General features: G+C 35.4%; 2 protein-coding genes across 2 annotated transcripts; one reads left to right on the forward strand and one right to left on the reverse strand.

Annotated features, from left to right (window-relative positions):
• Window positions 1–5,423: 5,423 nt before the first annotated feature.
• LOC145665886 (uncharacterized) lies at window positions 5,424–210,039 on the forward strand. The gene is made up of 5 exons (XM_081732995.1): window positions 5,424–5,543; window positions 35,577–35,739; window positions 40,000–40,163; window positions 82,108–82,205; window positions 208,965–210,039. The coding sequence occupies exons 2-5, from the start codon at window positions 35,607–35,609 to the stop codon at window positions 209,173–209,175; spliced, it is 606 nt and encodes a 201-aa protein (XP_081589121.1). The 5' UTR covers window positions 5,424–5,543; window positions 35,577–35,606; the 3' UTR covers window positions 209,176–210,039.
• On the reverse strand, window positions 20,514–21,455 carry LOC145666283 (venom plasminogen activator-like). Its single transcript, XM_081733347.1, has one exon. It carries the CDS (start codon window positions 21,453–21,455, stop codon window positions 20,514–20,516), a length of 942 nt encoding a protein of 313 aa, XP_081589473.1.
• Window positions 210,040–268,683: the final 58,644 nt, after the last annotated feature.

A 268,683-nucleotide genomic window follows, 5' to 3' on the forward strand; every position in this document is an offset into this window, starting at 1 on the left:
TGCTAGGGTAATATTAAAGCGCGATAATTAAAAATTAATTTTCTTCTATTTGAAAGCTACTTAAAATATGGCTTGCATTTTGCAACAGCACAGAACAGCGGATAGATATTTTCACTTAGAGGAAAAAATAAATATACAGGAGCAATGGACCCGGACTAGGGAGCCTGAAACACCGAAATTCTATTGAGTTTGGCCAAGAAAACTTCGACACGAATGACCAAACTTTACCTCAAACTGGAATGCATGTGTCTCACTCTAGGGATACATTGCATAATGCGCCGCTAGGCAAGTAAACAATACGTTATTATTGAGAAGACTTATTGCGGAAACAGTTGAGACAAATTACACCGCGAGATCGTGCAGCTGATACTACGCGACTTCTTTGTAGTACTGTGAAGTGTAGCGTCTATATCCGTAAACAAGCAATGCCTTAGTTGAAGAAGATTCGACGCATCATTGATGGGGTCGACACACGGGATTGAGCACCTCCGTGAAGACAGGGCCACCTTCATGAACACTAATTATCACAAATATGCCAAAAGAAAAGTAGTGCTGACGATACCGCATAGAGACAAAGAACATTAGTGCACTTGCCAGAAAGCCACTAATTTAATTTATTCTCGTGTTCGTGGTTCGGCTCACTTCCTTCAGCCGGGCTCGGGGGTCAGTACCCTCGATGGGCATCTCAGTTACTACCCTCAGTGAAGCTGGCACTCCTTTGGCGTCGCGCTCTCAATAATTTTGTTTGAGCTTGGAGATCAAGTTGAGCTCGGGCTCATTAATTTCAGTCTGTCTCGGGATCACTCGAGATTGCTAACCTCAAATCCGCTTGCGCTTTGACTCATTTTCATCAACTAAGCTGGGGCTGACTACATTTAGTGGGGCTTACATTCATTCATTTGGGCTCACACTCGACAATTTCGTACGGGTTTGGAATCATTTCTTGAAATTAAGCTCAGTCTCATTACTTTCAGTAGGACTCGCGCTCTCCCAGATTCGGGCGCACTAACCTCAATTGGTTTCCCGATCGGGTTCACTTCCGATTGTTTAATTAATTTTCAAAAAAGAAAAGAAAAAAAGAAAAGAAAAGAAAGAAAGAAAGAAAGAAAGAAAGAAAAGAAAAAGTACATAAGCTATTGCAATTTCTAACTTCAATTTATGGGACACTATAAGTTCAGCCAATAAAGTTGGCGGAGTGGAGTTGGTGAAGCTGTACCGTATGGCTTCATGATTTTACATTATGGGTATATCCTCTATTTTATAACATTCTTGAGTATCTTACCAACTGTTTCACAATGCTGAATAGAAACAATAAATGCGCCCATATCGACATTCGAACTGAGAACCACATGCTTCGAAGGTACGTATGTTAGCGGTAAGATAAGATAATATTTTTTCCAGATATATGAATAACGCAACGAATAAATCATTATTACATTTAAAAAAAAAATCTAACAAACAGTTTTATACTACTTCTTCGCCTCCAAACCTGGAAAAGGGAATTAATACATCAAACAACTTCTGTTTCTTTTACTGTCTAAGATTCCGTTTAATAAAAATATTTGTGTTACATATGAATAAACTATAAATCTTCTGACTAAAATTACGGAACAGTTGTTGTTTCATGATAAGTTAGTTCGGTTATATTTGTATTATCACTCAGTAAAAATCCATGATAAATGATATGATGGTCAAATATGTATAAAAATCCAACTTTATCTCAATATGTATGGAACTTACCAGATCCAGCAACACTGATTTTCTTCCTTCTTAGCACGTACTCTTTCACTCACGAACACAAAATTTTTTCTACACAATGGTAGATACGACTGTTGGTCACTGTTGGCAGCAGACAGAATTGAAGGCGACAATATGAACATGTACTTACGCAAAATAGATTGAAGCAAATTTTGCTGCCATTAAAATGTCAGTGCATGTGAATAGCCCCTTAGACAAATTTAGCGAACGCGTCGTCTAGAGGTCTGTTCGGGTCGGAATTTTTAGCCCGGGTCCGACCCTACCCTTGAATTTTTAATGTGAAACCCAACTCGAGTCCGAAATATGTTCTAGCCTTTAAGTCCGTGTCCGTGTGATAATCAAATGAGTTCGAAATAAGTCCGAATCACAGAAACTTAATAATTAAGGAAACATTTTATTTTATTTACACCAATTAGAGATTTAATTTTGCAGTTGTGACTTAAAAGTTCTCCAGATAGAACGGTCCAATAAATATATGTGTATACTATTGTGCAGTATATTTACAAAGTTAGACCCGTAAAGGCCAGAGACATATGATTGTATAAAATTTAGGACCTAAGCTCGGTCCGAATCAGAAGTGATGTAATGCTTTGTAAGCCCGAGTCCGGACCGCACACCAGGCAGGGCCTAAGCCCGCTGGATCGGCTGGAGCCTGTGCAGATCTCAAGCTCTGTCTTAGGGGCTGTGGATATAGTGATGATTTCGATTTCAATACATAGAGGGTGAAAGTAGTAATACAACAATGCTGGTAATCGACGTTGAGCACGATCGGTTTATCTGCTCAGGGGAAGAAATCTCATAGCTCAAGGGAGAATCCATCCCGGTCCACCCCTTGAACTCATCAGTGATTGCAGCGGCAAGAATAATGGAAAATACACTACGAATTTTATTTTTATTTTATTCTGGCCGGAGTGCTTATGATTCACTATTCAATATGGACCAATATTGAAACCGGAAGTCATAAAGGTTTAAGACTACTTCCGGTTTTAATAGAGTGATAAAGGTAGAGGAAGGATGTGCTCCTGTGAGATGCTGAATCCATATTACGCCACTGTTGTTGTTCTATTACATAGTTTTTCTATAGGATTTCCAATTCTTATGCGTATCATCTTTTCTGGTACTTTTCATTTTTAAGGAATAAAGGTGCTCACTTTGGATTAACTTCACTCAAACTCACGCTCACATCTTCAACGATGTCAGGCTCACTCGACCTCACACTCACAACATCCTTCCGATCTTACCCTCACAACATCCTTCCGATCTCACTCTCACAACATCCTTCTGATCTTACCCTCACAACATCCTTCCGATCTCACCCTCACAACATCCTTCCGATCTCACCCTCACAACATCCTTCCGATCTTACCCTCACAACATCCTTCCGATCTCACCCTCACAACATCCTTCCGATCTCACCCTCACAACATCCTTCCGATCTTACCCTCACAACATCCTTCTGATCTCACCCTCACAACATCCTTCCGATCTCACCCCCACAACATCCGATCTTACCCTCACAACATCCTTTCAACATCACGCTCACTCGACCTCACACTCACAACATCCTTCCGATCTCACCCTCACAACATCCTTTCGACACCACGCTCACTCAAACTCACAATCACAAAATCATCTCGACGTCATGCTCCCTGGATCGAACGATCAGAACATCATTTCAACATCATGCTTTCTCGACTTCACACTGATAACATCATTTCGACATCATGCTTTCTTGACCTCACACTGATAACATCATTTCAACATCATGCTTTCTCGACTTCAAGCTGATAACATCATTTCAACATCATGCTTTCTCGACCTCACACTGATAACATCATTTCGACATCATGCTTTCTCGACCTCACACTGATAACATCATTTCAACATCATGCTTTCTCGACCTCACACTGATAACATCATTTCAACATCATGCTCACATCATGATTTAAAACTCACGCTCACTTCATAAGGGTCAGATCGAGTGAGTGTGAGCGGTTAGCGTACGCTCCTTTGGCGTGGGAGACCCGGGTTCGATTCCCAGTGGGAGCTCATGTGGTTCGAATCCCGCGTTAATCAGTAGGTCCACGTCTCATATAGTCTCGCTGCTGAAAGGGACGTAAAACTCAAAATCAACTCAACTCAACTCGAGTGAGTGTGAGTTCCGAACTTATGAGCGATGACCTCATGAGTTCGGGTACCTTTGTGAAGGACTTTATAATGGTATTTCTCTGATAGTCCGTTCTCGAGACACAAAAATCTCAGGAACTACTTGATGGGTGACCATGAATTTTGGCCAGGATGTACAAGGTCAAAAGTTAGGAATAGAGTTCGTTGATGGAGATGATATTCAAACCGGAAGTGGCAGAAATTAACTATTTCCGGTTTTTATATTGATCACTATAAAAGCGGTAATAGATAGCGAGAAGTGATTTCAAGCAGGCAATTGAAGCATTTCAAGAATACATTTCGTCTTCTGAACTTGCTCGTGGCTAAATGATTAGCCTACGTGTTTTTGGTATTTGAAACCCGGGTTCGATTCCCGGCGGGAGCGCATGTGGTTCGGATACCACGTTAAGTTGTAGGTCCACGTCTTAAATAGTCTCTCAGCTGGAAGCGACGCTAAACTTAAAATCAACTTAATTGAAATCTTGACGCTTTACTAAAACCAGAAGTGAAATGCGCTTTGGCTTTCAGATTTAACACTGATAGAGGTAAAACCGAATATGGCAGAAATCAACCACTTCCAGTTCTAATATTGATCGTTATAGAATAAAACGGTAAAAATAGATAACGGGAAGAGATTTTATGGAATCAATTAAGCGACCCAAGACTATACTATATCTCCACCTTAAGAGCTTCCTTGTGGGTAAACGGTTAGCGTATGCACTTTTGAGACCCGGGTTCGATTCCCGGCAGAGGCTTATGTGATTCTGATCTCACGTTGAGCTGAAGGTCCAAGTCTCATGTAACCTCGCTGCCGAAAAGGACGCTCCAAAACCAAATCAAATCCATCTCCACTCTAATATCTCTATTGACACCGGAAGTGGTAAAAATCTACTTTCACTTCCGGTTTCAGTATTAATTGAGAGAACAACCCGCTATTTAAACCAAACTCCTTTACATGGTGGGGCAGCGGTAGCTAAGTGGTAGAGCATTTACCTCTGGTGCGCGCGGGTCCTTGGTTCGATCCTAGTTCGCGCCAAGTGAGCTTGGAAGTGGACAAATACCGTGTGCGTCGGTTTTCTCGGGGGTTCTCCCGTATTCTCCCACTTTATTCATCCCATGATTGCATTCATTTCTCATCATCACCGTCTCTTTTAGTCCAACCGGCATAACCGTGGGACGTAAAACTGAAAGATTTCATTTCCTTCACACTGTGTAAACGTGACATTGCTACTTCTTATATTTAAAAAAAAAAGTTTTACTACGAGATATGAACACGGAACTCTGTATAAAGTAGTACTATTACAGCCATTCTTTAGTATTATGTACAGACTATTAGACCATCCATTAGAAGTCTACGCAGCATCCAGTGTAGAAAAAGACAAAGGAAACAAAAAAAAAAAAAAAAAGCATTACTTTTCATATGCTGATTAACGATGTTGTTCGTGAGACGTGAGTTCTTTGACCACACGAAAGCCCTTCCAAAACAACTACTGCTGTGGCAGGTATGTATGGAAGCGATGAGTGAAGGCTCCTCTCCTCATTGGTATTGTGGAGTAGAAATTGCAGTTGGCTGACTAGCATTGCAGTGCAACTTAATTCCAGGCCTCCTTGGGAAACAGGTATGTTATCATTATAGGATTATTAACTTAAACATTCCTCTTCAAATCGTGCAACATTTATTAGAATGCACAAACCGTGTACTTATATGCGTTTCTTTCATCTCGGTTGTTGGGAAGACGTGTCGTACGTCAATAACATTTACAAAGAGTTCATCTGCAACGTTTTAAAGGCATTAAACGTTTTCCCACTACGTTAATCTTTCTTTGTAAAATTTATTGTTCACTACACTTTATGCATTATTATTTTTACATTATTTTGACTGCAGGAAGGATTTATGCAAAAGAATTTATTAAAATCTATAATTGAAATGGGATGACGTCTTTTAGATTTACCTTCCACTATTATGCCCTGTGGGCTAAAAAATTATAGTAGCCCACGAGACGTGAAGCAAATTTTTAAATTCTAGACACGACAGGAAATTATGTTAAGATTTACATGTATATGTGTTCATATTAATTTGATTGTCTTTCCTTCTACCATTTAAGTCTAGCCATCTTCTAACCCTCCGTTAGTCGCAACGTTGTGACACGTAATGTTTGTCGGTAGGGATGCGCACGAGACGAGTCGAGACAGAATTTTCCTGACAAAATTCGAGTCGAGTCACAGCTCTTCCAATAGAGAATAATACATTTTTCGAGTCGAGACATCAGTTTTACAGCACATTTTCGAGACGAGACAGTCTCAAATCTTGTCTCGTACGCATTCCTATTTGTCGGAGCTCTCACGTGGCTAAACGTGGGAGACCCGGGTTCAATTAAGCTGTAGGTTCACGTTGCATATAGCCTCGCTGCTGAAAGGGACGCTAAACTGAAAGAACAATGAAACAAAACGTAATGTTTGTTGCAATGTGGGGGGGGGGGCACGGTGGCTCAGTGGTAGAGTGCTTATTTCTGGCGCGTGAAGTCTCTGGTTCGATCCCCGGCCAAGTAAGTTTGTGGTGGACAACATCGTGTTCCTCCCACTTTCTCATTCCACCAATTATTGTATCCTCACTCACTTGCCTCAATCAATCATCGTCTCCTTTAGCCTAATAGGACATAATCATGGGACATTAAAGAGAAATATTTCATTTAATTTTACTTGTCGCCAGTGGCGTATTTAGGGGGGGATTCCGGGCTTAAGCCGCCCCCTTCCGAAATCTTACTTACTATAGTAAAGTAAATGAAATCTCTTGCAGAATTTAGACATTTCCAGGCAAAGCCCCCCCCCCCCGCCCTGAAAGTTAGAAAAGCCCTCCGAAACAAAATCGTAAATACGCCACTGTTTGTCGCAATGTATCAAATTGATACACTTGGATTCCTTACCACTTTCACGTAATTATGATATCGTTTTCATATTTTAACGGTAAATTCAGTGGTTTGTTTTAAATAGTTCTAACGTTAAGACATAAATTTATTGTATGACTTTGTATCCTTCGGAGGAAAAAAAATCGAAATAATGAGAAATCAGCGAGAAATGAGAATCGCAATGTATGAAATTCATACACTCTGCATTTTTATGCAAAATTTTATTTTAAAAACTACTTCATAATTTGCATATAAATAATTATAAATTTACAATACAATTTTTTGTGAGGTATTTGTTCCTTTCTAGATTTTTGTAAGTGCTTCTTTTGTCTCAAAATTGAAATATATATATATATTTTTTTCCCAAAAACTGAGGGACATTGTACAATTAGAATAACAGATGTCTTAGGTGATCGCTAAATGCATTTATATTTATATTCAATTAGTGACAGAACTTCTTTATCGCTTTATTCCCTTTTTGTTACTACTGTGTTTCACAGAGTTAATTTTAGCTCGGTCGTAAAGAACTGAATTTCTAGTCAAAAAGTAGTGGGTTCGATTCCCGTTTCGCGGTGGCTCAGTGGTAGAGTTCACCTCTGGTGCGTGGGGTTCCTGGTTCGATACCAAGTGGGCTTTGTGGTGCACAAACACCGTGTGCGTGGGTTTTCTCAGGGTTATCTTGTTTCTTTCCCCTTAATTCATTCCACCCATTCCATTCATTTCTCATCATCACGGTCTCCTTTAGCCTAGCTGGCAAAACGTGGGACGTAAAGCTATAAGATTTCATTTATTTACCCTTAGTAGATTATTTGAACCTAAAACAGCCGACTTCGTCGTATCATGCACTACTTTAATTTGTAAACATACAAAATGTTACTGATATGAGTGCTAATGAATCATTCATTTTTTTTTTGAAAGAAAAAAAGAAACAAGCTACAATATATAAGAGCTTACGTACTCTAAAACTGAAAGATTTTATATAAGTTTTTGTGTCTCACAGAAAAAAAAAACGATGTAATCGCGTATTGCAGAATTATCATTCGATTCCACCACCTATACTATTAGTTCCAATATAAGGAAACAATAGTCCGTCTATCTATACGTTTCGTTCGGTAGTCAAACCTAAGACATCGTATCAGAAACCTAAATCCGAACTTGTTTAAATTTTCCGACACTTTGCCCCCACAAATCTTCCAGTATCAGTCTGTTTGAGTGTACTGATCTGGGCAGGTAAAGAAATTTATCAAAATCTTGATTTCACTCAAGATTATGATTAGGAATTAGATTTCTGGGCTTTCGGCATCTATGACTATGTTAGCCTGTCACGTACGAGGGATGACGCCCCTCGGCAATCACACTATCCGAGGAAAGGGGAAAAAAGGTATCTAGGTATGCGCACGAGTCGAGTTGAGTCGAGATTTAAGCCTGATTCGACTCGTTTCGAGAAAATGTTGTCTCGACTCGTGTTTCGACTCAAAAAAACATGTTTCTGCAGCGACTCGTGTTTCGACTTGACTCGAATTCGAGTCGAGAAAAAATATGCGAGTTAAAATATACGCACACATCAGTCAGAACATTATGACTACCTACCTAATTGTCAGTATATCCACCTTTGGCACGGATAACAACGGCGTCGCGGCTTGGCATGAACGCAGGATCTTTGGTAGGTCGCTGGAGAGAGTTGGTACCACATGTGCACACATAGGTTACCTAAACCGGTAAATTACGGGGAGGGGGTGATACGCTCTTACGTCACATTCAATCACATCCCAGAGGTGTTCGATTGGGTTCAGATCCGGCGAGTTGGGGGGCCAGCACATCACTTGGAACTCGCCCCTGTGTTCGTCGAACCACTCTATCACACTCCTGGCCTTGTGACATAGTGCATTATCTTGTCGAAAAACGCCACTACCGTTGGGAACATGATCGTCATGAAGGGGTGTACGTAGTCTGCAAGCAGTGTGCGATACACCTTGGCCGACATGGTGCCTTGCTCGAGCTCCGATAGACACATAGATGCTCACGTGAATGTTCTCCGAGCATAATTAAGCCGCCGCCAGCTTGTCTCCGTCCTGCAGTACTGTGTCAAGGAGCTGTTCCCTTGAAACACGACGGGTTCGCACCTTCCCATCGTCATGATGAAGAACGTATCGAGATTTATCAATGTAACGCCCTGCCACTGCGCCAAGTTCCAGTGGCGATGGTCACGTGTTCATTTCAGTCGTAGTTGCCGATGTCGTGGTGTTAACATTCGCACATGGATGGGTCGTCGGCTTCGGAAGCCCATCGTTAGGAGTGTTCGGTGCACTGTGTGCTCAGACACACTTGTACTTTGCCCAGCATTAAAGTTTGATGTTAGTTCCGCCACAATTCGCTGCCTGTCTTGTTTTACGAGTCTGCCCAGCCAACTACGTCCGACATCTGTAATGAGGTGTGGGCGCCCAACCCCTCGATGTCCGAACGTCGCCTTCCCTTGGTTTCGCCACTTGTTGAAGACTATCACCACAGCTCCTCGAACACCCGTCAAGTCCTGTAATTTCCGAAATTCTCGTGCCGAGTCTCCGGGCTCTTACAGCTTGCCCTCGGTCAAACTCAGGTAGATGGCGCGCCTGTCCAATTCTACATACGACAAGCATTCTCACTGATACTACGTGCAGTGTGACCACCCAGCAAAAATATTTCGTACTAACCTGTGCAGAGAAAAAAGTACTAGATCTGGGGGAAAAGTACTAAATTTTTTTCTGTTCCCGTTTCACCCTATTTATGACATTTTACGTTATTAATATCCTATTAGAAGGTTTCCGGCAGCTCCCCCTCTCTTGTGGGTGAGGGAGTGACCCCCACATTCTTGAAAGAACCCCGAACTTTAATTTTTTTTACAGCCAAAATTCGATACAAACCGTGCAAACCACTTACACCCTCCCAATTTTCACTTTACACCCCTAAACTAAAAATCTAGGCGGAATCCTTGTTTTGTTGTTGCAGGCGATATCTCGCCTTTCAAGATTGTAGAAAGTGCTACATGGTTCATTTTCTTCCCCCTCCACCTTAACACTTGCACCAAAAGCATTTGCCGCGATTCATAAAGAATCAGTAGGTCTATCATCCCGTTTCGCGACCCCTATGAATTATCAAGCAAGGAACAACTAACTATTACCAGATTTTCTTCTCGTTGGAGGAGGCAAGCGGACGGCAACTATATTCCACTTCCGCTCTTGTAAATGCTACTGTTGAAAAAAAAAACAAAGAAAAAAGTTAACAGGAACAATGAAATTTTTCATTGCCAAATTTTCATGAGATTCCTTTATCTCTCGGAAATGTATTTATGAAAAAAGAAGAGGAAAAAGGTACTAGATTTGTTGGTGAACGTACTAGACACTAAAATATTATAAAAGGTACTAGATCTAGTACGAAAGTACTAGCAGTGGTCACACTGACTACGTGTACCGTACGTGTGTCTGACTAGCAGGCATTTCTCGGCAGGTGACGTTACTATCACCTGGACGGGTTTATGTCGATAGTAGGTAGGTCTGGAAGCGAATAATCCAGAAGTTATGTAGCCCTATTGCATTCATGGGAACGAAAACCCAATAATTATAACTATGCTAAATTACTATACACTGCCAATTGCTCATTCAGAGAATTTATGAAGTTCACTTTATCGCAATAGTTTTATACAAACTAGATAATCAATTATTATTATTATTATTATTATTATTATTATTATTATTATTATTATTATTATTATTATTATTATTATTATTATTTGAAGTACAATCAAATATCACGACATTAATTATTAGTTTTAATTAACTGAATTGAGCTGAAAATTATAGAAAGATTTTCTAGACATTCGAGTCGAGTCGAGATTTTTACTAGCAGTCTCTATTCGACTTGTGTCTCGACTAGTCTCGAATTTTACAAAGCGTGTCTCGACTCGAATTCGGGTCGAGATTCGAGACATATCTCGAGTCGTGCGCATCCCTAAAGGAATCGGCCTGAGACCAGTTTGTTGTTCCTGGCATTTGCTTGGTGTAAGTGAGGAAAACCCAGGAAAATCTCATTCAAGATGACGGCCAAAAAAGCTTTTACACTTTTTGGATCGAGTGTCTCCACCGGGATTCGAACCCGAGACCGCTCGCACGAATGCCGAGAGCGTGAGCGACTGTGCTGCGCGGGACCACTTGATTTCGCTCAAACTTACACCACTTGCATCACACTCTGTTGTAAAACTACCACGTACACTTTTGAAATCTCATTCGTATTAGGAACAATATTCTACAATATTTAATCGGTAAAGAAGTTTTTCCATCTATCTAATGGGGGTCTTACTTCGATTGGCAATTCTTCCCACACCAGGAAGTTTTATCATTGTGTTCTGAGGAACTGTTCAGGGATTATCTTGACGAGGCACAATTTACCAACTTGTTATTTTGTATCTTCCAGTATAAATGAAGCTGTGTTTTGGGTTACTTTTTTTTTATCTGTCCCTGTTTATTCTGTTTCGGAGTTTCCCAGACGTCCCATCATCATCATCATCATCATCATCATCAGATGCATCGTTGTACGAATATCTCCAAAGTCTTCTAATTCAGCTGAATTGTTTGAATTTTCGTAATCTAACAAGAGTTCGTGAACTTGTCGAACATCAGAAAAAAACTGTTCAAATTAAAAGGACATTCTTGCTCGGTCATACTCACTGAAAAAGACGAACAGATAACTCATTGAAATGAAACGAACTCAAAACGAAACAAAGTCACCGCGATAATACATTGCAACTGCCAATAATGTAAATTACTTCTGGTGCATGGGGTTCCTGGTTCGAACCCTGACTAAGTAAGTTTGTGCTCGACAACATTGTGTCCGTTGGTTTTCTGAGGGTACTCCCGTTTCCTCGCACATTCACATTCTATCAATTCTTCCGTCATAATTCACTTGCCTTAATCAAACTGTCCCTCTTAGCTTAAAGGGCGTAATCGTAGGACGTTAAACTGAAAGATTTCATTTCATTTTGGATAGTGTAAATGATAATAATATCACTAGTGGCAACGTATCAATTTGATACAATCACATACAAAAGGAAATGCCACCGCTCTTCAAGGTCATATCTACCGCTGACGTGTTGGGAAAATTGAATAGGACGGGTACTGTGACATGTAGAGTAGTCTGGAAGCGCATGCAAAAGTGCTAGTTAAAAAAGAAAACATTTTTTTAAAAAAACGTTTAATTTTATCAACACACAGAAAACCTCATTTCAAAAACAGATATAGCCTTCCTTATGCATATTCACTGCACCCACCGTCTTATTGGGAATATAACATTATAGAAGACGTCCATATTCTCAATTAAGGATAACCCTTCATATTCTTGCCCTGAAATCTAGTTTTTGGGTTACTACTGTACTAGGTAAACGTTACCTCTTGCAACAATTGAGGGTCATTCATTACCTGGCTATGTCTAGTACAGAATGTTCGGATCAATGTTTTCAATCTTGGAACTCTAAGAAATTGACCTTGTGTGGTCAAATGACTACTAGGAATTACAAATTTTTTTTTTTTAGAAACTACGTTTTCGAAAAATGAAAAAAAATTCAAAAAAACGCAAAAATCGAAAACGAATTTTTTTTTCAGTAAACGGAAAAATATCTTTTTTTTAAAATCGGAAATTTTTTTCAAAAAACGAAAAATCGAAAAATGAAGATTCCGCAAATTGAAAACAGATTTTTTAAAAAAAAAAAAAAAAGTCCCTAATTGGCTACTACCGGTGTTTTTAGCCGAATGGTCCCAGGGTCCATTCTCGGTGGTGGAGTTTTCCTCACTTACATACAAACCCGAATAAAGATTCAGATTCCATTTTAAGCAGTGGGTCCGCACCCACACAGATTCAATATTCGAATAAAAGAAAGGTTAAACTTGGATTAAAAGCTGGAAGTAAGTAAATCACAAAATGGCGAAGTAATATCTGAAGCTTTATGATGTCAATTTTTCATGTTCATCTGTTACCATGAATATAAAATTATTATGAGTATTACTGCAGTGTGCATTCTGTACTTCAGCTTGAGTTATGATTCTACTTCATAAAATAACAATATGACGGTTATGCATTGTAATGTATTTGGTATTACTAGACTGTAAAAAAAATAAATAAAAATAACTTGAATATTGTTACAAGGAAAATTGTTCCTTTGTACTGGAAGACAATAGCGGAAGCCCTCAGGTTAAAATGGAACCAAAAAGACAAACACGCCCATAATTTAATGCAGTGTTGGTCAAAGAATTAACCTAAGTAAAGATTCATTGGAAAGCCATGTGTATGTCTTTCGCGGATCAGTTTGTTAGAAATTGCACTTTTGTAGTGGCCAAGAGGACTACAGTATATCAGGTAAGCTTTGTAAAATTCGTACGACGTACAGATTTCCAATGTTATTTGTTAACAGAACATTTTTTTTCTCCTTTTGTTGAAACTCAATGAGACAGAACGTGGTTATTTGTGTTTTATTCGAGTTAAGGGCTCCTTCCTGAACTGCCAAGTCGTTAACAAGAACTCTTTCTGCGCATGAGGTGTAAAGTTCGATTCCCGGTCAGAGTATATGTGGTCTGGATCTCATTATCAAAGCATACTTGCATAAATTATGATTAATATTGTTGCTGATTAAGGGAGTTAATCTGCAGTCAAGTAAGCTGTTACTCATTGAGCATCTTAACTGTTTTAATAAGTTTACTATATGTTTGTGTTTACAATCAAGTATGCCCATTCCCCCTCCCCCAAAAGTTAACACTGAACCCCCTAATTTTATCATTTTGTCCCCTGCTCCCCAAATTTAGTATCCTTCTTCCCAAATACATCATTCTCAAGTTCGATCAATGAAAGACTATCAACATAGGAAAAACCGTATGTGGCGTATGTGAAAACGTAGGTTACATGTGTAAATTCTGTAGTTTTTGGACTTAACATATAACCCTATGTAACATCCGGCAGTCCGTATAAGTGTTTCATCTATACGTACTTTCCGTATGAAAAAAAAAAAGAAATGTATATAGGCAGTCAGGATCACACATACAGAATGATGGACGTATATAAAACATATAGCTGACGTATGCAGAAGACTGTTAGATACCAGACATCCTGGAGCAGCAAGATGTGACATCTAAGCGAGGAAAAAGACAGTACGTACATTCATGTCCAAAATTATTGTCGCATGTCTATAAATATGTTGTTATAGGAACATAATTTGATAACGAATTCGCCCGGTGTTTCTTATAATGTTGGTATGTGTATAATCGGCAAAGACATGTATGTGGCAAATTTCATGTCAAAAGAGCAGTAAATAAGAACAATAAAACGAAAATAAACTCTTGTCCATTTAGCAACATTTTGTTTTACTCATTCTAATTTTCGTATTTATAAATCTTTCCTTATGAAATTTACAACAAATATACATTTCCCGGTTATAATCGGGAAAGTACCATGCAAAATAATTATTAAATTATATTCTTACAAGAAGACAGTTATAGATATGCGATAATCATTGTGGACATGAGTGTACGTAGCATATGAATTCCGTATAGATTTCCTGTAAAGTAAATATATAGATTCCGTATACTTGTGCAATATACCGCTGTCCGGATAATGGATTTATTTAACTGTTCCTCCGAGATAAAGAAAATGAAGGTATATGTTAAATAATACTTTGGAGCTCAAAGAGCACTCTTGTATAAATGCTGTCTGTTGAGTTTTTCCCCTTTTATTATACTGAGTAGCTGTTCAATTTAACACCTCATGATGTTATTTTCTGATACATTACAAACGGATTTAAAAAGGATCACGCCATATTAAAACACATTAAAAGGGATCACGCAATATTACAAAATTAAAAGGAGCACACCATATTAAAACACATTAAAAGGGATCACGCAATATTACAAAATTAAAAGTAGCACGCCATATTAAAACACATTAAAAGGGATCACGTCATATTAAAACATATTAAAAGGGATTACGCCATATTAAAAAATTAAAAGGGAGCAGGCCATATTAAAACACATTATAAGGGATCACGCAATATTACAAAATTAAAAGGAGCATGCCATATTAAAACACATTAAAAGGGATCACGTCATATTAAAACACATTAAAAGGGATCACGCCATATTAAAATACATTAAAAGGGATCACGCCATATTAAAAAAGTAGAAGAGAGTACGTCATATTAAAACACATTAAAAGGGATCACACCATATTAAAACACAATAAAATGGATTATACCATATTAAAACACATTAAAAGCATGCTCGCTATATAAAACACATTAAATGGGATCATGCCATATTAAAATACGTTAAAACAATCACGCTATATTAAAACACATTAAAAGGATCATGCCATTTTAAAACACATTAAAAGGTATCATGCCCTATTTAAACTCAATAAAAGGGATCACGCGTAATGAATAGCCAGGGTTAAAGTAACCGTTATCCATGAAAATGTTAAGGAATTGTTTAAATTAACGAAGTCGGCTGACATAATCACTTCAGCTATCTATTGCCAAGAACGGAATTCAGTAATTCGCTTTCGTTTAAGAGTTTTCGTGTCAAGTAACGGATGGACGTACTAACAGTCTAACTCTAACTAACTAACTCTATGGCCTATGGAACCCGGAGGTTCAGTGCCGCGTTCACAAAAGCTCTCCACTGACTTCTACCCTTAGCTAATTGCATCCAGTTTCTACTTTGTATTCCTATCTCTGCGAGATCCATCTTAATATTGTCCTCCCATCTGCGCCTAGGTCTTCCTAATGGTCGTTTTCCTATGGGTCTACCAGTCAAGACTTTGAAAGCGTTTCTACTTTCTTCCATTCTAGCTACATGACCTGCCCACCTAAGCCTCCTAGACTTGACGACCCTAACAATGTTGGGTAAACCGTATAAACTATGTAGTTCCTCGTTATGAAGCTTCCGCCATTCTCCATTCTCGTTCCTCTTGGGTCCGAATATTCTTCTCAGGATCCTGTTCTCAAATACTTTCAGTCTATGTTCTTCCCTCAGAGTAAGCGACCATGTTTCACAACCATACAGAACAACAGGCATGATTATCGTTTTATATATTTTAAGCTTCAAATTCCTCGACAGAATTCGCGACGACAAGAGATTTTGAACCGAATAGTAACACGAATTCCCTGCTTTTAGTCGACATTTAATTTCTTCGTGAATATGATTTTCGTCTGTTAATATTGATCCTAAATATTTGAAAGTATTTACTTTATCAAAAGCATTATTTAATATTTTAACGCCTCCACAATTTGCCGTATTACGGTCCCGACGCACTTCCATGTATTTAGTTTTCTCTGCATTTACTTCTAAACCCATGTCCCTGCAAGCGTTTAATAAGATCTCTGCATTTATTTCTACTGTTCTCCTATCATCCCCTATTAAATTTACATCATCAGCATATGCCATAACCTGGTGAATGCCGTTCAACTCTAGGCCCTGGTTGCTATCTTTGATTTTCCTTATGGCGTATTCCAGCACAAAGTTAAATAATAATGGCGACAACGCATCTCCTTGTTTCAGGCCATTTTCGACGTGGAAGCTCGTGGACAAAAATTTTCCTACCCGGACTTTACTTTGGGATTCACTTAAACATATCTTAATTAATCTAATTAGCTTTCTCGGTATTCCAAGTTCTGCAAGAACGTTGTATAGTGTTTCTCTCCTAACCGAGTCGTAAGCCTTTCTAAAATCAATAAATAGTTGATGTACCGGGGTATTGTATTCCCACTTCTTTTCGAGTATTTGGCGAATGGTAAATATTTGGTCGATAGTTGATCGATTTCGTCTAAATCCGCACTGATAATCTCCAATAATTTCATCTGCGTATGGGGTCAATCTTGCTAATAGAATATTTGAAAGGATTTTATAGGATGTTGACAGAAGAGAAATGCCTCGATAATTATTACAGTCAGTTTTGTCGCCTTTCTTGTGAATTGGAACAATGATTGATTCTTTCCACTCTTGTGGCAATTCTTCCTTGTTCCAGATAAGGAGAATGAGTTTGTGTATCTTGTTCCACAATTTTTCGCCTCCAGCTAAAATTAACTCAGCCGGAATTTCATCTACACCCGGAGATTTGTGTTTCTTCAATTTCTTTATAGCGGCTTCCACTTCTATTCGATTGGGTTCTGGAATATACGGTTCTGCGGTGTGTATCTCCTTTTCTCCACGCACATTAGTGTTTGGCTGCGTGTTCAGCAGATCGTCAAAGAAATCTTTCCATCTATTTAAGAGGCTATCCGTATCGGTGAGAACTGTTCCGTCAGATTTCTTTAATATATAAGCACGAGGTTGATAGCCTTTCTTAAATTCGCTGATCCCCTTATACATGTCCCGAATATTTTTATTTTTACTATTATCTTCAAGTTCCTTAATTTTAGCTTTCAAAAAATCCCGTTTCTTTGTTCTAAAAGTTTTGGAAGTTTCCCGCCTGATATCTGCGAAATTTTGTGTAGTTATTTCATTCGGATTTTGTAGCCACCGTAATTTTGCCTGTTTTCTCTTCTCTGCTAGTTTAATGCATTCTTGGTCGAACCATGGTTTGTTCCTACGTATTTCCGCGTGTCCCAATTTTTCTATTGCTGAACTTTTAATACTATCTCTAATTTCAATCCAAGTATCGTCAACACTAGTGCACTCCGAGTCTTCTAAAACCGCGAATCTATTCGAAACTTCAATCTGGTATTCCTCTCTTACCTGGCTCTCTTCTAATTTCTTTAAATTAAATCTCTCCGTTTTCGGACATTGAATATTACCTTTATTCAACGATAATCTCTCCCGTATTATCGCTACTACCAGGTAGTGATCAGTGTCACAATCAGCCCCTCTAAACGACCGGACGTCAATTATGCTAGATTGTCTTCTTCTATCTACTAAAACGTGATCAATTTGATTATGTGTTTTTCCGTCTGGTGATGTCCAAGTATATTTATGAACGTCGCGATGTGGGAATTTTGTACTCTTCACGATTAGGTTTTTGGATGTTGCAAAGTTCACGAGTCTAACACCGTTGTCATTACTTTCCTTATGCAAACTTTCGTTCCCTATAATCGGTTTGAAAATATCCTCTCGTCCTACCTTCGCATTGAAATCCCCTAATAGAATCTTCGTATGGTATCGCGGGAGTTGGTCAAATATCCGTTCCACTTCTTCGTAAAAACTATCTTTTATATCGTCATTCTTATCTTCAGTTGGAGCATGTACATTTAAAACAATAATATCACACCACCGTCCCTTAAGAGTAATATAAGAAAGTCTGTCAGTAACAAATTCAACCCGTTTAATTGCTGGTAATATTCGTTTGTGAACGAAAAACCCTGTTCCTAACTGGTGATTTTTATTTCCTTCCCCGTAAAAGAACGTAAAATTTCCGGAATTCTCAGATCCATTTCCTTCCCACTTAACTTCCTGAACTCCTACTAAGTCCATCCTGTATTTCTCTAACTCACTCGTTACAGATTTTAACGCGCCTGCCCTATAAAGACTTCTAATATTCCATGTTCCAAATCTCATGTCCATTTTCTTTTGCTGATGTCGTGCCAAGTTATCAGTCCTTGTCCGAGGCTTTTGTGAATGTTTCTGAACAAGTGCTTTTTTTTTTTTTTACAGGATGAGGGTGTTAGCCTTACCCAAACCCCCAAGCTGGAGGACCACTCCTAGTCGTCTGTCCGCGACTGCTTATTCAGTATATTCGCAGCTAACCTCTATATCTAGAGGCCTTCTCCTCGATCCGCAACCTGAGGACGCGCCATGCCGTGGTGACAGGAACCCACGTTACACGGGTACTAACAGTCTAATCAGATGAAATTTTAGTTTTGTTGATTGGAGTTCAGTGTCCTTTTTCAGCAACGAGGCTACGACCTGGACCACGATCAGAATAGAAATATGTTCAATTTTAGGATACTTCCATCGGAATAGAACCCAAAACTCCGTGCACTTAAGGCGCAATCGCTAGCCGGGAGCCTGTCTATTTCAGTTGTGCTCCCGGAAAATATGTGAAACATACTTCGGCCCCGCCTCCGCCACCTTCTGACGGAGGAAACCCTCCCTTTGCTTAGGGGAAAGAAGTGAATGACCTCAGCTGTGTTGTCAATTTGTCATTCAATCTTTTGGTCTTGACGAGTGAAGATCGTAGGCTACTTAAAATGGGTAGCAAGACAGAGCACAGCGAAGTTCGTGAAATAATTCATTGTGGCAACGCTTCCGCATCCAACAATGGGAATATTTCAGCCGCAGCAACTTGTCCCTCCTCTTTCGAGCGAAGTAAGGGAAGACACACATCGACAGTAGCGCCAGAATCCGATTTGAAATGTGTTTGTGGGGAGAAATGTCATGATTTGTGACCGATTGCCACAAAGGAAAGTGAGATTAAATTGATGCCCCTCGAGAATAAGCCTCAAATCTACCCGCCTCCCAATATTGAAGGCAACTTTGATCCCCTGATCCTCCACAGCATGCTTTTCCAACTTCGTAAATATTTTGAACATCGCTTTAAAAGAAAAAGATTATGGGAATGACCTTACTTGTCCATCCCCAGTGTTGAAGACAGATTTGCGCCGCTGGAGTGGAGAGCTACTCTAGGACACCCTCTCCACTTAAAAATTTGAAAATTTACCGGGCAGGAAAGAATAATTTACTCACCTCGTATAGAATATTGCCTTTATGTACAATGATATCAAATCTTCCTAATGACGAAGATAGTATTGTATTTAGCGACATTCTCGTTTACTTGCATACCCATCGTGGCTGACGTGCCAGCTCCCTACGGACACATCCCGTTACTACCGCTCGGGACTCGTGCTGCGCTCCTGCCTTGAATCAATTAGATAAGATTCGTGAGTTTAAGTAGCCACGAACACAGGTTTGTTTGGGATTTTTATACTGCAGATTTTATGGAATATTTCCGAATACAGTGTTTACACTCAAAACGGTGAAGTCCTATTAAAGTGAATGTCCACCGAGGAATTTTTGAGAAATATTTTCTAAGGTGGAGACAGTGAATTTCCTGCTAAATGACCAAATTTTAAGGAATGATACGGAGATACAGAATTTCTTAGAACTAGAAGGGATCTTCTAGATTTTTGCCTGAGAATGGAATAAAAAAGATTAAATGTCGAATCCCACTTCCTTGATCTCACTCGACAAAGGACCAGAAATTGTTAAACTATCAGATTGATAAAAGCACATTATTGCATATATTATTGAGATTACTCTGAATGCTAGAGGGAAAAAAATCATTCTCTCTGTTTCGGCATTATCTATTAGACAGATCTCCTACGTTGAAGAAGTAGCTAAAAATTATACAAATTATCATTCCAGATATGTTAATAAAAATACGAATTTCTACAGATAGTTTGGCTTTCCGACCTGGCAACACTGCTTCAGGTGTTCGATTAGGGAAATACGACACTGAGTATAGTAATGGGATTGGTGAAGAATTAGAATTAGCAGAACTGAATTTACAAGAATTGAGTAAAAATGGCTTCATTGCACAAATATTCACTCGCAATGTTAATATTATTCCGAAACCTGTATAAAACTTCATGAAGTCAGATCCTCAAGACAGGTGCATATTTAAATATAGAAATATGTAAATTAATATGTAAACAATGTTTCTTTCTTTATGAAGTGTATTTTATTGTATTAAGTAAACAAGTAGTAACCAAAATATGTGAACAAACATACAATATGGCGCATATTTGTTATAACTTTTATTCGGACACATCTTTGTGACTCTTGGTTTCTCTGGTCTGCGAGGCGCTTGCCTATAAAAATAGTCATTGTTCTGCATTACATTTAATTCTAACCCTGCAATTTTTTCAATCCAAGATGAATAGTTTGCAAAATTCACAAACATGCCAAGATTGCCATTTTCACAATCACCTGCTATATTACTTGCAATGCCTCTGATTTCATGTTTACAAATTAATGGGCACCCAAAGTCTGTCCAACATTTTTCCTCATTGTTAGCAGGCATTGCACAAACATGCCCTTCTGGAACAAACATATTTGGACTCATTTCCTGGCACTCTTTGTCACCTATGATGTTCACGGTAACGAATATAAACGTGTGGGTGGTGTCATCATATTCTGGGTCTTCCACACCCCATCCAATAATGTGACATGTTTCATTAATTTTACTAATATTTGACTGCTGCGAGGTCAGGGCTAATAATACGTCATGGTTTGCGTTTGGATACGAGAATGGTGAGTCCAGTCGTAACAAAGCTAAACTAGGTCCAGTTTCGTTTAGAGGGTCGTAGGAAGGATGAACGAAAATTGCTACAACTTGCCTGTTCTCAACTGCTTGCTCACTTCCTACAAAAGTAACATTTCCAAAAACTGACGGTTCTAGCAACTTAGGTTTCAACGGATCTGCTAAATTAAACACACATTTTCCAGCTGTAAGTATCCATTCATTTTTTATTACGATTCCACAGCAGAGAGTTTTTATATAGGATAGTTCAATTATTACAACGAATGGAAAATCAGATGCTAACTCCGTGTGGCCAGGTTGTACAAGCTTCCCAACAAGTAATAAAAATGTTCTTAAAAATGTTATTTGACTCATTAGCATTTCAAATGATATTAGCAATTTCACATTTAAAAGAATAAACTTTGATCATTGCTATGGTTACACGATTTTTTTTCTTCTATTTAATTAGCATTGTTGATAAAAATTGCTAGAAAAACTTGAATAGAAATTAGGGACATGAAAGATGGCGAGTGAATTTGTCTACCTGTGAATGTGTTGTGTCGTTCCTTCAGATTAATTTACAACAAATTTGTGGATCTTTACATGTTTTTTTTTAGATAGTATTATATAACAAATTATATGTGTTGAAACAACTTCTAAGATATTGAATTGCATCAAAAGTGAATTTTTCCAACTATAATGTTATTTTAATAACAAATGACAGAAGTAACTTATATATAAAACTTATAACTACTATTTTTACTAAAATTAATTAAATTATTTTATTCTACTACTAAAACAATTAACAAATACAAGGCAATTCGCCAATAAGGTCGTTCCAACAATTATCTATATGTTAAAATGCTAAGTTTATATATGTTTGTCTCCAAAGAAAAGTTTATATGTTTGTCTCCAATCATTTCCACAATGAGATCTCGAAAACCACAAGTACTAGAAACGTGATGTTTTCTTTTGTCGATTCCAAATCTTGTGTAGATTGTCTAGTTCTAATTGAATATTAAAAAAAAAAAAAAAAAACATGGCCGTTATTTCTTTATTACAGTTTTTAGGGGTACGCTGGAAATGAAATTTTTTAATAAAGCATCATATCCTACAAGTTGTACATTCATACACCACACAGTTGTGTACAGGGGTTGTATATCTCTTCGGCGTTTGCTTCATGGCCAAATTATAATCAAAAACGAAGGATAACAATTTCTCCAGTCTAAGATGAATCTTTATTGTTTGGGGTGTTTTGCTCAATGAACACCATATATCACTGACATTATAATTATTGTGTATGTAATATATTTGCTTATTACATACTGCATGCAAGAAGAAAGAAAACACTGATCATACATGAATTAGAAACTCCAACCGGAAGTAGGCTCAATCTTGAAAACGGTGCAAGATGTTGAAAAATAATTGAAAAAAAAAATCTCCCCTTTATGATGCTCATTGCCAATTTTTACCAATATGTTCTTCACTTCACTTGTATCTGTAAAGGGACATGTACAGATGTTGTGAGAAATGACAGAGAGATTCATGATCATATGTAAATGATGCGCTGTGTAGAGAGCGCATATTCAAATAGTCTATATATTAAAATGCTCGGTTTGTATGTTTGTGCTCAAGAAAAGTTTATATATTTGTGACCAATCCTTTCGACAATGAGATATCGAAAACCACAAGTGTAGAGGCATGCCGTTTTTGCTGGTCGATTCCAATTTTGTGTAGATTTTCCAGTTCTCATTCAAATTCTCAAAAAGCTTGTATTTATTTTTCCATTCCTCATTTTACGCATCGTTTTGAACCTTTAGTCTAATATTGCGACTAGGACGTTAAGATTGATACCCTTGTGAAAGGCGACCAGTAGAGGAGCTACGTATAGCGGGTTGATGGAAATTTCAGGCGCTTTGCTTTAATCTGAATGACAAAATCTATTTCAAACTGGCAACTTCGAAGGGCTTGTGGATCCACAATGAGACGTCCTCGGATATGGAATTATAAGAAAAAATATTTGTATTTGGTATCATCTATCATTTATCCAAGTTTACCATACCAATATTCTATATATTAAAATACTATGTTTATGAATTTATCTATAGCAATTCACTCCCTTTGAGAGTCTTCCTGTCCTTTACTTGTGGCAGTAAAGGGACTTACACAGATATAAGGAGAAGTGGGAAGGAGATTCACTCTCATGTTAGAACTGTGCGCGGTGTAAATAGCGCAATTCAGCTTGTTGAAATTTTAAAAAGTAAAGCTCCTTATCCTATGACTTATACATTCCAACTAGTGATGAGCAAATGCAAGACCAAGACCAAGACCGGGGTGGTCTTGATCTTGGTCTTGGTCTTGCACACCCAATCTTGGTTTTGGTCTTGCGCTAGAATACTTGGTCTTGATCTTGGTCTTGGTCTTGCATGCAAGAGTCTTGCAAATCTTGCTTTTAAGAAAACTTATGTTTTTCATAGGTAAATTTTACTCTGGATATAAGGGATAATAAATTCCACAATGCTCCAATAGTAACGGAAATATAATGTATATTTCTAAATGTAATATAGTTGACCTTCGTGTAAGTATGATGATAGTGTACAATATAGGTGATGACCTTTATTTGTTTAATAGGTGCCCACAATTCACTACTTATCAGATAAATAACAACGTTTCGTAATCTTTTTATTTTTTTTAACAGATCCAATACTCCAATGGTTCCCAAAGTGGGGAGGCTACCCCTGAGACGCATGAAAGAAAATCAAGACGCACAGATGATTGAAATACTGTACCATGAATTGCAAAATTATTTTTTACTCTTTATAGGCGTCAGGTGTTTCTTTTCAACCACGATTAGCCAATCCTTGTATTAAACAAACTTCCAATTAAATATTGAGGTTTTCTTATACTGATTCTAACATGTACTCTATGGGGCAGAAACATGGACATTACGCAAAGCGATGAAAAAATTGCACTTCAAAACGGGGGTACGGAGAAAAAAAAAAGGAGAGAATTAACTGTGTTGAACGGAAAACGAATGAGGTGTTAGAAACATTAGCAGTAGACGAAAAAAGAAGAATTTTAGATATTGAAAAGAGGAGGAAGAGGAACTGGTTGGGATATTGACTGAGAAGGACGTGGTAGAGGGTATGGTGGAAGGAAAGAGAGGGAGGGAGCGAAGGAGACTATTTGAAGGAAGGTATTAAAAATAAAATTGCTAGTCAAGACGAAGAGACTAACTGAGGATCACCGTACATCGAAGTTTCTCAGTTGCAGCAAGTAACCTGTCATTAATGGCAGAATAGCTATGATGATGATGATGATGATGTGTTTAGCCATATTGACCAAAAAAGAGAGAAAAAATAATAATTATTAAAATAATAATTATTATAATCAAAACTCTTAATATTTTAGCATAATTTGAGGGAAAACTGGAAACGACTCAACTGTCTTATGTCTTTTTTGTAAACTCAATTTATATAAATACTTTTGACCTATATTAGAAATACAAAATAACGGCATCAAACTCCAAGTTATTTGAACAAAATCAGTACTGTACAAAATCAGTCTCACTTGTGAATATGGATTACAAGCATCAATTTCCCACTTCGATGGGTTAAATTATTATTATTATTATTATTATTATTATTATTATTATTATTATTATTATTATTATTATTATTATTGTTATTATTAATAATAATATTAATAATAATAATAATAATAATAATAATAATAATAATAATAATAATAATAATAATAATAATAATAATAAATGTTTCGTTAGTCAGTCACTTTTAATAAAGCGCTCTCTGATATCGGTCATTTGATTTTTATATTTCTCCCTCCTCCTCCTCCCCAAGTTGCGGGATTGAATTTGGATTTAAGCGGCATCAGAAATGTCACTGTCCATCTTAGAGACCACGAAAACTATTGATTTGGGACTAATATCGGTCATTTTCAATAAATTTATATATCTCCTCCTCCCCCATGTTGCAAGGCACGGCATCAGAAGTGTCACTGTTCATCTTAATGACCTCGAAAACCATGGATTGGACATTGATAATGGCCATTTTCAATAATTATTATATATCTACTTCTTCTCCCTCCCCCAAGTTGCGGTGCTGAGTTTGCATTTAAACGGGATAGGAAGTATCACTGATTCGACACTAATATTTGTTCATTTTTGATCATTTTTATGCCTCTCCCCTTCCCAAGTTTCGGGGCTGAATTTGGTCGTAAGCGGTATCAGAAGTGTCAGTATTCAACTCAGCGACTTTAAAAACTATGAAATTGACACTAATATTAGTCATTATCGATCATTTGTATATATATCCCATCCCCTCCGCCAAGCTACGGAGCTGAATTTGAATTTAAACAGTATCGGAAGTGTCACTGTTTATCTCAGTGACTCCCAAAACTATCGAATCTACTCTAATATCGGTCATTTTCGATTATTTTTAAATATCTCTCCCCTCCCTCTCCCCTAAGCTGGACTGTCAAAGTCTATGACAGAAACCATCTCAGGTCCGAACTTCATCTATGTTGGAAATGTGATCAATATCGGTCGGGTGATCCAAGAATTATTAAGTTTTATTTACTTTTGTACATTTCCCCTCCCTCCTCCTAACTAACGTCTTGCAAGTGGTTTTGCCCAGGTGAAAGCAAAATTTATTCACATAGCACTGCTCCAGCGAACGCCCCATTTCTCACGTTCTCTGTCGTAACAAGTACTCAAAACCAACTTTTGCGCCACCCGTGATTCTCATTGCGCCACAGCTCGGACGCGATTGCTGGCCGTTGCGTTGCTTTGCGAGGAGCCCCACCACAAATCGGGGAGCGCGCTGCTTGTAACTGGAGCGAAGTGCAGCGGCTAGCCTTATTATTTTACGAACAAACCCCGTATATTTAATGTTTCATCACATTACACATGAACATTTGGTAATTCTATATAAAAAAGACCAAATTTTTGTGTTATGTGTTATTCTCACAATTTTAATTATTTACCTTGAACTTAGCAATGGTAGACTTCTTCATATTAGAAGCACATAAAACTACTGTATTTGCTGTTGTTTTTTATATGTAAATTTGTAAATGATGTGATCCACGTTCAATATTATTATGAAACCAAGTCCTTGCAACCAAACAAAAAACACAAAATGATCACTGGCAATAATCATCATCTGCATCATTAAGCTCATACATACAGGGTGTTTCAAAACAACACCGACAACGTTTGGGAGGCGATTCCTGACACCAAGATAAGACGAAAAGTATAGATCAACTTGGGTGCACAAATGCTTCCTTTCGGAGTTATAAGCCACCGAAAACATCAAAAATTAACTTTAAAGGACCATAGCTCCAAAACTATGAGACCTAGCGTAGTCGGGTCAACACTTTATTTAGGAACTAGTATGTGCCCTACCCAAATATCCATGTTTTAGAATTCTGTGGTACTTCCGCAACAACTTTTATAGAGGAACTTGGTGAGTACTTCAAATTACATGCCCGTAGCCAAACTTCCTCTATAAAAATGGATCCGTAAATACCTCAGAATTCTGAAACTTGGATATTTGGATAGAATACATATTAGTTCCTAAGTGAAGTTTTGACCCGAATACGGTAGGTCCCGTAGTTTTGGAGCTATTGACCTTTAAAGTTCGTTTTTTTCGGCATCCTACAACTCCGAAAGGAAGCATTTAAGTCCACCCAGGCTGGTCTATATTTTTTGTCTTATTTTGGTGTCAGGAATCACCTCCCAAACGTTGTTGGTGTTGTTTTGAAACACCCTGTATTTAGGTGTTTGATTGATTATCTAATTTCAGAGAATAGTTTCATATTTTTGTAACAAATGATCTTAGAATTGTACACAAATGAATTACTTTCACAATTCTGATTATTCATTTAACATATGCATAAAAGTGTTTTTATCCTTTCTCTACTGGTTGTTTGTTGTGACTAGGAATAGAGAAAAAAGACCTCTGCAACTTTTTACTAGACAAGAAAACAAGCAACATTCTTGACTCGTTGGAAATTTAAACACGTGTTTTATAGCAGCTGATTTTCTCTTTCGTATACACAGTATTAGCTCATTAATGAGACATCCTATGGTTCCCGACACATTCTGTAATCCGCCATCAATCCAGCCGCTCGCGTTGTTTTGAGTGGATTCAGTCGTTTGTTGTCCTTGACTACTAGGTTGCGCCACTGCACTGCCTGCGTTTTACAGTATTTCCTGTTTTCTAGCGAGCTACATACATAGGTATCACGTTCGTCTGTACAATATTACAACTGTGTACATATAGAGTACTTTACTGTAAAATGTTCTCGAAGACCAGCACGAGTTTTTCAAGCCCTAATAAAACTTAGGGCGCTTACCTCTGGTGCATGGGGCCCTAGTTCGATCCTTGGCTCAGCAAGTTCGTGGGTTTTCTCGGGGTATTCTTGTTACCTCCCCTTTCTCATTCCATCATCATTCGCATGCCTCGACCATCCACCTTCCTTAACCCGTTAAACTGAAAGATCTTATGTTGAAAAAAAATAAATGAAATCTTTATAAGTTTTACGTCCCACGTTTATGCCGGTTAGGCTAAAGGAGACGGCGATTATGAGAAATGAAACGGTGTTTGTCCACCGCAAAGTCTACACGGCGCGAGCTGGGATCGAACCAGGGATCCCAAACACCGGAGGTGAAAGCTCTCCCATTAATCATATCATGTTATGTCATGTCATGCCAATGAAAGTAATAAGTATATGACTCTTAGTAGAGATATTTAATCGTTTCGTAAAAGGCAAGACTAGAAACTTCGTAACGCGTTATTTAAAATTGTCTCTTCGACAAGTGTTGATAGAAGAAAAATAATGAAATATTTTGTACACTAGGATATTTATGTGTCTGCACACATTCAGAATAGGTAAAACATAAAATACGTGTTATAGTTGTTTCTATTTTCTGTCTAAAATTGATTTATCTTCGGTATTCCCATTGAAACTATACAGACGTTCGATAGTGCGGCAAAATCGCTAATCTGGTACGGCTATGGTTCACATACTGGATTACAGAGCACCTACTGTAGTATGAATCTTGAAGCAGTTAGTGTTCCTAAAAACACGAATGGACTACGTTTAGAACGCGAAAAGGATGGGCTTGTCCGAGAAAGGGGAAGGATGCCAGATGAACCTAAAAATACTGTATACATATTCTAATCTTTTCAATAACTTCCAAAATTGCCATGAAATTGTCATTAAACATAATTGGCAAAATATGTAAGAGACCTGCTTACACTCCAATATTAACATTGGCAATCGAATTGTCTGGACTCTTTTTTTCCAATGGTTGTTCTTGAGTGTAGTCACATCTGTAATAAATTTTATCCCTATAAGCTCAAGGAAGAAAGTTTTATACAGCTTCAGGCAACTGTATTCAGGAACTAGTACACTTACCAAGGGTTGCCCATGTTGTGCTTTCCAAGGGGGGAGGGGGCAAATATAAGCGAGGTTTCAAATATAGTTTCAAATTTTGCTATAACTAATGTAAAAATTCTATTATGCTTTCGATATGCCCAAGTACGATTTCCTCTTAGGGGGGCGAGTGCCCCACCTTGCCCCCCCTGATGGGCGCCCTTGACACTTATCGTGACTTTCCTGAAAAGCCGCGATAATTTGCTTATATAAAAAAACGAATATATGATATATTTAGAATTTGAATTTACATTCCTTTATTTAGCACATGTTAATGATAATAATTAGAATAACATTTTGAAAATGAAGCAACGAAAAAAAAAATCGTCAATAGATTTCGTGACCAAGTAATGCGTAAAAATCCGTAACTACCCAAAAATTATTTTTAAATTACAAGTACATTGTAGCTGTGCCTCTAAATCACAGCGTACGTAAAGACACACACACACACACACCTACACACATACAAAATTAGCAATCAGCTCCCCTTTCAAGATGTAATGGTCGTTCCTTTTTGGGACGTGTAAAACCGTTCTCTAATGTTTGTAACAGTGAACTGCGAACCTTTTAATAATCGCCATAATTATAGGGTTCAGTAAATGAAATTCTAAAATAACAGCGACATGCTATGCTTTGTAATATCTTTTTAGCCGAACATTTTATGAGAAATAATAATAACAATAATAAAGATAAACGTTTTAAAGTATGTTGTCCTCTTACAATGAATATAAACATAGCGATAAAAATAATAGCGATTAGGCTTAAAGAGCTCGCACGTCAAGTTCCCATTGCTGGTGTTATTAGATGAAAGCAGGCAAATCCCCACAAGTCATTACATAGTATGCGTCCTTATTGTGTCTTCATATTGCAGACAGACTTTGCCAAGTGAAGCTTCAGAGGTCAATATGATTACACAAATATTATTAAAATGTAGATACTTGGCTAAAGGAGACGGTGATGATGAGAGATGAGTGAAATGGTGGAATGAAGAACGTGAGAGGAAACAGGAGAACCCGGAGAAAACTCACGAGCACGGTGTTTGTTCACCGCAAAGTCCACACGGCGCGAGCTGGAATCGAACCAGGGACCCCAAACACTGGAAGTGAAAGCTCTACCACTCATCATATCATGTTATGTCATGTCATGCTAATGAAAGTAAGTATATAACTCTCACTATACAACAAATACTAGAGATATTTAATCGTTTCGAAAAAGGCAAGACTAGTCGACAAGTAATGATAGAAGAAAAATAATGAAACACTTTGTATAGTAGGATATTTATGTCTCTGCACAGATTCAGAATAGGTAAAACATAAAATACAGTTTTAGTTCTTTCTATTTTCTGTCTAAAATGATTTATATATGGGAGGAAACGGGATAACCCCGAGAAAACCCACGAGCACGGTGTTTGTCCACCACAAAGTCCACACGGCGCAAGCTGGGATCGAACCAGGGACCCCAAGCACCAGAGGTGAACGCTCTACCACTGAGCCACCGCGAAAAGTTTGTATATAAATTTAGGGGAGGTAGGGGCATAATGGACACCTTAAGGTTGAAATTGAATTAGCAACGTTACTATGAATGGAAAATCAATGATTTTGCAGTACAATATTCTTTTTCTTTCTCTTACAAATCTAAAGAGATGTAAGGTGTTAAAGTTTTGCCAAACAACTTGTATATGCAAATAAATTGAACTATTGTGAATGACCCTTTTACCCCAACCCCATGGGTAAAATGGTCCCATCCTTGGAACATATACATATTAACTAAAATTACGTTTCGATAAGGAAATGCTAGTTTTCTTATTCATTGAAAGTGGTAATGAAACAATTAGTTGTACAGCTATAAAACAATGTGCGGAAAGCTATAAAAACGAAAATAACACTAAAATAGAACTAAATGAAAAAGAAAATACAAAATGGAATAAAGGGGATGCAAAAAAGTTCGAGACTAGGTCTTTAATATGCCAACAAATGAAAAGATAAGGACACACGCTCGATCAGAGGAAGCACTGACTTCATACTATTCACAGGGTAAATATTACTCTGCTCAATTCGACAAGGGGTATTTTGGTCTCCTGTACAATTTAAAGGGGCCATTTTGTCTCAATCCCGATATAACTTTTAAAAACCAGGTATCTACTATCCATGATCTTCCACAACGAAATCATGTATGATTCTTTGATGGCCAAATGTTTCTCACTATCTATGTCCGTACCATGTTTTATTCAAGTAATTACTGTTTTTCTTGAACAGGTAGAATATTCACTACACTCCTTATATCGACGTACCATGAAAATGGTTTTCTCCGCTTATTTCACACGCTATTGAAGGTAGCGATGTCTCCCTTTCTAAAAACTTCACGCCAGACTAACTACGGCTCATGCAGCAGCACTAGATCTCTCTCACCAGAGGAACACCGCTATATACTGGGATGACCAACTTGCCCCGGGGGATCATTATGCCCCCACTTCCCCTACAAAATGAGACGAGAAAAGCTTTCTGAGTATCGAGATGAGACGAGACGAAAAAGAATTCCTCGAGAATCGGACGGGATGCGAATTCGACAAAAATTTACGAAATAAACTATATTTCTTATCTCGTCGCATCTCGTGGGCAACAATAGACACGATATTGTCCTCTAAACATTAGCATGTCCTGAAATCGAACCAGAGACCACAAATGGACAATTGATTGTTAAATTACGGTAAACCTCTTAAAATTCTTAGTGTTAAATAATAATAATTAAACCAGTACTTAATCTAATTGGCATGAAATACAAGGTGTCCCACATAAAACCGGTACGCCTCACGCACGAGATTCAAGTAACACTTTAACAACAACAATAAACTAACTAACAATGAATAGATAATAGTAACGTTAAACAGTCACCTGTTTATAAAATATGCTGGAAGTGGTGGCCATGGACATCCAGGCATCGCTGACCTCGTTTGATGACGTTAGCAGCAACACGCTGTAATTCTACAGGCGTGATGTTAATTTCTCTCGTAACGTTCCGTGTTAGATAGTCTATTGTGTGAAGATTGTCTTTATGTAAAATTCTACAATATCAATTCGCTGTTCTAATGCAAACTGCCCAATTTCTGTCTCAAGTGTTTCTTGTTGCCAGAAGCACTGATTCAACACATAACACATCGCAAGAATTCAGCAATACGAGCTTATCACAACAACTAACGCACCAGCACACTGCTGCACTCAACTTTCCGATAAAATGCAGTGTAGCCAACTTTCGAGACAGTATTGTCACCTCACAAGCAATTTAACTATAGAGATGATTAACCAATATTTGAGGCGTACCAGTTTTATGTGGGACACCCTGTATAACAATTATAAACTTAGTCAATATATTAATTGGACGTAAGAAATAAACCGTAAGAGTCAATACATACAGTGAAATAAGCTATTTCTAAGTAACGGAACTAGGTATGTTTTAATCATTGTCTATGCAGGGTTTGAAGAACTATGCAGGGTTTGAAGAACTATGCATTGAAGAACTATGCAGGGTTTTGATTCCGCACGTAGTGGGAAATCATGACCTCTTGTTAAAACTGCTTTTAATATAACAAGTTTAGTATACTACAAGAATAAAATTACTCCTTCAAACTAGAATCCACAGAGGATTCTAATCGACTGATTAAGTTGTTAGTTTGGTGGAAACGTAATAATAATAATAATAATAATAATAATAATAATAATAATAATAATAATAATAATAATAATAATAATAATAATAATAATAATAATAATAATAGAACTATAAAAGTTTTATAATTTTCTACATAGACTTAATGCTGATGTCCACTATCGAAGCAAACCAAGGGCCTCTTTTTTCTACTTTTAAATTGAGATAAAATCGCCATCCTAGTATTGACCAATTGAAAACCCCAACGCGCTATAGCAGAGCATATGCGCTATGTTTCACAAAAATCGAGAAATTTTTACCGAATTTATTATAGAACATACTTTTTATGGTGGAAATGTAAACTTCCATCATTCTTCTTTTTGTGGTGGAAATGTAAACTTCCACCATTGTGACTTAGACCCAGGAAATAGGAGTGATTCGGATGTCTCAAAGAAAATAGAAGTCATATTTACTTATTTTTTTAAAGTACAATTTTAAGAGTTTTAGTGGAAAATGCTTTTGGTAAACAGGGTGTCTCAAAAACCCGGTGGAAAACACCAATAATTTCCCAATCATTCACTTTCATTATTGACCCTTCTCTTTTAGTCTAAAGGGGGGACGTTAAAGTAAAAATTTCATATTTTAAAATTTTAAAATGTTTTTACCAGGCTATATGGATCAGCAAATTTCTAGAAGGATGAATTTGCCCGCTTTTGTCAATTTATTCTTGATTGATTTTAACCCACAGCAGCAACTTTATTTACTAAGTGTCACAGAAAGCGCACACCGAGTTTTATTAAAATTGGAGACAGAACTAAGGATTATGTTACTAGCAAAAAATGTGCCACGCTTGGATAAATTTCTTATTATGCTTTTCACACTAACTTGAGAATGTTGAATCTGATGGGACTATTTTAAACCATATTTGCCCTTGAGGCCACAGGAAAAATGACTCAAAATTATTACATGAATATTCATTTATTACCCGCATTTGAGATCATTTTTCTAGGAGCTTCATGGAAGAGTATGTTTAAAAATACGAGGGTTGATCAGAAAGTGAGGTTACGAATCCTGTAGTGAAACGTGTATATATTGTTTCATACAGCCAATACAACCAACAGATAGTACACACATTAGATTATTTTTCGACATAGTCTCCGTATCGGTTGAGACGCATCGTGGGATAAGTTTGAAGACTCCCTCCTGGTTAAAAAAAAAAAAAAAACTGTCCTTGCGTGTTTAGCCACGTTGTCACGAAATGTTTCACCTCCTCGTCTGAAGCGAAGTTACGGCGTCTTAGGTACTCTTTCAATTCGATGAAAGTCGCTTGGAGCGAGGTCTGGGCTGTAGGGAGGGTAGCCAATGATATTTCAGCGAAACTGCTTCAACAGCGCGAGGACTTCTGGGCCCCTTGTCGGTGACATTTTCTCTACCAGTCGCAAACTTTCATACCATTCTGCGACATGCTGACGAGACATTATAGTCTCTCCATAAACCTCTACCAGCTGCCAGTGAATTTCAGCCGTGGTTACATGTTTCGCAAATAGAAATTGAATAACTGAGCGAGACCAGTTTTCCAAACGAGTCGCCATTATTTTTGTATTGCCTACAACTTGCGCGATACGTGGCGGGTAGATGAAACTCTCCACAGTCCATGTATTACAATTACCGCACACTTCTCATTGCCCTAGAACAGACAAAACCCCAGAAATATCAGCCTTGTAAGCTTAGTTTCTGATCCAAAATTGTATTTTTTTAAAAAAGGAAAACCGTCCATGCATTGGATTTACCGTCCTCAAATTAGTATATGTGTAATTGGAAACACGTAAAAACACACTTTTTACCATTGGCATATAGTGGTACTTCAAAGATCCAAACTTCGAAGTCATTTTTTCTCAGGATCCCATGGAAGGATATGTTTTAAAGTACTTTCTTTGGATTCAGTATCCTCAAATTATAATTAGTATACAAGTAAGGGCATCTTTACTATTGGTATGATCGTTAGATCGCTATGAAAGTTATAGTGGAAAATATTTTTATCCCATAATTTATACCTATGACGTAGGAAAATTGCCTTTTACGAATAGCTTAGTATTTACCATTATTCACGCAACACACAAACATAATAACAAAATTTCTTCTACAGCCACCCATGAATATCCGATATTATAATCTGAAGTGCATGTGATATCTAGCCACAAAAATTCTGAAGGAAGTGGGTATTATCCTTAAAAAATTCCCAAAATGAAAAAAAAAATCTTATGGTATTAGTACGGACTGACGGAGTAGCCATTCTATGCAACCCTACTAGAATATCTCGTCCTGGTGATTCGCCATGTTAGAAACCGCAGCTTTATAGTCCTGTAATCGAACTGTTGGTAACTCAGCTTATATTTTGTAATGGACTTTTTATTCACTTAGAAACTCTCACCATAACTTTATAAATGTTAACCTGTACTAGTCATGACAAAGAAACTTATAATTGGTGCTACAATAGATTAGCGATTTTTAAACTTGAATCATTTAATTTAATTGGACTGTTCTCCGTGCAGATTTACTTTTGGCTCATTACTCGAAATAATTGTTGAAATATTATAATTCTTTCACTAATTTCCTTCTTATTGTATCCAAAAAGATTTGTGCTGGGCGACATGAAAATATCTCACTTGGTATAGATAAAATTCAAGGGAGCCAGCAGAAGTAATTGTTGAAAAATTACAATTCTTTTTCGACTTGCTTATAAATTCGGCTTCCGAACTACAGTCCAGAAACACAAACCAACCTGTGCTAGGTGGCCGCCAAAAAGTACGAATGCTATCTAACCGAGGCAGGGCAGAGTGAAACTGGTGGGCCCGCGCTGTAGATCCGGGGTGCGTCTGAAGGAAGCAGGCGCGTCAGTGATTATAGGTATACGCGTAAGCGAGGATATAGAAAAGAAGTGGGTTTTTGGCAAAGATACCAGTTTCAATAGCACTTGTCATGATTTCATACTAGTAATGCTCCTTTGTAAACATAAAATACAGCTTCTGTACACTGTGCAGAAATACATCACCGGTGGGAAAATAACATCTAGGCTCTACTAGAGTTATCTTTCATATGTACTCTCTTATTTTATCCATCATTAAGCACTTGTAATGATTTCACACTAGTAACCCTACACTTGTTAACCTAAAACTCAGATGTATTACTTTGTATAAAATTCTGTCGCCTGCAGAAATATCTTCCTTATAGATATGTTTTTGGATACAAAATATTCAATTTTACCTGTAAATTTTCCAAAATGTGGTGAGCCAAAACTACATCAGCACCCTGTTTTCTGTCTATTTACCTTTATTCTGGTTGTTATATGTACGATTTATCATTCATTATACTCTTTAACTAGCCATTTTATATTTCTTGCAGGACATCAGAGGATAATCATAGTTTCATAGAATGAAATCGTCAAATTATCTATTATATCTACTTTTTCTGAGCCTGCGTTATCTTCTGGCTTGCGGTTCAACTAGATCTCACAGGCAGAAACGTAGCTTCATCTACCTTAATACAGAAGCGTCCATTGACGTAGGTGAGTTAACTTTATTTTAAATCTTTGTACGTTTGCTTGAAATATAGTGTTTCTTTTCTGACATCAGATACAGTAATCGTTGGAGTACTATTTAAGTTTAGATTCGAATCAAATGAAGTATTATTAAGAATCAAAACCGGAAACAATTTTTGTTACATCGGCAGTCTTCTCGTTTGCTACATTACAACCAAATGTTTGAACATGTTTGCTTGTTTGAACATGTCCTAACTACTGTTAATGGGAACTGTCTTAAGAGTGGTCAGAAGAGTACCTAAACTTCTGATGTGCCCAAAGAGTATACGGCCGCAGAAATGACTTGTAAAAAGTGTTTGGGCACTTTATGTCATGTCTAGAATGCCTCCTAACAGTGGTTAATAGGAACTTCCCTCAGAGTATTCAAAATGTACCTGAACTTCTGATGTGTCCAATGAATATGCGGAGGGAAGTAGGCAGTGGTTGGGCCCCGGAATCCGTACACCTCCATCAAATCCCAACTTTTCTGTAAATTTAGTCTGCCATTTTACAAATTTTAATAAAATTTGCCCTCATGTCGATTTGGACCCTCCCGAAATTACTTCCTGTAACGTCCCTGAGTATGCAAACTCTAAATAGTGTTAAGGCATGTTACGTATTACCTTTTATACATTTATAAGTGGTTTGTTCTGTATACTTATTGTATACATCAGAAGTTTAGGTACTGGGTGATCTTTTTTGAGGAACGGCTGGATTTTATTCGATCATATTATCTGTAAAAAAAAATGTCCAATTTTAATGTGGTTTATTATAAATGACGCAGGAAGGATGAAAATTTTATGCACCATTCGTTGTGATAGTATCTGGTGCATGCAAGCAATGTGGCAACCGGAAAACATTCAAAATCCTTCAGCGCTGTAGGCATACGGTCTACGTGCATCTAAACGGGAGACAATATTTTCTCTAGTAAAGAAACTGGAAACGACTGGGTCACTTCTAGTGAAAAAGTAAGCATGTATGACGACGTGAAGGTGTTGTTGCTGATGTTGCAGCTGATCTTATGAGATCACTAAAAAGTATCTCCGGCATTTATCCCAGGAGACGGGATGCAGCTATTCTACGTGGCAGAAAGCTGCCAAAGTAGATAATCACGACCTTACGAAGTAACCTGCTGTTCAAGAACTGCGTTACCCAAGTCGGGATGAACAGGTTATCCACTGTCAATGGTTCCTTTAGTTCATTACACGTATCCCAGACATTTTGCAAATCACATGGCTTACAGATGAAGCATGGACCCTCAGAATATGCTATGTGGGTATCACAAAATCCACATTAGTTCAGTTACCTCTTCATACCCTGAAAATTGGAGTGTAGTGTGCTGTCTGCAACACGAATAGTAAAACCTATTTCTTCGAGGGGACAGTAAGTACAGTTCGTTATATCGACTGTAAGTACAACAACTGGTCGATAATGAACTAACAGAAGGTTGTTATGAGCACGACGCGACCACATATATCACACATCTCATGAAAGTATGGCCCTGATAAACAGTTATTCTGGTGATCGGATCATTTCTAAGAACTTGCAGCCTCCGAGGTCTCCTGATTTTACGTCCCCAGATTACTCCCTATGGGGGTTACCTGAAGGGTCATGTGTAGGCCTACCGTGATAACCCACAAACACTGGAACTCTTGCATGCTAGCGTGATAAGAGAAATTGCAAACCACACCCCAAGGTTTGCGGGCTACTTCAGCGAACATGAAAGGACTATTAAATGGAGGCGAGGCAATTCGACTGTGATTAAGAGAAGACGGAGGTCATCTCCAACATCTGCTTTCAAAATAACGTACCATGCTTCCTTCATAAAATGTTCATCCGTTCTGCGTTATTTGCCGCAAACCGCATTCAAGTTGGACAGTTTATATAAATGTTATGACCGAATGAAATCTATCCGTTCTTTTAAAAACAAAGTTGAGAAAATATGCCATTCTGGGAGTTTTCTGGTTAACACACTCCTTGCATACACTGAACACTACCACAACGAAGAGTGTATAAAATTTTCATCCTTCCTGTTTCATAAATAGACAGTTTTTACAGATGTTATGACCGAATGAAATGTACCCGTTCTAAAAAAAAAAAAAAAAAAAAAAAAAAAAAAAAAAAAATCCTCGTGTATATTTAAACACTCTTAGGACAGTTCCTATTAATCACTGTTAGAATGAATTAACGGATTCTAGACTTACTTTGTTCACTGATAGAGCACTTCAGAGCAGTTTTGGACACGTTGAACAATGACCAAAAGTCATCTTTAAAAGATGTTTCACTGTAGCCTAGTTAAACTGTATGACTCGGCACTGGTATAGCCTGTCTACGATGATTTGACAGGCTGAAATAACTGAGTCTAACGCGGTACCGTATTCATATCATATGTACAGCAGCTTATCTACAACAAATCATCTGTAGCTGCCATCTTCTGTGTTTTGCCTACAATGGAACAACTTATTGAACATTAGCAAGTCACCGGTTCTTCGTATTTCAATATGTAAAGAAGTAATACATATATTCAAGGATGAAAATAATATGAAAAGTTAAAGCAAAAATACACAAAGAAGAACTCATAATGTCAACTTGTTGGTGGTTAGTTGAACAGAAGTAGAATATCGGTATCTCTATTGTCATAGATATAATACACATCGTGGATCGAAATTTACAAATGTCGTTAAGAATTTCTGTCGCATATTTTGCAACTTTTTCTTTTTTGGATAATTTGGCGTTCCTATATTTAATAGTCCTTTCTAGGCGTAATTTGGGACGCTGAAAATTTTCTTAACTTTCGGGATGCCCCGCGTAATTCGGGACAGATGACAACCCTAGTAACAGCTCATTACACTGTTGCAATTTTAGTTCCAAATTCTGTCAACTACCAAGCCATTGCAATTGAGTTCTATTGTAGAAGCATTATTTTCCAAAACTTGCTCTTTGCTGAAACAACTGAAGAACACAGAACTTTTCTAACTTAAAAAAAAGAAAGAAAGAAGATGGCTGTCCGGCTGGCGTTATGTACAAGCAAGAACAGAAGACTTGATTTATCTGGTCTGAAAGTGTGTCAGAGATTGAAATTCATCTTAAACATTCAACACATTATGGTGACAGTACTCTATTGTATAAAAGTGTGTTCGAGTAGCTAGAAAAGTTTAAAAGTGGTCCAAGTGTGACAAACGAAGAAGGAACAGGACATGTGTCAGCCTCGACTCCTACAACAGTCAAGTTTTGAGCTGAGTATCCACAAGAGTTTGAACGTGCATGGGTCTCTCATTATAAGCCTGAATCCAGAGAGAAAGTATGGAGTGGGAATTCTCACGACTAACGAAAAACAAATTCAAGACGAAAACTTCTGCGAAAAAGGTGATGGTAAACATGTCTTTAGACTAAAATGAGCTTATATTGAATGACTATCTGGAAAAGGATGTGCAAAGTTACTGCAAGGTACAGTGATTTGCTTGTCAACAATCTGAAGCTATTTGTTCGTTCCTAATGGCGAGATCTATTGTCGAAGACAATATTTTTATTATATCATCACTGAACTGTCCTTCCTTGGTACACTGTCAGCCGAGAGGCTATATTCTTTCTGCAATAAAAGATAGAAAAATGGAATTAACATAAAACTATTATATTATTAGCACAACGTATATCTTTATAACATGCGAGGGTAAAAGACAATCTAAAGAGAGATATGGCTTAATTAGTGATAATTTTTTACCTATTTAAAAAATATAAGAACCAAGGGCCCCCATGTTGTAGTTTCCAAGGGGGGGGGGGGCAAGTATAAGCGACGATACAAATTTTGCTGTAACTAATGTAAAAATTCTATTGGGTTTTCAATATTCTAAAGTACAATTTCTTCTAGGGGGGCGAGCGCCCCACCTTGACCCCTTGATGGGAGCCATTGATAAGAACTGTTTTAAAGTAATAAAAAGCACAGATGAAAGACCAGGAAATAATCGTAATTACAACACATATCACCTCATATAGCGAACTACTAGGAGAAAGTGTTTTACTAACATAAAATTAGGGAATTTTGCTCCTCACAAAGGTAGGAAAGATGAGCCATTTCTGAATAATCTAAAAGTATAAAATCATTTTTGTTGTTGGTGGTGGTGGTGGTGCAAAGGAAGGAGAGAAACGGATCTGTGTGGAGCACTTTAAAAAATATATATTACTTTACAATACAATATGGTAGGACTGTACAATAAATGAAACTTATTTTTTATTATATTTACTTTCAAGGTCTGTACATTACTGTTCCATTTGGTGTGGCTCTACCACCTTTGAAAGTTCCTCTCAGACGACCTGCTCGCAGCATTGACGATGAGACTCCAATCAACAGCTACGATGATCCATCCTATGCAATAGAACTGAATCAGTTGGACGTTTACTTCAGATATTTGGAGGTAAGAATCGCTCATGCTTTGCGAGTGTGACCTACCCAGTCTTAGTTTTGTACCTACCTCTGATAAAGATCTGACGTCGCTGGTGCTTACATTTTGAGGACGAAAGTGTCACTCATGGTTTGCAAGTGTGACCTATCCATTCTAAGTTCTGTACCTACATCTGATAAGGATCTGGCTTCGTTGTGCTCACATTTTCAGGAGGTTAGTGCACGGCTATTGGTGGCGTTTTTATTGTTCATGCGTACATTTGGAATACGCTAACCATGTACAGGGTGTCCGAGAATTATCTATACAACTTTACGACGTTATATTGAAAAAAGTTAATGTGATATTTACATGCGGTTTTCTTTTGCATTCAATACAGAAAGTCTTAAAGTTTTTTACCTGTTCAGTACACCTCTATGTGGGCACCATGTGTCATACGAAGCACATCCAGACGAAAATCAATTTCAGCCTATGTGCGCTGCAGCAAATCATCAGTTACTATCTGAAAAGCAGCAAGGATACGCTGCTTTAGCTGTTCAAGGTTTGCTACCTTCGTAGCTAGACGATGTCCTTAAGGTACCCCCACAGGAAGAAGTCCAGTGGTGGCAGATCCGGCGACCGCGGAGGCCATGATATCGGACCGTCGGGACCAATCCACCTATCGGGAAACACCTCATCCAGGTATTCTCGAACTTCTAAAGACCAGTGTGGCGGAGCTCCATCGTGTTGAAACAGAATGTTTGGTTGCAAATCCTCCAACTGAGGAATCACATAATGCTGGAGCAAATCCAGATAGACCTGACCTGTGATTGAATTTTCAGCTAAAAAGAAGGGTCCAATAATGCGATTATGCATTAACCCACACCAGACATTTACCTTAGGGCTATCGCGCTCCATCTGACGTGTTACATGAGGGTTCTCGGATCCCCATATGCGAACATTGTGCCTGTTCAACTTCCCAGACACATGGAATGTTGCCTCGTCACTGAAACAAATCTTTTGCTGGAACTGGTTATGGTGCTCAATGTAACAAGCACAGTCAGTACGTCTGGGTTTGTCGGTTGGCAATAAGGCCTGAAGGAATTGCACCTTGTAGGAGTGCAGCTTCAGCCGTTTACAAAGAACATCATGAACCGTAGCCCTGGGCATATTCAATTCTCTCCCCCACTTTGCGAACAGATTTTGTTGGATGACGCACAAAGGCCTGTTTCACTCTTTCCACATCTTCCTGACTGGTACTTGTCTTCCAGCTCCTTTCTCGTGCAGAACACTTCCCGTTTCCATGAATTGTTTATACCAAGCTTTAATTGTAGCTCTGGTGGGAGGATGACGTGCATACTTGGTCCTTACATTCCGCTGCACCTGAGTCTCCGACTTCGTTTCTATGTACCAGGCAACAGTAGTAACCGTTGTACTAGCGGACGTTACGGCATTGGACACGCTAGGAGTCACTACAATATTCACATTAGCACTCTTTTCGATGGGGAGCGTGGCAGATGTAGTTGATGATTCAGTTTTCAATGTTTTTATTTCCTCTTGAAGTATAGTGAACTTAGCATCCATCTCCCTACGTAAAGATTCCACCTTCATTTCATTTTCCATTATGTCGCTCTTCCTGGCCTCATTTTCCTTTTCTAAATGATCCATTCTCCCTTCTGACTTTTCTTGAATCACTTTCTTTTCTAGCATCACATCCATATTATTCTCAAGAGTAGCCATTCTTTTGTCGTTCTCTTCTTTTAAATTCTCCATTTCCAATAACTTTACATCCGTTTGTTTCACGAAATGGTTGAACTCTTTTCTCATTTCTCTCCGAAATTCGGCTGATTCCCTTTTCATTTCTTTGGTGGAAGTTTGCACTTCATACTTCAATTCATACAATTGTTTCAATATTATTTCAAATTTTTCTTCAATCCCTGTTGTTTGTTTTGTATGTTCTGAGGAAGTTCCGGGTTCACTCATGTTTGCCTTCTTCTGTTCAGCTTCTCTTGTTTTCTCATTATCTAAACCTTGATGTACCTTTCCAGTGAACTGTTTCTCCTTTTCAGCTAACTCCTGACCTTCAAAATTCATAGTAAGGCTACATCAGTAATTTTCACTTTTTTCTTCACAGTTTGGACATGCCCAACGTGTGTTTTCATCACTTAATTCCTCGAATCGTTCTTCTGGTATATCTAAACATTTGAAATGATACCACTCACCACAGGTATCGCAAGCAATGATCTTCATTCCTGCGGTTCTGTCCTCGCAACACTTACACTGTTCATCATCACTGTTGTCACTCACAGAGTCCTTTCTTATATTACAAAGTTTACGAGACATTATTAAAATCAACAAATAACCCATTTGGGTTCCCACTAACATTAGGATCCGATGTCTACTAAGTTTCAAATCTTACATGTTTCTTCAAAGACACTAATTTCTTTTCACAAATTTAGACACATTAATTCCCCAGGTCTAAGACTCCAAACATTCTGCAGTCGAATCTCTCTCTCTCTCTCTCTCTCACTCACTTTCATTTGCTATACATATGACATAAATATGACTTACTACCTCCTATGATTCTTCTTGGAAGAATTTACCTCTGGCACCTTCTGGTAAATAACTGCCAAGATTCATGCTCCACAAGTTAATATGACGACCTTCTTACACTAAAGCAAGATAGAGATAACTTTATAGATCCTGATGCTGGATGTCGCCAAATTTGTCCTGCCCTTCCTTCTGATGTTAATGCGCAACGGAAATAAATTTATTGCAGTAATGCATCCAAATTCTCAATGTAGGGAGCGTGTAACCCAAGGAATAGAATATATTTAAAATTGAAACTACTAGATATAATAGAAAATCAAAATATCAAAAGTGTAATTAAGATTCATGGTATTATTGAATTAATACCGCTTGTAATGAAACTAGGTAACATAATTCATGCATATCCATATAGATATACAAACATAAATCAGTAATCAAATCCATGCCAGTTTTGATAAATCACATTATCTGTACATAAGGGTTTAATACGACTTTGTTTGTTTTACAGATGGCAAAATTTTATAATTGTATTATATATAGCTTTGTAGGTATTTACAGATAAACGTACCTAGATATATGATAGCAGTCGTCAAATTGCTTGCAGAAATATATATTTATTATTATTGCAGTTAGTTTTATTTGTATTATATTTACTGGGAATAATGATCTATATTGCTTTAGTGCACAAGATTGTTTATATATATTTTATCTCTCAGACATATTTATATCTCCTTTTATGACTTCAATATTATTAATTAGCATTCAACATTTTCTTGAACTTTGTATCATTATGTTTAATAACATTACTAAATTATACTTTATTTCTTTCATTCTTGTCGATTGTTTGTTTTTTTTATATATAATTAAACATACCTAAAAAATAGGGCATATATTCCGAAGTTGGGCGTCCGCTTTCGTTAAGTTTTTTTCACTGTTATCTCCTTTCCACACTTTCTGCAATTTGTTATTAGGTTCATTAATCCGTGCTCTTCACAAACTTTTAAAAGATTTTGCTCGTTACCAATGTATTCCTTCACAAATGTTAAAACTGCTAGTTCATTGCCCTTGTACATTCGCCATATTGGTAACATAAATGCTAGTTTCTTTCCCACAATGCAACTGTTCGGTTACCTTGCGCCAAGTAGTTCCCTCCGCTCGCCATATAGTCCCATGTTTATAACCGCTTATATATAACAAATAAACAGATTTTTCGAGACTCATATATTATCAAGCACACAAATGATCAAATTATCCATATCTTTCCTGCAAATTTTAAAAATTTTGCTGGAAACGGACGCCCAACTTTGGAACTTAACCCGACTTCAATATTATTAATTAGCATTCAACATTTTCTTGAACTTTGTATCATTATGTTTAATAACATTACTAAATTATACTTTATTTCTTTCATTCTTGTCGATTGTTTTTTTTTTAAATAATTAAACATACCTCAAAAAATAGCACCAAGCAATAAGCAGTCGAGAGTTCCAGCACGAAAGTCCCAATAAGGTGATATAGGTAACATACATATTACACTTCATATCATATTAAACTTCAGACATCGCTATCATGATCAATAACCTTTTAAGTGTGGAAACTTCTTATGCCTTCAGCGAGAATTATATCGTAGTACTTGTAAAACCGTGCACAGATAATGGGTTATAATTTACTTATTTAGATAAAGTCCCAACCAGAATTTATATCATATTAGAAGACATATGATTTTATGGTTATAGTTAAGGAGCCGTACTTCCCATTTAGGGAAGGACGAGAAACGCCATACTTTCAGGAATTATTCATTGACTTTCTAGGATGTTAAAAAGTAGGTAATAGAGTGAGTTCTTGCCCTTGTACTTAGGGTGCTTTTCCAGGAATATCTGTTTTTTATATCGTATGGGAATAATAATGCGCCCTTGTACTTAGTGTATGACTATGTGGGGGGATTTGAAAACACATATCGCATGTCCCGTGGACGTGGATACTTCTTACTGTTGCACTACGTAGAAAAATTATTCTATTTGGTGTACAAGTAGTAATAGAACACAGAAGAAACTGAGATCACGCTGTATTCTCATTCCACGTTGGAGTGTGAATACAACATGATCTGGGTTTATTCTGTGTTCTATTACCACTTATACATGATATAGAATCATTTCTGTAGGTAGTGCAACAGTGAGATGTATCCTCATGCACGGGAGATGAGAAGTAGCTGTTCTTAACTATTACCGATTTTTGAGCTGAGCAAAGCAAAGCTCTTATACTCGGGTTAGCCGTTTGGTTGTCCGCAAACTCCTCCTAGACCGTTTGGCCGATCTCAACCAAACTTAGCACGCTGATAGAGTATGTCGTGCTGAGTGACAACATAGGTCGAAATCAAAAATCCGATGTACCATCGAGGAATAATGACCGAAAAACGCTTCCTCCTAGACCGTTTGGCCGATCTCAACCAAACTTAGCACGCTGATAGAGTATGTCGTGCTGAGTGACAACATAGGTCGAAATCAAAAATCCGATGTACCATCGAGGAATAATGACCGAAAAACGCTTCCTCCTAGACCGTTTGGCCGATCTCAACCAAACTTAGCACGCTGATAGAGTATGTTGTGCTGAGTGAGAACATAGGTCGAAATCAAAAATCCGATGTACCATCGAGGAATAATGACCGAAAAACGCTTCCTCCTAGACCGTTTGGCCGATCTCAACTAAACTTAGCACGCTGATAGAGTATGTCGTGCTGAGTGACAACATAGGTCGAAATCAAAAATCCGATGTACCATCGAGGAATAATGACCGAAAAACGCTTGCATAGACTTAACATGGGGAAAAAGTTTTCACGCGATTTTTTTGTCAACAATTAAAAATGACATTTATTATTGCATAATGGCCAGGAATGATTACGTAGTTTAAGCTCGCTCAGCTCATTTCATTGCAATCGGGTACATCCATTGCATTCCTAGTATTACTGAGAACCCGGAGTGGGTTCAGCTATTAGCACCTCATTTCTTCAATTTCCATCTGGTTTAGATAATATTATAAATAAACTTTAGATATGGTTAGATGTAATTCTAAGTTTCACTTTCAATCGTAATATTTTTGAAACCTAATTTATTATTTGAAACCGTCAGAACTTAAACTTAATATTTTTTAACAAATTCTGTATCTTCTGTTTGTTTATTGTTCAACAAAAGAATAATTTATTAGGTCTTAGTTACTTTCTTCTTTTTGTGTATGTTAACATTTTATGGTGCAAAATTAGACCCTGTTCATCAATATATCAATTTGTTAATAATCTATACAAAATAATAGTAAATTATTGACAACTCACAACCAATTAACAACGAAACAAGTGTAACTGATAATTCATTAACTAACCACCAACTATAAACAAATAAATTCAGAAACTATTTTTTTTTAGCTTGTAATGTCTTCGCGAAACCCGGGGCATTACAGTTGGATCAGAATGGATCATGTTGGGTGGTGGGATGGAAGGGTTAGAGTGAGTCACAGTGGGTGGTGGGTGAGTGTTTCATGAGTCAAGTTTTCAGTGACCCACGCCATCTCTGAAACAAATTGCAGTGTTTTCCGAATTGCCCTCGTAATAGAAAATAATAAATACTATTTAATCAGCTATTAACGGTCAGTCTTGGACAGAGAAAGAAAGAAAAATCAAACAGATTTTTTTTTTTATAGAACTACGTGTATTTGACTTGTATTAATCAACCGTGTTCATTAGCCCAACTGGCATATCTGTGGAACGTTGAATTTTATTTTGCTAGAGAATTAATGCAGCAGATCTTTTACAAGTATTTCTGTAGATCTTGTTTGTGTATCCTTTTCAAACTGAGCAGTAACAAATAGTAAATCCTCTTACTGTTCTACTGGCTTAGTGATCGATGTTACACTCTCTTAAAAAAGTGTTTTGTATAGATAATAGTAATTCCTAACAACAATTATCTTGTATTACATTATTTTTAACTTCGTGATAATAATATACTGTAGGCTAGTTTAAAATTAAGATTTTTCATGAGCATTTACTGAAAGGGATGTTTGTTGATTTTTTAAAAATAATTTTTAATGAGTTAACTAGTTCAATCCCGTGTGCATAGTTTCCTATTTTATTTTATTGTTATTGTTTCAGAATATATACACGATTAAAGAACAAATACAAAAAAAATGAAATAAAATAAAATAAAAAATAAAAACAGTAATTTGCGTATGTAAAACATGTTCGTCGACAAAGACACGGTCATGGTTAGCATCACGACTTAGCAATAATTACACCAAAATAATTTTTTTTACAAAACGAACAACAAAAGTTGCAAAAGAAGGCGAAACTGTCGGAAGGTTAGCTTAGTTTACAAAAATGAACACTTACAAATGCTTCTTGCTATCTGTTTTACCTTTTCTTTTTCATTTTTTAAGAAAAAGGATCATGGCAAGTTATTTTAGCAGGCATTTTTTCCAGGGTTCAGAGGCTGTGATGTTGTTTGTGGATGTGTGTATTTTGTTGGTACACATACATATTACACACGTAAATAGCTACTGTACCAAATACTTGTTTCAAGTAGTAGCCCAACCAGCAAAGCAGGTGGTTTAAAACGAAGTTCGAATATGCAGTAGGAAAAAGGAAGGGGGAAAAAAGTTAAAAAAAAAAGAAAAACAAAAAGGTTTACAAAATGGAATTAACTATCTTGTTAAGGTGTTGTTAACCTTGGTGATACACCTCCCGTGCTCGCTGCACTAGATCCATAAAATAGTTTTCTTTTTAGCCTGATATATTTTGTTGCAAAATTAAAAAAGGGAAAAAAGTATATTTCTTCACTTTCCATTTTTATAACTGATACAAAAACAAAGAAAAACTTGTTAAAGGCATCAGAATGGTATTTCTGCATGATGCAGTTCAAATTCTTTTCTTCTGATCCGCTATACTTAAACTTTTCTGGTCTTGTAAAATCTACTATTTTAAGGCGGTGGTGGTCTCATATAATTGACGTTGCAATGGCGATTATGTGCGCCATCTACAGAAGGTGTTACACCGTCATTAACCACAGATTACAACCAACCGTACCTCTTCTTTTTCTAGTTGGTAATTAGGCCCGTAATTATGGCGGCCAAATTTGTAATTAACGTTAATGCAGTTATGAAAACACTGCTTGTGTTGAGTTTAAAAACAGACGGGAATATTTCTTTCTTTTTTCCCTAACAAACAAATCTTTCTTTTTTTTTTTTTCATATATGTATGTATGCATTCTACTCATGTAAGATTAGTAGTATCATAACCTTTATTGCACTACGACCACCTTAGTTGTTTAAAAAAACATGTTATTTATGAAACATCTTTAAATAATTGTTACTTTCTTACAAAGTCAATGCAACTTGTATAAAAGTTGTTATTAATAAATTAGAAATGATAGATGTTGTCTTAGTTAATAAAAAAAAGTGAGTCTTTTTATATTGTGAAACTATGGTAAACTTCCGAACAGGCCCGTAGCCAGGCCAAAAATTTATGGGGGGCCGGTCGAAGTTTGGGGGGGCTGATCCAACCACATTATAGTTCATCACCATATTATAGTTCACTTGTAAGCCTACCCTGAAAATTTTAGGAGGGGCCAGTAAAAATTTAGCGGGGAGGCTCCCTAGACCCCCTGGATACGGGGCTGCTTCGGAACAATAGGTGTTCAAGCAGGGATACCCGCAGGATTTTAACCAGGGGGAGAGAGAAAGCAAACGACCGATATACAAGCACAGTCGAGAATACACAAACTCATTTTGATGCACACTAGGCCTACACATAATGCATAATCTAAACCAACAGTTATTTACGCACACATCTTTATTAACTACAATACTGTAGTATTTAATTATGACGAAAATGATTATGTTTGTGATTTAGTAATTCTTGAACTACCCGACTGATGTCGATCAAATTTTCAACATAGATGAGGTTCGGACCTGGAATGCATTTTATCATTCCACTTTGACGGTGCAACTTAGGAGAGAGGAAGATATATACAGGGTCGGATCAAGGATTTTCTGAGGGGGTGCACCAATAACTATCAAAATACCCAGTCACATTGAAACTCTTTAAAGTGTCATGAGACAATATTCTTTACCCCTGACAACACTGATACATAGAACGGGGGAGGGGAATTTTAAAAAGGGTTGCAAGTGATATGCAAAAAAAAAAAAAAAAAGTGTTCTCTCTTCCTGGTTTCTGTTTTCTTCCCTACTTGAGGAATGTTATATTGTTTTGCTTTGTGAGTCCTTTTCCTTCAACCTTTAAAAAATCCACTTAAACTATTGATTTTGCAAAGCTCTACTTTCTCCTCAAAAATGGCAGAAAGTTTTGGGAAAGTATTGATATTTTCTGTATCTTCTCATTTTAGATAGTGCAGATTTACAACGAGGGGTGGGTGCACCCCCTAAATTCGGCTCTGAATACAGACATACACACACAAACATATATATATTTTCTTGTGATTGTTGAATTAATATTGAACCACACTCTTAAAACTGTCATATATACCTTGTGCTTCGACATATATATATATATATATATATATATATATATATATATATATATATATATATATATATATATATATAAATAGATAGATAGATATAGATATAGATATATACACAGAGGGTTGATTAATTCGTGTGTCAATTTCATTTGTTCACTGTGCAAAAGTGGTATGAGGTAAAACAGTGCAATTTGGTGTAACTTTAGACGAAGGACATAAGTTTTGTTTCGCAATAAAAGCATGCTATTTGTACTAAAAATTGAAGAGATATAGGGTCAAAGGTCAAATTTCGATTTTTTTTCTTTATGGGATTGCAATGGTAAATTCTGATAGAGCCTGAAAAATCGTAAATCGAAGTGATAACAAAGAAAAAGCTGTATGGTATGATTCTATGTCGCAAGCCGACCAAATATGCGTCAATCAAGTGTCAAGGTCAGAGGTCACCGTCATATCAAGGTCACAGGTCATCTTGAGAACCCATTTGACATCATGAGGTACGGTAAAAAATGACTGATTAATGGAAAATTTTACTATTATTTCTTATTTTAACCCAGTGAAGCGGGCAATTGACACTAGTGTATTTCTAAGAACTGAACACCCTTGTAAAACACATAAGGGGAGGGACAACTAGTCACCCTTGTCTTCTGCTGCAGGCGGCATGTGTCTAATACTTTAATCAGAAATGATAGATTTATTCAGATATGATCAAGGGAGGGATTAAACCATAGTTTGCAGCTTTATCCAGTGTAAAACAGGATTGAATCCCATTTTATCCAGTGTATACCTGAGCGTCAAGGGGAAGCTATAGCCCCTTTGGATCCGCCTCTCTCTCTCTCTCTCTCTCTCTCTCTATATATATATATATATATATATATATATATATATATATATATATATATATATATATATATATAGTTTCAGTTTTAAATAGGCAAATAAAGGTAACATGAATCCTACTATTAGAATATTCAATCAATATCAATGGAGGAATGTATGGTGAGGAATCTCTCTACACTTTTTGGTCTTTCAAAATTCAACATTGAAGACGGAAGTTACAAATTTGAACAACTTTTGGTTTCAATAGAGACATTAGAACTTATAGTATTTTTGGAACTGTAAATTAATTTTAAGAAAATATTTCAGAATACTTATCACTGTCTTTTATTCTATAGGAATTAATGTTGAAAGTAGACATTTTACATTTTTACGACTTTCAGTCTGCATAGAGGTTTAAGGACGAAGTTAACATTTGAATCGCTGATTTGAGAAACGTCATAAGTCATGCACACCAGTGGCGTAGGGAAGGGGGGGGGGCCGGAGGGGCCGGGCCCCCCCCAAAGAGGTTCGACAATGTACTTTGGTAGTTTGATGTTTGTAATTTTTTATATATTATTATGTTCATATATTTTTTTGTTTGCAATTTTTCTATATGTACATATAACAGCACTTGGGCCCCCCCCCCAAACACACATCCTGGCTACGCTACTGATGCACACTATATTTTACAAGAGACGGAAAACGTTACACACAAAGTTATATTTATTTAAAGTGACTGCTTTCTCTTCCGGACATAACGGCCATGTAGGCCGACTATCGTTGCTGTTGAAACAGCTGTTAAACCTAGAAATAAATGTACAAAAAATATTCAATATATTTGACTTAAGACATTTCTCAACCCAATACGAGGATCATGAAAATAGTTAAGTTAGGGTAGGGTAGAATAAGTTAACTTAGGTTCAAATTTTCGACACATTATCGCTATGAAAGGGAAAGCTATGGTATATTTCACGAGCACTGTACAAAAGACCACACGTACATGTACAAAATATTACACTAAAGCATCTCTATGGTATGCGTGCAATCTTGCATATTAGTTATTATCTCGAAAACCTACGTGTTCATCCTTCAACAAGAACAAGAAGATTAACAAGACATGGTCGCTTATAGTAATGTGGTCACCATGCCTTGAAGTTAAGAATACTGGCCGTTTCAACGGTATGGACAGTAAATTTCTTTCCTAGCTTACAGATCAAACGAACAATCTTTAGTGGTACTTAAAGCCGATCGTGACGTTGTAGGGTCTCTTTAATTATACCGAAATCCTTATCTCTAGACATAAAGAAATGTCCTCGAATGGGAAAATAATGATGAATTTCGTGAAAACTAGAGATAAACACATTCTAATGAGAGTATGATTGCGGTTTTGTCCACTACATGCGTCACTAAAAAAGTGAAGCTCGGTGACTGTCTGTGGTATCTCGTTCTGAATTTACTCGGTGAGGAAAGTGCATACTTCGTATGGCGATTTCTTACCTATGCCTTCGTGATAGAGATAAATCTTGGAGGAATTATCTCGTAAATTATGAATACAGAAAATATTCACCTCTAACTGCCACCAATAAACCATGTCCTGTACAGGATTTTTTGGTAGGTTTGATCACCTGCATAAAGTAAAACGCTACGCCCAGTACGTTCTCATGATTCCAATATCTGTCCTTGATTTCAGCCGTATTAAATTTGTTTCTAATGGATTGGTCTGGGCTAGCCGTTGAGTTCAGAAATGTCATAAGTAGACTTCGGATTTTTGCATATTTGCATGTTTTATTCCTGATGTGATATTGATATGCTCTTTAAACAGAAATTCGTTTCAGGTGTTTTGGAGTACAATAGCAGAGTTTTATAGTGCATATATGTGCATATTTTGGAGGTTAGTGCATGTTTATGTCGTTAATGCATATAAATGCATATTTAAAGAAACAACCACATTGAAAATTTTTAACGTCCAATAACTTTCCTCATAAATGGAATTTCAAGTTTCTAATATAGGCTCAAGACCTTGAAATGGTTCGTAGTTGTTGGTTTAGAATATCTTCCAACGTCATGTGAAAGGAGAATAAAAAGGGGTGAGTGATTCATCCTCCCAGTAATGATGCATAACTGTCACCTTTCTGGAAGAAGATATAAATAACGATGTCAAATCACCTACAATAAAATTTCCGCGTTACCCATCTCGTAAATTGTGTGGTCCTGTGACAGTATAAGAATACCAAAAGAAAAATATTTCCATTTAGTTGTAGTGCGACATCTTCAAATTTGAATTTTAACTACCTCAGAATTTTGTCCCATTTTTGTCCACCCAAGAAAATAAATTGTACCATTCAAATAAACGAGAGAGGACCATTTCAGAATTTCGACGACATTGATCACCTGTAGTGTGACACCCTCGAATTTTAAATAGCTCGGAATTTTGTCCAATTTTTGTCCATATTTGTCCACCCAAGAAAAAATTCTACCCCTCTAATAAACGAGGGATGGCCATTTCAAAATTTCGGCCACTTCAATCACCTGTAGTGCGAGATCTTTCAATTCAAATTTTAATTAGCTTAGAATTATGTCTAAGTTTTGAACATTTTTGTACCACGAAGAATAAATTCTGTACCATTAAAATAAACCAGGGACAGTCATTTAAAAATTTGGCCATTTGGATCATTTGTACTGACGCATTTTCAGATTTGAATTTCAATAATGTTGGTGGTACAAAAATAGGGAAATTCTAATCTAGTTAGAATCAAATTTAAAGAGTCACACTGCTGGTGATTGAAGTGGCCAAAATTTTGAAATGGCCCTCCTTTCTTAACTTGAATGGTACAAAATGTTTGATGGTACAAAAATGTACGGAAATTGGGCAAAATTCTGAGCTAATTAAAATTCGAATTTGAAGATGTCGCTCAACAGGTAATCGAAGTGCCCAACTTTTGAAATGACCCTCCTTCGTTTATTTTAATGGTACGAAACGTTTTTGCTTTTTGTGGTACATGAATGCGCAAAAATCGAGCAAAATTAAAAAAAAAATTAAGCTTGTTAAAATTTGAATTTGAAGATGTCGCATTACAGGCGATCGAAGTGGACAAATTCTGAAATGCCCCCTCCCCCTCGTTCATTAGAACGGAACAAGTTTTTCTTGGGTGGACAAAAATGGACGTAAATTGGTCAATTTCTGAGCTATTTAAAATTCGAATTTGAAAGTGTCACACTAGGTGATCGAAGTGGCAGAAATTTTGAAATGGCTATCTTTTGTTAACTTCAATAGTACATTTTTTTCTTATATGGACAAGAATGGACAAAAATTGGCAAAGATGTCGCACTACTACTAAATGGGCCAGAAAAATATTCTAGAAGTTATCTTTTGAAACAGTCGATTGAAGTCGAGAGACGTTAACATTCAAGGAGAAAATATATTTTGGAAAGTGTATGCTAAACAAATAATATTTTCAAAGTAAGTAAGTTCGTTTTCAGAAGAGAACATTTCTATTTTGTTCGACAGCAAAAGAGCTCAAACTTCAGCAACACTCTATTTTTTTCCTTTTTTCTTTCTTTCTTTTCTTTTCTTTTCTTTTCTTTTTTTTTTTTTTTTTTTTTTTTGCCTTCTTGTGTTTTCGCAGCAGTGTCAAGTCTGGTAAAGAGTTTATACAACTATGAAACAATCCAGATGTGTGTGTGTGTTTTTTATATATATTCGACAGAGTTCATTCAAAAGAAACCGTTGAAAAATGTATTTCGGGAAGAAATGAAGAACCCTTTTTTTAAATTAGCTCTAAATTGATTAAAATATTAGCTTTACACAATCTTAAACTTGTCACAGCAATTACTTTCTGAGATAAGGAGATAAGTTCCAAGTTTTTCTTTAAGGAGTTTATGAGAGTATTTAAGTATAAGCTTGTGTTGCTTTGATACGTACGTCGGTTACTCGAAAGGTAACTTTCCTATTAACAAGTAACACTTCCGAAGCGTAACACTCTGATTAGAGAAAATTTGGCAGGTAGATACTGCTCATAAAATAATCGAATACGTGCTTTTTACTTTCTGCGGAAAAACGGTTTTAAAGGGCAAGACCCCCCACCCGAAATTTTGAAATTTAATTCCAGAAAAACAAGAAATTAACCAAAGTGAATGAAATTGTGCACAGATGTTGCAGACGTAAAATGAGGGAATATGGGTTTCGTATTTTAACGGAGAAAACGGTTGGGTGGGACATGGACCCCTCCAAACCTTTGATCACGAATTATCAAAAGTGCTAGTAACAGTATGTCAGATATGTGTAAAGGACATGAAGAATTGCAAGGAAACTTTGTTTATTTATTTATTTATTTATTTATTTATTGTCAACACAACAGGCTATAGCCCAATTACAGTGTTGTAAATTACTCAATTACATGTTCGTAACTCTTGATAACATAACTTGAGTTCACAACTCTTGATAACTCATGATAATGGCATTCCGAAATTTCTTAGGCGGCATATCACATATATCAAATTCATTGTTATTTGTACACATTCTATTATACAAAGCTGTTGTCCTCCAGATTGGTGATTTCATCATTATATTAGTTCTTGATTTTCTGCAGTAATAAAGACCAGTGTTTCTACGTACTTTTAATGTGGGGACATGAAAATTCAATAAAGAAACTAAATCAGGACAATCCAAAATATTTTGCGTTACTTTTTGAATGAATAATAAGTCCATCATATGTCGCCTTTGTTCTAGTGTAGGAAGATTAAAGTTAGCAAGTATGGTTTTACAGCTGTCAAATGTAGGATAAATGTGAGTTTCTTTATATGTTAGAAATTTAAAAAATTTTGTTTGTATTCTTTCTAATTGCTTGCGATGTTTTATGTGAGTCGGATTCCAAATAGTAGAGGCATACTCTAACTTTGAGCGAACATATGCATTGTACAACTTCTGTAATGTTGAACAGTTCTTAAATTCTTTTCCCGTTCTAATTATGAATCCTAATAGCTTGAATGCTTCGCTTGTTATATTTACAATATGGTTGTCAAACGTTAACTTAGAATCAAACGTAACACCCAGATCTTTAACTGATTCATGCCTATTTACTATATATTTATTAATTTCATAATTAAAGTGACGAGGTAATTTGCTCCTAGTGAATGATAATACTTTGCACTTGCTTTCATTGACCCCAAGTTGATTCGAAGAGCACCAGTTACCAATATGATCTAAACCTTGCTGCAGCTTTATGTTGTCGTCCGCAGAATTGATTTTAGCATATATTTTTAGATCATCGGCATATAGTAATTTTTCATGGTCAGGAATACAGTCAGGTAAATCATTAATAAACAAGAGAAATAATAATGGTCCTAAATTTGAACCCTGAGGGACCCCTGAGGATGCAATATATTCTTTAGATTTGTATGCATTAAAAAGAACGGATTGTTTACGATTAGATAGGTATGATGAGAAGAATTTAATCAGGGACGGAGAAAAGTGGAAAAGCTTTAATTTTTCTAGTAATATGTTATGATTAACTTTATCAAAAGCTTTTTCAAAGTCAATATAAATCACATCTACTTGGCTGCCTACATCTAATGAATTCGCTATAAAATCTGTAATAATTGCAAGATTTGTTATTGTGGATCTTTGTGAAATAAAGCCATGTTGTTTAATTGAGATAACCGGTTTGACGTGATTAAGGATTCGTCGATACAAGATATGCTCAAATACTTTGGCAAAAGCAGGTAATATTGCTATGGGTCGAAAGTTGGTAATATCTTGACTATTGTTGGACTTCGGAATTGGACAAATTAAAGCTGTTTTCCATTTGTCTGGAAAAGTGCTTGTTCTTAGTGATAAATTGAATGCAATTAATAGGGGATATTTGTGTATGAACAATAGGCAAAAAAATAAACGAATACGTTTTTCTTTAATTTTCTGCAGAAAAACTGTTTTAGGGGGAAAAATCACCCACCCCAAATTTTGAAAGTCTCCGTCCGAAAGCCAAAAACAAGTGAAACCGAAGTCTATGAAATTGTACACATATATATTGTAGCCATAAAATGTGGGAATACGTGTTGTGTATTTTCCTGAAAAAAAAAAAAAAAAAAAAAAAAAAAACAACTGTTGAGTTGACTGAGGCGTTGAGTGGTGGAAGGAGTGGAACGAAGCGAATTAAATTGTATTGGATATGTAAAATGTGACCTTTCGCGTTTCGTAACTGCCTTCCTCCGATTTCAGGATGAGCACGAGACGAGTCGAGACGGGAGTTTCCTGACAAAATTCGAGTCCAGACGGCTCATCCAATAGTGAAATGTACATTTTTTGAGTCGAGACATCACTTTTACAATACATTTTCGAGAGAAGACAGACACAAATCTTGTCTCGTGCGCATCCCTAATCCGATTTCTTCAAATTTGGCAGATCAACTACAAGCACAAACAATAGCGTATTTTATAATATTTCAGGAGGCACCTTTAAGCCTTACAATGTTTTTTTCCGCATATACAAAACAGATGTCGATTCCAGTGTTCTGCTGGTGTGCCAAATTTGAAGCAAAAGGGATAGGGGCACTTGAGAAACACGAAAGGCCTTATTTTACATAGGGTCTGTATAATATCTACGTACAATCTCATTTGCTTCGGTCCATTCCTTCCTGCGCTATTACGATAATATTTACTTTTTTCGGATGGGGCCTAGGCCCCAACATTGTTTTTCTGCACAAATTAAAACACGTTTCATTTATTGTTTTGCAAATTGTCCCTATACGAAGTGTTGATGCAATTCTCCATATTCTTTAGGAACTTCTGACGTATGCTTACTTGCACCTTTGATATTTCGTAATCAACGGTTTAGAAGATCCATGCTTCACTCAGCCGCTTTTTTCCAAGAAACTACGAAAACCAATTATCTCATTTTAAGTCTACTATATCTGTGCACAACTTCATTCACTTTGGTTCACTTCTTCTGGCCTTTCGGACCTCAAATTTCAAAATTGTTGATGGGTCTTTTGCCTCCTAAAACCGTTTTTTCGAAGCAAATAAAAACCCGCATTTGTTTATTTTTTGCGTATTGTTCATAAACAAAATTTCGTTGCAATTCTTTATACATTTTACACACATCTGACATATCGTTACAAGCACTTTTGATATTTCGTGATCAAAGCTTCGTAGGAGTCCGTGCTCCACCCATCTTTTTATTTTCAGGAAAACACGAAATACGTATTTCCTCATTTTATGTCTACAATATGTGTGTACAATTTCGTTGACTTTCGTTCACTTGTTTCTTGCCTTTCGGACGTCAACCTTCAAACTTTGGGTGGGGGCTTTTGCCCCCCTAAAACCGTTTTCTGCAGATAATAAAAGAATCCGTATTCGTTTATTTTTTGCGTATTGTCCCATGTGTCGTTAAAATTCTTCATGTTCTTTAAGCACTTCTGACATACTGTTATTAGCACTTTTGATATTTCGTGATCAAAGTTTTGGAGGGATCCGTGCCTCACCCAACCGTTTTTTCCAGGAAAATACGAAACAAGTATTCCCACATTTTATGTCTACAATATGTGTGTACAATTTCGTTGACTTCGGTTCACTTGTTTTTGGTTTTTGGACGTCAACTTTCAAAATTTCGGGTGCGGGCTTTTCCCCCCTAAAACCGTTTTACTGCTGAAAATAAAAACCTGTATTCGTTTATTTTTTGCCTATTGTTCATACACGAAGTTTCATTGCAATTCTTCATGTCCTTTACACACATCTGACAAACTGTTACTAGCACTTTTGATATTTCGTGATGAAAATTTTGGAGGGGTTGGTGCACCACCTAACCGTTTCTTCCGGGAAAATACGAAACCCGTATTCCCTTATTTTATGTCTGCAATATGTGTGTACAATTTAGTTGACTTCGGTTCACTTCTTTTTTGCCTTTCGGGCGTCAACTTTCAAAATTTCGGGTGGGGGATTTTGCCCCCTAAATCAGTTTTTCCGCATAAAATAAAAACAAAATATGTATTAGTTTGTTTCATGTGTAGTATCTACCTGCCAAATTTTATCAAAATCGGAGTGTTACACTTCGGAAGTGTTACCTGTAAGTCTTCTGTTATATTTTCGATAACTTTACCTTCTTCAGATTCATGCTCCGTGTCTCGTTCAAATCAATTTATTTCATTTAAACTATCAATATTATACACTGTAAATTATTGCTGTTTGAAACGGACAATGTTACGCTAAAATAAAATATTCTAGAATTTACATATAATTGGACACAAAAAGTAATTTCAGGTCAATTTATTTTCTTTTGAAGAAGAACATAAGGTTTTTGAATACATGCTTTTAATACAGTAACAACTGCCTTCAACAGACCCGTTATTAAACGGAAATTTATTTTAAATGGAGATATTTCACAGTCCCATAAATTTAAAGCTAAAAAATGTGTTAAATTCTCTTGATTAGGCAGAACCTGTGTTGCGAACAATGAATGTTAAAATATACTTTCTAACGGAAATTTTGAAGTTCCGGAATGCAGCGTTTAGAAAAATTTTAGACATTCTGTGATATGTTAGGTGTAAGAACTACGTTGTCTGTAAATGTCTTCGTTTACTTGTTACCCTACACATTTAACCTTAGTCCACCGCCATGTAAGGCCCTAGATCCGTACGAGTTTTTGAACGAAGTGCAATTTACATAGTTATTTCCAAATAACAATAACTCGTTCTCTAGCTGGTCTAGAGACATGGAACAATTAGCGTAATATACACAATAGATAAAAAGGGAGCCAATAGTAGAGAGAGGAGCGCCGAAAAGGGCATAGCATTTACTTTTTGTCTTGGCCTTTGAAACCGTATGTAGGCTTTTTTTCTTACTGTAAGTTTTATGTGTATTAATTTGTAGCAGAAATAAACGCTGTAATTGAATACGGTAGGCCTATGTGCAACATTTTATCTTAATATGTCCATTGTATGTATGTGCGTTGTTTATTTCCTAAACATCTATCTTTGTTAACTCTAGAACATTTAACGGAAATTTTTGCGAGTCCTGTTCAATTTTGGTAGGCAGATTTTATTGTATGCTTTTAAGCCAGAAATGTTTATTTATTTCTCTGAGTATATTACTTTTATTCACAGATACTTGACGCATTTATATATATGAACTCGAAGAAACGAAATGTATTCAAGAAGCCTTGGACACTTGCTGAGCTCAAAGCATTAAAAGCGACCTTGCGTTTATCAATACTCATTTCAGTTCAATTTCAAAGATCATAACGAGATTAGAAGAGCGATAATTAGAATAGATGTTTGATTCAATAATGAAACAGAAGCCACCAAGACCAATCGGACAAGTATTTCTTCGAAACTCACATTCACTAGACGAAAAATCTAGACATAAAATTCTTGTTTAAGCAAATAAAGTGTTCCTGGGAACAACGTCACACGAATTCCAAATTATCGGCAAGTAAGATTGCTTTTTTAAAATACTATCCCTTAACGACCCGTGACACGGAAGGAACTTTTCGATGTACAGTTATGTTTTAACCGACAAATGCAGGTTTTTGAAAGAAAACACCGGAAACTACACAGTTGTGTATTGTAGCATGAATGCATCATAGTTGTACACCAAGTATATGTATTTCAAGTAATACAACTTTTTCTCTAAAAATAATAAAATTCCTCATTTAACTTTAGCTTTTGATTGGTGCATATTTACAATTTTTAGTGCATATCTGCATATTTTCAGTGCATATTTTCGTGATTTTTAGCGCATATTTGCATGCATATTTTGCCGTTTTTTAGTGCATATCGATCCGAAGTCTAGTCATAAGTCAATGACTTGTGACCAAGGGCGCCAATGTTGTGGTTTCCAAGGGAAGGCAAATATAAGAGAGGTTTCAAATATAGTTTCAAATTTTGCTATAACTAATGTAAAAATTCTATTGGGCATTCAATATTCCCAAGTACGATTTATTCTTAGGGGGAGAGCGCCCCACCTTGTCCCCTTCCTGATGAGCGCCCTTGCTTGTGACGTTTCTCACAAGCAATCCTTGTACGTAGATACTGCACAAACTACTAGCGCGACTTCTGTCACTTCACAACCCAACGGTGTAACTATTCTTGAAGAATGAAAGCTGCATGTAAACTCATTTTCGGCCAGTAGGTGACTTATGACGTTTCTCAAATCAACGATTCATTTGTCCTCGGAATCTTGAATCCTATCTTCCTAATGTCATTTGTAGTTAGCAAAAACATTTAAAATAGTTCAACCAAATTCAAATGAAAATTAGAACTATGTCGAAGGACAAGTTTAACAAAAGAAAAAGATCCGTAAAAAAACAACATGAAAACTGCACAGACCATTCTTTGATTAATTATTCAACTTGTCTTTGAACGAAGTTTCAATCTTCATCTCTTGATTAAATTATTGTGAATTTTCTCACTCCCTAAAATATACAACTTGAAAAATAGGGAACATGTGCTGCCACCTATCGATCATATCCAACTCTTTACACTTACCTTAAAACGGAATAAAAATTAAGTGAAATATTGGAGTTTTACGTCCTATGCTTATGCCGGCTAGGCTAAAAGAGACAGTGATGATGAAATAATGCATGAAATGAAGAAAATGGGAGAACACCGAAGAAAACCACACACAAAGTCCATCACAAAGTTCACTTTGCGTGTGCTGGGATCAAACCAAAGGCCCCAAGCATCAGAGGTGAACGCTCTACCACTGAGCCACCACGGCCACTTTCAAGGAAAATAGTTAGAGTTTTTTTTTCAACATTTATTCGCTCGATCTGTTGATTTATGAGAACATCCGGGGCGGTCTTGCATGGAGGTCCACCAAGTCTATACTCTTTCCCTTATATAAAACAACCTAGTTCTGTTATTTTTTCTGGAAATATACGTGGAAGCATTTTACAATTACTTACCATCTTTTCGGATTCAGAATAATACCCGTTCAATATTACATAGAAATAGGTCTTGTAGTGTTGGACCTCTGCCAACAAGAATTTCTGAATACTCACGTGGAGAACATATTCACTATTCTTTCAGAAACTAGGGTAGTTAGAGAAAGTTAAATAAAAAGTTGCGTTTTTCCTCTGTTTTTCTTATTCTTTTTAAACAATATAGCAAACTGAATTGTCATGTCACTGTCGTGTCGTTTTCAATAAACAATCCTTTGAGTTATGCAGAAAATTCGATTCAGCCTCTCTCGTGCTCATGAGAACAGTAAGTTTCAAATTGGTTCTCGACACGTTGGACGGTGTGGCCTATAGATATTATAAACATGTACAGAACAGGACGTACGAGAATTAGACTGGTGAATTAGATGCACAAATACCTTTTTAAAAAAATCTTTAGCATGTTTTGTAGTTGAGATGAGCAGAGATGGAGTGAGTCAGTGGGTCATGGATCAAGTGAATCAAAATTTGTGAATTAGTCAACAGCGTGTGACCCGCTGCAACCCACCGTGACCCACTCTGACCCACCGACCTATTTCTATTTACCTAAGATGAATATATCTAAGCAAAAAAAAAAAAAAAAAAAAAAACTTCAGGCAATTTTGGATATTGATATCTGTAATTGCAATAGTAGCAATAGGAGTTATGACTTAGCTTTTGACACACAGTCCAATCTCACAGTATTTTCTATGCTTTACCTTGATTTGAGACTCAAATTTCATCCTATTTTCCACTTAAAAGTATCTGTAATTCAACAGGGATAAATTATATACGGTATTATAATTAAATTGAAATTCATGGTAATATGGCCCATAACAAACACTTTACCATTTTATATCGTAAACGTCAGATCTACTGTTATTGTAACAGAGCGGTGCTTGAGTGTTTATAGAAGTTCAAACTTCGTTTAATGATTATTTCACATCCTTTTTTTATTACAAGTGTATCTCTTTATTTATTACTGAATAAAGAGATTTTATTAATCTCTTTATTCAATTGAGAGGAGGGCGTGGACCATAGGTCAGAGTTGACGACGATAGGTTTTGGTGGGTCGGAGTGGGTCACAGTGGGTGGTAGATCAAGTTTTCATTGACCCATACCATCTCTGGACATGAGAACATGCAAATCAGTTGAAAAATCTCACATTCGATTTCTTCGCAGCTACAATAGTTTCTTCACTCTCATTGCAAACGTTACTACACTAATTACAAGGACGACAGATTTTACCTCCCTGTTCTTTCTTATTTGCTAACGTAAGAATAATAAATTGATTAGATTCATCCTAATGAAAGATGCTTAAAGCGGAACTAATATATTTTGTCTTGTAGACAGGAATCAGTGATATAAATCTTAATGTAGAATGTTAGTGTAGTTTACAGACGCTGATTAACATCAGCCTCAAGGCAGAAAATTTGCGCCTGTCTTGGGCAAACATAGAGCAACTTCGTTATATGTTCATTTCTATGGTTTCATGTAATACTATACGTAAAGACTCAGTTAATTAGTATTTTCTACCTTTCTTCTTTTAGACCATAAATATATATTTAATTTGTGATTACAACAAATTTGTATGTTTGATTGTTATCTGGGACATATTTATAGTCTTCGCAGTGGATTATTGTGTCTATAACTTTACACTTATTTGATACCCAACTCTCTACAGTACAGATAGTAAGTACAAGGTGAGGGGGAAGTTATTGCACAGATTATTTATACTTCACTCTCAATCAGGCCTGTAGCCACCCTAAAAATGTAGGAGGGGGTGGATGAAGTTAGGGGGACCCGATCCAACTATATTATAATTCATCACCATATTATAGTTCATTTGCCAGCCTATCGTGAAAATTTTATTGGGGGCAAGCCAAAATTTAGGGGGCCCCCTAGACTCTCCTGGATACGGGCCAGCTCTCAATCATAGTTTGTGACCTGTGTTGCTATCGAGTTTTATGCATATGAGAAGGAAATTTTATGCATGTGATACTTTCTCCCCTTTCTGTTTACACTAGCACATTGATTGAGATAGAATTGATTCTATTCTCAATTTCTTTATTGTTATGGTACGATTTCATGTGTCACACTTCGGATATTACCTAAGGAGGAATTCTTGCGATATCTTAATATCCAGACTCCGAGAGTATCCAGAAATAACTCTAACCTGAAACTTCTTCATAAGATAGTTAATGGAAACTTAAGACCGGAAATCCTATTTCAAGAATTATCCTTAAGTGTCCCTTCCCGCAAAACCCGGAATACCCACCAGGCCCGTAGCCAGCCCAAAAATGTAGGGCGGCCCGGCTGAAGTTAGGAGGGCCCGATCCAACCATATTATAGTTCATTTGCAAGCCTACCGTGAAAATGTTAGGGGACCAGCAAAAATTTAGGGGAGATCCCCCTGGGTATGGGCCTGATACCCACCCATTCCATTTTCCTGCCCCAGGTTGGCAATTATACAGAGATCCCTTTATCACAATACTGAACTATTATAATCATTTAACAGTTGATGTGGACATTTTTTCGAGCTACTCCGTGTTTGACAAAGCAATTAAACGCGTGTTGGCCAAATAATATTACTTTTACAATCTTTGTTAACACTACTGTTGTTATTGTTGTGGGTACTTTGTTTTTTCTTTGTTAATATTTCCCTGTGTAAAATGGCAACGTCATGTTGTAACTGGGAATTTGTTCAATAAATAAATAAATAAATTAGTCATTGTTAGTAAGGTCAATATTTTAATGTGTGTGATTGTTGTGTATGACACATTTTCGCTATCGTTAGGTCTGTCAGATCCAACATACCAATGATGGTATTATTCAGAGAAACTGGGTGGTATTTTGTTTAATTTTATATAGTTTTATAACAGGGTTATCAGAATTAGAAAATTAGTAAACGGGACAATCAACAAATAGCATAATTTAAAAGTTCCACTTAAAAGTCATTGTTATGTAAGATTACTCATTTGAGCGAGGAAGAACTCTCGAGCTTTTGAAAATAGCAGTTTTTGTTTATTTACATTATAAAAAATGAGGTATTAAAACAACACAAAATGTCTACCACTTTAGCGTGTTACTTGTGTGTTAATTCAGCACCAAACTTTTTTCTTTTCTTTTTTTTCTTTTTTTGCTAGTCACGGACGACTAAGTCCCGCCCAAAGGGTACCGCCCTTTATGTCGGGGAAGTGAAGTGAAGTAATGATGGCCATTAGGAAAGTGTGGATGGATACTGTTAGATTAATAAACTTTATTTCAATCTTAAATAATCATAAATATATTCAGAGGACATTTACTGATCAACAGAGCAGTAAGTCATATAATACGGGAAGGGATGGACATTATGACCGTTAACCATAATCATAGCTTAACGTGGATGGGAATGAATGGAAATGAGGTACGCTAGACGTCACAACAATGGGTTTTGTTAGCAAAACAGATGTGGGTTATCTTCTGATCCGTGGTCAATTCCAGATCTAATGGAGACAGAGGAAGCCCAGTTAGACAAGAGGACTACTGTGAATAAGATGGAATGATGCAAGGTGATGCCGTGGCGGTGATGTAGTCTGTGATGAATAGATGGTCTGGACTATCAGGGGGTAAGTAGAAGTAGTAGAGGGTAAAGAGGAGTGAAAGAGGGGTATATCGGAGAAGGACATTTGAAAAATGTAAAGCAAAATGATGCGCTGTGTCTAGAAGCATGGGATGATGAGTTTGAAACCGAGAAGAAATGTAGCGGAGGCGTAAGGTTTAAAGGTGATAAAGAATGTGGGGAAATGGAGTGCGATCGTAGAGTTCATGTGTTAGGCTAGGATGGTTGATACGGAAAGCTAAGCGGAGAGTGTGCCGTTCGAGAATTTGAAGCCTGGTATAAAATGAGGGAGCAGCGGCTATCCAGGCGGTAAAACTGAAGGTGAAAACTGTGTGACAAAACTTTGTAGGTTGTTAAGAGCGTATGTGTTCATCACCCAGATAGTACCGGTGATACGTATGCCGTAAAAGTTTGAGGCGATTGTAGGCTTTAGTACAGATAAACTTTAGACGGACAGTCCATTTAAGATGTCTGTCAAAGACTATCCCTAAATAAGTGACGGTGTTTTGAGGCTGAAGAGGAACGTTGTCAACAAGATCGTACAAGTTGGCAGGGTTGCGGTAGACGCGAGAGCGTTTTTCCGGAGGAAGGAAGATGATGGACTGTGTTTTGGCAGTATTGAGTTTCAGTAGCCAGCTTCTGCACCATGAGAGAAATGTAATAATAGCAAGCTGCAGTGTACGATTTATCTCTTGAATAGTATTAGCTGTTGCAAGAAAGGCGGTGTCATAGGCAAATTAATATAAGCTGATACTCCCTGGCAGTGGCGTATTTATGATTTGGTTTCGGGGACGGCTTTGCTAACTTTCGGGGGAGCTTTGTCTAAAAATGTGAAAATTCTGCAAGATATTTCATATACTTTGCTATAGTAAGTAAGATTTCGGGGCGGCTTAAGCCCAGAAGCCCTCCCTTAAATACGCCACTGCTCCCTGGTATTGGTGGAAATCGGCCACATTACATATATAATAATGGAGATAACAAAGAACCTTGAGCAACACCGGAATGAAGAAAAACAGGATGTAAGACATAGTTGTTGATAGATATGTAACTAAGGCGGCAAGGGAGAAAGTGGAAGATTAAACGGATATAATATAGAGGAAGGCAGGAAGAAAAGAGTTTGTATATAAGATCAAGATGCCACATTTTATCAAAAGCTTTTTCCAGATCGAATAAAACGAGGCAGGAAGGTTTAGATGTGTTAAACTGTATTGTGATATTGGTCGTTAGGCCCACAAGTTGATCATTTATACTGTATGAAGGCCGAAATCCTGCTTGAAGAAGAGGAAGAAGATTCGTTCCAGAATTTTGCTGAATACAAGAGTGAGCTGAATAGGCCGGTACGAAGAGACAGCATCGGGTGGCTTTTTTGGTTTGGAAAACATAAGGGCGATCGATGATTTTCTATGAGTTGGTATGAAGACTGTGCGTAGAATAAACGTATAGATAGCGGCAAGTAAATTAAGATGAACATATGGATCCTCCTTAATATGACGATAGAAAATGTGGTCAGAACCTGGAGCGGACTTGCGATTGCTGGTGATTGTGCTGCGTATACCTTCCACCGTGATAGGTTCAGCATCAAGCACATCGCCTTTCTAACATAAAAGAAATAACTCGTTACTACTGAGAGAATTTGCATTGGTATTTATCGTTTAATACGAGCAAAGCTTTCCGAAATATATTTGGCTCTTATACCAAGTAAAAAATAATGTTCTATGTTTTCTGTAATCGATCACAATAATATTGTAAACTTGTGAATTATTTGACAACAGTTACACTGATAGCAGTGCTTCCATCTATTTTCTTTATCTGTAATTCTTGTCTCTTAGCACGTATGAACAGAGGATGGCACATCTGTTGTCTATGTAAGTGTTGTCAGTCGATTCACAGGTTATAACAATATTATTGTGACTGACTACAGAAAACATAGAATGTTATTAGTTACTTGCCACAAATGCAAGTATATTTGCAAAGCTTTACTCATATCAAACAATAAAAAACAATGCAAATACTCACAGCCAGTAACGAGGTATTTCTGATATGCTCTGAATGTGATATGCTTGGTGTTCACTTAACCAAGAAGCCTAGCCTCTCTTGTGTTTGTTACTGTGTCAACGAGGACCAAGTATTGCAACACTTACTTGCGAGCACAACACAATTACGACACTTAGAGGATTGACGAAAGCTTTAACTTTCGGAGGGCGCTTGCTTTTTGAACCTCATCTGTCATCTTTCTTTTCGCTTCCATCTTCATTTGGGCTTCGGTCCTAGGCTCCTTACTCATCATGACGGATCTCGGCAAGGCTTCCGGCTTATCACATCTCGGTCAAAAAACTCCAGCTTATTTAGGCCCAAACAGTCGGCAGAAGACTCAACCCCGGATTGTTACCGGAACGTAACGGTCAGGACTTAACACTCCTGTTTCTGCTAGTTACGCTGACAGCATAACTAAAGGGTAGCGTATTCGCTCTCGGTCTCTCTTGGATGGTGAACAATCTATCGATCCGAAGAAATAGCGCGTTACATCTATCATTGATCTAAGTGTGAGCAATAATATGGATTGGACACCCAATCCAGTCGATAACTCCAACACATATCACCAACCAGAGCTTGTGTATAACTTCCTGCTGACAGATTATGATCATAAGTATAACACTGCTCGAGCAGTTTTTCAGCAGTCGATTAAATATGTGCCTCGTCCTGAATACGCGAAATTGTCAAAACTCGCAGGGGCATTATACTCAAGTCTAACAGTTCAAACTATGTATCGCATGTGCGAAACAAAGGCACTTTTGAGATCTTTGGCCCAAAGGCTAAACTATCCGCACTAACTCTAAGTGCACGCAAAACTACTACTCCTCCTAGGCGATTGCCAATGCAATTTGTTGTTATATAAGGAGTGGAACCAGATCTCCTCGATGAGTAAATCTATGAAGAATTACATCAGGAAGGATTTCCTGTAAAGCGCTGTGTCCTGGTAAAGAACAATAACGGTGCTACATATCTTGTACCAGTACTCACCGATCAGCCACAGTTGATAGACCAACTTTTGTCCAATGGAGTTTACATTTATCGACTACGTTATAAAGTCGAACCCTCTCGCACATCTCCTCCTCTACCGTTACGATGCGAACGAAGTCAACTGTATAATTCCATCCCACATCCGAGTATACTAATGATATTAAATGTGGCTATTGTTCACTACAGCATGCTACGAAGGATTGCCCCAATCAAAAGGCGCTACCACAGTGTAGTACGTGTCCTGAGAAACATCCAACATATAGTTACACATGCAAAGCTAAGCCACAGGTTGAACCCTCGAAACCAGAACTTGTTGCACCCATAAGGTCTGATGACCGTCCCACTCCACATGCCAATTCTTTACTTCATCCTGTTACTGTTGAAGGTCTGCTCCACTTCCTTATGATTAGTTTACAGAACATCCACCCTTTTCTTCGCACTCACATTCTCAACTAAATCATTCATGCAGCTAAAATCCTGTTTAATCTTCAGCTACATGTGACCTATTCTGGACAAACAGTTCATTTCCAAATCCAATCTATTGAAGTTTACGTTTAATATGGCAGCGTTCATTTGCATTTTTTCGTTTTTTCTTTTGTTTTGGTAATTGCTTATACCTTCTTATTTATGAACATCCACTCCCTGTTGACACATCAAGTACTCTTCACGCAATTATTACAGGACGAACACATCTCAGCCTTCGCGCTCAATGAAACCTATCTGGCTCCTTGCCTACAATGTTACATACCAAAATATAACTTACTACGCCATGATACTCCTTCCGGACCACTCCAGTACGGCGCTACAGCTATCGGCATTACTACTCATCTTCCATACTGAACTGTTACCATGCCTCAAATTTTCAATCTGCCTGAATATAGTATCACTACTATCTACGTTCGTGGTCGCACAAATTTGCCACAATTTATGTTCGTCCAGGAAATATTCTCAACTATGATTTCTTTCGTTTCATTGACACACAATCTCGGCATTGCATTATCATGACAGATCTGGAATTCCATAGTGGAACACAGCGCGACAAACAGCAATTTCTTGATTTTATACAAACTTCCACTTCTGGAGAAAACTTTCACATTTTGCCACAACCTACGAAACCGGCTAGCAACACAACATCTGACGTAGTAATAACCTCGTCTTCTCTTTTTCCTCTTATCAACATTACTGTACTTGATTCAATAGGCAGCGATCATGTTCCTAGTAAACTGGAACTGTAATCTGCAGTGAAGTCGTCAAATTCCTTACCAGCTCGGAAAATCTTTCTCTATCATAAGGCTAATTGAGATCAATACCGATCCACAATCGATGACGCCATTAGCAAACTACACTCAGCGAATTCTTCACTTCTCTTTCTGGATGGCACACACCGCACCGCTTTCAATCTTCGATCAACCGTCACGCCGATCCGACCGCTTCTCATCTACAGCCATCTGAACACCATATTCTGGAACCTAATAATCCACTTATTCAGGCTATAGATTCAGATGACATCAGGGCTATTTTAGCAACCAAACGCAGTTCGGCACTTGGTTTAGACTCCATAACATTTGCTTTCATCAAACAGGCACTTCATTCTTTCATTCTGATTCTAAGTCTCATATATATATATATATATATACACTTTCATTCTGCGTACTGGTTTCTTTCCACTCGATTGGAAGTATTCTAGAGTTCTTTTATTTCCTTAGCCTAAGAAACCACCATCCAACGTACATTCGTATCGCCCGATCCATTTAACAAGCTATCTCTGCAAGTTGTTAGAACTTATAGTCGTTCGACAGTTCCACGCCAACCTCTAAATGCACAATTTTCTGCCGATCTATTAAGCTGGGTTCCGATCCTCAGTACGCTCGATCAGCTCTTAAGACTCACCAGTATTATAACCAATACAACAAGGGATTTCCTTCTTGTTCAGTTACGTTTGATTTGGAAAAGGCATTTGACAAGGTGTGGCATTCTGGATTGATATACGAACTACATAGCTATATGCTGCCCATATCTTACATACGATTAATCAATACTTTTTTTTAACAGAACGTCTTGCATATATTTCTATTAACAATGTTTTATCACACCTCATACTCTTACATTCTGGTGTACCTCAAGGCTCTTCTCTGTCTCCTTTGTTATAGTTACTTTAAGTTGCTGATCTCAGACTCACTCTTCACGTCCAAGTCTATCAGTTCGCTGATGACAGCATTTCTCACAACAGCTCGCACCATCCAACGTATTAATAGACTCATGCAACCAGCTATCGACACATTTGTCCGCTGGTGTCAAGTCCGGAGACTCAGTATTAACTCAGCGAAAACACAATCTGTCGTCTTTCTACCACCACGCAGATGATCCAGAGTGTTTTGCAATCCGAATTTATTAAATATTCACGTGGGCAACACGGCAGTTCCTCTTACATAATCTCTTACTTACCTTGAGGTAATATTTGACACAAAGCTTAAGATCGTTACTCAAGCCAAGAACAAATTAAATCTAGTGAAACGTTTAGTTGGCACCAGCTGGGGTTTACGACCGAATACTGTCCTCCACACTTACAAAGCTTTTAAGAGGAGTACTTTAACCTATGGCCATACAGCTTGGGCCGCAGCCTCCGACAAATTTTATAAACAATCGTCTATAATGGAGCGGCATGCTTTTTGATTGGCCTATCGAATTCACTTACCAAACCCAACCAGACTTCTCTACGATATCATAGATTTTCCACCGTTGCTCACCCATCTAGAAGAGCTTCGCATTCGTTACATTACGAAACGTTTTGATTTACGACACCCAGTGCTTCAGGATATACTACGCTATGACCAAGACAATGATACACAGCCACCATACGTTGACACCCCGCTCCAACACTATCTCACACTGTACCTGTACCATTTGGAAATAGATCCTGCCAATCGAGACCCAGAAGTATTTGCCATACATCATCCACGCTATCTGTCATCTTCCATATATCCATCATATGCACAGTAATCACCTACTGACATGTGCCTCCCCTGTCTATATCAGTTCCTGAATAGCCTCAGGAACAGAAGATGACTGCATCTGTCCACTAACAGAACTTTGTGTTGTGGCATCCAGTACAATTCATCCTCATTTCATTTCCCTATCATTTCAATATTTTTTGCTTTGAATTATTTTTCCTGTTACTGTTTATTATTGTTATTTTCAAGCACTTAGCCTTCATGCACTACCACATTCATTTTGTTTTTCTCGTTTCATATTTCTCTGCCTCCATGCACACGCACATATTATCTTTATGTTATTGTTACTTGCTAATTTATGTATGCTACTTGTTATAGCTTATGTCTATTGTGTCTATTGTATGTATACTTTGTGCTATTTCAACACTTCATTTTTTGCTGTGTAAGCATATCCGGTTTTAATTTTTATACTCTATTTTATTGGATCAAAAGATCCGATATATTTAAGTATTTCAGGCAAAAATTTTCTTCTAGGCCTTATATCTCGAGCACTACATATAGTGTACCCAAACCAAAACTAACAATTTACTCACTATGATGAGCTTATTTCGTAAAAAATACGAACACTCGATTTAGGGGCCGTTCAAAAATTTTGTGACCTCTGATTCAAAAAATGCAATATATTTCATTCTATCAAACATTTTCTTTTACGCCCCATATTTTGAGAACTACATATAGTGTAGTCAAACCAAAACTAGCAATTTACTCACTATGATGTGCTTATTTCGTAAAAAATACAAAAATTCAATTTAGGGACCGTTCATAAATTTTGTAGCCCTTGATTCAAAAAATTCAATATATTTAATTCAATCAAACATTTTCTTGTACGCTCCATATTTTGAGAACTACATATTGTGTAGTCAAACCAAAGCTAACAATTTACTCAGTATGATCTGCTTATTCCGTAAAAATACTAAAACTCGATTTAGGGGCTGTTTAAAAATTTTGTGGCTTATGATTCAAAAAATTCAATATATTTCATTTAATCAAACATATTCTTGTACGCCTCCTATTTTGAGAACTACATAAAACCAAAACTAACAATTTACTCAGTATGGTGTGCTTACTCTGTAAAAATATGAAAACTCGATTTAGGGACCGTTCAAAGATTTGTGGCCCCTGATCCAAAAAATCCAATATATTTCATTCTATCAAAAATTTTCTTGTACGCCTTATATCTGGAGAACTACATATAGTGTAGTCAAACCCAAACTACCGCTTAACTCAGTATGATGTGGTTATTCCGTTAAAAAAATGTATGAAAACTCGATTTAGGGACCGTTCAAAAATTTTGTAATCCCTGTTCCAAAAACTAATTATTGGTCAAGTTCGCAATCTTTTGATGCATTTTGTGGATCATTCCCAAAATTCTTGTTTTAACATTTGAAAGGAACCAGGATCGATTGTCTCTTCAAGTCAAATTTTTTGATGACTGAATTTCTTGTAGAAGGATTGGTCTTTGTAGTTGAAAAGTCAAAACACCTCTTACAAGTAGTAGTAGCATTGTTCCGGATATATATGTCGCTGTTAGGAGTATTGTGTCACTTTTACGGGTATGCGCATGCGTGTTACTGTTAGGAGTATTGTGTCACTGTTAGAAGTATTCTATTACCGTTATGAGTGTTGTGTCACTGTTACGGCATGTGTGTTACTGTTAGATAGAGGTATGTCGCTCTTAAGAGTATTGTGGCACCGTTACAGGTATGCATCTCAATGTTATGACTATTGTGTCACTATTACCGATATGCTTGTCACTGTAAGGAGTATTGTGTGTGTTTAGAGTGTTGTGTTACTGTTACGGGTATGCAAGTCTCAGTTAGGGGTATAGTGTAACTGTTAAGGGAATCTTATATCTTTTACCGCTGGTTTCTCAGTTCCCATAAGATAACATGTAAATTTACTTCTTGAATATCTAACGAAATATGGTACTCAATAACTTAAAATTCTCCATACGAATACAGAAAAGCAATAGAAATTGGATGATTGTTTCAATTTCAAGCTTAATGACGTAGATCAAGAGTAATGAACGTTGTTTTGGTAACATTGTAAAAGACTATCTTTTACAGATTGGATGGAAGCTTGTCTGCTCCAATTTGATCTTTGTAAACAGGTGTACTGTTGACAGTCAGAGATTTCCCTCCTCCCTGTCAAAACCTTTTCCAATGGGTGTGGTAGAACGTCTCATGCCATTTGTTTCGTTAGTTTCTGCAACTTTGGGAAGTGAATCCTCATATGAAAGATTATTATAGTATTTAAAGCAATAGGAGTAAACTTAACCGTGCAGTGATACAGTCTTATATTGGTTTCACTTGAGTGCTAATTCTACGAGTGAAAAAGTCAGATTTCTTTTTCTAAAAAAATGTGATTTAGAGAATAGAACAAAAAGACTTTTGAACTTGCCGCATCGATGGACCCTTCGCTTTCAAGAAACGATGCGAAAAATTTGTGCCTTGGGTGAGATGTTTATCAGTGTCACAAGACAAGTCCCAACATGTTGGAGGAAACATTCTGATTCTCTGATTTATGTGTGCTCTTTTAAATATATTGGTTTACCTTGAATAGTCGTGTGTCTTTCGTATTCTTTGCAATGGGAAGTTAAATGGCATGCGACTAACTTGGAGATGTGTTTTTTTTTGTATGTAAATAATATAAAAAAATAAAATAACTTACTATGTGCTACCTAATATATAGGAAAACTTATCGAAGGTCTGAAATTAAAGAGTTATTTTTAGCAGTGGTAATTGGGCGTTCGAGATTTTTCTTTTTTTAAAAAATTAGAAGAAAGAATGCCTTTGTGGTAGAATTCCAGTTAACTATGAAAACAAAGACAATTTATAATATTTCCAGTGTATTTTAGAGTAAAAGAAGCTTGATTAAACATTTTCCGGTCGATTTACGACAGCTTAATTGAAACCTGAACGAGTTTTGAAGTCTGAAGTTATTAGCGATTATATGAAGAAATCGAAGAAATATGTACAAACCCAAATCTTCACCTGTGTCTTTTATACAGTGGATCCATATTGAACTCCCGTCACATCCATACTTGAGATAATCCTAAACGGATGACGAAGAGAAGCGTGCTGCTACGAAACATAACACAGTCTTGTTTTTGATCACCGTCGTACAATCACGTACATCCACCGTTATTTTCCTTAGATAGACGCTAGTTCATATTTTCTTCAACGTAAGCGAGGTAAACTGTATGTATTGTCGGGAGAACGGCGTATCTGTAGCAACTATTTGAACGTTCTGTTCCCATAATAAATTGTGCCTGAAAATTTGACCCATGTTGTCTCCTGTCTGAGGAACCTTTCTTTCCTATCCTGCAACAAGGTATCTCTTTCCTCCACTGGCGTCTCTGGCATGTAAAATTTGGGGAGACATCGAAGAAAGTGATTTAAATGGTGCTACCTAGCCCAACCTATTTATTATCTTCGATTCCATTTGTTTCCTTTCTGCTTACCTTCACGAACCCCCTAAGGTATATCAAGAACTCTGATATAATTGTTTCTCAGCCTGAATAATATATTCCAAATAAATGTAATTATTATTATTTATAAGTTATGCTGTCGTTAGTAACTAAATTAAATTAGAATAAAATATTGAATATTTTGTACTTCCAAATATTGGGGGGTACGCGTCCCCTTCATCCCCCACGCCAGAGACGCCCTATAATTCTAATATTAGTTTTTTTTTTTTTTAAGTTTTGAGGGCTGTAGCTCAGTGGTAGAGCGCTTACCTCTGGTGCGTGGGGGTCTCTGGTTCAATCCCCAGCCAAGTGAGTTAGTGGTGGACAACATCGTGTCCGTGGGTTTTCTCGGAGTTTTCTTCTCCTTCCACATTATCATTCCACCAATTCTTTCAGCATCATTCACATGCTTTAATTCATCATCATCGTATCCGTTAGCCTCGGTGCATAACGGTGAGACGTTAAGTTAAAAGAAAAAAAATGTTGACCTTTTAATACCAATTAATGAATCGTGCAATAAGGAACATCATGACAATGTAAACAGAAATGAATAGTTTTATGTTGTAATTTCAATGCTTAGGAATCCCAGAGTAACTGAATATATTAGTAATAAAAGTCACAAGTTTTTAACTCAAATGAATTTTGTCTTGTCATCATTTGTTAACGTTACCAGATAATATCTCGGAATCTAATGTACAGACCGATCTTAAGAGGAAAACGAGTTCGTGCCATTTCAACTACAACGCATTAAAATAAATAAAATGGTAATTAATAAAATCCACTGGAGAACTCCGATATTTCTGTTATGTTAGTACATAAACTGTGCACGTACCAGAGGTGAACGCTCTATCAAGTAATAAGAAATGATCACATGAATTACTTGCTAGCCCACTGCTGCTTTTTTTAAAATGGGGTAGCTCAGTGTTAGAATGTTCACCTTTGGTGCGTGGGGTCCCTGGTTCGATTCCAGCTCGTGTCAAGTAGACTTTGTGGTGAAAAACTCCATGTGTGTGGGTTTTCTCCGGGTTCTCCCGTTTCCTCCCACTTTATTAATTCCACCATTTCATTCATTTCTCACCACCACCGTCTCCTTTAGTCTACGAGTATAACTGTGGGACGTAAAACTTAAAGATTTTTCAACTAGTATCAATGACATTGCCCTATACTTCGACATACATACTTCTTAAGCTTTAGAGTACAACATATTAGAAACACAATATTTTTGTTCACTTCCTTCTATATGAGGGCCAATAATTGCTGAACATCCCTCGTATTATAGATGCTGTCACTCGTCCTCACTTTCAAATAATATAATCCTTATATTACTCACCCTTAAACAGAGGTAAAAGTGGATCCGAAAAGGTAGGGGGACGCCTGACGTCACGCGTCCCTTGAGCCTATCTTTGTCTATTGTAACTTCGTTTTAGAAAGTAGGATGACGTCAAGATATTTTCTGGAAGCGAGAGGACGACGTCCCCCGCGTTCCCCCTCACTTTTACCCCTGTCCTTAAATAATATTGAAACGGTCGTCCTCATTTGTTCACACGCAACACCCTCACTTTCAAATAATACTAATGCCATCACTCGCCCTTATCATCATGTACGGAAATAGGGGTAAGTAATGTGAGGGCACCTCTCGTGAGATAGAAATGGGTCGATTCCCGAGAGCACAGATGTTTACGCCAGGAAATTGCATCGCTAGTTCAATTAAAAATTTAGAAATCTGGTCCGGAAAGCTAGAAACAACAGGAGTGTACTCAATATGCTGACCAGTGACTACACAACACTTAATTTAAAGCCGCCAGGACGACCTGCTATAGGCATAATAGGCTGTAATAACTAGACATCGGATTTTTATGCAACTGCATATTTTGTTTCCTTATATCACTCTCTGTTAAACTTGGTAGGGGTGTCTAACAATAATAATACAGCTCGAATTTGAAGTTTTATAGTGCGTATAAATGAATATTTCAAAGGTTAGAGCATTCATTAGTGCTTAAGAGCATATTCTGTAAGTATTTATTTCAGAAGTACAGTATGCTTATACCATGGATTAGATCCAGTTTTAGTTTGTACGTATTTTCAATGTATTTACATGTCTATTCAACAGAAAGCCTTTCTGTATGGATGTTGGAAGAATGTCTAGTTTGTGGAGAACTAATAATGTTAGCAACCGATTAGCAGAGCAAAGACGATTACATTGTCAAGTCATTAAGAGAAATCTGATAATGATAAGGATATTGTAATATCGTGTCGACATCAATCAGGCATGTAGCCAAGGGGGGGTCCGGTCCCCCTTCGAGACCAGAAATGAAAAAAATTAAGGAAGGATGAAACAAAATAAAATGAGAAAAAGGAAGATCAGCGTTTAAATTTTTTTAAAAAAATACAGGAAGCTTTTGGTTACTCTTTCTTATGAGTAGATTTGTATTATTTGAAATACATGGTGGCGAAGTGAGCGAGATATCCTGGAAGAGACAGGGAATTTGAATTTTTTTTGAAAAGTTACGGAATTCTCAGAATTTCTGCTGCTAGTCAGAAAGATTTCAAGCGTCCGAAAGCATAGTGCCGTTGTGTAACAGCGTGGACATTTTTTTATCACATTTTTTCGTCATTGCATCCTTGTAGTATTAAACATGTTATTTCAAAAACAATTTTCTACTGCTCCTTTATTAACCTGTCATTTAGAGCAGTCAGTAGTTGACGGAATAATACAAACAAAAAAATTATGTGGAAAGAAAGTTCTGTTAACGTTTGATTCAACACAGAAAGGAACGCAGAAATGTACAATGTTTTACGAGACATTATTGAGTATGTACTTTTCATAATAGTTGTCATAATGAAAGGAAAATTGTTATATTTGAATGAACAGAGGAACAACTTAAATATTGTAAAATCTTTTTCAATACGTTTTTTTATTCTTTCACTCGAGATTTTTTTCATAGTTTATTAAAATACTTACCAACATATCCTCATTTTATTGTCCTAACAAACCAATATATGTTGATAGTAAAGTAGTTTAGATTGATCAAGCTCCTGGGCCTTCAGAATTTCATGTTACGCCTCCCCCTTCCCCCCGTTACGAAATCCTGGCTAAAAGAACCAATATATGTTGCAGTAAAATAGTTTAGAATGGTCGAGCCCCTTGTGTGGTGACCACAGTATTTCATGTCACGGACCCCCCCCCCCCCCCTTCACGAAATCCTGGCTACGTGCCTGCATCAATTCAGAAACAAGAGACGCGGTGAATGCTGCTCAGAGAATGCTTATCTCTAAATTAATGAAGTTCAGCAGGAGCTCCAGTCAGTTCCTGATAAATTCGGGCGCTCTGTGGAAAAGAAATTGACTGTTGTTATTGCCAGAAGCTCCGACTTCAAAACAGTTGAAACTATAAGAAGATACCTTCAAGGTTATATTTCAGTTTTCCGGAAGATATAGATACTAAATAAACTTATTCTTCTCTATAAATATTGTTCAGTAACATCTATTGATGTTAATAGATCATTTTCTGGCTACAAATATCACAAACTGACATCAAAAAATAAAGAGAAGCATCTTGTGATATACTGTAAACCTAATTACAGGAAGCAGCAAATTCTTAAAAACGAGATTATTTTTCTTTTGTACAGTGGAAATGTGTAGAACTGTGAGGCTCGCATTGTTTCGTATAAAATAAATACACTCTAAAATGCAAATCTGAAGAAAAATTAGAGATCGTGTTCTCATATCACTGTGTTCAAAAATTAGGGGTATGTAAACTGTAACTTCATAAAAATAAATTCTGAAAAGATGTCCCTAGAAGGTAAAAAAAAAGTGCATATTTTAACACATTTAAAGCATAGTTGTATGCATATTTCATAAAATCCTAATCTAGCATGTCTAGTAATAACATAGAGTATTTAGCTTAGATAATATGATTTGTAGCCTAGGCTGCATGCGGCGGGAAGCAAAGAGGTATTTGCCTCCCTTCGATTCTGGAAGAGTATTCAGTTGAATCAGTTCTTGAAAACACATGTCAAAACATACTAATTTGCTCTCAGAAGCTGTACATTATAGTACTTTAGTTTATTTACTATAGTTAATAAGAATATGCTTAAGTAATTGCTATTTGATATGATGTGTTAAGTGCAAGTGTAGGCGTGAATCAAAATTTGTGTGTGTGTGTGTGTGTGTGTGTGTGTGTGTGTTGTGATGTATGTGTAACTTGCTAGTATGTTGGTTTTTTGCTCCCATCCGTGAAATCGCTTTCGCACCCCATCCTGGGCGAAATCCTGTAGACGCCTTTGTTTCTAGCGCCATTAAATTCATATTTTAATGAAAATTGTTGGCAAGAAAAAGAATAAAACATAATTACAATGAAAACTTAAAAAAAAAAAAATTGAACTACACCACAAATTTATATTGTTGAGGGTGATTAAAGCTATGGTGGTTTGATTTTTTTTTTTTTTAATATCTGATGGGATAATAAAAGAAAAACTGTAAGATGAAAACCCTGCAGAAGCAAAAGAAAGAATTTACAGAAGAACCAGTGGTCGAAACAATGCTGGATAAAGAATAGAACAAAACATAGAAGATGAAATTTGCTACGAATTCCTCGTTATTTTTCAGCATTTTTGGTTGAAACCACCGCCTGCTTACCTGCTTCAATTATAGGTCTGTGCAGATTGGCTGCGAAGAAAGCTTCGGGAAATCCATCCCGTGCTCTTTGAATTACAGAGTTATTAATTTTTCCCTTCAAAGAGTTCTTTTCTTTCATTTTTTATTCCTTCATTTTTCTCTGGAAGAAGTAAATTCTATTTTTTTTGTAAAAAGAAAATGGAATTATAAAGAGAACACAATAGAAACGGCGAATAATTTTTAACAGAAAGCAATTAGTGTTGATTTCAAGGAATTGGTATATAGGATTAAAAACAATGGAAATTGATACAAAGAGAATATCAATTGCGGATTTATTGGAAATCAAGATTCCAAGAAAGATATGTAACCTGATTAAGAAATAAGAGATAAACTTACAAGAAAAGAAAATTCTTTCGTTTTAGATCTAAGAAGTTGGCACAAGAAACTCTAGACGTTAGACTTCCATCTTAAATTAATAGAATATAAATAAACATTATTATACATTCTAATGAGAATAGACAATACATTTTTCTTATTGTTTTACTGATATGTTAAGGTTGATAGCCTTTTCGGGATCCCAATTGCTTAAATATACCTTATTCACACAATGTTTTAACAATACACATTTAAAAACACCCAGTACGAATTCACAAATTGGGCCCAAACTTGGACGTGTTAGGTGGGGGCACATTCCCTGCCCCAAGTTCTAAAATGCTAACCCAATTTAGAAGACACATGTGTAGCATGTAGGTCGTGAATATGATCTCCCTCTTAGAGCTCTAGTTTCCCCTCTCCCCGAAATCGAGAAGACTGGACAAAACACTGGCATAAAGTGATATCTAGTAATGATACTTACTGCTCCCCTTATTTGACGTCGATTCCCTCTTGCCTCTTGCACAATATAGCGGTCATCCGCTGCTGTAGTTGGCCGTCGTCGACCATAATCTCCTCCTCACTAAAAATTGCCACTTATGGTCCGGAATGTTCCCCATGCACGTAAAACACTGTTATACGCAATACCTTACTCCTGGACCATCCTCACCCCACTTTGTCCGTCTTCCAATTCCCCGATGATTTCCCTCCTTGGGAATTCACTCAAATGTTGTCTCCAGGCCTTTTTGTTGTAATACCTCAGTAATGCACTTCAAGATCTCTCTGATTGACACAGTATCTCATTCCTTTCATTCAATTGCTTAGTGTTGGGGAAGCAGATCCATTCGGCGCTACGGTCACATTGATATCACGCTATGCATTTTGCTGCCAATACACATATAGGAGATTTCTGCCGGGCTTTAATTCAGTTCCACGAACTACGCAATATTTCTGTTACTTTATTTATCTCGACCTGGAGTGTATTATCAAGAAAGTAAATGTTTATCGAATGTAAATTTAGCTAAAAAGAACATGGTTAGAGTTCCTATGGCCTATTGTTCTGTTCATGTATCTGCTCATAAACAGTACACATAGTGAATTCAAATAAAAGTTACTAATATATACTGATATTCACTATTACTTATTGTACTTGTAAGATTAATTTTTAACGATTTTAAGTTTTTTCGGTCGTTTTCGACCGATATTGTAGTGTCTTAAAGATTCGATTAAAAGAGAACTAACTGTAAAAATGCTATTTAGTTCCGTTTTTTTTTTATTATCATTATTTTCCAAGAGAGGAGGCATTCAAGAAAGCCTTGGAAAGGTCTATATGCTTCCGAGCGTCAGAACATAGGGGGGTATGACGTCATCAATTTACAAATTCCTTTTTTTTAATGAGGTCTAACTTCAACGTTTTTTGGTGAGCTTCTTTTTAATCCTAGAATCCTAACATTTTCCATAAACAATCAGTGGACCCATTAGTTTTTATGAGAATTTTTTTCGGATCTCTTCGTCAACAAAGAAGGGGGTTCAGATGGACAAAAGGGTAGAAAAGGGATATTTTTGACCAAAAATCCGACTTTCGCGATTCTTGCTCCACTCGGCTACATGATAGGGACATTTCAGTAGTACTTTCTGAAAGCCTACTCGATTCTGAAAAGAACGACGTATGTATCATCATCCTACGATAATTAGGGACGTGTCAGGAAATTTTTGAAGTTTGTATAGTATCCTTGGGAAATTTCGGAAATAATCGCAGAAGAGGAAAATATTTTTCCCGCCCTGAGTGTTGAAGCTAGGAGATTGGCATTTGGCACAAGTAATTAGTACCATAATTAATATTTTTTAAAGTGGTTTTCAGATCTCTATGTTAACCCACGGCCGCGCCAGAGGGCCCCAAAACGGGAAAGAGGGACTTTTCAGGAAAAATCCCTATTTTACTCAATTTTTCCCTCCTTAGGGACGTCCGAGGGACATGAGGGTAATACAATCTGAAAGCTTGCTCTATTCTGAAGAGAATGGTGTGTGAATCGTGATCCTACGATAATTAGGGACGTTGTCAAGAAATTTTTGAATTTATATAGGGTATTCTGGGACATTCTGGGAATATTCGCAGAAGAGGAAAATATTTTTCCCGTCCTTAGTGTTGAAGATAGGAGATTGGTATTTGGCACAACCAATTAGTACACTACGTAGTATTTTTGAAAGTGATTTCTGGATCTCTATGTTTACCCGGGGCTACGCCAGAGGGCTCCAAGCCGGAAAAAAGAGATTTTTTCCAGCAAAAATCCCTATTTTCATCAGTTTTTCCCTCTTTAAAGATGTCTGAGGGACATGCGGGTGATACCATCTGAAAGGCTACTCCATTCTGAACAAAACGACGTGTGAATCATAATTTTACAATCATTAGGGACGTGTCAGAATTTTTTTAATTTGTAGGGTGCATTTTAGGGAATTTTTGGGCGTTTTTTGATGCTCTCTCAATATGGGTAAAAAATTTTCCCGCTCTTACTATTCAAGACAGGAAATTCGAATTTGTCACAAGTAATTAGTACACTACGTAGTATTTTTCCAAATTTTTGGAGTTTTGTGCGCAGACCCGGTAGGAAGAAGTTTTTTTGGACAAAAAATCCCGATTTTCCCTCAAATAATTCCCTTCTGGTACATTATAGGGATATGTAAGTGGTACCGTTTGAAAGGCTGCTCCATTCTGAGAAAAACGAGGTATGAACCATGATCCTAGGGTGAATAGGGATGACACTGTCGCTGCTTATCTGAGACTCAAGAAAAACGCCGAAAAAGGCAAGAATTTAAAAGGGTTAAAGATACTTGAGGCGTGGAGTTGAATTTTGATCTTGTAAGGAATCTTACATAAACCTTTTAGTACAGATGATGTTTTGTTTGCTTCCAACACAAATATCTATGCAGATGACAAGGCCATTATAGCCATTAACTGTTTTCTTTCACCAGCCTCGAATTATGCCTTGTAATTTTATTAATTGTGAAAAAAATATGAATGTTATATGGGTAAGAAGCATTTTAATTTAAACTATGCAAGTTCACTTATGAATGCATGTCTTTCAATTCCAGATATTTGAAGATGTATGCCAACAGAAGTTCCTTTGTGAGTTGGCCGCAAACCAGAAGGAATACTTCCCTATTTCGGATATATTTCTTGGACAGCTTAAGTAAGTAATTAGATGTAGGATCAGTTGCTGTAAATTTATCGAGTTTGGACTTTCGCTTATTATAAAATTTTGTCATAAATGCTATATGGGAGCATTTTAATTACTTTTTTTAATTTTCATGTCGGTAGAAATGATGGATGTTTTTAAATTGGGTGCGGGACTATTTTTGTATGTTACGTTCCAAACAGCGAGTTTAATTTATAATTTACTGGAAAACTGTTAATATGCAATGATAAAGTAATAGTGCAGGGGCATAAAAAAATATTTCCTAGTCCGTAGGATTTTGAATGAAGAAATATTATGAGTAATCGCGATGTATTTGCTATGGAGCATATAATCATTTACTACCAGGTGTTTTGCCTGATTCCATTGCAGACGGGCTGTAGCACGTCATAATTTCAAGATGGCTGCCAGAATTGATACTAATATCTTTTTATCTGCAACTCGTTTATGGTTAATTCTACGCAAATTTAGAAATAACGTTTTTTTGTTCGGAATGATAAAAGGCAGAGAAAAGTTATTTTTTTTATATATATATCTGCTACCGTTTGAGAGATATAGTCATACTTTTAAGTTTTCTCAGTTGATTTTTTTTAATTCAAATTAAATTTCTGTTCTTTTCTATTTTCTGAGGAAGAAATGCCTGTTGAGTACAAAATTACAGAATCTACCAATATTCAAAGATTGCCAATAAGATCTTTCTTTTCTCATTCAAAAATTAAGGATGCCCTAACATCATATCTCGCAAATAAAGCCATATTGCATGCACAAAAGATTAAACAAAAACTAATAGTTAGTTACAGGAATGAAGCAAAGTCATCAGATGGAAATGATGTTAGAGAACTTCAAACACTCAAGAGGAAGATTATACCAAAATTATTCTCCATTCATTGTACATCTTATGTCATTCTACTGCCCTGCACATATATTCACCAGATACAGACGTTTTCGTTCTTTCACTGTGGTGGTCGCAACATTTACCGAAAGACCCTATGTTCATTACCGAATTTGGTGCTAATAAACGATTTATTGATATCAATATAGATTATTCCAGTGTAGGACCGACAAAAGTTCAGGCATTTTTTAGCTCTTCATGCATTTTCGGGAAGTGATATTACCGAATTCTTCAAGAATAAATTCAAACTAGCTTTCTGGAATGCTTTCCAAACAACAGTTCTTCAGGCTTTGGCATTACTTGGATCTCTAAAAGAATTTAAACTAGAACATGAGAAACTAGCCGAATAATTCATTTGCCAAGTTTACTAGCCAGGAAAAACAATATCAGACATAGGTGAATTGTGCTGGTGGATGTTTTCAAGAAAAGATATACAAAGTGAAAATTTACCTCCAACAAGATCCTCCTGACACCCCGTATTTTAAGAGTACATTATCAAGTTGTGGAGTGGCGCAATACTGATAAGCAACACTCAAACCTCTCAGAACCATCACAGTTTGAATGCGAGAAATCTGGAAAGAAGTATTATCCTAGTTATGAGTTCGATGTCATATGCAGCGGAATGGTTATTGAAACAAGTGCGTTGTTGTTGTGGGAAAGGACATTATGTTGTAAATTACATGTGTAAAACACAGACTTTACTGCGTAAGTGTGATGGCGATGAAGAGATCTGCACTAACAGTAATTTTGCAGACAATGATGAAGAGCCTTTGGACTCGGAGGATGATCTGTGAAGTTTTCTCTACATAATATTTTTACATATTAATTATAATTTTTTTAAAAAAAATGTTAAAAATAATAAAATTGAAACACCTAGAAATTTGCAATCTTCTTAGAATATTACATGTGAAGACAACCAACGATAAGTAATAAATAACCCAGCAAAGTAATTTTAAGTGTTGCCATTGGTAAATTTGAATTGGTACTAGAATATTCATTCTCCAAAATATAGGTTAATGCAGCGAGAACAATGATCCGAACGGTTTTTACGTGGGAAGGTAGAAGGGATGTGACATGTCAAAATAATCGAAAACAACGTGTTGAATCCACAGATGTGGTCGCTGAAGGATAATGACACTCCTGATGCTGTTACGTGCAAGCTTAACTGATAAACCTTTAGATCATACATTTTGAAATCTTATAGAATTCGTGCATTTGCCGTGCAAAGACCGACTGGTTTATGTATCGCGTTGCAGAGGAGGGAAGTTGCAAATTTAATAAAAATCGCTGTAACTGTTTTATTGTAGCAACTACTGTAAGTGGAGTTTTTCCTCCGATCTGTCTCAAGTTTTGAGGATCACAACTAGATACTCATAAAAAATAATTCTAAAAATTTGGCGTAAATCGATTGAAATAGGGGCGAGAAGTAGCCCGGACAACAGATTGATAGCTGTTGAAAAAATGTAAGAAAAATTGAAACGCACTGTATATTTCACTCGATCAGTTTCAAAATTCGTAGGGCAAAACAACCTTAAATTTGTAGAGCCTTTGAAGGCTATCCACCAAATTGGTGTAATTCCGTTAAATAAGGGCTGAGAAAAAACTCAAAAAAGAGGCGAAAAAACCTTCAAAAATCCCCGTCAGAAATTATCCTTTCAGATCGGCAACCTCGCTCTCCTTAGTTATGAAACGAGTTGCATAACATGAGTGGTACTCAAACCAATAACATATTTCCTTTTGTACAAATTACGGAATTTTCCTCCGCCTGTAGTCTTGGAGGAAAGTTTGATATATATGTTGAGAAAACTGAGAAAACTGAAAACTATGACTATATCTCGTAAACGGTAACAGATATTTTTAAAAAAATAATGAACTTTTCTCTACCTTTTTTCATTCCGAACAAAAAACGTTATTTACAACATTTTCATAGAATTAACCATAAACAAGTTACTGACGAAAAAAAAGATATTAGTATCTATGCTGGCGACCATCTTTAAATTATGACGTAATATAGCCTGTCTGCAAAGGGATCAGGCAAAACATCTGGTAGCAGATGATTATATGCTTCATTACAAATATATCGCCATTAGTCATTACAAATATACAGTTCTTCATTCAAAATCCCACGAGTTTATATATGCCCCTGAATTTTAAGGAGACGTGATACGAATACAAAAGATTTTGCGAAAGAAAACCTATCGTCGTGTGTGCAGCGTAATAACCTACCACTTGCAAGGGATGCTTCCTAACTGTAAATAAGACTAAGAAAATTTGAGGCGTGGATTTAATCCAAATTCTTGAAAATATGACTTCTTTTCAAATTATAGCTCCTAATAAACAGATCTAACAAAATCAAAACAAGATAAAAGTTTAAGGATCATAAGTCTAAACAACTTTTTTTTTTTTTTTTTAATAAATTAAAACATATGAAGGGTAAGGGGAAAAAGAAGGAATGTCACAAACTGCATTTTCGAGAAAACGGCGTTTTAATATTGAAAACTGCGTACAAAATGAATAGGGTTAGTCAAATCTTTTGCCCTTTTTAGATGGACATTTTTACATCTACGTATGCATGGCGTATGTAGTCAAATAATACCAAGAGTCATCAACAGATAGGACAAAGCACACACATGGATATTCCTTATTTTTTCCCTTACTCTTCAATCTTAAATGATAATAAGAAATGAAATAAATATGAAAAACTTTGATAATACAATACATACAATAGCTACTGCACACGTTATCTATGTCTTAAGTAAGCAGTGTCACCAACTAGGTATAAATTAAGATTTCTTTCTGGTTGGCTGAAAGTTTACGTTTCTTTCAGTGCCGAGATAGTTTGAGACGTGGCCCTACAGCTTAACGTGCCAAATCAACACCGACCGAGAATTGAACTCGGGTCTCCTGAGCCAAAAGGGCATACGCTAATGTTTACTATTTGGCACAACGTGGAGTTATTACGAATATATAGGAAACTATATTCATTATCTACGTGCTACACATACATATTCAAAAAGTGAGAATAATTTTCGAACTATAGGAAGAATAGTTCTTCTTTATAATATGTATATACAAAACACTGTACTACGATTTGTTAACAGTGGCTCCCTTACCAATAAAATTAAATGTATCTATTCTCATGGTTTCGTATTTTGTTTCGTGTTTAAGTATTAAATTTACAACAAAAAGCAGTCTTGGGAAGAAACGTAACGCAAGTAATGCGTTACTTTTTAAGTAACGTTTCCTAGTAACGCGTTACATTTTTTTCAAAGTAACTGTAACAGTAACGCGTTACAAATTTTTAAGTAACGTACCTAGTTTGCGTTACTTTTTTCGCGTTACATTTCGGATGAGTAACTAAAATATATGTATATTTTTTGTTTTCGAAAACAAATATTTCTTTCCTGTAAGTAAATTTCTCAGAATGAAACAATAGAGCATGAACTACGTATGTCAGTGACCGACAGTCACTGACACACAGAGAAACAGATAAGTTCGTAGTGCCACTTGTGTTTTTGGAAGATGAGGACAGCCTCAGGGAAATCACGTGTACTGATTGCAAGTACCTGGAAGATTTTGTCGTAGATTTTGGCAGTTCCAAACCAATACATTCAGTGAGTGAACAAGGAGTGCAATGATACCGGTAGTCTATTTTACTTTGATTGGTGTTTATATATATATATATATATATATATATATATATATATATATATATATATATATAAAGATGGAGAACGAAAATATTTTACCGTTCGAACATCTGAAAGAATACTTTTTTCTTAAGAGCTGAGGATGATGGTGAACAGAATTTAAAAGTAAAGTGTCTGAAGTGCCCGGCGGGAAATATTAATCAAATCTAGGGTGCTATAATTTACGATATACAGTTAATATCAATAAACTGTTCTGATGAGCAGGCCTACTTTATTACTAGAAAATAGTTTGCTGATGGTATGTAATATTGGAGTTCTTTCAGATCAATGTGCTTATCCTAGAGTCCCGTTGATTATAGAGTTTGAAACTAGCTTTAAAAAGCATGTATCTATTTTAGAGTTACTTGCAAGTTTTGATTCACCCCAGTTCATGTGTTCTCATTTTGTTAGTTGTAGTGTAATGTTTCTCTATGTTCTGTATTTTTTAATTTTACATAACAACATTGTATAATTAGTTTAGCAGAATAATAATAACCAACCATTTTTTCTAACGCATATGGATGAGCACGAGTCAAGATAAAACTCGACTCGACTCGAATTCAAGTCGAGTTTCGAGTCAAGTCAAAGGTAATATTCTCGAGTCGAGTTCCGAACCGATTCAGTTTTTCGCGTCGAGTTTCGAGTCCAGTCGAGTTTGATAAATGGTTCGTTCGTTTTAACTCGTCTTGAAATCATGGCCTGATTAGACTGGAAAGCGAAAGCCATAAGAAATGTAAGCTAAGCAGTAATATGGAATACTTTTAGTGTTGCTCACGAGAGGGGACACTGCTCGTATCTCGTCTCGTCTCGATAGCGAGACCACAAGAGATTTTTTATAACAAGCTCAGCTCCGCTAGGCTCAACTGAGAAGATGGCTCGAGCCGGCTCGCTTGGGGTGAACCATCGACTCGAGCTGGCTTGGTTGGGATGAGCCATCTGCTTGATTCAGCTCCACTGAGCCGAGTCGGTTGGGTGAGCTGTTGACTCGGCTCACTTCTCGGTTCGGGTCCATATTGAATGAGCTGTGAGCCGAGCTGCTCGAGTCGTTGACAATTTGAGATATTTGGCCAGTGCTCCTTAACTTTTAATAGTGTTTGGCCGGAATACTCAACCTAGACCCTCAACCCAAATTCAGAATCTCGTGAACAATGTACTTGACTCCTAAACTTCACGACTACCGAGGGTGGCAATCAACTAATTTTTTAGTATTCAATTACAAACCTCCTATCATAACTGTATATGTTTATATACAGTGTTGTTATAATTAATAATAATAATAATAATAATAATAATAATAATAATAATAATAATAATAATAATAATAATAATAATAATAATAATAATAATAACAATAATAATAGTGGTAATAATAGTAGTGCGGAAAATGAAGTAATATTTTTTTCACATATTTTAATGTTTCGGACCTAAAAGTAACGCGTTACTTTCGAAGTAAAGTATCAGTTACTTTTTAGGGGCAAGTAACGCGTTACTAACGCGTTACATTTTAAGAGAAAGTAAAATAACTTGTAACGTGTTATATTTTTACAAGTAACTTACCCAACACTGACGAAAAGTAAATACAATAATTCGTTTTATTCAATTCGGTTTCCATTTTTCAATATACTTGACATTTGACATAGTGTTATACTATTTCTTATTTTACGTATACTATCATCAGTGGCGGCCCGTGAGAGAGTTGTATCTGTAAAAGTTTTCTCTTTCTCTACAAACTAAAGGAAGAAAGCTTAATACAGCTTCAGAAAGTTAAAGCAAGAATTAGTACGTTAGATAAATTTCCTTCCCTTAACATATAGCTATAAAATTTAAAATTTGCCTAATGTGATTTCCTTCAAAGAACCGCCACTGACAATCAAATAAACCAAATCGTGGTGAAGCTGTTTGTTGTGTTATGTTTGGTGGTATTTGATGAGGCCACGCAATCTAAAGTGCTAAATTAATTTATTTTTTGTTCAAATACTTTTTCTTCAATTTCCCAATTTTAAGGAATAGGCCAATGTACCCCTATCAAATTTGAGATATATACGATGGTATCATTATCCTATTAAAGAGAACGAATCTCTGTACTCATACATATGATCATAAGTTACAAAAACCGACCACTTGGTAAAATGTATTACTTTGGTTTATAATTTTTACACTCTTTTACCTTTGCAAGGGTACAAATACGAACAATCCATAAAGAGATATGTAAGTTCGTCCTAGGGAACATTTATTAATTTTAGTTTTTGGCAATTCCCAAATTTAAAGGATGGTAATATGTACCTCTCTCGAAAATTACGAGAAATACATCAAACTAACACTGTATCATGAAATTGAATGAGTCTCTGCATTCATCCAAATTATCATACTGTATCTTGTAATAGACTCATTAAAGAGGATGGATTACTTCAATATCCTACCACATGGTAAAATGAATTGCTTATATATATATAAGGTGTTTCAAAACAGCACCGACAACGTTTGAAAGATGATTTCTGACACTAACATAAGACAAAACGTGTAGACCAACCTGGGTGCAGAAAGACGTCATTTCGGAGTTACATGCTTGCCGAAAACATGAAGAAAAATGAACTTTAAAGGTCCATAGCTCCTTTGAAGATATGGGACCTACCGTAGTCGGCAAAACACTTCACAAAGGAACTACTACTGTATGTGTGTTATCCAAAAATACATGTTACAGAATGCTATGATACTCACGAAACAATTTTTATAGAGGGAGTTTGGCTATGGGCATATATTTGAAGTACTCACCAACTACCTCTATAAAAATTGTTAAGGAAGTACGCCAGGATTCTGAAACATGGATATTTGGATAGGACACATAATAGTTCCTAAGTGAAGTCTTGTCCCGAGCACGGTAAGCTAGTAGTTTTAAACGGACGGAGATTGCATTTATAGGTTTATCGTAAATTATTAGGCTATAATTAAAAAGTGCACAAGGAATTACTTCACAGTCTCGGCTTTTGTTTGCTAATAGCAGAAAACTTATATTTTTCCTAATATTAGCACAGTTAATAGATTGTTTTCATCCCAGTTATCCTCAGACAACTGTTCTTAAGTATTCTAATTTATCAAGAAATATCAATCTCTATTTTCAGTTAACAAAAGTAAACTTATACGTATCACATTTACATTAACTCCTTCGTGGCTAAGAGGTTAGTGTATCTACATTTGACGTGGGAGAACCGGGTTAGTTTCCCGGTGGGAGCTCATGTGGTTCGGATTCCACGTTAATCAGTAGGTCTACGTCTCATATAGACACATTGCTGAACGGGACGTTATACTCAAAATCTACTAAAATTATTTACATTAGCCACCGAGGTCTAGTTTGTTTGTAATCAGATACCTCAACCGGAACGGAAATGTCATTTTCTGCACCAATGTATTTTAATTTTTTCTCTTTTTACGCCCTCCAATTTTTTGCGCCCTAGGCACGTTCCTAGCGTGCCTAAACGGAAAAGCGGCGTTGGTCATCTTTTAAGTGCTGCAAGCCTTAGCAGTCTGGAGATTAACTACTGGAAACCCGAATAAAATTAAGTTGTAAAATGACTTGATATTAGACCGAAGTAAGTGTGTTGTGTGTGTGTTCCAATTACAAAGTTAAACGGCTTTTTTACAACTGATGTCAATCAATTTTCCATTTCCTTACGGGTATTAAAAAAAAAAATACATTCATCTTTACTAAAGTAGATGTGAATAACACTGCTAATAATAGAACTGTATCCTAGTCATTTTTCCCAGAAGAACAAGTAGAATAACATTTAAATTTATGATGAAAGTTGAAGATATAGTTATTTTTCTTACAAAATCTGTTAGAATTATTAAAGCGATTATTACAAAAGCAGAACAAAATCCAAGAGGACAAAACCAAAAAATTTCCTGACAAAGCGAACAAAATTCAAGGGACAGAATCATAGGCGCAGCCTAATAAAAGGGTGATTATTTTTTTCTTCAACCGTCATGCATCTAAAATGTTATGTGTAATTCTTCACTTTATTGAAATAACATTTCATTTTAAATACTGAAAACCCAATAAAACATGTAAGGCTGTTATAGTAAGTATATATTTCCCATTTTGATCTTTGTTTTAGAAAAAATCTTGATTGGTATTTCACAATTCAAATGAATAGATATTTATATAACACTGAAAATAAAAGACTGCTATATGCTACCTCATAAGGATGAAACTTTTAAAAAGATCAAATAACATCACGATTTCTTTTCGTAATTAAAATGAGTGGTCTTACAGTAATATACTAAATGTGTTAATATGTATTAAATGTATAAAAAATAAGACTAAAGAGCGAGTGTGTGTGATAGTAATTAAAGCCAATCTACTCTTTTATAAGCCTAAGCCAATCTACTCTTTTATAAGCCTATAACATTTTTCTGTTTTTATTGGGTTTTCAGTTATTTATATAAAAAAGAAAAAGCTATTTCATTAAATTGAAAAATTACAGATAACATGTCAGAATATATGGCAATTGAAGGAAAAAAATAATCATATAGGACGTGTACTGGTACATCCAATATATACTCTATGATTCGGTAATTTGGCTTTTGTTCATCTCGTCAGCATTTTCCTTGGATTAATACAACTTGGATTTTGTCTGCACCCTCATTATTACAGCCTTAGATACATCAGTTCTTATCTGCATAAAAACACGCTAGGAGTTAAGCGTTTCAGTGCTACATTTCCCTAAAAGATCTCTCCCCGCATAAAATTCCCTGTCTCCAAAGAGTAGGCAGAATGGGAATTCCCATTCTGCCTAAAGATAAAATCATTGAAGATATTTACTACAAACTATTGGATGGTCTTTAGGCAGAACGGGAATGAATCACGGGGACGCCATCGTATACTCTCGCTCCAGGCGCTGATTTTCCACGGCATGGCATGGCTTGAATCAAAGTGAAATTATAAAAATCCATGTCGGTTCAAGTTCTAATTGTGTTTAAAAATTCATTTCAAATGATTCACCTTTTTTTTCGTGGTGATGAGACTAACAATCTCATGTCATTTTTTATATATTGTGAAAAAAAAAATAGTAATTCTCTCTCGCTAAAGCTAAAAGCAGAATTTCCGGAAACGCTTTGACATATGCCACTTCTTTCAAATAAGAAGTTTATATACCAAATCTAATACCTCTTAACATTTCTCTAATTTTAATGATAAGCTTAATCATCTTATTATAAAGTGGTGAATGGCATCAAAACGACCAGTCAGAGCCATTAAAAATCTCACGACTGTGTGATTTTGATTGTGTCAAATGTGGTGCCACTGGTCGCATATATCAAAGTTTAGTTCGAGAACAAGTCCATATGACATGTTTTCAAACTAAATGAAATTTTCAATCTACAATATTTTCTATAACCAGTGAGGGAAGATGCATTGTTTTGAGCCTAAATGTGTGTTCACACCACTTGAGTTGGAAAGTGCAATAATTTTAATTTGGTAAAAATGTGGAGATAACTGGTTTTCGAACTCATCAATTCAATAAACGGAAAGTCTGAACACTGTTTTTTACGTCTATAACCTTAGCGAAAAAATTCCGATTTAACTATTTTAAAGTTCGTATATTTACATTCATTCTCTTGTCTCGTGAATATCTGAACCGAACTAAATATATTATTCATATCACATTTGTAACATAAAATAGTATTATTAATAAAACATATACTATTATGTTATACTGTTATAACATATTGGAGGTTGTTAGTGAGACGCGTACTTGTGTTACATGCAACATTCGCCCGCTGAAACCTGACTTTCGCACCGGAAGTTTAACAACAGCGCACTGCGAACTCATTGGTAGGCGCCATCCGCCAGTTCAGCTGACGCAAACTATGGTGGTACATTGTAAGAGACAAACTGAGTTTCGAGTTTATATCTCTAATCATTTTCGTCTTAGTAAAGTTATAAATATCTGAAAGTCTTCGACTTCCCGTCACGATGCATAATAACGTAGTACATTTGGAAATCATTTTCTCTGAGGAAGTTCAAGGCAAGCTTCAGATTAACACCGAACAAAAGTCACGCGATACAAATTACTTTCTTTAGCAGTCCACACAAAAACAAGCCATTATGCTCGGACATAAGAACTAATACCACAGTGCATTTATATGAAAAATGTTTGTCAATTACAGTACAAGTAATCACCGAAACAATTTTCAGCCAATCACTACACTAACCTCGGTTAATACGCATCATCTTGTCCAAGGCAACGAGAATGAACCAGATCCTGTTGCCCTTAGCACTCATTCAGCGTGATTTCTATCTAAAATGAACTGAAATATTATGCATACTTAATATTGACAAGTTTCGTGTTTTTTCAGCTTGACTTATTACTCGGAAGTTGTCCTATGTGCAAGTGAACCATAAATTAAAACTACGTGGAGTAACACACTGTTTGACCAATCGACTTCGAGAAAAAAATCATTATTTTTATTCCAGAAAAGATACAACTAATTTAAAGTTATTTAAAGGTAATTTGAAGTTTTAGGTCGTGAGATTTAGATTTGTGTCTTGAAGATTGGTTGTGCAGCAGAAAGAACAAGCGAAAGCACTGTTACATAATTTCGTTAGCCCAGGGCCGTGGCGTGTGGGGAGGGCGAGCGGAGCGACGGCCCCAGGCGCCGAAGTAAGGGGGCGAAAATTTCGGGAGAAAAAAGGAAAAAGATAGGAAAAATTGCTTGGAATATATGTGTGGGGACGCCGTCGTATATTCTCGCCCCGGGCGCTGATTTTCCACAGCACGGCCCTGCGTTAGCCAACAAATCGATTAAGAGGACCGCAGTAGTTCAGTGATAAAGCACTAACCTCTGGCCAATGCAGTACCTGCTTTGATCCCTGCTCCTACAAAATGAGCTTTGTTATAGGCAATCAACATGTGCGTGGGTTTTCCCGTTTCCTTCTACTTTGATTATTCCACCATTATCATCAAGTTATTAATGATCGTCTCCTGTAGTCTCGGTGCATAATCGTGGGGCATTAAACTTTTTTAAAAATTCGGTTAAAATTAAGGTTGTAATGGAGAGTGTGCAGGAGTATATGGCGTATAAACACTTAATTTTTTATAGTTCAGTTTAAAGCAGTGCTGTAATGGAGGATATAAGGGTGAGTATACGTTATATTTTTTGAAAACACAGAGCATATAACTATCTAAAATTCTATCATCACTGGTTAAAAGATGTTTTGCTAAGCGTTGATTTCGAGATATCAGATTGTTTCGTTGCTAAAGTGTAACTAATTGCCACTTACAAAACTTATTTTAGGAAATAAAATCCAATCTTATTGTCTACTAAGCACTCTTAAGCCTTACCTTATCAATCGTGAAGGCCTTAGTAGTGCCTGATTTTGGCAAACGTTGATAATAACTTTAGATAGAAAAGCATACTTTGTAAATGAAAGAGGTAATGTCAACAATGTGTCGTAACTGGATTATTATTAAGAATTGAGTTGAGTTGAGTTGATTTTAGTTTAGCATCCCTTTCAGCAGCGAGGCTATATGAGACGTGGACCTACTAATAAACGTGGAATCCGAACCACATGCGCTCCCGCCGGGAATCGAACCCGGTCTCCCACGCCAAAGACGCGTACGCTAACCGCTTAGCCACGGAATAGCTCTTATCAAGAATTGAGAAGCGTACAAGTTGTTCTGCAGCCATGCAGAGCCAGGAATGAAATACGGATCTCGTCCATAAAATGTTCCTTTCCCAAACGCTACTCACTCAATTCCAATTTTAGGTCTTCGTTGTAGCACAAAACATTTTCAACCAGATTAAACGCGATACTAGAGTCAAGTGTCCAAGGACTATAGCGTTTACTGCAATCAGCAAAATCGCTTCATTACAATGTTTTAAGAATGGAGAGCACATTAATATAATACAAATCCAACAAACACAGATGAATTTACATGAGAAGTACGAAATAAACAATGAGTTCCAGGATGTAGCTACATATTATCAACAATCAAACGATTCCGATTCACAAAGAGTTGCAAAAGGAATGTTTCTAAAACGAAACGCAATTCTAGAAAAGGAAATGTAACCTCCAAAAGAGAGAAGAAAATGCTACACCAACTTGATTGTTTATAGGATTGTTCAAATATTTTGTCACCCTCTGCAATGATGTTAAAAATGTATGTGAATATGTACGTCGTAATCTTGTACATGCAGCAGTGGTGTTTTTAGAAGGAATCCTCTCTTTGTATTTTAGATGCCTGACAGGAGCACCACAGTTTGGAAGAGAGGTTGATTGTATCTAGTCATATGACCATGTGTATTGTGGCTAAGCATGGAGGATGTGCGATGTGACTTCACTGCCTGATTCGGCAGACCAGTCCGTCCGAAGAGTACATTGCATTGAGAACATGAACTGTTTCTAACAGGATTAATAAACATCTGTGCAAAGGTAGAGACATCTGTGATACTATAATCGAAGAAATCACGGCGAAAACCGTCTTCCGAGGTAAGAATTCTGAAAACTTGTTAAAGAATCTTTATTTGAAATCATTTAAGCCAACATTTGTCAACAAGCTTAGCAATAATGACATGGATAAAAGACGTGTGGCATGTGGACAGTTGCTTGATGTATTTCAGACAATCCCGTAACATGGAAAACAGTTTACCGAATGAATGCAAAATTTACCGAAGTGTTTTCCATTGTCCAAGCTTTGCTTTTAGTAGACATAAATTTGATTTAAACTACTCGATGAGCAAAATAAAACGTTTATTGGAAAAATCATTAACGTTTAACAGTTTCACTTTGGCTTCATCAGACACTATGCTAACTATCCACTTTGGCTTCATCAGATAGTGCCTGATGAAGCCATACTGGAAAGCAAGCGAAACTGTTTCACGTTAATAAGCTTTACAAGAAACATATTGTTTTTCTCAGCGAGTAGTTAAAAAAATCCACTCTATCACGAAGAACTGGAGCACAACCGCTCATTTGATGATCTGGGCTGCTATATTGAGTAAGCACTTGACCCTATTTCCTCGACAGCCATGCTAAGCAGCACTCCTATCTTACCATGTTCTGTAACTCCAAATGTTGAATGCCAATTTGAATGATTGTTGCCTTCAAGAAGATGCTCCATCACCTCTCTATATCATCACTGTCAGAAAATATCTGAATTTAGTTGTTGGTGATAGATGAATAGGGCAAAGACCACAACCAATTGCAAGTCCTCGCGATTAGCCTTTTATAAGTTCAGACCTCACGTTCTGCGACAACTTTCTGTAAAGTGGTATCCAGAAATGTGTTTTACAAAAACGATGCCAGACAATCCAACAAATGAAAAACGCTGTTAAGAGAGCCTTTGCAATAATCACTAAGACAAAGCTTTGTAAAATATCACATAGGACATGGCGCTGCATCATTTTGTTCAAAGGAAGAGACAGTGTTCATACAACCCTACTAAATATGTGACAATTACAGTGACAGTAGTAAGTTAAGAGGCCTCATCCCAGCGAAATTAAAATACCTCTAATTTTACAGTAATTGTGTGATATCTTCAAATAAATCAAAGATAATTGAAATGTCGAACAAGTGCGCCCTAGACAATATTATTTTGCTTGAGGTACCGTTATCACAACTCACCTAGTGGCTTTCCGTTTTCAGCCGTTTAGAAACGCGAAAATAAATGCCGATTTTCAAAATGGCTTGAAATTGAAAGCAGATAAGTGAGTCGTGATAACGGTATCTCATGTAAAATAATATTGTCTAGGGCGCTCTTGTTCCACATTTCGATTATCATTTATCTATTTGAAGATATCACATAAATACTGTAAAATTAGCGGTATTTTAATTTCGACGGGATGAGGCCTCTTAACTTCGATAAATGGGTCTTATTTTATTCTATTCTGTTTACGTTTTTTCGTAGTGGGTGACAAAGTATTTTTACTACCCTGTAGTATCTGACAAAAACAAACAGCAACCATATCTGTGTTCTGATGTATCCCATTATTGCTACTTAGCAGAGACCCGCATATTTTTGAATTTTCAAACACTTTACAAGGAAGAATCTCAAATATTTACTTGCTCAGTGCTACAGCCAATAATAGTGTATTTCGGCTGACATTTTACAGTCTCTATGGGATTGGCCAGGAAATTAAAGAGCAAACAATACTCATACTTCAGAGAACGAGGTTTTGGGTTCAATTCTTTGTCGGAGAGCACCTTATGAATGCTATAAGAGTTTAGATTCTACTTTAAACTGTAGATCGCTTGCTATATAGCTTACATGCTGATACAGGACACAAATACAAGTCAACTCTCCAATCATACTATAGAGAAAATTGAACCAGGAAAGGAGCAAGCTGTATCAAGGAGCAGAACTACTGTATTTTCAGAGATAAAAATAAAACGAATGAGATTTCCTACAAAGTGCTCATTCAACATGTATATCAGAAGTTGGCATCATTAATCTACAGAGTACATAGTTTATTTCAAATTTTCTAAATATTTTGGGTAAATTACAGAATTTTGACAAAATTGTTTAGGAAACTAGAAGCATTTTTTCTTTAAAGTATTGATTTGTTTTCTCGGTTTGCATTCTTCCGCAATACCGGGATTAAGTGTATGGCTAAACGAGGATACATTTCCGATGCCTTACCCCCGTAGCGAACGGTGGCTACTCGGGAATTTTACTTTCGCCAGAGTTATAAATCATACTGCGAGCCAATCAGGATTTCCATGGCTTTTTTCTATGTAACTCTATTATGTTACATAGATTTTTCTGTGATTAGGTAATTACAAACTAATTACAAACGTTTAGTTCCAGTTGTTTTACAATATTGTGAGAACGCAGCCATGGGGGTTACAAAGTCCAGACCCAAAAACTACTTCCTAACTCAACATACATTTCTACACATTCTCAATAAAACTCTACTTGTTTAACAGGGAAATGATTGATGTAGCATGAAAATTTAATCTTATACTTCATCTGGACTCTTTCTCTTATAAAAACAATCTAGTTCTATCTCTTTTTCTGAAAATATAAGTGGAAGTATTTTACAACTACCTATCGTCTTTCCGGGTGCGCAGTAATATCCATTCAATATTACATAGACGTAGTTGCAGGTAGTATTGGACCCCTAACAACAAAAAATTCTGAGTGCGCATGTAACTTCTACTTCTACTATGGTCTGGATCATCCTATTACAAATGTATTAAGTGATTAGCTGATTAGCATGAATTCGAAAACAAAGAGAAATCTTATGCAAAGAATGTGTTTAAAAATACACCTTACTTTGTTGCCACGTAACATAGGCGAGAAGTGTCTGAATTTTATAAAAAAAAAGAAAAAAAGAAGTTTTCAGATCTTGCCTGAGAAAGAGATACTTTTGTATTATAAAACTAAATTGTTTGGCTTTTTAAAAAATCCATTCCGAGCTCCTTCGTGGGTAAGTGGTTAGCGTACGCGTCTTTGGCGTGCAAGACCCGGGTTCGATTCCCGGCGGGAGCTCATGTGGTTCTGATTTCACGTTAATCAGTAGGTCCACGTCTCATATAGCCTCGCTGCTGAAAGGGACGCTAAACTAAAATCAACTCAACTCAAAAAAAAATCCATTCTGTTAGCTGTGAATGAGGATACATGGATCTAAAGCTTAACGTGAGGTGCGAACCACATGAGCTCCCGCCAGGAAACAAACCCACACAATAGATGCGTACCCTAACTATATAGCCCTCAGAAAGCACTTACCTGTCAATGAGTTACTGTACAGTTGCTGTCAGTTACAGATATATTCACAGAGTAATTAATAGAAAAAGAAAAAAACAATGTTCATATGGAATGAACTACAAGACACCCTACCTACTATAGTAACTAAGTTATTTCATTTTATAATTTATGCAATTCTTATGTCAATAGAGCTTCTAATCAAAGAGAGCAGGAAACTGTATAAACTGCAGAGAGAAATTGTGAAAACGTAGTAGAAAATGATACAAAAAATAAATGTTATTCGAATGAATGATGCCTGACTTCCAGGAACAAAAAGAACATTTCTTTCATGATTTAAAAGATCTATGAACGAAAAGTCCATGTTTCAACGTATAATAATATTAAAAATTCACATTATATAAGGCACCTTTCAAAGTAGGAATAGTTAGAGCGTTCACCTCTGGTGTGTGGGGTTCCTGATTCAATCCCCACTCACGTCAAGTGAGCTTTGTGGTTGACAAACACCGTATGTCTGGATTTTCTCGGAGTTCTCTAGTTTCCTCTCCCCTCCTTCATCCCACCATCTCATCATCATCGTCTCCTTTAGCCTATATGGCATAAACGTGAGACGTAAAACTGAAAGATTTCATTTTATTTGTTCAAAGTATATAGCTTGTTACTTTGCTTTTAAGTGACTGGGGTTCTGGACTTAGCTGCAGAAGCAAAGGTAATTTCTTGTCTCTTGGCAACTAACACAGACAGTAACGTAGAGGATAACTGGAAGAAGTGTGGCCGTAATTGAGCTAGTATTTGCTCCGTGGGAGGACAGTAAAGTTCAGTGTACACACTCACGTAAATGATAAGTCTAAATTGATCTATATCCTCATCTTAGTATCTATATGCTGTAAAGAAGTAAGTGATATTAGATTTGATTTCGACGTCTGTGAAGACTATATTAGATTAAGCAGCTCTGCTTCTTCTCAGGCACTAAAAAAATGCGCCGTATTGTTCTGCAGTTTAGTTAAGAATCCAGAACGGGGTTACTTTGCATCACGCGGATATGCAGAAAAGTGGTTATCACTTATCAGTACTAGTTTCTGAAACTACTGAGATTAGTAAGAATAATAAAAAAAAAAAGAATGGGTACCGAGATAAGCTAAAAGCAGGACCTGGTAAGAATGTGGCACATGATGAGATGATTTACAAAAGCTGGAAATAGGAGAGACCGACGTAGATTGACTATAGTAGTAGAAAAATGATTTTACTGAAAACTAACACAATAGACTATTCACTCGTAACTTGTAATGTCAAAACATTAGTAAGTTATCATACCACAATATATCAAGTAACTGAAATCCTACCATTAAACAGGTGGTCAGAAAAAAATACTAAAGTTAAAATGGCAAAAATAATAATAATAATAATAATAATAATAATAATAATTTTTGGACCCTAGTGATTCAGATAAAGAATCAACACAGGTAACATATACAGTGTGTTTCAAAACAACACCGACAACTTTTGGGAGGAGATACCTGACACTAAGATAAGACCAAAAGTATAGACCAACTTGGATGCAGAAATGCTTCCTTTCTGAGTTATAAACTGTCGAAAACATGAAAAAATGAACTTTAAAAGTCCAGCTCTGATACTATGGGATCTACCGTAGGCGGTTCAAGACTTCACTTGGAATCTTGTATGTGCCCTATCCATATATCCAAGGTTAAGAACCCTGCGGTACTTCCAACAACAATTTTTATAGGAGTAGTTGGTGAGTACTTCAAATTATATGCCCGTAGCCAAACTCATTCTATAAAAATTGTTGCTTGAGTACCTTAGGATTCTGAAACATGTATGTTTGGATAGCTTAAATATTTCCCAAGTGAAGTCTTGACCCGACTACGGTAGGTCTCATAGTTTTGGAGCTATGGACCTTTAAAGTTCTTTTTTTTTATGTTTTCGGCAGCCTATTACTCCGGAATGATGTATTTCTACAGCCAGGTTGGTCTACACTTTTTGTCTTATCTTAGTATCAGGAATCACCTTCCAAACGTACTTGGTGTTGTTCTGAAACACACTGTATGTATTAAGCGATTGAGAAAGATTGTTAGATCACAGTGTATCCCGAAGACGAACAGTATAAAATACATAAACATCATCCATAAATAAAAGTGTACATTCAAATATCAAGTGAAAAGTGAGTAAGTGAGTCAATTTCCTACCCTTTTCTTTGGTAACTAAACCAAAAACAAGTCAAACCATAAATTATTCTACTGAATGTGAGATTTACCGTTTGATAAATAAAATTATGAGCCATAATTAATCATAAAACCTATCATTTTACGTAAATAATATCTTACCCTTAAATACCAATATCCTCTTCCAGTTGTTCCAAAAATTTTGGAGTAATCACACACACACTCAAAAACATACATACATACACACACACACACATACAAAAATACATATATATATATATATATATATATATATATATATATATATATATATATATATATATATATATATATATATATATATATATATGCACACAAAGAGAATAATACCTTGCATCGGAGTGCGTCGATCTTTCCTAAAATATTTCGGAGATTTCCAGTTTTTCATTATCAAAAATTATTTGCAATTTAAATGAATGTCATGATATTCCTGTTACATAATTCATAAAAGATAAGTGTGTATTCATACATACATCTTTTTTTTACTTAGACCTCCCACTGTTTTATAAATACACGTCAGTTCGTACTAATAAAACCTGTCTTCTAATTGATCGATAGCAATTTTACATTCAGCTTTTTGTCTCTTGAAGCAAAATTATCCAGTACGTTTTAAAAGGAAAAATATGTATTTGCCAGTTGTTTGGAAGTTGCTTTTCCTTCCTTTTTTAATTTATTCTCTCCCCCCCCCCTCTCTCTCTCTCTTTTCTTAAGAGGTATCTTTATCAAATTAATTGTCAGTATCCTCCTTCTCAGATTCTATAGAGAAAGAATTTGAAAAATTAAATTCATTTAAAAAAAATATATATGTACCTTCTTCATTCTATGTTTTTAAAGAAAAAATCATACATGTAACTTTTTTTACAAAAAATGTTTGTTTACATTTTGTTTTTCAATTTTTTAATTTAATCAAAAAATCAAAAATTGAAAACAGATACTTTTTTATAGTTACAACCTTTAAATTAAAATATTCACGTCATAACTAAGATTTATAATGCTGTAACACGAAAATATTTTAAATTCATGGTGTAAATGTTTCACAGGTTTTATGTGTACTGAAAAAAAAAATAACCCCCAGCGTAACAATCCTTTGCGGGACTTGAGCCTGCTTCAAGGCACTATCTGTTAGCAAGTGGTTGAAATACGTCCAACCTAGCGATAACCTAGGACGTTACGCCCCTCTGTCTAACAAGCGTATCGGCAGTGGCATCACATTTTTTATGGACGACTCCCCAGTTTGCCTCACGACACACTGGTTGGATATCGAGAAATTGAGATACCTCCATCGGGAATCGAACTCACGACCCAGCAGACTACGAAGCCCCTTAACCAACCCATTCACTTCTAACTTGATTATGTATGACGTAGAACCATACTTTTATTGTCAGAACAAGGACATAGAGAACTAGTGCAGCAAACAAGGGGAGGAAACAAGTTACGTGGAAATAATTAAAATAGGTGTTAGCAGTCAGTCGCGCATCTAGAAGGTAAAAACTGGGAGGACAACCAGAACGCAAACTATGATATTTATATCATGAATTTACCATAAACTATCAACACATATATATCAACCATAAACTATCAACTTCAACTATTTTGTCACTTAAAAAACTTGGGGCTAGACCCCTAGTACCGGCCTAGATTCGCCCCTGTTGGCAGTGTACAGATAATCATGGGCCTGCGAGTAGTATATCAGCAAAAGTAGTGACCATCCTTTGTTTGCTTCACTACTCTTTAATCAGCGGCTAAGTTTGCTACCTTCTCTTTACTCTCTCTGTGTGGTTTACGGAGAAAACGAACAGCACACAGTGACATCACACAGCTTATAGTTGAAAATGGTTGTACAGCGGGGGACACTTCTGGATGGTACAGCCATATGGAGATTTACGGCAAGAGTGCTCCACCAGTTGAGTCCAAAGTATTTGCCGGGAAGTATTGCAACCGAATTAACTTAAAAAGAAGGCGGGTGGCATAATCGCCAGGCACTGAAAATTCCCGTACACTTGGGTGAAATTCCCACTACCGTCTACAGCATCATTTTTCCAAAATGAGATGAATCTTAGACGTTTAGTTCTTATGCCAAACATACTACTTGATATTTGTCCTATTCGTGAAGATAAAGTGCAACAACAAATGAAAGCCCAATCCTGTTGCTGTTGGAATGAACTCTCTTTAAGTCGTTTGATCTGAAATTACTTTGCAGAACCTAAATAAATATTCTGTCACTTCAGGAGGGGGGGGGGTCGGAAGAGCAAATGCTCCCCTCCTACAGTATAAAAACAAATCAAATGCTTAGCGAGAATGAGCCCATTGGTATAGCGCTTTTATGATTTGAAATATTGCTCCCAAGCCATCTTTATTCATAACTGATAACATAGGAGAACGGGAGATGCAAATATGATGAAGGAGAAATACACTCACATGTGCAAATTCAGAATTGGAGACAAAATGTTCGGATAGCACCCATATTTTGTCGAAAATTTTGATTTTGTAAGTAGACATGTAAAAGCTCACCCGAACTTGAGAGCATCCCATTACCAGTTGTTGAATTCAAGTGGAGAACTCAGTTGAGAGCATCAGATGATTAGGGAGGGAGAGAAACATCTTAAGATATGGGGAACGAACAATGGAAAAAAATACCAACTGGCCTCAACCGGACTCGAACCCTAAACCCTATGATTACCATGCCAATGCCACGCCTTTGCTCACTCATCCACGGAGCCACACAGAGTAAGAGACGGTCATACGTCAGGAAAAGCGTTCGTTACGACCAGTGATTTATTTGTAGGAGGAAGCTAGGGAAATTCTCCGTCTCTAGTGTTTCTTTCCTTGGCACTAACTTAATTACTGTTGTCCCAGCCTGAGAAGAATATTTTCCACCTCTCTAGAAAATTTCCTAACGATTTGCATACATTTTAAGCAACGCAAAACATTTATTCATCGCAGTTCTGCATAATTATACTTACACAAAGGAATTATTTCCAATTCTATGAATTCCCGTACCAAGTAAACAGAAGTACTGAGTATGAAATTCTATATCTCGCGAATAGTTTTGCAGAAAATACCTAAACTAAATTTTCTATTGGGAACAGGGAGAAGCACACATGCGGGGCTTAGGAAGCAGATTGCGCCCATAAGATTTGTTTTGGTCAGTAAGGGACATAAATTTACATTCAAATGGCAAAATCACACGTTTAATTATGCTATAATTTTACTTTTGGTTTTACTTAAACTTTTTCCCGGGGTGAACCCCCGGACACATCCCAAATGAACATTTAGCCAGCGGTCCTCCTGAATTCAAATCCTGGCTACGCCCCTGCTACCAAGTGATATATTCTCTGTCACATAAGAAAATTCATGTTTTCCGTGGGATACTATCTTTTTCCCATTACTATTAGAATGAAATCGCTACACATTCCTTGCTACCGTATCGCGATTTAATTAAATGTTTTAAAAGTTTTTAATGCTCAATCCCTAACCAAATTGATAACTGCATGATCTATCTGTTTGCAGTTCACTTAAAACACTATAGAAATATCGTAAAACTTAATTAAAGGAAAAACAGTTCTTTCACAGCGTGAAGCTTACGATTATTGCCATATACTTATAGCGTAGATAATTCGTGTAGCTTCTTACGTAGCTCATTGGATCCGAGCAGAATTCCCATTCTCGCGACCCGGGTTCGAATCTTCGCCTAGTTACTTTTAATTTTTATTTTATTATTGATTAGGTAGGACTCCAGTAGAAAGAAACATATGGTTACAGTTCAAGGTGTGATTCGATATTCTGCAAGTATTTATTTATTTTTTTCTTGTCAAGCGAAAAAATGAAGTAGAATTTTAGTTGCGTAAAACTTTTAGATTTGATTGTTAATAAGAACTATGAATAAGATTACAGCTCAAAATAAATTGAATTCTCTTCAATTGTAGTCCATAATTAGCGATGGTCAAGGAAATGGATTTAAGCTGTTTTGTGTGTGATCAGCACATTGACTTCGATCATCCCTATTTCTGGAACTAAATATCACTAATTTTGTTTATTTTTTCGTTTATATATAAAATTCTCATCCTTAAGTCCTTAACAAAACAGAGATTATTGTTCAAACTGTCACTATGGGATTACATTTCATTATATAAAGAAATGAAATTAACTATATATATATATATATATATATATATATATATATATATATATATATATATATATATATATATATATATATATATATATATATATATATATATATATATATATATATATACTTAAAAATATCGAAAATAATATGACAAATATTATGAACAATTTTATAATAGAACTAAGCAATGTTTTATAATACACTAAATTGAATGAAATACAGGGTATTTGAAATTAGCGATAATATTGCCAGTAGATTCTGAAATACAAGTTTCTTGAACACATAGGGACACTTTCACCTTGAAATATACATCTTGAATTTGATTCTCGATAGAATCTGAAATATGTTAAGAACTTTAAACCTTGAATAACGCAACACAAGTTTGAATCCCGTGTTGTAATTGTGTATTTACAAACTCACTCTTTTTATATATATCAACCAATCTAAAGCCGGATCTTTGTTCAAAAAGTATTTTATCCTTTGCGTATATTTCAGGGAGAACATTTAACGTCAACTTTTTATTAGCAAATGTAGCAACTGATCAAATTGAATAATGCTAAAAATAGCCTACTTCGCTTGCTAGAACTTATGTTTGGTAGAAGTTTATACATCAAATCTTTTTTTTTTTTTTTTTTTTTGGTGTCTTAAGTTTCTGAATACTTCGGAAGATTTTAACAGAATCCTTGTAATTATACATTTATGTTTGCTCTGTTTGATATGAAAAAAAATACTTCTTATGAAGAAAATGGTCTGCAGAGCTCTTTGTAGAATGTCTGTTATTAGTTGTAGTAGTTGCTTTTACTTTAGCGTCCCATTCAGCAGCGAGGCTATATGAGACATGGACTTATAGCTAAACGTGGTATCCGAAACCATAGGCTTCTACTGAGAATCGAGCTCCGTTTTTAGAAAAAAAATCTAACCACAGTCAGTTCCTACCCGTTGGGGTTAGAACATACCCTATTATTATACTGGTATTTGGAAGCAGTGATAATTGGTTACGGATTTCGCAATCACACTCGTGTCCCGGCATGACCGGAACAGACCTGAAGACGACGAAACGTCGTCATACGCACGATGAATTTGTATGATACTGTTAAATATTAAAGTTAATACATCATTTTTATATCAATAAATAACTTAAATAAAAAAGACAGTAACAATGCTATTAACGTATATCTACATAGTATATAAATTAAAAATACGTTGTCTATCATAGCGAAAAATGGCTGAAGCGTTTTAAATGAATTTTATTGACATAGTTAACCTCTAGCTTGGACTAGGTTGTTGAGATCTTGCTCGGGAGAGTACTCCCGGTAGTAGTAACTAAATACACGATTCTGATTGGTTGGCGTTATCCGTGTCTTGCTACGTAGCCTGTATCTATGTATATAACAGAAATCATATGCTTGTTGCTATCTGTCCTCGTGGTCGTGTGCGCTAGCATTGTAGGCTAGTAACAAGAATTGCTTTTGGCGTGAGTTCAAATCCGGCCGAAGGAAATTTTTCTATTTTTTTAAATCGTTCATAACACTTTTTTTCAATAAAATATGATGAAAAAAGTACTCAAAAAGGAGATTTGCTTACTTTTGGGGAGATAAGTAGTAGTGGTAGTAGTAGTACAGAAGCGAAGATATATATATAACTTTCCATGAAATCATGAAAATAAAAAAAAAATGACTTCCAACTCTATTCAGAAGGTAGGTATATTGGCACGTGTCGAACCGAGTTGTTTGCTACGCGATGTTATGCCTTCAGGCAAACTTCTGGCTATCGACTAGGTAAGTCTTAAGGGCCACCATGCAGAAAGAAAGAAAGAAAAAGGTATGCTTATTTCATGGGGAGAACAAAATATAATAGTCTATCTGCTCCTTGACATTAAGTGTTTGAAACCAATGCTGTTATGAATATCCATTTTTCTAATTTCCTTAGGAGACTAAAGAGAAACGTTAATTCTCCTATATATGAAAGAAAAATATAGTATCTCATATATCACACAGATAACGAAATAAAATAGCATATTTTCTATGCCTTGGCATTAAGTGCTTTAAAATTGTTCAGAATATTTTTCCTTATTCCCATAATAAAAAGAAAAAATGAGAATTGTTAATTCCCATAGAAGAAGAAAGAAAAATATATTTATATTTATTAAACAAAAAGAATAATATAAAATATATTTAAAATATATTAAAATAAAATATGACTAAACTAAGTAAAACGTTTACTCTGAATAGTCTCTGCAAGTAATTTGTTGAAAATTGTCAGAAATAATGCATAAACTATATTAGTTGTCAATTAAAAGTGTAGCAAGTGATAGTTCTAAACTCAAGTAGATTATTCACTCTGCTTCATTTAAATAACAGACATTTTACAAAAATAATGATCTTTTGGCTGTATCGTAAATATTTTAGTAAATAAATAAATAAAATACATATTTAAAATTTAATCATCGCAACTGGATAGCTGATTCTGTGGTTGAAGATAATGAATATTACTACAAACTGTTACAAAGGTGGGGGCCGCAGTGGCCCAGTGGAAGCCGGTGGGTGTAGCTAAGCAGCCTGTAGTGTTGTCAACGGCTCGAGCGGCTCGGCTCACGACTCAGTCACCTCAACATACCGAGCCGGTTCGAAATCCATAAAAGTGATTAGATGCTAATACAATATGAAGTATATGTTCTATAAGCCTTTCCCACAATTCTTCCCACAATTCTACTGCTTGGGGCTGAAATCAGTCAATACTGAACTAACTAACTAACTCTATGGCCTATGAAACCCGGAGGTTCAGTGCCGCGTTCACAAAAGCTCTCCACTGACTTCTATCCTTAGCTAATTGCATCCAGTTTCTACTTTGTATTCCTATCTCTGCGAGATCCATCTTAATATTATCCTCCCATCTGCGCCTAGGTCTTCCTAATGGTCGTTTTCCTATGGGTCTACCAGTCAAGACTTTGAAAGCGTTTCTACTTTCTTCCATTCTAGCTACATGACCTGCCCACCTAAGCCTCCTAGACTTGACAACCCTAACAATGTTGGGTAAACCGTATAAACTATGTAGTTCCTCGTTATGAAGCTTCCGCCATTCCCCATTCTCGTTCCTCTTGGGTCCGAATATTCTTCTCAGGATCCTGTTCTCAAATACTTTCAGTCTATGTTCTTCCCTCAGAGTAAGCGACCATGTTTCGCAACCATACAGAACAACAGGCATGATTATCGTTTTATATATTTTAAGCTTCAAATTCCTCGACAGAATTCGCGACGACAAGAGATTTTGAACCGAATAGTACACGAATTCCCTGCTTTTAGTCGACATTTAATTTCTTCGTGAATATGATTTTCGTCTGTTAATATTGATCCTAAATATTTGAAAGTATCCAATTTATCAAAAGCATTATTTAATATTTTAACGCCTCCACAATTTGCCGTATTACGGTCCCGACGCACTTCCATGTATTTAGTTTTCTCTGCATTTACTTCTAAACCCATGTCCCTGCAAGCGTTTAATAATATCTCTGCATTTATTTCTACTGTTCTCCTATCATCCCCTATTAAATCTACATCATCAGCATATGCCATAACCTGGTGAATGCCGTTCAACTCTAGGCCCTGGTTGCTATCTTTGATTTTCCTTATGGCGTATTCCAGCACAAAGTTAAATAATAATGGCGACAACGCATCTCCTTGTTTCAATCCATTTTCGACGTGGAAGCTCGTGGACAAAAATTTTCCTACCCGGACTTTACTTTGGGATTCACTTAAACATAGCTTAATTAATCTAATTAGCTTTCTCGGTATTCCAAGTTCTGTAAGAACGTTGTATAATGTTTCTCTCCTAACCGAGTCGTAAGCCTTTCTAAAATCAATAAATAGTTGATGTACCGGGGTATTGTATTCCCACTTCTTTTCGAGTATTTGGCGAATGGTAAATATTTGGTCGATAGTTGATCGATTTCGTCTAAATCCGCACTGATAATCTCCAATAATTTCATCTGCGTATGGGGTCAATCTTGCTAACAGAATATTTGAAAGGATTTTATAGGATGTTGACAGAAGAGAAATACTGAGGTCGTCCCTGGCTGAAAACTGTTCCGCGAAGACATCTTTAAACAAATCCCATTTTTATGGAACATAGTGAAATTGATCAAAGATAAGCGCTACAATTCGACTCAACTTACATTTGTGTGTATGTGCGGCCGTTTGCCTGTTCCACAACTATCTTTTATTGTTTTGGATTCATTTTAATGAAAATTGGCTTATGGTTTTAACTAATAATCCTATTGTTTGGGATTTAACTCTATCAAGAATAAGGGGTGAAAGCTAAAATACTCACCCTTTGCACATACACATATAAAACAATTTTGTGTTATAGGCAAAACAAATTGAAGATCATTTGATTAGACAAAACATAGGCTATTTCTACTTTAGGCCATCCGCATCATTCGAATTGGTTGCGGGTGAAATTGGCAATGGATAAGCGCGTGAAAGGGACCAAGTTCCTCTGAACTTCGAAACTTGGTTATTTAAATATTATAATAAAATATGTTTAAAAATAACTTCCACCATATTGAGTCAATTTGATTCAATATGGCGTATATTTTCTTTGGGGCTTCTCGATCATCCCTATTAAACGAAGTCAATTGGGGTCAAGAGAAAAATGAAATTAATTTGTTACTGGGAAACAGTAATGAAACTAGATAAGAATTTCATTACCTGGATCCGGTATGACCTAACAAACCTGGAGACGATGGAAATGAAAGTGCCTACGACAGAGTTAAAGAAGCCCTAACCGTTTCTGTTGATCTAGTGGGTAGCGTGTGCGCCTGTGGTTCGTTTAGTCTGGGATTCGATTTTCGTTAGGAGATCATTAAAACTTTACTTCAAGAAACATTAGTTTCGTTGATGATCCGTCTCCTTTAGCCTAAAGGACTTTATCGTGGAACGTTAAACTAATTTTTCATTAATGTTCATTTAAGTTTTAAGTGGAATTATAACAACATGATTCTGCTTTCTCTTCTTACTAAATTTATATTTGCCTTTCTTGTTTGATGAGTGCGTCTGTGTGTGTCAAAACATTGCATTGAAAGATAACTGCAAGGTCTGTAAGAGTATAAGCGCTTGAGAATAACAGAAAAGATGTTATTTGATGTTAAGCGATTGTCAAAATTCAATCAAGCGAGCCAGTAAAATTTGTCTTGTAGAATGTACAGGGTGGGGAACGGGGGTTATTGCTACACGATCCTATTGAAATGGTCAAAGCAAGGAAGTAATTTAACTGTTTACAATGAATTTTGAACATATGTAGTTAACACGTGAATTGACTGGGATACCTTTTATCATTCGCTGTTTTTCTGGGAGAGGAAAGGGGCTTAAATATTTCCCAAATAACACTTTCGTACACTTATTCTTCTCGTGTGGAGAATGGAAATTGTAATTAGTTGGTTGATAATTTTTAAACTGATGTGAACAGTTGAAAATCCAGACGAATGCAACTATGTGTCTAATTATTTTTACATATTTCTTTTTAAACCCTGGGTTTACAGTTATACTCAGTCAATAATTTTAAATTAATTGTTGATTCTATTGCTTTGAAAATCCAGACAAATGCAACTATGTGTCTAATTATTTTTACATATTTCTTTTTAAACCCTGGGTTTACAGTTATACACAGTCAATAATTTTAAATTAATTGTTGATTCTATTTCATGAGTTTTAGAATATATTTAACTACTAGAGATGCGCACGAGACAAGATTTGAGGCTATCTCGTCTCGAAAATGTGCTGTAAAAGTGATGTCTCGACTCGAAAAACGTATATTTTTCTATTGGAAGAGCTGTGTCTCGACTCGAATTTTCTCAGGAAAATTCTGTCTCGACTCGACTCGTGCGCATCCCTATTAACTACTTTGCCAAGCTTATATTAGGGACCCATAGGCCCAATTTTTAGAAGCTAAAAATCTGAAATTTAATTATATGTCACGATGCTTCAGCGAGAAATGAACTTTTATATCGAGCATTGTGATTCTCATTGTGGCTTTTTTAATTGCAACGCATCACGGATCACACCAATCACTTTCTCATAATCCTATGAGCTCTAAGACTGATGGATTGAATGGTTAGAATTTTAACTTAACTTGCAGCACCAAGACTATATGAGACATGGGCCTACAGCCTAACGTGTTATCCCAAACCAGATAAACTCACACTGGAAATCGAACCCAGGTCTTCCGCACCGATCACTAAGATAGAGTGTACTTCCATTTTTTCATTTATCGTTGCATAATCATAAAATGTTACATTTCCTCTGAATCTGACACGAACTTTTCCAGGTATAATACAAGGTTCCAGGACACATACGGCCTTTAATGATAATAACACTAGTTTATTAACCATATTTTGGTTAAATACAGGACATGGTTTATTTTTCCAACATGCTTAAAGATCTAATAGACTGACGCGGATAGCTCATATTTTTTTCTTTCCTCTCTTTGTTTTCACAAACAGACCAATATTTCATTGACATAATGTGTCAGAACTTAGTAGAAGAAGCAAAATGCTTCACTTCACAGGTAAACCAAAGACAAGACACGCATTTCAAACGACCTTCAGGCGATATTGCTTTGCCTTTCTTTGCCTCTAGCGTTTAGTGATGACTCATTGAATAAGTAGTTGCTTACTACTGAAGGAAATTTCATTGGGTGAACAGCAGGGTGGATTGATTTAAATCAATGTGATTTAAATCACGAATTTAACCAAGATTTAAATCACTTGATGTTTTGAATAAAAGTCGTTGGTTTAAATCAAAATCCGAAATAAATTAATTTAAAGTGAAAATAAGTAAAATCCCGTTTCTGTTCTGTTATTTCGATTATGGAAGATAATAAGAAAATACAATGAGACTCAAATTATGTAAGCACAATATGAAAACGAGTATCATGCAGAGGATGATTAGAGAAAATCCCGTTTTGAACGGGTAACGGGTGAATCCTGCTTTCTTCTCTTAGTACCATAAGGTTTTCAAATCGTTAAAACTGTTCCAACGGAGAAATCATCATGAACATTTAAGACGAAAGTTCTTTTGTGCCCACGTCCATTTGTTTGTTTTCAGGTAATAGGGTCGTATTTAGGAAAGCTCGATCCCCTCTGCGAAAAAAAAAAATAATAGATTTTAAAACTTCAGGCGAAATTTATGTACTAAATACATAGAAGTTATTCGGGATCGTAATACGGCAAATTTTGGATGCGTTAAAAAAATAATAATTCTTTTGATAAAGTGAATACTTTCAAATATCTAAGATCAATATTAACAGACGAAAACGATATTCACGAAGAAATTTAATGTCGACTAAAAGCAGGGAATTCGTGTTATTATTTAGTTCAAAATCTCTTGTCGTCGCAAATTCTGTCGAGAAATTTGAAGCTTAAAATATATAAAACGATAATCATGCCTGTTGCTCTATATGGTTGCGAAACATCGTCGCTATCTATGAGGGAAGAGCATAGATTGAAAGTATTTGAGAACAAGATCCTCAGACGAATATTCGGACCTAAAAGGAACGGGAATGGGGAATGGTGGAAACTTCATAACGAGGAACTACATAATTTGTACGGTTTACCAAACATTGTTAGGGTCATCAAGTCTAGGAGACTCAGGTGGGCAGGTCATGTAGCCAGGATGGAATAAAAGTAGGAACGCTTTCAAAGTCTTAACTGGAAGACCAATCGGAAAACGACCATTAGGAAGACCTACGCGCAGATGGGAGGACAACTTTAAATGGATTTCGCAGATATCGGAATACAAATTAGAAACTGGATCCAGTTGCCTAAGGATAGAAGTCAGGGAAAGCTGTTGTGAACGTGGAATTGATCCTATGGGTTCCATACGCCATAGAGTTAGTTAATTTTAGGCGAAATTTATGGACTTTATATGTATTTCGTGCGGCTAGCTAGTTTCGATTTTTATTTTTTAAAAAAATATGGTCCTGCCAAACATCAGTAACTTTCGCAAAAAGAAAAGTGTCATATTGATAAACGTTGCTGTAAGTTTTTTCCTTAATGTTTGAGACACATTGTTTGGGATTGAAATAGGTAAACGATTGGGGATTAATTCAAAATTAAATCCCAATACTTCCACCTAAATGACATAATTAACATTTAATACTAATTTCTAATGTCTTTTCTGTAGTTCGCGACTTGTATTATACGAGGAGAAAGTTTCGATTCAAATAAAACAATCGATTTAAATTTAAAACATCAACAAAAATGATATTTAAAAAAAAACATGGTTTTTTCACCCTGGTCAACAGTCTCACACCCAAAAACAAATAAAAAGATCCACACTCTTCATATTATTTTGTCAAAAATAGAAAAAGAGTTTAGTTAGAGTTATATTTATATTTGCGGGTAGTAACTTGCTTCTTTACAAAAATAAAATTAATAATACTCACAATGAACATGCATCAATAAATAAATCAACACATAATATTACTCTGATCCTTAACACACGCCTTCACATTCATACATCCTGTGGAGTATTTCGTTTGTGATTCTAGTGTCAGCAAAAGTGCCTAGAACTAAAGACACTTTGGAGTTAACTGCCGCTCAAAAAGGCGAAATTATTGGCCGTGCTGCTAATGGTGAGAAATTGTCTCTCATTGCTAAAGATTTTGGGTGTGATCCTAGAACCGTGAGGAAGTGGCTGGATCGTCATGGGGAGCAGGGAAACAGAGAATGGACTAAGTCAAGACTCAGAACTGGAAGACCGCGGGCAATATCAAAGACCCAAGATGAAGCTCTCGTTGAAGAAGTACAGAACCATCCTTTGCGTCATCGGTCTGTGTTGAGAGACAAAGCTGTTGAACTAGGATGTTCACACAAGACAGTAAGGCAACGGTTTACTGCGGCTGGACTCCATCACGCACAACCAGCTATGAGAACTATTTTGACAGATTACCACAAGGAAAGGCGTTCAGAATGGGCTAAGAAGAACGTGAGTCTTCCACAAGCCTAATGGTATCTCGTCATCTGGTCTGACGAGAAGGTGTTCCTCTCTGATCTGCAAGGGAGAATGATATTATACAGGCCACGCGGGACACGATACTTCCACAACATGTCATTCGCACCGAACATTCGAGACGAGTTTCAGCTCATTTTTGGGGCTATATGACAGCTGAAGGTCCGGGCGAGATCGTTCCTGTTCCTGGACGAATGACTAGTGCGACTTATATCCAAGTACTGGAGGATACGCTGCTTCCTTCTCTACACGAAAAATTTCCAGAACAAGAGGAATTCGTGTTTATGGAAGACAACAGCGGTGTTCATACCTCGAGGCAAACTCAAGCATGGTTGGAAGATCATCCAGAGCTAATATGTATAGAATGGCCTCCTCGATCACCAAACCTTAACCCCATAGAACATCTTTGGGCGTTAATGGTTCAAGAATGGGAAGAACGTCGACAAGACCGTAACAAAGGAATTCTTGAGGCACATGAATAGAACTCTGGAATAATATCCAACAACATCCAACTATATTCTCGAATCTTGTAGCTAGTATACCTAATAGTTTGGGTGACGTTATAGAAGCAGAAGGTGACTACATAAAATACTAGAATTCTTTCATTTCCAAATATTTGCCTTTTATTGATCTTTTCTTCTTTTGTTGAATGGTAAAGAACTTATACATTTCATTTTTGTTCTCAATTAACCTAAAAGACATTTGAAGCTGGATTAAATGTCTTACGTTTTCTTCATCAAATTTAACTTTGATTTTATTTTCATCCCAATTAATGTTCAAGAGACCTTTGGAGCTAAAGTTAAATATTTTATTTCGTTTTTAGAAAAATTATTTTTAATTTTATTTTTTCCTAATTAATGCCGAAAAGACATTTGGGGCTAGAATTACATATTTTATTTCTTCTTTACAAAATAACGTTTTATCACCACTACTTGTGCTGTGTGTTAAAGAAGCGAGCGATTTCTTTTCAACTTTTACATTTACATTATCTTTCTCTTCATCAGTTTCAGTCCCTACCAACAATAGTAGTTCTTACACTTTCAAAAAAAAAAAAAAAAAAAAATGTTGCTTCATGAAATCAGGTTTAACAAAAGCACAGAAGTTATCCTAAAATGTAATCTTGAAATTGGCTTAATTTCCCCAACTCTCATGCATAACAGCATAAACAATAGACCTAACTACAGCCTGAAAGAAAAAATACCTACTATTTCATGAAAATTGGGAACTTTGGAGAAAAAATGTTAACAGTTTCACGAAATGAAATTAATTCACCTTTTTTTCCTCCAACTTCAACTCAAAACAATAACTTTATACCTCTAATTTCAAACAAAACACATTATGTTTCACAAAACTCTAATTTGCACGAAATATTTCTTCTTACATGACAAGAGGAATGAAATTTACTCCTTTATTATTGGCCAATTATAATTCCAAACAGCGGAGTTAATTGAAAACCTACAAAATATTTGGAATTTTCTAAAGGAACATGATTGGGAGGGGGCGATTGGTCATTCTTGACTGATTTTACCCCTGAAAGTGTGGCTTGTTCATAAACTCCAAATTACACTCGCACCATATTCTTTAAAAATTAAATACTTTTTACAGAAGTTATACTGGATCTTTTTAAAACGGCAGGGTAAAGTAATTCAACCTCTAATTCTTGATAGCCGGCTTACTTCCGTCTCCTCCCACATTATCATTCCACCAAGTCTACCATCATAATTCACATCCCTCAATCATCGCCCCCCTTTGTCTACAGGGCATAATCTTTGGACGTAAAACTGAAAAAGTTAATTTCATTTTTCTCTTGACCCCAATTGACTTCGTTTAATAGGGATGATCGAGAAGCCCCAAAGAAAATATACGCCATATTGAATCAAATTGACTCAATATGGTGGAAGTTATTTTTAAACATATTTTATTATAATATTTAAATAACCAAGTTTCGAAGTTCAGAGGAACTTGGTCCCTTTCACGCGCTTATCCACTGCCAATTTCACCCGCAACCAATTCGAATGATGCGGATGGCCTAAAGTAAAAATAGCCTATGTTTTGTCTAGTCAAATGATCTTCAATTTGTTTTGCCTATAACACAAAATTGTTTTATATGTGTATGTGCAAAGGGTGAGTATTTTAGCTTTCACCCCTTATTCTTGATAGAGTTAAATCCCAAACAATAGGATTATTAGTTGAAACCATAAGCCAATTTTCATTAAAATGAATCCAAAACAATAAAAGATAGTTGTGGAATAGGCAAACGGCCGCACATACACACAATTGTAAGTTGAGTCGAATTGTAGCGCTTGTCTTTGATCAATTTCACTATGTTCCATAAAAATGGGATTTGTTAAAGATGTCTTCGCGGAACAGTTTTCAGTCAGGGACGAATAATTAACTTCCTCAGTATTGACTGATTTCAGCCCCAAGCAGTAGAATTGTGGGAAAGGCTTATAGAACATATACTTCATATTGTATTAGCATCTAATCACTTTTATGGATTTCGAACCGGCTCGGTATGTTGAGGTGACTGAGTCGTGAGCCGAGCCGCTCGAGCCGTTGACAACACTACAGGCTGCTTAGCTACACCCACCGGCTTCCACTGGGCCACTGCGGCCCCCACCTTTGTAACAGTTTGTAGTAATATTCATTATCTTCACCCACAGAATCAGCTATCCAGTTGCGATGATTAAATTTTAAATATGTATTTTATTTATTTATTTACTAAAATATTTACGATACAGCCAAAAGATCATTATTTTTGTAAAATGTCTATTATTTAAATGAAGCAGAGTGAATATTCTACTTGAGTTTAGAACTATCACTTGCTACACTTTTAATTGACAACTAATATGATAGACAACGTATTTTTAATTTATATACTATGTAGATATACGTTAATAGTATTGTTACTGTCATTTTTATTTATTTATTGATATAAAAATGATGTATTAACTTTAATATTTAACAGTATCATACACATTCATCGTGCGTATGACGACGTGTCGTCGTCTTCAGGTCTGTTCCGGTCATGCCGGGACACGAGTGTGATTGCGAAATCCGTAACCAATTATCACTGCTTCCAAATACCAGTATAATAATAGGGTATGTTCTAACCCCAACGGGTAGGAACTGACTGTGGTTAGATTTTTTTTCTAAAAACGGAGCTCGATTCTAAGTAGAAGCCTATGGTTTCGAATCCCACGTTAAGCTATAAGTCCATGTCTCATATAGCCTCGCTGCTGAATGGGACGCTAAAGTAAAAGCAACTACTACAACTAATAACAGACATTCTACAAAGAGCTCTGCAGACCATTTTCTTCATAAGAAATATTTTTTTTCATATCAAACAAAGCAAACATAAATGTATAATTACAAGGATTCTGTTAAAATCTTCCGAAGTATTCAGAAACCTAAGAAACCAAAAAAAAAACAAAAAAAAAAACAAAAAAAAAACAAAAAAAAAGATTTGATGTATGAACTTCTACCAAACATAAGTTCTAGCAAGCGAAGTAGGCTACTTTTAGCATTATTCAATTTGATCAGTTGCTACATTTGCTAATAAAAAGTTGACGTTAAATGTTCTCCCTGAAATATACGCAAAGGATAAAATACTTTTTGAACAAAGATCCGGCTTTAGATTGGTTGATTTATATAAAAAGAGTGAGTTTGTAACGACACAATTACAACACGGGATTCAAACTTGTGTTGTGTTATTCAAGGTTTAAAGTTCTTAACATATTTCAGATTCTATCGAGAATCAAATTCAAGGTGTATATTTCAAGGTGAAGTGTCCCTATCTGTTCAAGAAACTTGTATTTCAGAATCTACTGGCAATATCATTGCTAACTTCAAATACCCTGTATTTCATTCAATTTAGTGTATTATAAAACATTGCTTAGTTCTATTATAAAATTGTTCATAATATTTGTCATATTATTTTCGATATTTTAAGTATATATATATATATATATATATATATATATATATATATATATATATATATATATATATATATATATATATATATATATATATATATATATATAGTTAATTTCATTTCTTTATATAATGAAATGTAATCCCATAGTGACAGTTTGAACAATAATCTCTGTTTTGTTAAGGACTTAAAGATGAGAATTTTATATATAAACGAAAAAATAAACAAAATTAGTGATATTTAGTTCCAGAAATAGGGATGATCGAAGTCAATGTGCTGATCACACACAAAACAGCTTAAATCCATTTCCTTGACCATAGCTAATTATGGACTACAATTGAAGAGAATTCAATTTATTTTGAGCTGTAATCTTATTCATAGTTCTTATTAACAATCAAATCTAAAAGTTTTACGCAACTAAAATTCTACTTCATTTTTTCGCTTGACAAGAAAAAAATAAATAAATACTTGCAGAATATCGAATCACACCTTGAACTGTAACCATATGTTTCTTTCTACTGGAGTCCTACCTAATCAATAATAAAATAAAAATTAAAAGTAACAAGGCGAAGATTCGAACCCGGGTCGCGAGAATGGGAATTCTGCTCGGATCCAATGAGCTACGGAAGAAGCTACACGAATTATCTACGCTATAAGTATATGGCAATAATCGTAAGCTTCACGCTGTGAAAGAACTGTTTTTCCTTTAATTAAGTTTTACGATATTTCTATAGTGTTTTAAGTGAACTGCAAACAGATAGATCATGCAGTTATCAATTTGGTTAGGGATTGAGCATTAAAAACTTTTAAAACATTTAATTAAATCGCGATACGGTAGCAAGGAATGTGTAACGATTTCATTCTAATAGTAATGGGAAAAAGATAGTATCCCACGGAAAACATGAATTTTCTTATGTGACAGAGAATATATCACTTGGTAGCAGGGGCGTAGCCAGGATTTGAATTCAGGAGGACCGCTGGCTAAATGTTCATTTGGGATGTGTCCGGGGGTTCACCCCGGGAAAAAGTTTAAGTAAAACCAAAAGTAAAATTATAGCATAATTAAACGTGTGATTTTGCCATTTGAATGTAAATTTATGTCCCTTACTGACCAAAACAAATCTTATGGGCGCAATCTGCTTCCTAAGCCCCGCGTGTGTGCTTCTCCCTGTTCCCAATAGAAAATTTAGTTTAGGTATTTTCTGCAAAACTATTCGCGAGATATAGAATTTCATACTCAGTACTTCTGTTTACTTGGTACGGGAATTCATAGAATTGGAAATAATTCCTTTGTGTAAGTATAATTATGCAGAACAGCGATGAATAAATGTTTTGTGTTGCTTAAAATGTATGCAAATCGTTAGGAAATTTTCTAGAGAGGCGGAAAATATTCTTCTCAGGCTGGGACAACAGTAATTAAGTTAGTGCCAAGGAAAGAAAAACTAGAGACGGAGAATTTCCCTAGCTTCCCCCTACAAATAAATCACTGGTCGTAACGAACGGTTTTCCTGACGTATGACCGTCTCTTACTCTGTGTGGCTCCGTGGATAAGTGAGCAAAGGCGTGGCATGGTAATCATGGGGTTTAGGGTTCGAGTCCGGTTGAGGTCTGTTGGTATTTTTTTCCATTGTTCGTTCCCCATATCTTAAGATGTTTCTCTCCCTCCCTAATCATCTGATGCTCTCAACTGAGTTCTCCACTTGAATTCAACAACTGGTAATGGGATGCTCTCAAGTTCGGGTGAGCTTTTACATGTCTACTTACAAAATCAAAATTTTCGACAAAATATGGATGCTATCCGAACATTTTGTCTCCAATTCTGAATTTGCACATGTGAGTGTATTTCTCCTTCATCATATTTGCATCTCCCGTTCTCCTATGTTATCAGTTATGAATAAAGATGGCTTGGGAGCAATATTTCAAATCATAAAAGCGCTATACCAATGGGCTCATTCTCGCTAAGCATTTGATTTGTTTTTATACTGTAGGAGGGGAGCATTCGCTCTTCCGACCCCCCCCCCCTCCTGAAGTGACAGAATATTTATTTAGGTTCTGCAAAGTAATTTCAGATCAAACGACTTAAAGAGAGTTCATTCCAACAGCAACAGGATTGGGCTTTCATTTGTTGTTGCACTTTATCTTCACGAATAGGACAAATATCAAGTAGTATGTTTGGCATAAGAACTAAACGTCTAAGATTCATCTCATTTTGGAAAAATGATGCTGTAGACGGTAGTGGGAATTTCACCCAAGTGTACGGGAATTTTCAGTGCCTGGCGATTATGCCACCCGCCTTCTTTTTAAGTTAATTCGGTTGCAATACTTCCCGGCAAATACTTTGGACTCAACTGGTGGAGCACTCTTGCCGTAAATCTCCATATGGCTGTACCATCCAGAAGTGTCCCCCGCTGTACAAGGCAATAATAAAGATAGCATTTTAGGACACAGTACTATAAAAATAAGCTTTATACTGATTTACTGTGATCATAAAAACACAAAGTGCTGTACTGTGATAGTGGTCTAATACGTAGAAAATTCTATACAACAAACCTAGTATTATGAACTTAGCTTTAGAGACTGAATTAGCGTATAGCATCCACAAAGAATTAGCATTTATACCTTTAAAAAATAAACAAGTTGGAGTCAAGTCAAACAGTTTTAGTCCCATTTTCTTTAACGTAGAGAGAACATACTGAAGAATATAATCCTTTTTGAACTAACTGGTTAATGTGCATGTGGTCATGGGTTCCTTTCTTGTTAGGGATGTTTGTCTCAGATACGAACTTGCTCTGTGCTTTGGATTTCATTTCAATCAGTATGTTCCTTCTCGCATAGCCTTGGTGCTGTAAAAGAATATTAAACTTCAATAAATTCAAATAAAGTGGTGAAAATTATATTTCTGTTGCTCATTTACTGACAAGAGGATACGTGGGGTGGGTGTACCCATTTTTGCTAGTGACGATACAAGTACTACAGCGCAAACAAAGGATTAAGCTAGATTGTAAAAAGTTCACGTGTTTGTTGCTAACATCAAATTTTTAGGATTTTCAATTATTATTATTATTATTATTATTATTATTATTATTATTATTATTATTATTATTATTATTAGTAGTAGTAGTAGTAGTAGTAGTAGTAGTAGTAGTAGTAGTAGTAGTAATAGTAGTATAAAATTTTGTTTTCTCTCGTTTCACCCACAGATTCTTCCTAATAATTACTGTAAAATAGATGGTTTTAAAAGGATAAATAAATATTCTACAGTAGCATATTGTTACATTTTGTTTAAATGAAGTTGATACAGCTGTATGTTAATACATTCTTGTTAATCTAACATACACAAATTATTACGCGTCTGATATATTTGTGCAGATGTGCGAACTAATTTTGTTATTTACAAATGACATCGGACGTATTGCAGTGTTGTCAGAGGCACTACTTTTATGGGAAAATTCTTGCATGCGCGTAAACGTATGCTCGAAAACCAAAAAAGGATAAGTTGGACCTAACCAAACTAATATGAGATTGTCGTGTCCTACTTTAAGTCGTGGGAGACCCGGGTTCGATACCCGGTGGGAGTTCATGTGGTTTGGACTCCACGTTAATCAGTAGGCCCCGTCTCATATAGCCACGCTGCTGCAAGGGACGTTAAACTCAGTTAACTCAACTACTTTAAGTCGTTTTGACGTGTAAAATTATTGCACATGAAATTAAAGACTAAACAATCCTGATTTTTGCTAACAGAATTGTTCTGCGTGGGAAAAAAGAAACTTTATGCATTAAATATATTCTAAAATGTGCTAATATTAAAATGTTTACCGTGTAGGCTTTTATTCTCAATAGAACTGCAATACCTTATATCGACGTAATTTTTCCAATATCTGACCGACTTACAATTTGTGTAGCAAATTTTCTCTTGAAATCACAACAGTCACTTCAACATTCGTGCACGATAACAAAACAAACAGAGAAAAGGACTACGTCTATTGACTTTTACTTAACGTTGACCACAGGACAAAACTTGACAAGAAATAAAGTTTTCTGGTCGCTTGTCGTAAATTTTTGTGGAAGTGTCGTCTCGTTACGATTTTTGAGGAATTCCTTCTCGTCTTACCTCGTCTCGTCTCGTCTGGCCTCGTCTGATTTTGTAAAATTATGTATCAAATTTATGCCATTGTTTCTTCTTAATTTCATCTAGAAGTTGCCAGCCATATTTATTATTGATTGTGTTATGGCTTACTTATCTTTAAACGCTAATAAATGTTCTTCATTATGTTCGTACAACCACGTTATCAATTTATAGTTTGTAATACACCTACTCTCGCAGTAAATGTTACTTTAAAGGATTAATAGAATTCATACATGGAGTTCGGTGTACTGATGGAGCAACTCCCACAATGAAGAATGTAAACTCTCTTTTCTTGGCTATCAGATGTACATAAAAAAGATCAGTAATACTCGAGCTGTGCATGAAACTCTATGAAATGTCAACTAGATTATGCAACATTTAAGAAAACATGTGAGTAATTGTATGATATTTTAATCGACATCAATTCTGAAATCTTTCAACAGTCTCTTTCATCAAATTATATATTATAACATATTCATTACATATTATCATCTTTACATTTGTACACTGTAAAAAAATTTCATAGGTAAATTTACAAAAAACGCTGGCAATCTGTTTGCCGCTCTTCTATGTAAATCAATTTATTTATTTATTTATTTTATTTATTTAAATCCGCTGACTCCAACAGGAGAATCCCAATTACAGGAGTCTTACATAAAATATTGCATCTATGTTATCAATTTAAAACAAACACTAGAATAAAAAAATACAAAAAATAGAAAGAAACACAAAAATAAAAAAATACAAACACGTACAAGAATGCCAACATACATAAGTATTTATGTTTCGAGACCTATTACCATTACCTAATACTATTATGTGCTGCAATTTACAGACAGGGGTTTACATATACTCCAAATTTACATAAGTTTCCACCAAATTACAATAATTTTTTACTTTACAACTAAAATCCAAATCACATATTTTTACTAATTTGTTGTATGCTTCACACATTGCAAATAATGGTGAATTTTTATATCCCACTGTTTTGGGTATTTTATTTACCAAAAGATTCCTATTTCTTAATTTACATGGGGTAGCGTTAAAGCATATTCTTTCCAAAAACGTACTATCATCAATTAATCCATTGATAATTTTATATAGGAACATTTGCTGGGCTACAATCCTTCTGTTTGTTAATTTGACATAGTGAAATTCCTTTAATAACCACATATACGAAATTTTTCTCTGATAGGATGAAACAGAATATTTTTTGAAATATAAGTATCTTAAAAATTTCTTTTGTATTGCTTCAATTTCATTTTTTTGTGATTTACAACTTGGTGACCATACTATTGATGCATACTCCAATTTGCTTCGAACCATTGAATTATATAATATTTCAATAACTGATAAATCATGGATATTTTTTGTACTTCTTATAATAAAACCTAACATTCGATAAGCATCATTCGTTATATTATCAATATGACTTTTAAATGACAAGCTATTATTAAAATATACACCTAAGTCTTTAACCTCATATTTCCTTTCCAACTCAACACCATTTAAGTAATATTTACAATCAATATAGCTCCGCTTTTTAGTTATTATCATAAATTGACATTTTTGTAAATTTAGATACAACATATTTTCAACACTCCAATTGTAGACTTCCGCAATATCGGATTGTAACATATATTCATCATTCTTATTTTTTATTTCTTTATACAATTTTAAATCATCCGCGTACATTATACAGTTCGAATGTTTAATTTTAGACGGTAAATCATTTACATATATTAGAAAAAATAAAGGTCCTAAGTTAGAGCCTTGCGGTATGCCAGAACTCATTTGATAAAAAGAAGACTGATGACCGTTGTATGAAACATATTGTTTTCTATATTCAAGATACGATGCCACTAATTTTAAAAACAACAAACTCAAACCAAAATTTGACAATTTATTCAATAAAATATTATGATTAATTTTGTCAAATGCCTTTGAGAAGTCAAAGTATATAGTATCCACTCTATTTTGTTTATGCAATGCATCCTGTACATCTTCAACAAAATTAATCAGATTTGTAACAGTTGATCTACCTGTAAAAAATCCATGTTGGTTCTGATAAATAAAAGACTTAACGTGATTAAAAATACGTATATAGAGTATATATTCTAATACCTTGGCTGGAGCACAAATTATTGATATCGGTCGGTAATTTTCAATTTTATTTTTTTCTCCACTCTTAAAGATTGGACTAATACGAGATACCTTCCAGGTATTTGGAAACATCTGTTTTTTAATCACCAAGTTATATATATAACATAAAGGACGCATTAAAACCTCCGAGCAACCCTTAATAATATAAGGTGGTATTCCATCTATTCCACATGTTCTCTTAGGTTTTAAATTACGGATAGCGTTTTGATATTCTGTCACATTTACAGGATCTAACTTTAGTGTACTATATAATTGAGAATAATTGTTTCTGTCATTCACTCTATAAGTTGATGGAACCCCCAGATATACAGCTTTAAAATGAGTTGCAAAAACATACACATATAATTTTACACTTATAAAGTAAAATTACTAATGTGAAATGTAAAATTACATTTTTCTCAATATAAATATCATACTTTCTTATAAATTTACTGTAAATTTGTAAAAAAAATTGTAATTTAATCTAAGGACATGCATATCAACTTACAAAATGAGGAGTAAATGATTTTACATTGATGTTTGGAAATTTAATTACAAAAACTTTTTTAGTGTACACAATTTCTCATATTTTATCATCAAATTCCGTAGAGACTATTTTCATTTTTTTTTTTTTTTTTGAAAATTTTTATTTGGTTTTAGTTTTCGATCCAAGTTTTAGTTTTAGTTGTTTGATCCGAGGTTTTAATCGTTTGCAGATTCATATTTCTAAAAATATATTACCAGTTAAAATCACAAACTATCGTCTACACTATATTTGATTAACAGATCGTCATTTTTTTGAATAGTTTGTTTACTAATTTCTATTCGAAAAAGTTGATGATTTAATTTAGTTTAGTTTACAGACCGGTATCCCTCTCAACATCTTCCAAAATGTTGTGCAATGCGGCGGGTCAACTATACCATAGTGACGCATGACAAGTTTTTGTACTATAAAACACGTAACACTAACACAATGCTCGAAATCTAATATGTGGGAGAACTAATGGTGCCCACGTGACTCGTGAAATGTCTCGTCTCGAATTTAAACATATACTTCTCGTCTCGCAAACGAGATGAGAATCGAGGCAACATGAATATTTTCACGTCTCGTAGTCAACACTTTTACTGCTCTTGCATTCTGACAATCCTGTGAAATAATTTCTTTAAATAACAGCACATAAACTCGACAACAATGCTTCTACAAAACAGAAGCAGTAGCTCATTGTACACGATGTATCAAAACGATTACAACTTTCAAAACGCATATTAATTTATTCATTTATCTTACAGACATTATTTTGATGTCATTTTGTAGCAAAATACATCAACTTTTGACTCACGTAGTACGCTAGATAAGAAACAAGCCACCGCAACCGGAGGCGGCAGTTGCAGCAAAGATGGCTGCCTTTATTGGTCCCGAGCATGCTAGCTGTGTGTTTTGGTTTGAGGAATCCAAGTCTGTGACAACTGTGCACCTTATTTTCGTACAAAGTATGGAAAGATTGTTTTAGTAGACCAATTATTTATCAGTGGCATTATAGAAGTGTATTATAGAAACTGGAATAACTGAAAACTTGAACATCTACTGGATGTTCAAGTAACAAATTTTCAGGTCGTCCCCGTACGTGTGAAGACGTTGTAGAGCATGTGAGACAGATGGGATCTGTACTGCATTATCAATAGAAGCCACATTGAACCTCTTTAGGTATAAGATAAGAAATTTGATTTATTTTGCTACAAAATGACACCAAAACCATGTCTCTAAGCTATGTTAAATCAATCAATATGAGTTCTCAAATTTATAAAATCCTTTTTGGTACACTCTGTATAAAATTATAACCAAATAGGCATGAAAGCACTGTTTCTGATATTTACAATAGACTTTCACTATCATTTTGTGCTTCTGCTTTATAATATAATAATACTTGTAGTAGATCTTCTAAGCTTCATAAAACAAACTCGGTGCACTTCAATATATTAGATACAGAAAAAAAAAGGCATTTCCATTGCCGGTAAGTTGAAGATATCGATAATACTTAAGTAATAGAATCAGTTTTGTAAACAGGAAAAGTCTTCATACCTTGGTAACTATTATTAAACCTTGTAGTACAATAGGAAGAAAATTATAAAATGTGTTTACATGATATGTGTATGAATTGACATAACTTCCTTCGGGCAGAAAATTTAGTTACACTGTACGTACATGATCATACATGTTTTTTTAAAACAACGAAACCTGCAATTTGATGGAGATCAGAATCGGAAGAATTGAGATTGAAGCCCAAACACTTTGATTATAAGGCGGAAGAAAATGTTAAAACGCCTACAGGGATTATTGTTGGAAATAGATTTGCTTATTATTATTTTTTTTTCATATTCGCACATGCTGATCATTCCAGCGACAGATTTTGAAAGCGTGCGAAAATTTTAACGTGATGCTTTTTCTTCTTTCTTTTTTTCTTTCTTTAAAGATTAATTTTATGATTCTCACTTTAATTGCCTTTTAGTACTCGAAGTGATACTTCTGTATATCCCTATGGTTATTACGCATAAGTTTAATAAATGTGGTTCCGGTTTCGATTACTAGTGGGGGCCATAAATTACAGGGTTTGGTCCTAATAGTAAGGAAATTGTGACGCTACTTGAATTATGATGTAACGAAATATGATGTAGAGAATAAAAAATAATTACATTGAGACCAGCGACGCAACTAGGCTAGTTGTCACTTGGAGCAAGAAATCGCCTAAGCCCCCCCCCCCGACCAACCAAACCAAAATGCTCCCTGACTACACTTGATATTGGCATTACACTAATTCTCCTATTCCATTTCTTCTTCAAATGGTAAAGCTTGATTTCAAACTTGCAGTGCATAATTTAATTTTTAGTATAAGATAAACCTTCAAACTAATTAGTATTTGATTGCCAAATAATCTGAGGGTAGCATGCTTGATGTATTCTTATAATATTATCATAATAACTGCAAATCATAATGTTTCCGGAATTATATCTTTTGGATGTGCATATGTGTAGAATGAATTAACAGTCTGTTGCTTTAAAATAGAATATTTAACTATGACAAACAGTCAAGCTGCTGTCTCGAGTATTATATATACTCGGGTATTTTGTAAATCTCTTAAAGTACATCTCTAATCTCTTAAAGTTTGTACTCTCGATGTAAGTTAAATGAAAACGCAAAAAAAACTGGAACTAAATTTAACTTTGCGGGCTTCTTTTGGATGCCGAGGTTTTTACAATATCCTCGAAAGCTAACTTATGCTTTATGGATAAGCTTCTAAGGTTGGTAAGTCGCTGTTGTCTTGTTAAGTTTCTGAGGTAACTTTTATGATCTTTATTTTGATAAACTCCTTTCCTTGCCGTATAGTGAAAATAAATATTTACCCAATTTTGGGCCTCCTCAATCCAGCTCCCGATGCACAAGCCCCGTTTGCGTCCTCCCTTAGATACGTATCTCAATTAGTGACGCGTACACACTTACAACGTAAATTCTGTTAATATTTAAAACCATCTTAAAAACACCTAACACATCCACAATTCTCGACAAACGCTTTGACTCTCATAATCTGTACTAATGTATAAAATATGTGTAAATAATGTGTGTCTGTCTGTCATCAAATATTCATTACGAAGGAGCTATCTAAAGCCATCAAATTTTGTACAGAAATAGGTCTTCACCACATATAATCGCGTACGAAACTGTTTTTTTTTTCGATTTTCGACTTGAGGGGGAATTGAGAGTTACTCTTTCTATGGGCTCAAGAAATATAGAGCACCATAAAAGTTCCTCAATTTAGACAACCTACACTACTCTACTGTTGTACAAGTTGCATACAATTCGGTCGTGCAAAGTGTACCTAAAATAATAATTTTACAGCACCTAATTTACATTACTTTCACAATATACAGAGTCCGCCAGAAAGATCCTGTATCATCCTGTATCACTCTTTGTTATCCCGTATCAGGATACTGGCATTGACAATTGTTCTGAAATTTAAGTATGTTGTAGTATGGATTTCGCTCAACAGGTGTCGGTACTGTCACCACGGTTAGTGAGATAAGAAAATGTCAGGAGCACTCTTGACATTCGACCAGCGTAAGTACGTTTTGAATTGTTTTATCAGGTTTGGGAATGCCATCGAAATGCAGCGTCAGTGGAGAGGGAAGTTTGGTAGTGAACCACCAACCTGATAAAAAAAAAACTCCAAAACGTAATTACGCTGGTCGAACGTCAAGCGTCCTCCTGCCATTTTCTTATCTCACCCTCTTTTATGGTTCTTAACAGTAAAGTTCTTGCATTTTACATTTTTGTGTACTTCAAACATTGAGTGTTGGATCGCATCTGGTAGTTTTGTAAAAATAAGATAATTTAATTTGTCATAAAATAAATTCTACTGTTTCTAGTTAAGTCTGTAAGCTGTACCAAGCAAATATTAGGAAGAGGAAGTAGTTTGATATATTCGGCAATACCACCAGATTAACAATATTGACATCTAAACATAAAGTTTTTTTTAAAATTTTTTTTTCAAATGGCACTACGTTAGTTTATTTCATGTCATATCTACATGTAAAACGAAGCTACAGTATCACAAACGTCCAAATGTAGATGGACTCTACAAAGTAATACAGAAATCGAGATAAATGGGGTGGTGCATATGTAAAGTAACTTCGTGTCGGTGACTATGATACGAAGCATTTCAAAAGAATAGGAACAAAGTTGCAAAGGAATTTCATATTTGGCTTATTTTCTATAAAATTCTTTATTTGGAAAAAGTGCTTAGATAAGGGAATGTCTAAGGAGTTAGATGTTTTCAAATAGACAAAACAATCATAATGCCATTTACAGCAATTTGATATCTCCACTGTTCCAGACTTCCAGAGATATTATCATCGTCTTGTTCACCTCAACAATAGGTTTGTGGGCAACATAGAAATTTTAAAACTTTTCTCTCCATTGGGAGAGCTGTTTTATACTTTGATAAGGTCTGTTCTTAACTGTATCTAGATATTCTATCCTTGATCTTCCTCTCCTGGTTTTTCTTTCGGAGATATAAAGATTGGTAAAGTTCACAACACTGGTTAAAACGACGTATTTGTGAGGAATGTTTAAAATTCTTATTGTTTTGCTTTGCTTCTATGTTTACAGTATTTGGTATTTGAAATTACAGTTCTTATAATTATAGAATTGTTAAGCAACAAAACCTATTCCGTTGAAAATTTGATCGAGATCGATTGAGTGCTTCAACAGTTAAGTCACAAACTAGTTACTTTCATTTTTGCATATATATATATATATATATATATATATATATATATATATAGAGAGAGAGAGAGAGAGAGAGAGAGAGAGAGAGAGATGAAGTAAGATTTCTAGTCTAGTGAGTCCTACGGTTAAGCACCAAGGTTAAGGGTTTTGATGATATTGAATGAAGAAAGTGATAGAAAAGGAGAAAATCCACGAATTCACTACTTGTATCCACGAAGTCCAAATAGAATACTTCGACTTGGAAGCTAATTTACGGCCTACATATGTGATCCAAATTTGATTCAGATTGGTAGTCAGAAGAATAAATTTTGTGAATGCCAAAGACTGCCAAAAGAGTCAAATAACTTACTAATGACTTGAAAATAGAATCGATAACTTTAAACAGTTTTAAGTGTTCCGCAAAAGTTAGAGACAAGGATTGGCTAAGAATGCAAAGAAAAATTTGGATCCATTGCAAAAGTAGTGAGTGACCTTTGACCATCCACCAGGTGACCATGTCTCAAAGAGACTTAATAAAATACAAGCGTATACCAACGTCAGACACCGTGCGACGACTATTCTGAATTACTTCTCCAATAAAATAGTCTATAACTTACCTTGAAACTTGTATTATTAATTCTTACTTTTTATTAAGCAAGATTATGTACAGGTTCAGATTTTTAAAAAATCGATTGCTTTCACTTACAGCTAAATAAGACTACATAAAACGCATTTTTAATACAGGGATAAGGCGTTCAAGAAGTTAATCACCTTTTCAAACTGAATGCCATATAAAATATAGCCCAGTTTGACTAGGCTTTACGACTTTAAGTCTGATAAAAGTGCTTGATAAAATCTGCAATGAATAATTTAGTTGCTTGTGATTATTCGTAACTCTTCTGTAAGTACGATTCATGACCTAGTTCCTGTGTGGCTGGTGCATTCTAAGCGTCAGATATAGAAACAGAACGTGATAAAAATCAGTGGTCTTTGTATCTAAACATGAACCTATCATGTATATTAGATCTGTGCGGTGATCATTTATTTGTACTTGCCATATTGAAATCGTTCCCAACCGGCTTCCTTTGAAATAAAGCAGAAAATTTATCCTCACTGCATTCGTAAATAACACTCCAAACAAGCTATAAAAGGCACGAACGTGGTATCGACGGGGTGGTTGTTGCCATCGTTAAACTTATGTTAAAAATCGATACATTTTGGGTATGTATCAATGATATCATAGAAAACATTAAAGTAGTCCTTTCAAAACATAATATGGAAGTATAAAGACAAAACAACTGTTGACGAAGTTTGTACATATTTTTGTGTACAAGGGATCACAAAAGCTCCAACATCGCTTCTTATCCAGCAGGTCAACTGGTAAACCACCCTCAACTAGGGGACTTGTTGACATATTCCTTTGGTCGCGCCTACTTTACCTTAAGATAGTTTATTTAACATGTATTGTGTGCTTGTTCCAAGATGTAAAAGGAGAGTTCTTTGAGCACTTAAATTAGGAGCAAAATCATGTCTGAGTTTTCAAATAATTCTAGTAATATAGATTGAATTGAATTGAAAATGCCTTTATTCATGCCATAGGCTGCTCTACCACCTAACCTAACAAAGGTACAATCCGCGGCAAAAAAACCTGCAACATGAGCATATAAGTTTAGTGTGAAATGACGAAGTCTTTTGCTCCAAAATAAGTGTGCACAGGAGGAGGCCGAGGTTTATCCTGGCGTGATTCGTTCCACTTAAACGTTATGTTCATTCCCTGTGCTGTTAGGCGTAGTTTCACAATAAACTTACATCCTCATGTTGCAGGTTTTTTTGCCGCGGATTGTACAATTAGAAATAATACAGAAAGGTTACATAGGAATATGTAAAGATATCTTACACATACACATATAAAGACAATAAGCATATAGCGTTTAGTTGTCTTATGATTAAAACCAATATAAAGTGAGAATATACTAATTATTAAGATATAGTAACATTTGTCCTCTATACTACAATATGCGTACAAAATTGGTTTACTTGCTGCGTATTATGGATAGATAATTTAATCATTCATACATTTATTAGAAAAGTGATACAACTCAAAATCATCAATTTTAAGGAAAGCGAGACAGCAATTTTAAGAAAAGTTAGATACCTAGAGAAGGTCGTTGCAGAGTAAAGGACTTCGAATTAGTAAAACCAAGACAGAATATTTATATTACCGATTCAGCAAAAATACAATCGAAAATACAAGAATACTTCTGTACGGCTGGATGAAGAAGAGGGCAATGAGGAAGAAATTCAAATACTTGGGAAATTCAAATTCAAATACTACAGGAAAATGAACAAAAGGAAAAAAAGATGTAAATAGAATTAGCAGCAGTTGGACAATGTGGGGAGAAGCAGCAGAAATATTGTGTGACCATATGGTACCAATACACCTTAAAGGAAAAGTATATAAAAGAGTACCAATATGCATTCAACTGTCCCATATCCTGAGAACCAACGTTAACCTTCAATAAAACAAAGCAAATTGGTTTAAAATATACTGGAGATAAGTAGTGACAATAATATCAACTAATTAACTATGATCCATGGAACCCAGAGGTTCAATGCCACGTTCATAAAAGCTCTGCATTAATTTGTGTCCTTAGCCAACTAGATCCAGTTTCTATTTTGTATTCTTATTTCTGCTAAATCCATTTTAATATTGTCCTCTCATCTGCGCTTAGGTCTTCCTAATGGTTGTTTTCCGACTGGACTTCTAGTAAAAACTTTCTTCCTTTCTTCCATTCTGGCTACATAACCTGCCCACCTGAGCCTCCTAGACTTGATTACTCTAACAATGTTTGGTAAACGGTATAAATTATTCAGTTTCTAGTTATGGAGTTTCCCCATTCCCGTTCTACTTGGGTCTGAATATTGATCTCAGAATTTCATTCTCAAATAGGCCTATTTTCTGTCTGGGTTCTTCCCTTAAAGTAATCGACCATGTTTCGCAACTATACAATATAACAGGTATGATTATCATTTTATATACTTTAAGCTCCAAATTTCTCGACAGACAACAATTCGCAACGACAAAAAAATTTTGAACTGAATAATAACACGAATTTTCTGTTTTCAGTCGACGTTTAATTTCTTCGTGGATATGATTTTGATGTATTGATCCGAGATATTTGAAAGTAGCCTATATCAATATTGTTTTGCAATGACAAGAGGTCTTTTAGCTGTAAATGTGTTTTATTTTCTTAATTGCATAAGACTTACGTATCTTTATTATACTTCGAAGTGACAACTATAAACAATTGATGATATAAATGATCTAGAACCGATTGAGAACTGAAGGCAGGTAAGAATATCTCAGCAAGCCAACTTCAATTCCTGCCCAAGGCAAGGGTGGTGTCAATATTAGCCTCCAGTCTCTGTATGTACGAAAAGCTCAAGAGCAGAAGGAAAATTCATGATCTGTGACCTTGGAACAGGAGCTTCTGTGGCATGACCTCCCAAGTCCACGAAGAAATCGTTTAGGAGAAACGACCTGTTTTCTAACGATGCGCCAGTAAGTCAGCAGAATCTCCGGGAGTGGAAGAGGGAGAAGGGAGAAGTATGAAAACCAGATGAAGATAGTACTCATTAAGTGAAGCAGGTGTGTAGCTTACTACTCTAGCTTTCCTTATTGCTACTCTGGAAAAAAGGATCTAACCCAGGGATGGAAGCACTAAGCTAATTATGGCATAAATTTCGAGCAGACATTGAGCCAAGATTTGGAAAGTATAGACGTCTTTGATGGTTTTTTTTTAACTCTTTAATTTGCTTGCACTGTAACTTGCAGTGTCTTTATGAGAATATTGGTTGGATGTAATTTAGCGTCTCTTTTTAGTACCGAGGCTATGTGAGACATGAACCTACAGTTTAACGCTCTTTCTCGCGAGCAAGTTTATAGTGAATGTTAGCGTCAGGCCAATATCAGTAGTGCGACTCTCATGTTCAACGTAGCAGTAATCATTGCCACGCTTATTTAAGGCGTTCAGAGCACAAGAGAATCAAGTAGTAAAAAAAAGTTGTAAAAAGTTGTAAAGAAAAAAGAAAGAAAGAAAAAAGTGGTACGGTATCAAAAAAGTGAATTGTTTGAGCTCTGAGAGGAGATTCAGGTAGAGATCTCGAAGACGAAATGTGTTCAAAATCATCAGAAAATGGACTTGATTCCTTTGTATACTGAACGCGCGAATGTTTCAGGCAGAAGTTACTAGAATCTACCCCTCAACTTCATTGAATTCATATCCATTGGTGAATCTTGCAGCTTAGAAAAGTAACAGGTGCGTGTACCACAAGTGGCATACATGGCCCATAAATACAGGTTCAGCATGGCAACCGGTAGTATACGCGGAGCGGGAGTGTCAAGAAGTAATCCGAACCACCGCAATGTGTTGAATGCTCTCCCACCAGGAATCTAACCGGGGACTACGCGCAGAGAGGGCGTGCACGTTAGCCACCAGACCACGAGGGAGGAGTCCTTAAGAGAATAGGTGCTCACTCACAATAGCAAATTGGTTGTGTGATTGGGTGTGTGTGTCATTGTTGTGTGTGATTCTATGTTCAAATCGTGAGGCATTTGCAGAACTATTCATCAAGTGTTTCATGTTCAGTTTTGCACTTTACGGACCACCGTGAGGCATTTGCAGAACTACTCACTAAGAATTTCATGTTGAGTCTTGCTCTTTACGGACTATCGTGTGGCATTTATAGAACTACTCACTAAGTGTTTCAAGTTGAGTCTTACACTTTACGGACTATCGTGAGGCATTTGCAGAGCTACTCACTAAGTGTTTCATGTTGAGTCTTGGTCTTTACGGACTATCGTGAGGCATTTATAGAACTACTCATTAAGTGTTTCATGTTGAGTCTTGCTTTTTACGGACTATCGTGAGGCATTTATAGAACTACTCACTAAGTGTTTTATGTTGATTTTTGCTCTTTACGGACTATCGTGAGGCATTTATAGAACTACTCACTAAGTGTTTCATGTTGAGTCTTATACTTTACGGAGTATCGTGAGGCATTTGCAGAACTACTCGCTAAGTGTTTCATGTTGAGTCCTTCTCTTTACGGACTATCGTAAGGCATTTGCAGTGCAGAACTATTCACTAAGTATTTCGTGTTGAGTCTTGCACTTGGAGCACCGAAACTAACATTATCATGAGGCATTTTTAGAACTAGTCATTGAGTGTTTCGTGTTGAGTCTTGTATTTTACAGACTATCGTGAGGCATTTACAGAACTATTCACCGAGTATTTCGTGTTGAGTCTTGAACTTCACGGACTATCGTGAGACATTTGCAGAATTATTCACCAACTATTTTATGTTGAGTCTTGTACTTTACGGGCTGTCGTGAGGCATTGCGCAATAGGTCTACTGTTCACCAAGTGTTCCGTGTTGAGCCTTGCACTTTACAAACTATCGTGAGGTATTTCCAGAATTTATATGATTTTCTACTTTGATACTTTGAACTTGAAAACAATTCCAACCCTGCTGTAACCTTCGATATTCTTCGAAACTGACCATCTATATAAGGATGTATATCATCTTCAGTTTTTCTCTTTTTTCTTTTTTTAAGTATAGAAGGAGTGGCAAAGAAGAACAGAAAATCCATATTTTCCTTTTTATATACACTACCATGGTTGTTTCAAATTTCGTTTTTATTTTACATTTTTTCCCTGTTCAATTTAACTTTTTATTTATTTTTATTAACATTTTTTTAATCTTTCGAAAAACCTTCAGAAGCAATTGTTTTTATGTGCTAGATACGGTTTATTACCCTTACTTGTCTGTAGTTGTTGCAGTTTCTTAGTAATGGAGCTGCAGCACTGGTCAAATTAAAACTACTCTTGGCGGATTAGAAAAAAAAAAAACTAAGCAGTAATACGTAGATAAGACTTCTCATTACCTATGCCAATACTTGAGTTACTGCATAATTTTCTTCTGTGTCGTGCGCGGGACCATGTTACTACAAGTTTCCAGTTTGGAAGCACACACAGCATATGAGGTAAGCTTGCACACAGTGTAAAAAGATCGGTTGAAGTAAAGAGAGCAAGAAGTATGCAAAGGATTAACTCACATCTGCTCATACCTGGCTCTTCATTTCTTCTTTTTTTAAAGTAGAAAAAGTCTGTATTTTTCGTTATCGGGTATAAATTTGAATGCCATTAGGGTACTCTTCTCCCATCCTACCTGTATCTTGATTAACAGTGTTGTCGTCAAATGATGAAGAAGGGGAATTTTTTTATTTCATTCGTAACTAAACTCCCTCAACGAAGCTTTAAGTCCTCCCCGCTGCTCTATTGGTTAGCGCGCGCGTTTTTGGTGTACAGGGTTCCAGATTAGATTCGCAATGGGAGAGCAGTGGTGGATCTTGCCCAGGGCCGGGGGAGCTAGGCCCACCTCTGTTTTTTGAGTGACAAAAGTAATTTAAGCTATTATTTATATATTTTTGAAAATTTATAATAAACCTATGATATACCTATTATTAATCTGGGTTCTGGCTGCTGCCCCCAGATATACCTTCTAGACTCGCCACTGTGGGAGAGCTTTGAAATTTAAAAACATTACAATGGCTTGGAGTTCCACTTCTAAGTGTGTAAATCCAGGTCTCGTATAGCCTTGGTACAAAAAGGGACATTAAACTCCAACCAACCAAAGGAGCCCCGGACAGCTTAACATAACTAGTAGTCCATTGCCGACTCCGACTCCTATCTATCGGTAGGTCATTGCTAATCATTTGCAACCATTCATGTTGGTCATATTTTCAGCTGGGAATGGCATTTTTCAGCAAGAGAACGCTCCTTGTCACAAGGTTAATGTTACGCTACAGCAGTCAGAGAAGGATAATGATGGATTTCAATTGGTGCAATGGCCCCGAAACACACCCATTCTTAACCCAATTGAATGCCTTTGGGATGTCAATGAACGTCAGATTCGAGCTTCGGAATTTACTACAGAGTTGTGTGTGCAGATGTAGTGCTCCATGCCTCCAGCCAGCTCTCATTGCTTCCATGCCAAACTGCATTGCTGCTATCCTGCAGGCCAAAGATGGACATACCAGATATATTAAGTGCTTAGTCATAATGATATGGCTGATCAGTGTATTTCATTTCCTAAATAAGGCAAAAAAAAAAAAAAAAATCTTGCAACAAAACCAAATTCAGAAAAGGAATTTTACTTATGTTTTTAATTTTCTTTGGGCAAAGATTTTCTAACTTCGAACTTCTAGCGGATTCCTTCTATTTCATAAATAGATACCTTAGTAGCAATTCTTTAATACAATTTGATCCATCATTCAATTGGATGAGAGGTAGTTGCTTAATCTGGTTGCTTTTCTATCGGTTGTTACAAATATACAAGTATATATTACGCGAGTCGAACCCGGCTTAAATCTCATCTTGTCTCATGGGCAACCTATTGCATGATGTGAAAACCTAAAAAATACATTGGACACGTAAAAAATACATTGGTAAAAAAAGTTAATAAAAACAAGCATTACTTATGTATTTTTTGTAACGCAAACTATCCAGGAAGCCATTTTGTACCCACCTGTTAAGATTAAATAGGATAGAAGGGGGGAATTGGGAGGTAGTTTTTTTCAACGTTTCTTTCCCCCACAGGTAATAGGTGTTTTTCTAGTTTTTAAGAACTGATGTTGCAGGTTCTTCTGCACCTCTATGATAGTGGTAAGGTTTCCGTATCTTTACTTTTGATACTGCAACATTTTTATTGTTGTTGGTCTGATTTCCACCCAATTATCCCCAAAATGATTAAAACCATTGCCGGTGCACATAAACCAGCGAGGATGATTGGGTGTAAATGAAGAAAATTCAAGCTTTCATTTGATACTAATAGTTTTATGTGGAATAGGATAAAAATTATACCTTAGTTTACGCAAAATAAGCAGTAATTTATTTCTTAATCACAAAGATATTTGAAAGCCTTTTCAAGCCTTCCAGTTATTGTTTATAGCATAATATATTATCCTGTGAACTTAATCCAAAATGTATTACATACGAAAAAAATATAAGCGGTCAATATTTTGGCCGATTTTTTTTAAATAGATAAAACAAGAGAACAGGCTCTGATATTCAAACAAACATAGAAGGTAATAAGACTAACACTAAATAACTATAAATTATTACAATAGAACACGTGTTGAAACTGTGGAATGATAAACAGGTTCTATTTACAGCATCAGCACTATTGGCATACGCAACGAATAATGGAGGTCTAAGTTGAACAAAATAGATTAATAAGCACAATGCACTATGAAATAAAAGTATACACCACAAAAGACAAAGATTGCACAGCATTTAAATGAATTCTAACCAAAAAATGTTCACTTTAGGCATTCCACCCATTTACACCCACATCATGCGCCCAATTACCCCCTGGGGGTAATTGGGAGGAAGAAATTTTAACAAAATTCTAACTGCCTCACAGTGAGGATTCAAGATTGTTGCTCTTCACGGCACCATCATTATGATGTGTTTAAGCAGCAGTTAAAAATCAGAATCAAAACATTAACAGATGCGTGACAAACCAAAACACACACAAACCTGTAACTCGGCTTCAAATATGTCATTTCTCAATGAAATCATTTTTTTTTTTTTGTCATTATTACACCCCTCTCAAAATTAATTTAAGTTTTCTTTCTCTGATCAACATCCCACCCACCCAATATTTGGATGTAATTAAATTCCATAAAAATAAAGTGAAATGCAAAATATACATTTTTAAAAAGTTTTCCGCCCAATTACCCCTTCACCCAATTCTCCCTTTCTACCCTATATCTCGCAAAAGAAACAAAATAGAAACTCTCAAAAAAAAAATCTACAGGGACTGAAGTGAACAGTACACGAAATAAAACTAACAGCTATTTATTATCTGCCATCTAGGAGCGACACTTCTAAATGTCAGTCATATCTCCTATCAACGATGGAAGGGGGTACTTTGTGCCCACCAACTTCAAATAGCAAATTTATGAGTCACACTAAGGTTCAATTTGTACACTATATGTATATAGTGTAGGTATATATATTTACAGTTTTAAAGAAACGATTAGCAGAGTAATTACAAAAAGAGAAAAACATACTTTGCTAGACAAAAAGAACCCCCTCTCCCCTTGATAATGCGAGAGTTAAAGACAGTGGCTTATTTATGGAGGAATTTCGAAATTTTATTTACTATTTTAAAGTAAATGAAATATCTTGCAGAATTTTCACATTTCCAGGAATAAAGTTAGCAAAGGCACCCCCGAAATAAAATCGTAAATACGCCATTGGTTAAAGATAATAAAATTGCGATAGGATTATACTACTTTCCTTAAAGCAAGGGGAAAATTAAATCCTCACGGAGGGAAATTTTAACTTACAAAAAGGAAATTTCCTTTTCAAGTATTGGCAACACTGTAAGGTCCATACTCAGTTAGCAGCTGAGCTCTGTCAAATGCATGGCGTTTTATCGCTTATTTCAAATTCGGCCGGCGATTAAATTGCATAGGTGTTGACACGAGCTGAATTTTTAAATAAGGGAAAAAATACATCACAAACAAAACAAATAACAATGATGGAGTAAAAACAAAAAGAAAAAGTCAGGTTGGGTTTTCTTTGGAACCAAAAAGTCAAAAATTGCAAAACATGACAAGAAGGCAACAAGAGAAAGAGAGAAGGGGGAGGGCAAAGAACATAAATAAAGGCGTGTGGTTGGTTGATTTTGCGTCTAGTGCACGCGGCACCATTACTGATGGCGTACGTAGGTGGCATTCACAATGATTATTCCAGTCCGTAAAGAAATATTAGTTGAACACGCCGTGCATTGGACACTCAGTCAAACCGTACAAGCATTGACTAACAAGTGGTCAGCGGCAGGTGCACGCGAGTCCAGTCTGTGGAACAAAATAAAAACTTGTTTCTGCAGATGGATGATCGCTCTCGAGTGTGTACACTAAGTGACAACCCTATCTGGTAATTAAAAAAAGAAATCCACTGTATTCGAGTACATTTCACTTTTCTTTTGCGTAATTATTTTGTTTAAGTAAAAAAGGTAAAGAATAAAAAACATTATGAAGAGGCTGTAGGAATGGATTTCTTAATATTAGTCGCGAATTAAGAATCGCGATTACTTAAAATTATTATTATTACTAATAATAGTCAGGTACGCGTGATCGGTAAGGCGCCCTACTTTTCAACAGGGCGATCCGAGTTCGATCCAGAACAGAGGCACACCAACGCGGGGGCTCCACTGGATGTGGTTTTTTCACGCCCTACCCTAGACATATATTTTAAGTTGATCACAAGGAAGCGTGTGAGGATAGATTTACATCGAAGTTGAACCACCCGAGTGTGACGTAACGTTACGTGGTATTATTATGGGGGTTAAGGCTTAACAAAACGAGCCGTGCGGGGCTTCTAGCCCCCTTCGCTCGCTGACGCTTGCTCACCTATGTTTCGTAAGTAAATAACTTTTATGTATTATATATTATGTACAAGGGCAAATAAATATTGTTTTTACCTTATTTTAATTATAAAAGTGCTATTAAAACTTAAAAGAATATAAAAAAGAACTTTCCTTGGGTCGGGTTTGAACCCATGTCAAAACGATTCTAATTAATAGCCCGTGCGCTAGCATGCCCGCCTACAAGGACCGACAGCAGCTGGCGTTTGATTTTGGCTATATGTATGCTACGAGGTGAGCAACGGATAGCTTCAACCAATCAGAACCGTGTATTTAGTTCCTATGGCCAGGGTCGAGCCCAGTAGATCTGGACTCCCCTCCAAACTTCGTAACTCGAAATGAATTTAATTTTCGCTTTCTTAATAAAAGTAAGATCAATGTTTAAGAGAACTTGTCGATGTAGCATAAAGATTTCATCTTACAATTCATTTGTACTCTTTTCTTCCGCATAAAAACAATCCAGTTCTACATTTTTTTGAGAATATACTGCAGGTGACTATATTGACTATACTTAACAATTACTTTATAATCTTTTCGTATATAGAATAACTCCAGTTCAATACTACGTAGATATAATGTCTTGGAGTATTGAACTCCGCTCAACAAAAATTTTTGGGTGCACATCTGGTTTAGTCCTGCCTCCTGGTCTAGTGGTTAGCGCATGAACCTTTGCTTCCTTTAGATTAGGATCTAGATTTCTGGGCTGTCGGAATCTGTGGCCATTTAGCACGTCACGTTTTGTGGAATCACGTCCCTCGGCGAGCACACACAATCCGGGGAAATCGAAGGAAGAAAGGATTGGTGAAGGAAGGAAGCGGCCTGGGACTTATAGTTAGGTACCATCCCGGCATTTGCCTGGTGTGAATGAGGAAAATCCAGGAAAGCCTTATTCAGGGTGGTTGGCCTGAAAAAGCGCTTTACACTTTTTCGACCAAGTGCCCCAATCGGGAAACCTTTCCGGTGGGAGAGCATTAAAAACTTTGAATGCATTACGGTGGTTCAGTACTATATGCTGAATAGGGATTCTAAAAGAGAATAAAGTAATAAAGAGAGTTAGATCCTGTGGTAGATTTAGCGGGTAGGCACGAGCCTACCCAAAAATTTTAAAATATATATAAACGTTAAAAGATACAATAAAGAGTAAATATATTTTCAAGTATTTGTATTAATGATAGATAATTATTTAACAAATACTATCAACCACTACTGTAAAAGTAATTTCCTATTGTCATTAATCAATCAAATGTGTATATACATAAATAAGCGACGGAGCGGGACTACCCAAAATTAAAATCTTAAAGCCGCCCCTGATTCGATCCACGGTGGTAGAAAACTTTTCTCGTTTTAAATTCGTTCGAATACGGTCCTGAAATTTATCCAACCTTTTTGAAATGGGTACCTGGGGGAACCTGGGAGCAAAAATTAACCGGATCGTTGTATGGCTGCATAATGTCCTTAAGTACCGAAATAAAGGAAGGGACCCCACCCCAGCTCTTGGACATTATTGGTAGTAGTAGTAGTTTTTTTTTTTTTTTTTTTAGTTTAACGTCCTGCATTTGTGCACTGAAGCTATGGAAGACGGTGATGATAAGGATGAAATAACGAAAATAGGAGAAAAAAATACGAGAAAACCCACGCACACGGAGTTCACCCATCACAAAGCAGAAGCGTAAATAAGAGCCCCGCAGACCCAGTATTGCCGGGAACCCCAAGTCATCATGGGGCCCCAAATCGTGAAGTAGAACGTAGAGAAGGGGCCCCACTCCTCGTAGCCTGCAGGGTGGTCCCCAAGCCTTTAAATACGCCGCTGCGGCATAAATACTGCGACAAAGTATACTTGGCGAGAAGCAGTAACACTAGTTATTTGGATCTTATTTAAAAACCATCTTTTTCTAGCACCGAGGCGATATTAGGCAGAACCTATTTATGAAAATGGGACCTGAACCATTATTCATTTGTTTATTTGTTGAAGCTCAGCGTCTCTTCTCAGTACCGAGGCAGTATGAGATTGGAATCCGAAACATCAAAATACGATGAATGTTTTTCCACCGGGGATCAAAAGCGGGACTATGTACACCAAAACGCGTGCGCGCTAGCCACTAGACCAGCGAGGATAGCTGTGCCCAACACAAGCCCATTGGTTACTTGGTCACGAATTGGTGACAGTAGAAGTGAAGTTGTTGTCTTAATATTAATACTAGTGTTATTAGTATTAGAAGTTGAAGTTAAGTACGGTATCCGTAATAAACAAAATATTATGCTCCCAATTAACCATATAACTCAGCACATGTTTCCGGCCTTGATTCTAGGTGAAGAGAAGCGGGACTCTTCGCGTTCTCCCAAATTTGCTTGGGTTCCTCATATTCAGGATATATGACAATGAAACACACATCCTTGAACAGTTCATTCCCCAAAAGTTATATGGAAATCGGTGCAGATCGGTGTCGAACCCAGAACCACGTGCACGCACTGGCCACTAGGCTAACTAGTGAGTATTAGCGTAAATTAGCCTCGAGGCTGCATCAGGAAGTTTGTTTAAGTAAAGAAATGTCATCTTAGCTCTGGCATTACAACAAAACTTACTAACAGAGAGTGGCAGGAAAACAAACAAGGTATCTGATCATGTTCTCAATTGTCGTGCTGTGTGAAACGACTGTAACTTCAGAAAACCTACGATACATTTTCCTCGCGCTGTAACACAGACATTCAATGCGTATTTTGCAAAGAATGAGATTTCTGCTCGCGTAAATAATCCAAAGACCAATACAAGACATTCATAAATAATATTAACTTAAAGGAAAATGACAAATAGTGACATCACACAGCCTCTAGTGTCCAATAAATAGCTCGATTGGTTTCTCAACAGGCTATGTTAAGTTCATTGCAAGTTATCCACGTACACGCAAGAGATCTTGCTTCGCCATTAAAATTTTCATTTCCAGCAGAGGCACTGTCTGAATATATAACCTGTTGTTAATCACATCAAGACCTTGAAACATGAATTCAAGATAATTTCTTTATAAGTTATGATATTGATCTATCCATTATTATTATTATTTTAATATAAAGAGAATTCATTCCAGTTTATTGCAATGATGCACCAAGTACTATAGGGGTTCTGTAGTAGTAAAACTCATTGTTCTGAAGTGTTATTTATATCTTCAACATGTCCTAGTTATGTGATCACGCAATCACTTCTGTAGAATAATTTATATCTCCTCTTTTCTTTTTGTTAAATTTTAGAAAGGAACATAATTTCTAACTGTGGAAATATCAGAATAACTTACATAAATATAATATTTATTTAAAAAATAGTGACCACTTACAAAAACTAGATAACCACTATAAATACTTCATCGTAGCATACTACCCATTTATAGGAAAATATTTACTAATTGCAGAAACGTATAACCATTAACAAAAACATTATATTTATTTATTGTATATTGAATACAGATAACCAATTAAAGCATTATATTGTTTACTAGCTCTCTACACAGCGCACCATTCACATATGAGCATGAATCTCCTTGTCGTTCCTCACATCTGTACATGTTCGTTTACAAACACAAATGGAGGACGTCTTCATAAAAGTCGGCAAGGAGTATCATAAAGGGGAGATTTTTGCAATTATTTTTTTCAATATCCCGTACCGTTTGCAAGATTTGAGCCTACTTCCGGTTGGAGTTTCTAATTCATGTATGTTTTCTTTCCTTCTTGCATGCAGCATGTAATAAGCAAATATATTACATACACAATTAATTATAATGTCAGTGATATCCTATATGGTGTTCATTGGATAACACACTCCAAACAATAAAGATTCATTTTAGACTGGAGAAGTGGTTATACTTCGTTTTTCATTATTATTTCGCCATGAAACAAACGCCTGAGAGGTATACAACCCTTATATATAAATATGTGGTGTTGGAATGTATAACTCATAGGATATGATGCTTTACTTTTTTAAAATTTTAATACTTCCAGTGCACCCCTAAAATGTAATAAAGAAATAACGAACACTTTTTTAAAAAAAAATCAATTGAAACTGCAAATTTCCAATCGATCAATGAAAACGGCATCTTTCTAGAACTTGTAATTTCCGTGATATCATTGTCAAAAGGATTTTCCTTATTTATTTATTTATTGTATATTGAATACAACTAACCTTTCATCACTTAATGGCCAGTTGCATCGACGATAGTCAAATGAAGGTTCCATTGAGCCAAACTCAAGTTAATCGCTCAATTACTATCTTCGTTTTTTAGGTCTTCTGTTGCGCTATTGAAAACAGGTGTTCGGAAACAAACAAGACTTCAATCTGTTAAATGTTCTCTGATTGGTTCGTTTAGTCCCTCCTGATCAGGGTTTTTCACAAAATAATCTACTATCGAGCTGTGACAGAATACTTGGTATATAGTTATGAGTCAGTTTTAAAAAAAAAAAAAAAAAAAACACACACACACACACATCAAATTCGATGTTTCTATGCATATATTCCAGATGTGAGCTAATAGAATACTCCAATTACCTTCCTTCTCCTAAGTGTAAACCGTTTCTCCTCGATTTCCTCATTTGCGTGACTGTTTATCATATCTTCATTATTTGATGCAGAATTTAATTATGCGACTAATTGTTCTATCGACTTCATATCTGTTTTGTATTTGATTGACAGTGCCATCTTTACTGTCAATAGGAACTATTTTGTTCTCTGTTTGTTTTCCTTTCTTTGATTACATTTGCAGAACATTCTTCTCTTTCGTTCTTTCCTATTTTTAATGAATTCAATTGGTATTATTAATATTTTAGGCTTCCTTTCAAATCCTTATCTCTCAAATACGAATATCAAACTCATTCCTCATTATTGTAAATATTTTGGTATCTTGTTCTCTTCGTTTTCCTCTTTAATACTTACACTGCATGGACAATTGAAGCACTTGGAGGATAAAGGTGGTATGTAACAAATCGAATATGATGGGAAAATTGACTTTCACAACTTTGCCCGTTAACATACCACCTTCATCGTTTCTAAATATCTTCACTAGGACGAGGACTCACCAAACAAGGTGTTAGGTAGCAGGAGTAGCATATAACACGTGCATGAACACACAGAATGCAACATTTCGAAAAATGTAACATAACACCTTTATCCTCCAAGCGTTTCAATTCTTACATACATACAATTTAACAGTATGTCTCTTCTAACTGCCTAAAGCTTCACTTCGGGATTATATGGGTTTTAAATTATTGATTTCTACTGTCATAGTTATTCTTCTTTAATTTCGCTTTCCTATGCATTTGTTCATATTTTCCTATTTTTTGAAGGTTCTTCAAGTCACCTTATTTATGATGATGCATTTTCTTAGCTCTGAAGTTCCGTATTTCCTGCACAACTTCCTATATAATATTATATTTCTTGTTCTTCAGTGCATCTTTGTTTCCCCAACTTCTTTCCTCCGTTTCCTGAACATTTTTACTTCAGTTCTGCTTTCTTCACAATACCTTACTGTTTGCTGAGTTGGTGCGCACGAAGTATGAAATGTTCCTAAAATATGTTCATTATTTCCTGTTCGCGATTTTTCACACGTCAATTATTTTCCTTACAATTTTCCTTTCTTTAAATAAAAAAAAATACTTTTCTTTTCATATGTCTCATCTTCTCAGTAACCAATTTCTTGTTTTCAACTCTTCTTCTGTTTACATTTGTCGGTTTGATGTTCATACAACTATATTATTGGAAGATATCGAGCGCAAGAAGAACTTTCAAGTTCTTTAAGATATTAGAATTCTTTTCTTGTTTGTTAAAGTTCAGCGTTCCTATGTAACACCGAGGCTATATGAGAAGTGGACTTACAGTTTAAGGTGGAATCCGAACCACCGTATTGCGTTCTAAATTTTTAATGCATGCACTAACCACTAGACCAGCAAAGAGGGCTAAGGATTTCTCCTATATTAAGATTCATATTCTATTTGATACCTTTGCATACTAAATGGTTTATCTTTGAATTGAAGCGGATAGATGTACTATTGCTTTGATGTTAGGATTTACTTTGATAATTTTAGAGTTTTGAGATTTTTAAGGTAAATTTTAGACTTTCAGTCAAAAAACAATAGTAGAATCATGGTTTCCTATTTACCCTAGGATCACTATTTACTATTTACCCTAGAATCATGGTTTCCTCTCTCATTCTCTTCAGAATAAAGCAGTATTCCAAACGATGCCATTCACATGTCCGTATCATAAACCTGAAAAGGTAAATTCAAGGGATTTTTTTTTTAATCCTTTCTCAAAAGTTTAGAACCCTCTGAATCGACCCTGTGTTAACGTACAGATCTCAAAATCACTGAAGGGAAAAGAAGCTATAACACGTGTACTCTGTCTGGTGGTCAGCTCCGTGACATTTATATGTGAAATGAAATGAAATCTGTAAGTTTAACGTCCCACGCTTATGCTGGTTAGGCTAAAGAAGACGGTGATAATGAGAAATGATTGAAACGGTGGAATGGAGAAAGTGGGAGGAAACGGGAGAACCCCGAGGAAACACACGAGCACGATGTTTGTCCACCACAAAGTCCACACGGCGCGAGCTGGGATCGAACCAGGGACCCCAAGCACCGGAGGTGAAGACTCTACCACTGAGCCACCGCGCACCCGACATTTATATGTATTCTTGAGTGAGAGAACAAAATAAACATTTTATGTTGTTCTCTTGAAAGCCAAACAGATGATGTCATGACCGCTAGCAACTTGATGAGCTCTTTCTCAAAACACATGTGACCTTTTTCGCAATGCATTTATAACTGAACAATAAAAAAAAGCTAGCAGTAATAGATTTTATATGAGCCTTTTGAAACAATACATACGTATATTATATACCATAAATCCCAAAAGGGTTGATAAACTACATATCCCATCTCATATAGTCTTGGTGCTGAAAAGAAACGTTACACTCCAATTAACCAATCAAAGTATATTGGCTACCAGTAGGAATCGAATCCAAGTCTTCTACGCGGAGAATTGTAACTAACCAGAAACGAAATACTAAATAGGAGCGTCTCAAAGATTGAATATCAGATCACATGCTGTTCTCATCATTTGTTTAGTCTTTGTTTAGGTTAGTGTTGTCCTCGAGACGAGAAAGAAGGTTTTACGTATCTTCTTATAATTTTTGTAGTAGTCTCGTCTCGTCCTTATTATCACAGAATTATTTCTTGTCTCGACTCAATTCTCGAAATGCTTTAATCGTCTCATTTCAAAGTTCTTGTTTCGTTTTGTAAATATTCATACAAAATCTATAACTCGATTTTTGTTCACTTCGGCGGGCACAGTGACTCAGTGATAGAACGCTTAGCTCTGGTGCGTTAGTGATGTCAACCGCCTAGGCTCGGTTCGATTCAACTGAGCCAACAGCTCGAGCCGGCTAGATTGGAATGAGCCATTAGCTCACTAGCTATCTTCTCAAGTGAGTCATTGGCTCGAGCCGGCTCGGTTGGGGTAAGCCATCGGCTAGGCTCGGTTCGGCCCAACTGAGCCGAGGGCTCGAGTCGGCTCGGTTGGATGAGCTGTTGGCTCGACTCACTTCTCGGTTCGGTTCGGTGGTGACTGAGTCGTTGACAACACTATGGTGTGTGTAGCCCCTGGTTTGATCCCCGGTCAAGTAAGCTTGTGGAGAACATAATCGTGCCCTTTGTGTTTTCTCGGAGTACTTCCGTTTCCTCACAGATTCTCATTTTACCAATTTTTCCATCATCATTCATTTGCTTTAATCATCCATCTCCCTGAGCGTAACAGGCATAATCGTGAGGCGTTAAACTAAAAGATTTCATTTCATTTCTTTTTCTACATTTCATGTAGAAGCTATCACATTTTTCCTGCGTCACGAGAGGCTCACGAAAGGCGTGATGTAACAACACTTGAACCATATTTATTATTAGAATATGTTGTCTAATTAGTTACGTATCTCTAAAACGCTGATAAATGCTCTTTATTATGTTCGTACAATAACTTTATCTATGAACAGTTTTTATACTATGAATTATATAACACAAAAACAGTGGTTTGAGATCCACGATTTGAATGAACTAATTTTGCCCATAAGAAACTTCCATGTGGAATTTCTTGGCTCGTTTTTGTCTGGTCTGGTCTCGAATTAAAAAAAAAAGAAAGTTTCGTGTCGACTCTCTTCTCGTTTTCGATCCAGAATCAACACGAGACGGAAAATTTATCTTCTTGTAGACAACACTAGTTGAAGTTTGGCTGTTTCTTTTTAGCACCGAGCCTATATGAGACTCGGGCCTACAATTGAAAGTGCTATCCGAACCACTGTAATGCTCTCTCACCGGGAATCGAACCCAGACCTTATACACCAAGGGCTCACGCGCTAGCCACTAGAACAGCTAGGAGAACTCATAATTTGCCAGACCCTATCATGTTAACAAATATGAAATTAATATACAGAACATGTAAAAAAGATATTCTCCTTCTGTACAACATTCAAATTATGAGGACATCCTTTTAAAAATAATAACTTTCAGTTTTCCTCGAAACACATTTTATCCTTGAAGAGCTTATAATAAATAGGTGTGTCGAATGTCGCAATAGCGCAATTGACGTCCATACTTAACATACGATCCAGCTCGTCCAAGGGACCAGAGATGCTAAAGCAAGCACGGGGACTATGACCCGGCAGGTGTTCACAGTCAAGTGCAGTGGAGTAGGGCATCGGAGTCGGCGGCAAAACCTTGTTTGCATCGCCAATGATCTTTTAAATAGTCTTTTGATGCTGGTTTTGCCAACAGCATGTGATGGACAAAAATTCCCCAACAGAAATTAGTAGAAAAAATTACGTAAGAAGACGATGAAGAAGACTAAAGGGGAAAAAAAAAGTGTCGGCTGCAGAAGAAATTCTTATTCTGATCTCGAGGAACTAGGGTTCGATGCACGAACTGGGTCAACTACCCTATTTCCAATAAGACTAGGAACAGAAACAGCTGCCTCTCGACTGCTCGTAATATAAAACTTCCAGGAATGTGTTAGTCGGTGAGTAATAAAAGAAATATTAGACATTTAATACTATTAGTTATATTACTATACGTGCTTTCTTGTAAGCTGAAGCCATATCATTAGTATGCTTATCTTTGTTGCGCGTGGTCTTGGGTTCGATTTCTCATGGAAGCACATAGGTTTTCAGTTCTAATCCAGATTTGTGAAGTAATTGGGCACCTATCCTAATAATGAACAATAAACTTCTCGGTTTGTGCGTCATGCTAATCAGGGTTGCCCATATAAAAGTAGCCTGGCGTGATAATATCGGATACCGGTTGAAAGAGTAGAAAAATAGCCCATATAAAAGTAGCCTGGCGTGGTAATACCGAATACCGGCCGAAAGTGTATGAAAATGGTCTATATAAAAGTAACCTTGTGTGGTAATACTGGATACTGGTCGAAAGAGTAGGAAAATTGCCCATGCAAAAGTAGCCTGGCGTGGTAATACCAGATACTGGCTGACAGAGTTGGAAAATATAAGCATTGCCTTACCTACATGTGTTAAAAGGGATACTGAAAATGGCTTCCGTTAACGTCGAGACACTTCTGTGCACGTCGCTGCATAGTGGCTGACACTTCGCATAACTCTTCACAGATTGTGTATGCAATGTTTTGCTGCAGTTCAGCCAGGATATGGGAGTTATTTACATTACACCTTCTAGTTTAAGAATCCCCAGAGATAAAAATTACAAGACAAATCTGAGCAACGAGGTGGCCATAACCCCTTGGTTACTGTGCACTCTTCTGTAAACAGTTCATACACCTATGCCAGAGGTTAATAATTAAGTTAATTTTTAGTTTAACGTCCCGGTCAGCAGCGAGGCTATATGAGACGTGGACCTATTGATTAACGTGGAATCCGAACCACATGAATGCAAGAGGTTAGTTGGAAGGGTGACATATGGATCTATCTTATTGATAGTAGTAGTATAGTTTTTTTTCTTATGTCAGTTTGTAGTAAAACTGTTGCAAGAAGCAGGATAAACTGTGTGTCGGAGGCACACACTAATATGAAACTAAGTGACTTTGTACTTGATTAATTTAAAACTTTGTTTTCAAATCTTCATCTTACAGTATACGAAGTACGAGGTGTGATCAAAAAATACGGTGAATAATTTTATTAGAAACAAAGTAATAAGCTCACATGTAATTTGATTTAATCTCCTTCAAAGTACTGTCCTTCGCTAGCAATCCACTTATCCCAACGTTGAATCCATGACTGGAAGCATTTCTGGTAGATTTATTTTGGAAGGGCGTTCAGCTGCTCTATCGTGGTCCTCTTAATGTCAGGAAAATTGTCAAAACGTTTCCCTTTAAGTACGGTTTTAATTTTTAAGAAGAGCCAGAAGCCACATGGTGGAATATCTGGAGAGCACAGTGAATGTAGACAGACAGAAATATTTTTTCGGCCAAAAATTCGCGGATCGAAAGCAAGGTGTGGCACACACCGTTTACTTGATGAAGAAGGAAGTCATTTGCCCATTTAATCGGGGGTTAAAATGCTTTTCACGGACCCATACGAGATGATTAGCTCTTCTGAAAGCTCTTTAACAGTCACTTGCCTGTTTGAACAAATCATTTGTACCACTTTTTGCTCGTTTTCATCTGTTTCTGATGTGAAAGGACGTCTCGATCGTTGCTCGTCTTCAACCGACTCGTTGAGCTTTTGAGTCACTCATACCACTTGTAAACAGTCTTCAATCCACCGCTCCATCGCTTTACACTGATTTTGACATTTCGTGAGCTTGACAGTTGTAATGGATGCGGCACTCATAAATGGCGCTGTGCTACTACAGTCACAGTACTTTTTGAACACACCTTGTATTTAATTTAATTTGAGAGAAAACACAATAATTAAGCCAAGGCTTGGTAAATATTTAGCTTGTTAAGGATTTCGGTTCACCAAAAATCAAACTAAACTGTTTTATGTGGTATATACTTGATACTGATACTTATTTTGGGCCCTCTATTCCTTAGCATATCAATATTATTATGGGTGCACTGAAGACAGACAATCCAGATGTACACACATATGGCTACCTGAAGACTGATGTCTAGTTTTCAAATATTTGATAGAATATTGAAAATGATCTCAAGTGTCAAAATGACCTATAAATCTGAAATAATAGTCTGAGAAACTGTTATAACTAGATTTTTTTGTGGAATTATGGTTTTAAAATTATTGAAATATGTTATGTTTCGAAATATTAAATATATTTTTCAGCTACGTTAGTGGTCGCAATTAGTATTTGCTATTGCTTTGTTTTTACACTAACGTTACCTGTATGGCCCCCAATTGACAACAGAACGCTATTATTCAGGGATCAAAATAAAGCGAAAATACTATATACTGATATATAATGCGGATCTCCTTCAGCTGCTATGGGGAATCAAAATTTCAGTATGTGGCAACATCGCAGATTAACTTGAAACCATTTTGGATTGCTCCTTGAATCCATCAAACAGTTAAACCGATTGTTACGGTAATAAGCAACGATGTTATAAAATAGAAGATCTGCCCATACATATCTTCATCATATGAACTCAATGAAGCCAGAAAACAATCGAGCATCGTCTGAGCCGGCACGTCTGATTGGTTAGTCTGGTTCCCGCCATGATTGTTGGCTCGAAACATTGCGATCTTTGTGGCGTGGAGTGGGCAGAGTAGGTGTGGCGAAGCTGTGACGTATGGCTTCACGATTTTGTTGTATGGGCAGATCCTCTATTTTATAACATCCTTGGTAATAAGTGATGCTAGCGTCAACGTGTATCGTCTTCAACTACCATCTGGAAAGAATTGATGGTACTATTTGATTGATTGGTAGATCTTCTCTCTGGTTCTTTATCTGAGACGTTGCCATATAGTGCAATTCGCGTCTCCAGACGAAGACCCGAAAGGTACTCAGTTAAAATATATTTTTTCCTTTATTTTGACTTGTAGGATAATGTTTTGTACTTTATGGGTGCCATTTTTAGAACACTCTTCATATATATTGTTGTATAACTTGTTGAACTAACAGCATATTGTACTTATAGTACAATATACAGTCTATATTAAAAACAAATAGTTTTCATTGATATTTTTTCTCCGTTTATTGACTTTTGTATTTTATCATTATTATTTATGACTTCTGTTTGAAAACAATCACTTTCTATAATACTTGTAATCAATTATCTCTTAGATACCCTTAATTATATCAATTAAATTTTACAATAAACTTCCCAAACTCAAGATAATTCTCACTGCATACTAGTGAAAATTGCCATTTTAAATTTAAGTTGATTAAATTTTCAAGTTCATTTGAATTTTTACTGTTATTTTTTCTGACATTAATTTCTAATTAATTATTTTTTCTTTACCTTAATTTTTCATATTAATCCGTTAATTTTTAAAAAAATGTTTTTTCCAACTATGATTAAATATACAAAATAAACAGTACACTGTGCTGGTGTAAAACGTGAATCTTGAATGGACAAACAACCCAAAGATTAGGACTTTATAAATAGCAATGAAGAGATGCACAGCCCGAAAAGTACGACTTAATAAATAACAATGAATAGATATACAACCCAAAGATTAGGCCTTAATAAATAGCAATGAAGATATGCACAACTTAAAGATTAGGACTTAATAAATAACAATGAATAGATATGCAACCCAAAGATTAGGACTTAATAAACAGCAATGAAGATATGCACAACCCAAAGATTAGAACTTAATAAAGAACAATGAATAGATGTGCAACCCAAAGATTAGGACTCAATAAACAGCAATGAAGATATGCACAACTCAAAGATTAGGACTTAATAAAGAACAATGAATAGATGTACAACCCAAAGATTAGGACTTAATAAATAGCAATGAAGATATGCACAATCCAAAGATTAGAACTTAATAAATAACAATGAATAGATATGCAACCCAAAGATTAGGATTTAATAAACAGCAATGAAGATATGCACAACCCAAAGATTAGGACTTAATAAATAACAATGAATAGATATGCAACCCAAAGATTGGGCCTTAATGAATAGCATTGAAGATATGCACAACCCAAAGATTAGAACTTAATAAAGAACAATGAATAGATATGCAACCCAAAGATTAGGATTTAATAAACAGCAATGAAGATATGCACAACCCAAAGATTAGAACTTAATAAAGAACAATGAATAGATGTGCAACCCAAAGATTAGGACTCAATAAACAGCAATGAAGATATGCACAACTCAAAGATTAGGACTTAATAAAGAACAATGAATAGATGTACAACCCAAAGATTAGGACTTAATAAACAGCAATGAAAATATGCACAACCCAAAGATTAGAACTTAATAAAGAACAATGAATAGATATGCAACCCAAAGATTAGGATTTAATAAACAGCAATGAAGATATGCACAACCCAAAGATTAGGACTTAATAAATAACAATGAATAGATATGCAACCCAAAGATTAGGACTCAATAAACAGCAATGAAGATATGCACAACCCAAAGATTAGGACTTAATAAATAACAATGAATAGATATGCAACCCAAAGATTAGGACTTAATAAACAGCAATGAAGATATGCACAACCCAAAGATTAGAACTTAATAAAGAACAATGAATAGATGTGCAACCCAAAGATTAGGACTCAATAAACAGCAATGAAGATATGCACAACTCAAAGATTAGGACTTAATAAAGAACAATGAATAGATGTACAACCCAAAGATTAGGACTTAATAAATAGCAATGAAGATATGCACAATCCAAAGATTAGAACTTAATAAATAACAATGAATAGATATGCAACCCAAAGATTAGGATTTAATAAACAGCAATGAAGATATGCACAACCCAAAGATTAGGACTTAATAAATAACAATGAATAGATATGCAACCCAAAGATTGGGCCTTAATGAATAGCATTGAAGATATGCACAACCCAAAGATTAGAACTTAATAAAGAACAATGAATAGATGTACAACCCAAAGATTAGGACTTAATAAACAGCAATGAAGATATGCACAACCCAAAGATTAGGACTTAATAAATAACAATGAATAGATATGCAACCCAAAGATTAGGACTTAATAAACAGCAATGAAAATATGCACAACCCAAAGATTAGAACTTAATAAAGAACAATGAATAGATATGCAACCCAAAGATTAGGATTTAATAAACAGCAATGAAGATATGCACAACCCAAAGATTAGGACTTAATAAAGAACAATGAATAGATGTACAACTCAAAGATTAGGACTCAATAAACAGCAATGAAGATATGCACAACCCAAAGATTAGGACTTAATAAATAACAATGAATAGATATGCAACCCAAAGATTAGGACTTAATAAACAGCAATGAAGATATGCACAACCCAAAGATTAGAACTTAATAAAGAACAATGAATAGATGTACAACCCAAAGATTAGGACTTAATAAACAGCAATGAAAATATGCACAATCCAAAGATTAGAACTTAATAAAGAACAATGAATAGATGTACAACCCAAAGATTAGGACTTAATAAACAGCAATGAAAATATGCACAACCCAAAGATTAGAACTTAATAAAGAACAATGAATAGATATGCAACCCAAAGATTAGGATTTAAAAAACAGCAATGAAGATATGCACTACCCAAAGATTAGAACTTAATAAAGAACAATGAATAGATGTACAACCCAAAGATTAGGAGTTAATAAACAGCAATGAAGATATGCACAACCCAAAGATTAGGACTTAATAAATAACAATGAATAGATATGCAACCCAAAGATTAGGACTTAATAAACAGCAATGAAGATATGCACAACCCAAAGATTAGGACTTAATAAAGAACATAGATAGCTACACTGTTTTAATTGTTATCCATTATATATACACATACAAGAAAACAATATAGACATGAAGTATTCATGCCAGAAACGTGATCTATTACTAATACAAATTAGTGACAATTGCCTGGAAGAAACTTGTGATAATGTGGAAAACGGTGTAAACTTTGTAAAGACGAGGACAATTTTTTCAGTGAAGAGGTTGCTACACTGTTTTAATTCTTGCCTTTCAAATAGACATGTAGCGTTAACCATAACAAGGACTGAAGAAATATCGTAATTTTGAGCAATTTTTCACATCTTCTTTCATTTCAATGATGGATTATCGCGATCTGTAGCGACATCTGAACGAAATCTCAGAAGTCATATTTCAACGAAATTTCGGAGGACTTTCCCCAAGCAGGTGAGTAGAAGATTTTTAATATGTAGCTAAATACACCTTGTTACACATCCTGGTTCAAAAATTATTTGTGTTGCAATTATTTACTGGTCAATCCGTATACTGCGTCTACTTAGCATCTAGCAGGAACCTGAGAAAAAAGTAATATTATCGAAAATCGCACACCCAGTGCCACATAAATTCGACTAGCTCCGTTACTTTGTAAGATAAACGAACATAAGTACCCTTGTTGGAAAGCTAAGATCATGAGCTTTTACGTTTATTTCAAGAAATTTCTGCATATCTCTGTTAGTTTCTGAGTTATCTGCCAATAAAACATTATTGCCAATTGAAAAAAAAAACTATATTTTTAATAATCGCCGCCATTTTTTCAACATGGCGGTGGTACATAGAGGCATGCAAACTTGCATCTCTTAAGGTATGCTATTATCTTGAAAATGGCGCAGAAACGAAGTTTTCAGCTTAAATCTGTGAGTAGATATTGTTATTTAAATGTGAGTCGATGTCTCGGTGTGGCCGCCATATTGAATCCAAGATGGCGGACTTTCCCCAAGCATTACGAAAGCGGATTTTGAATATATTATTAGCAACACTATTTGGAAGTGATAGACGAAAAAACCATTTGTGTTGCAATTATTTCCGGGTTAGGCCATTTTTTGTCATTTGTTTCTTCTACTAAATAACATAATAAAATCTACTTCTGTCGCTCTAAAAGACAAATTGCTCACGTCTATCATTTTGTACACCGTACACTAATAACTGCCACCTGGTGGGCTATGACGAAACTAAGAACAACACAATTAAACGTGACACACACACACACACGCACACACACACAAACACAAACACACACACACACAAATTCCACCAAGCATGTTATAGAAGGATCTGCCTATACAACAATATCGTGAAGCCATACGTCACAGTTTCGCCACCCCTACTCCGCCCGTTCCGTTCAATAAGATAAAGCTCTGAGCCAACATTCATGGCGGAAACGAGAGTAGGCAATCAGGTCGTTTTTCAGTACCGATGCTCGGTTGTTTTTGGCTTCATTGAGTTAATAGGATGAAGATACATATGGATATATCCTTTATTTCATAATATCCTGCATTCAACATAGAAATTAAAATATAAATACAGGGTGAGCCAAAAGTCCTTGGACACCTGCATAAGTTTAAAGATGGCGGCCATGAATGACATACACTCCAAAAGTTGCGGCCCCTCATCAAACCTCTGTTCCCATCATAACTTTTTACTTTTCCCGTCGATTTTCAAACTTATGCAGGTGTCCAAGGACTTTTGACTCACCCCGTATGCCCAATATAAAATATCTCTCTGTTATTAATATCTTACAAGGGAAACACTATTCTTCGGATACTCTGTATAGATACATGTGTGTATGTATGCTACATCCAGACTATTGGTCACCGTTTTACGAGAGACATTTTCCAATCAATTTCTTACTTTTTGCTAACAACATAAATGAACACACGACATTCTATACAGGTAATCACTTTATTTATATTTAAAGAAAATAAAACATAGTATAGGGAATTAAGGAGAGGGTGATAAAAAGATTTTTCCACGCGTCAGGGACACGTGTCGGGAAGTTCAATAGCCTATTTGTAAAAATAGGCTTCACTAAAAATGTCCACATATCCACAGTTGATACAATCTCGTATTCTATGCAAAATGCCCAGTACTCAAGAAGCCCTGTCTAATTACTTACATCTGCTATACAATCCGGTTCTTCAACTCTTAGCCACCATGCTTTCGTTACGTTCGTCAAATGCTTCAGATAGTTTTATATTTCTAAAAACAAAAATATCTAATCCTCCATTACATGATCTCAATAATTTAACCTTTTTTTCCTTTTTTAATAAAAAAGAAATAGAAAAACGAAGTAGTTTTCAATATTGCCTAGTCGAATATATAAAAAATCAGATTTTAATTGCAATATTATTGGTTCGTCTATCTAAAGTTGTTCATAAAACGCTGGAGCTTAATTTTTCTGTGTGACTGCAGAAAGAAATAGTTTCTAAAGTTGAGATTTGATGATTAAGACAAGGGTACGTGATGCAATTACCTGGAAAGGTGCATAAATGAAGTACACACACACGGAGATCTTTTTTTTATTTATTTTTTTTAAAGAAAGTTCTTTATGTATATGTTGAAGGGCTGTAGCCAGGATATAAAATTGCATTTAAGTTCTTATTATCAGTTTTAATATTATCTGTGCTTCGTCAAGATTAGTTATTGGCGTTCGATGTATTTTGTAGTGGTGTATCGTGTGTTCGTGTATTTCTTTTTATTCTTAACTTCAATTGAGATTTTGTACAGTGCGGCAATTAAAAAACAGAACTGGTGCTGAAAAAATAAACACGTGTTCAAGGAAAATTACTTACCATGGATCAACCAAGGCAGGGTCCTTCTGCATCCATACATCATTGAGCTCTGCCTACCAGTGCATGAAAGGGTTACTGGAATTTCGTTTTTACAGTAGTTGTCTTGATTATTTGGACATCTTCAGAAAGTAAAAACCAAGGATGTTATAAATAGAGGATCTGCCCATATGTATTGTCGCCCTATTAAATCGATGAAGCCAAAAAAACAACCGTATATCGGCACGACTGATTGGCTACTCTCGTTTCCACCATCGTCTGATTGGCTACTTTCGTTTCCGCCGTGATTGTTGGCTCAAAACGTTGCGATCCTATTGGGCGGAGTGGGCAGAGCAGGGGTAGCGAAACTCTGACGTATGGCTTCAAGATTTTGTTGTAAGGGCAAATCCTCTATTTTATAAAACCCTTGGTAAAAACCTCTCAATCAGTCTTCAGTTTAGAAAATACGAACTAAAAGAATGACCACATGAAATCTAAATAATTACTGGTGAATAGGTAACGTGTGATAACTCACAGATTCCATTTCAGGCCAAAAAGTTCTTCAGAATCAAAGCTATTGTGACTTGGACCATTGTCATGCAGCAGATACTTGATGCATCACACTGATATTCATGTCCAACGCGTGTTTTTTTATTTTTGTATCAAATGTTTCATCACCTCATTATAAAACGCTACAAGATTGTCCTGTAGGGAAAATTTCCTTGTGCACAATGTTTAAAAAAAAAAAAAAACTAGAACAAAGATTTAATTTTTGACTTGAATTGGGATTTAATTAAACTAAAAAAATTCATTTCGACGACAGTTAATATTACTGTAACATGACGTACACAGAGTATCAAGAGTTACTTCTGCTCTGAGGAACACTGAGAAAAAACTCGTATGTAGCGTACTTAAAAAGGTAGGTTACATGCGTAATTCCTGTAATTTTTGGACTTAACGTACAGCAGACGTATAACTGAAAACGCATGTTTTATAATACTTTCCGTATAAACGTTCCATCTCTACGTACTTTCCGTGTGAAACAATATAGGCGGTCAGGATCTCACATACAAATGGACGTATATAACATATAGCGTAATGTTGTAGTTTGTTATCAGGGGTGTAAGCACGGCGGGTGAATACGAGCCCCTCTCAAATCAGTTTCGTCTGTTATGTGCTTATTAAATTTGTTTAATATTTACAGTAAATGAAAATGGTATTAATATTTTTTTTCCAAATTAAATTCTGTCAACACGTTGAAATAATTAAAACAAAACAAATTAATCATCTACAATCCAATTTGTTATATGTATTTGCCTAACTGTACGTGCACAGTTGGGAATTTATCACTATTCTCTTGGATAGCAATGCCATATATATATATATATATATATATATATATATATATATATATATATATATATATATATATATATATATATATATATATATATATATATATATATATATATACAGTGGCGGATCCAGGATATGATCAAGGGAGGGGCTAAACTACAATTTGCCGTTTTATCCAGTGTAAAGCAGAATTGAAGCCCATTTTATCCAGTGTAAACCTGAGCGTCAAGGGGGGGGGGGCTATAGCCCCGTAGCCCCCCCCTTAGATCCGCCCTTATATATATATATATCTGTGTGTGTGTGTGTGTGTGTGTGTGTGTGTGTGTGTGTGTGTGTGTGTGTGTGTGTGTGTGTGCGAAAGTAACTATGTTTCTGATATAATAACTTGAACCACGAGACCGATGTCGATCAAATGTTCAACATAGATGAAATTCGGGCCTAGGATGGTTTTTATCATTCGCTTTGACAGTAGACCTTACAACGTAGGAGAGGGGGGGAAGAGGAGATATATATATAAGAATGGTCAAAAATGACTGATATTAATGTCGAATCCAAAGTTTTCGGGGCCACTAAAATGAACAGTTACACTTCCGGTGCGATTTAAATCCAAATTCACCCCTCAACATGGGTGAGGGAGAAGAGGAGATATAAAAATCATCGAAAAGGACCGGCAAGATAATAACAAAAATCTATTAGTGAGCACTTTCGTAATAGTAAAAGTGACTTATTAACGGAATATATTACTAACTTTTCTTATTTTAACCCAGTTAAGCGGGTAATTGACACTAGTGCCCGTATAAGCGCACTTAAAAAGCCCATCCCTCCAGAAACAGTCAGGGATTTCTTTTAGAACAACTTGCTGTATACATTGCTGGTTTGTCACATTGCGCTGTACCAAGTTTAAGTTCTCGGCTATTGTCAGCAGCTACAGCTGTTAAATTATAGCCATTCTTCATATTAAAACAAACAAATAAACATAAGGAGTACATATTAGTAAGCGTTCAATGATCCCATGATTCTCTGTCGAACTAAGGAAATCCTGATTTATTGATTCAGTCTATTTAGCAATGTTAGAATTCAATTGATTTCCTTTTTTTCTCCTACTTGCATAGCAAATGTACTTTGCATTCATTCGCTCGAGAGCAGTGTTGCCACATTAGGCTACAAGTAGTGGATGGGGCGACATTTTAAGTCCCCTAGCTACAAAAATCTCAAATTACGCAAGACGCTACTTTTTAGACTACTTTTAATTATTTACATGTCATAACTCTTAAGGATGTGCTATTTTTTTTATTTTCTTATATCATCATCATCATAGGTATTCTGCCATTACTGGCAGGTTACTTGCTGCAACTGAAAAGCTTCCATGCTCCATGGTTTTCCGCTAACTTCTTTGTCTTTATGCCATATAAGAAATCACAAATTATTAGTTTTATATAATACAATAAAAGTTGTGTTTGTTGAGTATTCTATTCACAATCAGCAATATCTTCACTAAAACTTACATGTTCAATACTAGCTTAATTCTCGTTTTAGTACTTCTTTAATTTCCAGATCTGACAACATTAGACTTTTTGAGTTTGATCTGTTACAGTATCACTGACTGTGCTGTTGTCTCGGTTAATGCTTACCTCCGTGGCTAAGCTGTTAGTGTACGCGCCTTTGGCATAGGAGCCCCGGATTCGATTCCCGGCGGGAGCTCATGTGGTTCAGATTCCACGTTAATCAATAGGTCCTCGTCTCATATAGCCTCGCTGCTGAACGGAACGTTAAACCTAAAATCAACTCAAAAGCAACTCGGTTAATGTTTAGGCCCAATAGTTGTACTGAGCTGTGTAAACGTGAAAATCGAAAATTTTAATTATTACTGTATTGTTCATTTGAACATAATGAGTAAGTGGGGTGCAATAAAACCTTGCAAAAGTCATGGCTTCCAAATACAGAATTTAGCAAATAAATTAAAGAATTGAGGAATATCAGTTTTTTAAAAAATATATATTGCAAACGTTTTAAAGTGTATTTCAGAGCCCACAAAACTGACTTAAGCAAACATTTCTGACGGTGTTAGTATAAAATAGACGATATTTTTCTTTTTAAACATAAAGAAAAAATCGAAAATTTAATAATTACTGTATTGTAAACAAAAAGAAAAAATATCGTCTGTTTTATACTAACACCGTCTGCCCAGTTCATTACAACACTACAGTTCTACTGATCTTGACATAGTATGGAGTTTGCTCTAACACACTTCCGATAAGTCCGAAACTTCGGTTTCCGCCTGACTGTTGACAATAGAGATGCAAAAAGGCCGGCTTTTTTGAATCGATGTTTTTTTTTTTACATAAAAAGCCGGCTTTTTAGGAAAAAAAACGAGAATTTTGGAAATTTTGGCTTTTTTCATTTTCATGATTTTTCTATCTAAATGGCTTTCTTATAATATATTCTATAGTTAGATAAGAATTCCATGGCCTGAATGCCATATTTCGCTCTAAAATTCACTATTAAGATGGATGGAGCACGTGTTTTACGAATTAAAGCTAACAAGAAGAATGTAGTATTTGAGGGTAATTTTAGAGGCTATTTAACTTTATTTTAACTTTTGAGTTATCGACATTTTTTTCTTCTTGGGATCATTTCAGTTTGTCATCCGTGTTTCATTTCTAAGAGCTTAGTACTCTAGCTTCTAGCGCAAAAGTTAAACTTACGTTTCTTACTAATATATCCGTCAAAGCGTACTTCCACATTTCTGTTATACTGTAGCTGTGCAACGATTTAGCAATAATTTTCCGGATACAACCTTGAGTACTAATTTATACAAATAATCAGTAGCGGATTTAGAAAAATAATTTGGGAGGGGTTTCTCTGAGTGTTTCGTTTTCTAAAATGTCCTAATTTTATTTGGGAGGAGCTTGAAGTTTATGAGTACAAGCGTAACTAATATTTCGTTTCGTTTATATATTATCAACAATCTTCCGGATACAACCTTGAAGATCATTTTATACTGAGAATCAGTGGCGAGTTTAGAAAAGTATTTTGGGAGTTTTTTTTTCTTACTAATGTTTAGTTTTTCTAAACATTCGTAATTTTTATTTGACGGGAGCTTAAAGTTTATGAGTAAAGGCATGACTAATAGATATTTCGTTTGTTTTAGACATTCCGTAGTTTTGGAGAACAGGCTTCAATCCGAAAGACCGCCCCCCTAACCTTCGCAAAACCGTCACTGCTGGTAATTAGTAATAACGATTTAAAAACAATAAAGAATGAAGTCGGCCAACTCACAGTACACGCACTATTTCTACTTCACAGATGGAATGAAGAAAAGCTTTGTCAGAATGGTCGAATGCTGAGTTGAATCCCGGACTTCCCGATAGAAGCGCGAAAGCTCCACTCAGTCATGTTTGTTGTGCAGTTGTATTTATTTTAACAAATATATTCCATAGTTTTTTTTTTTTTTTTTTTTTTGTGGTGGTGGGGTGGGGAGAGTTCCATAATGATATGAAGGGTATGAGCCAAGAACATGGTAACTAACAAATTTTCAATTGCTGTGTTATGCAGCACCAGATAGACAGCAACGCATTCCGCTTAGTTTAATTATTCATGTATAGTCTTATGTGAAAAATCGGCTTTCCGACTTTCAAAATGGATTGTGCAGCAGAAAATCTCTAATTTCTTAAAATAATAAAATTGTGGGTTACCATGTTCTTGCCTCACACCCTTCATATGTTGAATCCCTCTTGTTAAAAATTCAGAAACCTTGAGGACTGAGTAAACCGTGATGGTGGTTATATAAAACTCTAATTTCACGAATATATAAAACCAAAAGCTCTAGATGTGCAGTCTTTAAGTCTATCATATAAATCTAAGTATTTTTGTTATGTTTTATTTTAATTTTATTTTGTTCCAAAAAGAGGGTATGGAATATTTTGAAAAATACTACATAGAATTTTGCTAGTTATTTGTGTATTTTTTAAAGAAGTATTTACTTTTAGGGTTGGCTGGTTTACACCAGCTGTTTTTTTTTTCTTTTTTTAAATAAACAACTGGTTTAAACCAAAAAATAAATAAAAAGAACGAAATATGCGAATCGTGTGAACTTCATGCTGACGTTTCCCAACATCAAACCATCTGCATTAGTTTTATTTCCTTTTCACCTTTTAATCAAGGTGTCCCATGTTCAATTCTCGGTCGAACCACAACCCTTCTTTCATACGTAAACAAAGTAGCGGTTCGGATGTAAGCGAAAGTCTTCTCCTTGATAATCTCGGTATTACGTAATGATGTTAAGCCTGAACATACGAAACGAAACCAAATTGTATATTTCTGAATGTCTGTTGTTTTATAAAGAAGCCAAGGTTGCTTAAATATATTGATAGAAATTGGCAAAATTTATCGATTGCGTACGTAGCTTCCAACATTAGCTTGGATTGGACTTTCAATGATATGTACGTACTAAATTTGTAATTTAATACCTCAGTTTTAGTGTACTGATTATGAATTTGACCTTTAAATTTTACGTACAAAGCAATAACAGGATTTTTCCCTTATTGTTTTACATTTAGAGTAATGACGGGATTTTCCTGATGGCTAGGACGGGAGTTTCCCAATTTAAGAAATTTACTGACCGGACTTCTTTAAGCTTATGTGACCTCTTCCAGCATAACCCCGTTGTTGCATAATAACACCAAGGCGAAACAAACTTATTTCTGTCAATATGTAATATAAATACATAAAGCAAAATATCTAAATCCAAAAAACCTGGTTTAAACCAAAAAAGCCTAGTTTAAACTCCCCCCAAAAAACGGGTTTTTGGCATTTTCAAAAACAACCATGGTTCTTGCCAACCCTGCTTACTTTTGTATGTAAGAGGTTAAAAAATCTTATTATATACATTGGTTAATCCTTTGGAATTCATAATGTAAATATGTTGAGAAGTAAAACTGTGTGAAATATCTTTTCGAAATTCATGGTTTATTTTCGAGGTTTTATATTATTATCGGCATCAACCACTAATTAAAAGACTTTCTGTGTTATAGAGAAGCAAAACAAAATCTGGTTTATCAATTTAAAGCAGAATTTTGAAAAAAGCCCAAAATTTCCCAAGCAAAAAGGCGAAGCAGAAAAAAACCGAGTTTTTTTTCAAAAAAGCCAGTTTTTTTCAGAGCCCTTGCATCTCTAGTTGGCAACTCGAACATATGACATATTTCCATCTCATATACTGTATCTGATTAAAAAAGAAAACTTGTTTTTATTACGTTTGGGCTACAAATATTTGAAATCCGCTACTTTTGAAGCAAACCAATTTTTAATCTTGAGATCTGGCAACACTGCTCAAGAGCATGAAGAATTACTATTTACTTTCATTTTAAAGAAAATAATAATAATAATAGTAATAGTAATAGTAAAAATGAACTTGGTTGTGCTAGGGTTTACTAACTAATTGATATTTTGTACAGAAATCATGTCGTCCATTAATGTCACCGAATTCGATATGCGTTTTGATGTGTCGTGTTAGCAGCTGCGTGTAATACATATTCAATTGATTAGACCTGAATGAAAATGCTTCTCGTGTACTAAAATCTCGAAACACACACACAAATATATACACGTAAACAAGTAAATAAATTAAATACATATAAAAAAAGATCAATAATAATAATATTAACATATCATGCTTTCGTTAGCAGTTAGACGAAACGTTCATAGCGTTAAGACGTTATGAAATACAGTAATGCCCCGATTATCCGCGAAAAGTTTTTGTAATCTTGCTGCAGTCGCCCTCAATTATATTTCATAAGTAGTCGCTGCGGACTGACACTCCAGATGAAAATAAGTATTGTATGATCTGAAACAAAATAAATTGTATTGTAAAAAAAATAAATATTTCCAACAATAGTACACGTTTCGGAGTGCAACTCTACTCTGATAAGCAGACGCCGATTGTTGTAAGGTATTAAAAATGGGAATTGGGAAGAGTGATTTGTGTGGAAGTAAATTACATTCATTAGACCTATTCACTCAAAGTGAGAGTCCACGGGCGACCACTGGAGAGTTAATTAATTACTAGAGACCGGATGTTTAGGCATTAAAAACCTGGAAAATAGGCAGGCAAATAGGCACTTAAAGTTTTAAAAATAGGCAGTAAAATAGACATTAAAATGTAACTTGAAATAATGAATACTCAATACAATTAAAAAATAGATTCCAATCATAGAAAATGTTGAAAGAACATAGTAATGTACCTGTTCGTTAATATATCTTTTACTATACTATATAAAAACGAAAAAAAAAAACATCTTTGAACGGATATGCCGACTAGGCTAAAGGAGACGGTGATTGATAAGAAATGAATGAAATGGTGGAATAAAGAAAGTAGGAGGAAACGGGAGAACCCTGAGAATGTCTATGCACATGATGTTTGTCCACCACAAAGTTCACTTGGCGTATATAAAAATGAAGCTTGACATGTATTCCATATATATTATATAAATTATATATTTTCCCAATGTAGTCTTACTTTGAAGAAAATGCATAGAATAGGCAATATTAGGCACTAAAGCAGTTATTTAGGCAGTAAGGGGTGAAATAGGCAAAAAAAAGGCAAAATAAAACTGGCTTAAATTGAAACTATAATCCCTCATATAAACTTTAAAACATTATTTTTCATCATATCTTTAATATTAAAGAATAGGCATTTTGCCTAACATCCGGTCTCTATTAATTACGAACATCACAAAATAAATAAATAAATAAATAAATAAATAAATAAATAAATAAATAAATTAAATTCAACCAACAATCGGGAAAATACATACAATAGGCCCTATAGTGCGAAGGTCGAAAATTACTGGTAGGTTTCTTGTGCATCGTAATCCTATAGGCCTTCTCGGAATTTGTGGATGAATGGCAGTTTTTACTCTTTCGTTTTGGTCATGGCTTTAACATTCTCTGATCACTGACTTTAACGACACGAGCAATACAAGCAATAAAGCATAGTTTTCATTCTAAAATACTGTATTTTTGTGCGTGTTTGCGCCTCATTTTTAGTCTTTTTTCGGGTTATCCGCGATTTTCGTTATCCGCGGTGTCCTTGCCACCCATTTCCACGGATAATCGTGGCTTCATAGTATATTATCACTTTGGTAATAAATTTCCTTGCATAACTGGCAACTAACAGATTACCGATTATATTTTTCGAAGTGAATAGTGCACGCCCCTTTGGTGCGTGGAATTGAATTTTCGGTTAGAGAACATAGACTTCTATTGAATGCATTACAGTATTTCGGACTCCACCCCAAATTGTAGGCCTATGCCTCATACAGCCTCAATACTGAAAAAGGGCGCTAAACTATCAAATAAATCTATTTTGAGGCTGGCAATAAAATTATCGACCTTCCCCAGTTCTCACATCTAGTAAGAACAATATTTGATACTTCAGTTTATGACACCATAAATTTGATACTTTTGTCGTGCAGTGATTGGTTAGTTTGAATTAGAGTTTAACCGTAACTGAATGCGACGTTGACTTAACAGCTTAACTTGGAATTCGAATAAATAGACTCAAATGAGTCTGTGGCGCCAAAGACGTATAAGTTAACCATATAACCATGAGATTTCTAATTGAGGTTCAAACGGAAGATTAATATACCTGTTTTAAAATTATTCAAATGATCTCTATGGTCTCATTTTTCAAAGTGTGTTCTTAATGATCATAGTTTCAGCTATACAGTAATCCAACGGTTTTCTGAAGAAGATCATCGTTGTTTTGGTGAATTTTTGTTCCCCCTTTAGTTACGTTAGGAGAAGAAAAATGGAGACTGGAAGAGTTTGAAATCTGGTGCTATAAAAAAATGCTGAAAATTAGACGGGGTTATCAAAAGCATAGGATGGCAATGATAGAAGAGTAAGAAAAAAAAGAGTATACTGAATATTATTTCGAAGAGATTATTGAAATGAGAGAAAGAAAAAAAAAGAGTATACTGAATATTATTTCGAAGAGATTATTGGACATATAGGTGGCGTATGCAAAAGGGGGTTTCTGGTTTTTAGCTTCCCGCATAAACAAATATTATGAAAAAATAAGCATTTATCTTATTAAGAATATGTATACAATTCCTGAAATAATGTGAAATTGAGAGCTTGAACCCTCTCCCTAGATCAAATTCTGCTTACGCTACAGGGACACACTATGAGATAAGGAGGAATCACGCTATTAGCTATGGGGAGAATGACACACTGAGAAAAATCCTTTCTTTGGGCAGCGATATATTGCACAAATATACAGAATCCTCTTGCTTATTACAGAAATCAGTACGGAGCATACGTTATCCGTATGCTACACAGACACTGCCCTTAGATGTTACATCATGCCGTTGCAGGATGTCTGATATCTAAGAGTTATCCGTATATCACATGAATATATTTATGTTACCTTCGTCAGATATATGTTATATACGTGCATTTGTATGTGAGAGCCTGACCGCCTACATTGTTTCATACGGAAAGTACGTATAGATGAAACACTTATACAAAAAGTATTATAAAACATGCGTTTTCAGTTATACGTCTGCTGTATGTTAAGTCCAAAAACTATAGGAATTACGCATGTAACCTACATTTTTAAGTACGCCGCCTACAATTTTTTTCCTCAGTGCAGAAGGGAAAGTACCCAGAAGAAGGCCGCAATCGAAATATGCGGGTCAAATAATACAAGATATAGAGAAGAAAACCCACGAGAAAAAGTAAGGGATTGAAAAGAAAAACAATTACAAGGAAATGAAACGCTTGGCTCAGAATAGAAAAGAGAAACTAAATGAAATGGAAGGCCTGGCTTAAGATAGAAAAGAAAAAGAAGTAGAAGGAAATGAAAAGCCTGGCTCAGGATAGAAAAGAGAAACTAGAAAAGAGAAATGAAACATCTGGCTCGGGATAGAAAAGAAGAAACCACAAGGGAATGAAATGTTTGGGTTAGGATAGAAAAGAAAACATACAACGTAATGAAAAGCTTGACTGAGGATAGAAAAGAAAACCTACAAGGAAATGAAAACCCTGGCTTATAATACAAAAGAATAAAACTACAAGGAATGAAAGGTCTGGCTTAGAATAAAGAAGAAAAAAACTACAAGAAAATGAAAAGCTGGCTTAGGTCTGAAAAAAACAACATGGAAATGAAAAGCTGGCTTAGGACTGAAAAGAAAAACTACAAGGAAATGAAAGGCTTTACTTAGGATATAAAAGAAAACACTATAAGAGAATGAAAGATCTGTCTCTTATAGAAAAGAAAAATAAAGAAAATTGAAGTGCTGGCTCAGGATATAAATGAAAAAACTACAAGGAAATGAAAGGCTTGGCTCAAGATAGAAAAGAAAACCTACAACGAAATGAAAGGCATGCCTGAGGATAGAAAAGAAAAACTAAATGAAATGAAAGGCCTGGCTCAGGATAAAAAAAGAAAAATCTACAAGAAAATGGAAAACCTACTCTAAACGGTCTGGCTTAGGATTGAAAAAAAAACTACTACAAGGAAATGAAAAGCCTGGCTCAGAATAGAAAAGAGAAACTAAATGAAATGGAAGGCCTGGCTTAAGATAGAAAAGAAAAAGAAGTAGAAAGAAATGAAAACCCTGGCTCAGGATAGAAAAGAGAAACTAGAAAAGAGAAATGAAACATCTGGCTCGGGATAGAAAAGAAGAAACCACAAGGGATTGAAATGTTTGGGTTAGGATAGAAAAGAAAACATACAAAGTAATGGAAAGCTTGACTGAGGATAGAAAAGAAAAACTAGAAGGAAATGTAAGGCCTGGTTTAAAGTAGGAAATAATCGGAAGCTGTGATAAACAAAGCGTAAAAGTTCTGATTCAAGAAGAAATATTTTCGAAAAAATTGCTTCTAGATTCTTTGAAAGGAGAGGTACATCTTTAGAGAGCTTAATTGCTTTCTACATATTCAAAAATACATTTTGTGTTACAAGGAAAATTTACTAAAAACTACTAAATCCATTTTCTGCATATGTATTACAGCAGCTTATACTTGAAAGAGAAACAAAATTGTACTTACATACATTTACGTTGTATTATGTTTCATGTCCATATCATATTCAAAGACTATATTTGGTACCTCAAAAGATATTAAGTCTTACTATATAGAATGCAATGAGCATTTAAAAAAAGAAGAAGAAGAAAATAGAGCAAATGTTGCAGGTTACAAAAGTATGTAAAAATATTGTAATTCAGTAAAGAATTCTAAAAATCTGACATTTGGATGTTGGCGGTGCAGTGTGGTAAGAGTGGTAAAAGAAAACCGAATCACTTCTCCCCCCCCCCTCCTCCTATTCTTTTCCAGTTCTTTACCTCTTCGAAGAAATTAACCAGACTACAAGGACACCTTCCTTTCCCAAACTTGATTTTACATTAGCTCTGAGTATGTGTGTGTATGTGTAAAACTCCTACGTTGAAGACGAGTCGCGTGTTTTAAAAATATTATGGGAACTTGGTCAACAACTTGGTAAACATCTGCTCGCGCGTTCACGCTCATACATGTTTTTTTCTTTCTCTTCTCTTTCTCTCACTCACTGTCTCTCATATATGATGCTACCTGATGACCAGAAAGAAACCATCGAAAATGGAAAGAATTAATTATCTCTTTCTATGGTGCCTGCATTTTATTCTTTTTCCCTTCTTATACTACATGTAATTACTTTGTGGATATCAATAAATGCTCAAGCAAGAATATGTCCAATTGATATCCATGAATGTCCCTTAAACGTACTTAATACTACAGGTTGTCTCAAAAGTCCCCTGACATAGGGTAACTTTGTTATTATCAGAACTACAACAAAATGTAAGAGGGGAAACCGTCTCCAAATATAATGTTTTCAATCTAAAGTGAAGGAATTTTTTAAATCGGATGATTCGTTTGAGGTGTATAGTCTTTATGCGCCCAATGTTAAATGAAAATGCAACGTTGCCATTTACCTTGGGATGGGGAAGGGAAGGACGGGATGGGAGGTGGACAATTTTTTTAAGAGTATGGTGAATGAGGGCATGTTTGAAATGGGAGCTGGCCATCTACACGTTAGCATAACAGACAGTAACTTCATTCATTTACGTTGTGAATCCAGGTAAATGGCAACGTTTCATTTTCATTTAACATTGGCGCATAAAGACTGTACACCCCAAACGAATCGTTCGATTTAAAATATTCCTTCACTTTAGATTGAAAACATTATATTTGGAGACTTTTTCCCCTCTTACATTTTGTTGTAGATCTGATAATAAGAGTTACCCCATGTCAGGGGACTTTTGAGACACCCTGTATCTAAAGAGGAACCATTAGGAGATGGTCTCTGAACAAGGGCGCCCATCAAGGGGGCAAGGTGGGGCGCTCGCCCTTCTTTAGAGGAAATTGTGCTTCGGAAGATCGAAAACCCAATACATATTTTAGAATAGTTACGGCAAAATTTGAACTACACTTGAAATGTCGCTTATACTTGCCTCTGAAGTATCTTATCACGTGTGAAGGGAAAATGCAGCCTCTACTTTGGAGCTAGTGTTACCGACCACAGTTTCTACGTTTTACATTACTTTAAAAAAAATGTGATCATAGGTGCACCAAAAAAGCTTTGAAACGTGAGTAATGGCACTATCAGAGACCTTCTCTTACTGGTTCCACTACAGTCATATAGAAACTAGGAATGACCAAATCTGGATTTTTAAATATCCGGATAGCAAAATCGGAGAAATTTGGCTTACGGATAAAATTCGGATTTAAAATAAAATCCAAATTTCTGAAAAGGAAATGCTATTTTATAACGAATTCGCATGTAAAATTATAAAGTTACTCTTCAATATGACTGGGCAAAAGATAACGCAGAACACTATTTGTATGAACACAGATCAACGAAGAGATTTCGGAAAAGCACATATGGCCAACAACATCGCCACGTTTCCATATATTACATGTTTGCTTTTATAAAGTCATTTTGAAAATTTTAAATATTTACTTATCGTATCAAAGATTCTTACGTGTATGATTGTGTATCGGTTATTCAATTTAAAATCTCCTAACTTCAAGGCAAATCTTCTAAGTTTCTATGATAGGAAAACCATGGAAAGAAATGCAGAGATCTTATTAAACGCTTCAAGGGGAGTTTAGAAGTAAATACAGAGAAAACTAAATACATGGAAGTGCGTCACAATCGTAATACTGCAAATTATGAATGCGTTAAAATATCAAATAATGCTTTCAATAAAGTGAATATTTTTAAATACCTAGGATCAACATTAGCAGACAAAAACCATATTCACGACCAAATTAAATGTCGACTGAAATCAGCGAGTTCGTGTTATTATTTAGTTCCAAATATTTTGTCATCACGAATTCTGTTGAGAAATTTGAAGCTTAAAATATATAAAACGATAATCATGCGTGTACTATATCCTCCGCGCAACGTTGACATTTCATTTTCTTCCAGTTTACCTGTCCATAGCGTGGACTTAAGGTGAAACTAATATAATTTGGCCCAGTGTTCTTAGTCGCCACCGCAGCAATCGCTACGGAAAATTAAAAATATGTTGTCCGGGAACGTAGTCGCGAAGATAAATGCCGACAGTGAACATATTTGGATTACTTCATACAGATAAACTTATCATATGTTATTTATTAGCTAATTAATTCAAAAGTAAACAGAAACATACAATTACTATTAAAATAATATATGACTGTGAATTTTATGAAATTTTATATTGCTTTCGATTATTCATGAACATACTAAAACATGAAATACACAAGATTAATATCATATCTAACGAAGTAAGTATTGCAGTAAGTAGCAGGTAATTGACAACAGTAAATTATATATATATAAATATGGCTAAATAGGACAGATTGTGGGCTTATTGCACGCAGTAGCATTTTTCTTCATTTAATGTGCTTAGATTTAGCTATAGTATGTTAACGCATATTTGCACAGTAGCGTAGGATATTAAGTATATAGTAATGCTAGATGCTTCACGTAGTTTATGTACAATTAGTAGTAAATATAGTATCTTCTGTCGAATATTATATATTTGTAACCACATTTGTTATGTCTCATCTTCGTTTCAGGTATCCCATCCTCAACATACTATGCTGTTTAACCACGACTTGTAAGTATTCTTTTTATTTATTTACCATTTATATCCTTTCTTTTATTTATATTCTATTATTTTACTTTTATCAACTCATTTATTATTATCAATTGTATTTTATATATCTTCGCCGTACTTAATTACATATATGTATATATTCCTTTATTTATTTATTTATTTATTTATATCTCGCCGTATCCTTTTATTAATTGAATTTCTTAATGTCGTGTTACAGGTTAACGCAGTTAACTCAGGTGATACGCTGAAGTAAGAATGATGTAACTACAGAAGACAGAAGTAAGAAGTCGACAGAAATGTACATAAGAAGCAGATATATTGATTATTATCGCTCTAATGCGTATTTAGATTGCAATTGCTACGTGCATATTATAGTAATCAAACAACAGAAATTAGCTAAATTTGTATGCCACAATCTTTGTCAGTGCCATCATTTTTTAACTGCAGATTATATTAAACAGTAAGGATCAAATAAATGTGAATAAGTAACAGGATTGAACGAGGTATTCAGTCACAGCAAATTTAGTTGATCTGTTGATCGAGATAAGTATATAATTTACCTCATTTTACGAGTGGATAGCAGATAAGAGGAGGGAATGAAGATTCCACTCCCCGAACCGGTGACTTCTTCAATGATACATAATTTTTGTTATCATCATCTCACTAAATATATGAATAACAATGAGTAACATTGAATATACCTTGAAGTTGATTTTACTTTCAACAGCTGTCTAATGTTTAGCCCTCTGGATATACATATACAAATTCAAACAATAGTAGACTGTCTGACTCCAAAATACATGTAAATTCCTCAGAATTTTGGTTAAATTCTTACCTTCACTTTTTACGTTTTTCGTTTTATATTTTTAAATTCAAATTCAAGATGGTTTATATTTTCGATGCTATATTATTTTTCTTCTTTTTCTTGTGTCGCAATTTATTTCCATAGCGCCATTCGCTTTTCAGTTCATGAAATCTTAATAAATAATGAAAAATATTGAAATAATCACATATAAACATTGAATAAATTGAATAAAAATGACGAATTAACATTTAGTAAGATACATTATATTAGAAAATTTTAGTTGTAGTGTCGACAATGACGGATCCACTACATGCGTGTTCTTCTGTATCACTGCGAAACATGGCCGTTTATTCTGAGGGAAGAACGTAGACTGAAAGTATTTGAGAACAAGATCCTGAGACGAATATTCGGACCCAAGAGGAACGGGAATGGGGAATGGCGGAAACTTCATAACGAGGGACTAAATAATTTATACCGTTTACCCAACATTGTTAGGGTCATCAAGTCTAGGAGGCTTAGGTAGGCAGGTCATGTAGCTAGAATGGAAGAAAGTAGAAACGCTTTCAAAGTCTTGACTGGAAGACCAATCGGAAAACGACCATTAGGAAGACCTAGGCGCAGATGGGAGGACAATATTAAGATGGATCTTGTAGACATAGGAACAAAGTAGTAGCTGGGTCCAGCTGACTAAGGATAGAAGTCAGTGAGAAGCTTTTGTGAACGTGGCATTGAACCTTCGTGTTCCATAGGCCATAGTGTTAGTTAGTTAAAGGATGTTTCAGTTTACAGTACAGGATTTCAGAGAATTTTCTGAAATTTTTACTGGAGGCTCAGCCAAATATTTATGAGTTGATTAATTGTTATTGCTTTTTTCTCATATGCAGAGACTAATAGGAAATGCATACAGATTTTGTGTTTCGTATGCTCTTCTATATCTTCTGCCTGCTGCAAAAAGTTCACTACCGCACTGTTTGCCTTTATGACTCTTTCCGTGTCACAAATAGTGTTACTAATCTGTTTTTAGACTGAACAGTTCGGTTTTACTATTTATTATCCGGTGCCCGGTTCATTAGTAAGGCCGGACACCATTCGTTTGGTCCTTTTATTTACAAGAATTACGCGTATATTTTCAGCTATTTACGCGTATATGTTGTTACTTAATTAATTGTGTAATTAAGTCGAGACTTTATAGAAATATGTTACAGTGACCAGAAATCCAAATTTAATGAACATTGAACATAATCATATTTACTATTCCCCAACTAAAGCTTGTATAAATAAATATTAACAGTAGGTTGAAAGACGTAAGGAGTAATAATAGAATTCTGAGCCTTTAGTATATTTGCATGTCTCCATGTCATGTGTTGAATTTTTTGAGTATTTAAGAGTCAATCAGATTCTTGACTGTCCAGAGTTTGATTTTGAAAAATAATTAGTATTGACAAGAAGTATAATCACAAGACAAGAAATCTCATCTCGTTTTTATGACGAGAAGTACGTACATTTTCAAATTCGAGACGAAACTAGTTCACTCAAGTTTTAGTTCTCAAACACGATTTACTGTAACATGACTGACAGTGTAAAAACTGTAAATTGGTAAAATGGTTGTACGAAAATGAAGAAGATATCAATGTTTAAAGGTATGCAAGTCATTACGCAATACACTCCAATAACAAATATAGTTTACATGTTGTTATATCACACCTTTCGTGGACTTTTCGTGACACGAAAAGATCCTAGTAACTTCTAAAAGAAATTAAGATTTTAAAAAAAATGAGGATATACATTTTGAACCTAAATTCACTAAACAAAACCAGAAGAGAACAGCTTTCGGACAATCGAGAAAGAATTCTTCGAGAATGCAGATGAGAAGAAAGAGAATTCTTCCTCAGACGAGACGAGAGTTCTACAAAATATACGAAACGAGCATTGCGCTTATTAATAATTTTGAGCTACATATTAAATTGATTGACCTCTGAAATGTTACTATGAAAGTAAGCATGCGAAGCTGCAGATAAATATGCAAGTGTTAAGTATGTAATTCAATTAAATAATTATAAAATACCAGTAAGCAGAGACTAATCAATTGTAGGACAAGTTTAAGATGGGTAACACTCACGGGGTTTCAGTAAATTTACTCTCCTCTAGATTTAAACTTCATGCATAGGGGGATCTATCTTGAAGTTTCCTAGTGGATATATAGCTAACAAATGCTTATTCGGCATGGGATAACAGTAGGTCTACATTCTGATGCTGATATGAAATACCTACTTGCTTTAAGGCTGATTTCGAGTTTAACACCCCTTTCAGCACCGAGCAGCAATGTATAGCTAAAATTTGTGGACGTATTTACTCGTCCGTTTTCAGAAACAGTGTATATGCATCCCTATACCCTACACTACATCCTTGATTTAAAATGAGTATACGCATACTATAAAAATATTAGGTGGATATACAAAGTGGTGTCATTCCAATTTTTTAACAACTGGTTATATATATACAAAGTAGACAAAACCAAATTTTTTACTGGATACCACAAGTGACAATAGCAACCTGCACAGCATCCTCATACAAGGTGGTGTGACGAAATTAGGTAGCACTGCAAATTATGGAAGATAGGTGGTTGACAAAAAGTACTGGGAAGATCTTAATCCACCAATGGATCAACAATTATTGATAACGGTATGTAGCATTTCAAATATAAATAACCCCCACAACTACACTCGTGTGGGGGCGGCGGTGGCTTAGTGGTAGAGCGTTCACCTTTGGTGCTTGGGGTCTCGGGTTCAAACCCTGCTTCCGCCAAGTGAACTTTGTGGTGGACAAACACCGTGTGCGTGGGTTTTCTCGGGGTTCCCCCGTTTCCTCCCACTTTCTTCATTCCACCATTTCATTCATCTCTCACCATCACCGTCTCCTTTAGCCTAACCGGCATAACCGTGGGACGTAAAACTAAAATTTTTTTTTTTTTTTTTTTTTTTTTTTTTTTTTTACACTCATGTGATCCCACTTCTCATTTTTGATGTCTGGATGTAACAAACTGTTCTGCGAACTCGAAATAGGCCTATTTCGGACCGGTTCTAGAGAACCGGCTGAAGTAATACCATTGGGTATACGTCGTATGTTATTCATTACTTTCCTGACACAAGAGTATGTGAGACGTAGATACATAGTTTATCGTGAGTACGAAACCCATGGATTTCCACCGGGAATAGAGCACGGATCTTGCGTCGAAGGCCCGTGTGCTAACCGTACAGGGTGGAAGGTGATTTCACGGAAACATTTTGTGAAGTGATTTTAGTATGCAATGAAATTTAAAAGTTCTAATAAAAATGGGCCGAAAGTGTCCTTTCAGAGTTATAAACTGCCTAAAATTCAAAAAATCACGTTTCAAAATGTTCAGACCTGAAAATATGAAATCTATCCTAAGCGATTCAAGGAATTACACAGGGACTAGAGTGCATTCTACTTAAATATCCATGTTTCAGAATGTTACGATACCGGCGAAACGAACGCACCATTTGTATTTAAAGGAGTATCCCCATATCCCAACATATTTTATACAACTCTTGAATTTTAATGAATCATGAAAACATTATTGCATCTTTAATAAATAAAATAAGTACATGAGAAAAGAAGCTAGTTTAACTTTTCACAAAAACAGTTTTTTTTATCTATTTCAAGTTATAATGTTAATAAATATGTATGTTAATGGATGTGTGACCAAATTATTTTTTAAATGATCGATCGAGAAATCAATAGGAAAATATAAGTTGAGCATTGTTCGGTTGTAGATCCCCGTTTAGCTGTACGTTCACACGTATCATCTTGCCTTGTTACTGAAAGACGCGCTAACTACCAATCCAACACATCATCTCGGAAACGCTGTCCATAGTTTGAGGGAAATTTCAATAATCTAGGGAAAACCCATACGTAAATTTAGCAAAAAGGAAAAAAAAAGGTTTATTTTTTTGATAAAACGTGAAAGTCCAGTGAAGTTCTCGCGATGACTAATTGACAAATATAAATGGTTAAACTTTTCTTTGATCTTCAGAAATAAAATACTAACATAATAACAATAGTGTGTGTGTTCACAGTAGCATAATTGGCACCCATTGTTGGATTGGTGTATTTGTATTAATTTTGTAAAAAAAAAAAAAAAAAAAAAAAAGTGAAGAAAAATAAAAGAACAGAAGTAAATGACCAAAACAAATGTGATTGGCATTTTCTTCAATGTAGCCAAATTAATTTTATTAATAGACCTACATAACTTATGTCATAAATAAAACGGAAAATTTTGCATAAATCGAGGGGAATTTTCTTAAGTAAACCTACGAACATTGCTCGGAAACAGTGATGCCAACCTGTGGGGAAAATCCCATATGGTGGGAATTTTTTACCTTATTTTCTCGGAGAGGGATAATAAGCAGTACATATGGGATTTTTCGAGAAAATTGAAATTTACGGATTATTCATTTAGATATTGTAAAAAGTGACTAAAACAGAGAAATTTAATTTCTAATATTATAGCATACTTTTAATTAGTATAATGTGGGAAATTCACAAGTAAAATGGGATTTTTTGCGTCTCGACATGGAATTTCATATTGTTTCAAGTTGGCATCATCGGAAAGTGTATCCCTTTCTCTTGAAAGAGCTTTCTTTCATCTTAGATGACGATTGATTCTCTCAGCTCTAATTTGCTTGTCCATATAATACAGTGTGTTTGAAAAAGAACCTCCTAGTTTTAATGTGTCCTATAGCACGGCCAACAAGAGATGGTCTCTGACGTTTCTTACCAAATGCGGTGGGACATTGCAGCCTCTACTTTGATACCAGTGTCACCAACCACGATCACTCTGTCTTATACCATTAATTAAATTGCCACTACAGTTGCACCGAAAAAAGCTTTACACGCGAGTAGTGGCAATGTCACTGCGAGCTGTCAGAGACGTTCTCTTACTGGACGCACTATAGTGGTGTTTGATTCATCAGCTCTCCAAGTTTGGCTCCCCTGCAGTTGGCAGGTCTGCTTGACCTTGAGACGGCACCAGTGCTGTTTTTTTTTTTTTCCCTCTGTTTCCTCAGTTCAGTCCAGGCAGGCGTGGAGTGCAGAGCAACTCAGCAACAATGTGTACTCCGCAACAGTAAGCGCAGTGTATTGTTTATCTTGTGAAAACTGAGTCAGATATAACAGTGCAACGTAATTTTAGACGTCAGTATGGTGGGGGAACCACCTACAGCAAGAATCGTCGCGGCTGTTGGGATAGTTACACCTGAAATGTTGAATACGTGGCGAGAAGTGGAATATCGTCTTCACGTGTACAGGGCCACAAATGGATCCCACGTTGAAGTCTACCAACATTAAACAAAACTTGAAGGAATTCTCTTTCATGATATGTACTCATTGATGTAAGTTTTCATTCATTTCGCAATTAAATTTATACTTAAAACTAGGGAGTTCTTTTTCAAACACCCTGTACTTGTATCCAAGTATAACTATTTGTTGTTGGATTTTCTCCTCTATATTGAATTCATCAGTTTACATATATACATACATATATACATATATCTATATCTATATCTATATCTATATATATATCTATATATCTATATCTGTATCTATCTATCTATCTATCTATATCTATATCTATATCTATATCTATCTATCTATCTATCTATCTATCTATCTATCTATCTATATATATATATATATATATATATATATATATATATATATATATATATATATATATATATATATATATATATATATATATATATATATATATATATATCAGAATTGTGAATAGAAATCTAATCAATTATTGCATTTGAATATAACTTTCAACGTTCAACTATTGTTTTCTTTAAGTTATTGAGTAACAGAACCGACGTTAAATCTTGAACAACTCTTGTTCTTGCACGTACCAAGTATATGTTCATACCAAACAATCAGATGTGTTTGTTTCCTTAAGTAAACAACCTGTTGAGCACATTGAAGACATGTGGTGCACCAACATCCAACATTACAGATGCCACAGAAATTTATAGTTTAAAACGAAAAGGAAAGAAAATAAATGTCCTTACAGCAAGGAGCAAACAAAAACATACTCTTATTCACCATTGGTAAGTTGTACAGAGCAAGAACATTTTTGCCAATTAAAGGTAAAGTGTGTATGAAAACTCGACGTGAAGAAATGTCAAGCAAAATTTGTCGGCATTATTTTATATCAACCAACAGCAAATAAATATATTTCCATTGTTGTTTTTTTTTCCTCTTACATTTTCTAAATGAAAGCAACAAATAAACACCAACAAACAAGAGTAAACTCATTACATTACTCTATCCAGCATTTGATTTAAGAAAAACAAAATCCGCTGCTTTTAGTTTCGCAATCCAAAAGTATTTGTGGCATAAACTTTTCATGCTGTGATCATGTTCATTTAGTAACTCGTTAATTTCAGTAAGTTCTGGGTGGTCTCAACTTAATTTTGTCATTAATTGCTTCCAACTTATGTACACATATACACATACCTTAAACTAGCACATTCTATGGTTAAGATATATCTATATATACACACAAAATTTACGGCCAATTGAATATTCCGCCTTTGGACGAATAATGAAAAGTATCTTATTTTGAGAAACAATCTTACAGTAACTGTTTTCATACTTTAGTAACAAAAATTCACAACAATTAAATATTTGGGAATAATTGAACTAGTTTTCTGTAAACCGAAGATATATTATGTTAATTAACCAAGATTGCTTGTTACATTTGGTTAACCTACCTCAATCAATCCTGACGTCAGATTAACCAAGATTGCATGATACATTTGGTTTGCTTAGCTCAATCAATCAATAAGCCTTACATCAGATTAACCACGATTACTTGATATGTTTGGTTAACTTCACTCAATAAACCAATATGCCTGATATCAGATAAGTCTGACATCAGATCAATTATGAAATTTTTGAGTTTTACGTCCCACGATTATGCCGGCTAGGCAAAAGGAGACGGTGATAATGAGAAATGAATGAAATGGTGGAATGAAGAAAGTGAGAGGAAACGGGAGAACCCCGAGGAAACCCACGAGCACGGTGTTTGTTCACCACAAAGTTCACTTGGCTAGAGCAGGGTTTGAACCAGGGACCTCATGTAGCAGAGGTAAACGCTCTGCCACTGAGCCATCACGGCCCGTTCCGATCAATTAATATTACTTGATACATTTGGTTATGTTAGATCAATCAATTAATAAGCCTGACGTCAGATTAACCAAGTACTTGATACATTTGGTAGACTTAACTCAACCAACCAATAAGCCTGACATCAGATTAATCAAGATTACTTAATACATTTAGTTGACTTAGCTCAATCAATCAATAAGCCTAACATAAGATTAACCACGATTACTTGGTACATTTGGTTAACTTCGCTCAATCAACCAATAAGCCTGATATCAAATTAATCAAGATTACTTGATACATTTTGTTGACAATCAATCAGTAAGTTTGACATCAGATTAATCAAGATTACTTGATACATTTTGTTGATTTAGCTGAATCAATCAATAAACATAACCACAGATTAACAAAGATTATTTGATAAATTTAGTTGACTAAACTAAGTCAATAAACCTGACATCAAATTAATCAAGATTACTTGATACATTAGATGGACTTACCTCAATCAATCAATAAGCTTGACATCAGATTAACCAAGATTACTTGATATATTTGATTTTCTTAACTCAATCAATCAGTAAGCCTGACATCAGATTAACCAAGATTATTTGATACATTTTGTTGACTTAGCTCAATCAATCAATAAGCCTGACATCAGATTAAAAAAGATTACTTGATACATGTGGTTGACTTAATCAAACAAGAACTCTGACATCAAATTAATCAAGATTACTTGATACATTTGGTGAACTTAGCTCAATCAATCAATAAACCTGATATTGTGTTAATTTAAATCACATCAACCAATTAAGATAAGCGCATAGCTTAGTTTAACTTGCGTCAAATTAACCAATAAAGATTACTTGATATGTTGGGTTAATTTAGTCAGATCAGTCAATAATTATTATCTGATAACATTAAGTTAACTTAAGTCAGACCAATTAAGAAAGATTACTTTATTGTAATATGACTAAAGCATTTTGGTGAAGGGCGATTAGTATTTCATTGGTTTTGGCTTAATATTTTGTAAACCTTGTTATATTAAATGCAAATAAAATTCAATCCCCAGTCTGGTGCTGTAGGTCATTCACACATGCAAAGAAATCAAGGAAGTCTCATAATAATTTAAAACTATGTCTAGTTAAAACATTCTTCTAAATAGGAAATATAAAAATATGTTATGCAGCAATGTATCAAGGAAATAATAAGACTTCCTACTTCACGTTATGAAGTAACTCAAAAAAATGTAATGGTAAGCGGAAGAAATGTCGCTACCAAAACGAGGAAGAAAAGGTAGGTGGACGAAAAAGAATTGAAAACTAAAGAGAGTTCTGAAGTGACCGTCTGACTGGAAGGATCGACATCTCAAAATTTTCACTCGTCAAAGTCTGGGTGAGTACAATGCTGGTTATTAATTGATATTACACCTTATTATTCGACCTTGTCTCAAAATTCGTTTAATTCTTATCCTATCTTCAAAATTCATTATGACAGCTATTATAAATTTTAACGTAAGGCCTCAGCACCAGATTTGGGTAATTTTCTGATCTGATATCTCTACTTTTTTTTCTACAATCTAATTCATCCATCTTAACTAATATTTGCTCTACCTAAAATTTAATGGTTAAGTTTATTATAAGAAAACTCTTCAAATTGCCCCCATGCTATTATGGTTATTAATACATTGAGTTGTGTGTGGATAAAATTGTATATGTCAACGTCCGGATTCTCGGTCCAATATGTTGGCATATGTTATTATTATCAAGTTAACTTAGCTAACAAAGAATAATTAATATAAGAGATTGACTTGAATCAGATCAATTAACAAATATTCCCTGATGCATTACCTTAATTTAAGTCAGATTAAGCAATAAAAGTATCTAAGACATTAGGTTAAGGGTGAAATGTGATGAATTATTAGAGATTACATGAAACATTGTCTTAAATTAAGTCAAATCAACTAAAGAAGATTACCTTATATTAGCTTAAGTTATATGAACCAAAAATATTAAGTTAGCTTAGATCTGATAAAGCAATAATCCTTAAATGTTACCTGATACGTTAACTAATACAATATCAATTGACACCTGATATGTTTAGTTCATTTAGATTAGATCAAGCAACAAAGATTCCTAATGAAATAAAACAAAGTATTAGAATTTCGCTTACTATTGCAGATTACAGTCCTCGTTTCAATAACTTACACAGTAAGTTTAAATTACTTGATTCCTGAAGGTGGAATTTGCAATCCTTGTTATGTCCATGATTTCAAAAACAAGAATAATCTTCCTAGTGCTTGCGACACAGGAGCTATAATAACAGTGTTTACAAGTGTGCAATTAGCTTAGTTTGAACTCTGTAAAACCTTACATTAGACATGGGGCTCGTGCGCTGCCATACTTCACGAAATCCCAAACAAGCAAAGCTCATTGACTTCTTTGTCAGGGTTTCATGTTCGTCGCCGACTGTGCCTAGTGGCGTGGTCTAGAAGAACATAAGAGTATAATTGTAAAAAAATGATACCTTTAGCTTTTCCAAAAGTTAAAATAATATACATTTGATTTTGTTTTACGCGTGCTGTTGGACTGCCCCATATTTTGTTGACTTCAGCACTCACAGTAGCTAAAAGGTCTTTGGCTTTTTGTTGACTTGTGCCGCCGGGAAGGTCGAATCTGTTCAGGACCATCGTCACCAACCTAACATCATCTGCTTTAACGGACGACTACTTGAGTAGTGAGTTTTACAACTAACAGTAAGATTGGATTTGAAGTACTACATTATTCTCACAGAGATTCTTGTACCAATAGTAAATATATTGCTTTTGGTTTTCTGTTTACGTTATGTAAATACTCTAAAGGGTACAATTCTTTCAATTTTCTTTGGAAAGGGACTTAAAGATTTTATTTTTTGTTTAACAACCCACGATTATGTTCCAAATTTAAGGGAGACCATAATAATAATAATAATAATAATAATAATAATAATAATAATAATAATAATAATAATAATAATAATAATAATAATAATAATAATAATCCTATATCAGTGGTTCTCAACCTAATTCCAATCACAAACCCCATATTATCACATCCTTTTGGCAGTGACTCTCTCATAATTTCTGAAAATGAAATGAAATCTTTAAGTTTTACGTCCCACGGTTATGCCGGTTAGGCTAAAGGAGACGGTGATAATGAGAGATGAGTGAAATGGTGGAATGAAGAATGTGGGAGGAAACGGGAGAACCCCGAGAAAACCCACGAGCGTGGTGTTTGTCCACCACAAAGTCCACTTGGTGGGCTCATAATTTCTGGTTTGTAATGTTTGTGTGGTATTTTTTAACATACCTATTACGGAAATCTCACTATATACATTTATTTCCATAATAGTAGAATCCATTTCTTGTGTATAGTGGATACAGTAACTTCCCTGAAAACGAATGGATTAAAACCAAATTTCGTCAGTTCATTCATATTACAAATATCGAATCCGATCCGTCATACTGTTTTAAAATAGAGGCAGTTTGAAAATTCTAAAACTTCATTACTCCCTTAATTATGGGTCATATGATAAAAAAGTGCATTTGCATTCTTATGGTATTTCAGTATGCAATTCTCACTAGTTTCATATGGTACCTCTTTTAAATAATTGATTTTTAACCAACTCTGCACCTTTTGAAAATGTTTAGTATATCTTTTTTTTTTGTTTTGTTCTTGACAGTATGTATATAAATATGTAAAAATTGTCTATCGTAACAAAATTCAAAATAATAATTATTTAAAAACATGTCCGGTATTAGATTTTAATTATATTTTTCTCTTTCGCTTATCTTCGCGACCCTCAAGTTGAGAAACCCTGTTCTACACTATTTCTTCTTCTTGCAGACCTCGTGTTCGTGTGGGTTGGGGCGTCAAGCTCCCAAATTCGACTCCTGGCTTTAGTATGGTTGTTAGTGTATTCTATAACCTTTCTAGCTGTGCTAAAGTTCACTCAAGACGGACCGAAGTCCTTGGTTACTTAACGGGCCCAAAAATACATTTTTGTCTTCTTCTCATTATTATATTTTTACTAATCATACTGCTCATATTAATAATACTAATCATACTACTACTACTACTACTACTACTACTACAAATAATAATAATAATAATAATAATAATAATAATAATAATAATAATAATAATAATAATAATAATAATAATAATAATAATAGAAAGTGTTTTTTTGCGTTGTGGTTTCAGCGTGTCCTTTTCTCCACTGGGTAAACGTATTCGTTTGGAATTTACGATCGTGTATCGTGTTCCATTTGACATCGATTCGCATCAATGACGTACTAAACATCCCAATCACCACCGACTGTTATCATCTTGAGTTTGCAATATTTGTCTTCGGGAGAAAACAGTTTCCAGTGTATCGCATTCTGGCGTGTATGACCAGAGTACATAACTTTCAGGGGCTATGGTGGAACGATAATTCTTCTTCCGGTTCGACGAGGTTGCGAATCGTAAGAGTAAGCATATTTCCATCTTTCAATATGTCCTTCCACTTATGCAAGTTTCTTTGCGATACTCGTCGAGGAGTTGGATAGCTTTCCTTGTAAAAGAGCTATGTTTCCCTTTTGTGTCCTATACAAGATGGCAATATAATAGTAGCCTGATAGATTGTGTTTACATGTAAAGCAGAATTAGAAGTTTTCAAATCCATGCAAAATCACACCTACAAATGTAACGGAGAAACAGTGAATTCTGTTACACACTTCAAGAATTCAATTTTAATGTGTTGCGCAACGATTTTTCAGATAATATTGCCAAACTTAGCGGTCCTTTTAAAAACACTGCAAACAAAAGTATTCGAGCTCTCTCGTGGATCTGTGGGTACCATACTCGACAGGAGCTTGTGACTCGGATCTCACGTTAATGGGGCGTTTACACTTAGTCGATTTGCGTTCGATTCAGTTGAATTGACGTCACTTTCAACTTAATCGACCTTGTAAACGGGACTTCAATTTAATCGCTTGTTGATTGAAGGCGTTAATCGACTGGCAACTGAATTGAAAGACGTTCTATTTTCTTCTGCTATAACACCGCAAATTGTACAATCCGCGACAAAAAACCTGCAACATGAGGATGTAAGTTTATTGTGAAACTACGCCTAACAGCACAGGGAATGAACCTAACGTCTAAGTGGAACGAATCACGCCAAAATAAACCTCGGCCTCCTCTCGTGCACACTTATTTTGGAGCAAAAGATTTCGTCATTTCACAATAAACTTATATGCTCATGTTGCAGGGTTTTTTTTGCCGCGGATTGTACCAATACTGCTTGCTTGGACATCTTTAAAATTGCCAGTCGATTTCGAATCGACCAGAGGAGAGCGAGTCGACAAGCAGCATTCAATTTCGGTTGAAACAATTGAACACATCCATCGATCTGATTCGGCCTATAGCGCGTCCAGTAAGAGAACGTCTCTGACAGCTCGCAGTGACATTGCCACTACTCGCGTGTCAAGGCTTTATTCGGTGCAACTGTAGTGGGAATTTAATTAATGGTATAAGACAGAGTGATCGTGGTTGGTAACACTGGTATCAAAGTAGGGGCTGCAATGTCCCACCGCATGTGGTAAGAAACGTCAGAGACCATCTCTTGTTGGCCGTGCTATAGTCGCTTCGATTTAGTCGCAAATGCAGCTAGTCGATTTAGCCGTGCGACTAAATCGACCAAGTGTAAACGCCCCATAAGCTATAGATCCACGTCTCATATAGCCTTGCTGCTGAAAGGAACACCAAACTCAAATCAAATGGAATTAACAAAAGTGTTCGACATAAAATATTGCTTGAGCAAAAATGAATTTCGGAGTGAATTTAATGCACATTGGGATAAAACTGAGGCAGAATGTAGCAGAAGTGACCCTCTACGGAAGAAGCAATGGGTTATGGATGACACAAAATCATCATCATGTACTTTGTTTTGCGATGTTATGGAAGATCTCTCAGAACAGTTAAGCAACAAATATGCATACATGGGTAAATCGGAGTTGCTCTATCTATATCTTTTGAATCTTTGATATGATAAATCACCTATATCTTTTGAATAACGAAAAGAATACACAGTACTCAACCTAGAACATTCAATTTTTTTTTTTCCAGCTGCGGACCGAACTTTCTGTAATGTAGGGTGACGAGATTCTGACAAGCGAAAAGTAGGACACAAATATAATAGTATACGACAGTTTACTGCGTCGGCAGTACGCATGTAGTTATTTTATTTAACGTTAACCTTAAGTTAGTCATTCGTTTTCGTTAGAAACAAAAGTACTGAACAAAAGTATTGAATGAATTCAACACAACTCCAATTGTTTCGATGAATAACAAAGGAGTGTGGGATTATTTTAAGAAAGGAAAATTTAGACCGGCACGAGAGAACTTCTACTTATTTTGCTAACATCACTGTCGTGATTTAAAGTAGAAATCTTTTCTATGTTACAAATATCTCAACAAGCCTTTCTCAGTATAAATTATGTATTGCAAAACAATGGTTTATTGATTGTTCCCCTTGCCTCTTTTGAGGAGTGTTATAAAACATGGCGGTTCATCACGCAGGCCGTGATTGATTGAAGAGTGCCTGATTCAAGATGTTGTGAATAAAGAATGAAACATTAAAATATTGCAAATAAATTACTGTAACTCAGGACATTTCGCAGGGCATTTTTAAAAAGAAGGACATTTCTCGATTTTCTAAGCGTCTTCGCAACACGCAGGACGGCTCTTTGAAAAACAGTATTATACTGCAAAAATCAGCACGTCTGGCAACCCTACAGGTGACTGTAATGAACTTCTCAGATATTACTGCCAGAATATGGTGGATTCAGAAATCTGCTTGTGTTCAGAATTAACCAATGTCTGACCTCTAGTAGTCTCTACGAATCATTACGAGAAGAACTCAAACTTACTAAGTTAATATTAACTATTCCTATGTAACCATTGTTTCAGTAGAGAGGTCGTCCTCATCAAAAAAATATAAACTTATCTCTGCAGCCAGGCACGTAGCCAAGGGGGGGGCAGATCCCCCTTCGAAACGTAAAATGGAAAAAATATGAAGGAAAATGAAACAGAAAGAAACGAAAAGAAGAAAAATGTGTGTTAAAAATAAAATGCTACAGCAAACGTTTAGTTACTCTTTCTTACGAGGAGCTTTGTGTGGAGGAAACGATGTGGGGTTCCTGCCGTTAAAAATCGATATTATTGAAACATAGCATTGTGAATCCCATCTAGCTCCTTGCTAATCCTATGGACTACAAATGACAATCGATAAATCGATTTAATCAGATTGAATCTCAGGCAAAACTTAAGAAATGCCAGCAATCACCAATAATATGAGCTTGGCAATATAGATTCCAGTTATACTTGTTAAAGAAATTTTCAATTTCATGACAACACTAATCTATTTTATAGGGTGTCTTTACTGTCGAAAGAGATCTCGTTGCTATCCTTGAGGACATTAAACGAATAAGAAACAGAAGAAAGAATACAAGAAGAACCGAGTTAGAATGACCTCGGAAGACTATATCGTTTTCAATACTTTTTTTTTATATTTTACTCGATATTTCTTCATAGTTTGTTATTAAAATATTTATTAACATATCCTCATTTTATTGTTCTAACAAACTAATTGGGTATGTTTTCAGTAAAATAGTTTAGATTGATCGAGCCCTTGGTATGTAACCACAGTATTTCTTGTCACGCCCCCCCCCCCCCTTCTCATTACGAAATTCTGGCTAAACGAACCAATATATGTTGCCAATATATGTTGTACTTCAGAATAATCGAGCCCCTGGTGTCATTCCACAGCATTTCATTACGGACCCACTCTATTACGAAATCCTGGCTACGTGCCTGTCTGCAGCATATAATCACAGAACAAATTGTCTGGACTGTGTTTGATGTCTATTGAAAGAAGATTGCAGAAGATTACAAAAGAAAATAAGTCATTGTACGACTCTGTCATTGAGGTTTTCAACAAAAAGGACAGAATTGACCTCAAATACAAATGAAGGTATGTTCTCGTCAAATTTTGACTGATTCTTACAATCTGAACCAACACCAGAATTTATTATTATTATTATTATTATTATTATTATTATTATTATTATTATTATTATTATTAATGCTGTAACTCGATTTAAACCGGTTTCAGCTTAGTAATCTAACGGCCGTTTTTAGCAAGGCAGATTATTTGAAGAATTCTTCTCTAAAGAACTTTCTGACCGTATAACAGGTGTCTAGTATTACTAATTTTTGTACTAATTTTTCTAGTATTACTAATTTTTCTTAGTTGCATTTATCTGCTCAAATTGCGTCACAGTACTTTTAGGGAGAATGGCTGTAGTTGAAATAACAGTACAATGAGTACAATACAGTACAGTACAGAGTACAGTAAGATTGGTCTTAGTTTAACTTTCTGACATTTCCATAGCTTTTTGATTTCGTCTGTCAGGTCTTTATATATGATTATTTTTGTACTGAATGTTGTGTGTACGTTATGAGTCAATGGTAACTGGTGCATCTATTAGGGTTACTTCTTGGTCAATTTTATTGATAACAGTGATGTCGGGTATGTTTGTAGATACCGTGATATCCGTTTTTATTTCTCGATTCCAGTAGAGTTTGTAGGCATATTTGTCGTTTTCAAATACTGGACTTGGCTGGTATTTGTAGTAGAGCTTATTATTATTATTATTATTATTATTATTATTATTATTATTATTATTATTATTAGTAGTAGTAGTAGTAGTAGTAGTAGTAGTAGTAGTAGTAGTAGTAGTAGTAGTAGTAGTAGTAGTAACGATAATAATAATAATTTGCTTCCTGAAATACTAATTTTGTCTAAACCGCTTACGCATGCAAATTGATCTCTCGCCCTGAATTGTACACTACCGTCCAAGGACACCGCACTCTAGTCTTGGCATGGTGACCACAAAGCATATTGACCAGGAATTCCCCCGTGAATATTAGAACTTTGTATCTCAGTAAACTCTATTGGATTCTGAAAGTATTCATAATGAAAGAACTGTTGAACGGCAGAAGTGAAAACCAATTCGAGTGGTAAGCAAGAAAACTCAAAGATGCAATTAAGTCCACCATAAACTTACATAACGCCTGGAATGGAACCAGAATCCATGAACCAAAGAGATTTTTCCTCTTTCTGTTAAAAGGTGAATAACATAGACACGTGCAAAGAATCCTTTGAACACTAGATGTATTGTTGTGTTTACAAAACGCTGTCGTACAACACGTGTAAAACATTTGGAAATTTCATTTTTGCGTGTCCAGTAATTTTGGAATATGCAAAAAGAGATTTTTTAAATAATAATAATAATACTCGTAGCTTTAGTCATTAAAAAATATGTCCATGTAAAACATACTGAAAACAATTATCCGGTTAGCACTTGCATACTTGAAGAAAACCGAAGGTAAATTTGCAAAACCTATGTTAGTATTAGCAAATTTGTTCTGTAATTATATAATTAAAGGAATATTGTCCGCTTTCAAAATCACAGAAAACGCATAAAATTGTCATGTAAAGTGCCGTAAGAAGGAAGCATAATATGACTAGACAAACTGTGTACATATTCATTTTTTATTTTTTTTTTTACTGGAACTCAAATTACCTAATTACCACTACGTACATGACAATTACAACACATAAATGTGTGATTATAATAATTACAATTATGCATACAAGTCACGGAGATTATTATAACTTTTTACTGTTGTTGTTATTTCGATTGAGAAAGGTTGAAAAACTTTGTTTACTGTACAAAGACTCGATTTCGTTCTCTAATTTATCAAGATTGTTCAATGAATACATGAATATTGGACTAAAAAAGAAGTTGATGAAGTGCTATATACGGAGCATTCGACTATATGGTTCAGAAAGTTGGACATTACGGAAGTTAGAGAAGAAATATTTAGAGAGCTTCGAAATATGAATGTTGTAACAAGATGGAAAAGATAAAATGGACAGAGAGAGAGAGTAACGAAGGAAGATGTTTTAAAACAGATAGGAGAGAAGAGAACGCTTTTAGCAGTATCATTTGTAGGAAGGCCAATTGGATTTGGACACAGTCTTGCGAAGAAATTGTCTTCTTCATACCGCTATAGAAGGAAAGATAGAAGGAAAGCGAGAAATAGCTGAAAGAACGTAACTGATTGATGATTTGAAGAATAGAAAAAAATTGTTGGGAGTTAAAAAGATGTAGCTGACGATCGAGAAACGTGGAAAGAACATTACCAGACTCAAACGTTAAAATATAATAGTCCCAGAATAGTTAATAATCATTGGATCCTGCACAGAATATAATATCGTCGCTGCGCCTCGAAAAACCGCTGTGTGTTAAACCACTACTTTTTAGGAGAAATAAAAAAAACATTCCACTCTTAAAATTTTGCCAAATATACACGGAAACACTTAAAAATATACTAAAATTGGTTCTGCGTATATTATGCACTGAACATTGTTGTAGCTTGCTTCAACAATATTATATTACTATTTTTGTGTTTACGTAGCACATGTTGGTTTATCTTTTGCACCTTTGTAAGCACATAGAGGATCAATACGTTTGTGATTACAACTTGAAGTCTCTCTATTACTTTTCCGTTGTTGTGGCGAAACAATTGAATATTCACAAATCACATTATGAGTGACGCTGCCTGACAGCTTTCAGGTTTATTTGCATGGCATAACTGATTTTCGACAGAAGTGTCACATAGCGGTTCTTCGAGGCGCAGCGACGATATGCTACTGAATATTATTATTATTATTATTATTATTATTATTATTATTATTATTATTATTATTATTATTATTATTATTATTATTATTATTATTATTATTATTATTATTATTATTAAGGAATTACACTTTAGAAAATTCTCATCTTGTTCGTTGTGTTTAAACCGTGTATGAAGAGATCAGTGGCCCACTTACTATGATGCGTGAAGTGTCACTTCATGTTAAAACTTATCTAGAGCTTACACCAGTCTTTTTCAAGTGGACACTCAGTTATGTCACAGTTATAGTTGCTGCTATTCTCAGTAAATCACATGGAAGGAACAAGGAAAGACAAGAAATCTGTTTTTTTCATAAAGTTAGTGGTGGTAAGTGAACAATAATATCAATGGAGAAGTCGATGGGGTTGCAGATACAATACTCTCGTGGATCCGTAGCTACTCGTACAGCTACCCACAGAAGTACCTGGACACCTGACTGTTATAATTCCATTACTTGGGATCCAGGTACGTACTTATGTGAGTGACTGTACACTGCCAATACTTACTTTATTGGATTCATGATTACTCGTACACTGTCAACGCTTACTTTATTGGATTCATGAGTACTCGTACACTGCCAATACTTTATTGGATTCATGATTACTCGTACACTGCCAACGCTTACTTTATTGGATTCATGACTACTCGTATACTGCCAACACTAAGTTTATTTGATTCATGACTACTCGTACACTGCCAATACTTACTTTATTGGATTCATGATTACTCGTACACTGTCAACGCTTACTTTATTGGATTCATGACTACTCGTATACTGCCATGACTACTCGTACACTGCCAACGCTTACTTTATTGGATTCATGACTACTCGTACACTGCCAACGCTTACTTTATTGGATTCATGACTATTAGTACACTGCCAACACTTACTTTATTGGATTCACCCTATATTCTCTCCAGCCCTTTACTCTTTCTATTTCTCACTGTCGTTTGTCTGATCGTAAAAGCGTGCTTCTATGTAATATTGCACACGAGACTAGAAGTGTGTTGCAATATCGTATCATATTGATAAACAAAACCACACGCTTCGGCACAAGCACTTACAAGCATCCGATGGATGACGTCACCGAGGAAATACGGAGATATACGAAGAGGACTCCTTCAACCCCTCCATAGGCTCCGTCTCCGAAGACTGGCTATAAAAAGGGACACCTCGAGGCAGAAGGTATTAGTTGTTAACTGGTCACATCCTATCTATTTGTCCAAGCTGCATTGAGCGGGAGAGACTCCTCTAACCTTACTTCTGAGCTGCATCGGGCAAGAGGTTCTTTTAAACCCAGCTGCAACTGTCCAAGCTGTATTGAGCGGGAGAGACTCCTCTAACCTTACCTCTGAGGTGTATCGGGCAAGAAGTATTCTCACTTATTTCCGTGTTCCAATGGGCAGGAGATACTATCCTACCTCTGAGCTGCATCGGGCAAGAGGTTCTTTTAAACCCAGCTGCAACTGTCCAAGCTGTATTGAGCGGGAGAGACTCCTCTAACCTTACCTCTGAGGTGTATCGGGCAAGAAGTATTCTCACTTATTTCCGTGTTCCAATGGGCAGGAGATACTATCCTACCTCTGAGCTGCATCGGGCAAGAGGTTCTTTTAAACCCAGCTGCAACTGTCCAAGCTGTATTGAGCGGGAGAGACTCCTCTAACCTTACCTCTGAGGTGTATCGGGCAAGAAGTATTCTCACTTATTTCCGTGTTCCAATGGGCAGGAGATACTATCCTACCTCTGAGCTGCATCGGGCAAGAGGTTCTTTTAAACCCAGCTGCAACTGTCCAAGCTGTATTCAGCGGGAGAGACTCCTCTAACCTTACCTCTGAGGTGTATCGGGCAAGAAGTATTCTCACTTATTTCCGTGTTCCAATGGGCAGGAGATACTATCCTACCTCTGAGCTGCATCGGGCAAGAGGTTCTTTTAAACCCAGCTGCAACTGTCCAAGCTGTATTGAGCGGGAGAGACTCCTCTAACCTTACCTCTGAGGTGTATCGGGCAAGAAGTATTCTCACTTATTTCCGTGTTCCAATGGGCAGGAGATACTATCCTACCTCTGAGCTGCATCGGGCAAGAGGTTCTTTTAAACCCAGCTGCAACTGTCCAAGCTGTATTGAGCGGGAGAGACTCCTCTAACCTTACCTCTGAGGTGTATCGGGCAAGAAGTATTCTCACTTATTTCCGTGTTCCAATGGGCAGGAGATACTATCCTACCTCTGAGCTGCATCGGGCAAGAGGTTCTTTTAAACCCAGCTGCAACTGTCCAAGCTGTATTGAGCGGGAGAGACTCCTCTAACCTTACCTCTGAGGTGTATCGGGCAAGAAGTATTCTCACTTATTTCCGTGTTCCAATGGGCAGGAGATACTATCCTACCTCTGAGCTGCATCGGGCAAGAGGTTCTTTTAAACCCAGCTGCAACTGTCCAAGCTGTATTGAGCGGGAGAGACTCCTCTAACCTTACCTCTGAGGTGTATCGGGCAAGAAGTATTCTCACTTATTTCCGTGTTCCAATGGGCAGGAGATACTATCCTACCTCTGAGCTGCATCGGGCAAGAGGTTCTTTTAAACCCAGCTGCAACTGTCCAAGCTGTATTGAGCGGGAGAGACTCCTCTAACCTTACCTCTGAGGTGTATCGGGCAAGAAGTATTCTCACTTATTTCCGTGTTCCAATGGGCAGGAGATACTATCCTACCTCTGAGCTGCATCGGGCAAGAGGTTCTTTTAAACCCAGCTGCAACTGTCCAAGCTGTATTGAGCGGGAGAGACTCCTCTAACCTTACCTCTGAGGTGTATCGGGCAAGAAGTATTCTCACTTATTTCCGTGTTCCAATGGGCAGGAGATACTATCCTACCTCTGAGCTGCATCGGGCAAGAGGTTCTTTTAAACCCAGCTGCAACTGTCCAAGCTGTATTGAGCGGGAGAGACTCCTCTAACCTTACCTCTGAGGTGTATCGGGCAAGAAGTATTCTCACTTATTTCCGTGTTCCAATGGGCAGGAGATACTATCCTACCTCTGAGCTGCATCGGGCAAGAGGTTCTTTTAAACCCAGCTGCAACTGTCCAAGCTGTATTGAGCGGGAGAGACTCCTCTAACCTTACCTCTGAGGTGTATCGGGCAAGAAGTATTCTCACTTATTTCCGTGTTCCAATGGGCAGGAGATACTATCCTACCTCTGAGCTGCATCGGGCAAGAGGTTCTTTTAAACCCAGCTGCAACTGTCCAAGCTGTATTGAGCGGGAGAGACTCCTCTAACCTTACCTCTGAGGTGTATCGGGCAAGAAGTATTCTCACTTATTTCCGTGTTCCAATGGGCAGGAGATACTATCCTACCTCTGAGCTGCATCGGGCAAGAGGTTCTTTTAAACCCAGCTGCAACTGTCCAAGCTGTATTGAGCGGGAGAGACTCCTCTAACCTTACCTCTGAGGTGTATCGGGCAAGAAGTATTCTCACTTATTTCCGTGTTCCAATGGGCAGGAGATACTATCCTACCTCTGAGCTGCATCGGGCAAGAGGTTCTTTTAAACCCAGCTGCAACTGTCCAAGCTGTATTGAGCGGGAGAGACTCCTCTAACCTTACCTCTGAGGTGTATCGGGCAAGAAGTATTCTCACTTATTTCCGTGTTCCAATGGGCAGGAGATACTATCCTACCTCTGAACTGTTTCGGGCAAGAGGTTTCTTTAGTAACAGGTACAATGCAACAAATCTTGAAGCCTATGAACTGCTGTGGGCAGGAGGTCCAACTTATAGATGAAAGAACTATTAGAGAAATTACGTATTTGTAATCTTCTATATAAACTATATAATTTTTAAAAAGTGAACAAAAACCCGTGTACCGTTACTCTATTGAATAGTACAATATTTTTCAAAAATTCGAGACGAGACGGGGTGTACGCGGTGGATCAGTGGTAGAGCGTTCACTTGTGATGTGTGGGATTTCCGGTTCGATCCCAGCTTGCGTCAAATCGCCTTTGTAGTGAACCGTATGTGGGGGTTTCCTCGGAATTCTTCCGTTTCTTCCCACACTCTTCATTCCCCCATTTTATTCATTGTCGTAATCACCGTCTCCTATAGCCTACTCGGTATAAACGTGAGACGTAAAACTAAAAGAAAGACGAGACGAGACATTTTATAAGTCTCATGCACTAGTTCACTCAAGTCATAGACCTTAATCTGTTTTAGTGTTACGTAATATTCATATTATAAAAACTATAAATTGATAAAGGGATCGCACGAACACAATGATTAGTTTAAATGTTGTTATATCACACATTTCAGGGACTTCTCGTTACGCGGAAGGATTCTGATAACTTGTAGACGAAATTAGGGGGAAAATCAGTTCATAAATTTACAAAACAAGGCGAGAAAGAATTATTCTAGAATCGAGACGAGAAAATTTATGGTATGACGGAAGAATGCCTTATTTCTCGTCTCGTCTCGTCTCCTTTCATGGGTATCACTACTCCAACGTCATACACGGGTAAATTGATTTGAACATCATTCAAAAATCATGAGTGTTTTAACCATGTTGCGAAAAGAAAAAGTTTGGAAACCAATGAAGTAACATTTATTTCCTGTTTATTGAAATTCAGTGTCCAGTTTCAACAGCAGGGCTATATGAGTAGTGGACCTACCGTTTAAGGTGAAATCCTAATCACTGTAATGTGTTCAAATTTCAATGTTCTTCCCCAGCGGAAATCGAACCTGGGTCCCCAAACATTAAAATCATACATGCTAGTTACTAGACCAGTTGGGAAGAGTCCTGAAATAATGTGTTTTAATGGTGACTAATCCACTACAAATATATACAGTCTTCGATGATGTTTGTAGTAAGTAGCAAATTTATATTTTTAGAATGTCTGTCATTATAAGACTTACAAACTATGATGAACATAAGAATCGGGAGTCTTATAGAATAGCTCTGTTTACCCGCCCATCTTTCGACAAATGTCAGAGTAAAAATATATATATATATATATATATATATATATATATATATATATATATATATATATATATATCACGATACGACTTTTGCAATCGATTTAGTATCCCACGGGTAAGCTTTGTCTCCTCCATTAATCTTCTATTCAAACCGGAAGTGGTTCCTTCAGGCTCATTTGAGGTTTGAATGTTTATCGCCACAAAACGAAAACGGTAGTAGATAGCAAGAAGCTATTTTTTTTAAAATGATTTAGCGTCTCAAAGTAACGTATCATCATAATGTCGAACACTAGAAAAATCGGAAATAGTTGAAAGTTGCTACTACTTTCGGTTTCAATACTGATTTTAGTATAGATAAAATCTTAAGAGATATCAAAATGCGTTTTTTTTTCAATTGACACAGCGTTCCAGGAATAGATTTCGTCTCCCCCGTTAATTCTATATTCCAACCGGAAGTGGTTTAAATAAACCATTTCTGGTTTCGACATTTATCGCCGTAGAACAACAAGGTTATTATATAGCGACAAGTGGTTCTCTGCAATGATTCGGGTTGTCAAAGGAACACACCATCAAAACTTCTAACACTCTACCAAAGCCGTAAGTGGTTGAAATTTACTACTACTTCCGGTTTCAATACTGATTTCCACGGAACAAAAGCGGTAAAAATATAGCGAGATATAGTTTTTTTAAAAATTGATTCACCTTTTCAAGACCAAGTTCTATCTCCTTCATTAACCATCTATTCAAACCGGAAGTGGTTCAAATTAACGATTTCCGGTTTCAGTGTTTATCGTCATAGAACAAAAACAGGGAGGCATAGCGAGTATTGGCTTCCTGATATGTACTCAGCGTCCGATGAACAAGTGCTATCTTTGACTTGAAGTTTGAATATTAAATTCCCATACTTTGGAAGTCCCCTGTAGTTTCACACTGTGAAACAAAACTCACTTGTTCAGAGATAAGATTAGTACTGGGAACACCTGATCGCGTTTTGGACTTTGACCCCGACCTTTGTGACGTCATAGGTCAAAGGTCAATGACCTTGGCCCGGAGTCAATGACCTAGGGGAACATAGGACCACTCCCTCTAGATTTTGGCACGAGTACCTTGGCCCACCACCTAAATTTTGGCAAAGGTACATAGGACCACCCCCCTTAAATTTTGGAAATTGCCAAATCTAAAAATTTGGTATGGTAGCCTAGGACCCTAGTGTGTACCTCGATTAGTATTGGGGGTCTACGTCGTTCCCTTTCATGGGTAAAAAATTACCAAAAAATCAAATTTCGGGGGGTTTTGACCTAATTTATCCCCTTTGATGAGGTGTTATTACCCTATATAGTTATATGGGCGTATTCAGGAGTCCATTCCCTTTCATAAGACATGGGTATATTGGTGCACCCCTTGAAAAATTTGGGAGAGGTGCCTTGGCCCACCCCCTAAATTTTGGAAATTTTCAAATTTAATCTTTGGTATCAAAGTATAGGACCCTAATATGTATCATGATAAATTTGGATGGTCCACCTCGTTCCCTTTTAGGGGTACAAAATTGCCAAAATATAAACGTAAGCAATACATTGTACCACGTGTTGAGTTTTTGGTCCATTTTATCCCCTTTGATGAAGTCCTATTACTTTATATGGTTATATGGTCATGTATAGGGGTCCATTCCCTATCATAAGACATGGGTACATTGGTGCACCCCTTTAAATTTTGGGATGATACATTGGCCCACCCCTTAAATTTTGGAAATTTTCCAATTTAAGCATTCAGTATTATAGTACAGGTCCTCAATATGTATCATGATGAATTTGATGATCCACCTCGTTCCATTTTCATGGGTAAAAGATTGTCGAAAATTTGTACGACCACGTGTTTGGTTTTGACCTAAGTTATCCCCTTTGATGAGATCCTATTATCTTATATAAGGGTCAATTATTTTACATAAGACATAGGTATGTTAGTGCACCCTTCTTAAAATTTGGTAGGGGCCCACCTCTTAAATTTTGGAAATTGTTTAATATAAGCATTTGGTATTAAAGTATAGAACATTAATATGTATCACTATAAATTTGGGTGATCCATCACGTTCCCTTTCATGGGTAAAGAACTACCAAAAAATCAAATTTCGGAGGTTATTGACTCCATTTGATGAGGTTTTATTACTTTGTATGATTATATGAGCATGCATAGGGGTCTATTCTATTTCTTAAGATATAGATGCATTGGTGCATCCGTTGAAAAAATTTAATGAAATTGATAATACAAATATCAAAGAAAATACATAACATTAAGACATATATAGACATAATTTGAGTAATTGTGATCATAATCATAGATAGGGACTCAAGATAAAATAACATAAAGTAAGACACAATAAACCGATTCTCATATCCGTAAAATATTTGCATTTTTTCTCAACGCGAATTCAATCCATTTTACATCAACACAACCTAACCCAAATCACGATTAATCATAACTTCGGTTAAGATACACTGTATTCCACAATCCAGGGTGTTTTCTTGACGATTATGCATGTTTACAATACTCGGATTCCTACATGAGTAATTACAGTCATCTGTATATCTCCTATCAAAGTAATTTCTGCTGTCTATACTTCGATTTTGCACAAATAAGCGACGGTTGTTATTCCTGCTGAAATTGTGATTGTTATTTCTCTAATTCATGTTCATGTTCCAGCGGTTCGGCTGCGCCTGGTTACCGGTAGCATTGTTTATTCTGCTATTAAAGGTATTCTCCGGTTGTACACTTAAGTTACGTACAGGGGTATATTGTACATGACCCCGATCAGAATTACTTTGACCTTTGTCCTGTCCTCTATTATTATTTTACATTACGAAAGCATAATTAGATGACTGAAGTTGACACACTGTGCTGATATTAACATTTGCTGTAACCTAAAAGGCAACAGTATGCGTATTGAAGCGATTATTCTGGTTTCAGGATGATTAGGGTTAAGAGATTTTAACTCGTTGTAGGTTGATACTACAAATTCAGTGATGATTTTATGCACTTTAGGATTGAATGGTCTTGTTCTTAGCAATGCGTCTCTATTTGCTACTAAAAAATCATTTTCATAATTGGACATTAATACATTTTTAAAATCGGAATAAGTGTGAAGACTACTCCTAATGGTCTTAAACCAAGTTAGACATGGTGGCAATAAAATATGTGGCAGTAATTTTTGGTATTCAGTTTCGTGTACGCCCATTAGTTCACACTCATCCTCGAATTTTTCGAGAAACGCCCTCGCTGTTATATCCTCCAGAATACCACTAAATTTAGTAAGTGATTTCACATCACTGAACCTTAATGATTTACCTGAGCTTGTCCTCAAATACCTATGATTACGCATATGATCGAATGATCGCCTCTTTCTTCTTTCTTCTGCGGTATTGTCCTCACTACAGCTCGAGGATTGGTGATGTTCAAGGATTGGTTTTGGAGTAGATTCCCAACCGACGGATGTGGGCTGTACAGCATTCATGTGCCCACCATCTTGCACTGCACCATCAAAAATGCACCGGTCTTTAAGGAAATTCACTTCCTCTTGTAACTGTTGGATTTGATTGGTATGTACATTTACTGTAGTTCCTAGCATGTTTGCAGAGTCCTGCACTTCGTTGCATTTTTGAATTATCTTATCCATATTCTCATCGTACCGTCCTAATTTTGCTGCAATTTGTTGATTGACTTGGTTTAATTGCTCCTGCACCTGATCCCATTTACCGTCATTACGTTCTTGCAAAAGCTCGAGCTTTTCCTCAAAACGCTGAGCTTGGTCCTGTAATTGTTGGGTCTGGTCCTTAATTTGCTGAGATATCCCTTTCAGAATATCTAACACACTTTCCGGAACATTCCTTTCGGTCTGAGGTATTTGTGTATTTATTGTTTCATTAGCCATAATATTCACTTTCTTTCTAAATATTATTTTCCCACTTCATAAGAGGGTGAAATCTCTATGAGGCTCTATGGTGCTCGCTTTACTTTACTTCAAACGATACCTTAATTCCTTTACTGTCCCGGGTTCCGGCACCATTTTCTACAACGGTATAGATATATAATAGCTGTAGAGCCTTGGGTGGTAACTCAAACTAAATTAAACATGAACCACACTAAAATAAATACACACACTTCCTTTAGTGATTTGCTTCCATTTTTTATTTATATTCTTATCTTGTTGTCCTGCCAACGGCGTATTAACAATCTCATTATTTTAAACATTGAAAAATCTATATTTTATAAACATTCACACTACATTTCTTTTTTTTCTTCTGCAAATATAAATCAGTACCATACAAGGTACCATTGTACCGTCGTAGATTCACCCAATTAATGAGATACCATCCAATTTTAAGAACAATTACCAATTATTGATATGACAATAAGAAATGTACCCCTCCCAAAATTTAAGATTGGTACACAAATACACCTGTGTCTTATGGAAATAGTAATAAATCCTGTACTCATTCAATAATAAAACCGTATCAAGAAAGATAAAATAGGTCAATAACCTTTAAAATTTGAATTTTTGTCCATAACAGGGACACCAACTTGTTATTTGATAATTCCCAAATTTAAAAGGGAACATAAAAATATAAAGGTAATAAAGCTCTGTACACATTCATCATTATCAAACGGCTCATTTACATTTTTGACAATTTTTTACCCATGAAAGGAACCGAAATTTATAAGAACCTATATTAATATACCAAATTGGGTAATTTCTTAACTTTAAGGATGAGTCAATGTACCACTGCCAAATTTTAAAATGAAAGTCGATGTTCTCATGCCTTATAAAAGAAAAAAAAAAACCTGAACACATTCATATGTTCATATAAGCTAATAAAACCGCATCAAAGAGGGTCAATAACCTCCGAAATTTGAATTTTTAACAATATTTTATCCATAAAAGGGAACAAAAATGGACCATCCAAATTTATACTAATACATATTAGGATCCTACAATACTATATTAAATGCTTACATTTGGTAATTTCCAAAATTTAAGGTAGGGGGGGCAATGTACTCCTTCAAACTTTTTCAACGGATGCACCAATGCATCTATATCTTAAGAAATAGAATAGACCCCTATGCATGCTCATATAATCATACAAAGTAATAAAACCTCATCAAATGGAGTCAATAACCTGCGAAATGTGATTTTTTGGTAGTTCTTTACCCATGAAAGGGAACGTGATGGATCACCCAAATTTATAGTGATACATATTAATGTTCTATACTTTAATACCAAATGCTTATATTAAACAATTTCTAAAATTTAAGAGGTGGGCCCCTACCAAATTTTAAGAAGGGTGCACTAACATACCTATGTCTTATGTAAAATAATTGACCCTTATATAAGATAATAGGATCTCATCAAAGGAGATAACTTAGGTCAAAACCAAACACGTGGTCGTACTAATTTTCGACAATCTTTTACCCATGAAAATGGAACGAGGTGGACCATCCAAATTCTTCATGATACATATTGAGGACCTGTGCTATAATACTGAATGCTTAAATTGGAAATTTTCCAAAATTTAAGGGGTGGGCCAATGTATCCTCCCAAAATTAAAAGGAGTGCACCAATGTACCCATGTCTTATGATAGGGAATGGACCCCTATACATGACCATATAACCATATAAGGTAATAGGACCTCATCAAAGAGAGATAAATCGGGCCAAAAACTAAACTCGTGGTACAACGTATTGCTTACGTTTATATTTTGGCATTTTTGTACCCCTAAAAGGGAACGAGGTGGACCATCCAAATTTATCATGATACATATTAGGGTCCTATACTATGATACCAAATGCTTAAATAGGAAAATTTCCAAAATTTAGGGGGTGGGCCAATGTACCCCTCCCAAAAATTTAAAGGGGTGCATCAATATACCTATGTCTTATGATAGGTAATGAACCCCTGTATACTAGAGACCTGCATGGGCCGAATTTTTCGGCCCGAGTCCAATCCAGCCCGAATGTACCTAGGCCCGTCCCAGCCCGGGCCCGAAAAGTTTTGGAGATTTTCGGTCCGAGCCCGGCCCGGCCCGATAAGTTTTTAAAATTCTTTGACCAAGCCCGGCCCGGGCCCGATAAAGTTTAAAAGTTTCATTTTGTAACATTTTTCACGGGCACACTTCTTCAACGTTTGCCTTTATTCTAATTATCGTTTAACGAAAGTCAATAATTATTAAAGAATTGCAATTAATCGGCCCCAGCCCGACCCGAACTGAAGAGAAATCAGTGTCGGCCCGCCCAAGCCCGGCCCGGTCCAAAGAAATAACAGAGTCGGCCCGCGGGCCGGGCCGGGCTTCGGGCCTCGGGCCTAGCCCGGCCCGTGCAGGTCTCTACTGTATACGCCCATATAACTATATAGGGTAATAACACCTCATCAAAGGGGATAAATTAGGTCAAAAAAACCCGAAATTTGATATTTGGTAATTTTTACCCATGAAAGGGAATGACGTAGACCCCCAGTACTAATAGAGGTACATACTATGGTCCTAGGCTACCATACCAAATTTTTAGATTTGGCAATTTGCAAAATTTAAGGGGGGTGATCCTATGTACCTTTGCCAAAATTTAGGGGGTGGGCCAAGGTACCCCTCCCAAAGTCTAGAGGGAGTGGTCCTATGTACCCCTAGGTCATTGACTCCTGGCCAAGGTCCTTGACCTTTGACCTATGACGTCACAAAGGTCGGGGTCAAAGTCCAAAACGCGATCAGGTGTCCCCAGTACTACTATAAGGTGACAAGCTTGTAAATGATGAATTTCAAATTGATTGTATGTAAGAATACAATATACATAAAATACAGTATAAATTCTGTGTAAGGACCAGAAAAAAAATAGTAGATCGTAAAGCCAAAACATGTAGACCGCACAATTCATCTTAATGCGGAAATTTAAAAAAAAAAATTGAAAGAATAAAAAGGGAAAATAAAAGAACAAGCTAGTGCAGAGAATTCATAATTTTGTTTCTTAATGTAAATAAAGCCATGTTAATTTATTTTACCTTTCTTTTTTTTACCAACTTCCTCATGATTGCGTGTTTGTTTACCAAATGATTCTACAACAAAGTGAAAATAATAAATAATTATAAAAGTAAACAAAGAAATAACTTCTTGAGAACAAAACAAAACAGAAAATGAGGAATGAAATGCTGAAAAAATGTAATTTAAAAAAAAAAGTTCTGTATAAATAATTATTAATTTAGAAAACAAATGATGATCGCGTTTTTCTTCATTCTTTTTCAGTGACGTGATAAACCCAAAGCAAACGATGTTTTACAACAGTCTAAATTTAGATAGTGTTTTAAATTGGGCTGTAAATGGAATAACTGGTCTTATGTTAGAAAAATAAAGAATCAACAATATGTTAAGAGGATATATTCATTTATTTTCGTTCTGAAGAGAAAAGAAAAACCAAAATATAATAAAGGTGTATTGCCTTCTTTTTGAATGTGTAGAGCCAAAAGGTACCTCGTCGTGAGTGGTTTGCGATCAGTTAATGGTCATTTTTCTTTTGCTTTTCTCATCCATGTCAGGTAATTATGAAGAGAGAGTGCTTTGTTCATTTGTTAAACGATGATTATGAGCAGTTACCATATAGACTAGAGGAAAATATTTCGGTTTACTAATCGCTATAATAGATTTACATCAACACGATCAACATCACATTGTAAAACACATTTTCAATGTTCCAAATACTCTTATAAAGAAAAATAATCTCTTCCAACACACGTATATTCATTAACATTATTAACAGAAGTGTTCTGCCAACACTGCCAAGTTATGTGCCCCTTGCATGTTCTACGGTCAATAGATAACTCTTTTGGTCGACGTAGGACCGGCTCTACCATATTATGACAACACGTGCACTTGCACGGGGGCGGAAAGTTTCGAGAGGCAATAAGAAATTAAAATAAATATATCTTGGAAACAGGCTTCATGATGAGGGTAGTCAAATTTACTAAGCTAATCTATTTGAATACTATATTCATAAATTATGTTTAGGTCGCAGTAGTTTAAGGTCACATGGATAGTACTAAAGTAAATGGTCAAACAAATCCCAGCATGAATTGCTTGATTATTGTCAAGTGTAAGAACTCAATTCTCGAAAAGTAGCGAACACCTGTTCCATTTAGTTAGTTATCACGATTTTGATATGAAAACTAGTCTTTTCTTTGTCACAAGCAAGTTCCTTATCACTGAAGGTAGAAGCATTTTTTTAAACTGAAGTAGAAGGAAAATCAAGAAATAAAGATAAAAGAGTTAGTTGCACCGAAATTGCAAACTGATATGTTGAGATTGATATGCTCAATATTGAATTTTATAAAAAGGATTCCCATCTTTCCTCTGCAGGTGTGTTTGTTTGCTTAATCTTTCACTTATATAATAGGTTATTATTTAAAGAAAGAAACAGACACAATGAGATTGTACTTGTAGTGTTTAGGCCTTTCTGAGTGCGAGTGCTTTTCCCTCCCCTTCGTTGTTCATGATGGGGTAGCATACTTAAAATCGTGTCTTTTAAGATTTGTTCTTTCTGGAAAAAGGGGGGCAGCAAATAATACATTGTACGGGGCGGCAAATTGCCTAGGGCCGGCCCTGTATCAGCGTTGCAGTTATCGGTTTTCATATTTTTCATCAATTATTTTATTTTTCTTTTTTTTTTTTTTACCTTCCACTATATCTTTTATCACGACCTAAGGAAAATTTTCTCAAACTATGTCCAAACCATTTTCTTTATTTCTTTTTAATTACTTACAATATTGTTCTTTCCTCGCTTTCTTTCCACCGACTTCTATCGTGCTTCTCAGAACACAGTTTCTTCTCAAACAATGTGTAAACCACTTTCTTTTCTTGTTTTTCAATTACCTACTATTTTATTATTTTGCCCTATCCTCACTTTATTACCGCTATGATTTCTATCATGTCTTTCAGAATATAATTTCCTCTGTCTCAGGAATAATATCCAAACTTGTTTCTTTTCCTTTTTAATTGCATACAATATTGTTCTTTTGTCCCGTCCTTGCTTTCATTTCAATATACTTTCTATCTTGTCTTTCAGAATAAATTTACAAGGTTCAGTCAAATGAAAAAGTTAAATTGCAAATATCCGGATAACTTGTTGAGGGAGATATTAGTAATGTTTGCTGTTTATATTCACACATGTGTAGGCCATTATAAATGTTACATTTGTTGCACACGGGCGAAGTGTGGCATGTTAGCAGAGGTTGGTTACTTAAGACGTGACGGCGTGTGATGCACCAATGGAAGTCCAGTGACTAACGTTACCAAGGAGGAACAGTGGGGTGTGATACGCTTTCTTCGTGCGGAAGGTTTCCACCCAGTGGACATACACAGGAGAATGCAGGGTGTGTATAGTGTGAAGTGTGTTTCAGACAAAACAGTGCGAAAGTGGTGTCGGCCTTTCCGTTGCGGCAGGGAGACATTGACTGATGATGCGCGACCCGGGTGGGGGATGAATCGTATTCCTGATGAGATAATTGCTGCTGCTCACAATCACATTCAAGCTGATAGATGGGTCTCCTTGGATGCCATTAGTGCTCAAGTACAGGTGTTCTTTGGCAGTGTGCATGACATTGTGCGCAATAGTCTTGGTTACCGGAAGGTTTGTGCTCAATGGATCCCGAAGTGTTTGTCCGAGGAACAGCGACACAACAGAATGAGAATATCACTGAACCATTTGAAGCGATATCAGAACGATTTCCTTGGAAAGATCACTACCGGAGATGCTAACTTTTTCAACCAGAATCCAAACGTGAGGAAACATGCAAGATCACCTAAACCAAAGAAAATCCGTTCCAGAACATCAGCTGCTAAGGTTGTGGTGAATATATTCTCCGACGAGCAGGGGCCTCTGCTAGTGGAGTTCCTCTTCAAAGAAGAAACAATAAACGCCAACAAATACTGCGATATTCTCCGTCGACTGCGGTTTGCAATCAAGAATAAATGCCGGAGTAACCTCACAAAGGACATCATTTTATTGCACGACAAAGCTCGGCCTCATGTTGCCAAACACAATATCTTTTGGCATCGTGGAAGTGGGAAGTGCTAGACCAGCCCGCGTATAGTCCTGACTCAAGTCACGTTTCGGAGTTACTCAAAGGGCATCACTATTTGATTGGATGAGTAAGTGCAGCAAGATGTGACAGAGTGGTTCCATACTAAATCCAAGGAGTTCTTTCAGGGCATTCATAATCTCGTGTCAAGGTGGGACAAGTACCTCAACAGCAATGGTCATTATGTATAACTCTACCAGTAATAAAGTCTGTATATGAAATTTGACCTTTTCATTTGACTACATCTTATATTTTCAAACAATTCCAGTTTCTTTCTCTATTTTTAATTACTTGCATTATTATTTTTTCCCTAGTTCAGCTTGGCTTTTGTTCAACAAAGTTAATTTTCTGCTCTGCAATTTCGGAAACTTCTAGATGAATTTCGCAGCTTTTGATGTAGTCTCCGTGTTTCTGTTTCGTGCGTCTGATAAATATTTGTCCTAATTATTTATTCAAAGATTCATTCCTTTTTTCTAAAATCTTTGTCATTCCCATCTTTATTTTTTTTTTCAAAATTTCTTCCCTAACAATAGACTCTAATATACCCAAGTACCAAATTTCATTCTCCAAATTCTATTTTTGTTTCAACTTCCATTGTGTCGTACTTCAAACTTTTACTTTCATTACTTTTTCTTCACAGCTTTCGTCAAGTTTGCTATTGGGGCATTTTTCAAGTTTTCAAGTGAGACTCGTGTGTGTTAGGACACCGCATATGCCTCTTAGGAGTTCTAAACAATGATACTTTGATCTATAGAGCGGTCCTTACAGTGAAGATCCCGGTCTACAGGAAAGGTGTGGATGTACCTACGGTAGCAGTAGACAATGGCAAAATTAATAGAGTATCGGCAAAAAGTGCATTCCTAAACGTTGAAAGGCAACGATAACCATCACCAAGGAATACTCAGAATGGAAACAGCGATTTTAAAAACCGATTACCCCAAATAAGTAGACCAATAAACTCAGAATCTCCTAATACAAAAGCAGTCAGTTCCACGGACTTTGGGAGAAGCAAAAAGTGGCTTAGTTACTGATAGGTAATACAAATTGGAAGATGGAACGTTAGAAGTCTAAACATAGCAGGTAATCTAAAACTTTTAAAGAGGGAGATCCAACGATTGAACTTGGATATAGAGGTAATCAGCGAAATAAAATGGAAAGAACAATATGATTTCTCGTCAGATGAATAAAAATTATTAACTCGGATACGAAAAAGAGCGTCACTGGAGTTGAATTTGTAATGAATAAGAAGATAAGGCGACGAGTAAAGTTACAACATAGTAAACAACAGAGTCATAGCAGTAAAATTAGCCGCAAATCAACGAATATAAATATTATCCAATGTACACTCATGTCCAAAATTATTGTCGCATGTCTATAAATATGTTGTTGTAGGAATATAATTTGGTAACGAATTTGGCCGGTATTTCTTATAATGTTAGTATGTGTATAATCGGCAAAGACAAGTATGTGGCAAATTTCATGTCAAAAGAGCAGTAAATAAAAACAATGAAACGAAAATTAAACTTTCTTGTTCATTTAGCAACATTTTGTTTTACTCATATTAAGTTTCGTATTTATAATTCTTTTCCTATGAAATTTATCACAAATATACATTTCCCGATTATACACATAATATCAGTATTAAAAGTAACCTGCAAAATCATTATCAAATTATATTCTTACAAGAGGACAGTTACAGATATCCGACAATCATTTTGGACATGAGTGTACATGTCAACAACAACGAACGATGATGAAGATGTAGAGGAAGTTTATGAAGCTATTGAAAATGTCAAGGAAGACGTAAAAAGAGAAAAGAAATCTTTTTGTGCCAGAAGATTGGACATTGATTGCGACCGTAAGGGGAGGCGCAGAAGGAAAACAGTAACCGAGCGTATACCTACCGAAAATTCTTGCAGTACGTAGCTGATGGAAATTATGAATAAGAAACAATAAATACTAACAAACACATATATAAATAAATCAATCTACCGCCACACAACAGGTTTCTACTTTTGCCACTTTGGAATCCACTGAAGGAGTAATATTTCTGCGCATAAAATACAATCTCCGAAGTAAGTTCCGTCCCCCCTCCAAAGAAAAAAACTTTCTGCGTTTTTTACAAGTGTTACAGCAGAACGTATGTTACTGCAAATACCAATACTCGTCTTTTTCTATTTTGCGTGTGTTCAAGATGAATGTTGAAAAAATCAGTTCCAAAATTTCCTTTCTACAATACAGAAGGTAAGATTTTACAATTGTAGCAATGTTACCAAGTACAGTTTTTTTATATAAGCTATTCGGTTTTCTTACAAACATTTAGTTTATTTAAGCAGGAACGCTGCTCGTTCAAGTCAAGATTTGAACGTCAGACGACCGCAGTTACTCCTCTCAGCTGCCTGCGTTTTCCTTCTGTACTACACACAGAGCAGTATATCACGCTCGCTGTTTTGTTGTGAACGTAGTGTGATGGAATGCATATACGCAAGGGGTAAAGCAAGCAAATAGTAGAACCGAAACGACAATATATTAATATTCTAAATATTATTAAATATCTTAAGGAGCAACAAGTAGCGGACGATATTTGGTGGTTCACTTGCTCTTGCGAACTACACAAGGCGACGCCACTGCATATCACATAATCTATATTACTATATAAAAAGAATAGGAGTAGGTGACTCATCATCGCCCTGGTCATACTACTATAGATAAAAATGTGAAATCTGGAGGAAATCCTTTTGTCACCAAAGTAAAGAATAAGGAAGGAGTTTTGGAAACTCCCATTCTAAGTAGGGGGAAGGAACTTCAAAATTGCCCCCAAGAATAGTGTATTCCACTAATCCCTGGTCTTAGAGAGATTAAACTTGGCATATGAACTCTTCATCAAAAATAAGGGAATACCTGCTTCAGTGTTTTCGAAAATTCTGCGAAGAGGGAAAGGAGGAATATTTTAACAATATTGAAATTTCCCCTTGTTTATTCACAAGGTACCAAATGTGCGAATTCGCTGGAGATGTGAAATTCGGTTAATCAACTCTTAATTAAAAATAAAAGAAACAGAATTTGGGTGTATTTGGGTGTAATAGTAATTGTTTCTTGTATTTCTTTGCAGGATTGATCGAGCTGCTATTGAACAGATAGAAGAAAACAGATATTTTAGATACCTGAAAGCCTTCCATTATGGTGTCGTCTCAGCAAACAGCTCCACTTGTGATTCCAAATACCACTCCTGTATCTACAGCGCCAGCGATAGAATCAACCTGGAAGCACTTAAGCTTTGGAAACTGTTGTCCACATTCATCACCTTCCGTTTTACCAACTGATTAGCTTTATTCTTTTTTGTTTTCTTTTTCTTTTTTCTTTTCTTTTTTCTTTTCTTTTTCTTTTTTTTAACAAAAATTGTTTAACTCTACTGTATGTATGTGTACGTATGTGTGTGCTACTTTACTTTAGCTACAGACTTCAATTGTGCTCAGAACTTGGCTCTCTTACAGGAATTAGTTTATCTACAAAGAATTATAGATTATTGAAGGGTGTTCAGTCTCTATGAATACATTTTCTTTTTAGTAGTATTCGTCTGTGAACATGGGTGTCCGCAGCGGGGGTAAGAAAAGGCAAATGCTGCCTCCCACTGGGTTTATGTTCTTCGAAATTCATGTCAAAATATTAGATTTGGTTAGTCATTCACTACAGAATTTAATGTAATACTTTAGTTAATAAAGTTGTGTAATGTACTTCAATAATAATTGTTTCACCTTAAGTATTATGTGTATCTTCAATAATTATGTGCATCAAGCAGTGTTGCAAAATCTGAAAATTCAAAACTAGCGAGTTTGTGTTAAGAAAGCAGCAGGTTTTAAACTATTTGTAACCCAAACGTAAAAATGAATAATTTGCAACTATATAATGTGTGTGTGCAACTATATGTGTATGCGAAGGTGTGTGTGTGTGTGTTTTTTTTGTGTGTGTGTATGTGTGTGTGTGTTTGTGCCTGTGTGTGTGAGATGTCTGGGTTGGCAACTACAGTTTCGGTGTTGGCGGTGCTATGTTAAGGCAAACTTCATACTACGTCAATAGCAGTAGATTTGCAATGTGCACGGAACTGTTCAGACAATGATAGTATGAAATAGGCGTCATTTCTGGTTTCCAAGGAGACACGTTTGCTTAAGTCAGTTTTGAGTATGTTTTATTCACTGTTATACCTCACTTCTTTAATTCATTTAATAAATTATTTATCTGGGAGCCATGAATTTTAGAAGCTCTTATTCTACGTTCTCCACTTACTCATTATTTTACTATAAGTAATACAGCAACAATTAAATTCGCATTTTCACGTTTACACAGCTCCATTCAAGTATTAGGCGTAGGCATGAACTGCATTAGCAACAACACAGTCAGTGATACTGCAGCAGCGCAAATTGAACAAAAGTGTGGTGTTGTCAGGTTTGGAGATTGAAAAGTATTTAAAGTAACTGCCGGTGAACTAATATCGAACATATTAGTTTTAGTAAAACTATTGTTCGGTGTGAATAGAACACTTAACGAGCAAAACTTTTATTGTATTATAATAAATAAAACTAACAATTTGTGACGTCATATATGAAAGTAAGAAAGTAGCGTACTCTTAAGAGTTGTAGCCTGTAGATAATTAAAAGCAGCCCGAAAAGTCGCCCAATTTGAAATTTTTGTAGCAAAGGCACTTAAGAAATAGCCCAGTCTGCTACTTGTAGCCCAATCTAGCAACACTAGCATCAAAATGTGTATATTCGCGACTTGATTTGTATGTCAGTCAGGCCCGTATCCAGAGGGGTCTAGGGGGCCGCCCCCCCTAAATTTTTGCGCCCCCCCTTAAAATTTTCACGGTAGGCTTGCAAAGGAACTATAATATGGTGATGAACTATAATATTTTTGGATCGGGCCCCTCTAACTTCAGCCGGGCCCACCCTACATTTTTGGGCTGGCTAACGGCCTGATGTCAACGTTTTGTCATTCCGTCCTCCCCGTCCTTGGAAAAATCTTGTGGGCATTTCTGTCTGCGAAAAACATTGATTACATTGTTTGATTAATGGTGATCTTAGCATGTTCTAACAATGGCCTTAGTATTAATTAACAATTATTTTACTTTCTTATTATAACAGTTCCATCACTATCTATTCTATCATTGTTACGACAGTGGTGCCCACCCCCCTCATGTCCATGACGCCCCCCACCTCAATTGTCTATCCGTAGATGTTCTTCCATGAAAAAAAAATCTTTTCGATTAATTTTTACACCCCCTCAAACATATTTATATAGATGTTTAATCCCCCCAAATATATCAATGACGCAGTTTGCGTCATAGCTCCCTATTCTGGGCACCCCTAATTACGATATGTAATTTCAAATATTTAACTTACTCTATGTAAATTAAAGATAGCTTGTAATAAGTATATAGAAAATCTTGTAGAATTACCTGTCCATTTGCCAGAATAAAAACGGTAAAGAGATACCAAATTACCGTTTTCTGATATGAATTCAACGTCCCAAGAATATGTTCTATTTTCATCCTTATCCCTCTTTTCGAACAGGGGCCTAATATCTATAGAAATCATACAAACTCTAATAAGAAACTATTGTCAATTTAATGATTTTTGTTTATTGTTTGACCATTTAAAGTGGTCGCTGGACAGAAGTGAATTCAATGTATCCACTATCATTTGTTTCAGCTCAGTTAAAATTTAAGTAACCAGCAAAATCATACTCCGAAATGTTATGGGCAAATATAGAGCTTTTAGAATACGACAAAACATCGTAACAACGCTAGTGCGGCACACGAATTACTGATAAACGTTTGCGTGACCAGATTTTGTTGCTAGCGAACTAACGCTTCTACCGAAGTAACATACTGTAATTGTAATTAATAGCTCTTTTTTGTTGTTGTTGTTGTTGTTGTTGTTGCGTGACCTGTTGCTAATGCCTGCCGTTGTTATGAGGTTTTCTATTGTTTTGCAGGCTAAATATAATAATGTTGAAACTAAATTCCAATAACAGTAATGATAGTCACCAACTTTATTAATAAACGTGAAAGTCGGAACATTTTAAAGTCAATTCAGAGCTAGGTCGGAACGTGGGACATTTTCCCTGAAACCGAGACTGTCCCGAAAATTTCGACACTGCAGGTGAACCTACATATATCCTCTGGCTTGCGCATAAGAGCAAATTAAAAAAAAAAAAAATGAGAATCGATACCTTATTTGGCACTCACTATTTTTTACGTGACACACGCCCCCCTCCTCTAGTTCTCAAAAGTTTTTAATTATTATTATTTTATTACCATACATAACATTACTCTTGAGAAATTTCTTTGTTTTGAGTTCTGGAATTAACCAATTTCAACTGAATTTGGTATTCAACCTAAATACTCTGGAGTCTAGACCAGTGATCCGCAACTTTTTACTTCTGTACTCCTCGCAGCAGACCATAAATTATGGCTTTATATGATTCAATACGGAACATCAAAATGCAATTCCGCTCATGTAATGTTGATATCTTCACTGCTAATACAAACATGTAATATAATAATAATAATAATAATAATAATAATAATAATAATAATAATAATAATAATAATTATTATTATTATTATTATTATTATTATTATTATTATTATTATTATTATTATTATTATTAAACAGAAATAGACTTCTGAATTTATTAATAATTTATGAACTTTAATACACCGTAGATGGAGTGTAAAAATATAAGAAAATACACTTTTCTGTTAGACCCACCATTAAAATACAAACTTGTATTCATACCTTAAACAGTAATGGAATAAAATGAAATAAAATTTATTTTTTAAAAAATATACATAAAAATGAAAGAGACTATGTTTGTGACTTCTTCTTGAACCACCCAACTGATCTTGATCAAATTTTCAACATAGATGAGGTTCGGACCTGGGATGCCTTTTATAATTTCTCTTTCACGGTGCAACTTTGGAAAGAGAGAAGGGAGATGCTTAAAAATGATCTAAAATGGCCGATATTAATGTAGAATCCATAGTTTTCGCGGTCTCTGATGAAGGATGACACTTCCGATCCCGTTTAAATGCAAACTCAGAACCGCAGCTTGAGGGAGGTGGAGGGAAGATATATAAAAATGATCGAAAATGACCGATGTCACAGAGGGCTTTAGTAATAGTAAAAACTGATTGACTAACGGAACATATACTATTACTAATTTCTTTTACTTTAACCGAGCGAAGCGGGTAATTGACACTAGTATAATATAATTATGAAAAATTCGCGTTATATACCTTTCACCTTGTGCTGGCATTCCGGTGTACCGCGACACACCGGTTGCGAATCACTGATCTAGACCATGAATTCACTTCAGATTAATTTTAGTCAAAACCTGTGAAACCGTTCTCTATAAATAAAATTTAGTTCTTGAGCGATCGACTAAAATTATATTAGAGAGAATCTCTTGTTTTAAGTGGGGACCGAAACCATCTTGAATGTGCTATCAGAGGATATTTTAAATAAATAAATAAATAAATAAATGCTATTTGAGTGTGTGTATCAGAGTCAAGTGCTAATACGTAGATATGAGCTCAAGAGCTTAATCCAAAAAAAGGGAACCAAAAAGAAGTTAAAGTATACGAATATAGATATTGAAGTCGGTACCAGAGTTGCCAACCTCAGCTAATAAAATTATCGATTTTCGTCTTTAAAATTATCGTGTTTTACTAAATATTATCGTATATTCGTCATGCACGTGGTAATTGGAGAAACAAGAATAATAATACTAAAAAAAATGAAATGAAATCTTTTAGTTTTACGTCCCACGGTTATGCCGGTTAGGCTAAAGGAGACGGTGATGATAATTAATGAATGAAATGGTGGAATGAAGAAAGTGGGAGGAAACGGGAGAACGCCGAGAAAACCCACCCACACGGTGTTTGTCCACCACAAAGTTCACTTGGCGGGGGCTGGAATCGATAATAATACTAATAATATACAATAAACATATCTAGTAATCTTCAGTTTCCAGTTCCAAATCGGCGTCACTCTCTTTATCATTTTGCTATCCTTTCAACACTACTTTGAACAACATTTCCACCCCCTCGTAAACGTAATTGAATTTAAAGAATGGATGTAGAGTTGCTATTTACCAATTCTCAAATCGTTATACATTTATTTCAGTAGGAATAACTGTTAAAAGTCTATGCGCGTATGTTTTAAACTTATTAAACTAGCTGAACCTACGCTCTCTACACAGCGCATCATTCACATGTGAGCATGAATCTCCCTGTCATTCCTCACAACATCTTTGTACATGTCCCTTTACAGACACAAGTGAAGTGAAGAACATATTGGTAAAAAATTGGCAAGGGACATCATAAAGGGGAGATTTTGCGATTATTTTCTCAATACCTCGCACCATTTGCAAGATTGGAACCTGCGTCCGGTTTGAGTTTCTAATTCATGTATGGCCAGTATTTTCTTTCTTCTTGCATGCAGTATGTAATAAGCAAATACATTACATATACAATTAATTATAATGTCAGTTATATATGGTGTTCATTGGGCAAAATACTCAAAAAAATAAAAATTTATCTTAGACTTGAGAAATGGTTATCCTTCCTTTTTCATTATTATTTGGCCATGAAACAAACGCCTGAGACATATACAACCCCAATATACAACATTGTGGTGTTGGAATGTATAACGCATAGGATATGATGCTTTAGTTTCTTTTTAATTTCAACGCTTCCACTGTACCCTAAAAAAAGTAATAAAAAAATAATGGACATGTTTTTTTTTTAAATATTCAATTAGAACTGGACAATCTACGCAAAATTTCCAAACGATCAGTGAAAACGTCATCTTTCTAGAGCCTGTAGTTTCCGCGATCTCATTGTCGAAAGGATTGACCACAAACATATAAACATAGTTTAAAAGAACTCAGGAGATGGAAGCACAATTCACATGCATTGATTTTAGAGAAGGCTTATTAAAATACAAAGGCTTTGAACACTAATTTTATATCATAAACTTTGTGAAAAAGATATAGTTAACTAATTTAGACTATTTAAAGTACAAATACTCAAAATGTTTGTCTCTGTTAAACGTGAAATCACACATAACCGTAAACGAAAGATTTGAAAGCCAAAGTTATAGGTTGGAGCTCAGGCGCTTTTAATTGCTGTTTTAGCATTTTAATATATAGATGCACATCTACAATTTCTTTGCACATTCAAAAACTGCAAAAATGTAAGCATTCTAAAATTATCGTACTATATATTCTTTTATTATTGCAAAGGCATTATTGTACATAGTATTAAGGCTTAACTAATCGTATATGACAATCTGTTATTGTATGGTTGCTAAGTCTGGTCGATACCAATGAGAGCCGCCAATAGAAATAAAGAAAATACTAAACAATTGGTGGGACTTAATTGTGAGTGATCAATGACATTTTATGTTTCATTGAAACATTTCACAAATTAAATTACCTTTTATTGAAAATAAACTTGAAATTGTTTCTTTTTTCTTTTCTTTTCTCTCTCTTTTTTTCTTTAAATTTTATTACTACAGAAAGCATTTGATTTAGTTTAGAACTTAGTAACGTAAAATGGAAAGGCTGTTACTTAAGTTAAAAAGTGTTTACTTAAAACAGTCATCATGAAGTAACCCTGCCAATTTCCTTCTTCTCCCCCTCCAAGGAAAAAATCAAGCACGAATCCATTTTTTTTTTTCAGTAAAAATATATACTATCGTTTCTTCAGTTTTTAGGTGTGAAAAATATTTTATTGCGTGTTTGCAAAGATGTATCTACTAATCAAACATGCAGTTTTATTTTTATTTTTATAAAATTTATTTCGCTTATGTCAGGTAGTTTAGTACGTTGAAAAGCTGTGAATTTCATGCAAAACATATTATTATCTCTCAGAATATTGAACTTTGAAAGAAGAAAACGTGCTCAATTATGGTGAAAGATCTACTTTTTACCCTTAAGAATTACCAACAAATAATTATTTTTTGTTTAGGAAAAGGACTTTTTAGAAGAAATACTTACCAGTAAATTAAAAAAGAAGCTGTTACTGGCACACAGGGTTTAACACCTCAACTTATATGCGTGTAGCATTTTTCACGCTATTAATCACGATAGAAAACTATTAAATATCTATATAATTAAGGGGGGGGGGAACCTTTTGAGAAGTTTAAAAATAAAATATATATTTATTTATTGTAACACTTTCATTGCCAAAGTTTTGTGGTAACACATTTTCTATCTTCAATTCGTTATATTCAGTACATTTTTTTTTCTTTAAAAAAGATCATAAAAACACGGTTATAAATGTAAACATGACTACTTCGGAGAAGTTTTTTGTTCTTGCCTTGGTTTGATTTTGTTCATCAGTAAAAGAATTAAGTTTATATGATTGTTAAATGAAGAATGTGGTTTTGACCTCTCTTTAAATATATATATATATATATATATATATATATATATATATATATATATATATATATATATATATATATATATATATATATATATATATATATATATATATATATCTGTTTGTTAATGCATGGTAGAATTCCTTGCCCTTACATTATTTAAAAATGATTTTGTGATGCGTTCATGAGGACATAAGATCGAAGAAATGTTCAACCCGTGTAGTATCAAGTATTTTATGATATCAAACAATTGTTCAGCTTAAATTTTTTATCTGAAGACTTTACTTCCATTGCTTAATGGATATCAAGACCATTAGCACCAAAGGGAATTTTCCATGCAGAGTTACTATAAATGATTGCCGGGGCTTTAGTTTTGTAAAGATGTTTGTCCTTTAGGGTAGAGTTAAAAGATGATACATGGGAGACGGACTTTCTCATCACCTTTTATTATTAAAAGTTTTCTCTTGTATACAATAGTATTACAAATGAGTATAAGTCCCGCTAATTATTTGAAGGTTTGTTGACAAACATGAAAATGCGTCTTAGGACTTGTTGGATGGGTTCCTCTCAGTGACCGAGCGTTTTAGAAAATCGGCGGTTAGTTGCTTCTCAATGACAAGGCATGTTAGCGAGGGTCTTCAGGAATTCATAGTGACCAGGGATCTTAGAGAGTATAGGACAGACCTCTCAATGACCAAGCGTCGTACAGAGGGGATAAGATCAAAGGGCGCCGATTTCTCTGTAAATTTGAGGGGCGGGGCATTCAGATGCAGAAGGCATTGTATATATGAAGATTTTAAGACAAACTGCACTCAAATCATGCCAAATATTGTATATTCATAAATACGATAGGAGACCCACATGAGCTTTGGGGGGCCCGGGTCCCCCCAGGATCGGCGCCATTGGTTAAGGCGCTCTCAATGAGCAGGCGTCGTAGAGAGTTGGTGACTTGATCAACCGGGCAAGGTCGATGTTTTCTGTGGTGTCCTGTCTCCTTTTATGCACAAATGTTGCTGACTGCTTGAATCTTCGTCACTTGCCGATAGTTGGCAATGGTGGACGATGTCTTCTTGATTGTCGTCCAAAGAATGTTTACATCTAGCACATGATGTAGAAACACAGGGAATCTTACAGTATTGTATTTTACAGTACGACATGAATCAGAACGATTGTAATAGCTTAGGTTGATATTAAGGTTTCTATAGGTTCACGTATCCCGAAGGTTCCATGCTGCATTCACAAGAGCTTTCCATTAACTTATGTCCTTAGCCAACTGGATTCAACTTGTATTTTTGCGAGATAAATCTTAATATTGTTCTCCCGTCTACGCTTAGGTTTCTCTAATGATCTTTTTCCAACTAGGTTTCCAGTTAAAATTTTTGTAAATTTTGAATTCTGCTTTCCTCCATTCTGGCTACAAGGTCTGCCCACCTGTACCTCCGAGACCTCTCAAGTGGATACAGAAACTCATTCTAGGTGTTGCCTGGTAATTCAGGATTTGGGCGCTAGGAGATGGAATTTTTAAAATGGTAAGAAATGAAATGAAATGAAATCTTTAAGTTTTACGTCCCACGCCTAGGCCGGTTAGGCTAAAGAAGACGGTGATGATGAGAGATGAGTGAAATGCTGGAATGAAGAAAGTGGGAGGAAATGGGAGAACCCCTAGAAAACCCACGAGCACGGTGTTTGTCCATCACAAAGTCCACACGGCGCGAGCTGGGATCGAACCACGGACCCCAAGCACAGGAGGTGAACACTCTACCACTGAGCCCCCGCGCCCCCTAAAATGGTCAGAAACAGCAGGGAGAAGGCATTTTGTGTACTGAAATTTCATGAAAGCTAATCAGTAACCATTGTACGAAGGCATTTCGCCACTTACTTCAGAAAGGCTAAACCACCCGAGAGTTCTATTAGTAAGTGCTATGCCCAATAATAGGATTCCGGCTGTCTGTGTAAAGAGAAAAGCAGTGGTTGTTCCCCATGAAGATCAAATTAACCAGATAAGAGAACTTCTGGTAAGAACTGGACATACCACCTCCATATGCAAATATCAGACAGACCACTGGACATAACATAACGATAAAAGTTAACTTTTTAAAATCTTTTATCTATCAATTTAATTGGGTTGTACCTAGGTATATCGGTGCCTGCAATACTGAAACTCCAACAATAATTTGGGGCTGCGGTAGCTCAGTGGTAGAGCGTTCACTCTGGTGAATGGAGTCCTTGGTACGATCCTAGTTGGCGCCAAATAAGCTTTATGGTGGGCAAACACCGTGTGCTTGAGTTTTCTCGGGCTCTCCAGTTTCCTCCCACTTTCTTCATTCCACCGTTTCATTCATTTTTCATCACCATCTCCTTTAGCCTAACAGTCTTAACGATGGGACGTAAATCTTAAAGATTTGATTTTTCCAACAGTAATTTATGATAACCCTGTATGTAAGAAGGATGTTGAAAAATGTTGTCGAAACAAATTATGTTTCGCTAAATTTCAGTTAAATTACTTTTATCAATACTAATGACTTGTTAACTAAAGAAATGACAGCAAGAAATAAATGAAATAATAATAATAATAAGATATCTACGCAAGTGAATTTTCCACTGAGAATTGTAATATAACAAAATTACCAAAAGAGTTCATCAACAAGAAGAATGTAAACATTAAATTTAGTTTGAATGATTTTGCCATTTGATTACGATGTTCGTTAAAATAATGCTGTGCTAATGTATTTTTTAAGTGCCTCATTTCCTTTCCAAAATGGAAGGTTGCGCCTTCTATAATCAATCCTCTTCTCTATTGATACCAAAAGATTATAGCTTATTTGGTTTGAGTTTGTATTCTTTTTTCCCTTAGCAAAATAGAGTGACCACAGGAGGTACATAATAACAGCAGCAATAATGTATTAATTTTTTTAGAAGCTAAATTTGAAAAAAAAAAAAAAAAACTCGTAAACTTTAGAATTTCTGTGGATGACTTAATTAGACCTTTCACAATATAAGAGTTTGCATTTGGCTACGAATGACATCTGACATTTTTTTTAAATGGTTAAAATGATACCAACAAAGTCGTTAAACTTGTCCCTGTAAATTACGTTATAAAACATGTTACAACAAGAGGCGCTTTTCAATGATGAACCGAACGCAAATTTCCTTTACTAACAGCTAGAGCCTCATGTTACAATGCAAAACATTTTTACCTGCGCTTGTTTTGATTTCTTATTTTATCTCTATGTGAGTTTTATTAACACTAAAACCTTCTTTCATTATCATTTAATGTTCTATGGACGCACACAGATAAATCAAATTGCCAACTGGTCTGTAATACTGTAGTGACATCTCTTGGCTAATATTAGAACAACTTTATTAATAAAATTGCAGTATTTTTTTTAGATTACTATAACATTGAGTTGTCATAATGGAATACAACTTGAACTATCTAACATGCATTAATATTTAGTTAACTTCAGAAATAACAAATCTTAAAGCCACGATTAAGCACAATTTTAGCGTACAGTGTAGAGTAAGCCGAAAACTCAGGAGGATAAATTTACAAAGCAGAGTACCTCGGTGTAACACGCCGATTGTGATAAGATTGCACAGACTAAAGAACATCGAAAAAGAAGCGACACGTATTTTTTATATCGAACAACAAACACACTGAAAGGGTCAAATAGGGGTATAAAAATGGGGTCAAAATGAGATTATGTGGAATATGGCGACAACGAGAAGATATATCGGAAAAGGTTAAATGTACGAAATACTAACAATAGTAGACGCAAGGCAATGAGGTAGAACACACCCATGCGAGGAAGGATGCAAACGCCGTTTGTATAGACAGCCAGTGAGACAGTACTATGCAGTGGGTTGCATACATCACGTAATGCGAACAAAAATGCATAACACAGTAGAATGGTGGTACACTTACGTAAGATAAACAGCAAGATTAATATCAGTACCACACATGGGTATCAACATTATATCACTACGAAAATATGCGTACAACAAAACAGTAATAGTAACAATTTTGCTTTTGTGCTACTACTGCCTACACACTTTTTCGTTTCCAACATCCATCTCATCATTGTTCCCATTACGATATATGCAACCCACCGCGCACTACTGTCTCGCTGGCTGCCTATACGAACGGCGTTTGCATCCTTCCTCGCATGGATGTGTTCTACCTCATTGCCTTGCGTCTACTATTGTTAGTATTTCGTACATTTAACCTTTTCCGATATCTCTTCTCGTTGCCGCCATATTCCACATAATCTCATTTTGATCCCGTTTTTATGCCCCTATTTGACCCTTTCAAGGCGCTTGTTGGCCGATATTTAAAAAATACGTCCCTTCTTTTTCGATGTTCTCTATGTCTGTGCAATCTTATCACAATCGGTGTGTTACAATGATGTACCCTGCCTTGTTGGTTTTATATACGAAAATTCTTAAATAGAAGGTTCCTTCGAATCAAGATTATTAACTTCTTTCTAGAATGAATGGAATATTACGCCTTCTTTCTAATCAGTTGTGAAAGTTTCAGAAGATTTTCTTAAATGATCATTTAATGGACATTCCGTAGCTAATCAATTTCCACTAAACCTTTCTGCGTAGAAGAGATTATTATATGTTATAAGAAGAATAATGAATCTCAATGTTTCTGGAATATTGGCATTAAACATGTATTCATACTTCAATTCACTTTATTTATTGAGCTACCCTCATATATATAGCACTTAAGGCTAACAGGGATCGGCCCCAAGGTTAACGTGCAGAACTGGATCATCCATTGTTATCCTTCATATACTACAACAAATTTGACATGGAAGCGAACAAGAACAATTAATTTTCAAACATGGTTGGTTAAATGTGCATCTAGTGTTCAGAGAAATTAAAAAATAAATAAATAAATAAAAGAGCTATGATTTTACAAGTACGTTCTTTCAATATCGACAGCAGAATACACATCAAAGTCTTTTATATTTCTTTAAATGTTCTGTGGCTTAGTTGGAATACTCGTTTCTTATGAATCAAAACTTCACTGAGATAATACGTATTACAAAAGAAAGAAACAGGGGAAGTTAATAAGATATTTTATGGTGAACAGGAAATCAACTCATGTCGGTTGCTTAAGATATGCTTAATTATTGCTCCATCATCATCAATTGCAATAGGGTCGGTAAAATCCAGTCATTTATAGAAAGAAAAGTTTTTCAACTGACTTTTAGTTTAATTGTATTTTTAATGACTAAACAAGTCTTATTATTTCTATTATATTTTGCGCCTTAATTAAAGAAAATAACTTTAAAACTGCTTATACAGTAAATATTTTTAAAAATCAATTTTCTTATTAAAACACAATTCAAATTAAATTTAGAAATATTCAAGATTACCAATGAATTGAGAAGATCTAAATTTAGGTCTGCTTCTTTCGTTAGCTGGGTGAATTATAATTACTTTTTTGTGTTAAATACAGTAATTAAGCTACTTTTTAAAGTAATTTAGGTTAACTAAACTTAATTTCTTTCCATATTTAAACGAATTATACAAACTTGTTTTCCTACTGGTAGATAAATTAAGCCAAAATTTTCGGTTAGTTAGGCTAATTACAGGGGAATTTCGAATCAGCCATTCTGCTCTCATTTTTCCCAAGATACTTTGCGGAGGTGACGTCACACGGAGGTACGTATCGCCAAGGATGTTATAAAATAGAGGATCTGCCTATACCACAAAATCGTGAAGCCATACGTATCCTATGATTAATGATTTTCCTATCTGTGAAAGGTTATTCGGCTAATTTCTTCTCACTTCTATCTTCACATCCATAAGTGCAGCATGTAACTATTGTATAATAAAGATCTGAGGCAATAACAAATAAAAATAAACGACAGACACACTACATGTCTACATATGAAGACCACAATGTTTTGAGGCAACATATATGGTGGTCATTCAGTTACCTAACAATATGAAGATACATAGGGTCAGAAGTTCTCTATTTTATAACATCCTTGGGTATCGCGAGCAGTCGTTCGTTCAGAAAAAAATGTACCAGGCGGTCACACTTAGTATTCCGCGGGGTGCACTTCTGGTACTATTCTATTTATTATTATATACCTATTACTTTCGTCTCTTCCGGGGGGGGGACTCTCAGAGCTCCGGGCGGCGGTGCCCTTCCAAAAACATGTCTGGAAGAAACATTGATCGCGAGGTATCGTTAAATGAGCAAGTGAGTACTGCATACGCAATTACGCTAGTTGGTATACTGTTTCAAAATGGGTAAAAGTTCCTCCACAAGACGTCACGGACAGGAAGCCAATCAGAACGCTAAACGCATAGTGAGGCTACCTGCTATATTATATACCTTTGGTTAAATAAGCATAATTTGTTTTGTTGTAAACCCTGTGTCCTCTCGTAGGTACCGTCAAATGGGGTGAATAGAAACACATTTTTGACTATATGAGTATATAAGTCTGGTGATGTTAAAGATTTCGCGTATCAGATTATTCCAACAAAAAGGTCTTAATATGCTAATGAAGTTCAGTAAACGTCACATTAATTTATCAACTCCACTTTTCTTCACCTTGATTTTTCTTAATGTTTCTATTCACCCCTATCCATGGGGTGAATAGAAAAAATGACTTTATTTTCATTGTTGTTTCTTTTATACTATTGGAAAGGTAAAAAGAAACAGCGTATTTGTTGAAACGAACTATTTATTTGATACCTGCAAGATATAAGTTCAATGAGACCAGTATTACCTAAGTTACAAACGTATAAAACAATACAATGCACAATATAGGTACAAACGACCATACAGTTTTGATGATATTTGAATAAGATTTAAACCACTGAAATCACTAGGGAAACTTACCATGAGTTGAGTTGATTTTGAGGTTAACGTCCCGTTCAGCAGCGAGGCTATATGAGACGTGGAACTACTGATTAACGTGGAATCAGAACCACATGAGCTTCCACCGGGAATCGAACCCGGGTCTCCCACACCAAAGGCGCGTACGCTAACCGCTTAGCCACGAAGGAGCCCGAAACTTATCATATACTTAAAGCGTGTTGACGAACTCCTAATAAAACCCAACAGTTTCATAACAATATCCTCATGTAGTAAGAACGATTCTTCAGAAGTTTCCGAAAATTTCATTGTTTATGTCTCTCTTATATAAAACACTCCCACATATCCATCATGTTCACATTTTCGCACTTAAGTAGTGAATAGTCTCATCGACTTTTAGCTTCTCATAAATCTTTACTACAGCAAAATCACCAGCTTTAGAAAACCATCATCTAGTTCTTGATCGTCTGGAATGTTGTCTTCTGGAGTGTTGTCTTTCTCCTCTTCCAACAATACAAGGGTAGGTTGAGTTTCGTTGTGATTTGATGAAAATGCATCATTTTCAGAAAACAAACCAAAACTCTTACCAGAAACATCTATTCGTACTCTCTTCTTCCCTTGTTTAATTTTTTCATCTTCTCTCATGGTCTTCAGAAGATCCATAAGGGAATGGTTTACAGTCTGAGATGCCTTTTGCTGTTCTGTTTCTTCTCGTTTATTGTCTCTTTTTGGCAGCATCCTCAGTATTTGGTCTCGACAAAGGGGAAAAATTCCACACTTTTCAAATCCAGCCCTGATATTTTCCTCCTTCAGTTTGTCACACATTTTTTTTTTCAGAACACTTTGAAATTTGTTCTTATTGTTAGAGATTGTTGATTCATTCCTGTCCTTATTTCCGCTCCTCAAGAAGTGTTTCTATTCACCCCACTAATTAAAAATCATAGCAATAACCCAGTAAAGTTAAATTTTGATTAAAAATAATTTGCAAAAGGAAAACTTTTACTATGAACGTCAGTAAATGAAACAACAAACTACAAAATAGGCATATATTCAAATGCAACAAATATGAAAATGTCATACTTACAAAGAAAGTTTGAGGGGCGCTAAAATACCGTGTAAGATTTCAGTAACACATTAATGCTACTGCCGTCTACCTCAGTGTTTCCAACCCAGTAAAACATTTTGTCTCTGCCCTGAACACTTTAGCCGTTTTAGACTATGTTAAGAAATTTCAGTTTACTTGATTAATTTATCGTCCAGATAAATCCAAAACTAATCTGAGAGTTTTGTTTCTATTCACCCCCATGTTTCTATTCACCCCATTTGAGAGTAATAATAAGTTTTGTAAGTCGCAGTTCAAGCAGTCAAGTCGACTATATCACTAAGTACGTGATGTTTATAAGTCAATATTGGATTTACAAATGGCCCGTCCAAGATGGATGAATGGTTGGTTATAAGTAAATTTGTTTCTCACTGTATTTCACTGTATTTTATTGTATTTAAGAAGGAGAAGCGGCGCCAAACATAATTAAATTGTAATAAATATTGTTAAGATTGCGTTAAACTAAAATTGTCTAAAGTAAAAATTGTTTAATGTTAATAAAGTAATTTAAGAATTAGAGCAAAGCTCTCTTATACTTATCTAGTTGGACACCATCTTCTTCCCAATTTGTTTTGTTACTAGGATGAATTAAATCGCATTTGCGTGTTAACCTATCTGAATTATTTACATTAATTATTAAATCTTATTATTTACATTAATTAACTTAAATGTATTTATTAACTAAAATCAATTAAGCTTAATTTGTTTCCACATTTAAGTTCATTATGCTTCTCGGTTTCGATACGTAGGTATGTTCAAGCTTCACTTATGGTTACCTAGGTAAATTAAACTCAATTTCCTTTGTTAGTTACATGAATTAATTCAGATTCGCTTAGTAACTTAGGTGAATTAAGTCCCATTGTGTTTTATTATTCGGTAAAGCGTGAATGAAATGTCCAAATCAGATGCGTCATATCCAAACGCCACAAAAATAAAAATCGTCTGCAATCGCACGCTCTTGCCATAGCTTAGCCCTGGATTCAATTTCGTAGAGAAGGAAATCTGTAGTCTGCAATGCGAAGAACTCCTTAGAAACACATGCCTATTAACCACCCAATCATCAAGTAAGGCGTCTCCTCTCAAGAAGTAATCGAGATGTTTTAAGAGGTGGCAGTCAATGGAAGAAACTTCGGGGGAATACAGTGGGTGAAGAAGGGTTGTGTTCCATTGGAATTCATGGAGAGCCTTGCCGTGCAACATGAGGACGTCATGCCTATTTACCATTGTTGGATGGTTAGTGTCGTAGAACACAGGAGACCATGTCTATTGACATAATTGGATTGTTAGTGTCGTGCAGCATGAGGAGACAATGTCTATTAACCATTGCTTTATTGTTAGTGTCTGTAACATGAGAATACCATGTCTATTTACCATTGTTGGATGGTTAGGTCGTGCAACACTGGAGACCATGTCTATTGACATTGTTGGATTGTTAGTCTCGTGCAACATGAGGAGATCATGCCTATGGTCCATTGTTGGATGGCTAGTGACGTGCAACATGAGAAGACCATGACTATTGGCCATTGTTGGATTTTCAGTGTGGTGTAACATAAGGACAACAAACAAAGAAGAACCATTTTACTCAAATTTGGATGGAGTATTTAGCTTTGTATGAACCAGAAAAAAAGTGAAGAGGGACCATTTTAACTAGTTCAATATTTCTGTACAATTTTGTACTACCCAAATAAACGAAATTTTATTTTTGTACTAATCAGAAGAAAATCAAAGAAGGGTCATTTTAAATAGCCAAGCAGAAAAAAACTAAAGAATTAACACTTTGTACTAATCAAGTAAACGAAGGTATAAATTTGTACTGACCAGAAACGGAGAAGACATTTAAAAAATAATAAATTTATTGGGGTGTCCTATTTCCTTTTGTACCAACGAGAACCATTTTTAACTGGCTTAGAATTTTATACCTTTTTGAAAAATTTGTATCAAATCGAAAAAAGCAAGGAAATACCATTTTAAATAGCTTAGCATGTTATAGCTTTTTGTGTTTTTGGTCTACTCAATTTCTTGACCATGTTGTACTATTTAAACAAACAAAGGAATAAATTTGTGTGACCTATTCACTTTCATAGCAAGCAGAAAAAGCCCCTTTTAGTTTTATACCAACCACGAAGGTCCATTATAACAAGCTCGGTATGTTTGTACCATTTTGTATTACTCTATTTCATTTTTGTAACAATCAGAAGAAAACAGCTCAGAATTTTATACCTTTGTGGTGTTACATTTTGTATACTTTTGTGTCATCCAGAGAACAATTTAAATTGACTCTCCCTGACAATTTAGTTGCCAGAGTCCAATGTTAGTTATCTATTAAATTCTTAATATTACAGTACTACAAATTGATCCAGTTAACAGTTCAAGTTCTTCTATTCTTACACAATCAAATGCATATGCTACAGTGGGCTCAGTGTTCATTTACAGAATTAAATAATTGTTTATCTTTCTCTAAAAACATTTCTACTATTTTGTTGATATAATAATCACACTCTGTAATGTATTCATATACCAGATTAATTTTTTTCTCCAAAGTATAAGTGTTCTTAATATTACAACCTTTAAAATGCTTCTTTATATAAAGTTTATAGATTTTCTCTCTCATTTCACGTTTAATTAAGATCATCCACACCTTTTGCAATAATTCGTAATCACACTGCAGCAAACAGTTGTGATCTTTTTCATTCTCATTATGTTTAGAACATGCTTCACATAATAATACTGAATTTGGTGTATACTCATTAAATAATTGTATAACACATGTATGACTAATACTTTCACTAGTACACTCGCACTCATTAGCTTCCAGTTCAAAACAGGTAATATTTGAAACACTGTCATCATCCCTTTCCGGGAGTATTTCATCATTATATCTATTATAGCGTCTAAAATAATACACTTCTTCTATTTCTTGTGTTGGATATATGATTCTCACTTTATCACGTAATTCATCTGGCAAATCGGGGTCAGACGGGTGAATTAATAGTATAGGTTTTTCGTTTTCAAGCTGAATTTCTTTTTCTCTAGGTGAAACATAAACATTCTCCATGCTCTTCAGCAAAAACAAATCAAGTGTGATACATCTATTTATATACCTACAATAAAAGCATTCTATGCATTCTCCGTGTTTAATAATATGTTTCAAGCAATATAAAACATCATGATGTATGTTCTATTATTTTCCAAATATACTCTATAAACCTATATTCCATTATAATAAAATACATAAATGCAAAAATATATATTTATCTTTTTGAACTTGGACGAGGAAAGAAAGTTTTAAAAAATAATTGAATCGTTGAGCAATAGGCAGTACCTTACCAATACACCTGTTAGGTAACGCATTCGTAACGTTGCTTAAATATCTGCAGCACTCTTTATCGATGGTATGGAACATGGAACTTTGAAAACTTTTCTTACTTTGATATAATCTCTTCTTCTGCTGTGATTCAAAATGGCCAAGTATGCTGTTATGATTTGTCGTCATTCATCAGTTTTCTTTAGAACGCTAATTGCTATGTAGTCTGTTCTACACAATTATGACGCAACTCTGGTTTGCTAAATCTCACGTTCAAATATTTTGAGCCTTTCTTACTGACGGGACAGTCAATTTAAATTGTTCTCTGGATGACACAAAAGTATACAAAATGTAACACCACAAAGGTATAAAATTCTGAGCTGTTTTCTTCTGATTGTTACAAAAATGAAATAGAGTAATACAAAATGGTATAAACATACCGAGCTTGTTATAATGGACCTTCGTGGTTGGTATAAAACTAAAAGGGGCTTTTTCTGCTTGCTATGAAAGTGAATAGGTCACACAAATTTATTCCTTTGTTTGTTTAAATAGTACAACATGGTCAAGAAATTGAGTAGACCAAAAACACAAAAAGCTATAACATGCTGAGCTATTTAAAATGGTATTTCCTTGCTTTTTTCGATTTGATACAAATTTTTCAAAAAGGTATAAAATTCTAAGCCAGTTAAAAATGGTTCTCGTTGGTACAAAAGGAAATAGGACACCCCAATAAAATTATTATTTTTTTAAATGTCTTCTCCGTTTCTGGTCAGTACAAATTTATACCTTCGTTTACTTGATTAGTACAAAGTGTTAATTCTTTCCTTTTATTCTGCTTGGCTATTTAAAATGACCCTTCTTTGATTTTCTTATGATTGGTACAAAAATAAAATTTCGTTTATTTGGGTAGTACAAAATTGTACAGAAATATTGAACTAGTTAAAATGGTCCCTCTTCACTTTTTTTCTGGTTCATACAAAGCTAAATACTCCATCCAAATTTGAGTAAAATGGTTCTTCTCTGTTTGGTATAAAAAGTAGAGCACTCAAATTTGTTCTTTCGTTCATTGGGCTAGTATAAAGGTACCTTCTTCGATTTTTCTGGTTAGTACAAAAAACAGACCACTCAAATTTATCTCATCGTTTGTTTAAATAGTACAAAAAGGTACGGAAATTTTCAGTTAGTTAAAATGGGTCTTCTTCGCTTTTTCTGATTAGTACAATTTTGTTCTTTCGTGAAAATACTCAGCTACAAAATTAAATAGCTCACTCATATTTATGCCTTCGTTTACTAGACTAGTTTAAAATGATATAAAATGATCCTTTTTTTGGCTTATTCCTTTGTTTGTTGAAATAATACAAAATGGTATAAAATACTCAACTTCGGTTTTTCAAATTAAATAGCTCACTCAAATGCATTACTTCGTTTAATTGATTTTAGAGTTGACACAAATTATAATTCCTTTGTTTATTTGAATACTTCAAAATGGTGCAATTTCTAATTTTTTCTCGGTGGTATAAAACTAAATACTCCATTGTTTATTTGAGTAGTACAAAATTGAATAGGTCACTTAAATTTATTCTTTCGTATATTCAGCTAGTTCATTTTTTTCTCGTTGGTATAAAAAGTAGAACATTGAAATTATGAACTTGTTAAAATGATCCTTCGTTTTTTTCTGATTGATACAAAAATAGAACATTTCAGTAGTTCAAAAGTTACATAATAGTCAATTTTCGTTTGTTTAAACAGTACATAATGAGCTAGTTAAAGTAGCTCTTCTTCTCTTTTCCAGTTGGTACAAAAGAAAATAATCCACCTAAATTTTATTCATTCTTTACTTCTTTTTTTCTGGTATTCCTTCGTTTATTGGAGTAGTACAAAATGGTATAAAAGTATGAGTTAGTTAAAATATTTTTTTCGTTTTTTTTTGTTTACTTGAGTAGTACAAAAATGATATAAAATTTTGAGCTAGATAAAATGGCATTTCTCGTTGGTACAAAATTGAATAGGTCATTCAAATTTATCCTTTCGTTTGTTTAAATAGTTAATATGGCATATCTTTGCTTTCTTTCTCGAAGTAAACCAATCATATTTATTCATTCTTCATTTTTCTCTGCTTGGTTCTGCTTAGTACAAACTGAATAGGTCACCCAAATTTATTCATCCTTCCATTTCTTTTTTGTCGCTGGTGCTCCATTTTTTTGTTGGTACATAAGAGAATAGTCCATCCAAATTGTATTCGTTCTTCACTTCTTTTCCTTATTTTGCTAGGTACAAAACTAAATATTCTACCCAAATTTATTCCTTCATTTATTTGATTAATGGCCCTTCACTTTTTCCAGTTGGTACATAAGGAAATAATCCAATCAAATTTTTCTGGTTCGAACAAAACTAAACACTCCATCCAAATTTGAGTATTACAAAATGAAATGAAATTCTGAGTTAGTTAGAAAATAGTCCTTCTTGCTACAAAATTGGAAATCTCACTCAAGAGACCTTCGTTTGTTTAAATAGTACACTTCTGAGCCGGTTAAATTTATCCGATTGTTTGTTTATTTAAATAGTACAAAATGATTTAAAATACGCAGTTATTTCTCATTGGTGCAAAATTGAATAGGTCAGTCAAATTCACCCCTTCGTTTGTTTAAATATTAGAACATGGTCTAGAGAAAATGGCATTTCTCATTGGTACAATATTCCTTCGTTTATTTAATTAGTCAAGAAGAGTTAAAACAGACCTTAGCACAAAAAGGCACATAAATTCTGAGGTAGTTGAAATGGCATTTCTCGTTGATAGAAAATTGAGCTCAACTAGCTAAAATGGCATATCTTTGCTTTCTTTTTCGTTAGTCCATCCAAATTATTTTTTTCGTTTATTTTGAATAACCCAAAAATGTACAGAAATTCTGAGCTAGTTAAAAATGGCGTTGTTTTGATTTTTTTCTCGTTAGTACAATAGCAAATAAGTCACTAAAATTTATTCATTCTTCACTTTTTCTGCTTGGAACAAAAAAAAATTCATAGGTCACAGAAATCTCTTGCTGGCTACGTTTACGAGTTATTAAGGCTTAAATATTTGACCTTTGACCTCGAAAGTCAGTACGTTTTTTAACATGTAATAGTTGATGACGTATTACTAGATTTGGAAACAGCACCTCAATACGTTACTCTGTTTAAGAGTTATTTGCGTTTAAATATTTTGACCTTTGACCTCGATGATCATTATTTTGGAACTTGCACTGGTTGATGACCAATTACTAAATGTGGAAACACCACTTCGATATTTGGCTCCGTTTCCGAGTTATTAGGTTTTAAGTATTTTGACCTTTGACCTCGATGATCATTATTTTGGAACTTGTAGTACCTGATGACCTATTGCTAAATGTGGAAACACCACTTCGATATTTGGCTCGGTTTTCGAGTTATTAGGTTTTAAGTACGTAGACCTTTGACCTCGATGGTCATTATTTTTGGAACTTGTAGTAGTTGGTGGTCGATTACTAAATGTGGAAAGAGCATCTCAATATGTGGCTCCGTTTCTGAGTTATTAGGTTTTAAGTATTTTGACCTTTGACCTCGATGGTCACTATTTTGGAACTTGCACTAGTTGATGACCTATTACTAGATTTGGAAACAGCGCCTCAATACGTTGCTTCGTTTTCGATTTATTGGGTTTTAAGTATTTTGACCTTTGGACCTCGATGGTCATTATTTTGGAACTTGTAGTACCTGATGACCAATTGCTAAATGTGGAAACACCACCTCAATATGTGGATCCATTTTCGAGTAATTAGGTTTTAAGTATGTTGACCTTTGACCTCGATGATCATTATTTTCGGAACTTGTAGTAGTTGGTGGTCGATTACTAAATGTGGAAACAGCATCTCAATATGTGTCTCAGTTTTCGAGTTTGACCTTTGTTCACGATGGGCAGTAGTTTGAGGACATGCTTATGTCATTTCTGCTATGTTAAATTAAGGGTTGGGAACGAAATCAGTGCTACGTTAAAATAGGGATGGAGAATGTGTTTATAAATTTCTGCTATGTTAAAATGTTCAAATAGGGGTTGAAAAAGTAATCATAAAAGGGAACGAGTTCACCCCCTAAAAAGTGTTCATAAAAGGGAACGAATCTTATGTATTATCTGCTCTCCTATGTAATTTCATTAGGAGTGGAAAAAATGGTCATCAAAGAGAATGAATGAATACACTCTCTAAAATGATTATCTGTAGACCGTGGGGTGTTCGATTGTAATCTTTGCTCGTTATGTTAAAATAAGGGTTGGAATAAGTTATGTATTCTTATGTCATTTCTGTTATGTTAAAATAGGGGTTGGAATGAGTTATCTGCTATGTTACGTATTCTTATGTCATTTCTGTTATGTTAAAATAGGGGTTGAAAAATGTGCTCATAAAAGGGAACGAGTCCACCCTTGCTATGTTACGTAGTCTCTTCTATGTGTTCATAGTCTCAGTGTAATTTCTGCTATGGTAAAATAGGGGTTGGAAAATAAGCCATGTTCGTTTATTAGCTGTGCTATGTATTATCTGTTTTGCTGTGTGTTCATAGTCTCAGTGTAATTTCTGCTTTGTTAAAATAAGGGTTGAAAAATATGATCATAAAAGTGAATGAATACACCCTTATTATGTTATGTAGTCTTATGTTCTGGTATGTGTTCATAGTCTCAGTGTAATTTCTGCTATGTTAAAATAAGGATTGGAAATTAAGCCATGCTCTTTTATTAGCTCTGCTATGTTAAAATAGGGTTGGAAAATATGCTCATAAAAGGAAACGAGTTCACCCTTGTTATGTTAGGTACTCTTATGTGTTATCTGCTCTGCTGTGTGTTACGTAGTGTTATGTGTTCTCTTCTATGTGTTCGTAATCTTATGTGTTATCTCCTATGTTAAAATAGGGGTTGAAAAATATGCTCATAAAAGGGAACGAGTTCACTCCTAAAATGGAGGTCGTAAAAGAGAACTAGTACACCCTTTAAAAAGTGCTCATAAAAGAGAATGAATACACCCTTGTGTGTTACGTAGTCTTATGTTCTGCTGTGTGTTACGTAGTGTTATGTGTTCGTAGGGGTTGGAAAATATGCTCATGAAAGGGAACGAGTTCACCCCCTAAATGTGCTCGTAAAATAGAACGAATACACCCCCTAAAAAGTGCTCATAAAAGGGAATAAATTCACCCCTAAAATGGAGGTCGTAAAAGACCGTGGGCTCACGGTGTACGGTGGTCATTTTCCCAGGGGCTTGTGAGTTGATTGATGTTGTTCTATTATGAGCCAGATCGATCATTTTTCTACTACTTAGACAATAATACATAGAATGTGTTAGATAAGAATAAATTGTGTTAGGTAATAATATAGTGTTAGACAATAATACACAGGATGTGTTAGATAAGAATAAATTGTGTTAGGTAATAATATAGTGTGTTAGACAATAATACATAGAATGTGTTAGATAAATTGTGTTAGGTAATAATATGTTAGACAATAATACATTGAATGTGTTATATAAGAATAAATTGTGTTAGGTAATAATATAATGTGTTAGACAATAATACATAAAATGCGTTAGATAAGAATAAATTGTTAGGTAATAATACAATGTTAAACAATAATATATAGAATGTGTTAGATAAGAATAAATTGTGTTAGGTAATAAAATTGTGTTAGATAACAATACACTGTTAGGTAATAATAGTGCAGTAGATAATACAGTGAGTTTGATAACAATAGAATGTGTTAGATAATGATAAAATGTATTAGATAAGAATAAATTATGTTAAGTAATAATATACCTAGGTAATGTTTTAGGTAATAATACACTGTTAGTAGATAATATAGTGCGTTAGATAACAACAGAATGTGTTAAATAATGAGAAAATGTAATGGATAAGAATAAATTTTGTTAGATAACAAAATACTGTTACACTGTAGATAATAATAGTGCAGTAGATAATATAGTGCGTTAGATAACAACAAAGTGTGTTAGATAATGATAACATGTGTTAGATAAGAATAAATTGTGTTAGGTAAAACATAATGTGTTAGATAATAATATACTGTTAGGTAATAATAGTGTAGTAGAAAATAACATGGCGCGTTCGACAACAATAGAGTGTTAGATAATAACAGAATTTATTAGATTAATAACAGAATGTGTTAGATAATAACGCTAAGTTAGTATACACTCAGCAGTAGTCAGTAGTTACGATTCACCAGATTGAGGTAACTTTGATAGTATGATCAAAATTAAGCACCCTGTATATAGATTGATGACATGCTTAATGTTGGTAGTATTTCTATTTGCTGTTAGTACAAAATTCTTGTTCTTTCATTTTTTTAAAAAATCTTCTTTAAACTTCTTAATTGCTCCTGTTTGTTTCTTTGGGTAATAAATATGATCCTGGAAGGCATTTTTGCATGAAATCGTGGACTATCAAAATGCGGGCGTATGCATTGATGTTACAACCGGTTTTTCTGGAAACTACTAAGATGTTATATTGTATAAAATTGAAGAAGAGTGAAACAAGGTCTTGGCGCGCGACTAATAATAACATAAGCTCGTTGCTGTGCATACATTTTGACTGGCTGCACAAGAGAATGATCTGATTAATTGAATGGTTTCAGAGTTTTGTTTTCTGTAATATAAATTTCAACTGTATACGATATTTAACGAGAGAAAGTTGTCGAAAGATATAGCATATAACAATGGATCTTCTCACACGCGTAGTTTTTTTCTTAAGAAAATCGTCAAAAATAATTTTTTGTAAACCAAAAAGTTGTTGCCGTACGATAACTAACGCCTGTGGTTCCCAACCAGTGTGTCGTGCAGTCTCGTAGGGCAGTGCCGCGAAATTTTAGAATTAGAAATCATGAACCAACTACTGATGGGTTAAAATCATTTTTGAGACAGATTGTACATGACACACCTCTAGCGGCAGCAAGAATATTCAGTACTATGCTTGCCACGTTCAAATCGTCCCCATGCGGCTTCCTTTGTACTAAAACAGAAAATTTACTCTAACGGCACTCATAAAATAACGCTGCAAACAATCCATAAACGACACCAGTGTGGTGTCGACGAGGCGTCGTGTAGTTGCCATCGTTAAATTTATGTTAAAAATCGATACAATTTGGACATGTATCAATAAAGTAGTCTTTTCAAAATAATTAACATATTGAATATGGAGCTATATAGATGAGGCAAGGTGTTGACTAAGTTTGTACATTACTTTCTCTACAAGAGGATAAAAAATTGCAAGATCGTTTTCTTTTTCAGATGGTCAAGTGGAAGACTATTCTCAACTAGAAAAACTTGTTGAAATATCCATCTTATGTTAACAAAGAAACACGTGGGTTACTTCAATGGTGTTCTACTTCCTTTGAATCAGCCTGAGGATGATTTAGCCGCGCCAACTTTACATGAAGTCAGAAATTAAAAGAAATTTACAGGCTTGCACAATTATAGTTATTATTATAGACAAGGGTGATGTCACAAATCGTGAGTGTTCAGTAAACTGTATCGCCAGTCAGAAAAGGTTGGGAACCACTGAATTACGTCACCTATTGAGACGAAACTCATACTAAAGTGTAAAGTAATCAGACTTTTCTTTGTGATCCTAGCAAGACATCAGTACAAACAGCATGGTATGTCTTAAAATTAGCATTACCTTTTGTACTTTAACTATATTCTTGGTCAAAGATAAGAAATGTATCAATAGATTGATAGCATCGCATTGAACAAAATGACATCATTTTCGGTTGTAATTTTATGGGTGGCATTAAAAACGCAAACCACTTGGAACAATAAATAATTATTCGAGTAATTCTTCAAATAATAAATAACTATTCGAGTAATTCTTCAAATAATAAATAATTATTCCAGTAATTCTTCAAATAATAAATAATTATTCCAGTAATTCTTCAAATAATAAACAATTATTCGAGTAATTCTTCAAATAATAAATAGTTATTTGAGTTATTCTTCAAATAATAAATAACTACTCGAGTAATTCTTCAAGAGTAATTCTTCAAATAGTAAATAATTATTCGAGTAATTCTTGAAATAATAAATAATTATTCGAGTAATTCTCCAAATAATAAATAATTATTCGAGTAATTCTTCAAATAATAAATAATTATTCGAGTAATTTTTCAAATAATAAATAATTATTCGAGTAATTCTCCATATAATAAATAATTATTCGGGTAATTCTTCAAATAATGATTATTCGACTAATTCTCCAAGTAATAAATAATTATTCAAGTAATTCTTCGAATAATAAATAATTATTCGAATATGGAAAATGAACATTCAGATATTCGAATAACAACAGAAAAATTATTCGAATAATTTTAACAGCGCTGCTCAGAACTTTTAGGGAATATACACAAGTAGAAAGCTATGAAGAGCGAAAGACACGCAATATCAATTTCAGGTTATCGAGCCTGTGATTGTTGACCACGAAAGAAATTTTTAACGTCACTAAAAAAATTTAGTCGATTTTCGCAAGAAACTATGAATAAATATTTTACTCATTACGCACATGCATATCATTTTGTGTAACTTTATGAGTTCCACTTATTAGATCAGCAATCTTTCAATTAATTTGACGCAGCTTTTCATTCTTCCCTATTCTCAGCCAGACTTTTCATTTCCATGTACTTTTTTCTTCCCTACATCTTATATTATTGTTTGACAGAACTTTCCATTCTTCCCTATTCTGAGTGTGAGCCAGACTTTTCATTTCCATATACTTTTTTTTCTTCCCTATTTATTATATTATTGTTTGTCCATAATACTATATAATTAACACTCTGGTGTAGAACGTGGAGCTTTACGGACCAGAGACGTGGACATTGAAAAAAGCTGAAATATCCAAGCTGGAAGCATTTGAAATGTGGTGTTGGCGCACATCATTGACCGAAAGGAAAAGGAATGAAGACGTACTAAAGGAAGTTAATGAAGGACGACAGATCATGAAGATAATAGGAGAATGAAGAAACAGTATTCTTAGCCATCTTATTCGACACTTCGATTGGATCACCGTGTTGATAGAGGGAATGGCAGAAGGAAAACCAGGAAGAGGAAGACCAAGGAGAGAATATCTAGATGCAGTTACAAAGGGTCTTATCGAAGTACCTTGGTATAAAACAGCTCTCCCAAGAGAGAGAAAAGTTTTAAAATTTCCATGTTTCCCGCCAATCTATGGTTAAGAAGAGAAAGAAGTCCATATTCTTCCTGTCAAGTCAGAAACTTTTTGATTGGTTTAACGCAGGTTTCCATTCTTCCCTATTCTGAAGTCAGACTTTATATTTCCATGTACTTTTCTTCCCTATATCTTGTATTATTGTTAGACATAGCTTTCCATTCTTCCCTATTCTTCCCCATTCTTTAGTATACTTCTCTTTTTACCTACTATTTCCAAATATTCTTTCATTTGATAGCTTATCCACCCATCTAATTTCCAACATCTTTCTGTAGCATCACATTTCAAATTTTACCATTCTGCGCTTTTACTTTTCGTGTAGAGCCCATGTTTTACATCCATACAATACTACATTCCATATATATACTTCATCAACTTTTCCTTCTTGAGTTTTATGTCGATGTTTTTGTTTTTCTTCGAATGCATTATTTGTCTGAGCTATGTTTTAATCTTTCGCCAATATAGTTTTTTTTTTTTTTTTTTTTTTAACTTTACGCTAACAATATTGTAGAAGTTTGCTCTTTTATAGGGTCAGGTATAACATACAAAGCATACAGAAATTTGCCGAATAGAAGTGATGTCAATGACCTCTCAGAAGTGCAACGTTGTCAGATAAAACATTTGCGAAATTCATTATTTTTTTTAGAAAAAAAAAAGCCATAGATAGTAAACCTCACTTCACAATAACAGTTCAATGCCTGGAGATAGATTTTCTTTTTGAGGAAGCCGGATCAATATATACGTGCAAGGCTTTCTTTTGTTAAAAATTTTCATTTATTTCATGTTGTTATTTTTTTCCCTTGCCATTATATATAAAAAAATAACATAAAGGAAAGTCCGTGTTATATTTATGGCTCAAATCGGAACGCATTGATTTTTTGTTGTTGTTCCTGAAAATTACTTCCCCCTCCTTCTCTGTCCCTCTTTCTCTCTCTCTCTCTCTCTCAAGCAAAATACACCAGGAATCTACCTGCATTCAACCTTGTCAATACTATTTTTTTGACCGAAAAAAAAAACTTGTATTGTTAGTTAAGGAAATATATGGTATCTTGCACTAATGGGTACTAATTCAATTTGTGACATGTGGATCAAATGTGGATATGGTTTGCAGATTCACAGATAGTTTTCCGCCTTTCTGTATAGGCCTACATGACCAAGAAAGAGAGAGACAGAAAAGCACAGCCCAAGAGATAAATCACAAAAAATAAAGATATTTATTATTTAAATTGTACTAATTGGTTGCAGTCGATTACTCGATTAAAATTCTAATTGATCGATAGGAATGTTACATAACTTATAAGTGAGCACAAAAAGAAGGATTTTTTTAAGTATATTTTAAAATTAAAATTCAACACATTTCGAATCTCTATTGATACTCTTCTAGTTTTCACTCATCTGGCTGAACTAATCTATTTTAATCTTTTCGCAAAAGGTAGCCCAGTTGAAATCTCAGTTACAGTGTTCGTAGATTGAGGGAAATTTCCCTAATCTAGGGAAATTTTATACGTAAATTTATCAAAAAGGGGAAAAGTTATTTTTTTTCTCTAAAACATGAAAACCCAGGGGAATTCTCACGCTGACTGATTGACTAATATAAATGCTTAATTTTTCTTTGTTCTTCAGAAATAGACCAATGCAATAGCAATAGTTTATGTGTGTAGGTGTATGTGTGTGTGTGTGAATGTGTTCAAAGTAGCATGATTTGCACCTATTGTTAAGTGGGTCCATTTGTGTGTATTATTTAAAAAAAAAAGTTAAAAATGTAAAAAGAAAATAGAAGCAAAAAGGAAATGAATAAAACAAATGTGGTTGGCACTTACTTTAATATAATTAAATTAATCTTATCACACGACTTTTGTCATATGAATTAAAGACTCAACCAACTAGTGAAAATTTGATAAGAAAAGGGGAAATTTTGTGCCAGTCGAGGGAAATTTGTTTAACCCTACGAAGACTGCTCAGTCAACTTCTAGACATGCGAAGACACTGTACTATATATGAGGCAGGCAACGCAACAAGCAAATCAAGGGTATATTAATTTCTTGACGTATCATGACATTGTAATAAGCAAAACAGTGTTATATCAATTTCTAGACATATCACAACATTGGAACAAGCGAAACAGTCTTATTTCAATTTCTCGATATCATTATACTAGTTGTGCTTAGACATAACACTTCAATGAGCAAGGAGCCTCAGTGGCTCAGTGGTAGAGCGTTCATCTCTGGTGTATGAAGTCCTTGGCTCCATCCCAACTCGCGCCAAGTCAGTTTTGTGGTAGACAAATACCGTGTGAGTGGGTTTTCTCGAGGTTCTCCCGTTTTCTCCTACTTTCTTTATTCCACCACTGCATTTATTTCTCATCATCACAATCTCTTTTAGCCTAACCGACATAACCTTGGAACGTAAAACTTACAGACTTTACTTTTTACCAATAAGTAACATAATGCTATCTCAATTTTAAGCAGTGTGGATTGATTTAAATCAGTCTGATTTACATCAAGATTTAAATCACCTGATTTTTAAAATAAAAATCCTTGATTTAAATCAAATTCCGAAATAATTTAAAGTAAAAATAAATTAAATCCCCTTTCTGTTCTATTATTTACATTTTGCAAGATAATAATCATAATACAATGAGACGCAAATGAATGTAGAGCACAGTATGAAAACGAATTTATTATGCAGAGGATGATTAGAGAAAATCCCGTTTTGCACGGGTAACGGGGCAATCCTGCTTTCTTCTGTTCGTAACATAAGGTTTGTAAGTCGTTAACTATTCCAGTGGGAAAATCACCATCAACATTCAAGACGAAAATTCTTTTCTGTGCGCATCTGTTTGTTCCCAGATAATAGGAATCTGATTCTCTCTCCGAAACTTTAAAAAAAATTTACATTTTACATAACTTTAGGCGAAATTTACGTATTTTATACGTATTTCGTGCCGCAAGCTGGACTCCCGATTTTTTAAAATATGTCCCTGTCAAATATTAATAACTTTTTGTAGTTAAAAAAATGCCATGTTCATAAACGTTGCTGTATTTTTCCTTAATGCTTAAGGAACATTGTTTGGGATTGAAATAGGTTAAGAATTGGGGATTAATTCAGAAGTCATTCCCAATATTTTCACCTAAATGGCATAATTAACATTTAATAATGATTCAGTATATTTTTTTCTTCAATTCGCGACTTGTATTATACGAGAAGAAAGTTGTGATTTAAATAAAAGAATCTTAACTTAAATAAAAAAATCAACAATTTTATTTTTTAAAAAATCGTGATTTTTCCACTGATTTTAAGCCGATGAAAACAAATATGTTGCATTTCCTCTATAAAAAAATATTAAACAACATAATTGAGTTGCATTGTTAAGTCCGTGTGAGAAATCAGTTCATCTAATTACTTTTCTCATATTTATTAGGCCTATATATGAAAACATTTTAAAAGTGTCTAAGACTATAGTTTCTTTTATTAATTAAAAGAAAACAGAAGAAATCGCTTTACGGAGAAAAATGATAACGTTTAATATAAAACCTTGCCAGAGAAACGTAAAACTTACAAGAAAATTGTAAGATCTGGCAACCCTAGTGCACAGTGAGTAGTACTTTTGTTCCTTGAAATATTCGTTAAGTTATTTGCACAAAATTCAGTACACTGTATATGGAAAAATAATTCGGTACAACCTCAGCCTAACAAATTCTTTGGGAAGCCTTCAATTTCACGAAACTACCCATATGGCAGTACAGAGATTTCCTGTAGACGTCCTGTGAACATAATTCTGGAATGTCGACATCTTCACTGGATATCCTGTGGAAATGTCTTGTCTCGTCTCGAAAACGATTCAAGCTGAGACGAGACGAGAAAGTTCATGTGCCTTGTGCGCATGAGTCTAGTTCAACCCAAGCCTTAGACCTCAAACACTGTTTCAGTGTCACATGACTCATAATATCAGAAGTGACTGTACGAACACAATGAAGACTATTTATCAAGTGGCTCAGTGGTAGAGCGCTTACCTCTGGTACGTGGGGTCCCTGGTTCGATCTTTGGCCAAGTAAATGTGTGGTGGACAACATCGTGTCTGTGGGGTTTCTCGGGGTACTCCCTTTCCTACCATATTCTCATTCTACTAATTCCCCCATCATTATTCACTTATCTTAATAATCCACCTCCCTTAGACTAACGGGGGCATAATCGTAGGACGTTAAACCGGAATATTCCATTTAATTTCACTTGACGTTAATAGGTGGCGTGGTTCTCATTCAGCATCAATGTTTAAATTTGCAAAATAATTCCTTTTTCTGAATTTTCTCGAAAATTACGCACTACCTTTCACACCTAACTAACTAACTATGGCCTATGGAACCCGGAGGTTCAACGCCGCGTTCACAAAAGCTCTCCACTGACTTCTATCCTTAGCTAACTGCATCCAGTTTCTACTTTGTATTCCTATCTCTGCGAGATCCATCTTAATATTGTCCTCTCATCTGCGCCTAGGTCTTCCTAATGGTCTTTCCGATTGGTCTTCCAGTCAAAACTTTGAAAGCGTTTCTACTTTCTTCCATTCTAGCTACATGACCTGCCCATCTAAGCCTCCTAGATTTGACGACCCTAACAATGTTGGGTAAACCATATAAATTATGTAGTTCCTCGTTATGAAGTTTCCGCCATTCCGCATTCCCGTTCCTCTTCGGTCCGAATATTCTTCCCAGGATCTTGTTCTCAAACACTTTCAGTCTATGTTCTTCCCTCAGAGTAAGCGACCATGTTTCGCAACCATACAGAACAACAGGCATGATTATCGTTTAATATATTTTAAGTTTCAAATTCTTCGACAGAATTCGCACGACAAGAAATTTTGGACCGAATAGTAAGACGAATTCCCTGCTTTTAGTCGACATTTAATTTCTTCGTGAATATGATTTTCGTGTGTTAATATTGATCCTAGATATTTGAAACTATCCACTTTATCAAAAGTATTATTTAATATTTTAACGCATCCATAATTTGCCGTATTACGGTCCCGACGCACTTCCATGCATTTAGTTTTCTCTGCATTTACTTCTAAACCCATGTCCCTGCAAGCGTTTAATAAGATCTCTGTATTTCTTTCTATTGTTCTCCTATCATCCCCTATTAAATTAATATAATCAGTATATGCCATAACCTGGTGAATACCGTTCAACTCTAGGCCCTGGTTGCTATCTTTGATTTTCCTTATAGTGTATTCCAGAACGAAGTTAAATAATAATGGCGACAACGCATCTCCTTGTTTCAGGCCATTTTCGACGTGAAAGCTCGTGGACAAAAATTTTCCTTCCCGGACTTTACTTTGGAATTCATTTAAACATATCTTAATTAATCTATCGACCTTTCACACCGGCATACATAATTTTGTTCTACTTAATCGGATTTATCAATTGGTATAAGTCTCATCTTTGGATAGGTTTTTTAATTAAACGTTAACAATATTGTAGAAGTTTGTTCATAACATTTTTAAAAAATCTAAAATGTTGGTGTCCTCAAGATCGATTTTGCGGTACCTCAGTTGAGAACTTCTTTGGTCTATAGCTTTTAATACCACTCTTCCTCTTTCCTTTTGACATTTGCAGAGTCAGCTGACGATCATCTAATTGTGCAGTATAAATGTTGTTTGAAGTTCTTGTGAGAGAGAAACAGGAAGTAGGGCATATCGCAGAGTCAATAACCTCTCGATTGTCCCAGTGGAGGATGGCCGACAAGTTAAGACGGTGTGAAGGCCTTCCAAATAGGAAGTAAACTAATGTTTGTTTTTTTCTTCTTTCTTTTCGGCTGACGACTATAGTGATGCTATTTGTAGACGTCTTAACAAAACATATCCTTAAGTCAAGTTGTACAAGAATATCATGGTTAATTCTGCTTACTTGACTCAAGTAGTTTTCTCTTTTAATTTTATTTTATTGAAGGAAATTATGTATACAACTTACGAGATATAATCATAAAATACGGTGAATAAGTTTATGAGAAACAAAGTAATAAGTTTACATGGAATTTGATTTAACTGTTCAAAGAACTGTTTTGGCTAGCAATGCACTTATCCCAACGTTGAATCCACGACTGGACGCATTTCTGGCAAGCTTCTTTTGGACGGGCGTTCAGCTGTTCTGTTCTGGCCCTCAAAAAGTCAGAAATGGTGTCAAAACGTTTTCCTTTAAGCACGGTTTTAATTTTTGGGAAGAGCTAAAAGTCGCATGGTGCTATATCTGGAGAGCACAACGAATGTGGATAGACAAGAATATTTTTTCGGCCAAAAACTCGCGGATCGAAAGCAAGGTATTGGTGAAGGAGGAAGCCATTTGCTCATTTAATCGAAGGTTAAAATCAAGGATTTTATAAATAGAGGATCTGTCCATATGTATCGTCATCCTATTGAATCGATGAAACAAAAAAAAAAAAAAGCATCGGCACGTCTGATTGGTTGCTCTCGTTTCCAACATCGTCTGATTGGCTACTTTCGTTTCCGTCATGATTGTTGGCTCAAAACATTGCGATCCTATTGGGCGGAGTGGGCAGAGTAGGGATGGCGAAACTGTGATGTATGGCTTCAAGATTTTGTTGTAAGGCCAGATCCTCTATTTTATAAGATCCTTGGTTAAAATGCAATTCACGAATCCATACGAAATTTTCAGTTCTTCGGAAAGGTCTCAAAAAGTCATTTGCCTCCTTGAACAAATTATTTGTGCCACTTTTTCCATGTTTTGATCTGTTTTTGACGTTGAAGGACGTCTCGATCGCTGCTCGGTTTTAACCGACTCCTTGTCGTTTTTGAATCGCTCATACCACTTGTAACAGTCTTCAATCCACCGCTTCATCAACGTACACTGATTTTGAAATTTCCTGAGCTTCTTTGACATTTTTTGCAGCTTAAAACAAAACTTAATGTTGGCGCGCGAGAGACGCTCTTAACACGACCTCACTGTTCTGCCTCTGGAAGCCAACTAACATGTTACAATTCGTTCAAACTCGAGACTGATTGTACCAAAGGTTTAGGCTACCGGGCTTATTAGTTGGAATGAATGCAACATCGATAGATGGCACTGAACAACTACATTCACCGTACTTTTTGATCAAACCTTGTATTTGCAACCTCAGATTTCCCAATAGCTTTCACAAGCCCGAATATATCGCCTTTGTTCCTTGCTTTTTGATTTTTAAAGTTCAATGTCTCTTTTGTTCACGGAAGCTATATAACGTACGCTTTAAGGTGGAGCCATTGTAATGTGTTCAAATTTCACGGCTTTCCCACCGGGACACCAGCCCGCATGGGCGCTCGCAGGATATTTTCCAAGGGGGGCAAGACACACACACAATTGCTAGAATGAAACCCAATAAAACAAAACTTCATTGCTATCAGCACCATGTCAATAAAAGAAACAACAAAGAGCGAAATTATCTTTTCAACTCAACTGACGGATACCATCATTCAAAATACTTAGTATTGCATGCAGCATCAGGCTGAATATATTACTGAAAAAATATGAAACATCACACGGGGGAGAGAAGTAGATTAAAATCTTGGGGGTGTGTTTGATTAAATTTTGTCACTCATTTAGTAAATGTTGATTTTAAAAGTATACTATTGTCACCAGAAGAGCCTATAAATGTTAACCTTTCTCGAAAATCCAGGGAGGGGCAATTGCCCCCTCTTGCCCCCCTCTGTGGGCGCCCATGCCAGCCCGGGATCGCACGCTGCAAAGGCACTCGCTTTACAAAATGAGAAACTGAAGTCAGTATTGATCGTTGTATAGTATTTACCAGTAGCTGTCACTTCTTTAAAATTATGGAAACAAATGATCAAAAGTATATTAATCCTTACGTGACAATTTTGCAGTTTCAAAATGAAATTTACTCTTGAAACTTACACTTTAACTGCAGTAAATTGTTTTAAGGAGTCAGAAGAAAGGAAGTTGGAATTTAAAAGAAAATTATCATAAGCAAAGCTAGGGACGTGAATAATGCAACAAACATTGATCTAACAAAACACTTGAGAGTTATTTTCCAACAATCGATGGACAATTTGAATTTATCGCTATATTTATGCCATACAATTATGAAAAATAATATACTTCTGTCTCTCGTGTTGAAAACAATGTTTCACAATATTTTTTTTTAATGTTAAATAAATGAAAAAAAAAACGGCCAGAGATTAAAATAATCGCTTAATGGAAATTTGTACTCGTAAATGCACTGTTGAAGAATTTCCATGTTCGACATTTTATTTTAGATTTCAGATTTCAAAATACCGGTCATAAAGGGCTGGTGAGAGTTTTGTACCGGTCACCTGGCTTAATGAAAATCACAGCAATATTTTCGGCCTGGCCAGTGAAATACTGGCCAATTGGCAACCCTACTAAATACACGGTTTGCAGAAGGCTTAGCGGGCTCGTATCCACGGGGGGCAAGAGGGGGCCGGGGCCCCATAAATTTTGGCTGGCCCCCATAAAATTTCACGGTAGGCTTGCAAATGAACTATAATATGGTGATGAAGTATAATATGATTGGGTCGGGCCCCCTAACTTCTACCGGGCCCCCTCTAAATTTTTGGGCTGGCTACGGGCCTGAGGCTTAGGTACTTAACATTTAGCAAAATGTTTAGCATTGTGTTTTCTATTGTTATATGTTTTAGCGATTGATAAATAACACTAGTTCAATAACACTTTTTAATTTGAGTGTAGAGCACAAAGAAAATTATTCAATTGTCTCTTACGTCAGTATGGAATTAAAATTTATTAACTACTCTGTCTAATCGTTTCATAAGTAGCTGGTTGAAGTTTTAGACTTTTATTTTGTCCTTCGTTTAAATATTGCTGTGAATTCCAAGAACCCATTCATAATAGAAAGGAAATTGAGACGTCTAAGTAAATAAAGTTATTACCATTATTAAAATAAGATTCTAATCAAGACCTGTAAAATCATAAACTGTACAAGACAAAAAAAGGCGTCAGTTCAATTATGTCGTATGATGTTACCATAAATTTTAATTAGAAATAGGTAACCCTTTCTAAACAGGTCTTAAATACACATGTGCACGTATTCTCATTCCTTCATTCTTCCCAAATCATTTCAATGATTATCATACAATATTTTCATTAATTTATTCTAGGAAATTACGTTCACTTTTTATGAAGTACTTGTATTAGAAGCATCTATTGTGAAAACTCTGGATTCTTGACGCTATAAAACGAAGGATAGCCACTTTTCTATGATTTTTTTTAAATATGAAAAATAGAAAAATCTTCCCCTCTCAAAAAAAAAAAATCCTTCGTAGAATGAAAAACATTTTTTCCTAAACATTAACACTATATACAGGTTCGTAGTCTGAACAGTAAGACAGAAGTGGGGATCATTTTCGGAAAGGATACTAATTTGAGATCACCTTATAGTTATAGTACACAAATGCCAGTAACGTGCAGATTTACTTTTGGCACACCACTCGAAAGAATTGTTCAAAAATTATAATTTTTTCATTAATTTCCTTCTTATTGTCTCCAAAATGATTTACACTTGGTAACATGAAAATATCTCACTTGGCATAGATAAAATGCAAGGGGGCCATCAGAAGTAATTGTTGAAAATTTACAATTCCTTTACGATTTGCGTATAAATACGACGTCCGAATGTATAGCATAAAAACTACAGTGCAAAAAAAGCACAACCCAACTTGTACTAGGTGGCCACTGACCAAGTAAAAGCAAGGTAAAGCTGGAGGTCCGAGCGGCAGCAAGGGGGTCGTCCGAAGGGAGCAGGCGCGTCAGCGATGGTGTGTATACGCGTAAGATAGGGTAGTAAAAAAAGTGGGTTTTGGCAATGATACAATTTTCAATATCACTTGTCATGGTTTTACACTAATAACGCTCCATTGTACAGAAATACACTGCCGATGGAAAATAGTATCTAATACAATAATCTTTCATATGCTCTTACTTATTTTATCCGTCGTAAAGGACTTGTAATGATTTTACACTAGTAACTTTTCACTTGTAAACGTAAGGTACAGGTATACTATTTTGTATTTAATTCTAAAACATTTGATGTGCATTGAACAATTACTGTAATTTAATTAGCTTCTAAAAATTGAACATTGGTTACAAAATGAATACGTAATTCTATCAAGTGAAAATAAAGCATGTCTGCTTGCAGAATAAAAAAAAAAAAAAACATCTGAAACTGTCATAGAATGGAAAAACGGAGATACCAAAACTGCCATACTAGCACAATAAATGAGGTAATGCTTCCAACTAAAACATTAAATTTCTGAAAAGAAGAAATCCCTCCTTGCATAATGCAAAGAATAGTTGCCAAGCCAATAAGAACAGAAACCTCCAAGATAACAGAGCGGCCAAGTAAAAAGAAAATTACTGTGTCATTCATTCTGAGAAACAAAATGAAAAATGAAATGAAATCTTTAAGTTTTACGTCCCACGATTATGCACGGTGTTTGTCCACCACAAAGTCCACACTGCGCGAGCTGGGATCGAACCAGGGACCCAAGCACCGGAGGTGAACGCTCTACCACTGAGCCACCACGCCCCCATTCTGAGAAACAATAGGCATATAAACTGTAAGAATGTATTAGCTACTTATTAATTTTTAAACGTGTATTTATCTCAATAAACAAATGAACAAACAATATCAATAAACATACTTTCAGGAAGGTGATCACAAGTGGGAACTAAGGACCTGCTTCAATGGTTGTTATTTTGTCCAAAATTTTAGTTAGTTGAGTTATCTGCAAATAATAGATCATTCCTAGATATAACAAGTCGAAGTGGTCTCAAAAATAGAAATAATATTGCTTTAAGAGAAGTTAAAATTGAAAAACTTCAAAAAAATCGGAGTGAAAATTCTAAATACTTCCGAAAAACGAAAATTTAAGAAATGTGTATTTAAAGAAGACTGAAAGTGAAGATAAAGATAGCATTTTTCATCTTAAATCGAAATCGGATTTGTAATATTTTACCTTAATTTTCAGTTACACTAGGTGGTGTTAGTATAAGCCATTATCTCCAATCTAGTACACTCCCCATTCGAGACAGTTCCACTACTTCTGCACACAGAGCACGTGATGTATTAATTACCCTAAGGTATCCCTAAGTTTCAATTTGACAGAAACTGGGTAAGTCATTGAGTCACGTTGGGACAAGGTAGTAGCGAGAAAGTTCCTTCTTCACTAGGAATAATTCTAGAACGCTCGACTGGTATATAGACTGCTTACCGACTACTAGAATGCGTTTCTTATAATGTTACTTATTTATTTATTTAAAGAAGAAAATTAATATATTGGATGTATCCAATACATAAAAATATATAAACATATTAAATTATAAAATAACAATATACAAAATATAAATACAAATATTTTGTATATATTGTATGTATTTTGTATAACTATAAATATTTGAGAGAAAAAGAGCTAGATTTCCACGAAAGAGGTATCAAACAAGTCATATCAAATGAGATCCCTAAACAAAATCCCAAATAAGAAAAGTAAAAAAGTAACATTTTTTGTAAATAATAAATAGATGTTTAAAAACAAAGAATTTGATTCGATTTTTCTATCAATGAAAAAGCAAATTAAAAACGAAAAAAATTAGACTTGATTATATTTTTATTATTATATAAACATAACAACATTAATGATAAAATATCGATTTCACTCACACTGTTTCTATGCCTGAGAGATTGGCAAAACAGTCGGAACATTGAGCTGATGTGCAACTATTTGTGTGTTTAAAATCTGTTAATTTTCGCTTCCTGTTCTTCTTTTTGGCACTTATTTATTCAGCATAGTATATATATATATATATATATATATATATATATATATATATATATTGACAACTTAAGACTGTGCTTGCGCCTATTAAGCCAGGGATGTAAACTAAGTGCACAGTAATTGTTGCTTCTACTCACTATCCAAAGTAAGTAGGAAACTAGAAACTTCTTCTATCTCCACCAACCTAAGAAACTTAGGATTTTATTTTAAATGACATGCGAAAGTGAGATAATTAAAACATGGTAATTTTAATCTTTAGAGAACTCATTTATTCACTTATTGTTTCATAGTAGAGTTTTAGTAGTAGGATGTTTGTCTGTGTTATTAAGTAAAATAGTCAATTCGCATTGCATAGAACTATCTATGAATTGGTCAAAGAATGAATATCAGAGATGTTATTCTAGCATACTTTTGATAAACGAGGTTTGAACTGCAGACTTCGAAGTTCGTCGCCCAGTGGATGGATGTCCACTGGAACGTGGTTCGATGTTGATCTCAATAATGGCTCATTGAGACTATTCCAAGAATGAAAACTCCTTGGAGACTGTTCTATGGATACTGCTAACGACTGCTCCTCTACGGGTCTCCCAGAACTGATCTCTCGAACTGATCCTAGAGACTGATCCCTCGAACTGATCATAGAGACTCCCTGAGACTGATCCTGATTCCCTCAAACATTAGGTTTTTATCGTCATTCTCGTGATGACGAATTCTGTTGTTGTTGATTGCTTATTCTGACGTTTCCCATCTCTGAGCCGAAATTGTGCTTATTCACAATTTCTGCATTTTCTTTCCTTGACCAAATTCTGTAGACAGCTTATGTTTGCGATATTTCCACTTTTACCTAATTTCAGTTATGTGTCTGTGTTTACAAAATTTTCACAACGGTTGACATTCATGTATTTCATATTTGTTTTGTTATTATTGTGACACTGCAGACTAGTGTCTTTCTTCTTGATGAAACAACAGGCATCAGCAATGCATAATGATGATATAACATGTCTGCTACTTGATTACAGCATTTTAGAATAATAAACAAAACATTGTCATAATTCTCTCTTCAAACCAATTAATGAAATTAATAAATTTTAAATCTTTACCTTTTCTATAATTTTGAAGTGTCGTGAAGCGCATACTGCAACAATATATATATATATATACGAACAATGACGTACCAGCAACAAGTGCATCAACAGTTTCATCAAATTGTACATTAATAAAGGTTTTGAACATAGGCCAAAGCCATATACTTTTCCTGAAATCACCAGCAACTTCGTACTTCTGAATGATTTCCGTATCCATCTGCATGTATCGTTTCTTTCTTTTGAGCCCTTTTTGGTTTAAGTTCCATTCTGATCAACATCACATTCGTAAATTTCTGTTTCCGACTTGAAGCATGAAATCAAGTTTTAGACTTTTGGAAATTCTGGGTATGCTACTGTAACAAATGGAGAACTCTAGTGAAGGAAGCCTAAATAAAAGACAATGGAAGGCAATGTGCCAACCACACATCAGTCCCAACTAAAAGTCGACGGAGTCGCTACAAAGCCTTTTGTTTCGATTCAGGTAGGTTAATTTCGTTTGAGTTCAATGAGAAAAAGCTACATTATAAAGTAGTATTGTAGCTGCAGCCTTTTTTCGTATACCATTGCAAGATTTATTTTTAGCCTCAATAACCTGTTTCAAGACGATGCAAAAATGAAGCCATTAAAACATTTCTTTCCCCTTCTTTTGTTGAAATTAAAAAAAGAAAACCAAAAGTAAATGAGTCTTTATCAGTGATCTTGTTCGACCAATTTGTCAACGTAAATCAAACAGAGGCATTGATTTCCTTTGGAAATTGATAGATCAGACAAGAGCACTTAATTGCTTACAATAGAGGAAGACAAAAAACTAATTTTATACTCAGAAATCTGGAATTTTTAATAGTGTCTTTAGCTCTATGAAAATGCTATTGTGTTCTAGTTTTAAGCCGCACCTTGGTAGTAATTAAACCATATATTTATACACATATATACACACACACATCCGATTTAATCAGTAATGCATTCAAAAAAACTAGTAACAACTTTGTATATTTCTTGCGGCATGTTCATCAAATCTTCTTTCCTTGCGTATGTCTTTTGAGTATTTTTTTTTTTTTTTTTGCTTTTATTTCCCTTAAATTATGCACAAAACACAGAGCTAAAATCATTAGTTTACTGGTTATCATATAAGCTTGTTTCTCGGGACGTATCAGATTCTTATCTTGTCACATTGTAAGAAGCAAAACAACATATGTAAGCTATAATGTATATGTAGGTTAAGTATAATGTTCTGAGAATGAATTTATCACTTTGAGATATGTCTAGTTAGAACAGTGATATGTGCCAAATGTGTGCAAGTTACATTGAAAAAAAAGAAACAAAATATCCTTTAACTATTATATCGAGGATACTAAACGCTTTCCGACACATCACCCCCAAAGTAAGTAAAACAAATAAAATTGGATTAAAAGACTGTTGCTATGATACATAATAAAGTTTCTGTACAAAATATTTCAGAGTAAGGGATAGCAAACATTTTGGTGAGTGTTAGTAAGAAATATTATGAGTAAGAAGTTATTTTTTGCTGATTACACCATTTTACCATCTCTGGTTTAGTTTAATTTAGACATCAATTTATACTAACTTCTATAATCCTAATTTCTTTTTCAATTTTTATGTACTTTGTATCGTTGCACAAGGAACATCGTTGTATGAAATGACCGTTGAACCTTAAGTAAAGAGTTTGCTCTTTTACTGATTTGAATCTCAAAATCTGTCACGTCTCTTCATTTTGTCCAACTGCTGCTAATAGTGATGCTTGCATCTATTCCTACATTTTTCTGCAGTATTGATCCCAAATACTTGAATTTACCACCTCTCCTTCGTCCTGTTATATTCTTGTATTCTCAATTACATTTCCCCTGAAAGGACAATGTAAATATTCTGTATTAGTTTTATTAATTCTAAGCCCTTTGCTCACCAATGTTTCTTTCCAGGCATCTAATTCCTCTTGCAGTGCTGCCTTGGTCTCACTCTCCAGCACCATGTCATTCGCAAATAGTACTCTTGGATATCATTTGTAAGTTCGTCCATCACAACTGCAAAAACACTGAAAAGTTAGTTTATGCATAAATTGTAAATGATGATTTTGTTTCATGAAATCTAACTATAACATTTTCAGATTAATTATTAATAACACTATTAAACGTTTTGTTCAAACATTTTTGTCATTGGACATTAGTCGAATAGCTTTACAAACATTTTGTTAAAACTAGTAAACCCTCTGCATCTATCGAACTGCCCTTTTCTTTCCTATCTAATGAGCGATTTTCATTGAATTCTGAAGTTTTCAAGGTTTTCCCTTCAAAATATAGTAAGTAAATGCTTTTCCGTGTTATAATGGGAAGATAAAGGTAGCTTTCATTTATAGCTTCATTAGAATTGAAATGATTTAAAAAAAAAAAAGACTTTCCAGCCCCCCCCCCCCAAAAAAAAAAAAGCCGAGTTTTTGCCTTTGTAATAGTGAGAAATTCTAATATATAAATTTTCTTTGTTTCGGAAAGAAAAAGAGCGGAAATTATCGAAAACGCTGAAGTATATGTTCAGTGATTTTTCATAGGAAGTTTGAACAACAAAATTAATCCTCCTAACTTCAGGAATTCGTGAGATACATTACATTCTTGGCAAAAAAAAAAAAAAAAACTCTACCCCCTCAGAAAACGTCCTACCAAGAAATCCTTCCTCTCACTTGCTTTGGTTAAAAAAAAAAAAAAAAAGACTGTTTTGTTCAAATTTCATATTTCTAGCTATAGTGGTGTGAGCTGGGAGTGATACGTCAGTTACTTCTATTCTTTTATATGATAGCACTAGCTGAAATTCCTCTTCTTCGCACGGGGATCAATACTGCCGGAAACTATTTGAATTCTCTTTCTCCCAGGCCCGTAGCCAGACCAAAAATTTAGGAAGGGGGGCGGTAGAAATTATGGGGGCCGAGCGAATCATATTATACTTCATCGCCATATTATAGTTCATTTGCAAGCCTACCGTGAAACTTTTAGGGGGGCCAGCCAAAGTTTAGGGGGTCGGCCCCTCCTAGCCCCCGTGGATATGGGCCTGCCTTCTCCCTTAGGTTGAGCATTTCAACAAAAATATAATGATAAAAAGTTAGAAGATACTCTATTTTTTTAATTCATTCATTCACTATCACGTTTGTTTGATGTTATATATAAGGGCACCAGACATTGTCCTTGTGTGCTACAAATGTAAATTACATGCAAAAGTTAAGTAGTCTTATATTCAAATATTTTTTTAAATATATAATAAAAATGTAACATTTCTAGAGCAGCAGTAATAGAAGTTTGTTGTTAATTGTTTTTAATCTCAATATTGCTACGAACTATAATTATTTCGTATGGTATTATATTGTCTGTCTATGAAGTTTGATGTATTGACCTCCGCCATTTCCATAAAACAGTTCATCTAATCATATTAATTCAAAGTTTTGATTATTACATTTCTTTGATACGTTATATTCAGTTTTGGCACGAACAAATAGTCGTATTGTATTGCCTGAAGTATTAACAAGTCCTTGAAAAATAAGTTATACTGAATCGTATATAATTGTAAACTAGTTAGTTTTAGGTATGATAATGGGTGATCGGCAATTGTTTATCTAGACATCTTATTTTGGTGAATTATATGTACACTCATGTCCAAAATTATTGTCGCATGTCTATAAATATGTTGTTGTAGAAATATAATTTGATAACGAATTCGCCCGGTATTTCTTATAATGTTAGTAGGTGTATAGTCGGCAAAGACATGTATGTGCCAAATTTCATGTCAAAAGAGCAATAAATAAGAACAATAAAACGAAAATAAAACTTTCTTGTTCATTTTGCAAAATTTTATTTTACTCATTCTAAGTTTCGTGTTTATAATTCTTTTCTTATGAAATTTACCACAAATATACATTTCCCGATTATACACATAGTATCAGTATCAAGAGTACCCTGCAAAATTTTATCAAATTATATTCTTACAAGAAGACAGTTAGACATAGATATGCGACAATCATTTGGGACATGTGTGTACATGCCAACAACAACGAACGACAAATACATAAATTTCTGTATGCATTTGATCAAAATATGGAAAATAAAGATCCATAAAACACTCGTAAAAGATTTCAAAACCAGGCACACTATTCAAATATTCCTATACACAAACACGCCATCTTCCACTCATCTGCTCTATTTTTGGCACAAATTTTAAACTCCTGATTGCTATGCAATTCACATAAATAAAACAAGTCCGTTGTTGTTAAATTTTACCCCATATGTTAGCACTGGATTCCCGTTACTAGGAGCGCTTCTATTTCTCCAAGGTGGCTCGATGCGATGGCTCAGTGGTAAAGCGTTCATCTCTGGTGCATGAGATTCCTGGTTCAATCCCAGCTCGCGAATAGTGTACTTTGTAATGGGCAAACACCGTATGCATGGGTTTTCTCGGGCTTTTCCCGTTTCCTTCCACTTTCTTTAGTCCACCACTGCGTTCATTTCTCATCATCAGCTTCTCCTTTAGTCCAGCTGGTATAAACGTGGGACGTAAAAATTACAGATTTCATTTTATTTTTTCCACGATTTCTCGAATTTGAAGTTTTTCCACGATTTTGGACAGTCCTAACTCTGAAACTATATCGTTTACCTTTCAGGTCCATATTGCCTTTTTATTTATTTATATTTTTATCTACTTTGATGTCAGAAATCAGCTGTCAAAGTTAGTCGATATAATTAATTAACATTTTGTGATAAATAAATAATGTTTCCCATATTAAAATTGACCCACTTCTGTTCAAATATTCTTCAAAGCATTGGTGAGTATTTAACCACGCACGATATATTAAGCAGCTCCATTATAATATATTTAATAAAGAATGAAACATCTAATTGATAATAAAAGAGTCGTAAAATTAATTCTTCTTTAAAATTAATTCTTAAGGTTCACAGCATTAATACTAAGATTTCTTTTAAAGACGAGTCAAGCTTATGAATATATGTATTACTTCTATTTTTTTTCCTTTCAAAAGAAGAAAAAGTAATATATTCTGTATTTTCGCTTTCTCATCAACATACAGCAAAAGTGAAAGTGGATTCTTTAGTTAACAAACAAACAAGCAAACAGGAGCAAAAATATGCCCTTATGTTAAGCAGTTGCTAAATTATCAAAAGCAGAAACCATAATGTTCCCACACGACCAGCTATTTCACTGTTAACAGCAACACTTTATTTCCTATTTCATACGAGATAAACATATATTTGTGTTCTGTGTGTGTGCTTTCAATATAATATGAGAATAACTTTCATTTTCTGTAAATAGATTAGCATTTCGAAAGCGCCATTACCTTCTAATTTAAGGTCTAGGCTTCTGCTACAGTGAGACGAGTTTCCATATGAAATTATCCTGTCCAACAATGTTTTCATTTATCTAACACACATTAACTTCTTATTCTGTTCTCAAATTCTAATGGCGTTTTTTGGGGGATGCTGTGGCTCAATGGTAGAGCGATCACCTCTGGTACATGGGATCCTTGGTTCAATCCCAGCTCGCGCCAAGTGAACTTCGTGGTGACCGTAGGTTTTGTCGGAGTTCTTCCATTTCCTCCCACTTTCTTCATTCCACCATTTTCATTCATTTCTCATCATCATCATCTTTAGCCTATCCATCATAATCGTGGGACGTAAAACTTCAATATTTCATTTTCATTTTCCAATAACTTTTTTCAACAAGTCATTCAAAAGACATTATTGGTTTCGATACTATTTTTTTTCCTTCGGAAATTTATTTAAGGGGGAAGGAAGGAAAAGTTCCATAAATAATTTTAAGGTTTTAGTATTTAATTTTCAGATTGTCTTTGAATTTTATAAAATATACTCATACCGATCAATTTAATGGAAACTCTTTTATAAAAGTTCTACTTACCAGATTAGTATGGTGTTGAACTATCTTTTAAGCCCAGAACCGATCTCATGTAACGTGAGATGTATCACAGAGGTCGTAAATAGTAGCAAGTTTAACATTACATCATTCTGAGGGCAGTACATCGCTCAATTTAGTATTTTGAGAAGGGATGGGGGCAGAAACTGAGTGTATGCGTGCCTCTAAAGCAGACCACAGATGTTCTATTATATGTTCAGGACTGGGGATTGGTTTGGCCAGCGGAGGTGTTTAACTTATTCGTTATGTTTCTGAAACCACACCGCAACAGTTCCAACTGTGTGAATGGGGGTATTACCATCCTAAAATATGGCCTCATTATCTGGAAACAACACTTGGGCCACACGATGAACATGGTCCCCTAAAATGGCGATATAATAAAGGGCAGTGACGGAAGCGGTGCATGTCAGCACACGACTTCTTCAAGCTCATCGCACGTTTTGTTATCAGCAGTCCGTGTTGCATGTTCGCACGATATTTGACGTCGTACTTAAGCGTTATAGCTCTTTATCAGCAGTTTCGCCTGTTACATCCGATCCCATATGACCACGTCACCTAACTCGCAGTGGACTGTGATAGTCTATACAGGCTGTGGAAGGTAATGCTTGAATCCCTCCGTCACTTGTACCGCAGTTGCATGATGGTTCTAGGTAATAATCAGCTTGAATGTTTCGCGGAATCTGTCACTATGGCTTCTCTTTCGACCACCGTTCCTCTTCGCCGATGTGGTTTGGGCGGATGTTTTCTTCACTTTGCACACTGTCCCTCGCGACACACACAACTCACTCGCACCACATAAGTGAGGGGCCCATTTTACACTATCACCGTCTCCTCAATTCACTGCATACTGACGACATGTTGCTCTTCACTAGTAAGGAATTTGCTTTAACAAACCGCAACCAACAGACAAGTGCTGCGGTCACCACCTGACAGTTGCCTACCATGATCTTTGACGTGCAGATGTTTCCATTAAATTGATAAGTGTGCGTATGTTCTATATTATAGAATGCTAGTTGCTTGCGCAAACCTTCGTTCCTGAGTACTTTGTAGGCTAAATTTGTGCTTAATTAAAAGAAAAAAAAACCCACGAATTCTTCACTTGTCCTAATAATAAAACAGCAACTCACGATCATGTTTAAAATAATCATGATCCATTCCCAACTAATTAAATTCAAACTATACAGTTTAAGTTGGAATTAAATTGTCTCAATATCTTACTGTAGAAAACACGGATGCTAATAATCGAATTGCTTTGTTCTATTTTAAAACAATGAATTGAAACTATGTATTTTTTTAACCCTAGAAACGCCAAGGTATTTTACATACAGAAATGCCCAAGGTGGATCCGCTGAACCCATACTTATAAATACATGATATTAACTTATTTTAAAGGATTTTGTTATAGAATATTAGTGCTTTACAATGTTTAGGTTAGGTTAGGTTAATTTCGGTTAGGTTAATTTTAGTTTACACTAAAAAAAAAAGCTGGGTTAATGTATAAGGGTCCAATGGACCCACCATGGATTTTAATGTTACTATTTTGCACTCGCAGCCTTGTAGAAAAATCAAAAACAAATCAAACATTCAAAATCAGGCGAAAGAAGCAGAAAAGTGCAAATATAGTTGGCACAGAAAACCATGAAGGTAGGTGAAATACAAAAAATCTAAATACAAAAATGTAACCGATGGACCCACCTTGGTGTTTTTAGGGTTAAATGCATTTACATCCTCACAAATTAATTTAATTTTTAAGAAAATAATAATAAAATAATATTATTCGAATCCATGTTAAAGATTTTCCCAAGTAAATCGATCAAACGAATACCGCACTGCAATAAATTTAATTCAGAGAAAGATTCTACGCAGGCACGCACTCAGAAATTTTTGTTGGCAAGGTCCAATACTACAAGCAGGGCCGTGCCGTGGAAAATCAGCGCCCGGGGCGAGACTATACGACGGCGTCCCCATACATATATTCCAAGCAATTTTTCCTTTTTTCTCCCGAATGTTTCGCCCCCCCCTTACTTCGGCACCCAAGGCCGTCGCTCCCCCCCCCCCCCACGGCACGATCCTGACTACAAGCCAGTACGTCTACGTTGTATTGAACGGGTATTATTCTGCGCCCGAAAAGACGATAATAATTGTAAAATTCTTTCACCTATACTTTTTTTTTTTTTTAATAATGGTAACACTAGATTGTTTTTATAAGAGAAAGAGTACAGATGAAGTATAAGATTAAATTTTCATGCTACTTCAATCATTTCTCTGTTAAACAAGTATAGTTTTATTGAGAAAGTGCACGAATGTATGTTGAGTAAGGGATTTTTTTCGGGGGAGTCCGGACCCAGCAGACTGCCTTGTGGTGCGCCTCCTGCTCTACGACATTCTGTATATTTACTTAAACATAAGCGCCTTCTTTTTCCTAAATGTAGGGCTGAAATTCTTAAGAACTGCTTATAATCGCATAATTGGATCAATAGTATCCTACAAATGACAATAAATATGTACAGTTTTTTTCTGTTTTACTGTCCCTTTTTTTTAAGTTGAATACGAGTACGCATATAAAATGTAATTATTACGATAAAAGTACGTAACCCTCCCAACAAGTTACCTGTACTGAGAAAAAGACTCGTATGTGGCGCACGTTAAAACGTGGGTTACGTGTGTAACACCTGTAGTTTTTGAACTTTACTTACAGCATAACTGAAAAAGTATATTTAATACGTACTTTCCGTATAAGTATTCCGAATAAGCATACTTTCCATACAAACGAAAAAACTGTATATTCTATAAGCGATCAGGATTTCACATACACATGGACGTATGTAACATATAAGTTATGTGTGTGACATACGTATACGTACGTAATATCCGGAAGACTCTTACATGTCAGACATCCTGCAACGGCATGATGTAATTGAGTTGAGTTGATTTTGAGTTCAACATCCCGTTTAGCAGCGAGGCTATATGAGACGTGGACCTACTGATTAATGTGGAATCCGAAACACATAAGCTCCCGCCGGGAATCGAATCAGGATCTCCTACAGCAAAGGCGTAACGCATGATGTAACATGTAAGGGCAGTGCCTTGTAGCATACGGATAACATATACTCCGTACTGATTTCTATAGTAAGCAAGAGGATACCGTATATTTGTACAATATACAGGGGGCGCGTGGCTCAGTGGTAGAGTGTTCACCTTCTGTGCTTGGGGTCCCTGGTTCGATCCCACCTCGCGCCATGTGGACTTTGTGGTGGACAAACACCGTGCTCGTGGGTTTTCTTGGGGTTCTCCCGTTTCCTCCCACTTTCTTCATTCCACCATTTCATTCATTTCTCATCATCACCATCTACTTTAGGCTAACCGGGATAACCGTGGGACGTAAAACTAAAAAAAAAATGTACAATATACCGCTGTCCAGAGAACAAATTTTTCTCAGTGTGTCTGCAGACAATGACAAGCTGTTGGTAGGTAGTTCTATGAATTTTCTGTAGTGATCTTAAGTTGGGTTGTCACTTTACAAGAATCTTGTAGCTGTAATAAAAAAAAAAAATCTTACAACCCTACAATATTTCTCCATGGAAATAGTCTTGAAAGGGACATACAACTTTTTTTTTTTTTTTTTTTTTTCATCTCGCAGGGAGTCAAACCATGTGCAACGTTCTGGGTCGTCTTGCTTGCTACTTGCCAGCGCCCTCTCCCTGACATAAAAGAAAAAAAAAAAAAAACAGTTTCACTGCTCCCTAAACAACGGATTCGTTTGGACGGGGTGGGGAAGCGCGCCAAAAAACACGCTTTTAATTGGGAGGTTCACTATTTGTCCACTAGAGTGCAGTGCTGCATGGGTGGGGATATAAAGTGCGTAAAAAGTAAATAAAAAGATCGGGTTACAAGAATTTTTAATTACAGCTACAAGATTCTTGTAAAGTGACAACCCAGCTTTATTATCCGCATAATCAACACCTTCTCAAAACGAGTACAAATTTTCAAGGGAAAGTGTCTATATTTAAGGGATGCTTATATTTGAGTTAATACGGTATCTATATGGAAAAACAAAAATCATGATTACAAATGCTATTTGCTGGAATGAAAAGTTGTATTATCCTATCAAAGCTGATTTAGTTATATTCCCTTGTGCAGAAGTGTGTTTTACTCGTCGTAACGATTGAAACCAGTTCGCTGTAGACCGGTTCATATTTCGAACAAGATAAGGTAACCAATCTTTTGCACCAACATCTTATTTCCTCGTTCGATATATTTATTACTTTGATGAAATCTAGATTAAGAACAGCTATAGACCTACTATAATAGAACAATACTTTTGAGTTTGACAATAATTTGTTCTTAAAGGATAGTAGAGCAATCTACTTTATGGCGATGTTACTAATTGGTTTTATACAGACTGACAGATCATAGCGCTTCTTACAAAGAGAAGATGATATTTATGAGTATAGACAAACAGGTCTTAAAGATTAGGTTATTTCAGTTTCACTGAGTAATAAATGTTGATTAAACATCGTATTGTTTTAACAAGAACTTCTATACAAATATTCTATTATACAGAGTTATTGATGGAGGACGCGCTGATTTTGAAACCCTATTACGTAGTTTTGAAGCAATTTCTTAGTTTTTTAATAGTTGCCAGCAAGGCACTCAGTGGCAGAGGACTCACCTCTGATGTGTGGGTCCTTGGTTCGACCCCAGCTCTCTCATTAGGTGGGATTTCAGGTGGACAAACACCATGTGGGGGGATTTCTCGGGATTCTCCCCTTTCCTCCCACTTTCTTCATTCCACCATTATCATTATCACCATCTATTTTAGCTTAAGTACATAACCATGGGGCGTTAAATAATAATAATAATAATAATAATAATAATAATAATAATAATAATAATAATAATAATTTATATTCATTAAAAATGAAATATATTTTAGTTTAACGTCCTATGATTATGTCCTTTAGGCTAAGGTAAACGTCGAGAAAAGAAAGAGATACGATGTAGTCCACCAAAAACTTACTTGGTCGGGAATCGAAACAGAGGTAAACGCTCTATCACAGAGTCTCCGTGTCCCCCCCCCTATTCACAAGCGAGTGTAATTTTAAAGAATTGATTCTATAAATAACTTGGAGTTTGGTGCTTCTTGTATGTACTTTAAAAAAAAAAAATTCTAAGCGCTTAAATAAATTTAGTTTACATCGATGGTATCAATTACATCAACTGAAACCTGTGCGATTTAAAAATTACATCAGTGTTCATTTTATTTCAGTGACCTATGCTCCCTTGATGGTCTATCACGCTTCTTATAGGGAGTCCCCCCTCTTGTGGGAATGGTCTACTGGAACTGCTTTTAAAAAAAAAAATAAAGACGAGACGTTGAGATTTATCTTGCAGGTATCGAAGCGTTAAAACATATTGGAAAATCACTAAAAGTAGGCATCTATGAACCAAATACATCTTGCCTTTCTGAAGAGCTGTGACTTCCTTGAGGGAAACAATTGAAGAGTAAAAAGGCGTTGTTTTATATATATATATATAAGAATTCTCTTTAAAAAAGGATAACTCTATCGCAAGGGCCTTTTACTTTTTGTGACTCAGTCGATTTCTGCAGACTTAATCTCATTAAAAACTCTTTCTAAAGACAATTACTTCTTTTTTATTTTAGATTTCTTTAAATGTGAGATCGCATTACCATTAATACCACAACACAGGCTAAGAGCGAAAGAGGTGAAAGTTCCTTCGTTGCAGGAAACAATTCCTATCCTCGCTCTCGCTTACGAACTGTTTGTTCAACATTGTTTACTGTTGAATGATTTTTATTATGAGCTTTTCTCAAGTATTTATGCTCGGTAGTTGAGGTTTTCTTTAATGAATGTATAGGGTGTGTCAAAAGTCGGGGGCATAGGCAAACTCCGACTTTTACGGAACGTAAGGGCACGCAAATACAACACGGGGAATATGCGCATTGTTGTGTGAGGGAGCCTAGAACATTTTACAACAATGCTGTATTATTGGTATGCCTAGGGCCCAAACTATTGGTATGCCTAGGGCCTGCTGAATTGGCAACATTACTTTTACATTTAATATAGGGCGCCTTAAGAGTATGGAGCCCAAATGAGTAGTGTAATTTGAGAAATTCTACCATTCTAGATCAGAAATTACTTATTGCTAACAAATTTCTTCTCTTTCAATTTTTTCGTATCTTCACTCATAACAAAGTTAGGCTGTGTCACTGAAGTTTTGGTACACCTTATATTTCACTCGTACCTAGGATTACTCAGAAGAACAATTTTCACTCGTGACTGGATCACTCAGAAGAATATATTTCACTCATAGCTTGAATTATCCAGAAGAATATATTTTACTCGTAGCTTAGATTACTCAAAAGAATATATTTTACACATAATTTTAACTATTTCAGAAGAATATATATTGGGTTACTTGGAAGAATATATTTTATTCGTAACTTCGATTACTCAGAAGAATGTATTTTACTCATAACTTGGATTACTGAGAAAATATATTTTACTCTAATTTAAATTACTCAGAAGAATATATTTTACTGGTAACTTGGATTACTCAGAAGACTATATTTCACTTCGTGACTTGGATTGTTAAGAACAATATCACTCTTAATCATCTGGAGAGACAAACTCTCAACAACTACCTAATGGACTACCATCAATTTTGACCAGGTTGTACAGGGTTAAAAGAAAACGACTTTAGCGATGGAGATGATCCATCCAGTTGAACCCAAGATATGGATAATCAGAAATCCGTTCCGTATGTATTCATATGGGAGTCATTGTGGATATCATCCTTGCTTGATATGCTGCCTGCAGTGCTGTTGAGGTTGCAGGTTAGTGTAATGTTCAGGATGCAAAATACTAATCTGTCTCCGTGAAAGAAAAATGAAATTAAATCTTTGAGCTTAACGTTCCACGGTTATGCCGGTTAGGCTAAAGGAGACGGTGAAAATTAGAAATGAATGAAATGGTGGAATGAAGAAAATGGGAGGAAACGGGAGAACCCCGAGAAAACCCACGCACACGGTGTATGTCCACCACAAAGTTCACTTGGCACAAGCTAGGATCAAACCAGGGACCCCACGCACCAGAGGTGAACGCTCTAGCACTGAGCCACCGCGGCCCCCCGTCTCCGTGGAAGAGAACGCTAAAATGAAACTTAATGTGCGGTATTCAGAGAATTCGTTGATAAGGCGTTAGTCACACTACTAGTTAATGACGTCTTAGTTGTGTACTTTCCTGGTATTCAGAGTCTGGAGTTCAGCTAATAAGTTGATTTGGATATGACTTTAGCTAACAAAACCCCAATACATCGGGTGAGAAAAATAAATATGGCTACAACGGGAATTTAGGACGTGCGCATGCGTAGTCTGTAAAAATGAAGATATATGAAATATGAAATTCGAAGTGTTTCGTTTGTCCTTTGACATAACAACTTTATAAATAGTTAAGAACTTCAATTATGATAACGTATTCATTTCTGATGAATGTATTTGTGGCAGGAATAAATAGAAGTCAATTAATAATAGTGACAATAGAAAGATTATGTTGTAATTATAAAGAAAGATAATTTATCAATCAGTTATCCCTCAGAAAACTGGAAATTTTCTATTCATCTTTCATTATTCACTTTAAGAAACAGCTCTGCTATTGTAGAAAGCTCGGTTTATAGCTGCTTCATAGTTAATTCACCCGATGAGGTGAAAGGGAAGACAGATAGGTAATTAGATGCCTTTGTATTCTCATAATGTAAGTTTATTGTGGCTAAATCAGGGTACGCTCTGCTCTAAATTAATTAGTTACATGTGATTAACTTAGTCAACTATTACATGCTAATCAAAGATTCTAAATACATTAAAAAAAACATGCGTTAGTGAAACTCTTAGTATTTCGCTAATAATACTTCAAAACGACACTGCATAAGACCCAATGACTCAACTCGACAAATTTGAACACTTAAATATTTTCTATTTTCAAACATCCATTATTCTTACTAAAGTTATTGAGTGTAGAATGAAGGTGAGGGGAGCAAAAAGTCAAACTTCAATTTTCATGTTGTGTACATTGAAACATTGATATTTCTTTGTTGTTGTTACGGATAATAAAGTACCTGAGTATTCGACGATGATAATATTATAGTGCGCGTAAAATAATTTGGAATTTTATTGTGCAAAAAATTAACCCCTCGAAAAATAATAAACGTACATCTAAAAATAAAAATAAATGAATATACTTCGCATTCTGTTTATGAAAATGTACTTTCTATATCAAAATGAGATGGATACACACTGTACGGTAATGTACTTGACAAGACAAACCTCAGAAAAATACCCGGCAATGAACTTGAACTGGTTTGCACGCGGGGCTTTGTCGCCTTGTCAGGGTATGGCCGAGTATTAGGAACCCTACTGTACATATTGGAGCATGGCGACTCTGTAGAGAATGTTTGCTTCTGGTACGAGAAAACCCGGCCAGTGGTTCATTAGCCAGTTAAGATGCAATATTTAGCCGTTAAATACACCAAAGCCTATGAGAGTTTATGTTAAAAGAACTAAATTGGCAAATCTATTAGGACAATCTTCAATAGCAATTCCCTACATAGAAATGGTATAATATTGCAAGATATATCTATGCTCTCTTAAACTTTGCGGAATGAAAACTCCAGCTTCTTCATTCAAATTTTGTAAATAGTTTTAAAAAAAGTTTACCAGATATTTATTTGTGGATGTTACGACAACTGCATATAGCAAACTTCTGTTGAATAGTGGAAATATACTTATTTGGAAGTCAATACATGAAATTAGTTAAGTTACCATGCTCATAACTTTTCTGAGGAGTGGGATTGCGCACGAGTCGAGACATGTCTCGAATTTCGACTCGACTCGACTCGACTGGAATTCGAGTCGAGACACACTTTATAAAATTCGAGACGAGTAGAGACTGCTCGTAAAAATCTCGACTCGACTCAAATGTCTCGAAAATCTTTCTATAAGTTTTCATATTATTTTGAAGAAAGTATTCACTCAGAAACTGCCTTGAAATCAATTCCTTCATTTATTACTTTAGAAAGGTACAGAACGCATAAACTTATTAGTTTATCTTTCGAGATCAAGATTTAATTTTCAGCTCAATTCAGTTAATTAAAACTAATAATTAATGTGCTGATATTTGATTGTACTTCAAATATAATAATAATAATAATAATAATAATAATAATAATAATAATAATAATAATAATAATAATAATAATAATAATAATAATAATAGATTATCTAGTTTGAATAAAACTACCATCCGTAGCCATCGCCGTTGTTATCCGTGCCTGACAAGTAGGTAGGTAGTCATAATGTTCTGGCTGTTGTGTGCATATATTTTAACTTGTATATTCTGTCTAGACTCGAATTTCGAGACATCTCGTCTCGAATTCGAGCTGAGTCGAGACAGAAACATATTTTCGGATCGAGACAACATTTTCTTGAGACGAGTCGAGACACGCTTAAATCTCTAATGAGGAGACCCATAAACAAAGAAAAAATACTACCGTAGTACATTAAAACTCCGGATGGTTGAAAGAAACAACAAACATAATACGTAGAGCAACCCACATTATGCTTTATTTTTCGCTTAATTATGCTTTATATTTTTCCAAATTATGCTTTATTGTTAATTTCAATCATTGTTTAACATAAATCGTGTACAATGTATAATATTTACTATATATTAAATATTCTAAATATCTTGATCTATTTATTAATATTTTATGCAACCAGTTTCTTTCAAATATAATGAACTTTCTACTTAATGCACTGTAAAAAGATATGCTTTACTCGAGTCAGTTTTTTTTTTAATTACTTGTGTGCTCCTTAGAGATGCATATATGCAGAAAGGGAAAGTAAAAGATGTCACCAAAAGTGCTCAAGTTCAAGAGGTGCACATGTGGAGTTCTTGCGCACTTTTTGTACAATTTGTATCATCATACATACGCGTAACTGCGCAGTTACACTTAGAATAAAACAATTGGTTATTGATTGTTGGCGATCCCTTTTTCTTTTCTTCACTTTAAAGGATTATATCGAAAAGTTTGCAAAATAATAATAATAATAATAATAATAATAATAATAATAATAAGATTTTCATTGTTGCATTGCTATGTTCTCAAAGATTTTGCATTATTTAAAATATTATTTAAAAATATTAATATAGTATGTTAAACTTGCAGTTAAACAGAATTTTCCAAGAATTGTACTATATATTTTAAATTATGCTTTATGCTTTATTTTCCAAAATTATTCTTTATTATACTTTTAAAATTAGTTTCTTCTGGACCCTTAGACAACCACAACCATGTTTAAGGTACTAACCATATGTGTAAATTGCTGTTATGCTTTTTATGCTTTTGGGTTGCCCTAATAATACGAAAAAATGGTTCAAAAACAAATATACTAGGGGAAGACACTAGCAGTCCTAAGTTCTCTAACATTTTGTCTAGAATTGGCAAAGAGTGAAATGTTCAGAAAATCTCACTTTCGGAATGGGGAGATTTTGTTACCTAGATTTGTGGCAAAGGGCAAAACCTTTTGGAAATAAATACACGTATAGCTCACATCTTCATGTATCAACTACAGTTTGTGAGAAACGACCCAGTTTGTTCTCGGATTGGTAAGAAAAATAAGATATTCATGAAATCATTATTTTCGTATGTTAGCAACACTGATAAAAAGTGTTTCGTAGGTGGTAGCAACGTTTTTCAAGCCATAATGTGATGCGTTGAAAATATCGTCTGAAGTAGGAAAACAGCATACTTGTACACCGTAAAAAAGTTTTCTAAGAACAGTGATATTCTCTACACTGTTGTGCAAGATTATTTGCAAACGCTGTCAGAAGAATAGTACTGATGTGAAGTGTTAAAACTATTTTATCTTGTTAAATTACTGTAAACAGGAAACTTGTGTACTACGAGGATAGTTTAAAAACTCATTCCTTAAAATCAAGTATTGTTGAGCAGGTTCAGGGGCGTCATTTCAGACTTCGTTTGAGGGGGGGCAAGAGCACCACCAACATAAGATTTTCACGTTTTGTACTAGTATATTAGTAGACAATCTATTAAAGTATATTTATTCCTCAAACTCTTGGCGGGGTGATTGACCCCTCCTGTTCCCTCTAAATGACGCCTCTGCTTCAGAATAATAACAATTTGAACTTTCAAGTAATTTTAGCATAATATTTTAAATATTGGTATTTGTGTGTAAGTTTTGGAGTTGCATTTAGAATTTTTTTTCTAATTTATTTTGGATAAATATTTGTTCTTGAAAATATTTTTAACTATTCTTACAACTTAGTATTATATTGTTAGGTAGCAGAATATGTGACTAAAAACCGCATATATCTAAAATGAATTCTTTTCTAATGTTATGAGAATAGAGTCTGTTGTTTATTCGTTAGATTAAAGAACAGTTAATGATTAATATGTAATGTCTAAATCAATTTTGAATTGTGGTAAATTATAGAAGAAAGGTATACGTTTGAAATATGGGAAATAACTTAAAATATTTTAACGTTTAAGTTTTGAGAATAAAGCAATTTACGATTACGGAGTTTGATTTAATATTTGATTATTGAAATGGTATTTTAGTTGCTGTATGAAGTTGCTTAGATCTCCTGTTACGACTATTATTATTAAATCTCATCTTATTGTATACATCCATACATATTTTTGAATATCTTTACTATTAGCCAACTACTACTATTAACCCAACATATACAATAAAAATAAAATTTTTTGTGACACACATGTACTTGCGTCTTTCCAATGCAATACCGTTCCGATTTTTGTGACATAATGGTCCTATATGAAGTTGCAATAAAAAATGATTTGAGTAAGATGATAGATTTTACAACAGAATTAAGAGTTTAGATTTTGAAAAATAAGGCAAGTGATTTAAGGTTATGTTATATAAGGAGTTAATGCTTTCCAAATAATAAAGATATATCCACTTTTCTGTTAAAGTTATCCTATGGATAATGATTTTCGAAATCAAAAAGAATTAATTTATTGGTATCTGAAATATCATTTGTAAAAAAGATAAATTAAAAAAAATATATTTTTTCACACACACACACACAATTTTTACATACAGTTACTTTTATGGTAAGGATTGCAGCACTATTTCAATGATGTTATCTTCTCTCAATTATTTTATGTATATAACCTCATATGATATATTTATGAGGATATTGAACGTATATAATACAGTAATGTCTCCCCTTATATAATATGAAGTTATCTTCAAAGTTTGAATGATATGCTATTCTTGATTTTCAAGATCTTATACAGTAGTATGTATCTTAGATTTATATTTTCATAAAGATATATTTGAAGTTTGTCCTATCATACATTTTACTCGAAGATTTTATCCTTATCATAATTGTAAGTATATATTAAATTTGTCTTAAGAGTCAGTTTATCTCTGTATTTGAGAAGTAGGATTTTCAAAACAAGCCAGGAATTGGATATGTTACAAAATATGATGAAACTTCAATTTCTCAGTAATGCAAGATCATATTGTGTTCTAAAGAATGCTGTCTTAGTCTGACTGGGTACGTGAATGTGCTGAAAGTTTTGCACGTGGGTTCATGGTTGTTGCTGGTTACTGCTATAAGGGCAAACGTCCATTGAGCAGAATGGACTAAAAGGCTAAAATCAATGCTGCCTATTGACCAGAAGAACATTTTGGAGCCAATTTACAGACATGATATTCCATCTATCTATTGCAGCGACACGTCTTGTGTTCTCATCCACCAGGACAAGGCATCCAATCACACAGCAAAGTTCACACAGGCATGCATACACGGATCGAATGGCACGTGAAACGGGCATTCATGCAATACCCTTTACAGACGTCCCGTTAAATCCCCCGATGTCTCTGCCATGGACTTTTTTTTTTTTTTTTGTTTCCGTTGTGGAAACGGACCTTGAGAAGTAGACGTTCCCGCACAATTGGAGGGCCTTTGGAAAGCTTTATCAGGAGGAATAGGATTGTTTGGATCA

Source organism: Thermobia domestica, chromosome 12 (assembly GCF_964235325.1).
Source record: "Thermobia domestica chromosome 12, izTheDome1.hap1.1, whole genome shotgun sequence".
Taxonomy (NCBI): domain Eukaryota; kingdom Metazoa; phylum Arthropoda; class Insecta; order Zygentoma; family Lepismatidae; genus Thermobia; species Thermobia domestica.

What these genes read in the sequence shown, in the direction of transcription:
- LOC145666283 (XM_081733347.1), bottom strand. Translation starts at nt 21,455, where the DNA reads ATGCTAATGAGTCAAATAACATTTTTAAGAACATTTTTATTACTTGTT.
- LOC145665886 (XM_081732995.1), top strand. Translation starts at nt 35,607, where the DNA reads ATGAAATCGTCAAATTATCTATTATATCTACTTTTTCTGAGCCTGCGT. An exon ending in AGAAGCGTCCATTGACGTAG is followed by an intron (nt 35,740 to 39,999) that starts GTGAGTTAACTT and finishes TTTACTTTCAAG; the next exon opens with GTCTGTACATTACTGTTCCA. An exon ending in ATATTTCTTGGACAGCTTAA is followed by an intron (nt 82,206 to 208,964) that starts GTAAGTAATTAG and finishes ATTTCTTTGCAG; the next exon opens with GATTGATCGAGCTGCTATTG.